This window comes from Bicyclus anynana, chromosome 2, assembly GCF_947172395.1.
Source record: "Bicyclus anynana chromosome 2, ilBicAnyn1.1, whole genome shotgun sequence".
NCBI lineage: Eukaryota > Metazoa > Arthropoda > Insecta > Lepidoptera > Nymphalidae > Bicyclus > Bicyclus anynana.
In genome coordinates this window covers 18,446,913-18,720,466 of record NC_069084.1, presented here as the reverse complement: position 1 = coordinate 18,720,466, position 273,554 = coordinate 18,446,913, and the positions used below count along the sequence as shown (strand labels likewise).

At 37.7% G+C, this 273,554-nt stretch overlaps 12 protein-coding genes across 25 annotated transcripts in view; 7 read left to right on the top strand and 5 right to left on the bottom strand.

Annotated features, from left to right (window-relative positions):
* Positions 1–23,727: 23,727 nt before the first annotated feature.
* LOC112053964 (tubulin beta-1 chain-like) lies at positions 23,728–33,318 on the top strand. Its single transcript, XM_052887513.1, has 2 exons — positions 23,728–23,888; positions 31,646–33,318. The coding sequence occupies exons 1-2, from the start codon at positions 23,832–23,834 to the stop codon at positions 32,930–32,932; spliced, it is 1,344 nt and encodes a 447-aa protein (XP_052743473.1). The 5' UTR covers positions 23,728–23,831; the 3' UTR covers positions 32,933–33,318.
* Positions 33,319–36,742: 3,424 nt separating this feature from the next.
* LOC112053960 (uncharacterized) lies at positions 36,743–40,456 on the top strand. Its single transcript, XM_024093596.2, has 3 exons — positions 36,743–36,898; positions 37,438–37,782; positions 38,769–40,456. The coding sequence occupies exons 2-3, from the start codon at positions 37,441–37,443 to the stop codon at positions 39,180–39,182; spliced, it is 756 nt and encodes a 251-aa protein (XP_023949364.2). The 5' UTR covers positions 36,743–36,898; positions 37,438–37,440; the 3' UTR covers positions 39,183–40,456.
* Positions 40,457–41,070: 614 nt separating this feature from the next.
* Positions 41,071–46,653, top strand: LOC112053961 (tubulin beta-1 chain). The gene is made up of 2 exons (XM_024093597.2): positions 41,071–41,235; positions 44,698–46,653. Exons 1-2 carry the CDS (start codon positions 41,179–41,181, stop codon positions 45,982–45,984), a joined length of 1,344 nt encoding a protein of 447 aa, XP_023949365.1. The 5' UTR covers positions 41,071–41,178; the 3' UTR covers positions 45,985–46,653.
* Positions 46,654–54,128: 7,475 nt separating this feature from the next.
* LOC112053962 (tubulin beta-1 chain) lies at positions 54,129–62,183 on the top strand. Its single transcript, XM_052887496.1, has 2 exons — positions 54,129–54,291; positions 60,395–62,183. Exons 1-2 carry the CDS (start codon positions 54,235–54,237, stop codon positions 61,679–61,681), a joined length of 1,344 nt encoding a protein of 447 aa, XP_052743456.1. The 5' UTR covers positions 54,129–54,234; the 3' UTR covers positions 61,682–62,183.
* Positions 62,176–70,908, bottom strand: LOC112053963 (uridine 5'-monophosphate synthase). Of its 2 annotated transcripts, none has more exons than XM_052887500.1 (3): positions 70,769–70,908; positions 63,646–63,780; positions 62,176–63,221 (listed from the first exon to the last, which is right to left on the bottom strand). In XM_052887500.1, the coding sequence occupies exons 2-3, from the start codon at positions 63,778–63,780 to the stop codon at positions 62,718–62,720; spliced, it is 639 nt and encodes a 212-aa protein (XP_052743460.1). In that variant the 5' UTR covers positions 70,769–70,908; the 3' UTR covers positions 62,176–62,717. The 2 variants fall into 2 exon arrangements, with proteins under 2 accessions (XP_052743460.1, XP_023949366.2); XM_024093598.2 differs by lacking the exon at positions 70,769–70,908 and adding an exon at positions 69,473–69,691.
* A 22,487-nt stretch (positions 70,909–93,395) lies between these two features.
* Positions 93,396–130,835, top strand: LOC112056595 (tubulin beta chain). Of its 3 annotated transcripts, none has more exons than XM_024097041.2 (4): positions 93,396–93,574; positions 126,193–126,301; positions 128,658–128,818; positions 129,250–130,835. In XM_024097041.2, the coding sequence occupies exons 1-4, from the start codon at positions 93,518–93,520 to the stop codon at positions 130,294–130,296; spliced, it is 1,374 nt and encodes a 457-aa protein (XP_023952809.1). In that variant the 5' UTR covers positions 93,396–93,517; the 3' UTR covers positions 130,297–130,835. The 3 variants fall into 3 exon arrangements, with proteins under 3 accessions (XP_023952809.1, XP_023952810.1, XP_052743441.1); XM_024097042.2 differs by lacking the exon at positions 93,396–93,574 and adding an exon at positions 124,235–124,395; XM_052887481.1 differs by lacking the exons at positions 93,396–93,574; positions 126,193–126,301 and adding an exon at positions 126,371–126,427.
* Positions 130,836–131,569: 734 nt separating this feature from the next.
* On the bottom strand, positions 131,570–144,628 carry LOC112056596 (activin receptor type-1). 2 transcript variants are annotated; one of them, XM_052889166.1, is made up of 10 exons: positions 144,499–144,628; positions 143,114–143,231; positions 141,428–141,811; positions 139,436–139,530; positions 138,516–138,685; positions 137,921–138,106; positions 137,384–137,530; positions 137,126–137,307; positions 136,445–136,655; positions 131,570–135,794 (listed from the first exon to the last, which is right to left on the bottom strand). In XM_052889166.1, the coding sequence occupies exons 1-10, from the start codon at positions 144,557–144,559 to the stop codon at positions 135,642–135,644; spliced, it is 1,707 nt and encodes a 568-aa protein (XP_052745126.1). In that variant the 5' UTR covers positions 144,560–144,628; the 3' UTR covers positions 131,570–135,641. The 2 variants fall into 2 exon arrangements, with proteins under 2 accessions (XP_052745126.1, XP_052745134.1); XM_052889174.1 differs by having other exon boundaries at positions 143,114–143,228; positions 144,499–144,571.
* Positions 144,629–145,970: 1,342 nt separating this feature from the next.
* Positions 145,971–154,518, top strand: LOC112056217 (borealin). 2 transcript variants are annotated; one of them, XM_024096602.2, is made up of 7 exons: positions 145,973–146,206; positions 146,294–146,418; positions 147,039–147,102; positions 148,256–148,312; positions 149,699–149,937; positions 150,868–150,968; positions 152,002–154,518. In XM_024096602.2, exons 1-7 carry the CDS (start codon positions 146,125–146,127, stop codon positions 152,198–152,200), a joined length of 867 nt encoding a protein of 288 aa, XP_023952370.2. In that variant the 5' UTR covers positions 145,973–146,124; the 3' UTR covers positions 152,201–154,518. The 2 variants fall into 2 exon arrangements, with proteins under 2 accessions (XP_052745095.1, XP_023952370.2); XM_052889135.1 differs by lacking the exon at positions 148,256–148,312 and having other exon boundaries at positions 145,971–146,206.
* Positions 154,291–162,271, bottom strand: LOC112056219 (cilia- and flagella-associated protein 45-like). Its single transcript, XM_024096606.2, has 12 exons — positions 161,846–162,271; positions 160,959–161,151; positions 160,066–160,267; positions 158,985–159,120; positions 158,473–158,608; positions 158,089–158,224; positions 157,730–157,908; positions 157,138–157,287; positions 156,883–156,987; positions 156,712–156,791; positions 156,225–156,321; positions 154,291–155,714 (listed from the first exon to the last, which is right to left on the bottom strand). The coding sequence occupies exons 1-12, from the start codon at positions 161,932–161,934 to the stop codon at positions 155,634–155,636; spliced, it is 1,584 nt and encodes a 527-aa protein (XP_023952374.2). The 5' UTR covers positions 161,935–162,271; the 3' UTR covers positions 154,291–155,633.
* A 57-nt stretch (positions 162,272–162,328) lies between these two features.
* Positions 162,329–170,697, top strand: LOC112056220 (S-adenosylmethionine mitochondrial carrier protein). 3 transcript variants are annotated; one of them, XM_024096607.2, is made up of 6 exons: positions 162,329–162,641; positions 162,964–163,084; positions 164,857–165,002; positions 166,487–166,585; positions 168,178–168,333; positions 169,051–170,697. In XM_024096607.2, exons 1-6 carry the CDS (start codon positions 162,588–162,590, stop codon positions 169,324–169,326), a joined length of 852 nt encoding a protein of 283 aa, XP_023952375.1. In that variant the 5' UTR covers positions 162,329–162,587; the 3' UTR covers positions 169,327–170,697. The 3 variants fall into 3 exon arrangements, with proteins under 3 accessions (XP_023952375.1, XP_052745111.1, XP_052745104.1); XM_052889151.1 differs by having other exon boundaries at positions 162,331–162,641; positions 162,968–163,084; positions 164,857–165,706; XM_052889144.1 differs by having other exon boundaries at positions 162,331–162,641; positions 164,857–165,706.
* Positions 170,698–171,230: 533 nt separating this feature from the next.
* LOC112056215 (rhophilin-2-B) lies at positions 171,231–264,024 on the bottom strand. Of its 7 annotated transcripts, none has more exons than XM_052889101.1 (17): positions 263,702–264,024; positions 238,686–239,422; positions 190,472–190,588; positions 188,113–188,240; positions 186,305–186,458; positions 182,516–182,657; positions 182,085–182,176; positions 181,354–181,503; positions 180,786–180,944; positions 180,187–180,265; positions 179,632–179,733; positions 178,805–178,922; positions 177,891–178,012; positions 176,576–176,772; positions 175,466–175,840; positions 174,885–175,037; positions 171,231–173,651 (listed from the first exon to the last, which is right to left on the bottom strand). In XM_052889101.1, exons 2-17 carry the CDS (start codon positions 238,791–238,793, stop codon positions 173,457–173,459), a joined length of 2,391 nt encoding a protein of 796 aa, XP_052745061.1. In that variant the 5' UTR covers positions 238,794–239,422; positions 263,702–264,024; the 3' UTR covers positions 171,231–173,456. The 7 variants fall into 7 exon arrangements, with proteins under 7 accessions (XP_052745061.1, XP_052745055.1, XP_052745063.1 ...); XM_052889095.1 differs by having other exon boundaries at positions 263,799–264,024; XM_052889103.1 differs by lacking the exons at positions 238,686–239,422; positions 263,702–264,024 and adding exons at positions 217,917–218,031; positions 223,736–223,887.
* Positions 264,025–265,787: 1,763 nt separating this feature from the next.
* Positions 265,788–273,554, bottom strand: part of LOC112053011 (uncharacterized) — a 95,654-nt gene continuing 87,887 nt past the window's right edge. Inside the window, exons 27-31 of the mRNA XM_024092269.2 lie at positions 272,756–272,929; positions 272,040–272,234; positions 270,933–271,103; positions 270,279–270,423; positions 265,788–269,793 (exon numbers count right to left, since the gene is read on the bottom strand). Of these exons, the coding sequence (XP_023948037.2) occupies positions 269,499–269,793; positions 270,279–270,423; positions 270,933–271,103; positions 272,040–272,234; positions 272,756–272,929 (980 nt within the window). The 3' untranslated portion in view covers positions 265,788–269,498. The remainder of the gene's footprint in view (positions 269,794–270,278; positions 270,424–270,932; positions 271,104–272,039; positions 272,235–272,755; positions 272,930–273,554) is intronic.

The following is a 273,554-nucleotide window of genomic DNA, read 5'->3' as shown; positions in this document are numbered from 1 at the left end:
AGTCGACGCATAACAACGACAAGCACAGCCAAAATCAAAATTCATTTAAATCAAGTTTGCTGTTTACAAGTATTTTTGAAAGGTGAAGTTTGTCTAAACTGCGCCATGATAGAAGTCCCGCGGTTAAAACCTGAACTAAAATTGATAGCGCCTTACACAAATTAATAAGGACCGCCATTACCTACCAAATGAAAGTAAGCACCGCATCTACGGGACTTGCTTTGTGGCGCGGAGTATAATTTGAAGTTCGGGTTGGGCGTATGATGCGTAGAATTTGATCCTTTAGAGTGGGTTCGCAAGATGATTAATGCTGCGTTACATTTTACATACCTCAGTACATTACACATTTATATAATACATTAAAACTTATTTTTAGTAGGTAGGTACTTAATAATAAGTAAGTACCTACCTAATTTTATTCTATACAGGTCCTGGATATTGAGTTTCCTATCTACCTTTAATATGTCGAAAAGTGAGTGTATTTGATTTTATGGGATTTATAGGATGTAGGTGGCAGCTATAACGTATAGGGTAGGTACAGAGTGTATTACCTATAGGTACAGGCATTTAATAGGTATCATTAAAAATGCTGCACTAACAGTCGTCAGCCTACTGTTACAATATTATTAATTTATGAGACTAAAAAAAATCCCTGACATTATGAAACCCACTTACCTTACCGCAGAACATGAATGATTGTAAATCAAACTTGCCAACTAATCTAATATAATATTTTCATGTAATAAATATAGGAAGAGAGAAAGTGTGTAGGCGTATCGAAATGAATAATGATCGTTGTTCCAACCACAATTTAGTTATGATACAGTAGGTATGCTTTAGAAAAAAATATTGAAAATTATTTATTAATAAATGATTATGCTTCCTACGTCCGCCATTTTGATTTTCTTCTCAAATTGGCCACGTTACCTGCTGGCATATAAAATTGCCAGCGGAAAATTAATTGTCATAATTACCAGCAGCCAGCTTAAATACCTTTTAAATACGAAGGTAATTAGGCACACTCATAGATTTACGATTCGGTACAAGTAGGTACATTATAATTCTATGGGCACACTACGGTGTTGCAATCCGCGCCTACATGAACAGGTCCTGGGTTCGAATCCCCGAATCGATCACGCTGAGAAATATTGAGCTTTTCTTCTGACAAATTCTCAGTAGCAGCCCGGCATTGGGAAATTGGTTTTGCTACTACACCCCAATGTCTCGGAGATCACGTTAAACCGTCGCCGTCGATAGGTTACTCTATCCCAATAACCACCATCATAAATCTTAGATCGTTTCAGAATCAAAATCTTTCACCCGTAAAGCCTGTTTACCCGAATCAGAGCTGCGTGGTGCGTCTAAACTTTAAATTCCTCTTAGCATTTTAAGGAAGCGGGCCTGGCCCTGTAATCTGTATACCTTTCTATATCCCATGGCATGCGGGCGACGGGGGGAAAGACTGCGCGGGTGTGAAATCGTGCGTGCGTGAGGTGCTTTAGTCGTGGGTTTTTCATTCATCGCTACACGCCCCCCGGCCCGCACGGACCATCAGAAGTGTTACGAACGAAGTTGCCAAGCTATAGCTGATGATTATGAAATTATTTCCCAACTGTTGATACGGGCACTGCGACCCGCGCGTAGGCCCCCCAGATAGTATGACAAATTGTCAGCAGACATGCGCGCGGAAATGAAAAAATGAGATATCGAGACAATGATACGATTTGATGACCAGTGAAGGTCGCGATAGCAGACTTATAATATAAAACTATACATTTTTTTAATTCGTAGGTATACGGAGGTACCTATTAGTGGCAAAGAAAAAGATTTGCCTACTAGGCTACTGGTGGACTCCCACAGCTTCGTCACAGAATTCGCCCGCATGGATTTAGGTTTTGACGAATTTGAAATACCTAATCAAAAAAAAACTTGTGAATGACTGAACGTCTGACGAGGTATCCTGGGTTTAGAAGCTTATCTCTTGGCAAGTTCGTACGCTCGAAATACATTACCCTCCTTCTGACGTAGTCGGCTCAATAGTTGGCATATCATGGTAGGTCTACTCAAAGGGACTCAAAATGTGGAGATTCAATGCGATGAAAATTCTATTTTCGATTTCGATTGGTGAATTCATTATTAGGTAGGTACCTAGGTACCTGTCTTCCCTACTTAGAACTACCGTCTCCAAGAGACGAGCAAGCGCTCAAACTTGTGGGCAGGAATAATAACAAATATATTTTTTGCGTCAAGTCGAGCCGTCATGCACGCAGTGACCACCACACGATCAATTATATTCGTGGGTGCTACAGAAACGTGAGAATAATAATTGACCGTTTGTGGCTAGCATTACCTGCTTAGCAGGTAGGTAAGTAAGTAGACTAAGTAGCGAAAGTACCTACTAGTAGGATTGCGGGAAGTTAAAAAGATAAGAAATAACAAGGATGAGGATTGAACCTGAGTACTTTAGGTCACTCCCTGAGCCGTTGAAATTCGGCTGGGTAGGTGGGCTACTTACCTATTTTGCTTTATTTCGTAATTGCTATGAGGCAATGTCACAGTTTTAGTTCCGTACAAAAAAAAGGCGTTTGTCTCTGCCAGGCATCACGCGTCATTGCGCATAGACAATCGGAAATATACACAATTCGATGTTTGAAAAATGTATATTGATATAAGCAAGCGATATAGATTGAGGACATCTTGAAATCATCAATTAACTTCAAATAAACATGGATTGAGATCCCGTGATGGTCAGACATGCTTACCTATCTCATTTTCGTCTTCATCATCATCATCATCATCATCATTATCATCAGCTATTATGTATCCACTGCTGTAGGTAGGTAAGTACATGGGCTTTTTTTAAGCAGCGCCAGCTCTCTTTTTGGCTTTTTCCATCCAATCAATACCAGTCACCTTCCGGAGGTCACCGCTCCACCTAGTGGCGGGGGACACTCCGCTTACCGAGACGCGTTCTCCACTCCAGAAGCTTACGACTCCATGACCAACCCACTACCACTGTAGGTACATTGAGTACTAGCCCTGAGAGCTATATTGTACGATTTTATCCCGCAAAGAGATTCCAAGCATAGCTCTCTCCGAAAAACGGCCGAAACCGAAAATGAGGCTGAAGCTGAAATTCAGAAAACTCAAACTCGTCACCCGGAGATTCTTAGCACCATCTGCTTCTCTATCCCTTTGACAGCTACCATAGTCAGAAAAAGTGGAGTCGCCGCTAAGTAGGGCCTTCTTTTTGGTGTGCTCATTAGGATTTGTGCCGTAATCGCCACGCTGGGCATGCGGGTTGGGTGATCGCAGAGCCAGATTTGATTTGAGCGTGTCGCTGCTGACCGACATAGTATCCCACACTTGTATAGAGAAATTGTTACCCCGCCTTTACTCGGATACCAGAGCCTCGTTCGTTAATTAGCGGTGGCGCACCCCTTATCCCCCCTCATACCTACCCCTATAACTTATTTTAAGAAGGCTGAAATACCATGCTCCTACAATTTCCGGCCTACCACTTATAGAATTTGGTCTGTGGTGGCTTTGGAAGGTAAGTAGCAGGTTTTAAGAGTTCAGATTCTCAAACAACTACATTTAAATTATATTAAGTACGTATTTTTTCATACAACACCGGCATTGTCTGAGAAATCATGTTCCCAATCCCCCCAAAAACACAATTTTTTTTCAGAGAACTAGAAACATGATTCGTCATGACTGACAATCTTTTCAACATCATAAAATACGGTAAGTCTGACTATCGTCGGCTTTTGTTCTGACAGGATTAATGTTTTAAATTCTAATGCCTTTATATTTTTAGCACATTATCTATAGTAGGTAGGTATCTAATTAAATTATAATCGAATATTTTCCTCGTTGGGGCAGCGATAATTTCTATACCATAATATTCGTTTACCGATAATTTTATCCCAGCTTTAGTAGAAAACCTTAACACCGTTACATCATTTTAAACAACCTACATAGACGTTAACTTATAATTATTCCCATCAACTTTAGATATAAAAGATTCGAAGCATCAATGCAGGAACACAACAATGCAATTTACCTAATCTTCAGGGCATTACATAATACTGGTTATGACAAAATTCAATAAACAACCTATTCCGTATTGCCTCAAATACAGATGCATTGTCTGCCCCCCAAAAAACCACTGCATCAAAATCAAAAATAAAAACACTAAGTATTCCGTTTTAATTTTCGAAAATCAAATGTTTACCTAACTACGAGAAAATCCATTTGGCAATTTCCCGAGCTTGTAAAGAGGCTCATGTTCGCAGTGCCGCAAGGCTGTAGAGCGCTTTTCAATTTGATGTGAATTCTCTATAATGCAGCCGCAGTGGAGAACTCTTTGGCAAGCAGGAAACTTTTTAATTTTATAACCAAGCGTAGGGTGACCATGCTTGGCTGTTCTCGAGATTCACATGTGATTTAATTATTGTTTCAAACAAGTACATAGTCAACACTATCAACCTATAATAAGCCAGCCAATCCGAATTGCAACAACCTTGTCGTTGTAAACGTACAGAGGGAATTTTGGGGCTTAAAGCTATTTAAGCTCCGAAATTCCCTCCTGGAAAGATAGATAGCGCATAGAACCAAGTGTACCTAGCAATAACTTAACATCTCGAAAAAGCTATCAAGTACCTACCTTCAGAAAATAGTCGAGTACATCGGTCACATTGACAGTAGAGAAGGAGATAACTTAGAGAAACTTTTTATTACTGGCAAAGTGGAAGGAAAGAGACCTCGAGGATGTAGCCCGATGCGTTGGTCAGATCAAATCCGCACCACTACCGATAGAAAAGTATCATCATCATCATCATCAACCCATATGTAGCTCACTATTTAGTACGAGTCTCCTCTCAAAATGAGAGGGGTTAGTCCAGTAGTCCACCACGCTAGCCCAATGCGGATTGGAAGACTTCACACACGCAGAGAATTGAGAAAATTCTCTGGTATGCAGATTTCCTCACGATGTTTTTCCTTCAACGTTTGAGACGCGTGATATTTAATTTCTTAAAAACGCACACAACTGAAAAGTTGGAGGTGCATGTCCCGGACAGGATTCGAACCCACACCTTCCGGAATCGGAGGCAGAGGTCATATCCACTAGGATATCACGGCTCTATACATATGGGATACGACTCTCAGTAATGAGGAATAAGAAAGAAAGATGGAACCCTCTTTAATATCCCATATAAATCTGATATATAAATCTGATGATGATGATGATTTAGGACTATCTCTGAAAGCCTGTAAATGTAGCGGTACTAGGCCCGCATAGCGTATAGCTTTATTCTAGATAGAGTCTAGGTCGTCGCTCCGTAGATCGATACAGTCTGGAGCGGGTCGGGCCGGTGCGCCGTTCATTTGATCGCTGTTTAACCGACGATTACGTATAACAACAACCGCGCTACATATTGTAATTTAAGGACTTTAACAGATAAAACCAATAAGTATAAGTAGGTACATGTTGTTATCAATTTGTAAATACAATGTGTTTCGTACACCTATTCGTATTCGTACCTATATTCGTATTAAGTGTACAGTACCTTGAAGCTGTGAAAAATCAAACTAACTTAATTTTAACTTTGAAGTTGACTTAAATAAGAATACGGCCGTTTATGCCAAAAAATGTATTATATATTTCGACATTCCCAAGGGAATCAAAAAATATAGCTTAGGTACTCTCCGTTGATCTAGATCCTTAAAACTATGAAATTTGGCAAGTATTTTTAAAAGATTTTAATTACAACACGATACCTTAAATTCAATCTCATTGGAGCAGCATTGTGATTCTAAGTTCAAATCAAAATCAAATCAAAATAATTGGCCATAATTGAGCCCTATAATTGGCTGATATTGATGATAATCGCAAAGTAATCAATCGCAAAGATCGCTTCAATGTTATATAACACATCTTCAAACTGTTAAACTAGTTAAATCAACTAATCGTTCACGGTGGCACTAGACTAGACATGTAGATATACACCTAGGTTTTTCAGTCGTAGGCGGGGCAGCTTTCAATTATTCCATAAGAAGGAAAGAGAAGAGCTCTACGACTGTCCCGCTCTCACATTGGCCGGGATCCGTGGGATGCTGCTCGTTACCATAGCAACGGGAGATGGAAGCTGGGTCTAGATTCAGGTTAGGTATTAAGTGTTATGTAAAGGTCGTACCCGTATTGATTTTTAGTGATATTCTGTCAGATTCATAGCTAGGCTTGGCTAGCTGTATTATCATGTATCTACCCAACCTAAAGACTTAAAATTAAAGCTGTGAGAGTTTCAATGAAGAACCCACAACTACTTCAACGAGGTGTTTTTGTTATGCCTATCACACATTATATTATTAGTGTTTGTCTCATTGGTCAAGTGCCTATGTATGTCGAGGTCCTGAAACCTGGGTTCCAGTCTTGGGTCAGGCTATGAAATACTAACCTCTTCTTTATTCAAAGAAATTATTAGTAAAAATTTTCAAAATTAGTGATTATACAATCACCAACTTTAACACTCCACGTTATGAAGCTGGTCATTTTCATTTTGATAGTAATTGTTATAGAGTCAAAACATTGCTCGTTAATCAACATTGGTTGCGGGTGTAAGCTCCATAAAGAGGGAGGCCTGAAGATCCGCAAAATAACCAAAGTCACCGACATAGCTCAACGAGTCGCAAAGAAGAAGTGGCAGTGGGTGGGGCATATAGTTCGAAGAGCCGATGGACGTTGGGGTCCTAAGGCTGCAGTGGCGACCCCGCACTAGAAAGCGCAGTGTGGGTCGACCACCCATCAGGTGGACTGATGACATCAAGCGAGTCGCAGGGATTCGCTGGATGCAGGCGGCTCAGTATCGTGATGTTTGGAAGTCCCTACAAAAGGCCTATGTCCTGCAGTGGACGTCCATCTGATATGATGAAAATAGCTTGATAATGATATTATACAGGTTATAAAAACGTCTCAGTTGTTAAGGATTAAGTCCTCTGGTGGCATAGTGACACACTGCACTCATCTGGCCATATATGGCGCGGCGGCTCCTACGTACCGTATATATACGTAAGGTATTACTGCTCGTCTGTACGTAATGCTAGTGGGCGGGTTAAGTAATTGTTTGTCACAATAACCGACACCATTTGCATTATTACTCACACTTTTAAAGCTAGTTGATTTATTTTATTTATTTATTTATTTATTTATTTATTTGCTGAGAACACATACATTCTAATGTATTCAGCCATTTCTGGCATACAACAGTTTATATTACAAATACTATTAACAATATATAAAAAAAAAATGAATTTAATAGCAGATGATTAATCAAGAAATAAAAATTAGAACAAGTAAAACATTACAATCTGTGCAGGTACGAGTATGTCAAATAATAATAATATAATAATAATCTTTACAATGTCATAGGATAAACATAATTAATAAATACAAACAAAAAAAAAAAAAAAAAATTGAAATATTAAAAATGTCACAATACATAGTTTTTTATTTGCTTTTATAATTAAAAAAATCTCTAGTTGAATAAAATCCATAATTAATGAGCCACTTTCTAAGTGCGGGTTTAAATTTTTTATAGGGCAATAATTTTATGTTTTCGGGCAACGAATTAAATATTTTAATACCCATACAATGGCAACTTTTTAGGTATGTTGCAGTTCTGGGAAATCTGCCCAAGACTAATTTTTGGGGATGTCTTAAGTTTCTATTGCTTTGGTCCTGTGCCTTCACAAACAGATTCATATTAGATTTAACAAAAAGCGCTAATTGAAATATATACAGGCAAGGCAGAGTTAAAACTTCAATTTTTTTAAATAGAGGCCTACATGAATCAGTAGGGAGACATCCAAATATCGCACGAATACACTTTTTTTGTGCAATGAAGGCTCTTTCTAATTCACATGAATTACCCCATAATATTACACCATATCTTAATATCGATTCCACATTTGCAAAATAAACCATTTTCATTATTTCAAAAGATGTAGTTTTACGTAGTCTATTTAAAACAAATTTATATTTATTAAGTTTATTACATATATTGTCTAAATGTACTTTCCAGTTTAGATGTTTGTCAATTTTCAGTCCTAGAAAAGTTACATAATCTACCTGGTGAATTTGTTGTTTGTCATGACTTAAATTTAAGTTAATAACCTTTTTATTATTATAATAGCTAAAATACATATAATTCGTTTTGGTTAAATTTACAAAAAGATTGTTGTCAGTAAGCCAATTCACAACTGTTTTGATTGTGTTATTGATGTCAATTTCGCTGTTTATTATGTCATTACTACAAGTTTTTATAATTGATATGTCATCAGCAAATAATATATATTTATCAGAAGTTACGTCAGGGAGGTCATTAATATATAATATAAAATAATGTTTTTTAAACTATGAGCTCTGACAGAGAGGTCCTTTGTTCGATTTCTTCATTATCAGCATATCAGCTGACTGTTGAGCACGAGTCCCTCTCAGAATAGAGGGGTTAGATGTCAATAGTCCACCACGCTGGCCCAATGCGGATCAGCAAACTTTACACACATAAATAATTATTTAATTATGTGAGTAAAATGATAATCTATACTTATAATAAATTTGTAAATAGGCACAATTATCCGCCCACTTTAATAAGACGCGAGTATATTAAAGTGGGCGAATAATTGTGCCTCTGAGTATATTTCTAAAATAACTATCAGGGGGTGATTAGTGATCGATAATAATGCCAAAAATGCAATTTGTAAAATTTTTGTATGTGTGTCTGTCTGCCTGTATATTCGTTATAGAAACAAAAAGTACTCGACGGATTTTAACGAAATTTATTATTCTTCATACTCCTGGGCAGGTTATAGTATACTTTTCATCACGCTACCGTCAATAGGAGCAGAGCAGTGAAGGGAAATGTTGGGAAAACGAGAGAAATTTCTCAATTTTTACAGCGATACTATTGTAAGGGCTGGATTAAAGAGATCTAAAGGCGGACGAAGTCGCGGGCGTCCGCCAGTTTAATACAAAAAATACAACCTAAACTTCTTCAAAATCTAAAAACGAATCCGCTAAACTAAAAAGCGAAAATAATAACATAATATTATGCTCTACCTGCTGATCAGTAAAAAGGCGGTCCTATCAGAAACGGTTTAAATTAAGACAACACTGGTTTAGCATCGCCTATAAACTGATGGACGTACGAGAACCTATTGTTAAAATGTAAAATGAATCTATTAAAGGGTTAAGACTATTTTTCTCGCCTACGAAGTCCGGGCATTACAGACGGACGTTCGTTCGCTAGTTAGCATAGCATAGGTATTAGGAAAATGTCCTTTTCACGGACAAACCACTTTTATCTGAAGATCGTCTCAATCCCCGGGCAAATAAGCCTGTAAATGAAGACAAACGCTCATAGAAATTGGCTTATAACAGCATAAGCTACATTTAAAACACGCAATATCGCCTGTAGCTCGTATTGCGTTGGAATAGGGACGGTTTTGGGGAATTTCGGCGGTAAATAGTTAATGGTGATTGTAATAGGAATAGGCTGGATCGCCTACGCGTGTCTGTACAGAGTAATGAACACACAGACACATATTTTTAATTATATAATTTATAAAAAATACTTGATAGTTTTCAAAACTTTTTCGATAATTTTGATTTTCTTAATTTGAAAATTACGCTCACATCTACACTCACATCTACCGAGCGAGTTTTACATTTTTTGCGGCATTGGAGACATATTGGAGAGGCCTTGTTCTTCATTTTGCATCTTTTTAATCGATCATGAATTTTCGCAGTTTGACAAGTTTCAATTCTACTAACTGAGACTGACCAAGGAATTTAAGGGAGCCAGCAGAAGGATCAGAGGAAGGATAGATCTTTCCAGAACAAAAAAGCTATGCCACATAATCTAAGCTAATATTAGAAAGACTTGTTTTTTTATTTGTTTGTTACGAAGAGGCTGCGAAACTTCTTCCAAACCTTCACCAGACACCTTAAATGCATATATCTGCAAATAAATAAATTGATTGATTGATTAAATGTTTAAATCATAACACATACGCTTGCCCCTATATGAATAAGCGATGGAAGCTGCGACACGGTGAAATTACATCCCGGTTTTATCTTAAATTACACAATACACAATATATACCCGTACTTATACGTACATACCCGTACGCATGTAAACTTAGCAATAAGTTTTAGTAATAAATTTATTGTTTTTCTATTTACAAATAAAGATTAGTGACGTGATAGACCGGTGGATGTGACCTCTACCTTCGATTCGGAGGGCCTAGTTTCGAATCCGCTCCGGGGCATGCACCTCCAACTTTTGGTGAAGGAAAAACATAGTAAGGAAACCTACCTGAGAATTTTCTTAATTCTCTACGTGTGTGAAGTCTGTCAATCCTCTCTCTCTCTCTGTAATTGTGTGTGTGTGTGTGTAAGTATGTTTGTTCCTTCTGTACGCTGCGGCTACTGAACCGATTTGGCTGAAACTTGGAATGGAAATAGATATTACTCTGGATTAACACATAGGCTTTTCATTCCAGAAAAATCCATGGCTGCCGCGGGATTTTTGAATTCCAACGCAGACGAAGTCGTGTCCATTCGCTAGTATAAAAATACAGTCAAAAGTAGGTTCTATCATCTGTACAGGGCGCGGGGAGGCGGCTCGCCCACACGTCGGCCGCGAGCGGGCGGCGGGCGACGATTATTTAATCGCGCGGATCGATACAAGGCCCCGCCAGTTACCCAAACTATTATTTAATTAATATTTATGCCGATCGTTACATTTACGATCGATTCTAACAATCTAACAACATTGTGGGAAGGTCAAATACTGAGCAACTACAGAGTCGTGTAAACTATTTACCATTTAAAGACAGTTTTATAGGTACTTGGACATGCTCATTAGGCCTAGATAACTGCGAGCATAGCTCGTACCATCAGGGACTCATTCGAATACAGGGATAAAATATAGCCTATGACACTCGAAAATAACGTGGCATTCTAGTGGAAAATCGATTCATTAGATTCAGACATTACCCCCTACAACACCATAAACTTCATCTCTTTATAATATTAGTATAGATAAATGAAAGTGAAGGAAAATATCGTGAAGAAACCTGCATAATAGAGTTTTTTCTTAATTCTCAGCGTGAAGTCTGCCAATCCGCTTTGGGCCAGCGTGGAGGCCTACTGCCCTAATCCGTCTCATTCTGAGAGGAGACTCGAGCTCAGAAGTGACCCGAATATGGATTGATAATAAAAATATCATGATGTTGTTGATATTTTAACGAGTATTGACAAAAAATTAAAATGAAACAAAAATATGCATCAACGAAGACATTGATCGTTCTTACAACAATTATATCGTACATTTAAGGATAATAACCTCGCTGACATTTCAAAACCTTCGGATTATTTCATTCAGAAAGACAAACTTATTAGACAGCCAGGCTTTTCTTGACTTAAATATCATTAAGTAATTATAATATTTTTAATCAAGGAGAAGTTATTTACTACGTTATGGTTTAGTTCTTCACACACGACTTAGAATCAACAGATCTTCCATTCGAATGACCAGCGTATTATAGTAGCCAGTGGCGGATTTACGAAATACTAACTGACCTCTAAAATTCGACATCTTAGTTAGCAATCATATTAATTACAATAATTTTTCTGCCTATATGCTATAGAATTGCAACTTTTTATATTATAGCGCCTACTGTAAAGCACATAGGTACTAAAATATTTGCCGCCCCCTAAAATCCTCCGCCCTAGGCACAGAAAACATATGTACTTAGGCTCCAACCTACTTAGCCTGTTAGTAAGTCCGTCACTGATAGTAGATACAGTATACACCTCCAGTTCCCCTTTCCTTCACCATCTACAAAGAGAGTCCAGAGCACCTTCTTGACTTAAGCGAGTTCTTCCATAATCTGCATCTTTTCTTCCTTCCAGGTGTAATCAAGCGCATATCCTATACAATGGCGTAGGTAGCGTGCCTTGGAGAGTGGCCCTGTATCATAATTTGTCAGGGGGCCTAAATGAAGGGTCAAGATTTCTTACAAAAGAAACAAAAATGCTTGCTTAAAAGAAATATCTTAGTTACTTAATGTACCTATGATGTTTCCAAGTTTTGAGCACACGCTTTACCAGGGAAAAAATGAGATTGTGGATTACCTAAATTTTAGTAATTTTTGCTTTCACACGTAAGGGGCCCCTGTAGTCCGGAGGCTACGCCCCTGATCCTATACTAAGTACAGTAAAAAATATATAGGCAATTGTTGGACAAACTGAAAGTCTAAAATTTAAATTAGTAGGTGCCAATTAACTTGAATTAAAATTGCAAATTGCGTAACAGCTACATAACGTGTATGTACTCGTACGTGCGCTAAATTAGGCCATGCCCATTCATTGCCGTTCAGACTGGTTGATGACTTCACCCGGCGTCGAACCCGCTCCTACTGCCTCGCCCCGCGCCGCCCGCGCCGCACCCCCGCACGCCTACACCGCATACAACTATGCATTTATACAATAACTTACTTATAATAAAATTATTATTATAAGTACTTATACAGGAAAATAGAAAAGCGTAATATAAAATACAGTGATGACCTACGGATCCGAGACTTGGTCGCTGACTATGGGCCTTTTAGAAGGCTCAAAGTCACTCAGCGGGCGATGGAGCGAGCTATGCTTGGAGTTTCTCTGCGTGATCGAATCAGGAATGAGAAGATCCGCAGACGAACCAAAGTCACTGACATAGCTCAGCGAGCCGCGAAGCTGACGTGGCAATTGGGAGGCCACATAGTTCGGAGAGCCGATGGACGTTGGAGTCCCAAGGTTTAGGAATGGCGACCCCGCAAAGGAAAGCGCATTGTTGGTCGACCCCCCCACTATGGTGGACCGAGGATATCAAGCGGGTTGTTGGACGTCTATCGGCTGATGAGGAAGGAAGGAAGGACATAAAATACAAGAATGAAACATCGCCGTTAGCGTCTCGACATTTGGCAATTTCTGTTTATCTAATACCTTTTTTACTGGACTGCTTGTACTGGAATCTAGCAGCTGACCCAATTTGGAAAATACTATAAAAACATAAATTGACCGCGTTTGGAATTAAACTTTATTGAAAACCGCAGCAAAAATAATAGTTGAGTTGAAGGAACAAACAGATGGCGGTTATACAGGACCCATTAGCGTATCTAGGATTATTTTAATAATATATTAATAATGGAATTCTATATCGGTAGCCCAGAATCCTAGGGTGGGCTGGGCACAGGTCCGTTCACGGGTGGGCAAGGCCCCACCACCTCCCTGCCCCCTTCCCCATATATATGCGACTTATGAGACTAAAGATCCATACTGGATGCCTGGAATTACAACCGCGAAACTTTGGTACGTCACATAATATCATTGCGCAGTATAAATAAATAGGTTAAGAGTCAAAATATTTAGCTCCATAATTTTTAGGAAATTCTTCTTCCTCAAATATATCAATCAACTTTTTATCAATTCATCTCTCTTAATTACGAAATGAAGTGTAAATAAGCACATAGCTTATTACTTCATCATCATAATTATCAACCCATAGTTGGCTCACTGCTGAGCTCGAGTCTCTTCTCAGAATGAGAGGGGTTAGGCCAATAGTCCACTACGCTCGCCTAATGCGGATTAGCAGACTTCACACACGCAGAGAATTAAGAAATCATCATCATGATCATATCAGCCGATGGACGTCCACTGCAGGACATAGGCCTTTTATAGGGACTTCCAAACATCACGATACTGAGCCATCTGCATCCAGCGAATCCCTGCGACTCGCTTGATGTCGTTAGTCCACCAAGATTAAGAAAATTCTACATTAATTGCTTACTTACACTCAATTAATCATTGTATATTGCCTGCGTTCTAATCAAAGGTAATCATGGTACCGGGACAGGTACGATGACTTCGCGTGATCCACAAAATGTTCGTGACCCAAATGTCGTGACTTGGGTAAATGAAATCACATAATTTTTTGTTAAGCAAAAAAGTCACATTTGATGACCCATTTTGTCCTTGGCATAATCTATTTGTTAGAATTTCTTCGACTAAGCAATCAATCTATATCTAGGTAGGTATAACAAATTGTTATACATTATCATTAACAACCCATATTCGTCTCACTGTTGAGCACAAGTCTCCTCTCAGAGAAATCGAAGGCAGAGGTCATATCCATTTGCCGGGTCAGCTGAAATATATAGACTAGTTTAACCAATAAATTAACAATAGTTCGTTCTCCATTCTTCAGAATTTTCAGAATAATCGTGAGTAGAAAATATGTAAATACCTACATATTTTTATTAAATCACGTTTATTGTTTTAATATGTTCGGAGAAATGGATCTACAAAAACAAACTACCTATGTATACGCTTTTATTTTAGACCCATTGTAGTGTTTTGTATGTATTTAGCATAACATTCGCGTCCATTATCAAATTCACCCACCCTTCCGTTCCATGGGGTGGAGGGTGTCACATGACGTCACCCTGCCAGGGTAACCATTTATTGTGTAGTTTTAAAAATACTGAACGTATTTTTATCGAAGAATTTCTTTTATAGGACGCCCTAGACAACAATCATGCTTGATGGAAAGCCTAAGTTAGACGATCTAATTTTTTATGCTTAGAATATCCCATTTAGTAGGGCATCAGAGACGACCGAGAAAAAAAATAAGCGCACTTAACTTGCAAAGCTATATGCCTAATATGTTTGAAAAAAATCAAGTGTTAGTTTGAAATTAACTTAATTGGGTATGAAAGACGAAATGATAATTAATTATAAGAGAAATATTTGAATCATCAATAACAACCCATATATCTGGCTCATGAACACGAGTTTCCTCGCAGAATGAGAGGGACCAGGATAATCCGCCACGCTGACCAAATGCGGATTGGCAGACTTCACGAAGAGAATTAAGGAAATTCTCTGATATGCAGGTTTCCTAACGACGTTTTTCCTTCACCGCTTGACATTGAGATACGTGATAATTAATCTCCCCGGACCGGATTCGAAGCTACGCACTCCAAATCGAAGGTAGATATCCATAGGACTATCACGTCCTCATATTTGAATAGTTTTAGTATATCCAGACACAACTAAACCCGTGGTGTCTCTATATGAGTCACCGCTTAGCGACTGAGGGGGAGGGGGAGGTGTTTCGGTAAATCAATAACAGCCCAAACGCTAGGGCTTCCCAGACCTGTCAAACACTATTATATTAACTTTCTGGGCATTTTATGATTGAAGACGTACCGCCAAGCGATTTAGCGTTCCGGTACGATGCCGTGTAGAAACCGAAAGGGGTGTGGATTTTCATCCTCCTCCTAACAAGTTAGCCCGCTTCCATCTTAGACTGCATCATCACTTAGACACTTACCATCAGGTGAGATTGTAGTCAAGGGCTAACTTGTAAATAATAATAATAAAAAAAAAAATATATTATATATCTTCTGATCGGAAAAAGGTGACCTTACCAGCAACGCATCACGAGGTCGAGGATGCAAGTCCTCGGTCGGGCTATGAGTTATTGTGCTTTTATTATTCTGAGAAATTCTGAATTAGGAAGTTGGTACACCCTCGAGTCTAGGAGTGTTAAGCCGTTGGTCCCGTATCTGGTAGTGAGCGCTACCAGAGTCAAATACTCGTATTATCAATTTATCACCAACTTTTGTCCCGCATTGGATCATAGTAGTGAGTTTAAACTCCAAATTTCCTATAATTAATATATTTGGACATTGGATCGAATCAGAAATGAGGAGATCCGCAGAAGAACCAAAGTCATCGACATAGCTCAACGAGTTGCGAAGCTGAAGTGGCAATGGGCGGGGCACATTGTTCGAAGGGCCGATGGACGATGGGGTCCCAAAGTACTGGAATGGCGACCCCGCACTAGTAAGCGCAGTGTTGACCGACCCCCAACCAGGTGAACTGACGACATCAAGCGAGTCGCAGGGATTCAATGGATGCAGGTGGCTCAGTATCGTGCTGTTTGGAAGTCCCTACAAAAGGCCTATGTCCTGCAGTGGACGTCAATCGGCTGATATGATGATGATGATGATGGACATTGGACATTGGATTCCTGTAAGAAGAAGTGACATAGTTCAAACATACTGATAATGAAGCTTGCATAAATGGAGATAGCTTTAGTACTTGAGCTGTATGGTGATGCCAATCAGTGGCGTGCACTTCATAGATGCAAAAATGCACTGCATACCCAAAGGACTCAATACAAACCTATGTTGCACAAACGAGTAGTTGGACAAGGAATTTTTCAATTTTTACTTATAGTGCATACCCTAAACCTTATGCACGCCACTGATGTCAATCAATCAGTCAGTTATCTGTTTTTATATTAACTGTTAACTGATGCCGGCGACTTCGTCCACGTGAATTTGTGATTTTTCTCTCTCGGGAACTCCCCATAGGAGGCCAATTTTGAAAAAGCTAATAACAACGCCAAAATAACAATGGGTTTTATATCATGTACTATCAGACGCCCCACGGTTTCACCCGCGTAGTTTCCGTTCCAATGGGAATACGCCGATAAAATATAGCGTATATTATTTGAAGTAAAAATAACTTTCTAAATGTGAAAGAACTTTTAAAAACGGTCGAGTAGTTTTCGTGTTAAATCGAAATAAACGAACGTTGAATTGCAAACCATCTCGTTTTGAAGTCGATTAAAAAACAGAATATTCGTATGCAAGACATGAATGAAAATTATCTAAGCTATTTTAGCAAATTAGAGTAGTTGATGCAGTAAGTTATTATAGGTAAGTAGAGCACATAGTAGTCCCAGTCGGCACAGTATTGCTTCATGCGTCACTCCTGCTGCAATGCGACGCGCCGGCGGGCGGAGGATCCATTTTTCACAATTTCCCGTCTCCTGAATTCAATTTGTCCTCTTCAATTTTGAACGTCGCATTCACTTACGTAAAAGGTAGAAATATATCAAAAAATACGAAAAACTTCCAAGTTGATTTTTTTTTTTTTATTCTTTACAAGTTAGCCCTTGACTACAATCACACCTGATGGTAAGTGATGATGGAAGCGGACTAACATGTTAGGAGGAGGATGATTATCCACACCCCTTTCAATTTCTACACGACATCGTACCGGAACGCTAAATCGCTTGGCGGTACGTGATTGTAATAGAGTTAGAGTTATAATGTGTAGTAGAATGAGCCCCCCTAACCAAGTGGCACGCCGATTCTCTTTCTACGTTCGCTAAAGTTTCGAAAACTAAGATGTATATATGTATGTAAAGAATTAAAAAAAAAAAGTATGGGAATGACATTTGCTAACGACAGGTCACGTGATCAAGATCTGTCATTTCCATACATTTTTCTAGCTTGTTAGTTTGTTTGATGGAACGCGCTAATCTCAGGAACCACTGGTCCGATTTGAAAAATTCTTTTAGTGTTAGATAGCAAATTTATTGAGGAAGGCTATAGGCTATATATTATCTCCATATTCCTACGGAATCGGAAACCACGCGAGTGCAACCTAGCGGCATCAGCTAGTTCCTAAACTATCCTATTGACTACGAAATCAACTAAAGTTAACAATGAAGTCAGTCGGATTTTAGGTACAAGGCTTTTCCATGACTCCCTACAAGTTATTTACACTCTTTAAACTACTCTACTTTATTTATTTAAATAAACAAAAGTACGAATTCTCAATTTGTATTACAAAAGTATGATTTTGTAATAATTCATGTTTCACATTTCATGCTCGGCCGTGCCGCCCAACCGCCGTTTTATTGTCGTGGTTATTGTCAACGCGAAGTTAATTTACGATATGGTTTAGTTATTGCGCTCGTGTTTTGTAAGGTAAGCGGTGACATGGAAGGAGGTTTATGTACTCATATGTGGTGTTATTACAATGTTCTACATACATAATGCAAGGAGTTGGTACTTTCAGAAATGGCGCCGTTTAACTGATTTTTTTCTGGAAAGAATGCGCATAAACTTCGAGTGCGCTGTGCTGGCCAATCCACTAACTGTGACATATGGTCGCTACCTAATTAAATTAACATCAAATTAATAACAATCGCGTTTTTCGTATTCCGTAAAGTCCATTGTTAACAAAAATCACAATGCCAACTGGGCAATGTCATCTACTTAAATAATGATATCCATGAAGGGTTGCCAGTAGCACCGGATGTCGTTTTTTACCTTACATCTCAATATTGATCATTAAAAATTAAATATTTTAAAGGCGGAAGTTTGTGTGTAAGTGTGTATGTTTATTCCTCCTTTGCGCTGCGGGTACTGAAGTAATTAGACTGAAATTTGGAATGAAAAAAGAATTTTTAAAATCGGTCCATAAATGACGGAATTATCGCTGGACATTCATAAAAAAAAAACATACATACAGCCGTACGTAGAACCTCCTCCTTTTTATAAGTCGGTTAAAAATAGATTTCACTTTCGATTAACACATAGGTTAGGTACTTTTCATCCCGGAAAAATCTATGGTCCCCGAGGGATTTGTGAAAAACTGAATTCCACGCGTGCGAAGTCGCGGGCGTCCGCTAGTGAAAGTACCTAAATAGTGAATACGAAATCACGTGACTTGAGAATTACTAACAATAGCTGCTATAATTGGATATCCACTAACATACGTCAGACAGTGAATAGGCCGACTGATATACTCGTAGTAAGTTCTTCGAGGATATTCGAATCCTGTGCCGGGCTATGAAATTTGAGCTTTTTTCCAAGAAATTCTCAGTCAACAAACCATCGATCGCGATCGTTTCAAAATCAAACATTGTTGCATCGGAGAATCGTTGTGGGTTATTACTTATTAAGCACCGTACCCCCTCTCCTTTAAGGAGGGATGCCTGGTCCTCTCATAAGGAGACGTTCCTGGCTGAAGCATTAGCATCAATTGTATTAAAAAGCCCTAAGTTTACAGGAAGTTGTGGCTTCCAATATGTCACCCTCATTATTAAAGTTTGTTATTTAGGTTTAGACATTTTTAAGCGTGCGGAACCCTAAAAATGTGTAATACAAAATAAAACGATTACATAAAGCACGGTCCAGTGAGCCGGTGGAGGTAAGTTTCCGTTTACGGCAGGAGGGAGAAATCTTGGTATTGGGGCCGCGCGGCTATGGACCATGTATTGCTCTGCCGAGCTACTCGCGATCCTAGGTATGCTATAAGGAAAATATATTATTATATTATGAAAATATATTCCCCAATTCACTAGTGTATTATACACTACTACTATTACTATACACTAGTACTATATATTATAGTACTAGTGTATTATAGTGAATTGGGGATAACCTGTAATGTTAGTGTAAGTTTGTAAATAAATAAATAATATTTTATCCAGTTACATGGATAACGAGTTTTAAATCCAGAATTTTTAATATGGCATCGCATACGATCATTCTTTATTATAATGGTGTTTGTTTTTTATTAGTTAGTTTTTTTAATATTTTACACATCACAAGTAAATTTCGAGAAAACAAATACATACATCGAGATTTGAAGAACTTTAAACAACATTTTTTGGCAATTTCTATTTACACATAAATAGTAAGTTACCAAATTTTATACTTTTTATGTGTATTTTCTATCAAGGCAGGGATGATAACGGAGTGCAAGTTCACCCCTTGCACCCTGCTTGCTTATTTGAGACCAAATTCTAATACGGATGATGATCCGTATTAGAATTTGGTCTCAAATAAAATCGCAACATTAGCACTTCGTTTTTTGACGGGTTAGTGCAAAAAAAGCTATCTACTAGGTCCACTAGCGCCATTGATTTTAAATTATTTATTATTTTCTTTAAATTAAATTTCTTGTATGAATCATTTACTCAATTACAGTTATTGTCATCTGTCCCTCGCGCCCATCCAAAAATAGCCTTAGTCAGAGACGCTTAACTAACTCACGGCGTCGGCTGGGCGGGGATGAATAATGCTATAATTATATTTTGTTTTAGGTAAACACAATGAAACTGCAACTCGGTGAATAAGAATAAGTGGTTGCGGAGTATTTATTTTGTAAATATATAAATTAGTCATGCATTCCCAGAAGCTCATTCAAAACAGTTGAGAAACATTTAAATAAACAAGATTGACTTACATCAGTAGGTAGTATATTTAACTGTTAAAAAAGCCTGCCAAGTGCGTGTCAGACCACGCGCAGTGTAGGGTTCCGCAGTTGCATGTCACCATTGCCGACGTAGAATAGTGATTTTTGGTTGGTCGACTACAACTCTTTTTTTCTTCCCTTTTTTCCTGTTAATCTAAATTTAAATATATAAAAGCGATGAGTAACATCACGAAACATCGAAAATGAAGTTTGGCAGGGAGGTAGTTTATTAGGCGTCCGCTGAGAATGGATTTTGCGACAGGGTTAAGGGTCTAAGGTCTAAGGGCGTACGAAGCCGCGGGAATCCGGTAGTTTTTTTTATACTACTTCTATATGACCTTTTTTCTGTTACCATAAACAGCGTTTAGCTAGCTAATTTATCTATCTATTTGTATACTTTTAATAAAACTGTAACAGGTCAAATGGTGTATATTCAAGATACCTTGTAAATTTTAGTTGGAGGGCAGTATATAATCGATACTGAAGCCAAAAATATTTTTGTCTGTCTGTTCGTATTTTTGTTGACCGGGCATCACGCTGAAACTACTGGATGAATTCAAATGAAACTTTCAAACAAACACAATTTCAGACCATAATTCGTAGAAGGTTACTTTTTAGGATACTTTTTGTAGCATAAATTAAATCAGAAGGGGGTGAAATAAGGGTTTAGAGTTTATATAGAAAGTCCTTACAAGCTTTTCAAGTTACATTTGTAAAAATTGTTTTCTATACTACTAGAGAAATACTAAAAATAATTTCATTCAAGATTGTTCAAAATTCTACCCCTAAACCCTTAAAAAGAGGTTGAAGTTTTTTTAGAAATTTTTCATGTTTAAGATTACATCGATTTCTACGCGGACGAAGTCGCGGGCATCTGCTATAGTTTAAAATATACATCATGAGCTGTATCGCAGGAGGAAGCAGCAGACTACGAGTATGTATACAGACCTTGGCGAGCATTGACAGAAGTTGAGATCACGATACTATGCCCACGCCCACGCCGCCCGCAATTACACTTTAGCATCGTTCCGTAGATTGCTCCTGATTGACTTTTACTGGCTGTTACAAATATTACATCATTTAGCTTGGTTAACTTCTAGCTTGAGATCAGCATTGAGCTTAAGTGGAAATACACCCAAAATAGGAACTATTTCTATATACATATAATATTTTGGACTTAATTAAATAACTCTAACTTTCACCAGCATTGGCACAACGTGGTCTAAGTTCCAGAGTAAGTACATCATATACATCGTAGATACAAGTCATCATCATCATCATATCAGCCGATTGACGTTCACTGCAGGATATCACGATCTTGAACCGCTTGCATCCAGCGAATCCCTGCGACTGACTTGATGTCGTCATCCACCTGGTTGACCAACACTGCGCTTTCTAGTGCGGGGTCGCCATTCCAGCACCTTGGGAACCTAACGGCAATCGGTCATTCGAACTATGTGCCCCATCCATCGCCACTTCAGCTTCGCGACTCGTTGAGCTATGTCGGTGGCATCGGTTCTTTTCAGATTCGATCACGCAGAGATACTTCGAGCAAAGCTCGTTCCATCGCCCGCTGAGTGACTCTGAGCTTTCTTATGAGGCCCATAGTTAACGACCAAGTCTCGGAACAATAGGTCATCACTGGCAACACGCACTGTTCGAAGATACGAAGGCACATATATCAAAAATTCTGGGTTTTGTATAAATTTATTTTTTTCCTATTTAATGTTGTTTACGATAATATTAACTTAGGCAATGATATGAGGACATCACATAAATAGCTGGTAGTGGTCATGTTTAAGGAAAAATATATTATGTAGATATTTAGTGTGTCGAGGACACAGTGGTTTTATAGTTAAACGTAAGCTTTATAACTTCTTATAAACATAATATGACTAAGTGGATACCCCATTGGTGTAGTGGTGAGTATGTTCAATGACGAATCATGGGTTCGATGCTGCGTTAGACAATAGCGTGGCAAATTTGTTCGTAACACTCCTAATGGTCTGCGGGTCGGGAGGGGGGTGGCGGTGCGCTCGACTTCATACCACGCAATCCTTTCATCAGCCTCGCTCGCACGACTTCACACCCGCGCAGTCCTTTCCCCCGTCGCCCACATATCGTGGGAATGTCATAAACGAACTTGCCAAGCTATAAATAATCATCATTAATACAGTCATATTAATTAAAATTTAAGTATCTGTCTTTGATTTTAAGATAACTATGTTTTCTTATGTGCTTATACCTAGTTATTTATACGTGCTTGTACACGATACACCAACAAGCTTTTTAATTTGTTTGTTTGACCGCGCTAATCTTTGGAACGGCTGAACAGATTTTAATGTAATTTTCAATTCCACATGAAGAATTTCTTTTCTGTGTATAGTACTTACAATACCTTGCTATGGTCAATCCCAAGCATAGTTTTAGATCCTCAAGGTCAAATTCCAGGAGCGATGGCGTGAGGTAGAATCTTTTTCATGAAAGAAGTCCCGCGGCTAAATCCTGAACTAAAATTGACAGCGACTTACACAAATGACGATAAGACCGCCATTACCAAATGACAATGAACGACATGCAAGACATTAGCGCCGCGTCTGGGGGACTTCTTTCATGAAAAGGACTTTACAATAAGATTTCGCAGTTTCCGAGATAAAGAAATAAACGTCACATAAGTAAGATTTATTATAGTCAAGTATCACCATCTGGCGAATGGCTCGGTGAGTATTGTCGAATGGAAAACATAATTAGCATACGCCTCCGTGGTTGCCGTGCGATCGAGGAAATACCTACTGCCGTAGCCTTCTGTTTGTATTACATTGTATAGGTACGATTTTCGATTTATTTATTTAAGTTGTCGTTGTTGTTGTTGACGGCCTCCGTGGCGCAGTGGCATGCGCGGTGGATTCACAAGACGGAGGTCCTGGGTTCGATCCTCGGCTGGGCAGATTGGCAAAACAAACCAACAATAAGAGAAAAAACATAGAACTGCCTAAATCACTAACATAATTCACAATTCTCCAAACGTGACCAACTTTCATCTCGTAACAGTACTTAGCTAATTTAACTAACACTTCAGCACTTTTACTAATTAAATTGTCCAATTAAATAACAAGCGACAATTTAGGCGTGCCATTCTACATTAGTAAACAAAACTAATTTCTCCAACGTCTAAAAATAATGCGTGAACTCAGCGAAGGGACGGTGAATGTAAAACGGAACCAAAAAAAATCCTTTCAATAAAACCCATTTAACACCGACCCTTCTGAATTAAACGAGCGCTTGTGATAAAAATAATAATGCAGTAATGTCGCGCCATATTTAGCCGACGTAGAATCTTGCCATATCTGTACAATATTCCAAGAAGCGCAGACAAATCTGTAGATTTTAATACCATTGGGATAAAGTCCGTAATCGTTTAAAAGCATTGTTTATTGAAAGTGCAGCGTTGTACGATAAGGTCTCGTTGTGCAGTGAAGTTGTTCGCAGACAAAATGGCCGACCAATCAAAGCGCGGGAACGGCCCGACGCGCGGAGGCGAAGCTGGCCTCAAAAATACCTCACAGAGCCGTATTCTGATCAAATAACCGAGCAGTGCTGTGTGCGAGTCACGTGTTTAGTGTTTAAGTAATTTATTGCAATTTTATAATACAAAATGAGGGAGATCGTGCACCTCCAGGCCGGGCAATGCGGGAACCAGATCGGAGCTAAAGTGAGTGACAACTTTTTTGACAATTCCCACAGATAATACAGCGATAGTCACTCGCCCATAGTTTCCTAGTTTGTATTCGATGTTAGAATGCCGGCTTAACGGTTTTCAGTTACGTAGAAATGGTAATATAATATGGTAATGAATCTAGAAATATCTCGCTTTACGTACCTATACCGTGTAACTAAGTAAATAGGTTCAATATTCAAATTCCATAGTTTATTGTTATTTAAATAATATAAGATATTTCTTTTTATCGATGAGGAAATTAGTTCCCTATTGCATACCATTGTTCTTACATTAGAAAATGGGTAAGCTTGGGTAGGTTTTGAAATGTAATACACGCAATAACGTTAGACAAGGGTGGCAAAATGCCACCCCCTACGCACCGGATGGGCGTGGAACCGGGTTAGGTTCTGTAGAGGTTCTATTGTAGGTGGTGACCCACTCACAAATAACTATGATGTAATTATGAAGCGATAGACCTAAGTAATCAAGGCTCTGAAATATTTGTCTTAATGATTCATATCTACACACAGAGTGTATCATCTGTCACCGTATAGAGACATAGAGCTGAGACCCGCCATGCACAATTAATTAGAACCTACAAATATTTAATACAAGAAGTTAGTAATAAAACTAGGACCAAAGCCAAGCCTGTAAAAACAGCCAACTAGCTACTTGGCTATATTGATGATTGATGATGATGATGATTGAAGATTGATATGATCATATCAGCCGGACGTCCACTGCAGGACATATGCCTTTTGTAGGGACTTCCAAACATCACGAACTTGAGTCGCCTGAATCAAGCGAAGCCAAGTAGTTTAATAACCAAAAATCCATTTTTATAGCGTATCTAACGGCACTGTCTCTCCTGAAGTTAAGTGAACACCATCCCACATACTTGCAACAGAGGAAATGTAACTACGTTAGGAACAAAATGGCTAAACAAGCCTATTACAATCATCTCTGATATAGACATTTTTATCATCAGGCTACAATTACAAAGCACAATTATCTAATGCGAATAAGTTTCTTTTTGGTTAAATCGTTGTAACTGGTCGAACTTTGAACTTCGACGAATGGGAAAATCAATAGATGTCTAAGATTGGGCAGTGACGTAAGTTAGTTGCCTCGACCTGAGACGATTTTATCGACTCGACGAATACTTAAATATTTAATGTACTTATTATGAAGTTATGAACTTTCATATTTGTTACAAATTATCGACTGAAAAACAACGAAACGGTTAAATGCAAATTGCAATTCCCTATTACGTTGGTATTCGGTTTTATAAATCTGAACAAAATGGAGTATTACAGAATGAATTGTATCTAAATGAATTCCAAATTGACCCCAACTGGGAGTCGAATTGGGAAATTCGTGACAAATTGTTATATGTGTAATATAAGGTAGGATTTGGCTGCAAAAACATCTGATGGTAAGTGATAAAGCAGCCTATGGTGGAACATGCTTGCCTATTTACTCTTGATTTGAATTTACCCATACTGAAGGTGCCAGGGAAAACGGAAGCTGGAAGGGACTTCCATATGCACTGCGTCTAGGGAAAGAAGAATTAACCCGCTACGCATCCAAGGGATATGATATGGACGACAATAAGTTCTTATTTACTTAGTACCTATGTAAGCCATTGAAGATATTATCATATAGGTATATTTAGAACTGTGTACCTACTTATCATTATACTTAAAAACCTGTATCCCAGTCAACAACGAAGTCAGTCGGATATTGTTTTTGTTATCACTATCGTGCTTATCACTATCAGCGTCAACACAATAGATAAGAGATAAGTGTTACTTAATGATAATGGCTGCATATAAAAATAACCTTAACATTGTTGTGTTGGAAAAATGCATTTGTTTCGTTATCTTTTAAATGCAACGTCGGAGTTTCCTACTGGCTTTTCTTTAACTTTTCTTTAAAAATTGTACCTTCCAAACCGGTACTAGAGTCTACAAACAGACGAACTTGATGTTTCTGAAGTAAAAAGTAGTAGTTAGTAAGCATATTTAAAATAATCAAATTTTAAAAAATAGGGCCGGCCGCGCACTGTAACTTGTGAGAAATTTTATTTACATGCATCCGACGTGTTGCTGTCTATTTATGGGCAATTGGTTTTACTTACCTTCAGATAGACCATTTACCGTAAGATTCACCCATTTGGATCCGTCATGCGAATATTGAATGCATATAAAAGAAAAACGACATACGCGTCGAATTGAGAAAATCAATTCAGTATTTTAGAAGGAGAAAAAGAAATACTTTATTGCACACAAAAATACAATAATAAATAAAAACATTAGAAATTAATAATTTAAACTTAGTATGCAAAATAAATTATTAGGTACCTACTAATCTCTACCAGGCAACCCCTGACGATTTAGATGCTAAATATCTCTGTAAGTACTACATACGTATATTCTGCTGAAAAGCACAATAAGATACACAGACGGCAAAATTCATAACCCTCATTTTTGGCTTCGCCGTCATTTAAATAGACCCTTAGTCTACAATTTCCGTGAACCCAATTCCAAAATTGCTTGTTGCTTTCCGCAACAGCAATTGCTTTCTTAGCACCAGCAGCAATTTGCATGTACATCCGCCGCGACGATCCGTATCTCGCACGATAACACTTTCTACCTGATATTCGTAATTATATCGATTTTAATTGTTGAACGTTCACAAGTTTTCACTCGGTTGCCAAGCGGATACTACACTAGCTTGATATGTGCCGAATTCCTCGTTTAGGACTTCATTTTTTTATTCAATATTAGCCCTTCACTGCGACCTCATCCAATATACGATGCAGTCGATGCAGAAATCTATATCTTTCAAAAGTAGCTCCTACCTAAAAAATAACGTTTTAAAGCTTGTTCGAAATTATGACGAAAGTATGAGTATTTTACAAAAGCTACTTTTCAAGAATCAACTTTTACAAAAAAACAGCATCTGTCATTCTGTCACGTCCAGAATCGATTGCTTCCTTGCATCTATGCTGAGAAATTCATCAATTACATGAACTTTCAGTTAGAATAGACAGCTATTCTCGTTACATTATTACATTTTCGCTTAGAAAGTTGAAGCAACAAGTCCGCCATGTTGATTATTATAATTCAAGTACGTAGTTATAATAAACCTTTCTCGGTATCTGAGTCATTTGAGAACCAAAGCGTGTTGGTTTGGAATTTCAATGTCGGGGAGACGTGAACGTCTCAAGTTATTGTTAGAAAGAGTACTTAAAACGGCTGAGTCAATTGTATGTTATTATACTTAAATATGTATATTTTGTTGGCAACTGCCGGTAGTTAAGCTCTTGGGAATCAACATTACCTCAAGACTGGACGTTGGCAAAGATAATCGGAACCTTGTTTTCAATGTTCACACTATCAGTCTATCAAATAATCAAAATAATGAGTACAAGAATTCTATATTCCTTATACGATCACAGGATAGTCAATCGAGCATGTTCGAAGTACGTTTTACATTTGAACATCATAAAGTGATGATGATAATATGTTGTGGTATTCAATGAAAAACCACTTTTGTAATGTCAAGTTTGTTTGTTTTCATAATTCTGTCTCCGGTACGTAAGGCAAGTCCTGCTGAGAAGAGCCGGCAAGAAATTCACAAATTGGAGGAATTTTTGAGGGCATTCATTTTCCGAAAGCGACCGAGGTAGTGAATAGCTCAGCTTGTACGATGTCGTAGACAACAATCAGGAGTATTGAATTACCCAATATCTTCTACAATCGTAAACTCACATCAGATGAGATCACAGCTATATTTAGTAATATTAGTTTCAATATAAATCTGCAACAACCTATACATAATTTGCAATCATCAGACTAGAAAAATTTAGTACCATTTTCGTCCATTGTTCGTCTCCATCATCGGATGAAATTGGTCGAAACAATGGCGGTCGGGAGGCCATTTCAAATGAATTATAATTTAGCGCGTAATGGCTGGCTCCGGACGAATGGTGTCACCGCCGACGCGTCATTATACACAAAATACAACTACTGTGCAGACAAAAACATGAGCTAGACAATATATGACACACTTACCTACATAACAAATTATTCACTGTGTCTAGAACTTCGTAATTGAAAGATTTTCATAATTACGCCTGATTGAAAGCAATTAAAACCGTCAAAGTTGAAGAGCACTTTCCTAGAAGATGCCTATTCGCTCTAGCCATAAAGATGTTCAAACTGTAGATGGAAACAGATGCCGGAAGCATTCCAAACTTTTGTTGTGCAAATTAGAAACATGAATGTAGAACGTTTAGTACGTTTGCCTGGATACCTATCTCCAAGTAAGCGTAACGTAGACCTACGGTTTAAATGAGTAAACGTTAAAATACGGATACGGACAATACCATGTGAACCGTTCTTAGCATGTTGCTGTTCTGTGGTAGAAAAACAGAAAGGAATGAAAGAAATGTTCTGTGGAAAGAGGAACAAGATGGTGTATATTTAATGAGTTAATCATCCATAAAGTACCGAACCCTGAAAATCTATAGCATGATACCATCTGTAATAATTGCAACACGTTCTAGGCCATAGCCAATAGTTGCCCTAGTAGTATATTAGTATTATACACAGAGTTCTTCCAAGAAAGTACTACAGCTATGCTAATTTATGTCGGCAAGCTGCATCGTTGTCTCTGAAGGGTGTGGTTGAAATTCTAGTCACACTTATCACCTAAGGCACAGTAGATATAATCTAAGGCTCGGATTGACAAGCGTAGGAACACATTGTAGGACGTAGCTGGGCTACTTGTTTATTAAGTCTGTGGCTTTCCAAATTTCAATCCTTTGACTTAGAACGGGTGTTTGACATTTCCTGATCATACATTGAAGCTTCACTATGAAATAAAAATTAGCAAGGTAGCAATAAAAATTCTACAATATATAGGTAGAGGTACTAGTACTGGGTACTACTAGGTATAGTTGGTATCAACATTTTACCGTTTTAGAAATTTTGGTGAAATAGAAGTAAATTAGCTACGAGTATGTTATCATTTCCCCACACTCGATGGGGTCGTTGACCGCTCGGTCGACGCCCGCCTCAAAATAACCATCGCATAGCGCACACTTAGCCATATTATCTATGGGTGCTTAGCTTACACGCACGCAGAGATCTGCCTTATTCCGACTTATTTATGACATTATATTTACGTGTAGGAAGTCTTCACGTAAATATAAAATCAATATTTTATTAAGGATGCCCTACAATTAATTTGGTTATCGCGAAACGAAACAGGCTGACATGTCTAAATAAAGGAGCGAAAAATATATCTATATTTATAAAGTTATAAAGAAAAAACTATCTTCAATGGTTTGCGTACGTAACTCCTTTAGGTTTCTTATTTACAACTTTGCGATGTAAGATTTTAAACGACATTAAAACGATTAGATATTCTAAATAATGAATACTTACGTCTGGTTATTACCTAATTACAATCTATGTGATCGTCCAAATATCCAGTATATCATGCGTGGTATGAGAGAATGAATTAGCATCTTCTAGGCAAGGCCGCCCCAGCTTCGAGCTCATCGTTTTCCATCATGTTAATCAACCCTGGGTCGGTCGTTCAGATGGGTCCAGGACTTTCAAGTAATTCTCAATAACATATACTCAGCCCGGAAGCCTCAACATTAACAGCACGTTTAACTGTCAGTCTCGCTCAGTCAACATCCGATTGTGATGGACAAAATGATCCATTATCACCCTAAGCCCGCTAACAAATATCGGAGCAGCAGCTTAGACAAACTAAGCTTCATACTTCCTCATCTAGAAGAATGCGAAGAAGAAGAAGGAGAATGGCTTCATGGATCATTAAATGACAATGATGATATCTAACAAGCGAAAGACCCTAAAACAAAAAATAAGCCAGAAATTGAATATGGATGCCGTTTGGCAGTCTGGGTTAGATTTTATGTTCCAATCCAGAATCGACGGAAACTATAAAAGCTATAATGACTAAGTGGATTTTACTATAATTCATGGATTATAGAAGTTTATGATCCAATCCAGAATCTACGGAAGCTATAAGCCTAAGAGAACCTCACAATAATGTATGGATTATAAAAGTCTCGGTTAGATTTTATGTTCCAATCAATTGGCTTGTTTAGAAATCGTGTAACGAAAATGGCCGCCGTAAAGTGCAATAGTCTTCGCAGTGCCAACACTGAGCCATTGTGTGTACACTATACATGGGCAGTTTCCCCACAAGTGGCACGCTCTGTTCGCACACTTTCATCTCGTCTTATCTGGTTACCAAGAAAGTCCACATCTCGCAAGTCGCACTATCGATCGCCTTTCACTTTTTATTAAAACTTATAGCGTCTGTACTCACTACTGACACTTTTCGAAAGTGCAGTATTCGTGGCATCTTTTGTGTAATTTGCACTCAGAAGTGTAGCATCGATTTTATTGATCGAATCACAGATTTAGGAAAAACGTTAGCTTTTAGCGTTGTCTGTTCTGTGGATCGAATTGATGGAACGTCGAAAAAGTCAGAATTGGTTTTTGTGCCAACATGAAACTAAAAGTTCTTCTGATTTATAGTCAAATTTGTTTAACAATATATCTAAATCAAAGACATTTAATACTTCGTTCGTTATAAGCTCACGACCTCTGGTCACTCCTCATTTCATCTTCCAAAGGATGCATTTTAATTCTTTCTTCCTTGTGCTTAGTGAATTTTAATAGGTGTTTTATGTTTTCTCGTATGTCTTTTCATGGTACCGATAAGAACTAAATGTTTTTTAACAACCCAAATCATTAGCTTAGTTTCGTAACCCGTCATTTAAGTTTATTCACATGCTTAATGGAGTTTAAATAGATTATGAGTAATACAAATATGCTACAAGAAAAGTGTTTACTTAAGTGTGAGGAGCGTACTCGACTCTCAAGGCACTCGTTATTAGCAATGCAGGCTGATTCTTCGAATCTCGGAACCCTGAGCCGGCGACCATATTAGTCATTTTCTCATATAAGGCGTCGTTCGGCGCTCACCCACACAGCGGCACCTACTCGCAGCCTACGAGCATGACATCATTCTTATCGTCACGAACGTAATGCTGAATTTTAATGTTTTCCGATCGACCGAAGCGACTCGCTCGGCCTCAGTAATATTGTCAAGGATTACTTCACCATTCATATGTCAGCCATTTAACCAATTAAGATCTGCCGGTTCCATTACATCCACATTAGACTACGCAGAGTTATGCAAATGCAATTACGCAGGCGAATTCCCGACCATATGGCGCTTCGGGCAATCGGGCCAGGGTTTTAAAAGATTCGAAAAGTCATTCGAATGCTAATGAGCTGGTTTGCGTTCGAACGCCGCACCGGTACAATACGTTCACTACTTATAAGGAGAGATCAGCCCAAACGAGACGTGGGCGTCGCCCGTCGCCAAGGCGACTTTATTGTGTACACCTCCATAACTCATCATGCAAACGGCTCGCGTAATTCACTGTACTCGAGCTGTAGTACTCATTAAAGATGTATATTATGCATCCTGTCGGCCGTTTACGAGATGGTTCATTGAGCTTTATTGTCGTCGTGCCCTGCCATTTGAAATAATAACCCCAGATCCACTTATAACATCAGATTTGTCCGTCGATTATTAGCATGCAAACGTTGATCCTTCGTGGAAGATTTCCTCAAGAGGAAGTTTCTCTTTACAGTAATTGTGTGGACTGACGTTATCATTCTTGTCCACAGTTCTGGGAAATAATCTCCGATGAGCACGGCATCGACCCCACCGGCGCCTACCACGGCGACTCGGACCTGCAGCTGGAGCGTATCAACGTGTACTACAACGAGGCGTCCGGCGGCAAGTATGTGCCCCGCGCCATCCTGGTCGACTTGGAGCCCGGCACCATGGACTCCGTGCGCTCGGGGCCTTTCGGACAGATCTTCCGCCCGGACAACTTCGTGTTCGGGCAGTCGGGCGCCGGCAACAACTGGGCCAAGGGCCACTACACGGAGGGCGCCGAGCTCGTGGACTCGGTCCTGGACGTGGTGCGCAAGGAGGCCGAGTCGTGCGACTGTCTGCAGGGCTTCCAGCTCACGCACTCGCTGGGCGGCGGCACGGGCTCCGGCATGGGCACGTTGCTCATCTCCAAGATCAGAGAAGAGTACCCCGACAGAATCATGAACACCTACTCCGTCGTCCCCTCGCCCAAAGTGTCAGACACAGTCGTGGAACCATACAACGCAACACTCTCAGTACACCAGCTCGTAGAAAACACAGACGAAACCTATTGTATCGACAACGAGGCTCTATACGACATCTGCTTCAGAACGCTCAAACTGTCCACCCCCACCTACGGAGATCTCAATCATTTAGTTTCCCTCACAATGTCCGGTGTCACAACTTGCCTCAGGTTCCCCGGTCAACTAAACGCAGATCTTCGTAAATTAGCCGTCAACATGGTACCCTTCCCACGTCTTCACTTCTTCATGCCCGGATTCGCTCCTCTCACATCCCGCGGCAGCAGACAGTACCGCGCGCTCACGGTGCCCGAGCTCACGCAGCAGATGTTCGACGCCAAGAACATGATGGCCGCCTGCGACCCGCGCCACGGCCGCTACCTCACCGTGGCCGCCATCTTCCGCGGCCGCATGTCCATGAAGGAAGTGGACGAGCAGATGCTCAACATCCAGAACAAGAACTCGTCCTACTTCGTGGAATGGATCCCCAACAACGTGAAGACCGCCGTGTGCGACATCCCGCCCCGCGGACTCAAGATGGCCGCCACCTTCATCGGCAACTCCACCGCGATCCAGGAGCTGTTCAAGCGTATCTCGGAGCAGTTCACGGCCATGTTCAGGCGCAAGGCGTTCTTGCATTGGTACACCGGCGAGGGCATGGACGAGATGGAGTTCACGGAGGCCGAGAGCAACATGAACGACCTGGTGTCCGAGTACCAGCAGTACCAGGAGGCCACCGCCGACGAGGACGCCGAGTTCGACGAGGAGCACGAGCAGGAGGTAGAAGACCACTAAGCGTGTGGTCCTGACGCCACGGAGTACCGACATGCCATTATTATTGACTCGCGTTACGATCAGTAACCTTAATGATTCCTATACCCACTGTCACGAAGATATGCTTGCTAACTGTTAACAGAGCGCACGACTAAACAATTCCCGGCAAACACAAATAAATGTAAAACATTTAAAATATAAATTACCGTACGAGTCCAGCAAGCCTCGGTGATAGTAAGATCTGAAAGTAAAAGTCTGATCATTAAATACATGATATTGATTGTGTATCGAATTATAAGTTTGGCCATTTATCAATCGTTGTGTGGGCTTCAGTAACAGAAGTATTACGATTAAAATTGTTCTGAACAATATAATTTAATGTATATAATAAAGATTTTTATTTATTACATCGTGTTATTTATCAACATCCTTTTCAATTTAAAATATCACTTTGATGATTGCAAGTTATTATACTTTGGTACCTATTGCATATAAATTAAAATTATAAAACCAAGTCTTCATTTAATTCCTTACATAATAATAATTGTGATAAGTTGCATGATACGAAGGTCAACTGAATGAGTCATATGACTGCACTCAAAGATATGATGGTAGCTCAAGGTGACATGGTATTGACATGTCACGTACTGTGACAAACGTCGTCTCACACAAGACATGGTCAGTAGAATAAAGTCTATGAAGTAAGAGCCTGTTATAGTCAGACATACCTCTATTTTACAAAGTCTGTTATGTTAGTCAGCTTATGCTAATAGCCAGTGCCGGGTTAAAGTAACTCGATGCCTTAAGCAATCTTCCCCTGTGGGCCCAAAGGATTAAGTATTGCAGTTACATAGAATAAATTAAAAAAATAATACCTAGAGACAAAGTAATATGTAACGTATGTAATTATGTTTTATTTCTCCGACCCTTATCCCATGCTAGATGGGGTTAGCTGATTTAACGTTTTTTGGTATTTTTTAAGGGTTACCAATTTTTTTTTTTCGATTGTCTTGGTGCTCTAGACATCTCGTGTATTGCTTAAATAGCTTAGGTGTAGGTTAATCCAGAACTGCTAATACCATTGGTAATTTGGTAAGCACGGTGACCAATGAAGGTATGAAGTTTGGACAGTAGTGAATTTAGAAAATAGCAGTTCTCCAAAGGTCCAAATGAGGAAGAAGGTCCCTTCACTGAAGAAGTTATAGGTGGGTATATCTAATTTACGACTTGGTATGTAATAAAAGACTTCATACAAATTTGCCACCTTTATTCCACCTCTTTCCATTTTTATTTTCACAACAAATTTACCCTCATGTTCTTCCAGATGCCACTATCACTATACCAAATATCATCTTAATCGGTTCAGTGGATAGGTGATATGATGGGTTAGCTGTAGGCAGACAGACTTACGTCGCATTTGTAATAGTAGTAATACATATTAGTATGTGTTATGACTTGAATTCCTTTCCTGTGGACAAACTTATTCTAAATCTAACCTCATTGAACTATAAGCCAAGATACATCAATGAGATTCAATAGATTAAATCTCGAGAGAAGCCTACGCAGGAGATTATACGCACTATTGGACGGTCTCCGTGGTGCAGTGGTATGCGCGGTGGATTTACATAACAGAGGTCCTGGGTTCGATCCCCGGCTAGGCCGATTAAGATTTACTTGATCAAGGTCTGGCTGATGGGAGGCTTCGGCCGTAGCTAGTTACCACCCAACCGGCAAAGACGTACCGCCAAGCATTCAGGTAAGATGTCGTGTAGAAACCGAAAAGGGATGTGGATTTTCATCTTCCTCCTAACAAGCTCGCTTCCATCTTAGACTGCATCATCACTTACCATCAGGTGAGATTGTAGTCAAAGGCTAACTAGACCCATAGCCTTGCTGTACGAGGCATGTTGTATTGACAACAAACTTTTTTTTTAATTCTTTACAAGTTAGCCCTTGACTACAATCTCACCTGTAATGATGCAATCTAAGGTGTAAACGGGCTATCTTGTTAGGAGGAAGATGAAAATCCACACTCCTTTCGGTTTCTACACGGCATCGTAGCTTATTATCACGTTATCGATAAGCTAAATCGCTTGGCGGTACGTCTTTGCCGGTAGGGTGGTAACTAGCCACGGCCAAAACCTCCCACCAGCCAGACCTGGACCAAATAAAAAAACCTTAATCGCCAAATTATCGTCCATGTCATTGTCAACATTTTCCACCCCTTCATGTAGTTTCGATAATTGGCTTTTCATATACCTAGGTATTTACATATACGAGTAGGTACAAATTATGATATTTACAAATTATAATATCATCTAATGTATGTTAAGTACGAGTGTATCTTAAGATATACCTAAATACAAAAATAATTAGGTATATTTTACGTACCATCAGGGATGTAAGTATGGAATCCTTTAAGTATAATTTCTAGTTAAGAAACTAGGTACTTACATACGTACCTACCTACTTTTTAACCGACTTCAAAAAAAAGAGGAGGTTTCTCAATTCAACCGTATATATTTTTTGTCATTAACTTTGTGGTTATTTTAATGCCTGCTCATTTTAGAAGAACCTGCATTTCGAGTCGGTGGTAGATCCGCTATAAGTAGTCAAACTTGAAGTTCAATAGTTCTTGTAAATTAAACCTACTTGAAATTAATGAATTTGATCAATAAGCAAAAGAACGCAGAGCAGTATCCCTACACCTTAATAGCTAGCGTATTATTAGTACCTACCCTCTATCACAGAAAACGTTTATGAAGGTACAAGTATGGTCCAAGAAAAATAATTTGTTCTGTTGCACCTTGGCCGCATACATCGCGATAAGGCGTTATCGCGATACGTGTGTGTATGTGTATGAGGAATGTTTGTCCACATACCAGTCTGTGGACAAATATTCGGCAGACTTCGGCACGTCGCGTCGGAGCTATGCCGCACGCAAACACTTCGGGTAAATTCGCAGGACCTTCGGCTGAAGTCGCAGGCACTTTGCGCATTTTGTCGGTGAATACTCACACAATATCGCAGCGTTCGTCGCTAGGAACCACTAGAAACTGTGTAATGTGGCCACGCTTCAGTCGATCCATAGACATCGTATTTGTTTGTTACATGTGCAACGGTAAATAGAAGCTTAGAATTTATTAATAGAAGACTCCTACGACTTTCTTCAAAGTCTCAGAGCAAAATGTAAACTCATATCCTCTTTGTAACCCTATTTGGTATACAATATTAGTCAATGTAACGTTTTCCGTTATTTCCGTGAGTGTGATATCTAAACATTAAAACATGAACTCACAAAGGCTGCCCAGTGGGCTATTTGTTATAGTACCTAGATAAGTTAAGTTTATGATTTTTTATTGTTTTAGTTTTTTGTTAATTGTAAAGTGTATATGGCTACACTAGCGAATTGGGGATAACCTGTAATGTTAGTGTAAGTCTGTAAATGAATAAATAAATAAAATGGTAGCTTACGTGAACATTTTTAACCCTTATTCCTTTTTTGTAATTTTAAAATAAATACTTACCTAGTTTCCAAGTTATTCAAGAAAATTAACAAAATTTACCACTACTTATTTCCGAAATCAGCCATATTTAACCAACTTCTCAAGTCGTCGAATTTTTTTTTTATTATAGACGTATGTTCGCGGATTATAATACTATTTTTTATGTTCTATTATTTCATTCATTTGTTCACTAACCTGGCCTGGGCTTCATATAAATTTGTCTCATCTTTGTGATAAATCTAGATACCTATCTGTCAAAAAGAGTCAAATGCACTGGCTAAAAACAACGTCCGCTTAAAAGCCGGACTATCTCGCCTAAAGCGGGCCGTTTGGTCACATTAGGCCAACAGGCACACACATATGCGCCACTTACGCAACTACGTGTTGGCCGCATTCACAAACGCGCGCAGTGCTGGCCAGTGTACACGTATACATATATTCGCCTGTAAAAAAAAAGGAGAAAGTGTTGCCAAATCGATCGGTATGTATGTAATAATGTCTAGCTAGCATAGATTTTGTATATTAATAATCTAAGCGTCTAAGCATTGTGTGGTAAACATTAAAAACTATTTGTGACAGTATTTGGCGGCATGTTTGCTTGTATCTCCATGTATTCGTCAGATATTTGAAAGTGTATAAGCAAGCGCCTTTGCCATATTTTTTTAGCGTTCAGTGCGGACTTCTCTCAGTTTGAAAAATATTACTGTATGTATAGGCAGACCTATGTCGCCATTTTTATTTAGACAGACATACACATATTTTTCAAAATAGCGGCCACTTTTATTAATTTTATGTACACACATTTATGTATGTCGATGCATGCATATCTCAAAAAGTAAAAGATGTAATGCAGAAAATATATTAGATGCAAGTTTCACCAAAATCAGTTCAGTAGTTAAAAAAATAATTGGCATACTAACTTTATAAGAAAAAAGTTTTATAAGTATCTCGCTTATTGGGCTAAGGTGGTAACTTTCTTGGAGGAGGCCTATGACTTCTTTATAGTGTTTTGTGTTGCAGACGATGAATTGGGATAATTCAACCATTTTGAAGTTCTTAGAACTTTACCGATCACACTCTTGCATATGGGACCCTAAACATAAAGGTCACAAAAATAGGCAATGCTTAGACGAAGCGTGGCTTAATATCAAAGAGGATTTGGGGATGGAGTACTCTGTCCAAGAGTTGAAGAGGAAGAAGGAGTCCCTGATGTCTGCTTACAGAGGGTATCGGAAGAAGATCAAACGGTCAGAAGACTCTGTATCTGATCCGAGTGACGTTTACCAACCCACGTGGTTCGCTTATTCTTTTATGGACAGTTTCTTGGGACCTGTATATACTTGCTTCAACACTACAAAAGTAGATGTATGTATGAATAACTATTAATTTAAACAATGACATTTATGTATGACGTAACGGTCGGCTACGAACATTGTCAAAATGTCATATTATTTATGAAATTAAATATCACGGTGAAGGAAAAATGTCATGTGAAAATCTGTATACCTAAGAATGCATGTGTGTCAATCCGCATTGGGCCAGCGTTGTGGACTATTAGCCTAACCCCGTTCATTCTGAGAGGAGACTCGTGCTCAACCGTGAGCCGAATATCGGTAGTTAATGTTTATACCTCTAGACATCTAAACAAATATTACAAAGACAATACAAGACTTGATTTTCGGTTCAGGTCTGGCTGGTGGGAGGCTTCGGCCGTGGCTAGTTACCACCCTACCGGCAAAGACGTACCGCCAAGCGATTTAGCGTTCCGGTACGATGCCGTGTAGAAACCGAAAAGGGGTGTGGATTTTCATCCTTCTCCTAACAAGTTAGCCCGCTTCCATCTTAGGCTGCATCATCACTTACCATCAGGTGAGATTGTAGTCAAGAGCTAACTTGTAAAGAATAAAAAAAAAAAAAAAAAAAATTTAAAATTAATTTATCCACTAAAGAAACTACGAGTACATTAGATCAATGAATAACATACCTCCTCCTCCTCTTATAGGTAACATAGTATGATATTTTACTCCGTATTCCCATGGGAACAGGAATTACTAGAGAAACTACGGAAGTTCTGTCGTGGTCCACGTGGTCAGTGCTTAGTTCCATATCCTCTCTCCTTTAACTATAATGGCAGGCGTCCACTGCTCCGCATTGTACGTATCGGACGCATCGCATCAAACGGATTTTAGTATTCTTTGTAGGTTTAGAAAATCATACTATATGTATTTTATCTGCTTACCGAAAAATTAAAAATACGTTTGTTGCGATGCGATGCGAATCTGTAGACGCCATTAAATACGGAATATTTTGTGACTGTGATTCCATTGGCAAGTAAAATATTTCTTTTTTAGGACGAATGCCATGTGGTTGTAGTAGAAAATTCCGAAAGCAATGATGTTTACGAAGAAGAAGAATATTATACAGAGCAGTCCACGTCGTCGCCCCAACACTACCAGCCATCCAACGAAGACAACACACCAGCAGCATCCAGGGCATCTAAAAGAAGACAACACGACCCACTCGAATTGAGCCAGCAAAGCCATATGGAGCAAACCTTCAAGTTTGTGAAAAATATGTACGAGCTTCAAGCCAAGCACAGGTTCAAACATGAAGATGATGAATGCTCAGTCTTTGGCCTACTTATAGCCAAAAAGTTACGCCGACTTTCCGAAGACCGTAGAGACGTGTTAATGGTCAAAATTAATCAACTGTTCATTGACGAACGCCGGGACTCTAGTGCGCCAAACTCCAACTCAACTTTATAATCCTAAGCCAAAATGTTCAGGAATATTTGAAAGACAACCAACCAGGGGCGTAGCTAACGCCGTGACAGCCGTATCAATGATACGGGGCTCCCGGTCTACAGGGGCCCCTTACGTGTGAAAGCAAAAAAAATGTAAAATATAGGTTATCCACAATCTCTTTTTGTCCCTGGTTAAGTTAAGCGTGCGCCCAAAAGTTGGAATAACGGAAACATCTTTTATAGGTTAAATATTCTGTCATATTTATTTATTTTCTTTTTGAGGTAATTTTAGGCCCCCCAACTAATTTTGTTACAGGGCCCCTCCGAGACACGCTACGTCACTAAAACCAACCACCATAATTATATCAAAAGACTTCTGATTCGTTGAAAGAGTTTCTATTGCAGAAACCAAAATAGCTGATGTCCATTTATCTCAAACATTTCGCCTAGACAATAAAATTTTATATAGCTAATATAAAATTGTTTATCTTCACCTCTCTTTTTAAGATACTCATACAAAGCTGTGCAAACTTCCATGTTCCAATATAAATTTGGAAATACATATTTAGTTTGATTTGATACTTATTTTAAAATTATTATAAGAATCTCGCACCTCATGGTTTATAGTTAAACAGGCTAACCATTGAACCTATTCAGCAGTTGAGATTTGAGCAGAAGCCATTGAAGACATTCATTAAATAGTAATTAGTGGGCACATTATTTTGTTGCCATCAAACTTTACGATAACAGGTCGTTGACCCGATGGCTCCGGTGATAATATTCTACTAATACTGTGAATAAATGAACTGCCTCATTGGTCCAGTCATTACGGTTAGTCCATATAGCTTTGGATAGTGAAGTTCTGGTATCAGCAGTATCAGCTGGGCCGATTGAGATGGCTGGTGGGAGGTGGGAGGTTTCGGCTGTGTGTGTGTGCTAGTTACCACGCTACCCGCAAAGACGTACCGCCAAGCGATAGCGTTCCGGTACGATGTCGCGTAGAAACCGAAAAGGGGTGTCTAGGATGAAGTTGGTTAGTTTATACATATAGATTAACACATAGGGTAAACTCCAAAACTATGAGTACCTAACTACTTATGTACTTTAGTTTGTTTTTGCAGATGCATTAAAAATTGATTAAGCAAAAAGAATTTTTATTTTGAACGGTATTTACATTTTACTTGGATTACAGTTAGCAAAAGAATTGGATTAAATTGAATCACTTATTTTAGGTAAGTCAAATTGAACAACAATTCGGATTTTGCTAAGATTGGATCATAGTTAGGGCTGCTACCTTAGACCATTAATAACTTCTTTTAATTCTTATTCTATAAATCTTATTAATGGTCTAAGGCTGCTACCCATAACTTATTATACATATAGTATATCTACCTACGTATGTCTAATGATATCTAACGATATTCCATGGGATATTTTAAATGGTTCATTATTTCATCCCATAGTTAGGTATTAATCGAATTTCAAGTCACCTATTAATATTTCAATTTCAAGCTCAAAAGTTGATTTTGAGATGAGAATTATAGACCAAAGTCAGACTTGAGTCATACATCATAATCTCAGCGAGGCAAGGGTTGCGCAAACTCAGTTCAATTATCGATCAAAATACGTGACTCATAATCCTAAATAATAAATCGTCGAATGATTAGAAAATAGCAGAACTGTAACTAATAAGTACAAATATTTGTACCCGTTCCTAACAACTTATTGTACGAGTATAAGTTATAATTCAAGGAAGTTGAATTGAATTCATATACGATATTTTATACCATTTTCAAATTGATGTCGCAATGCGACAAATGTTGTCGATAAACTTTTCACATCACTCGGTGTTCGATAACCCGCTTTCGAGAGCGCGCAGCGAACGGCGACTACATTCAGTTCGGAGCTCACTTCACTATTCTTCAAACAGCCACGGACCACGGAAGTACGTGGTGCGTGCGGAGCAGAAAATATTAAATAGTGTCAATTGTTAAGTAATTTAAGTTCACAATCACAAAATGAGGGAAATCGTACATATCCAGGCCGGTCAGTGCGGAAACCAGATCGGCGCTAAGGTATTGTAACGTTTTTATATAGATTTTTTGCCTTTTTTTGTCCTAACGTCTGAGAATGCGCGGCCGGCATTTTGTGACGCCTGCGTGCCTCGCAGAGGTGAGCCCGTGAAATAGTCTGTGCAGAATATAGATGAGGCTAGATACCTATTTACTTGATTAATGTACTGTTTAATCAACATTAGAAACGAAATAAAGTTTCAGTAGTACTTAACTCATTAGTTTAAATTTTTTTCCTACAATTTTCAAAAAGTTGATTAAGTACTTACCGTACCTTGACCTGACTGAATTTTACTAATATGCTTTTCAGAATAAGCGATATAGTTCCATTGAGAATCCTTACTTCACTTGAATTTTACTTTTTGTCTGCTCGTTTTACCGCGGCCGCGACGTTTTCTTTTCTAATTCGGTGTTACGGATAAGTCCACGTGTTTGTTCTTACTTGACGCCATTTGCCGGCCGCAATTTCACAAATTCTTTATTTGAATTATGCTTTGTGAAAATCAATGATTTTGTTTGAAATTCGAACTTTCAATTCTGAATCTACTCGTATGTCACGTCATGATCATGAACCTGTTAAATTGTTAATTTGCTAACGAATGCGTCATCTTGACTTGACTTGATCATCTTGGCTCTGCGATCACTTTCTATATTATCTATTGACTTTGGCTCATCTAGATATTCAAGGATTAAGAAAAGGTAGGGTAAAGTACCCATTACTCAGCCTTTTATTGAGTAGGTAATTCAATTTGATTCATTATAAATATTTTAAGTTAAGAACAATGACTTTATCTGATAGGTTTTTTATTTAATTTCCAAAGAAATCAACAAAATAGTGTAATTATGTTAAAATTATAGAAAAAATCAACAAAAAGACAAATTATGGCACTTTTACACAGCGCTCAGCCTCATTTTTCCTGTTCACTCGGTTCAGTGTTAATCAATAGGCATAAACTATTAGAGTAACAAATTTTATATAAATTGCTTAACAGTTGTTGCGGGAATGTTTTCCAGATATTCAAATCACTTTTTTAAGTATAGTATTTAGCTACTAGGTAGCTAGCAGGCCATAATTGCCGCCATAAAAGAAGAAAAACCGTTAGTGTGCGCATAGTTGTGTCCTATTTCAATTTCAAGGTTGCGCGTCCCTCTGATAAGGGCGAACCAATCGGAGCACAGAATTTGTAACGTCTGAACTGAGTTACAATACAATAAGATGTACCTACCTACGAACCCGGTACCCTATCTCCCTTTACTGTATTTTTACCAGCTGCGTCATTCTTTTGTGATAAAATTCCAGGGGGATTTATGCATGGGAATGTTTTTATGTAACTAGATACTCACTTAATAGTGTTAAATACAATAACGCAAAAGTTTGTATGACTAATATTTGTTACTCATTCACGCAAAAACTACTGAATGGAACATTTGGAATTCTAGATTATACCTACTCTGAATTAGTTCTCGCGAAATTTGTGAAAAATCCAAATTTCGTGAAGAATTCTTTTGAAGAACTCGTCAAGTCACTGTATTCTGTAAATCGGACAAAATGTCGTTTTGCCTCTAAATGCAGAAAAATGTCTCGTCAGGAATTTTGGTTAATGTCAGCGGATTCAAGCCGCTGTGATGGAAACGAGCCAACACTGGAGCACACTTTAAATTCATGTCTAATAAAATACCTAATTATGTATTTTCTTGTCTACACTTTGTAAATATAACTGGCAAGAGTGTTCAAACTTCTTAATAGTTAACTAATTGGATAAATGAAGTACCTATACAGTCCAGCTCAAATACCTACTAGAAACCATTGAGTGGAAAATTATTAACTTGGCAGAGCACTTTGATTTGCTGTTTTACATGCATAGGTTACATAGTTTAGGACTGAAGCTTTAATAGTTTAGACCCCACAGTCTAGGTCAGAAAGTATCAAGGTTCAATCTCCGTTCGTCGGACGACTGCTGTTCGATGCTAGACACACACGATTTCGAGAAAAGCGAATATTGGTCATGTTTAATTCAATGTCTGTGTCCAGGTCCAGCTCTTTTATAGCAAAGAATCATGATTGCTTGATTATTTTTCAGAATTTTTGGAACCCGCATTAATTAGATAAATATTTTTTTTGCTTTGCTCCCTTGTTTACAAATTTAACATAGACAATACAGTAAAAATGTTCAAAATAGTCAATAAAAATACCTGGAATTGTAAGCTGCCAATGTCATGTAATATTGTCAAATGTCAATAAGACACAAGTTAAAAAGAAACATTAAATCGTTGACAAAGAGGCATAAACAAAAAAATCCTTAAATTGCTTTAAAAACGCCATATACGAACGCTACTACACGAAGATCACTGACAATCTGTCAGGGTGTGAGTTACAAGCGTGTGGCCATGATAAAAATACTTAATGAATGTTGTCAACTAATGAAAAAATAATTTTATTTAATTAATTTAAAAAAAATGCGGGTTCCAAAAATTTTTTGTTTTGGGTTTCAAGCCCTATATTTTATGTTCTTTTAAGATAAAAATAATTTGTTCTGCTTAATTGACAATTGAAAAGAGGCCCAGCCTCCATAAAAAATTGGGACATGTCCTTTCCGGCTAAAAATTGTCTACTGTTACGCCCGCCTACTATTCGGATTTAAGTCATAATATTTAAATTATATTGGGGTTTTAGTGTATTTCTTCAACCAATTCGAATTCAATAGGTGTTTAAAACAAAAGATAATTTTTCAATTTTATCTACCTTCGGAACATACTTCTATAAAACTTTATAAACCCCGTTTTCATACCCCATGTTTACCCTTGTACCTAAATGTGTTCTTTACCTGCCTGTGAATGTCTTCTCAAAACCTGTTTTAAATTTCGAGATCTATTGTTTCTATTGTTTGAGAAGTGAACTATTAAAGCTGCCAACTTTCGACAATGAAATCATAAATAAGCTTCAGAATTTTTAGTAGCTATAATGTTATATTTTCTAGAATAAGTTACCTGTACTATAAATCATCCAAAAAGGAACATGATGATGATGAGTAACAACACGGAAAAGTCGCGAACGAAGCCTATTCATAAATACCTATTTGGCTTTAGATATACAGCTGTGATCATTTTAGTGTAGGTGGTTACTTGAGTAGGCAGGTAATCGGATTTGGCGAAATCAAGTTTTAATTGGACGTGTAGGAGAGCTTGTCCTAGCACTCGCTACCAAAACCAGACCGACTTATCGGCTTAACTACATACTTTATTTCCTTCCAATTTCCATTAACAATCCACATTTCTAAATGTAGTTCCGAAGGTTTGTGTTACTAATCCTGTTGTCTAGGCGACGCTGACTCATAAAGTCTATAGTGTACTTAAGTTATGTTGCTAATCCACTTATATCCAATAATGAAGAATTGTATTCACGTGTTTGTGTTGATTTGTTAGATATATTTTTTTTTAATAGAAGCTGTATTTTCTTGTCCACAGTTCTGGGAAATAATCTCCGATGAGCACGGCATCGACCCCACCGGCGCCTACCACGGCGACTCGGACCTGCAGCTTGAGCGCATCAACGTGTACTACAACGAGGCGTCCGGCGGCAAGTATGTGCCCCGCGCCATCCTGGTCGACTTGGAGCCCGGCACCATGGACTCCGTGCGCTCGGGGCCTTTCGGACAGATCTTCCGCCCGGACAACTTCGTGTTCGGGCAGTCGGGCGCCGGCAACAACTGGGCCAAGGGCCACTACACGGAGGGCGCCGAGCTCGTGGACTCGGTCCTGGACGTGGTGCGCAAGGAGGCCGAGTCGTGCGACTGTCTGCAGGGCTTCCAGCTCACGCACTCGCTGGGCGGCGGCACGGGCTCCGGCATGGGCACGCTGCTCATCTCCAAGATCAGAGAAGAGTACCCCGACAGAATCATGAACACCTACTCCGTCGTCCCCTCGCCCAAAGTGTCAGACACAGTCGTAGAACCCTACAATGCCACACTATCAGTCCATCAACTAGTCGAAAATACAGATGAAACTTTCTGCATCGATAACGAGGCTCTATACGACATCTGCTTCCGCACGCTGAAACTGTCCACCCCCACGTACGGCGACCTCAACCACCTAGTGTCACTTACCATGTCCGGCGTCACCACCTGCCTCAGGTTCCCCGGCCAGCTGAATGCGGATCTCCGCAAACTGGCCGTCAACATGGTCCCGTTCCCACGTCTTCACTTTTTCATAACTGGGTTCGCGCCACTCACGTCTCGCGGCAGCCAACAGTACCGCGCGCTCACAGTACCCGAGCTCACACAACAAATGTTCGACGCTAAAAACATGATGGCCGCTTGCGACCCTCGACACGGCCGCTACCTCACCGTCGCATCCATCTTCCGCGGCCGCATGTCCATGAAGGAAGTGGACGAGCAGATGCTCAACATCCAGAACAAGAACTCGTCCTACTTCGTGGAATGGATCCCCAACAACGTGAAGACCGCCGTGTGCGACATCCCGCCCCGCGGGCTCAAGATGGCCGCCACCTTCATCGGCAACTCCACCGCCATCCAGGAGCTGTTCAAGCGCATCTCGGAGCAGTTCACGGCCATGTTCAGGCGCAAGGCGTTCTTGCACTGGTACACCGGCGAGGGCATGGACGAGATGGAGTTCACGGAGGCCGAGAGCAACATGAACGATCTAATTTCGGAATACCAGCAGTACCAGGAGGCTACCGCTGACGAGGATGCCGAATTTGACGAAGAACAGGAGCAAGAAGTAGAAGACCACTAGTAGTTGGCCATAACGCGACAAAATACATGCCATTATTGACTCACGTTACACTCGTAACATTAAAGATTCCTATACTGTCATAAAGATATGCTTGCTAATTTTTAACAGAATGCACGACTAAACAAATTTAGATGAAGATAATTAAATGTGCAAACGTTTAAAATAATACATTCCGCGTGATTCCAGCACGTTACACGACATTACACTCAAGGACTAGACCCCAGTGGCTGCAAGCTATCAATGGAGCCCTTTACTCCTTACACGCAAGAAGACTAAGTATACAGTCCGTAAAACAGACATCATTCAAATGTAGAATTGTAAAATTATCTGATGGTCCTCTATGTTTGCCCGGATATTGGACAATTCACAAACATTTTATGCTGGAGTATACGAGTACCTGGAATATTCGCCTCACTTCTAGAAGTCTTCTAGAAGGATGGATGCAGTGATATCGTCACGCGCTGTCACTAAAAATGTTTCCAGCAAGCCTCATTGAGTGTAAGTTCTGAAATGCAAAAGGCTGATCGTATACATATTTTATGAATTATTATTGAATTATTAAGTTTAGACCAAACGTTATGTCGGCTTTAATAACAGGTTTATTATGATTAAAAATTATTTCGAACATAATTTTAAAGTAAGTTTATAAAAAAAAAGTTTTATTTATAACTTTGTGTTATTTACATCCCCATCATACCTATCTAGTAATAATGAGAATTGATAAAGAATAGCGTTATTAACTTTGTTATTAAAAATATACCAAAAACATTAATCTACGGATTATTTCTAACATAATAATTATGATAACTGATTTATGACTCAAAAACCAAACATTTGAAGATAATGATGACCTAATGTTATTCAAGAACGATCTGTTGGCACAAATAAAAATATATGTAGGTAGGGTACTACTTAAAAACAATAACTTTTTTTTCTGAAAGGTTAAGTATATATTTGATTTTCTACAAAAATCAACAAAATAGTATAATTATGTTGAAATTATAAATAAAAAAAAATTATGGCAATTTTCCATAAACTAAACTAATTTCAACACTATTTATAAGTAAATCATCTCTAAAGCATAAAGACTGACTACTGGTGCGGGGCTGATTATTGGGTCCTTTACCCTAGTCTTCTAAAGAAATGACAAATCTAATTATAACTGATCTGCTTTCATCTCCACACAAGAATTAGTATATATATATATATATATATATATATATAAAATATCAGAATAATGTACTTAATTTAAGAATAAAATAAAAAAGTTAAGTAGTTAGGTATCTATATTCTATCTCTTTATTCCTGTTAACGAACTCTAGAATTTGCATTGGCGTATCTAGGATTATTTCCTAGGGTGGGCCTGGCCCCCAACATCAAGTCTATTATCCTAGAAGAATTCCATATCGGTAGGCCAGAATCCTAGGGTGGGCACAGGTCCATTCTAGTGTGGGCACGGCCACCCGCTATAATACGTCTGTAAGAATCTGATTTCTACAGGTTTGTAAAATCACAGCAAAAAAAGACAACTTTCAATTAGATTTGGCTGAATTTATTATATTACAATGAAAATTATAGATTTTGTTTAGGGGCATAGCCACTTAACTCATCGTCACTTGACATCATAATTTATATTTAGAAATGCACACAAGCAGCCATTTTGTTAGAGCTCCACAGTTCCCGTTATTAGCGCGCAGTGGATGAATAAATTCGCTGTAAATCATCAGCTAGAAGGCTCAAGGCAAACTGGCGGCGATAGCAGCAGAATGATGTCAGTTCGTCAAAACAGGCTTATGTCATACATACGAGTAGATACGAAGTGTAAACAGACCATTACCAATACTGAAAACTAAAATTGTTTAGATCGTGTGAGTGTGGCATTAGATAGAATAATAGATAGTGAGACCGGAAATCGATTAATTGACGGCCAATGGTAGCACAGTACAATATAAGTATACTGTAATGGTAGGTAGCATTTGTATTGGAATAATCGATATAAAAAATAAAATAAGTAGGTAGTCTATTTATTTTTTAAAAGTTAGTGTGTGTAGTGTTAGTAGTGGATACCTGAGGCGAACAAAAGTGGCCAATTGTCATAATTTAAATTTCATTCACTTGCGCCTGTCGCGCTTTAAACTTCGATAGTTACTTATTTAAACAAATAGGTATAATAATAAATCTGTAGAGAGGTCAATTCTGTACATGAAAAATAAACAATGTAAATGCCTACATCTAATAATCTCTTCTCTCTAATTTATAAACTTAATGAAATTTTGACTTCTACCACCTCCTACTCACGATATCTCAGGACGACGACGATTATTTAGACGTAGCGTGGTGAAGTCTGTGAAACCGAACCGGTGGTAGAATCTTTACAAAATACAAATAGTCAACTGACGTGTCAAATGTGCTTGTAAACTGAGCCTACTTGAAATAAATGATTTTTGATCTTGATTTTTTGATTTTGAAAGTCATAAAAAAAACGTCACGCGTCTCCTTGACATCTACATACACAAACTGACTCGAGATTGTAGGTATTTGTTAATATTTGTTTTTATTAATTTTTTATTTAGAGCGGCTACGACACCTTCGTCACTTCGTATTCCGTGCGCTCTGCCTATTTTATTCAAATCAATATGAAAGACCAAAAAGTACTTTTTCACTACTCTTGCTCAAAAACACTGTCATATTACCACTTCACAGCGGGGCTAAACAAGCATTTTAGCCTCTAGGGGCTAAAGTAATTTGGTTTTTTTTTAATTCTTGTCTGTTACGAGTACTAGCCAAGCACTAGCCTACTATGAAACGGAGGAGGTTTTATTCGAAAATAGAATCATTATAGGTAAGACCTGATTGTTTTGAAAAATAAATAAAAAACTTTAAATTAGAATGAACCGCAGCGTTCTTGTCTGTGGAATGCGTTCATTTTTTTATTTAATTTTTGTTTGAGTTGCGAATAGAGCGAGATTGAAGACATGGGACATCCTGTACGGTGTAATACCTTTGCCTTTTTCTCGTGAAAGAAAAATAAAATTAACAAGCGAGAATTTTAAAAACAATATTGCCGTGAATCATCCATACTTGATTTTTTTAATGAAATTTATTGTAAATTTGTGACCGTAACATACATATTGTTCAAGGTTAATTGTTATTGTTGTCTTCATCTAGTGATAATGGTGATCCTAATTTGGAGATGGATGAAATTTTCAATCTGTTACCATCAAAGTCGAGAAGCATTTACTTAAATACCTACCTAGGTAAAGTGGAGAAAACAACAACGAATGGATTCACTTACGAAAGGAGTTTTTTAAACTATTATCTCCCACGTTTACCTCAAATAGTCATTATTTATCTTCACAAGAGTCGGAAATTATGTTGCCGGGTAAAAGCATCTCCCTTAATATCCAAAATTGTAGACTTTGTACATTTAATTTTCAATTAATATGAATCATTGAATATTGTACTAAACTATTTTATTTTCTCGCAATCGTACTGAAAAGCAGAGTGTAACACGTGGGGCTAAACCCATTATAAACTCGGTTTCAATTTAGGCTTTTTTCAATTTAGCTAAAAAAATATTGATAAAAGTACTAAGTATTTAGTAGACCCAGACTCCGTAATCAGATAGGTAGGTACATTGTAGGCTTCACTGTTCCCATTAGTCGACCACAGCTTGTAATAGCTTTTAAAAAAACCTGCGCTGCGCCATTTTAGTCTCATATGGTGTTGATCGATTCGTGAAAGTTCTCTGAGTCACTGTTTACGAAACAGTGGGTAGGTATTGCTATAGGTATATGGATAACAAGCCCATAATATTGAACTTAGTACATAGAGAGACGGATGCTTTACATTGCTGCTTTATTATTTTTTGACTGCAAATATCTCAGGTACCTAAAACCAATGACATTTTATTGTCACATTGGACAATTATTTGTTGTTGATTGCGTCCTGAATTGAGATACTAATAAATTGGTCTTTCCTTTTCTCCAATATTTGACGTAAATACGTCTTTACAATTAGGTACTTCCATAGTAGGGTATCGTTCCAAAAAAAACGAATGTTACGATAGAATCGGGAAATACAGTTTGCTACGTAACTATCATATCTATCCAAAATGTAATTATATCATTTGATAGCTGAAGAATCAAAGAATATCTTAAGTTAAAACTATGATAAGTCATACGCAGTGGACAGGGAAGCGCTGATAATTTGAGGTCATTTTCTCTAGTATAATTATTGAGTCAGAGAAGCTACAACTTACATTTAGGTTTCAATCGTTAACTTCGTTTTAGAACCTATCTATGGTATATATGTTACGCTCAGTAAGCGGAAATATAGCTCAAAACGCGTTGTGGTCACATAGCGAAATTTGTCTCGTTACTGACATGCTATTGTGCAACTAGAATATAAATTATATCATACGTTCAGGAATTAGCCAGCAATGTACAGCAAGCATCGCTCCACGGCCACCAGACGCGCGGCGCCTCGATGACGCGAATTTCTCTTGTCGAACAGATGGTTGTGATTTTGCAGTTATTGCAATATGTACAACTTGTTAACTTCACGTCAATTTAAAAAAAAAGTTCCTACCTCTTTACTCGACTGCAAGAACTATGTGTGTAATATTCTTTATTACCTCATACCTACCTATCTTTTAAACCGCTCAACGGATTTACATCTTATGGTAGTTATCGTTACATTTGTCTTAATAAGTTGACAATCGAACATTCTGACGTAGTTATTAATGCTGTGGTTCTTAACAGGGTCTCGGGTTCAATCACAGTGTCGGCTTAGGATTTTACCTATTGTAAATTCACTCAGGTCCGTTTTGGTAGTACGAGTAGCTATAAGCCATCGGCCGTGAATTAAAGATGAGGAAAGCAAAGAAAAAAAACTACTTAGTTCTAAGTCGGTAAGGTAAAAGTAATTCTTTTTTAGGTGCCTATAACTCATGATAGGTAGCCCTAAACTTTAGGGCTACATTACGGGCTTCACTTTGTAAGGCCTAACTTAGGGCCTAAAGAAGTACATCTACACTCTAAGTACCTGTCTACCTACGTACTATAACCCGTCAAAAAGCCAAACCTAGAAAATATAATTTCAGCCTCTAAGTAGGTACAAGGTACAGATTAAACAATAATAGGCAGATAGAGCGCACGGAGCGCTACGGTGTCGTAGCCGCTCCAAATACAAAATTCAAAAACGAATACATTCTCGAGTCAGTACGACACGAAGCGTCGCATCAGTAATTTATAAAATTATTTAAGATAATGGTTTTTTTTTTTAATATTTTTAAAACTGTTCAAAAAAACTAAAGAAATAAGATGGAGATTTTTATTGGTAATTATTGATTATTATATTAATTAACGTAATTGTTGATAATGTTAAATTTTGAAATTTAAATTATGAAAAAATATACTATAGAGCGAATATCAAGGAGACGCGTGACGTTTGGGTATTTATGGGTTGCACCGGCTTCACCACACTGTTTGTATAGACTCATTCTGGATCATCTTTATTCTGTGGTACTAGATAAAATACTTAAATTGGTTGACCTCTTTTCATAAATAATAAAATAATTGATTACTAATGATTATACCTTTTAATAGTAGGTATTTCGTATTTAAAATCATGTTACATAAAATTTTTCTAATACATATATTATTATTTTATTTATTTTATATTTAAATTTATTTTCATTTAGATTATTATTTTGGCCCCAGAATTCCAAACCCCACCCACACACAGACCCTGCACAGGCCGCAGCCGCGCAGCCGGCCGGCGATCAATACCAACTTGACGACGTGAACCATCTGCGCAAAGGTTTTCAATTTTAACAAAAACTACTAGGTATCGAGACATTTTAGCTTTATATGCTTAAATAAATTAATTTGTTGTTAATTTATAATTACGTTGTCATATTTATTTCTTTCAAATATAAATAAATAAGATATAAAACGGGATTGAGAACATTTGCTTAGCACGTTGGTAGCATTGATAGTGGAGTGGCCACTCTAGCCAATCATGGCGTATGTATTTTAAGTAGTGATGCGGCTGTATCGATATCGATAATTGATATTAATAATAAATGTAATGTGATAAATTACTATTTATGTATTAAGTATAATTTTTAATACTCTAATTATATAATGTTTATTATTTTACCCCCTAATTGCATGAATTATGTAGGAGATAGAAATATAAGTTTTTTTTTAATAAAAACAAATTTATTGTACTTTGCAAAAAGAGTCTAGATTCGAAAACAAGTTCTAGAATAATTATCCTGAAAATTAGAATACGAAGCCATAGATGGCTTCGTATATATATATATATATATATATACAGGGTGATTCGGACTTTAGTACCGATATTTTTTTTCGTGGTTCAGTATCATTAATAGAACATAAATCTACAAACAGTTCGATACATTTTATGTAATTTTTTTTTATCAATTTATGTCTCAGAAATAACAAAATAATGGACACATTACCAAACAAACTGCGCAAATGCTGGCGGCACTTTGTAAGACGCCGACAAAGAAATACCGGCCGTAGGCATATCGCTTCGGCTTCGACTGACGGGGGTGGCAGAGGTGAGGGGATCGAAAAATCCCTGAGGACGCCTACCGAATTGCCGATGGGCGACCAGTGACAGACAATCTGCCGTCGCTTGCGCATTTACTATGTCGGGATTTTCAAATCGCGACTATTACGAAATGGGGCGAGTGTATTTACTCAGCAATGAACGCCTTCGTGCAGCTTGCACAATGTACGAGTGAGTGTTCCTAGGCCACGAGCCCAAGGAATCCTGAACCCCGCAGTGCCTAATGTGAGGAACAAGTGTTTTAAATAAACTAAATGAAAATTTTATTAAAACGTGCTCGGTTGTGCCTTGATAGGAATGGACTTCATTTCGAAGAATTGTTAAAATACAGTGATTAAAATTTTCAAATTAACAAAAACAAACTTAGTAAGTAGATATCATTGATTAATGTAAATATGCTGATTACAATTTTTTAAATACGCCTTTAATGCAAAAGTTTGCGTAATAATAATCATCATTTGTATTTCATTATTTCAATCGAAAGTTCATAGTTTTTATTATTATTATTACGCATGCACTTCAGGCATTATTCATGGCCCTAAGCCCAATAAAGTATGAAAGGAATATCGGTACTCAGCTCAAAAGTGACGACCTTTAATTATTATAAAAATAATAGGTATCAAACAAAAATAAAATAAACGCACAAAGGTCAACGGCCCTCGGCGCGGGCGCTCGCTAACCTACCTACCAGCTGATTTTGTAGTTGCCTATTACCTAGTACAGCGATAGGGTGACCCTCAAATTCTGTTTAAACGTAAATAACTTTAGCTAACGATAACTTTGTTATTTATGAAAAAAAAAAAGAAAAAATACGTGTTCATTAAATTTTGTTTATGTACAAAATATAAAAATATCCGTACTAAAAAAAAATTCTTCCTGTATATATATATAAACCTACCTAAAGAGTTAAAAATTGGTTGAAGTTTTTTATATAAATCGTTGACGATTCAAGTTATCTTTTTGTAAAATGATTAGTGGACTATAATTTATTACATATAAAACATGCAAAACTATTTACAGGAAATAGGGTTTGAAAGTTTATATCGAGTTTCACGCGATTACGCGGACGAAGTAGCAGACGTTTATAAAAAAATGTACATATTCTTTGATAAAAATATAACATAATACCATGTCTTAAGTTTCCATAAAATTTTGTAAAAATAGAAATCGTTCCCGTTTCAAAATGTATTTTCAAGAATGGTATATCGTTCAAACATAATTGTAAGCAATTCTTGGCAGCGATTTGGAGCAGCTTTGCTATATAAAATACTGCAGAAGCACAAGAAAGTATTGTAGCACAGTACCTAATACTATTAATAATGTTGTAGTTACATATTTTATCCAAATACAAACCGAATTAAAAAAAAATTATTTTAACAATATCCATTGTAAATATAGTAACGATATAATAATATATATAAAAATAGACCAATTTTAAGCAATAAGACAACTTGAGATGTCGCAATGCGACAAAAGTTATCGACTATTATCGGAACAGCCCTATTCGATACACTGCTTTCGTGGATAGCTCGCCGAAACGAACGCCGACTATTCTTCAACCAGCCACGAAAGTACGTGGAGCGTGCGGACTGCAGAGCAGACAAATATATTAGTGTTAAGTAATTTATTAAGTTCACAAATCACAAAATGAGGGAAATCGTACACATCCAGGCCGGACAGTGCGGAAACCAGATCGGCGCCAAGGTAAATATCGTAGTTATTGGTTTTTTGTTGTGATTAAGTAGAGAATGCGACCGGCCGGCATTTTGTGACTCTTTCAAATTCAACCTGCGGTAGAAAAGAAATTACGATTACAAAGAAGTGGTTAATAGTTTTGATAGGGTACCTATTTATTTGTATTGTAAATTACGATTAATTTGCTATTCGAAGTTCGAAATGGGGTGGTGGCCGCGTTCGATTTTCAACTTTGCGCATGCTCGTTCTTTACCAAAGGAAATTTTGCACTAAGGTCGTACACGAAAGTAACTATGATAAACTGTGATTTGTATTGTAGTATAATGCCAATTCATATCTTAACTTTTATGTGTACAAAGTTATTATTTATTTGATTTTAAAAGTTCATTCTACTTTTTGCTGTTTATTTCGTTCCACGTGTTAATTCGCCAGTTTGCCGGTCGCTATTTGAATTTGGAAGTTACCTACTACTATCAAGTATCAAACCCTCATAGTTTAGCTATTTGGATAGTATTTTTTCATCAGGTACTTACTGAGCTAATCATAACATTTTTATCGGCACTATAATGTAAATAGATATGATTGAAATGACAGCATACCTGCGCTGTGTAGGTATATAGCTGCTTATTATTATTTTACCTGGAACAGTGGGCGCAAACAACCGTTAGGTCACGCTGGCCCCGCTGATAAAGGGCGACCAATCAGAACGCGTTCCTTGTAACGTTCGAAATTCAAACTAGACGCTATCAGCAGCTGCTGCCATATGTCGTGGTATTTTCATCAAACTTGCCATATGGGTATCCTTTGCGGCACATTTTTTTTTTCGCTACCATAGGGCAAATATCCTCTGATGTTATGTAATAACGGCCATGTACACTGACATCACCAGCATTTCCGTTTCATCATTATCAATCCATATTCGGCTCACTGCTGAGCTCGAGTCTCCTCTCAGAATGAGAGGGGTTAGTCCAATAGTCCACCACGCTGGCCCAATGCGGATTGGCAGACTTCACACACGCAAAGAGAATTAAGAAAATTCTCTGGTCTGCAGGTTTCCTCACGATGTTTTTCTTTCGCGTGATATTTAATTTTTTAAAATGCACACAACTGAAAAGTTGGAGGTGCATGCCCCGGACCGGATTCGAACCCACACCCACCGGTATCAGAGGCAGAGGTAATAACCACTGGGCTAGGTAGAGGCGTTTCCGTTTATGATTTGCGTATTAGCCCCTTCATATCCCCATATCTATTTGATTATCATTATCAAACTAAGTTACTGTTCGACGGAACACGTAGGTATTGGTTTCTGTTGAGCCGAGTATGACTACTGATAACCCACCATGCTGCTTCGAAGCGTGTTGGCGAGTTTTGGTAGCGATTTTTTAAATCTTACTGTCTACAGTTCGTACGCTGTAGCATGGTGCGGGTGACAGTTCGTTTCATTCTAGTGAGTTTGCCGCGATTCACGGTAATAGTACGTATTATGAACGTCATACAGGCAACGGTCACCCGCACCATGCTATAGCGCACGAACTGTAGGTAGTGATAATGATCTTGGTCCCGTGTATGTTTTTCCGAAGTTTTATTTTCTATAAAATGTTACACGTACTTATTTAGAGGTATTTGATCGGGCTATTAAAATAGGTAATAGGTAACTAACAAGTTTTTATTTTTACCAAGAAATTCTTAGTAGGTAGGTGCCTACATAGGGAATTTGGGAGGCTGGTAGTACACGTCGTGCCTAGAGAGCTAATAACGTTTATGGACCTTGGTGCAGCTGGTCTATACACTAATTTTAACTAAATATCCCTAATTAACATCAAATCTATCATAGCCGCATTTTTCACATTCCGTAAAGCCCATTTTCATACATATTGGTTAGTAATTTTACAACACTACGATAGCTAGATGGAAGCGGGCTAACTTGTTAAGAGGATGATGAAAATCCACACCCCTTTCGGTTTCTCCACGACATACCGAAACGCTAAATCGCTTGGCGGTACGTCTTTGCCGGTAGGGTTATAGCTAGCCACGGCCGAAGCCACCCCAACCACCAGCCAGCCCTGGACCAATAAGGAAAACCACAATCGGCCCAGCCGAGGATCGAACCCAGGATATATCCGTTTTGGAAGCAGTTACTCAAGTTAGAGATTAGAAAGCTTGGCATTATGATTAACATCTGCTAGTGATCGTTACTAATCCATACTTAACCCAATACCAGTCAACTCGCGTTGGAGCAGTGTCGAGGTACGGGGGTTTAAAACCATCGACATCGAAAAGACGAAGAGATATTATTGTAAACAAATAACGGTGGAATTAAAAGGAAATCTCTTTTTAGTTGCAATGGGAGCCAACGATTATAGTTTGATGGGGACGATAATTTCGATGCTGCCGCTATTGGTCGACAATGACATTTTCTCTTCACGAAATACCTATCTATCTCGGGGCTCGGATCTTAGGTCTACAGGACTCGTACCCAAGACCTCGTGAACCGAAGCAACACAGCCTGACCACTCCACCATAGGCACTAGAGATTTATTTCTCACACATCATCAGTGGACGTCCGGTCTTGCATGAACTTTCAAACAAAACGGTCTCGAGCCGCCAGCATCCTGCGGCTCCCTGCAACCCGCTTGATGTCTTCGGTCCACCTAGTGGGGGGTCGACCAACATTGCGCTTTCCGGTGCGCGTTCGCCATTCCAGCACCTTGGGATCCCAACGTCCATTGGCTATTCGAACTATGTGGCCTGCCCATTGCCACTTTAGCTTCGCGACTCGCTGAGCTATATCAGTGACTTTAGTTCGTCTGCGGATCTCCTCTTTTCTGATTCGATCACACAGAGAAACTCCAAGCATAGCTCGCTCCATCGCCCGCTGAGTGACTTTGATTTTTCACACAACTCTTTAAAAAAAAGTTGGGTAACCTTACCCCGTCATTCATGCTGCTCAATAATTACCTACCTACGTAATTACATTTAATCCACACATTAGTACTTTCTCCGCAATACAGCTATTATCTGTGCCAAATGTAACAAAAAACGGCAAATCGATTATCATAATAGCAGCATAGGAAGGAACGGCGCACATCCGCGGGTCAATGACCGCTGTTCCCGCAGCTAAAATAACCGCGATCTTAACTGAAACTGTAACGTTTTACGGTTCCGTTGACCGACAGCCGAGGAGAACCATCATGTTTAGAATGGGTTTTGTGACCCATTTTAGTGATGCAACTTGTGTGAAAAATTTCCTACTTCCTAGTTCCTGGAGTTATAAATATAACTTGTGAGTTGTGATTAAAAACATTCATAGACACCCATGTACTATTATTTTTGCCAATCAATGGTTCCCGAGGAAATTTGTGAAAAATTTCATTTTAGCGACAAAGTTGCGGGGTCGACTCAGGATTCGAATCTAAGACTTCGTAACTCGTATCCGAATTACATTAATAGACGAACGAGGATAGTCTTGAAAAAAAAACCGATAAGTTGAAACGAACAGTGATTGTCAAATCTTTCAGGTTTAAATTATTAACAACAAAAATAAATTATCTTCATTAATTTATTGGTAACCATGCCAGACTGAAATCAATTTGAATAAAACATTTTCTTATAGACCAACGGATGCATAAAACAGAGTGCCTATTCTTAGATCAAAATAGGTATGACGAGTTGTCCATTCCTTCTAAAGGAGCTCAATGTTGATTGATTCGATGACTAAGCCAGTCAGTATTGTGCTTTGATTGCCTATATATCGCTAGCTAGTGATGTTATGGCGATGTTTTTAGTTCTACGTGCCTACCGCCGCCTACACCAACATTTGGTAGTCGCCAAAGCAAGACTATCAAATTAATGTTTTTTAAAGAAACACGCCAATGATTTACCTCTAATGATGCTACTAGTATAGCTAGACCGTATCGCTTTTTCATCCTCCAACACCACCGCATATTTTTTAATCGCGATTTTAGCATTTTTGTATGAAAGTTTATATTCTAGTTATATAAAAACAGTTATTCTATAATAGAAAAAATAAAATTCAAAATTTTAAATTTGTACTGATGATACCTAGTTTGAAATCGGCTGAATTATCAAATAAACTTAATCATACTAAGTAATCTTAGTTGAAATATAGATTAAATCAATTTTATTTTAGTTTCGGAAGCAACTAAGTCTCGAAAGAATTCAACCATCTATCGAGTCACTGTTTCTGAAAATCGCATGTAAGTATTTATTGCCTCTAAATGGGGATTCGCGCGTCATGCATAGCGAGATATCGTGAGATAGTCTGCGAGAATTTGCTGATGTCATCAACTGATTCCTGTCTGCTGGCACCGACCCAACGCTGGAGCACCCTCGTGCATTAACTCGACAGGGTTGCGCCATATTTTTATTTCATAGCAAAAGATTATTTGAAGATTAAGATAGTGCTTTATTTGTATAAAAAACAATGCCGCTCTGTAAAGCTAGATTGAAATCATTATTATCAGCTGATGGATATCCATTGCTGGACATAGGACTTCCTAACACCAAGGTCTTAGCTGTATATCCATCGGCTCCCTGTAACCTTGACATCGTTGGCTCGCCTATTGGGGTGTAGACACTGCGCTTTTCGGTGTAGGATTGCTATTCAATCATCTTAGACCCCCAACGTCCATCCGCTTTTCGAATGATGAATGAAATGTGCCCCACTCATCGCCACTGCAATGTTTGCGACTCATCGGTAACTTTGATTCTTCTACGGATCTCCTCGTTTCTTATTCGATCATGCAGAAATACTCCATACTTATCTCTCCATCGCTCGTCGAGTGACTGAACCCATGAGCCCCATAGTTAGCCACATATTTACAAAGGTTATGCTCGATAATGACCACGCAGAGCAGGGTTAGTCATCGCAAAGCTAAACTGTTGTTAATTTTTGAAAGAAAAGATATCCAAAATTTAGTGTTAATTGATAGTGAAAAAAAGAAAGAAAAACATCGTTCGTTTTAAAATTCTGCCGAACCGTACCATATGTGATATCTGTTTATTGATATTTTTTCTTATCTACTAGTTTATCAAACTTGTATTATGTTTTTTCACCAAGCCTTTTTCCAAGAGAATTCGTGTGAATGTGATTCCAGAATATCTTTTCTAATAGTTAGTTGGACGTCTATCATATTTGTATCAACCGGGGTTTATTAGCTCCTTAATGCTGCTTAATTTCATTTAAATCCGATTAACCATTTTTGCGTGATTAAGTAACGAACATCAAAACTTTCACATTTCTGATAAAATTAATAGGATAAAAATTCTTCGAATGTAAAATTGCAGTAATTGGATCACTGGTTTTCGGAGAAAAAAGATTAACACTAATATCAGAACGAGATCGTGAGACAATTGCCAATTCCATTGTAATGACTGCTCGAAGATTGAGCGATGTCCGGTTTACAGTTAATACTGCGCCGGAAAATTAATAGATATGAAATTAACTTTTATAAGCTGCCACTTTGAGTGATGACTGTTCAATTTGATATCTACGAACACTCCTCGGTTATCGCATCTGTTGTTGTACGCGGCCTTTCTTTTTCAATTAGCTTTTACTGCACAAATAATCTTTTCATCGTTTTACGAACTGATTCTATTACTGATTACGATATAATAGGTACTAGCATATATTTTGTATTGAGACAAAATTCCACCATGACAATTTAGAACAAATCCATTTAAAAGAACTTCACGCCATAAATGGAACATATTTTTTTAGCATACATCAACGCCTACATTGATTCTCAAATATTTGTACTGCAAGATAAGAATCTATTGAAAAAACTCGTATACGGCTCGTGCTATGTAAGGCAATCCTGCCAGCAATAATGTCACTACCATATCGGTTCGCGTTACTCGAACGTCTCGATCCAGGTCAATACAGTTTGAGAAAGTAGACCGCCATTATGAATGTTGTAGTGCAGACATGCGACGGGGGTTTGTTTCGCTAATCCTGTCGTCTTGGAAACGGATGACTCATGTTATCCTAATCCTATTTATGTCGCTACCGTCTCGTCGTATTACCGATTCGATTGCAGCCAACAAACTTATGTTAAACACTTTATAATAGCGCTATTTCCTTTGTCCGCAGTTCTGGGAAATAATCTCCGATGAGCACGGCATCGACCCCACCGGCGCCTACCACGGCGACTCGGACCTGCAGCTGGAGCGCATCAACGTGTACTACAACGAGGCGTCCGGCGGCAAGTATGTGCCCCGCGCCATCCTGGTCGACTTGGAGCCCGGCACCATGGACTCCGTGCGCTCGGGGCCTTTCGGACAGATCTTCCGCCCGGACAACTTCGTGTTCGGGCAGTCGGGCGCCGGCAACAACTGGGCCAAGGGCCACTACACGGAGGGCGCCGAGCTCGTGGACTCGGTCCTGGACGTGGTGCGCAAGGAGGCCGAGTCGTGCGACTGTCTGCAGGGCTTCCAGCTCACGCACTCGCTGGGCGGCGGCACGGGATCCGGCATGGGCACGCTGCTCATCTCCAAGATCAGAGAAGAGTACCCCGACAGAATCATGAACACCTACTCCGTCGTCCCCTCGCCCAAAGTGTCAGACACAGTCGTGGAACCTTACAACGCAACACTCTCAGTCCATCAACTAGTCGAAAACACAGATGAAACTTACTGCATAGACAACGAGGCTCTCTACGACATCTGCTTCCGCACGCTGAAACTGTCCACCCCCACGTACGGCGACCTCAACCACCTGGTGTCGCTCACAATGTCCGGCGTCACCACCTGCCTCAGGTTCCCCGGCCAGCTGAATGCGGATCTCCGCAAACTGGCCGTCAACATGGTCCCGTTCCCGCGGTTGCACTTCTTCATGCCCGGGTTCGCGCCACTCACGTCTCGCGGCAGCCAACAGTACCGCGCGCTCACGGTGCCCGAGCTCACGCAGCAGATGTTCGACGCCAAGAACATGATGGCCGCCTGCGACCCGCGCCACGGCCGCTACCTCACCGTGGCCGCCATCTTCCGCGGCCGCATGTCCATGAAGGAAGTGGACGAGCAGATGCTCAACATCCAGAACAAGAACTCGTCCTACTTCGTGGAATGGATCCCCAACAACGTGAAGACCGCCGTGTGCGACATCCCGCCCCGCGGACTCAAGATGGCCGCCACCTTCATCGGCAACTCCACCGCCATCCAGGAGCTGTTCAAGCGCATCTCGGAGCAGTTCACGGCCATGTTCAGGCGCAAGGCGTTCTTGCATTGGTACACCGGCGAGGGCATGGACGAGATGGAGTTCACGGAGGCCGAGAGCAACATGAACGACCTGGTGTCCGAGTACCAGCAGTACCAGGAGGCCACCGCCGACGAGGACGCAGAGTTCGACGAGGAGCAGGAGCAGGAGATTGAGGAGAACTAAGCGCTTCGGCTCGTCGCGTCCTCGTCTCACTGACTTCTTTACTCTTCTCGGATCTTATATATTTTGCTTCTGTAGTTTTATATGATCTTTTAACTATTTATTTGAACAACTACCTGATCATAGTTCTACAATAGAGGACGTTCGTGTCGCATTACGATAGGTATTTACATTCCCAGTGTCGGACGGAAGGGCGCCCTCTGGAATGTTTATTGCGAAATAAACAGAGTCGCTCAGACGCGGCCCCTTCCCTGAACCGCGGCGGTGCTGTGAACTTCACTGATGACACAAAAGAAGATCTTTTGTTTGATAAGGCTGAAAATGATTTTTTAATACCTAAGTTAATTTTTAATCTTTTGTAACCAGTGTGAGAGTTTACGTAAGCTTTTTGAAACTAAAAGCTAATAATTATGTCGTACAATTTTTCGAAGTTGATCAAAGTTTTAAAATAATATTATTACTTATAATATTTCCAGCTGGTGAATAATAAACTTCAGTAATTTTATTTAGATGTTTTATTTTCTAAAACCCTTAAATAAAATTTTAAATTATATTAAAGTGTTAGGCTTATGCTAATCGCAAATCATTTGCATGCGCCAGAGAGCGCTGTCGCTGTGCCGTTTCCTTTCCATAACGGTCTCGCTAATTAATTAGTAGCTAACTAGTATGTGGATAACGTTTATTATACTGGGTAGGAAATACTAAAACAGCCATTTTATTCCACAATCATTCCGCTGTATGCATTATAAATTTAACTTAAAAATACAGAAGCTATCTATCCTACCATAATGATGATGATATTACAGATGGTGAGTCCACTTACATTGTACCTACCTACCTAACAGGAAATTATTGTAATAGATAAACAATGATTATCTCAAGTTAAAAGTTAAGGTAGGTAATAATCAATAATTACAATGTTAGGCATTGCTAATATTTGATCAATAACAGATAAGTATCTAGAGGCGAAACATAATCCTTAGGGATTGAATCAGGATTGAACTGTAACGTAGGTAGGTAGATACGTGAGCACCAGGTTTCATAACGGCGCAGTCAATTGTTCGAAGTTGTCCTTCATGCCGAACTGACATTGCTTGATGTGGTCGGACACAATTTCTACAGTTTCGTCGCTAATCCTGCCGGCGTCTCTGAGAATGTTCACTAATTCGGTCATCGTGAACAGCGCTTTCACTCGAACACCGTTGGCGGCGAGCACGCTAGCGCCACCTTGTTCTCGGTCGAGAACTACGACGGCGTGCGTGACGGCGAGCCCCTCGTCGCGCAGAGTCGTGACAGTTTCCAGCAAGCTGCCGCCAGATGTCACCACGTCCTCGACGACTAGGCAGTTTTGGTTCTTTTCGAAGACGCCTTCGAGAATTTTCTTGGTCGCGTACATTTTGGTTTCCTTCCTCTTCATAATCATGGGGGTGTTGGTGTTGACCGACATGACCGCCGCGAAGGGGAGCGCGGCGTAGGGCACGCCGCACAGGATGTCGTGCTCTATTTCTGAGCTCAACACTTGAAGCTGTTGAGCGATCGCCATCTAGAATAATGGGAATTTAACATATTATGCGTAATGATAAAGTTTAATGAACTTTTAGTCTTTGTTTTTGGGTACGCTTTGCATTACTTGGGTACTTATAACTTATTTAACTATTAGAATACGATGGACCTAGATAGGTTAGGTTTCAGGTGATTTTAAAAAACGCACGCTTTCTTACTGAATGTAGGTACTCGTAGGTATTCACGACTATTTATAACTTACAACAATAATTGACGAAATAAGCCGATATATGTGGGAAACAATCGCCTATAAACAGAGCAATAGAGAACATGCAACACATCCCACAAAGTGCTGGCCTGTGTGATGTGTCTATCAACTTCTGAGTCTGAGGCGTAGATGACAATGCAAGTAACGGCCGCTTGGTGGCAGCACCTGCGACCAGGTGTGAACCCCACACACTGACCATGATGTGAGGATGCGAGACCACGACGCGCAGGTCGAAGTAGAAGGGCGTGCGGCGGCCCAGCTTGGCCTCGATGTCGCCGAGCCGCACCGCCCCCGCGTCGAACAGCTGCACGCCCAGCTCCTGCAGCGACATCTGGAACACCACAACATCATCAGCCTTTCACCAGCAAGGCATCCCTTTAACAGAGAAGATATGAAGATCATAATTTAATTATTGCATTGAAGAAAATGTTTGACTCTGTAATGAGTCCTCATCATCATCTTCCACTTAAGTGGGGTCGGAAAAATATGTCAATCTTTTCCATTCGTCTCTATTACTCGTCAACTCATCATCCACTCCTTTTACACACATGTCCTCTTTCACACAATCCAACCATCTCTTCTTTGGCCTTCCTCTACTCTTATGTCCTTCCACTTGCACATTCAACATTTGTCTAGTAATATGACTTTCCTCCCTACGCATTACATGTCCATACCAGGCTAACTCCTCAATTTTTCTGTCACTGGCGCCACCTTCAGACTTCCTCTTATAATATACTCATTCCTTATCCATACAGCACGAAAGGTAATGAGTCCTATCTGATGTTAATTATAATGATTGCTAAATAACACTACTAACTTTTAACTTTTAACAATTAGGGCTGAAACTTAAAGAAACAAAAACTCAATATTAGTAATACCTAAGTTCTATCCAGGTCATCGCAAGAATTGAAGCACCATAGACAGTGGCGGATTATCTGTAAGGCAAACTAGGCATGTGCCTAGGGGCGTGTAGTTACAAGGGGCGCGCGAGCTCAGATTTTTAAATCAATAAAGAAAATAACATATCGACGATTAAGAACTAAATGCTGATGTATAACCTAAATCTCTAGTGATATAAGTATTCATAACACACCATCATCTGTCAACACATATAAAGGTCTATTTCCCAGAGCAGAGAGAAATCATGATTTTCGATGTTCGTTCTGTCGTCCCTCTTGATATAATCACAGTTATAATAACGTCATATTTTATTCGCGAATTAGTGTAGTACAAGGGTCCTGGTCTTTTAAAGTTTAGGGTTTGATGATAAAACGTCATCGTAATTGCAAAAAACAACTAGTTAAAATAGTATTATGATGGCCATTTGTGGCCGGTACAGGGGCGCCAATAAAGTGATTGCCTAGGGCGCTCTGGACCTTTGATCCGCCACTGACCATAGACGTATTCACACTCACACCTGATTCCAAGTCATAAACATAAATAAATAAGTAAATCATTTAAAAAACGTAAAAATGGCCAGGGCTTGATACTCTTAGATCCGAAGCTGCTTAAGCTACCTAGGAGGTAGGAACACCGTCATACTACTGATATAAATATCGTAATAAATAATAGTGAATCATGCACAAATGAAGAATGCCAAGGGCTGTATCTCTTATCTCACTGTGGTGAGATGTCCGGCCAAAGGTAAAGGACGCCGGGCGAACAGACTGTCGTAAATCTCCTCGTATCTCAATAATTATACGACGAAGTTCTTCAAGGATAACGAGACGTTGTTACCAACGTTTAGCTCGACTAATAGGTTACGAAAATTCCGATAATAAATGTTAGGATAAGAATATTGCGTGCAGTTAAATGCACATATGAATGCCACTGTCCATTCAGGGGACTGGTAACACACCACATTTACCCTCGAGTACAGATATTTAATGTAGTCTACCTTAGGTCACTATATTATTTGCGACAATGGCGTTGAATAGCTAACCAGTGGCTAGGCGGTTCAATGCCCCTAAGCTCAAGGGGCCTGCGAATTCTTAGGTACCAGAAAAGTCGCGATCGAACTAAACAAAAAAAATTTCGAAAACGAAAAAAGGCTGATGATAAAGTACTCGTAGCCTAGCATTTTTATATATTTTTACTTGATAAAACCTAACCAGTTTAGATAGTAGTGGGGCCTAATTTTTTTATTTGCACCAGGACCCTTGGTTAGCTAGCTACGCCACTGATTTGCGATCTATTTTATTGAAATGTCTGATCTATTCTGACAATGGTCCTGGTAACAGCACAGAAAAAATTCTAGGAAAAAGTAACAGTAGGTAAGAAGGTGCCTCATCATTATTGCTTCACTACAGAGCTAACTTCTAAGTCTCTTAACAGACGCGATAGCTTAGGCCTCCGTGGCGCAGTGGTATGCACGGTGGATTTACTTGACGGAGGTTCTGGGTTCGATCCCCGGCTGGGCCGATTGAGGTTTTCTTAATTGATCCAGGTCTGGCTGGTGGGAGGCTTCGGCCGTGGCTAGTTACCACCCTACCGACAAAGACGTACCGCTAAGCGATTTACATTTCTTCCTCCTCCTAACAAGTTAGCCCGCTTCCATCTTAGATTGCATCATCACTAATCATCAGGTGAGATTGTAGCCAAGGGCTAACTTGTAAAGAATAAAAAAAAGCCTACCACGCTTCTCTGATGCGAGTTGGCGATAACTTTTCAGAAGTTTATGATAATGATAGGGACTAGGGTTCATGATTTCTCGAGCTTTTCAATTTCTCGGGTCTCGAGAATTCTCGACGCTAATTTCTCGGGTCTTCTCGGGTTGTCGAGAAATTTACATTACCGTACATTTTCTCATAATTATTCGGTTTCAATAATGTGATTGATCATCAAATTCAGCGACTTTCTCTCAAATACAAGTATCAAAACAATTATAAAACTTTAAAGTTAGCTTCACTTTATTTTTCAATTTAATTCTAATATAAGTCAAGTTAACGATAACGTTGTCTTTCATATTGAGATTTTTGTTTATTTTTTGTTTTGTTTTATAGAAGCTACCTACCTTTGTTTAAAAGTTTTAAGTAGATTTTTTTGTTTATATATAGATAGACCCCAATATGATTTCTCGAATTCTCGACTTTTCTCGAGCTTAATTTCCCGGGATCAAAGCCCAAAGATTTCCCGGGAATTCTCGGCTCGAGAACTCCCGGGAATGAACCCTAATAGGGACAGACGTCTTAACGTGCCCAAATTGTGATCACCAGGATTTGCCCAACATTGGGCTGGCTTAGAACAAGGAAAGCTTAGTGCTTCACAGTCCGACCTAGGACTCGAACCCAGAATCTTGTGATGGGAAGACACATATACTAACCAGAACCACTGGACCAACCAGGCATTTACCAACTTACAAGTGATAGGTACAACCAATGATTGGACCAACCAACATGGAAAATTTCTTATTAATCAATGCCGCATAAACGGGTCCTGCCCTTTATGACACTATCAAAAAAGTAGGAATGTAAATCTCGTATTATCATAATTAATTCATTATATGATAATCCACACTAGTTTTAAAATACGTTATCTCAAAAAAATCATACTTATGTACGAATAGATTCTCACGGCAATATATTTTAAGACAATGAACCATTCAAAATGGCCAAATAAATAACTTTAATAATAAAATCAAGTTCCGTAAGAAACTTTTAACTGTAAGTTTTACGGCTTGCTTTTCGTCATCTCTGGTCTTTAATATCTTCTAAAACTATGTTGACCTATGTCCTATCTACTGATTAATTTGAAGGCGGTACCAAAAAAGAGCACATTTGGCACTGATTTCAAATCGTTTTTGACTTTGTTACTTTAGTGTAATACGTTTTTAAAGTGTCACAGGCACTATTGCGATCATACATTAGTCTTACTCTATAAATAGCGTAAATCTAAACAGAACTGGTTTGTCCAGTCGAGCAGATAAGGAGACATGCGTGACTGAGATTATCTGATAACCTTTGAAGCTGTGAAGATTTGCCGGATTTATAATACATGTTTATTTAATTAGGCTTGATTGGCATAGCATCAACCGTATGATTGCCAAGGACTCGATAAGAAATAATCTGTATCTATACTTATAATAAAACTGTAACAGATCAAATTCTGTACATTGAAGAATTAGTCGAATGACATTATATGATAGATACTGAAGCCAAAAATATATTTTTTGTCTGTCTGTCTTTCCGTATTGGATGTTGACCGGTCATCACGCTGAAACTACTGTAGGAATATAAATGAAACTGGCACGATTTAAGACCATAATACGGAAAAGGTTACAGGATCGTCATGGAATTCCATAACCTTACATCCTGTAGTCATAAGTCCAGGATTCTGCTAGTTTTTCTCTCTACCACGTGTTGGACCCGACACCTGCACGGTGAATCCAAGGAATGCTAAGTTATTCGTCTCTCTCTCTTTTAACCCAGAAATAAAATCAGAAGGTTTGTATGGAAAGTCCTCCATTATTAGAGTCACCGGTATAAAAATTACTGAACCCAGGTTTAAGGTTTATTAGAACACAGCATTTTAAGCAGCGCTTTAAAAATTGGCAAATAGAATTATCACCGGCACCTCACTACAATAGATTTAATAAATGTGTGATTCTTAGCATAAATAATTTGCATATACGAATAAAGATTTTTTTGTTTTTGTACGATAGTGTTGGCACTGTGGCGGAATTGGGTAGTTGACATTTAAATATATTGATTTTTACGATAATTTCGTGAAAACTTCAACCATCATCATAACCCTTAGACCATAAATATCATCATTAATATCCGATGGACGTCCACTTCTGGACATAGGCTTCTTGCATGGACTTATACACAAAAAATGAGGAAGAAACTTTAATATTAACCCATTAATACATAAAAAAACTAAAATTGTTTCTAAAATAAATAAACATCTAGAAATCTACGTAATTATTAGGATTAGAATTACATTACTTAATTACGTATTTACCTAATATATCCTTTACATTCAATGTTACATTTTTCATTATGAGAATTTTAAACACATATCTAAAAAAATACTACATATTTGTAATTTAATTCAAACCCTTTCAGTTTCAAACGATTTTACGTTGTTGTGGGGTTTTAAGCGACTAAGGCAGAATGCGAGTAAAACCACGGAGCGTCTCCTAGTAATACGTTTATAATAATTATCATGTGCATTTCATTGAAATAATTTGCATCTCTACTAATTGCGCATTATCTCCTTGATTTGTATTCCAGAGCAGCAAAATAAGCTCAGTATAGATTACTAAATGAAATATGCAAATTACGTGAAATATAAATAAATAAAGAACATATTGGTATTCAGATTGATAAGAAAACTTATAATATAGCAATAATCTCAGCTCAACATTATGCTAATATAGCTCGAGCCTGTTGTGGTCAGACTTTCGCGATTTTATAAAAGCAAAATATTTGACAGCCCAATATCTTAAATCGACTATAATAAACCGGAGTCTTGATTTATAAAGAGAGCACTATTATGATTGTATAGAATACATAACAGTCTTGAGTTCGATTTAATTTAGTTTATATTTTCTAAACTGCTTGAGCTCATGGTTTTCGGCCGCGGCTAGCTACCACCCGGCGTCAAAAACGTACCTACGCGTATTCGAACGGCCAAACGATTGCGTTCTGTGTAGCGTACATAGCTGATTATTTGAGAGAAATTGCGACAACCAACACAAAAAGGTTTGGAATAGAAACCCCAAAAGAATCGTATCGGTAACAGAATTAGGTCTTTTTACTTTTTATTACAATTATTTTCTTTGACGCCGCCGTTTAACTGTCGAATAGAGGCTCCAAAGCTCACGTCACGCTAATCTCCAAACTATTAGATGGATTTTTATTTATATTCACACGTTTAATGAGATTATTTTAGAGCAGAAGTATAAAAATAAAATTAAACATGGACGAAGTCGCAGGACTTCTGTTCGTGTTGTAAGGAAATAATAATAAAAAAATAAAGACAAAAGATAGAAAAAAAATATGAAAGTATGTAACTTTTACCTTTGATTGCGCAATAATCCAAAACTTGATCAGCAAGATAAAGGTCCAATAATCCTCGACAATTTCGTCACATTTGTAAAACGTTTCACTTGGATCTTGGCTCGGAAAGTGCACTTTTTATATTTTTTGCCAAAAACTACAGAATAGGTAGGTAAGTAAGCAGTCACGCGGTCTGCTCGCGTCTAGAACTGTCAGCCACTCGGTCCAGTATAATGTGTAAACAAGTATATTATTATAATATATTAATGCCACCTATATCATAGTGCGACCATAAAGTTTGAAATTTGCGGAATAAATCTCAATAGTTCAAAGTTAAGGGACCAAGTTAATGTGGTACTTATTTCCTTCGATCGCTGCTCGTTGGACAGTCTATCACAGAATTGTTGCTTATTTGGAAAGAAAACAGTTGGCCCTGTTTAAAGACATTGCTTTATTCTTGCCTAATGGCTATAACTATGGTGTTATCTTTGAAAAATACACAGTAGCAGCTTGGTGTTGGTAAATAAGTAGTGTTTCACACTCGTGCCTCGGAAAGCACATCAGGCCGTCCCAGTCACTGTTGCCAACTTCTCCAGATACGGAGTCAAACATTATAATTCTTAGCCCGCATTGGATTACGGCCTTCTTAAGACCGTAATCCAGAGAAGGCTCAGAGTCACACAGCGGGCGATGAAACGAGCTATGTTAGGAGTATCTCTGCGTGATCGAATCAGAAATGAGGAGTTCTGCAGAAGAACCAAAGTCACCGACATAGCTCAACGAGTGTTGTCCGATCCCCCACCAGGTGGACTGACGACATCAAGCGAGTCGCAGGGATTCGCTGGATGCAGGTGGCTCAGTATCGTGATGTTTGGAAGTCCCTACAAAAGGCCTATGTCCTGCAGTGGACGTCCATCGGCTGATATGATGATGATGATGATGATGATTGGATTACGGAGCGCATTACAAGAATTAAATGACAGGGAGATGAAGATGACGATATCGGATTTATTACATTTAGTTTAGTAGATTTATTTCATTTGTTTACTTGTTTCAAAATTCATTAAATGTAATAGTTAATCTACGAAACCGCATAAATTAAAAATCCGTTAAATAATATCGGAGGATAGTGTGACAGATAAAAACGAATTCCATAAAATTATTATTTTGTACTACGCAGCTCATAATTTTTCGCCCTAAATAAAATATTTGGTAAGTAAATTTAATCAACGTACAAACTGAGTTCTAGTTTTTAAAGTATAAATCATGGTCGCCCTACCAAATATATATTAATGATCCGTAGTTTCCATTTATTACCTTCAGAGACTTGCTCCCATCTGTCCACGGCACACTGAATCCATGTAACTAATACACCGTTACGATACGTTACATGACACCACATACGCAAGACTATACTGAATCGACTGACTGACTGACTCTAGAAAACTCTGCTCTTTTTAGGACTCCGTACTGAAAGGGTAAAACGGGATCCTATTACTAAGACTTCGCTGTCCGTCCGTCCGTTTGTCACTAGGCTGTATCTTGTGAACCGTGATAGTTTTGAAATCTTCACAGATGTATGACTGTTGCCGCTATAACAAACAATAGGCACTAAAACAGATTACAGACTTACAGACAACAGACCAGCAGACGCGGCGTGGTTTCATCCGCGTGATTCCCGTTCCCTTAGGAATACTAATATAAAATATAGCCTATAACACTCGGGGATAGTGTAGCTTCCCAACAGTGAAAGAATTTTGCAAATCGGTTCAGTAGGTTCAGAGCCTATTCAATGCAAACAATCAAATCTTTCCTCTTTATAATATTAGTAAAGATAATGCTACGGAACCTTTCCTGCGTGAGTCCAACTCACACTTAACCGGTTTTTTTCAATGACAAGTTCGTCAGTCCAAACGTGATTCTAAGCCGAAGTTTGAGGCTTAGTAACATGAGATGCAATTACATAATTTGTGTTGGAAGAGACACCCTTAATTCGGTTTTTGTCACAGCACCCTCAGTTCTGTGGCTTAGCTTGTAATTCGCTTATCGCTTAGCTGCATGACACTCGTTCAGTGGAAAGGCACCTGAGGGCTGTGACCTGACGCTGTATGGATGCTGTAATCTATTTTAACCTGTGTTATGAGATTACTTAATATAAATAAACATTACATGCTCGTATCTAACTAAATGTTATTTATTACATTTGTTTTATTTATTAATGAGTGTTCTATCTACTTTATTAAGTATAATTAACTACCTACCCTATAGCTCGTGCGCTGTAGCAAGGTGCGGGTAACAGTTCGTTTGTGGTTTCACTCTTGAAAGTTTGCCGCGAATCACAATAATAGTACGTATTAAAATATTGACCGTAACTGGAAGCTTTATATTGAGAGTAGCATTTCCGTTTCCGTCGATTTCATACCAGTTTTCGTACTTTTATTGACGTCACGTCTGGCTATGTGGCGCCACCTGGCGGTGTCGGGCTCGGGAAGTTTCGTAAATCGCTGAGCGCGACTTTAGCTCATTGGCGTTTTGTTTACCGTCGAAGCAACATCTTGCAATCAGTTGGTACCCGACATTGCAAGATAAAGTGTAATAAGTGAAGTGAATTCGCTGTGAGTACTTTATATTTTATTACGTTGTAATTATTACGTTGTAACATACAATGTTAATGTAATTAACGTTAAATTATGTAAAATTTCAAATTTTATTTGAAAATAGTACGTGATCATTATTTTAACGGTTTTTCCGTTCGGATCACTACTTCATGTGTTTGAAAGTCTTGCTTTTTTGCAAATGTTTTCGTACTTGCATGTATATAATAATATTTTCTTTGTAGTGATTTTTCAACAGTTAAAATAGTATTAAAAGTGGCGGGGCCCAGCGGGCTTCCTAAAAATGTGAACTCAGAAACCAAAGTGAACGTTCTAGCAATAGACTGTTGTCTTACATATATACTACAAAACGAATGCGTGGCCAGTGGCTTTCGTTTCAAAGGAGTACATAAATTACGAATGCTCGAAGACAAGTTAGACAAAGAGTTTTTGGAAGTTACTCAAACATATTGTTACTTCAATTCAAACCGGCATTGAAAAAAGGTTCACAAATCCCGCCAGAATTTAGCACAGGAATTTTGATTGGATGTAAATTACTGGCCTTATAAATCGCCACCCCACGCAGGGGCAAGGCGTAGACACTGTTAACGTCGCTGGACACATTTGCAGTCAAATATAGGTCTAATAGATTACCGCCCCTCGCGGGGGCAAGGTATACACAGTTTTTTAACGTTCCTGGACGTATTTGCAAAACCAACTTACTGAGTAAGGTATAGAAAGTTTAAATATTCCTAGACGTATTTGCACAGTCAAATACCGGACTAATAGATTACCGCCCCTCATGGGGACGAAGTTATAGAAAGTGTTAACATTCCTAGACGTATTTCCAGTCAAATACTGAGGATCGCCGCCCCTCGCAAGGGCAAAGCACGAAAAGTGTTGAAATTTCATCACGTAGAACACACAACACGGAATATACATACAATGCGCAAACGCTCATGCACAGCCATGCTTGCATGATAATTACAACCCACCCTCGCAGGGTGTTTATCTCTTTATATAAATTATTCAAATACCGGTGTCCTTGATCGCCACCGTCGCGGGCGTATGCATGAAGAGTAATGTTCCATCGCGTGGAACATACAACACGGAATATACATATCTGTAATGCGCACACGTTCATGCACAGCCTTGCTTGCATGATCAATACAATCCACCCTCGCGGGGTGTTTATCAACGATGTATGGATACGAATATCTTATCTATCTATATACATTATTCAAATACCCGAGTCGATGTCGTGTGTGTGATCGCCACCCCTCGCGAGGGTAATGCATGAAAAATGTTAAGATTCCATCGCTTGGAACGCTTGCGCAGCCTTGCTTGTATGATCATTATAATCCACTCTCGCGGGGTGTTTAATAGCAATGTACAAGAAACTAATGTCCTAAAGCCCTTGCAGGCTGACTCACTATCTTTTACGTTTGCTAGTTGACATATACAAAATTGAGTTTCTATGTAAAAATTAATGATAAAACGAACTTACCTGTACGTGAAGTTCTATCATAATTATGCGAGCTGCTCAATTCGAAGCGATTAATATTTACTTGTAGTACTGGTTCGTATTTCTCGGCCATTTCCACGAATTGTTTAAAGAAAATCTAAAAAAAAGATCCTAAAACACTATAACACAACAAAGTGAACAGTTTCTGCTCAGTAGCGCCCCCATGTCGGTAATGGCGCGCGCGCTCATACGTCAAAACCTTCATTAAGTTCAAAGCTAGGTATCCTGAAAAATATAATGTAGAGCACAGGTATTTTTGCACAGTGGGTGGGATCTAGGGCGGGCGATAGTATTAATCGCTTCGAATTGAGCAGCTCGCATAATTATGATAGAACTTCACGTACAGGTAAGTTCGTTTTATCATTAATTATGCTTCGCTGCTCAATTCTCGCGATTAATATTTACTTGTAGATGTTTAAAGCTAGAGTGCAAAAACTGTGCTATGTGCTATATCAGGGTTAATAAGTATAAGGATAAGTTAAGGATTATTTTACTAATGATTAATAACAGATACAATCTCGAATACAAATTAAGATATATCTAGCAATGTAGGTAGTACCTATTACAATTGATATACTAGAAGTATATCTATAAACGAGATATCTAATATAATAAAGATCTAACAAGATAAATCAGTAACTTATTAAGTATGAAAAACTGAACAACCAAAAGAATCATTAGAATTTGAGACAATTTCTCTACTACGAGTTTAATACAACTCGCAAAGACTGTTGAAGTCGTGCTCCGCCCAGCGGTTCATGGCGTGTGTGAGATTAACACGCTAGTGTCTACACCACTCTTGTAGACCACGTCTTTTATCCAGTGACTTAAGGTTTAACTAGTAACATTTATATAGGATTCCTGTAACTAAGAAAAAGATTATCACTTCCAGGTTTCTTAAGAGAAACAGTCTTATCTTTATAAGAACATAAAGTACACGCAGGACATATTTCAGGGCTTTCATTAAAAAGTGGTAATTTTAACAATGGATTTTAAAGGTATTAGGCCTTGATGTTTTAATTTAATCTGAAATTTTAATGGTTATGTAATCAGATTGAAATATAATATTTTTCAATTGATTTTTTTTGAAAACGTTTGAGCTGTCACTACAGCTAATAAACATATCATTTTAAAATATGACAAACTAAAAATTTCATTAGACTACATTGTTTGTATAAAATATCTACAATCCAAAGGAAATCGTATTTAGGTTTAGGAGGACGGGATTTAAATACACCATTCATAAACCTCGCTATTCTATCGTCGACTATAAATTGTTTCCCAAAACGAAATATAAAGCTGATTTACAACAGTAAAGGCTACCATATTGATAACCTATATTAAAACGCTTTGTAAAAAATACAAAACATTTGGACTAGATGCCTGTAATAAATATTTTTGACGTTGTAAAATTTATACTCCAATTTAAAATAACAATCATACTGTTTTACACTGCTGAGGGGGGCGGAACACTGTATGTGTATATGTGTAATTAAGAAGATTCTTAATAAAGTTTGCCTTATCAGGTCGGAGCCGCCAGGATAAGGCTTTTTTGAAGTTTGTGTTACGACCCATAGCTTTGTCTGTAATAATTTTATTCAAAGTTTTTAATAATATAACAAAAAGAGGGAAAGCATAAAAGAAAAAATGACCAATCAGTTTTGAAAGCATCAATGTGAAGGCATAAGAATCAGCTTTCCAAGAAATATATTTATCGCATTTAGAATTAGATCTACTAGCAAAAATATCTATTTTAGGCATCCCAAAATGTTAATAATTTTAGAAAAACATAGGGTTCCAGTTCACACTCTGAATGAGTTTTATTTTTATAGATTTAAAACCAGCCATAGTATTTTCTGATGACTTAATCAAAATAGGAAGCAATTATAAATAATTTTCATTCCTCGCAAAAGTATTTCATGCGGGACTTTGTTCAAAAGTGGGAATTGCACGCTTCCTATGCGATTGATACAGGAGATAGCAGTTGTGCTGTCTATTCATATAATAATTTGGACATTATGTAAAACTTGCAAAGATCTTCAACAAAAAAGAGCAGCAAGAAGCTAAAAGTATTAATATGAAGCTCTTTTTCTTCGCTAATCCAAAATCATTAGCTTGTTGACTACCGCAAAAGACGCCCCAACTAGTCGTCGAAGCATAAGCGAAGATTTCAAAAATATAAAAAGTATTGCGAATACCACTGGATGTTATTATCCCACCGAGTAAGCTCGTCAATGAGAATATTTTTGTGTAATTTCAAAATCTTTTTGTTCAAAAATTTCTTGGTTTTTTTTTTTTTTTTTTTTTTTTTTTTTAATCTGTCTGTCTTCTGTGTGACCACCAACCATATACAGCAGGACAAATTGAAATTAATAAACCAATTAATTTAGCAAAGTCTCTTATTTTACACCTGTGTATATATATTTAATAATTTAAATTTCATGTTTGACTCGTTTAATATTTTCACTTCACTTGCTAGCTTAATACAGAAGTTTTTTGTGTCTAAACTAAACCCTAGAACCATTTCATAGTACGTATTATGAAACCCAGATTAATCAACAAGCGAACTGTAGAATCAATGCTTTGATGCAGGCAATAGCGGACATTCTGTTAGACTGTTGACATTCAGAATAAGTTTTAGAAATAAGTAAAATATCCTCCAAGAATACAGTAGACAAAAACTATGTAAACGTAAATGTTCTACTACTGGTAGCTTCACTTTAGTAAAGACTAAAGGTGCTGTATTTACCCAGAAGGAAACAATTAAATTCATAACAATTATGTTGAAATTCAAATCGTAAATACTTTTCATAATCTGGTTGTATTAGTATTAAAAAATAGCCGTCTTTTAAATCGGCGGAGGCTAAAAAACATCCAGGAGAGACGAGCTTATTGGCGGTTCTGAGATCCTCCATTTTAAAATGCGGAGTTTTAATAAATTTATTCAAAAAATTTGTATTAATAATAAATTAACATAGTTTCATATAAACCTTTTTTCGCCATTAGGTTTTGGGACTAAAAAATCACCCTCCTCGCTATAGCATGGCGAGATAGCGCCTTTTTAAATAAGATTAGCTATTTTAATTTGAAAATCTTGAAGCTTAATCTTAATAGGTTATTATTATTATTATAATTTGATAACAGGTAAACTAGAAAACGGAACTTTATATCCCTCTATACAAGATAAAACATTACGATCAGACGTCAGCTGGCGCCATACATACAAGAAAAGTTGTAACCTGCCAGTCACCTGGGGAACTAGTATCCCCTCTGTTTGTAGTGGGCATTGTGCCTGGTCGCACACGATGGCGGCGCCTTTTGCGCTGTCACGCGCTTGCGCAGCGGCGCTGTACCCGCAGTGATGCATCGTCTCTGTTAGTCTGCTGGTCTTCGATTCACAGTCTGCGTGGTCGACTGCGGGTGTGGCATTCTATGTAACGACTGGCTTGGGTTTGGGCACTAGTAGATCTTGACTCCATTTGGTAACAGCTTTATTAGCTCTTAGTATCTCAAACAATACTTTATCCAATCAAATACGTGCCTCTTTTGGATTCCCTTAGAGCGAATAGCTTGACTTTATTAGTCAATGTAAAAATCAAAAAATTCATCTAATTTTCGTGTCTATGCAATGAGTAACACATACTTAATAAGCGTGCTGCGGTACTGACATGCTTCAGTAGGTTTTATTGATCTCTGATTTCTCTGATGCTAAAGAAATATCTATAGCAGTAGTTAAAGCAGTCTATAGTAGCATAGTAGTTAAAGCTGTCAATGTTACACCAATTTTTGAACTATCTTTCTTCTGAAGTAAAACGGAAACCGCAGCTTTGACCTTATCATTTAAAAGAGGTGGCTTTATTAGTATTCATCTTTAATTTTATCTTTAAATTCTGTTTTTTAAACCATTAAGTAAGTACCTCTCAGCCGTGACGCTATGTCTTTATTCACATCTTTTCCTGATAGAATCATCTTCAGGAGCGTCACCTAATATGTAGAGTACATCCTCGTTCAAGTGGATAATATGGTCTGCACTACTCTCATCCTCTGGTGGTGTAGCTGTAGCTGATGTGGATGGTTGTTGCGAAAGGTTTGAAACTGGCGATGGCTCAGTCATGTGATCACTAAAGTCGCCATAAGTCTGTGCCTCTGGTCAGGTTGGTTGTGACAATCTAGCTTATTTTCAGAGTTATTTATTTCACATTTCACAGGTAACTCATCTTGGAGATTTTGTAACAGTGAAGGTAATGGTCCCGAAAACCATTCGCATCACAAACAGAGATATCTCGTACTATTATTGGCCAGTGAAGGTAATGATCCCGAAAACCATTCGCATCACAAACAGAGATATCTAATAAGTACTATTATTGGCCAGTGAAGGTAATGATCCCGAAAACCATTCGCATCACAAACAGATATATCTAGTAAATACTATTATTGGCCAGTGAAGGTAATGATCCCGAAAACCATTCGCATCACAAACAGATATATCTAGTACTATTATTAGCCAGTGATCGAAAAACCAATCGCATCACAACAAAGATATCAAATACTATTAATAGCCAGTGAAGGTAATGATCCCGAAAACCATTCGCATCACAAACAGTGAAGGTAACAGTCCCAAAACATGTACTGTTCGCATCACAAACAGTGAAGGTAACAGTCCCAAAACATGTACTGTTCGCATCACTTAATTTGATACCTAACATATTACAATGAAAACCAATAGATTTGTTTGCATCTTAAAGCATTGCATGTTCCTTATTATGAAGGATTATTATGAAGTTCGACAAGAGTTTGAACGTGTATACTCATATCAAACTCTTTTTATTGTTTGTATCACTTTTATTTTAACATTATTTCTCATTGCTTAACTGCACATTCACGATAAAAGGTCAAAGGTACCCACAGAAGTTATAACATGAAGGTAACGATCCCATTGTATTGTCCGCATCATTTCTATTTTTTCATATGATGTGAATACTCATACCAATGCCATTGTATTATTTGTATCACTTTTATTTTACCATAATTTGTCTAATTAAGCACATTCAAGATAAAAATTCAAAAGTACCCACAAAAGTTGTAACATGAAGGTAACAATCCCATTGTATTGTCCGCATCACTTTTACTTTGCCAATCAAACGAATTCTAACAATACCCTTGATTACTGCGTCGTATTGTAGACATCCAATTTGCAAGTTTAGCTAAGATATGAAAAAACTAAATTCTAACTGCAGAGAGAAGGTATGTAGGTAGGTAAGTGGCTATTTATGTGATTAACTTGGGATTCGATGCTCGTAATTGCTGATTAAGGATAGGTTATATTATAATTTTACCGATTACGATTACTAATCAGAAAGGACTAACCAGATCGCAAATAACGGCATGTAGATGTAGATCGTGAGTATGTTTTACGTCATCGCTTTCGTAATTTTGCCTCCAATTTCTCAATCCGGCGTAATAAATACTCGCTATTATCACTGCCCCTGTGCTTACGCCTTTTTCCCATGTTTAGAGCTGAAAAACACTAAGAAACGCACTAAAAGAAACTTAATATTTAAGAAAGTTAAATACGAGGTGTGGCCGGTACTGCACGAAAACAGATAATGGAGGTTTTGACGTATGAGCGCGCGCGCCATTACCGACATGGGGGCGCTACTGAGCAGAAACTGTTCACTTTGTTGTGTTATAGTGTTTTAGGATCTTTTTTTTAGATTTTCTTTAAACAATTCGTGGAAATGGCCGAGAAATACGAACCAGTACTACAAGTAAATATTAATCGCGAGAATTGAGCAGCGAAGCATAATGTCATTTATTGGTTACTCGTGAATATCCCACAGTAGGTAAATGAAATTTTTCCAATTGATATAGGTTGATAATAAAGACCAAAATAGTGAATAGGCCAACTAGATTTGTAACCAATGGGTGAATTAATTACTTTGTAACAATGGCGTAAAAATCTGATGAACGAAAGCGTCAGATTAAAACATCATGTACATTTTGGTATAGAGGTTAAAGGCAGGAAACTTATTTTTCCGAATACATCAAAGTTTCTAAAGGTATTACTGGATGTATACAGTTTATTATTTGCAAAATTTATAACCATACTCCAGGTTTCATAAAACTTAGAAACAAACGAAAAGGTAAAACATATTATGATACCCTCCGTCACCTAGCAAATGTAGAAAAACGCATAAGCGGTAACATAAAAATTTCTATTAAAACAAAGGATTCTAAATGAATCCTTTTTCAGGGGCTCGAGGCCCATCAAGGGTATTATGTATGCTTTAAAGTTTAATGCACCCAGAAAACCTAAAGTATTTTGAGATAGACTTCATTTCAAGCGGTCTTTTTAGCCACCTTTTTCACCACCTTTTTCAATGGGAGAAAATAATGGCACCAGAAACGTACAGAGGTTAATCTGAGGTTATCTCCTACCGTTCTCTCGAATAACCTCGTGTTTTTCTTAATCTATATGGAACATCGTTCCACACTCCTGTTTTGGAAGAAATATCAACAATTGTCTACTTAATGAAATACAAAGGATCATAAAAGCACCATGCTCTGTTGTTAATCCCAAAGGTGCTTTCTACGTTTTGCATACAGGGAATTGTTGGACTTTACTTCCTTGTCATTTGAACTATGCATGTCTCTTTCTCAAATACTTTCTCAATGCTATCGAATTCGCAGCATGTTTTGTAAGAGATATGTAGAATTAAGAATAGACAATTTTATCATTTACTAAGAAAATAATACGAAGCGTAGATGTAGACTATATCGAAAACTTGCCCGTTACCATTGAATGAATGAATGACCTTGTTTAATATAATCAGACTGCTAGTTACCTACTTCACTGACACCCTCAGCCAGTGTTTTTGTTAGTAGCAGATGCCTTTGACCACGCTTGGGCAGCGTTACTAAACATTCACCTGAGGTATTCATGGTCACGAGAGGAATAGGTACTGCATTCCAATAAAAAGGAAATGTATGTCATACTACTCGTATATGCCCCTAGAATCAAACTCACCTCCTAAGCGTGATTGGACAAAATGATTGCCGTTACATATTACGGAGGAAAAGAGAAATGAGTTTAAATATAGAATATAACAGTTAAAATTGCAAGATCTTTATGTCTAGTAACCTTAATTAGACTATCACTAAGTTCACAACAGTGCACAATAGTATACGCGGCAGGAACAACAAGCATGCAAATCACTTGTTATACAAAATCGCCATCTTCCATACTTGGCGCTTTCATTACATCAATAGGGTATGTCGGTGACTGATCTATTCTGATCCGACTCATTAAATAAGGTACACGTAATCCATGATTACTTGTACGTATCCCGAGTTGTAACTTACGCTCAAGTTGTTTTATACGATGTGTACAGTGTGTATAGGGAATTTCCCACTTGCTTTATGGTATCGCCACCACTTACACTGATTCTCAGAGAATCATCAGAATCGGTTGAGAGGAATATATTTAATAGCCTTGATAAGAGTAAGTCTTATGTCATTAGGATCTCAGATTCCGAGTGCTAGCAGTACCGATAATTCTATAGAATGAAGACAAATTTATTATAATCACGACAACGGACTTAGCAGTTACAAAACTGTTAGAGGTAGTCTTCAAGAAATATGGGAAAACCTGAAATTATTTTTAATTTCCTGTCAAAACTTAAAAATCGGCTTGTGTAGTGTTTGTCTAAAAGTAAAAGTTTTAGTACATTATATGATCTAATGTCTAAGAACTGACTCAGTTTAAGTTTCTTGAATCTTCAAGTAACCTACTTAAGAGATCAATAACTTTGTAAAGCATATCCTTAAATTCATACCAAATTAAAAGCCTAAAAATTCCATGCCACCAGTTTGGAATGTCAGTAACTTCTTAATAAGTTATTTTTTCAATAGTTATATTTTTGTAGGTACACTCTGAAAGGCGTGACCTAACATTACTTATTATAGGGATAACATAGTATAAAATCTGATGATTTTATTTAATTTTGGCCGCAATTTGGCTCAAAAACCGATAGAAGTATTTACTCTGGCTGGAAATTATTTGTAAATAAAATAGTCACTATCATAATTTTTCTTTAGGAAATAATAAGTCTATTTCATTATTAAATAAAATAACTATCCACTACGACTAAATGCAGCAAAAATTAATATTAATTTCTTTGTAATAATTTTTTTTTAAAAAACCGCCTCGCATATGGTTATAGCAGAATGAGTAAAGACGTCACGTAAGAAATCTTCATAACGACTATATCGATCAGCAGTGTTTTTCCTAAATAATTTAGTGTGAATATCAATTATATGAGGAAATCCCTAAAATTAAAAGTATTGAACTCCAATCTAAAAAATGTATGGTATGTTTTTAGTTCATTGATTTATTTTTGAATGTGTTGAAAGTTGGAGTCGCGAGATGAACGAAAACACGTTAAGCACTGCTAACTGTTCTATTTATTAATATTTGTAAAATATAGTAAATGGCTGATGACATATTATGACACTTGAATGTCAAAGAGTTGACAGTTTGACTAAATAATATCCACAGACAATAGATACTTATTACTGGCTACCATTGTACCGTAGACATGTATTTTTGCTACATTCCAACAAAATGGAATATTGTATTATGCACAGACACAGTAAGTCAAACTTCGTTACTAGCTTGTTCTCTAAATAAAGCCTAATCGAATTAGAGATAATATTGTTATAAAAAGTTTTAATTTAATCACATTGGCGAAATAATACCATAATGTGGCGTCACCAGGCGAAAACAAACAGGCTCTCAATATAAAGTTTCCAGTTACGGTCAATATTTTAATAGCAGCGTTTTACCTGAAATAAAACGCATATTAAAATACTTACCTCACTGGAAGCTTTAAGTAATTCCTGCCTGGTGATATATTGAGCCAATGAGCTAAAGTCGCGCTCAGCGATTTACGAAACTTCCCGAGCCCGACACCGCCAGGTGGCGCCACATAGCCAGACGTGACGTCAATAAAAGTACGAAAACTGGTATGAAATCGACGGAAACGGAAATGCTACTCTCAATATAAAGCTTCCAGTGAGGTAAGTATTTTAATATGCGTTTTATTTCAGGTAAAACGCTGCTATTATGAACGTCATACTAGGGATGATGACAGTTTTTTAAATTGTATATAAATTAAAAGTATACTAATAGTAAAACAATTCTGTAAAGGAACAGGGTATCTGCGATCATTACTTTCAGAGCTACAGGGATTTAAAGAGTCAGATTTGCGGCGCTGCCGCGGATCGCAGAAAAACGCCCCATACAAAATGGCTCGAACTATTGACGTCATAGGCTAATGTAATGATCGTTAGATTTGTATGCGCGTTCAAACAAAATTACCAATATCTTTGTTATTTGTGCGTTTATGCTTATAATTTGAATATTAAAAAATGTCACATTTAATGTAAGGAAGCTAAAACTGTATGAATTTTCATCTAGTTACGATAAAATATTTTTAATAGATTTTGAAATTTTATAATCTTATTTATTTTGCAAATATCCAGACAATCTTTGCTTTTTATGTATTATATTTTAGTTAACATTGACCCTATTTAATGTATCATAAAAATCAATATATTCAAACCTAGTCATCATCCCCATTCTATATAATATATACAATACAATACAATACAATATATAATATTACTTAATTCTAGAATTGTTTTAAAGCACTTATATCAGCGTTAAATAAATTATAGTAGTTGTGTATAGACTATGAACAATTTTAGTTATAGTTTACAAGCTTAAGGGTGTAATATTCCGGAAAACTACCCAAAATATCCACGCTGGGTGGGATTGATAGTAGATCACCGAACCTAGAATCTGTAAGAATTCAATCTACCCTCAGAACTACGCAAAAGGAAAAGAGGTTTAGCTGTAAACTGTTTGCAAGTTGTCATGACTTAGCAAAATATATATTATTTCACAATATTTAAATACCCAACCCTAAAGTCGAGTTAGGGGTCGAAAATAACTTTCTATTTTTTCTTTTAAAAAGTGAAAAGTTTGATAAAATACGGTTAGGGACCGGAATCAAATCTCATAAATCTTTGGTGCTATCGTGTCTACTGAATCACTGGTCGTATCCATTCTACAAATAATAAGCACATTCTTTACTTAAGATGACAATTCTTATACTTAGAGGAAAAATTTAATAGGTATTGGTCCTGTACTGTATAAAAGACCAATTTTTGAAATCTATACTAATAATAAAGTAGAGAGGTCAATTCTGTACATAAAATATATTTCCAAAATAACTATCAGGGGGTGATTAGTGATGGATACTGATGCCAAAATGCAATCAGTAAAATTTTTGTCTGTCTGTCTGTATATTCGTTATACAAACAAAAACTACTCGACGGATTTTAACGAAACTTGCTATAATTATTCTTCATACACCTGGGCAGGTTAAAGTATACTTTCATCACGCTACGATCAATAGGAGCAGAGTAGTGAAGGTAAATGTTGGAAAAACGGGAGAAGTTACTCCATTTTTACAGCGCTACTACTGCAAGGGCTGGATTAAAGAGCTCTAAGGGTGGACAAAGTCGCGAGCGTCCGCTAGTTAACTACAAGTGCCTATAAACAAAAAAAAAAAAAAATAAAGAAAGTAAATCAGCTTTAATAGCTATATGGTTAGTTTATATGCCCCCTTCAATACGTATACCAATTCAGGGTTAAATAGACTAAAATTTTCCTTTTACATAGAAACAGCCGTATCTCTATTAGATAAAACAACATTCTTAAATTACCATATTGCATATATTTACATAGCACAGCTATAAATAACACTATTTTGCCAGCTTTACTTCTGAGAAAATATTTTTTTCGTACTTATACGACTTAGTACGATTAGATGTTATATCGGATGTCCTCGATTTCGACTTCGACTTCGACCTTGTTTTGTGTTACTTAGCGAGTAGATACATTCATCAATAACAGTAAATTTGAACGATCCACTACCTTTAAAACAGGGAATATGGGGCTTGGACCCACCACGCTGCTTCATTGTGGGGTTAAGGTGATAATGTTTTGACAGTTTTGACTATTTAACGATTTAAATGTTAATTATTATGACCTCTTCGAGGGTGGGTGTTACGACCACATTTTTCCCAAACTAAAAGTGTGTAATGAAAATTATTTTCAGGGCTTCATGATCCGAAGCCATGCAAACCACTGGACCAGGCAGTTACGTCCATAACTACACATTTTTTCAATTTTAAATTAATCATCATTATCAACCCATATTCGGCTCATTGCTGAGCTCGAGTCTCCTCTCAGAATAAGAGGGGTTAGGCCAATAGTCCACCACGCTGGCTCAATGCGGATTGGCAGACTCCACACACGCAGAAAATTAAGAAAATTCTCCTGTATGCAGGTTTCCTCACGATGTTTCCTTCACCTTTTGAGACACGTGATATTTAATTTATTAAAATGTACACAACTGAAAAGTTGGAGGTGCATGCCCCGGTCCGGATTCGAACCCACACCCTCCGGAATCGGAGGCAGAGGTCATCTCCACTAGGCTATCACGGCTATATACTAATACTGTAATAAGGTTATCGTTGGATTTTTTGAATTTTAAATCCAATATAAGCAAGGAAGGCGAGCAACTTCAACCCCTGATACCACTGTACCGTGGCGCGCACTTCATAAATACCTATGACGGCCTCTGTGGCGCAGTGGTATGCGCGGTGGATTTACAGTCCTGGGTTCGATCCCCGGCTGGGCCGATTGAGGTTTTCTTAATTGGTCCAAGTCTGGCTTGTGGGAGGCTTCGGCTATGGCTAATGGCAAAGACGTACCGCCAAGCGATTTAGCCGGTATGATGTCGTGTAGAAACCGAAAAGAGTTTTGAATTTTCATCAAACTCCAAACAGGTTTGTCCGCTTTCATCTTAGATTGCATCAAATCTTACCACCAGGTGCTATTGTAGTCAAGGCCGAACTTGTAAATAATAAAAAAAAAATGCAAAAATGCTTGCCCCGAGAACTCATTTAACTCAAATGATTTTTCGAATTTTCTTCCTTCCATTTTATTGCCTGTAAACCTAAATTAAGTTTATTTTACACAAAATTTAAATACCTAACTAGCGATATCTCCGTTTGCGTAAAACATAAACAGTAGTTACGAGTATATTATAAACAAGAGGTTAACGAATCGAAGGTAGTTAACCTATATGTTTGTTTATCCCGTGTAAACTGCTAAATCTAAATTCTAAATCAGATGCGGAATCCGGAACGGTTAATTACCCTTACTAGGCGATTTATTAATTAGTTGCTCGCAATCCTACATTGAAGCAGAATTATTGTGGGTTTGATTCCCGGTCTTCTGTGATCCTTGTGCCTTTGCAATGCAGTGCCTCACATAGATGTCCCATCTATTTGAGGCACCAGATTTTTATAGTCTTCATAATTAGGCTATCTTTAATGGAATAGACATTTCTCATAAATCAAATGCAAAAGTGTAGATACTGCCTAGGCTTTAGGGTGTCCATGAGGATTTTACCTCCCGAATGAAATAAAAAAAACATTTCTCATAATGAAAGTCTATTTGAAGATTTAAAACATAGACCTCCCTCCAATGTGAGTTGGCATCGGCGGGCAGATATTATCTGCTGAGCTCGAGTCTCCTCTCAGAATGAGAGGGATTAGGCCAATAGTCCACCACGCTGGCCCAATGCGGATTGGCAGACTTTACACACAGAGAATTAAAAAAATCTCAGGTATGCAGGTTTCCTCACGATGTTTTTCCTTCACCGTTTGAGACACGTGATATTTAATGTCTTAAAATGCCTCTGAAACAATAATTATTAATTGTTAATGATACGACCGACGGCTTTTAAGGTGCTAATTGAGACAAGGGGTGTAGCGCCCCCATTTCCACCAACACTTTTGAGGATTTCTTAGAACAAAGAAAGGACAGATCCTATCAACCCCAGGACTCGAAACCATCACACAATCTCTAACTTATAGATATAAACTTGTTACGTTAAATTTTCATTTTTTACCACCATTTTAAATTTAAGAAGGCTACTTTTTAATAACATTAACTGTGTGAATTAGCGAATTACAATAGAAAACGTATGATGTGGGAAATTCGTAAGTATATTTATAGAGTTTCGGTCGGCTTCGTATTTCACTTGATAAACGAAGGCTTATTTTTAGATATGACAATGTGCCGGAATAGAACCTTGGACCTTGTTTTCAGTGAACTCTGTGTGCTGCGAAGGCTTAGGATGAGTCACCGGACAGGACACGTCTCACATTCCCGGCGCCCCTCACGCGGGGTCGACGACATTTTTGGCGCCCCGCCAGCGCTAGGTATTCCTTGTTTTACACCATATTCTATTTGTTCATCTATTTATGGAGAAAATCTCCTATTTCACAAGGCTATTTAGAGGTTATGGAGCTCAAAATTGGTACCTATGATCGCCAGATTTTTGTCTATATATTATTAGGTGAAAACATTTGATTGCTTGTTTGTTTGAAACTACTGGAGCGATGTCAAGAATTCTTTCATCTTTAGAGTCAAATATCCCTGATGAACATGGGCTATATTTTATTCCCCGTATACCCACGCCAACGGAAACTACGCGGGTAAAACTGAGGGGCGTCTGCTAGTCACACTAATCACACTAATATTATAAAGTGTGTATGTTTGTTCCTACTTTGCGCTGCAGCTACTGAAGCGATTCGGTTGAATTTTGGAATGGAAATAGATTGTACTCTGGATTACATAGACTACTTTCCATCCTGGAAAAATCCATTTAATGGTTCCAACATAGAATTCCACATAGACGCTAACATGGAATTCCACACAGACGAAGTCCGTCCCCTAGTGAATAAATAATGAAAGTTTGCAGCACATACCAACTCCTACGTAAGTACTTACTCGTATGTATGGTGCAACTATGGAGTTTCGGTTATAGGAGCTTTAGGAGGTAGTAGGTTACTAGGATAAGCTGGGAATAGCTGGGATAAGCTGGTATGGGAAAATGACAAAGGTGTGACAATCACAGTCTCTCATTCTATTAGGAGTCACGCGCACTAGGCGGCTACGACCACGAGTCGTTGGTCGTGGTCGCAAAGGCTACGATTTAGTTGCGACTAGGTTTACGACCACGATCAGTCGTTATTCTATCCAAGCAATACTTTAGACCAGAGTTTCCCAAACTTTTTTGTGTCGTAAACTCCTTGACATGTTTTTCCTTGTTGGATAGACCCCGTACTTATTTGATATTGATTTTTTCTATCCTACAACTTACACAATTTTATAAACATATATAATATTTTTTTTACTTCATAGTTACTTTTAAAATAATGTATATGTTTTGATATTATAAGATAATATGATGTAAAAAATAGGTACTATCAGTGTATCTGTTATGATCCACTATCGTGGAAACCATTTTCATTTAATGGACCCCCAAATTTTTTCGCTGACATAGATCGCTTGCAGTTTGTCATAGACCCCTAGGAGTCGATATAGACCACTTTGGTAATCACTGCTTTAGACTGACCGGGCCGCATAACGCATTCTCCGACTAGTGCGTGAACATTCATAGCAAACTATACACAGCTTGATCGCATCGACCAGTCGTGTCGTCTGGTATGCGGAAAAGTGTGCAATGTTAACCAGTAGGCCTCACATGCGACCAATGCAGAGAAAAAGACAAAGTGTCAATCAATGGCGGCAGAGTAGTCCCAGTACCATCTCTTTCGTACCAACGCAACGAAAGAGACAGCGATATTTCCGGTTGCGCTGCTTGGTTGACATTTGTCTATTCACGAGATTTGTCGTTTCGCGTGCTAAGCTTACTAGTCATTGCTTACTAGTCATTGCTTACTAGTCATTACTTATTTGTCATTGGTCGTCGTTGTGGCCGCCTAGTGGGTAAAGTCCCTAATTTTCATAATGCAAAAGCTCACTCAGTCGATGTTGTAAAAAATGCTATAAATCAGTCACGAGCGGGAATGTAAACACAGCTGAATGCTCGCGACATTGATTGTCAACGCAATGTGTCGGCATTTGGTACGCGCGCCTTTTGTGGGGTCAGTGCAAGCCTTTTTGGGATGAATGTGACGTATGAAATTTTGCATTCAAAGTATTCTCCCGCGACTTTGTAACTACGAGTATGTCCTACATGTAAGATTCTGTTTTTACAAGTTTTTTTTTTAATTACCTAACCAGCTCCCCAGCCAAGTGGCATACCGATCTCTTTCTATGATCGCTAACGATCGCTAACGATGTTTCTATGTTAGCTAAATAATAAGCTATTGGATCAAGATATGTCATTCCCATACTTCTTTTTAGTTTTCGAAGCGTTAGCGATCGTAGAAACAGAATCGACGTGCCACTTGGCTAGAGGGGCTGGTTACTATAGAAACAGATTACATAATCGTACAAATAGGTAGATATAAGTAACTAGTTCAAATTCAAATCTTGAAAACTAGATTTAAATCACTTCCTATAACGTGGGACTGTCGTAAAATGATTTACCTATACTTCTTAAGTTCTAGAGAAAACACATTAAAATAATAAAAATAACTGCAGTAAGGATATTTTCATGAGAATACTGTACATTGGTTTGTAACTTGTCTATGTCTATTTTTAATTTCATTATTTTTAGAGAAATTTCTAATAAGCTTGCTTTAAAAATATAATTAAAAAGAATACTTACTTAGATACCTACTTATCTACTATTTTTTTAAGTCGGATATTTTTTCTTACTTCAGATTTCGGATACCTTTGTCCAAACTTTCCTCAATCTACAGATAGTATCTGTTCAACGTCCCTCTGACCTCTCGTCTCTGGCCAATCGCCATTTCGGTACGGAGAATTACTTTTTAATGCGTGCATTCGGGTTCTAGACTGACAGGGCTGCCACCATAAATATCTTTTTAAATTATTAAATTAATTTATTTCTTATTTATTTAAGCAATTTCTCTCCTACGCCTGAGGCAAACATCCAACAGACAGAATAGCCTTAGTGTAAGATATATTTGGTAATGTAATGCAGATTTTTACTTGACTGTAACAAAATGTTATTGAACGAATAACAAGTCTAAATAGAAATCTATGATACCTAATACCAAAGCACAGAATAAAGAATGATCCAGAATGAGTCAAGCAACTTGGCTTGCATCCGCTTAAACAAAGTTTTTAATAATTTTGTATTTCAAAATTTCAAACACTAACAACAAATATTAAAATAAATAAGTATTATACTAAATACGTAAATTAAAATAATAATCAATAATTACCAATTAAAAAATACTTCATCTTATTTCTTTAGTTTTCGTGAGCAATTTTTAAAATATTAATAAAAACACAAGACGCCATTTTTCTCCAATAATATTGAAAATCACAGATGCGACGCTTCGTGTGTCGAGAAAGTATTTGTTTTTGAATTTTGTATTTGGAACGGCTACGATACCGTCGTCTTCCGTGAGCTCTATCTGCCAATTATTCTTTGGTCTGTGTACCAAAGACAAAAAATATAGACAATTTTACCAAATACTCAAGTAAATGCAATAGCGATTGCTATTGTGTTGTATGGAGGGCTGAACTTTCATGATGACTTCATGAGTCTTTCTGTCTGTGTTCACGTAAATCTCAAAACTACTAAATAGATTTTAAATATAGATACTTGATTGTTAAACTACAGTTTCTGTAAATATTGAACACAGAAAATATATACTAATATTATAAAGCTGAAGAGTTTGTTTGTTTGTTTGTTTGATTAAACGCGCTAAACTCAGGAACTACTGGTCCGATTTGAAAAATTCTTTCAGTGTTAGATAGCCCATTTATCGAGGAAGGATATAGGATATTATGTATATTATCGCCGTATTCCTACGGAAACCTCCACGCGGGTGAAACCGCGCGGCGTCAGCTAGTAAGGATATATAAAAAAGAAGTGACGAACAAACGCGAAGTGGTCAAACAGCAAGATCTATCTACTATTTACGTGTTCTCATTAATAAATAATTTATATGCATATAGCTGTAATTTCATACAAAAGAAACCCCGACACGTGACGGTGGCATTGATTTTATTTCACTCTATTCCCGAGTCCAATTAAGCTGACATCGAAAACAAAGCATAAATGCATTATATTAATTAAACCATTCAACTATTCAATCACTCATTCAATTTTATTGTTATTTTTTTTTTAACTAGGCAACCCTAACTTGGTGCTGTCAAATAGTGAGTGAAAATGGCGAGATTTAGCATGCGGCCATTGTTTGGGTATCATTAGATGAATCCGGCGCAAGTACAGTTAGCTTTCATTGAGATATAATAGAATATGCACGTGAATAGGAAATGTCATGAGAAATTTCGTATATCATTATTTTTATTGTACGTCGAGTGTCTCTTTTTTTTATTTTATCTAAAAGCTACGGACGTCCGCAATATAGAGTAAAAGGTTTTATATTATAATGCCTATTAGTTAGTATACACAATATGTCTAATATAGTATAGCTAAACTAAAGTCTAAAGTAGTCTTAATTTGTGGTAAATGTTTACAAAATGAATTAAAAAATCCTTTCACATTATTGCCACACTTATAAAGTAAGATGTCATTAGCATGGAATATATTGCGACTTATTTTTCCTTTCAAGATTATCAAGATGATATTCATAAAGCGAAAGTCAGCCTATCGATACTTCCGCTCGGGAAAATAATATCTGTTTCCCCAGACTTTGTGGCGGGAAGCGGAGGGAAAGGGAGTTGCGTAACGCAATCTCGAACTTTTGCCGATATTTGTGTATTCATCAGTATGTGTATCTTGAAACATATAATAACTACTTTCAGTAGCGTGCATAAGGATTTTAACTAGGGTAGGCACAAAACGTAGAACTAATCGTAAGGTATCGTAAGGCTCACTGTTGAGCATGAGTCCCCTCTCATTCTGAGAGGAGTAGTCCTTAGTCCAGTAGTCTACCACGCTGGCCCAATATGGATTGGCAGACTTCACACACGAAAGGAATAGGCTAGTTGACACTTTTTTTATATGGTCTTAAATTGTTCATTCTACTAGATTTAAAAAAAAATCTTATTTTTTGACGTGATTACATGAAAATTATCAAAATAGCCTAAATTTTCCTGTTTCATGACGTCACTGTAATAAATCTCTTACAAACGGAGCGTTTGACAATTTAATGAACAATTACTTTGACGTTTAGTACATCAAGTATGTTAATGACATCGCAAAATGGACGACAGCGTTCTTGACGTTTGGAAATTTTGAAAAAATACGTGGTATTTAAAGTTTTTTAAGAAATCCTTAACTATTATTAATTGATATCGATATATTTCGGACCCTTATTCCATGAACTACACGAAATTAATATTGTTTATATTAAATTTGATATGAGTCAACTACGATGTTAAGAAAAATCTCAGTGAGTATGCAGGTTTCCGCACGATGTTTTTCTACAACGTTTGAGAAATGCAATATTTAATTGCTTAAAATGCACATAACTGAAAAGTTGGTGCATGCCACAGACCGGAATCGAACCAACGCCCATCGAAGGTAGAGGTCATATCCACTGGGCTATCACGGCTTACTATTTAAGGTGCATCAGGTGATGTTCTTCATCGACGATTCACCAAAAAGTCATATAGCGTATACATTCTATTGAAAACCATTAGGTAGTTCTGTCAATATCAAATGACTTCGGTGTTATCATTTTCTGAAAGGCACTAAATTAGCAAATACCCCAGCAAGAAAGCGCTTCAAAGTCAAGACTCAGACTTCTATTTTTTTTTTGTTTTTGAAGTGATAACTTCTTAAGGGGGGTAAACCGGTTGGTAACGTAACGCGTTACGGCGCCACTTGGTCTGGCTTCCCTTTCTCTCACACATACGTCAGCACTCAGCAGGTTTAAGTTATCACTTATGTCCATCGTCCCGAGACGCACACGTTTTTTTGGTGATAAACTAATAATGTATGTTACGAACATTATTAAAGATAAAATGTAATTATTCGATATAGCAACACTGGACAAAGCGTCGTCTTCCTTCTCAATGCAATTAGATGGGCCATGAATTAATTTACGGTTTAACGTCGCCGGCCGGCGCATGAACTCGCGGACTTGCGGTGATTCACGACTTTAGTGTGGTCACAACTCACTGTCTAGTTTTCCCTATTATAATAACGCTGTATAAGAGACTGGACTAAAAAAATAGCTGTTAAGAAATTTATAAATTTTAAATCATATTAATATTCATAACTAGTGGACGCCCGCGACCTCGACCCGTAGAATAGTTTTTTTTTACAAATCCCGCGGGAACCATGGATTTTTCCGGGATGAAAAGTAACATATGTGTTAATCCAGAGTAAAATCTATTTCAATTTCAAAGTAGTATGTGTTGTTGCACATGATTTTTTTATATTATGTTATGATCTGTCGTAATATAATCAGCATAATCTCTTTTATTTGTAGTTATCTCACTTTACGAGTTCAGTACAAAAATTTTAATAAATAAATAATCAAACACACTATTTTTAAAATACTGCACATAATTAAAATAATTGAATGAAAACTGTACCGTGTGTTTATTGCTAAAAAGAAAACCTAATTTTATATTCTCTTTTAATTTCTCATTGCCGGATCACAACGATGATATGCACACCAAATGATACTACTACTTCAAATGATTCATCATCCATCATTAAGGTATCAATAGCCTATAATGTGGGTAAAGTTTTTAACACGGCCACATTCTCACCCCGAGCGACATCATTCGTTCCCGTTCACTTGAACGTTCCTCCATCGCGCCGCCATTCGAGCTTCAGCCGGTCTCAAGGCGGGCTGCGCTAACTGTAGTGATTACAAAATAAAGTTCAAACTAAGTATTTTCCTAATTAAGTTATTAAAACACATTATTTTATAAACATGAGGGAAATAGTGCATCTACAGGCCGGACAGTGCGGGAACCAGATTGGCGCTAAGGTGAGTGATTTATATATTTTTCATTCCTTACGTGAATTTCAAAATTCGCAACGTCCTTTTATGACCGTCGCGTAGATTTAAGTTTGAAGTTTTTTGTGACCCTACTTTTTTGGTTCTATTTTTCAGTTGTTGTTATCTAACAATAATAATTAAAATTACGTACGTTTAATTGGATATTTCAAATTATTCATTTTATATTTTTTATTGCTTGTGTTCCAAACAGTGGTTCAAGTAAGGTCTCACTGGATTTCTTTGACGTTTATTTATCAATTTCTTTATTTACCTTGGTACTTTTTTACCCTTCTAAGATAAATACTTACTCTAACATCTGATATTTATAGGAATTTATAGAAATATGTAGAGGTATACAAAATAATAAAGAACCCTTATTATTTTGTATTTGTATTTTATTCTTAATTTTATTTAATTAAATACTTTTTTAATATCGTCATCTTCCTAACTACTTACTTATTTCTTAGTTTTATTATTGTATTGTGTTGATTTTTTTATATTGTTTTGATATTTTGAGGGTAGAAAAGTTTTTCTTTCTCAAAATGGAACCGACGATCTCTGGGATGTAATTTTTTTCAAATTATTGTCTTCTGAAATGTGTTTGTCCTGAAAATGGTATAAAAATCCGTCCATCAGTTTTGAAGATTATTACCGTAATTATTTGGTCACACAGATAAATACAAGTTTTACAAAAAACTTTTTTCATTCATTCCCTCGCTTTCCTCATAGTTTTGATAATAGGTAGTTCCAGGTACCTACCCATTTATCATATAATATAATATTCATACAGTTGCGATAATAATAATTGGTTTTTCAATTATTATATACCTACTAAAGTTCTTTGTAAGTAAATAATATTTTTATTATTATTATTCTGTTGAACCGTATAAGAAAAATAAGTGCCATTGTTTCAAAGTCTGGGAACGGAAGTTTAAACTTAAATATCATTCGTTCATTCTATTTTTAACATTCGAGAAAAAATATGAAACATAAATCTATCTACTCACTCCGCAGAAAACATATTATGTACAATGGTAATTTTTGTTCAGCAGTATCAATTTCATTGCTTACAGGAATGAATTATTGACATGCGTTTTCTTCTTCATTTCTGATTATTGTTTATTGTTAAATATATAGTTAGGCTTTAGTACCTAAGTACCTATAGAATTTCACAGAGTAACCAGAGTGAGTCTTTACAAACTGCGTGCTGAACGCAGTTTGTGAAACCAATAAAAAAAAAACAAAAATCACGAAAATATAAATAATAATATAAAATAATAATGTTACATTAACTTTTCCCTTTCCTTAAATATTTTAGCCATTTTAGTTATGGGCCTGACAACCAACAATATAAATAAATAAGTACCACTGGGATTAATTTTTATTTTCATTCATTTACTATTTTTGGCTTTAAGATCTGGATAAAAAGCAACTTATGTGTCACATACCGTGTTAGCAAAATCTTTACGCAAAGTTTTAATCCCATAAGTAGGTATTTGTATGAAAAATGTTATAAAACTCAATTAAAGAATTTTGATATTTTTTTTTTAATTTTGAAAGTAATCAATGCCAATCGGACTTTAAAGTCGACCCATTTTTTAAAGGTAGTAAATAGGTTACCTAATGGGACATTCAAAATAGATTAGTTAGTTTTATTTTAATTGATGAAAAAAAAAACGATTTCTTTTCAAAATAAAAACTTGGAAAACGTATTTTTAAACTAGGTATACCTACAGCTACTACTAAAGCAAAGACATTTGAAGTGTAGATGATTTTTTTATACTTTTGGTAATTTCGCTTACTAACAATATTACCTACAGCTCTCTCAAATATGTTTACGTGTAAAATATTTATTTGTCGGCAATTTTTATATAGAACGAGTGCCTGCGATAGTTAGACATACCTCAATTATGAAGTGAAAGCTTATCAGCCTTTATATGTACGAGTAAGCCTATAGCCAATAGGCTAGTTGACACTTTTATAAAAGGTCTTTAGTTCATTATTAAAAAAAACATATTTTTTTGAGATTACATGAAAATTTTACTTTTTAAATATGCGCCTGTCATGACAGTCTATATTTCAACCGTTCTAAGACGTCACTATAAAAAAACCATAGAAATGGAGCGTTTCACAAAAATATTAGTTAATAATTAGTTCTAGTATTTTTTTAATATACAAGGAATGTTTCCAGACGCTAGACCCTTATCAAACCTGACCCTTGAAGTGATTAAGATTTCTTCCTTGAAGCCCTTGAAGCTAAGTGACTGGCAAATATGATCAAGATTTCTCATAAAATGCCGAGGAAAATATTTAAAAAATAAGCTTTAATTACTTGGACGTTTGAGAGTCTGACCTCTTGAAACTAAAAACCTTTGCCACCACAGTCCTTCAACTTCATAATTGGCTACCGTACTTACTTCGCCTGATGCTCGTAAACTTCGTAAAATAAGGTAAGTCTGACTACAGCAGGCTCTTAGTCAAAGCTGACTCGACTGAAAGCCTTTTGCGTGTAACCGCCATTTGTAAAAATGGCCGCCACTGACAGGACATTAATTTACATATAAATAACTATTAAGTTGCTAGTATTATACGGTTTATTAACCTTGCAAGAAGGAAAGAAGGTCGTACTTATTCTTTTCAATACATGAAAAAAGCCAAATCGAAATCTAATATTTTGATTTTTAGGTTTTCTAATTTTTTTAAATGGCTCTAAATTTTCCGTCCTTTTAAGTTTTACATTATAGTTAACATAAGCAATCTTGAGGATTCTGCAATACAATGCTACCTTGTGGCCTCCATTTGTGCAAATGGGGTACAGGTTTGAGATTTTTTTTATGGTTGCACGCGAATCTGCAAACTTAAAGATGTAAAAGTTTCAATACTTATTTATTTTGAATTGCCACTACTGACGAAATGAGTGAGAGTCCAATGTGAATGTTCGAAAGGTTTTTCAGTTAAATTTTTTATGAAATTATGTTTTATTTCGTAGATATTATTTTCGTGTATCTAACTGTAGCGCCATGGTACGGTTTTTACGATTTTATTGGAGCAAAGCAAATGATATGCTTTCTAACAGCGTCGGGCGTCTCGCTGCGATCTTATACTACGTGTTGTAAAAAAATTGTTTTTAGAAGTAACGACCAAGGAGGTGAAAGTACGGTTAACTTTAGAAATGAGTTATCAAAAATTACAGCTTACCTTCCTACGAATGAGAATTTAACGTCTAAGAATTGGAAATACTTAGACGTTATTGGAAAACTGAATAACATAGATTTAAGAAAATCTATAGAGAGCAACATACCAGTATGCCATTGTTTTACCAAGATCGGATTTAAGAGAAAAAGGTTATTGAATAAAGACGTGAAGGTAGTCGCAGGCATTCACTTCTTCTTAAATTTACTTAAAATAACTTAATTTTACAAAAAAAAAAATACAAAAAATATTTGCTATAAATTTAAAATATTACGACCGATAATCCCGAATGCTTCCAATTAGTCTGAAATACTGTATGAATGAATACGACTTCCGTCCAGCAGGGTGGAAATTCAAATCCATTATCGTGCGGTGTCGAGTCTGGTCATTGTCGTGAAGCTATTTAGGCTTTAAAACGGATGAACCGAAAGTACGGTTTCTCATACAAATACTAAAACTCTCGTGACGAATTCGTCGATAGCGGATTTCTGAAGTGTATATCCGAAGAAGTACACGCGGCCTTCGAAATGTCTTTGAATATCAATATTTCGTGACATATTTCGTGTGTTAGTCCGTGCCATGCAGGACCACCCAGCAAACGCTAAAAATGCAGCTGTATTCAAAACTCTGTGACTTTGGAATGCTCTTCGAATAACTTTGAATAGAAGGCAAACTAATATCATGATTTATTATGCATACTTTGCAATGCAACAAATACTACAACCCACAATGCCTATTCTAGATACCCAGAAGTATAAATTGTTGAGCCTCATGTGCCTGTATTCCCAACCAGTCCGGAACATACTTGTATTATTTGGCGGTAGAAGTAAGGAAGTCTTGCCCAGATGAACTCTGTAGGCCTAACAAAGATTTCTACTACTATCATCATTAGCAACCCATATTTGGCTAACTAATAATGGGAAAAGACAAAACAGTGCAATACCTTTTTATTTATCAAGCTATTTCTATTGTTTTGTTTTAATTTCAGGATTATCCAAAAATGCCTTCAAATTCGCTTACTTACATGAATTTAAGAACCTTAATTTCATAATTCTTACAATTAACTTAATTACTGAAAAATGTAAACTATAAACTCTGTTAGAATAACATTTTTCACCCATAACCATATTTTCGACAAGTCGAAACATGCACATCAAGTCGATAACCCCGGTTCTAAAATCAGTTAAAAGCAAGTTGGAGTATAATAATCGCCCTCCCGAGTTCAAACTGCGATAACTGGCGGAACTATTATTACAAAGAGCCAAGGCGCCAAGGCGAGTGACGAGTCCGTTACTGACCGTTATTATTTTATCATCAGAACACTTTCGAATATGGAACTCTACGCGGTCACATTCACTAATGAAGGTGTGAATGAATGAGGCATTTTCTACGAGTGACGTTTAATTAGAAAAGTATTAGAGAACGATATTAGAAATCTGCCAAAAAGTTCGTCTTTCTGGTATAATATGGCAAAAAGTTAGAATATTAAGGTAAATCTCATCTTTGATTCCTGTTTACCTGACTGATATGAATATAAATGATATTTATTTTTACTTTTCTTTTTCTTTTAATATCCAATAAGACATTTCTGATCAAGATTAATAATTCAATGTACGTATTAAAGAAATCTTTGTCCGGACATTAGGTATCACGTTTCCTTACATTTAATCTAGGCATAGTTTCGCTTAGTCTAAGTTTACCACTTCCTGTCTAGTGATAGTGATCAAGCGTAGTAGGTACATGTAATAATTAACTATAGATGATATTATAAATAAAATTTTATCTATACCGACTATGTATTGATTGATATTTTTTATCGAAGTTAATACGTTTTATCTTCAGGGTTCCTGAAATATTATAATGAATTTATGTTAAATTTCATTCAAAATTAAAAATGTCAAATGCATTTTGTATCAAGTTTATTTTGAGGTACTAACTGGACTGAAAATGTAGAATTTTTTCTATCCTGCGAAAACTATTTAAGCCTATCTATGGGCCCAGTCTTAAGCCTATCTATACCCCAGTGGATACGACCTTTGCCTCCGATTCCGGAGGGTGTGGGTTCGAATCCCGTCCGGGGCATGCACCTCAAACTTTTCAGTTATGTGCTAAAATGCTCAATGAAATTAAATATCACGTGTCTCAAACGGTGAAGGAAAAACATTTTTGAGAATTTTCTTGATTCTCTGCGTGTGTGAAGTCTGAAAATTCGCATTGCGTCAGCGTGGTGGACTATTGGCCTAACCCTCAGCTCAGCAATGATATTCGCTGATAATGATAATGATGATTAAAGCTTTGGTTTTTTTTATCAAAATAAATCTTCATTTATTATTATTATTATTTAAAGTAAGCCTATTCATATTTAAACTAGGTCGTAGTTTTGTACAATCAACAGTCGAATCATCGGAGTCAGCAAAAACAGCGCTTGCCCAGTATTTCTTATCGAGTATCAAGAATGTGTGTCACGCTATAATCAGCAATATAAATCATTGGAGCCCGAGCCTGTCATGATTGTTCTTGTAAAAAGTTACTCATTGCTTGTCAGTATGTAGTGATAGATGTAATTAGTTTTTTGAACTCTTCTAGGTTCTAAGAACAACTATAAAATAAATATAACTGTGTTAAAAAACATTTACCTAGTCGAGGTTACTACACTATTGATGAGTTCCTTAACGACAAAGGTGCTTGGAGGCCATTGGATCAGCTTCCACCTTCACACAGGAAATAAAACTATAAGAAATTGTAATTTAATTGTTATCAAATGTAAATTGTAATACTGTATGACTTTTTCAAAAGAGCAACTGTTGAGTTTCTTGACGGTATCTTCTCAGCAGAACCTGCCTTCCGAACCGGTGGTAGAATCTTTACAAATAGTCAACTGACGTGTCAAAAGTGCTTGTAAACTGAGCCTACTTGAAATAAATGAATTTTGAATTTTGAATTAACTTCTATGAATTGCAAAAAAATAAAACAAATATATCTGTCCAAATCTGACTTGTCTCCAATTTAAAAATTAAATTGAAAAAATTTTATTTAGTTGTCTATACTTATACCTATAACAATGACTGTCTTAATATTTGTTTAATTAATTTTGTCCTGGCTTTAATTTTAATAAACAAATCAAAACATTTTCCGGAAGATAATTTCTTATCAAGCACCAAGAATGTTATGTCTCTGTATAATATAAAATCAATTATAATATTATTATGTGAATCACGTCCATGATTAGCGATGTTTTGTTTACAAAAGAGATTGTATGCACACACTTACTTAGAAATATCTATTTAAAATTCAAATATTGATTGGTACCGTCTTTCTCTGAGAAATATTCTGATAGTACACAATCTACGTGCTTAGACGTTTATAAACAATCCATTCCACTAACACATTACAGGTTTCAACTTTTAATTTAAAAATGGAATGTCAATTATAAATATTCGAAATGCGGTTTAAAATGGTTGTTTTTTTTAAATTAACAATCGTTACTTAGTCGCTTCGCTAAATCGCTTCATTACTTTAGCAGACAAACTGATAAAAATTTTAAAAGCAAATCATTCTGAAGTCTGTATTGAGCATAAATAAAATCATTATTTACTGTGCTTATTCTATTCTTTATTTTAGATCGATAGATATTTCTTTTAAATTAAAAATTTAATAAACATACATATTTCATTTTATTAAATTTCAGCAATTGGACGAAAAAAAACATATTTCTCGTTTTCACGGATCTTTATTCATTAAAGACTGACGTAATAGCCTTTGTCACGTACACCCATAAAAATTAAAAACAAAACATTCGATTTTCAAATTGAATGGCGCGTGATTCACGCGTGGAAGTCGCTAGCCGTGCACCGAATATGTCATTAGGCTATAATGGCCGTCGCCGTATTACCATATTATGATGCCTTATACGATGCTATTGTGACTGTCCTGACGAATATCCTGCCTTTGAGGCTGCCTATTAAAGTCCTATTACGAGTTTCGTCGGCTTAATTTGTCCAATTAATTTACTTATGGCGCGTGGAATGCGCTCCGGATTACCTTTTAAGACAATCGGGATTTGGGCAGTAACACATTTTGTATATATACCCTCATATTTGGTTGGGCAAAAAGGCACTGATTATATCTTGGCAACCTTTGGACTTATTTTGGTAAGACATAAAGTTAACAAACGAACATTAAGAATTAACTGTATTTTTCAAGATCTTTATAAGGTTTTGAATAAAGACTTACTACCTTTATTTACTTCAAAACTTTTAGCTATAGGTTTTATTATCCATTTATTTTTTGTCTGCTAATTTAAATCAAACTTAAATATACTTTGTAGAATGACTATTTCAAAATTGGTCGGTAAGAAGAATATTATATAGTCGGTAGATAAATTTAAAATTGTTTCGTTCAACCCTGGTCTCCCCGATTTTACTTATACGTATTCTGAACATTTATGTAGCATTTGTGTCTGACAGATTTTTCCTGAAATAAATCTCTAGTAATAACTAAAATAAACGCTTTGCGGGAATGAGATATATTCTAATTATGGAAAAATATTTGTCTACCCTCCCCTCGGGTTCCGTCTAAGCCGACGCCGTCGCGACGTCCCACGTTCTTAATTTAAACTTGGATTTCAGAGATGGAGACTTTTTATTTTAGTGTTATTTCCTGCTAGTCGTTGCCTCTATTTACGCAAAGATGGCGGATGTTAGTGTTGCCAGATATAAAGCTAGTTTACGCTACATGAATCCGTTAAATATTTAATCACATCGGCATCTAATAATTGATAAATTTGCTTAAAATAATTGATGGAGATAGATTTTTAATTGGGAAGTATAAAATTAATTGGTCTCAGAACGGAAAAACATTAATTTTATGATACTTCCGCCGGCGTCGTATCCATTTTTTTTGCGCTTAGTTCTTTTTCTTTTAATTTAAAATTAGATCTTCGAATTATATACTTATAGTAAGTTTTAGCAATTACACGAAAGCCAGGATATTTTGATCAGTTTTTCGTAGAAATTTCTAGGTAGGTATACTTTGTCCGTAATTCCATGACCATGGACAAAACAAGTCACCAAACCAAAAAAGCATTGGAAAATTAAAGTAGGTAACAATAAAAGTTCTATAAGTAACTTCGTCTAGACATGAAATCAATACTTCCTTTATTAATTCAATTTTTAGTGTAATCAGTCAGTGAGTCACTCGTGCTCGGTTCTCCTTGTGAATTGTAAAATGCATGTTTCACCTAATCTTTTTCGACTAGCGTAATCTATGTTAGTCATGATACTGTACTTTCAGGAAATGTTTGTGAATGCAAAAGTGACTGTATCTCTAATTCCATTTTATATCTATCTTATCTAACTGTAAACATGTTATGAAAGACGAAAGGAGGAATAAACGCTTTTTAATAAGTCTTATGCATAGTGTTAGAGCATTTTCAGCAAATTCTTTCCTGTGGTTATTTTAGAAACTGCTTTAGAAAACCAACTGCCTTCAATCCGACCAGTAGGTACATTTTGTGTTAAGATTTTTTTACACAAGGTAATTTAATTATTACTTTGGTAAAGAAAGAAATATTTGATTTTCCCAACTATTGGCATTTATGTCATCGATGTTCACAGTACTATATGAAATTGTACTTGAATTCTTAAGCAGACAATTTACAATAACTAACATAGGACGCCATTTTAATCCACAAACAATCTGTGGGTCGTTGGCACGTAATTGCAGCGGTTTTTTGTTTGTCTGCTGCATTTTTCCTGTTGTGGTTTTGTTCTATTGCGTGGCGGATCCGAGAATTGCGGAAAATAGGCTTTATCCGACTAGCCAAAGAGGATACAAACATAGAGGATATGTTTATTGTTCGATTTTTGTATGGAATAAAATTTTATTTCTGGAAGTCTTCCAGTCAGCTTGTTTTATAGTGTTACCTGGTGGGTTTGTATGTATGAATAATTAGGTGCTAAAAATGTTGCGCAAACGTACCGCCAAATGATTTAGCGTTCCGTTATGATGCAGAGTAGAAACCTTCGGAGGTATGGATAGTATAAACTTCTTCCAGCATCCATCATAAGACTGATCGTCACTTAACATCTCAGATTTTCCAGATCGCAGTCAGGTGTCATCTAGGTGTTATAATTTTTTTTTATTAAACTAGCTTTTAGCTACGAGTTATAGCCCTTTTGATCTTCGATATTTAAAAACGCCGAAAGCAAGACACATAACAAAACAAAACGGTCGGTCGGTCTCTCGGTCAAACTATTCTGGGTTTTCAAAAATCTAGATAACTGTCTCTTTCTCTTGGTAATTATTCGATACCAATCGATCTAATTATTAGTAATGGCAATCATTTTTTAACCGGTATTTCGAATTGAAAGGTTGCAAATTAAATAGTTTCGATTATATTTATCACAAGATCGACTATTTATATTGATTTAATGATAATTATCACGTGGAATCCGCTTTCATCTTGAGGCGTGTACTTTTTAAACATGAATATCTTAATTCTAATCGCTCCCCTAGTTTTATCATCAAGGGTTGCCTGTAACAAATTATTAAGAAATGTAGGGTAGGGGTAGGTAGCTAGGGCTTAGAAGAAGAAAGTGCACATAATTCAAAGGTATAAATAATCTATTTTGTGTGCAATAAGGTGTTTTTTCTTCCTTCCGTTTGCCCAACGATTAAGCGAAAAGTCTGTGCTATATGAGGTACCTAAGAGGAAAGCAGGGATTAGGCTGATTAATTAAAAAAGCAAGCTTAAGTATAAGCTAACATTTTCTTAATTTATGATCCCAAGCGATCAGTTCCGGTGCAGTTGTTATTCCTACCATAAGTGGAGGAATGTTTACACGGAGCGAGACGGCCCGCATCAACAGAAGCGTGTTTTTGTTACGTGTTTTTAAATATGGCCGGTGAGTGTGCAGCTTTACAATAACATACGGTAATAGTTTCTTGATGATTAAGTTATATAACTTTTTTCAAGAACTTATAGCTACATATTCCGGTCTCTATCAAAAAATACGGAAAGGAACGGTTGGAAAATTTAGTCATATGTTTTTCCATTTAAAATTAAATGATAAAAACGCAAAAAATTGCTTTATTTTATGACATTTTTTTCATTTTATATTATCTTAAAATAATTAATAGCGCTTTAACTAACTTCTGAATGTTGAATGTTGAATGTTAACCTTAAGATTTTTACTTTCTCTATATACATCAAAAGACAGACACAATTTGTGAATAAGCTATCAGGCACTTCTCAGTGCATTTATACAAACCCAAATGATCACTTTCCATATAAAATAACTAGTTTTTTTTCTCAGTTTGGTGACGAAAATATTTAAACTACGAATAGCACATAATTGCCGACGCCGAGTTCTCGTTGAACGTTAATTGAGAAAAAATTATATCTGATTAGAGAATTTAGAGAGTCCCGTTGTTACTTCCAAAGTGTGTTAATTGCATTACTTCGAATTGTTTCCATCTGTAGTTGTACTAAATTGGTGAGTTCTTAGTTTATTATTCTGGCAACACAGCAATATGGTTTTTATGAGTAGTTCCAAACTGCATGACTCTAGTGCCGTGAAGAAAGTTGTCTCAAAATTTGATTTCCTTTCGAACAGAACGCTGATACAATTAAAAAACAAAATCATTAAATGATACGTTTAAAACAGAACATGTTATATTAGGATTCACAACCATAGATTTCTTTGTAGTTGATCAATTTCACATTTCATAGGACATGCTAGGAACACAATACGTTCCAGATTGAGTTAACCAGATGTTAAGCCTCCTAAGCTAGTAATATAAAATAAAATAATGATCACGCTAATATTTTAAAAGCGAAAGTTTGTAAGTGTGTGTGTAAGTTTGTTCCTCCTATATGTAGCGGCTACTGAAGCGAGTTGGCTGAAAGGAATGGAAATGGACTTTACTTTGGATTAACACATACTTAAGCAACTTTTCATTCCAAACAAGTCCATGGTTGCCTTTGGATTTGTGTAAAACTGAATTCCATCCGAACGAAGTAGCGGGCGTCACTTGAACAATTCCAAAAAAAGGAAAGTTTTGGAATTTTATTACTACACTAATAAAACGTGCACTAACGTGTGTGTATAATAGATATTATGTTCCGGTAAGCTCGCAAAGCTAAGTCCGTTAATTGTTAATGTGTTAAAATACCGCCGGCTCTGTTACTCATGTGTCGACACCATCTGTTCACTTTTATGGCCATTTGTTTCATCATCTCGCACTTTTAGACACATCTTTTATGGGATTTAAAATACCTATCGTAGAAAATGTGCTTAATAATGTTAAAAAGTATAGGACTAAAATAATTCTGAAGACAATAGTCGATATCATTCTAATTTCATCTAATTTCTTTCAGGCAAGTATGTAGGTATACAAGCTTAAAACAGAATTTAAATGTGTTATTTTAGAGTTAATTTTGGTAAATACTTATTGAAATCATTAATGGGTTTTCCTCATGTATTCCTCCTAATTTCCTGTCCAATCGTAAAAATCATTATTACATATTTCATTTTCATTATAAATAGTTCTTCAGAATAAATACTGTGATTCCATGTGTTAAATATGAGAGTTAATGTTTATGTAATATTGATTTTAAAGAAAAATTTACAAAAATATTATTTGTTGTTGAACTATCAAAAAATGTACGATGGTAACATAGTTGTTTAATTTTCACCTCACTTTAGTTTCAATCACGTGGAATCCTGAAAATAAACTTTACAAATACAATGCTTTGTGCATGTCATGTTATTACCTCTAGTCTTAAATCGAACAATATTTTTATTAAGAACTAGCTGACGCCACGCGGTTTTACCCGCGTTGTTCCCGTTCCCGTAGGAATATAGGGATAATATATAGCCTATAGCCTTCCTCGATAAATGGGCTATCTAACACAGAAAGAATTTTTCAAATCGAACCAGTAGTTCCTGAGATTAGCGCGTTCAATCAAACAAACAAACAAACAAACAAACTCTTCAGCTTTATAATATTAGTATAGATTCAAAATTTACTGACATTCCTGCCAGGACCTCCGTCTTTAAGTCCACTGCGCCTTCCACTGCGCCACGGAGGCCGTCAAAATATATAATGTAGTTTAAATGATTGATTTTAATTTTGAACTATAAGAAGTTTCGCTCTGTTAAAGCTGACTGATATAATTCGAAGCCAACCTAAACAGACACGAGGAAAAAACACTTTAGAGTCGTGTCGAATTACGGCTGCGACAGCAAAAAACATGCAATTGAATTTCGAGAATTGAATGTCTATGCGTAAACTATAGCCGATTCTTTGACTGACCACTTCGTTATTTATTTAAATTATGAAAAATGTACACCTTTTTCACGTCTTTTGCTTTGTTATGCGCAATTTCTGGTCCTTATCGATTCCATTTAGGAAAATTGCGCAGAAAATAGAAAATTTCAGATAAACGACCATTTTGACAATAATGTATACCGCGCCGGTATACCACGAGGTTGATAAATGAAATTTAAAAAGATTAAAAAAACTAAGTGAGTGAAATCTTATTTGAATTTATTTACTTACGACAAGAAGGAAGCTCATTTTGGTAGATATTTTTTTTGTACCTTCATTTGAATAGCCGTAACAATAAACAATGGGAATGTGAACAATAGATGAGAAAAGCTGAAGTCAGCTTTTTCATCATCGCGAAATGGCACCAACAGCTTGCTTTTAAAAAACTTATTTATGTTGATTAACTTTGATCTTATAATCATAAAATGAATGCTGATAGAGAGGTAGGTACAATTTTACTTGCTATTTTTAACAGACTTAAAAAAAGGAGGAGGTCATTCCTTAAACAATTTTTAAAATTAATTTTTTGTTTGAAAGAGTATACTTTCAGATTGGTCCTATTTAATTTTCATGAAAATCGGTTCAGTAATTTTGTGTTAAAATGAAAATAACGAAATTTTCCGTACTGTGGCACTATTTTTTGTTTTGTTAAAAAGCTTTTATGGTTTAAATTTAATGCTTGATATTTTTAGCTTTTAGTGAAAAGATATAAATCCATGACATATTTGAATATACCTACCTACTGAAAACTCAAAAGATTAATTTTTGGATTTCAATCATTTATTTCATTCCTCTTGAATCATTCTGTCTATTGCTCATAGTTTATAAGATACTATGTAATGAGATTCCCACCTATAAAAAATTCCATTGTACCATTTCAACTTATATAAAATTCTATTTGTAACACAAAAGAATCTTCGGGGAAAGCGATGCTCCCAAGTGGTACTCAATGCTACCTTATAATGGCAACACTGTGGGAGAGATGGCCGAAAATAATGCACTCCGATGTCAACGGCCATCGCGCGATGCAACAAGAGAAAAAGAAAAAGTAGTTCTATTTTCAAATTGCAGCCAAGACGGCGACGTCTCGCGGCCGGTGGATGGAAATGGACAAAAAAGGAAATTGGTTTTGTCCACACGCACGATTTGATACAAATGTCGGGGTTTTGAAATTGGAATGCGTGATTCTTTCAATTGTCATTACATGCACTGAGTTAAAAATGTATGGCACAGCAATATAGGTACATAATTATAACAAGAAAGCTCAAAGTCAAAGCTCTAGAACGTCATAGATAATTTATGTACGTCGTACTATTATATAATAAAAATTTTAATAAAAAAAATACAACCGACTTCAAAACCTAAAAACGTACCCACTAAACTAAAAAGCGAAAAATAACATCATAATATGTTCTACCTGCTGATCAGTATGAAGTCGGTGCTAAGCCGGTGATGTATTAATTCAAGCCATGTGAGCATATCTTATAGATTTAGATTTTGCAGACAGTGTTGTTTCATGTGGTCCTGTCAGAAATGGCTTAAATTAAGACAACACCGGCTAAGCACCGACTTCATACTGATCAGCAGGTAGAACATATTATGATGTTATTTTTCGCTTTTTAGTTTAGTGGGTACGTTTTTAGGTTTTGAAGTCGGTTGTATTTTTTTTATTAAAATTTTTATTATTTTTCAATTTTTAGTGTAAAATTTCATCTCAAACGAATACATCAGACCCCTAATGACAGTCACAACCCATCTTGGTACAAAATTCTCAGAATACAAATTAATCAAGCCCAAGCACAAGGTAGCTACCGTAATCCGTCAAGGGGTTCCCTTCATTGACCTTGGTCTTTATCATCAGACCCCTAATAACAGACACAACTCATCTAGGTAGAAAGTTCTCAGCAATACGAATTAATCAAGGCCAAACACAAGGTAGTTACTGTAAACTGTTAAGGAGTTCCCTTAATTGTCCTTGGTCTTCATCACCAAACCCCTAAATGACAGTCACAACCTATCTATGTGGAAAGTTCTCATTAATACAAATTAATCAAGCCCAAACACAAGGTAACTGCTGTAAATCGCCAAGGAGTTCCCTCGTCTGTTTTATGACTCCATCATCAGATCGATTTTAAACCTTCATAATTTTGTATTTCTTAAAAGTACTAAATGGAAAAGTTTACGAACACACTAGACACCCATATAATTTTCGAAAGTTCCCCTCAATTTCTCCAGGATTCCATCATCAGATCTTGTCATGATGGCAATGGGACCAAATGGGGACTATACCGTTTCAAACAAAAAAAGAATTTTTGAAATCGGTCCAGGCGTCTTTGAGTAATCGGTGTAGGGGAGACCGGGGCTAGATGTTACAGGGGTAGGTTGTTACAGTGGCAATTGCCGCGAAACAGAAAGCGCAATAGTGACGTTAGAAAGAGACAAATACTCTCGCCGCCGTCGGCTAGCGTGCCGCGAGAGCCAAAAACGCCAGCATTTTTGAGAGAAGAGCACGCGCATGCCTTCATTAAAATTGCAGGTTAGTAAAATTTTACACTTTTAATAATATCGGTTTACAAGCTATGTTCGATAGTGTCAGAGATACCCTTGTTGTGAATTTTACTCCCTAATGCTTACGTTTTGCAATGAACCTGCGTATTTACAGCTATATTTATTGATGTTTTCACTGCGTAATCTTAAATGATCAGTTTTGGCGTTGGGGCTAAAAGTTACATTTGCTCGGGGCAGGTTGTGACATGCCCCATAGTTCTTGTTGCCAACTAACATAAGTTGTGTGATGCTTTTTTTATAGGATGAGGACGTATGTACGAAATACTAAGCGGGGAAAAATATCTACAGACATTTCCGAACAAGCGGCAGCTAAAAGTCTTTGGATTATTATTATTCGTATGTGTTAAAACTGCTGATTTGTAAGGTTTGCATATGAGTTAAAAACTCGCAAATCAGCAGTTTAACAGATACGCCGAAGAAAATAGCTTTGGCACTGGAATAGAGTAAAAAAAGGAAAAAAAATCCAAGAAAGGAAAGTCAGTCAAAGGGTGGATATCTACAGGAAAGAAGATGGGACAGGAAAATCATCGTTTCATTTTAGATTATTATGTTTCTTTGTAATATATACTGCTTTCTAGATGTATGTTATGTTATTTCAATTAAGAAAAGTAACTAACAATGATGATTGTTCCTAATAAAAACTCATATAATACGTTTGTTTTTTATTGTAACAACTTGCCCCATGTAGTGTAACAACCAGCCCCAAGCACGGGGTTGAATGTTACACGGTTTTTTTTTCCACAAATCACACATTTATGTCATTACTATTAGTCTACAATATAACTTTTATTTTAAATAATGATCTTGGATAGTTATTTTATCAAACAAGCCTATACTCGGGTAAAACAATCAAACCAATTAAAAAATATGACAGTTTGTAAAAAAAATGTCACAACCAGCCCCGGTCTCCCCTACATACATAAAAAAAAAAAAAAATACCGCCCGAATTGAGAACCTCCTCCTTTTTGAAGTCGGTTAAAAAATGAGACATCAATTTACATTTAGATATAATAAGGCCTAAGGATAAAATTTTAAAATATGATAGAACATAAAACTAATTAAATTAGTAGGTTTATATAAATTTACTTTTATTTTATATCTTGAAATAAATAATGCGGAATGCCTCCCATAAAACTAATAATTATGTTGCCAGTTTATTGCGCTTCCTCATTTTACACGCAATTATTTTCTGAAATAATCTGATAAAGCCATACCTCAATTATTCGGCGAATTCGAATTTCGAAACGTTCGCTTTCACAAAACAAAGCGATGCCATTCTGTGAATTGGTCTAGCTTGTTACCATAAAAATAAAAAAGGGATTGTTTTACATTTCGAACTGTGTTTTTACACGACAAAGGTTAAATTTGTGGTACACGGTTAGTGGTAATTATGGGAAGCCCAACTAACGATCGAAAAATGATACCACCACCACGTGTTAAGGGAAAATTAACCTAATTGCATGGTGTTAAAGGCCATATTGTATGTGGGACTGACGGTACACTGGTGGTCAGCCGCGGAAGGGCATCGATTACTTGGATAATGTATTAGCTTTCTAGGAAATTGATTAATGACGGCTTTCCTGGGGACAGCAGGCGGTTAAAGGCTTGTTACATAAATACGAATATGCTTTTATAACAAAAAACCTCATCCGTGACCCAACTGACTAATAGAAAAATATGAGCTAGAAGTATGTGAGGTCTACGGAAAAGGTCTCAACTACCTTCCGAGGGGTTCTACGGTTAGTCTTTTTTAAATGATATTAAAAGATAAAATCAAAATGTTCTTATAGAATAGTATTTTTTGCTATACTCGTAATAACTTTAAATTGACTAGCAGACGCGGTTCCGCCTGGTTTGTTCTCGTTGGAATACGGGGATGAAATATAGCCTATATTACTCGATACACAATGACTTTCTAATGGTGAAAGAACTTTTAAAATCTAAATTTAAGTTTTTGCGTTACATCGTAACAAACAAACAAAAGTCAAATCTTTATATTAGTTTAGATAAAGGGACTCCTGTTCAATGTATATTGCACATTGGGCATGAAAATTTTAACCGATTTAAAAAAAAGGAAGAGGTTCTCAATTCGAATGTATGTTTTTTTACATAATCTACGTTTGGGAATAATGTAAAACTTGTTTTTATTTTGTTTTCTCTGATATGGTCTAATCTAAATTATGTTCTCAGTCTCACACGCCCAATGGCTTAAAGCACTTGTCATAAGTTCAATAAAATCGACCAATCAGTAAGATTTACGAAGCTTCGAAAGATTAAATCTTCATTGATGATCCAATCACGTTCAATTTAGAATGATTATGCTTGACGGGACTCAGATTTAGTCCAGACAACTTCCAATCAAGACTTTAATCTTATATATTTTGCCCAAATTATGCGTAATTTATTAGTTTAAAATATAGGTTTCACACAAAACAAATTCTAAATAGAATTTTGGAATCAAAACATGCATCCTAATAATTTAGAAAACGTAAAAACGATTTCGGAAGTTAGTATATAGGTATGAACAAAGTCACACTTGATTTTCATATAAGATGTTCTCGTGTAGTACAATTTAAATTTACTTCACTTATCGTTTTCTTCTTCATATCGAAAAATCTGATCAGATAGACCGGCTACTACATCGTTAAAGTTTCATTAAAATATATTAAGCCTTGCTTCATCAAAAAGACATTAGGAACCATCTCATTGTGTTCGTTGTATTATGTCAAGTGGTAGGAATAGAATAATATAAAAACTTAAAAAATAATATTGACTTGATAGCATTAATAGACTGGTGGTGGTGATCATGGACATCGGTCGAAGTTACCACCCTACCGGCAGACGTACCGTCAAGCGATTTAGCGTTCTGGTATGATGCAGCGTAGAAACCGTTAGAGATATGGGTAGTATAAACTTGTATAGGTACCTCTTCTAAATATAAGCTTGGTTTTTTTCTAAGAATGCATCGTCACTTAACATCAGGGTGAGATGGCAATCAAGGGTTAACTTGTCACTTGTTGATTAAAAATAAATCGTATTTTAGGAAAGGTATTTTTGCATAGGCGGTACTACGGTGTACTCGTATATCCTTGTCCCGATCACTGGCATTAATTACACAATTCTGGTACACATCATTATTAATTACACAATCAGATGTTATTACTTAACCTGCCAACCCGCATTAGAGCAGCTAGGTGGGTGTAAGCTGCTTATCCCTTAATCTTTAAGGAGGGGTATGAGGACTGACCCTGTAGTGGGGTTAAATACACTGATAATAAAGACACTGGTCTTTAAAAAAGAAAAAATGCTTTTCGTTTAATTTTTAATATATTATGGAAACTCAGATCACATAAAACGTAAATTTTATGACATTAGGCGTTAAGTACAGTTGCATGCGTTCGACAAATTATCCGTTATTCGTATAAACAGGAAACACCTAGTCGCCAAGTTACAAAAATGGCGGCAAAACGGGGCCATAGATAACAATCGGGGTTTATATCATGAAACAAAGTAAAAGTTCCGTTAAATTAACCTCCACAAAACAATTTATTGTAATTTGTGTAAAATACGTCCTTTTTATTTTATTAATTTTTTTAAATAAAAAAATAATATAAAGAAAGCTACTGCTTTTAAATTTGATTATTATTAGATTTTCTGTTATTTCTCCGATATAAGATTTATAATATGAATATTTGAGATTTATTATGTATCTGGTTTATTTTATACTAGCGGACGCCCGCGACTTCGTCCGCGTAAATTTCGATGTCAACTACTACTACTACTACCCCTACCATACCCTACCCCTACCCTACCACTACCCCAACTCTACCCTACCCAACCCCTACATCTACCCTACCCCTACCCAACCCTACCCCTTCCCCCACCCTACCCCTACCCTACCCCAAACCTACCAATACCCTACCCCTACCTTACCTACACCCTACCCCCATCCTACCCCTACCCTCCCCGTACCCTATCCCTTTCCTACCCCTATTCCACCCGTACCCCTATCTCACGCCTATCCTACCCCTACCCTACCACTTCCCTATCCTACCCGTACCTCTACCCTACCACTACCCTACCTCTACCCCTACCCTACCACTACCCTAAACCCGGCCCTAAACCTACCCTACCCCTACGCTTCCCTACCCGTACCCTACCCTACCCTGTAACTTCTCTATCTTACTCCTACCCTTAGCAAAATCGGTCCAGTCCTTCGAGAGTGGTGGTATGACCAAGAGAAATAGAGACTTCTATGCTAATAATATAAAGAGGTTAAGTTCGTGTGGTTGTAGGAGGTAATTTCTGGATCTACTGGACCGATTTGGAAAATTGTTTTACCAATAGAAAGCTACGTTATTTGCGAGTGTCATAGGCTATGTTTGATCTCCATATTCACACGGGAACGGAAACTACGTAAATGAAAGCGCCGGGCGTCAAATTTTGTATTATCTCCGAAACTATTTAAGTAATTAACATACTGTAAAGGGCAAATCTTATCTCCATAATATTCTTGTGATTATTAAATAATTTATTTTAATAAGGATTAAAGTTTAGTTGTATAAATAATGACGTAAACCTAAGTATATAAAATTAATATTTTTTAAAACACAAAAGGTACTATATCTGCTAATATATAGAAGATACATATATGGTGTCGCGGACTTTTTTGTAGAACTTTTAAAGATACATAAAGTCTCCATACATTAATTTCAATTTTACACAATAGTTAAGGCAGCGCATGCGAATGAGTATGTTTAAGAGGATTTTCAGTCCGACCTGTATGACAAAAACTGTGATAACTCGGTTAATTTATATGATACTAATATAAAATATAGCCTATAGCACTCCCCGATAATGTACCATTCTACTGGTGAAAGAATTTTTAAAATCGGACCAGTAGTTCCGAAGATTACCCCATTTAAAAAATGTGACAAACTTACAAACTTACAAACTTTACCTCTTTATAATATTAGTATAGAAGATTTTAACTAACTTACATTAAAATCCGTTGAGTTATATTTTATAGAAAAGGTTGGACACTGTAACTTACATTTTATAAAACATTTATGAGCATATTACAAATAAATAAAAAATGGGGTTTTACATTGTATTACAGTAACTTTACAAGCAAATGTTTTATCGTAACACTTTCCTTTTAATAATTATTTATTTAATGGGGTAAATAAGACCGCATAGGCTGGTAACCCCATTACGTATGTGACACGCGATGGGTAAGATCAATTTAATGGACTAAGAGCGTGCGATACCCAGACATACCTTATTTTATGAAGACTGAAAGTTTGTAAGTTTAATCCACAGCTTATATGATGATAGGCAGATAGAGCACACGGCAGATACAAATTCAAAAACGAATCGAGTCAGTACGACACAAAGCGTCGCATCAGTAATTTCCGATTATAATCAGAGAATGGCGTCTTATGTATCTTTAAATATTAAATTTTTTAAAACTGTTTACAATAACCAAAGAATAAGATGGAGTATTTTTTTATTTTTATTTAATAAAAAATTTACGTTATTGTTGTTAGCGTTAAATTTTTAAATACAAATTATGAAAAAAGTTTGTATATGCGGATGTCAAGGACACGCGTGAGGTTTGTTTTTTTTATGGGTTTCACCGTCTTCACCGCGCTGCTTGTATAGACTCATTCTGTATCTTTCTTTATTCCGTGACTGTAGGTACCCTTGAAATTTGCTGCCATCCAAGACACTAGTTTAGTTTAGTTGAATATTGTAAAGAACAATAATTCTTGCAAATAAATGATTATTATTATTATTATTAAACTCCATTATTGGCTACCTTACTTACTTGACAATATAAAAAAGAAAGAAACTAAATTTATTCAAATGTAAGAGTTACAGACAGTACCCTCTAAGATGGAAGCGGGCTAACTTGTTAGGAGGAGGATGAAAATCCACACTTCTTTCGGTTTCTACACGGCATCGTACCGGAACGCTAAATTGCTTGGCGATACGTCTTTGCCGGTAGGGTGGTAACTACTCACGGCTTAAGCCTTCCACCAGCTGGACCTGGACCAATTAAGAAAACCTCAATCGGCCCAGCCGGGGATCGAACCCAGGACCTCCGTCTTGTAAATCCACCGCGCATACCACTGCGCCACGGACGCCGTCTAAATAAAAGAAGTCCAAATGAATTAATAATGCATGTATGAATATGGGCTGAAAAACTTCTGACTTCATGTGGTATGCCTTCAGAGTACCTTCAGAGGTATGTGTGGCTATCGCAGGCATATTCACGTGTCCACGGATGGGTATTATTTAGCAATGGCGGTGATAGCATCGGCGTTCGAAATTTGAAAATACATTTTTTTATCGATCGTTTAAATATTAGGTCAAATGACCTCAATTGACTGATATGAACCTTAAGTGGAACGAGTTCACCCGCCCCTATGAATATGTATGGATGGTATCAACACGGAAAAGCTAGGACACATTAAAGTCTGCCACCGTTGGTCTAGTTGTTAGTCTGTGGTTTCACCTCACGAGGCGGCTCAAATCCTGGCTATGAAATATTTAGCTTTTCTTTTTCGAACGACATTCGTTCTTTCCTTATATCTTGTCTTTGGACAACGTTAGGATTTTTAGGCACCGCGTCTTTCACTTAGTCACTTGTATAATTTGTATGAATTTTTCAGGATATAATCTGTCACAATTTAAAATTTCAGCTATAGGAGTACAGATTAATCAATAATATACAGATGGAGCGTACGGAACACGACGACGGTGTCGTAGCCAGTCCAAATACGAAATTCAATAAAAGTACAATACATTCTTGATGACACGAACCGTCGATGACGTCTTATGTTTGTAAATATTTTAAAAACTGTTAACAAAAACTAAATAAATAAAATGGAGTCTTTTTTATTGGTAAATATTGATTATTAAATTAATTTTCGAAATTTTTGTTAGTGTTAAATTTTGAAATAAAAATTATGAACAAAGTTTGTATAGGTATGCGGTTGTCAAGGAGACGCGTGACGTTGGTTTTTTGTTACTGTAAAAGCTTCATAAAAACTCACTCTGGTTACTCTGAGCAAAGGAGTAACAAACATAAGTACTGTTAGATTTTTAATTATTTAAATAATTATAAATACACAAGACAACATATAAAAACTCCTTCTTCCAGATAAATGTTTTAATCTGTACTGTTTATTAATGATAATGGTTTTATTCTGAGGTTGGTAGGGTATTGTGATATATACTCTATGTAAAAGAGGCGAACATGCGATTATGTGGCGTGAAGTTTATTTAATTAATGTATTATCCATCTACCAAAGTAACGATTTGTTTAAGAATGAGTAATAAGTTATTTGAAATACAGTTTATACATTCCAGCTTGTGTTATTTTATTCCATTGCTTTTATCAGAAGTGAGAGTACCTACGAACACGATGTCATTACCTACATTAAAGTCGATCTACAGAAAGAAATGTAACGGCATTTAAATGAAGTGTGAATTTGGGAAACAGTGGTTTACATTACGAGAAATGCGATAAAAATCATACGTGTGTACAACCATTAAGTATGTATACCACTGACGGCTATGGGACGCACGCCGCACTGGTCCCGGTAAAAGTATTTATGCGATGTCGGTTGTCGATGCTTACAATATCTAACAAGAATGAAGAAACGTAAACGTAACACACTTAAACCATGTTGACGATATTTATGAGCAAAACAGTCAAACAGTCCAACAGCACTCATAAGAGGATATTATTTGAAAAACTGCGAGAGAACAGAGAAGAACGTGTAAATTAATAACAAAATACAAAGATGCATGTGTGGTGTTAGCTGCAGAGTTATATGAGATGGAATCCTGTTGGTTTGACGGATGAGAAATACCAATGATGTCTAAATATATTAAACTAGGTGTCTGGTGAGTTTTATTAGTTTGATTAAACAGCCTCATAAATTATTCAGTTGTGACTAATATGAAATAAAATTACAAAGAATAAATAATCACTAGGTGAAACTAAGTATGGTTGATAGGTTGTCAGTTTGTCTGGCTTATTGTCAAAACATTTTTGTTAGATGACTATATCTAGGAAACCAAAATCATTTAAGTGAAAAGTACACACACACACACACACACACATACACACTGCTCAAGAAATTAACGTATGAAGACAGACCACTCTAGGGTTGTTAGGATGTAGGACACTGGCATAATGTAATATTGAGAAATCTTAATTATAGAACTACATTACATCTGTTGCTGACATGGGACTAAAATGAATTAACTAAAATATTGTTTTTTTTTGTGCCTGTAACTTCAAACTATACATTGTTATATGTGAGTTTTTATGACTGAATAACATAAAAATTAAAAATATATGAAGTTTTATGTAATGGTTCAAGTATTATTTTAGGCCTTGATGTAGGTACCTGATAACAAGTTTTGAGACAGCTATTACAATATTTTCAGATAGGATTTGCTTAGATATATCATTATGTAGATTACTGTATGTAATTAATATAAATTTTTTTAAATCTTTTAAGAAATTGGATTGATAGATTTCTTGAAAAATAAATTTGTAGTTATGTTTGAAAACCTATTTAACTATTCAAGCGTTGACAACATGCCTTCAGCCTATTTAGTATAGAACAGTTATTAACAATCTGCAGCAACACAGTAAATGATTCTTATCCATGAATATTATTATATTTGGCTTATCTACAAGAGTATTAAGAGATATTATGATATTCATCTTAATGAAATCTTATAATTAATTAAATTGGAGATTTTTTTTAGGGTGATATTAAAAAGTTACTTGTGTGACAATTGAGTAATAAATAATTAATTATAATAATATCATTGATCACAAATTGTCTTAGAGCCCAGTCTGTATGGACTTCAAGTAAAGAGACACAGATTGCCATAAATAGGTTGTAAAATATTTGTCTAAGACATATTTTGACAGTTTTGTGGGTGGGTGACGTTGGGCTCTCTTTTCATTAATGGTCATGTGCAGATGTATAGATTCTACATACAAGTAAATTAACCATACTATTGCTGTTGTTTTAGATTCAATCAATCAGTTTATTATTTGCAGATACACTAGTGTATTTAATCCATGTCTCATTTGTTTATTTCTAGCATTTTATTAGATTGCAACATTTTGTATAATTATGAAAATTAGTAATTATTATGGGGTTGTGGTTAGAATTATATATTCGGATGGTTACAATGATATGTGCATAAGGTTTTAACTAGGGTATACTAGTACACTAAAGGTAAAAAAAAAAATTAGAAAATTCCTTGGCCAACATATTAAGTGGTATAGGTTTTGAATATAGATTTGTATTGGGTCCTTAGGTAGTCAGTACATTTGTGCATCTACAAAGTGCACGCCACCGAGTTGTTGGTACCTGCATGCAACTGATGGGTGGTCTGCATCAAGTATGAATCAATATAGAGACTTAAATCATTACATCAGTAAAATAATTAATGGATATAGCCAAAAAAAAAAAAAAAGAAATTTAACAGAATTAAAAAAAAAAAGAATATACTAAAATTAATGAATAGGTAAAACCTCTGATAGCAAACTAGAGGTATATAACAAAGGGGGTGGTCTGGTCTAAGACAGGTTTATGCTACTATTATTACAAAAAAGGGGGTAGTCTGAAGATAATTATACAATACATAGTCAAATATCATCTTTTCTTATCTAGTGATAACTACTAGGATTGGATTACATACTAAAATTATTACAATCATAAATCGCAATATTTTCAAGAAGTCTTTATTATCATTAAAAAAAAAAAGCATTTCTTTAAGAGAAAGAGTCTTTTGTCTGAATTAAAGTAAATTGATAGATTAACACATGTTTAACATTTTATTTCATTTTATGTACCGGGTCTAAGGTTCATTCAATTATAGACTGATTTTCTCTTGGATGCTAGGTATGCTAGTTATGTTAAATTAAATTATTTGTCAAACAAGTATGATATTTATCTGAACGATTAAGTGACTGAGCTATGTGATACTGTGTGAAAATATTTGATTACAGATCCGAGATGCATGGATATTGATTGATGAATATGGGATATATGAGATCCTCATGATAATCATTGGGTTGAACACAGCCCTATTCGACAGTTGACCCAAATCACAAAGATGAGAGAAGTTACACTATGTATTGATAACACACGATTTAAATTTAGTATTTTTATTTATGATATGATGATATTATAATTATGTATTATATTGAGAGTTATTAGTTTTGATATCATATATACATATATTTTAAATATTTGCTCACATCCATGATGTTATTCATTAATTATGACTTACTGATGACGATTTGTGTTTTGGTAAAATTTTAATATAAGGATAGATGTATTACACAGGCCGACACGATTTTCGTTGTCCAAGATATAATTATTTTTTTTCTACTGATTTTGTAGTGCTGATTACGAAATCAGACCTAATTTTATCATATCACATCAGATTTTTAGTAAAATTAATATATTCGCTAGTTTTGATTTTTCAGTGAAATTTTCGAGTTTTGGCACTCTTTCTTTGAATTAAGCGACCTCTCATGAGAAATTACTTCAGTTATAACAACGACACACCTATTTGTAACGCGTTTCGTGGAAATAAGCTGTTATAGTGCCTTTGTTAAAAAAAATATATATATATTTTAGTTAATGGTTTTTTTTGTTGTTGGAAAACGTCTGATAAACATAACGTCTTCTATAAAGTGTCACAATAGTCCAGATATATTTTGTTACATTTGTTGAAACTTTATGATTCTAAGCAAAAACTGAAAAATTTGTGGAAAATATGTATAATAAATATGTAGCTTATTTTGACTTCAAAATACAAATAAAATCGTGGACTCTGCAGTTTGTACTAATCGTGTTGAACAATTAAGGCAGTGGACACTGGACATACAGCAAAAGACAATCTCTACCTTTTGGTACTACCTATGATATAGTGAAAGCAAGACAATCATACAGATATTGTTATTTTTGCTGTATGTTAGAAGCTTTTAAAGTAAAATTTGTTTTTCTTTTTGTAAAAAAAATTGATGTGATAGAGTAATTGTGCAGGTATTTTTGTGTTCAAAATACTATAAATTACTGATAATTTTTACTGAAATCAAAACAACGTTCAAAAAGTATTCATTTGTCGGCCGGTGTTATCGATAATATTTTAGATAGTATTATAGTATAGTAGTGTTATGACGACTAATATACCGTTATTTGTTTTGTGAATGATTATGGATATATTTGTTGTATAATAATTTCTCTATTGATTATTACACAGCAAAATAAAATAAATAAATAAATATAAAAAGATTCCAACGAATTGATAAACTCCTTTTTTTTTTTTTAAGTCGTTTAAAAATGTATGTATATGTATTTATATCTGATTTTATATTTTGATTATCTTCTATCACATGTCATCTGGAAGTCTAACACGATCATGAAGTCCTGTAACTATATTAGTTCTGAACTTGATGGTGAGGGGTTCGGTGCAGATGCAACACATCATCTGGAAGTCTAACACGATCACAAAGTCCTGTAACTTTACTAGTTCTTGACTTGGTGGTGAGGGGTTCGGTGCAGATGTCACACATCATCTGGAAGTCTAACACGATCACAAAGTCCTGTAACTTTACTAGTTCTTGACTTGGTGGTGAGGGGTTCGGTGCAGATGTCACACATCATCTGGAAGTCTAACACGATCACAAAGTCCTGTAATTTTACTAGTTCTGGACTTGGTGGTGAGGGGTTCGGTGCAGATGTCACACATCATCTGGAAGTCTAACACGATCACAAAGTCCTGTAACTTTACTAGTTCTGGACTGGGTGGTGAGGGGTTCGGTGCAGATGCCATTAATCGATGATGACGAATTTGACAAATATAAATAATGTTTTGAAATGATGAAAATAGATAAGTTGATTGACAAAAGCTTCACATGAACATTATGTTTATTTATAATATGTATCACTCTTATTCTTATTTAACATTTTTATGATAAAAGTATATAGAAGAAATCAAGAATTTCATTATAGTTTCATTGGATTCTTTTAAATAACTTATGGGATGCTGTGTGATAATTAATTATAAAATTTTATTGTTAACATTGTTCTATTTATAGTTGATATTATAGTAATGTCATAATTTCATGATATTCTTGTGTTGTTTGGGGACAAACTTTTAGTAAGGATGGCCGAATATTAGAAGATAAAGACATTACATTTGTAAATATTACATATCGTCTATGTACTTAATGCTTTAAATTAATCTACTACTCTGTCTAAGTTAATTACAATATTTAATAAGTCTCTGTCTAGAGTAAAGCTCCCTCTTGTCATCTGGAAGCTCAGACAAATATTAGAAGATAAAGACATTACATTTGTAAATATTACATATCGTCTATGTACTTAATGCTTTAAATTAATCTACTACTCTGTCTAAGTTAATTACAATATTTAATAAGTCTCTGTCTAGAGTAAAGCTCCCTCTTGTCATCTGGAAGCTCAGACAAATATTAGAAGATAAAGACATTACATTTGTAAATATTACATATCGTCTATGTATTTAATGCTTTAAATTAATCTACTACTCTGTCTAAGTTAATTACAATATTTAATAAGTCTCTGTCTAGAGTAAAGCTCCCTCTTGTCATCTGGAAGCTCAGACAAATATTAGAAGATAAAGACATTACATTTGTAAATATTACATATCGTCTATGTACTTAATGCTTTAAATTAATCTACTACTCTGTCTAAGTTAATTACAATATTTAATAAGTCTCTGTCTAGAGTAAAGCTCCCTCTTGTCATCTGGAAGCTCAGACATACATAAGACCTACCTCGCTAGATGTTGTTTTTCGTCAAAGTACATGATTTACTTGTATGATCTAATGCGATTATAAGAACTGTCTCTGTAGAATCGAGGTTTCATAGTTATAACTTTATATTAACATAACTTTTAGTTTAGTTTAGGAATGACAAAATGACAGACAATTTTGTCATGAATTTGGGTAATTGGACTGAATCTGGAAGTGATTAAAGATTGAATTTATTTCAAATTTGTAAAAACAAGAATTAACATACCAGTTTAACTGAATTTAAGTGTTTGGATTTTTATCAATAGAATCACTATCAAAATCTGTATAGGTCTGTATTCACAATTTGTAAATATTGAATGAGAAATCTGTTAAACTATAATTATATAATTCTTAAAGAATAATTAAATGTATTGTAGGGTGTTTCAACATATTGTTAAATCAAGGTTTAAAATTAGAAAATATCTGTAATGACAAAATTGAATTTTACTACTTGTAAATCAGTGAATTTAGCAAGTAGTAATAATAATAGATTAATTGGGACTCACTTTTGTTATAATTAGAAATTATTGGAGAATTAATGAGTTGTGGTAATAAACATAAATTAAAATTTTAAATACTATGAGACATAGTTCAGTGAATCTTTATAATAATGTAATGTTAGAATTTATTTGTGTTTACAAAGTTTGAGGACAAACTTGTAGTCAGTATGGCCGAATGTTAGATTTTTAATTATTTAAATAATTATAAATACACAAGACAACATATAAAAACTCCTTCTTCCAGATAAATGTTTTAATCTGTACTGTTTATTAATGATAATGGTTTTATTCTGAGGTTGGTAGGGTATTGTGATATATACTCTATGTAAAAGAGGCGAACATGCGATTATGTGGCGTGAAGTTTATTTAATTAATGTATTATCCATCTACCAAAGTAACGATTTGTTTAAGAATGAGTAATAAGTTATTTGAAATACAGTTTATACATTCCAGCTTGTGTTATTTTATTCCATTGCTTTTAGTACCAACCTATAACTTTCACACAAAAGCTTTCGCCTTTATTAATATGATAATACTTTTACAAGATTTATTATTAGTATGACTAGATAAAAAATAATTAAAATTGTTGAGATTTTGCTTCCAGCTAATCTAACCTCATTCTATTGTTTCGCTGTTCAGATTTTGTTAAATCTAAATTTAACGATCTCAAGTTGTTATTCCACCCGGCGGGCGCAAAGCTGCTCATTGTTAGGCATCCCCTTCTTATTTTTTGCGCTCCATTCAGAGTTCACAAAGACGTTCCACCCGGCTGGGGTCATTAGACATGTTCCAACATGTCTGCCGTTTTGGATTTCGGTATTTTTATACGGTTGAAAGAAGATCAAATAACTTGTCGTAACTTCCTAATTTATTGAACACCAGCAGACGTCACGCGGTTTCACCCGCGAAGGTCCCGTTTCCGGGGGGGGGGGGGGGGGGGTTTAAATATAGCCTTTAGCACTCGGGGATAGTGTAGCTTCTCAACAGTGAAATAATTTTTCAAGTCGGTTCAGTAGTTTTGAGTTAAATCGTAAACAAAGTAGCAATTTTAATTGATTATGAAACACGGCTAAAACTCACGTGATATTAGGTCGGAGTATGCCCGACTAGTTTCGAACCCATACGTGGCCCTTAGTCATGAGCTGTTTCTCACGATACACTCACGATAGTTTAAATTCTTAAAAAAACTAGCAATAAATTAAATCTTACCTAGTTTGTAAACCTTATAATTTATAATTTAGACTAAAAATCATCAGCCTGGAATGACATTAATTATTAATATATACATATTTACAAACTGTCTCTTGGTTCCTATGCGTAGGCTTTGGTTCAAGAGGCAGGTACCTAGGAGTCCCGAGATAAGCTGTGAAATATTAGATTCAAGAAAGACCCAATATTTTGTAAATGGAACTTGTAAATCAACAACATTTGTGTTGTTTGGATTATCTTCCGAAACTGTGTCTGTGTCCAAGGGCATATGAACAGCAAAAACAGTAAACACTTTGTTTACGATCATGTAGGGTTACCAGCTCGCCAAACCTAATAGCCGGACAGACCGGTCAGTTTGGGTAAAAAGCCCGGTCACCATACATTGTTATTGAGTTTTTTGTGTCTCAATTGTATGAAAAATCAAGATTATTTGATTATTACTAATACTCTGGTTAAGTTCTAATAAAAAATAAATAAAATTACATATTATAATATAAATTAAATAAAAAAAACATAAGTTAAAATTAAATTCTTAATATAAAGTCAACTCACCTGCGCTCGGCTACGCTCGTTTGCGAAATATAAAAAGCCTAACAATTTTGGCCGGGCCTGCTATCATTTTATTTATGACAAGTTACATTGCGACGATGTTGCAAGGTCTGCAATTTCGCCTTTGTCATCGGTTCATTACCAATTATCCTTCTGGCGCGGCGATCTATCGAGTCTAATGCATCAAGCGGATATTTTGCAGATCCACTCCAAAGGTGACTGCAGTACTCCATACATGTTCTGACTTGAGCCTGGTAGAGCCTGGTAGAGCCTGGGTGAGCAATGTCCGGCTTTATCCAAACGCCTGGCAACGCTAATCATGCATCACCAGGCAGCAGGCTTGCTCGTCATATCGTTAATCGTTTAGTACTTTAGTAGCTCAAACGACGCTCGGTACGTTTCACGTGTTCATTTTACGTTAATTATTACAATATCCAATTAAAAGTGAAATCAAAACTCAAATATAGGCTACACGAGATTTATTGAATACCCTTATTTTGGAAGTCAGCCAAAAATTTTACATAAAAACATTGGAACTAGCTAGGCAATCCACAAAAGGCAGTTTGGAATAGGTAATATTGAATTTTTTTTATGTTGTATTTGGACTTTTTAATTGGTCTCTTTGAATGTGTTAAAGTATAATATGTTGTGAGTGTGACTTTAAAAAAAACATACATACAGCCGAACGTAGAACCTCCTCCTTTTTGGAAGTCGGTTAAAAATATGCCTATCAGTAACGGACAGCCTACGAAATGTGATTGTGACGCATGTAATACATGATACGATTATTAGACAAAATACTTTAGCAGAAGGTCATCAATCAGGGTATGAATCAATCTTAAGAAAAATTACCCATACTGGGAAGAACTGCATTAATTTCATGTATATTAAAAATACATTTCGGAGGGTATGCAATGCGTAAATGCATTATGAAGTGCCATTCACTGAATACAATGACTACTTTGGAGGTTTGTTTTAATTTTGAATTTGTATCGGCATTTGACAGTAGATACCTAGTTGAAGAGATAGCACGATTGTGTAGAACTGAGGAACGTTCTATAACCGAAACGATTCCTCAGTTTATACACAAGCGTGATATATCATTTTACGCAAAATACCCAAGGCAAACGGACTACCAGAAACAGATTGACTATAATATGTATCTGCATATACGAAGAATTTGTGGACATCCCGACCTCGTCCGTGTGAATTGTTGACAAATTCAGTGGAAACCATAAATTTTACGGGATGAAAAGTAGCTTAAGATTATTTAGGGCAGAATCTATCTCTATTACAAACAACCAAATCTATTCAGTAGTTGAGGTTGACAAACATCCACACATTAACAAACATTTGCGCTTTGTAGGATAAGTATAAGGATTAGCAAACTTTGCTTGGAATTAGTTTTTTTTACATACACATCATTACTTATGCTATACCTAATCGCATTTTGCATTCGATAGGTACTATACCTGTTTAATATGTAAGATGAGTAGTAGTATATACTTTATATGACAAACAGTCATGTCTAACTTATAATTTTATACATATACCTTATTCATAGGTACTAGTGCCTATAGGTTTTAGAGGTTAGAGGAAATAATTCTCGTTTTATCGTCGTGCTAAAATTAGAGACAACTGCCGTTTACAGGAATTTCTGACACATACATAGCAATGTGCAACATTTTAAAGGAAGAAAAACATTTATACACATAATTATAACGATACTTTAAACACATAAGCAAGTTAAACAGTATAAGCATCAGAACACCGTGTAGCACACCCTCAAAAAAAAAATAGTTCGGTATTGCTAGCACCTTGAAGGTGAGACCACGGAAATGCGAAGCCACATAGCAACTAAACTAAGGGCAAAACAAACTAAAAATTAAAACATTTAAGCCAGAGATGCATACACTTCTCACATTCTTTTAGCCAAGTTATTTAAGTCTTACGCCGCATGTTCCGCACGTGGATTAACGCCTTCATTTTCGGATTATTTTGAAGGGCCTATTACAGTCTACTAGGGCAGTCGCCATTAGCCTATTTTGAGCTTACAGGGCCTGGCCTCTCTGTTAATAAAATATGTGGAGCTGCAAGATTTCTGTCTTAAGAGTACCTAGGTACTGTCTGAGTCGTTAGATGATAATGATGGGGACTCTGGGGTGGAACACGACTAAGGTCTTCCTCTAGACAGCTACTGAGAATTTCTCAATATTTCAAAGCTCAACCCACGACTCTGATGTTGAGCTCGTGGTTAGCAAAAGGCTTTGTTTCAAAGTATACCGATACCGATGGACATTCCGCACTGTCTGGGTAGACTATGGGGTTATTGAAACTGAATAAGCAATAACAGTGTTCATTGTTGACAGTTCTGGGAGATCATATCCGAGGAGCACGGCATCGACCCCACGGGCGTGTACTGCGGCACCAGCGACCTGCAGTTGGAGCGCATCTCCGTCTACTACAATGAAGCCTCTGGTACGTACAAGCGCATCTCCGTCTACTACAATGAGGCCTCTGGTACGTACAAGCGCATCTCCGTCTACTACAATGAGGCCTCTGGTACGTACAAGCGCATCTCCGTCTACTACAATGAGGCCTCTGGTACGTACAAGCGCATCTCCGTCTACTACAATGAAGCCTCTGGTACGTCTACCTATACATACATATCACCCAGTGCCGTAAATATGGGCTGGTATGGCTTTCAAAATGCCACGGGCAACCTGCACAGTCCACAGGCCTTATGAGGTCGGGATTTAGGGCAATGTAGATTATTAATTACCTACTAAGTAACTATCTTTTTTATACAAATAAAGAAGGTAGGTATGATAAGTCACTTTTCTGAGATATCTTTTTCTAATTTATCATTATTTTTAATTAAGCGCAACTTGTTTAATTTTTTAAATCTGAATGTGGATAGTTGGCTGCAACTAGTAAAAAATAGCAGATTCATGTTTATGAGATGCGAGCTAACTGTATTCGCTACCGGCGCGGCCGAGCGTGAGACGCCTGCGCATTGGCCGGCGGCGCCATCTATTGTTGAGTTTTGTAACTGATTTTTGTTGGAGATCTTTATCCCAACCGAGGTACATAGGTGTATAAAGATAGACCGATATGGAATTCTATTATGATACTAATAATAGACTTGATGTCGGGGGCAGGCCTATTCTAGGTATGCCGAGGAATCGCAAACCGCGCAGGGGCACTGACAACTCGACTCATACTCATCAGGAGCAGGAAGAAATCACTGGGGGAGCAAGTTCTCCTGCGTCTTACTCGGGCAAAGAGGCCAAGCCTCGAGGCCCGTACCCCCACCCGAAACTCTCGGGAGGAGATGACTCCACTGCGTTATCAGCCTATGTTAGCAGCCCAATAATGGATAAAGGACCGTTAGTGAATTAACCGGCGGGCCTCCCTCTTTATAGGATAGGGGATAAAGAATTTCAGTATATGTACTAGGCTTTTACAATGATGATTGGAAGGCTTAATAGGTATTCTATGACTCGAAGTACCATTGTCAGGTGTTAAATGACCGGGATCAATGGTGCTTATCGAGGCTGTAACTCTACCTCGGTGAACGTTCAAGGTTGGCATGCATTTCTTCTTGCCATCCTCTCACTATTCCTCTTCTAATGTTTTCCTTCTTCTGTCTTCTTCTCATTGTGAGCTATAATTTTTTGTTGCATTTAGAAGATTTGTTAAAGTTGTCAAGTTGACAAGGTAGGAAAAACAGACGCTCTGGGCTATCGAAATCTGTAGATGACAGTAAGTATGTGGATTCTAAATCTAAACTAATAGTAGTACCTACGTAAGTTTATTATTTAGCGTAAAACCAGTCGGCTATGTACAACATAAATTGAACCAATATATCAAAATCTCCTTAACTAACGCGACGGTTACTCCTCAACTTCCCTTAAAGTTGTACCTACCTATACTATACTTCCTTATTTCTTAACTTATCCATTCACACACCTCTATAGGTACAGTACATCTCTACATTCTTTATCCTTCATTTTGAATTCCAATCCATACACGACAAAATTGAAACTATTTTATCTAAGCCGACATTTGGAATCCACTCTACCGTTAATCATTCGACAGTAAAGAGCTACATCATAAACGCCGTAAGTGGTCATTATGGCACAGCGGCGGGGTCAACGACCGCGCTCCTAAATCAGATGATTCATACCATCATACCACAATGCCTACTAGACATAATTCGATGCACTTTACGGGATTAAGCGATAAAATGGATAACTTTAGCTTTCGTTTAAGAAATAAGTGCCTAAAATTGTCTAAGATTCTGTCCCAAGACTCCAGATTTTTTATTTATTTATTTTATTTATTATTATTCTACAAAAAACATATTTAAATTAAGCCTAACCATAGTGCAACACAAACCACAGTTGGTTTTACTGTACATTGGTTATTATTACATAATACAATATTTAAGAAAAAAAATAATTAACAAAAAAAAGAGAAGAAAAACAAAGTACAATCATTAGCGGGTAGTTAAATAAATATCATAATTATAGTGTGAGTGAACCGCTGCTGCGACGCTACACAGGTTGTCCCAAAAAGTATTCCTTTAGTTTCCGCTTATGTACGTTCCGCTGACCAACCCGCATGCCCAGCGTGGTCAGTATCGGGCAAAACTTTATATGGACAGAACAAACACAACACAGCCCCTAGTCTCCGGCAGCCCAGCTATATTCGTATCTTTTAAAATATTTAAATGGATGTTTTTCGAAAGGGAGGGTGTTGGAGGGAAGGGTAGGGAAGGGTACACTAATGCTCAGAAGCGTTTCTAAGAATTGTATAAATTTGTGTGCAGTTGCGACGAAGGAGAACGGCGGCAAGTACGTGCCCCGCGCCATCCTGCTCGACCTCGAGCCCGGCACCATGGACGCGGTGCGCTCCGGCGGCTACGGCCAGCTATTCCGGCCCGACAACTTCGTGTTCGGCCAGTCCGGCGCCGGCAACAACTGGGCCAAGGTACGTGGGACTTGCAGCCATTGGAAGAGCTAATGGTTGGATAGATATTATCCAGCCAATACTGCGATTGTTGACGTCAATGATGCTTCCAAAAGATAACTAGTCAGCTACGAGTAGAAGCCTCTTTGACATTCTACACAGACTCTTCATCGCTAATGTGGCAATAACAACTGGGCTAAGGTACGCTGGACTTGCTGCCATCGTTAATGGTATTTTAGGACGTCAAAGTGGCTTCTAAATAGATTGCAGTTGATGTCAATTAGGTTGATAAAGTCGCTGTCCAGAGGCTAGGATGAGGGTACCAGATTTTATTGCATTAGTCTCTCATAGAAGAAACGATGTGGATCAAATCCACATTCTCTTTTTCTCTTATGACTTAACTTAAATAAACAGGATAATACAAATTCTCAAAGAGATTTCTACATTTACAGGGACACTACACAGAAGGCGCCGAGCTGGTCGACGCGGTACTAGACGTAGTCAGAAAAGAGTGCGAGAACTGCGACTGCCTCCAAGGATTCCAACTCACGCACTCGCTCGGAGGAGGCACCGGCTCCGGCATGGGCACGCTGCTCATCTCCAAGATCAGAGAAGAGTACCCCGACAGAATCATGAACACCTACTCCGTCGTCCCCTCGCCCAAAGTGTCAGATACTGTCGTGGAACCCTACAACGCCGTCCTCTCAATCCATCAACTAGTTGAAAACACAGACGAAACCTACTGCATAGACAACGAGGCTCTCTACGATATCTGCTACAGAACCCTCAAAGTGCCCAACCCTACGTACGGAGATCTGAACCATCTCGTGTCCCTCACGATGTCGGGCGTCACAACCTGCCTCAGATTCCCTGGACAGTTGAACGCGGATCTTCGAAAGTTAGCCGTCAACATGGTGCCCTTCCCGCGTCTCCACTTCTTCATGCCCGGATTCGCTCCTTTAACTTCCCGCGGAAGTCAGCAGTACCGAGCCTTGACAGTGCCAGAACTGACGCAGCAGATGTTCGACGCCAAGAACATGATGGCCGCCTGCGACCCGCGCCACGGCCGCTACCTCACCGTGGCCGCCATCTTCCGCGGCCGCATGTCCATGAAGGAGGTGGACGAGCAGATGTTGTCCATCCAAAACAAGAACAGCAGCTTCTTCGTCGAATGGATTCCGAACAACGTCAAGACAGCCGTCTGCGACATTCCTCCCAAAGGCCTCAAAATGTCGTCCACATTCATCGGCAACACGACGGCCATCCAGGAGCTGTTCAAGCGCATCTCGGAGCAGTTCACGGCCATGTTCAGGCGCAAGGCGTTCTTGCACTGGTACACCGGCGAGGGCATGGACGAGATGGAGTTCAACGAGGCGGAGAGCAACGTCAACGACCTGGTGTCGGAGTACCAGCAGTACCAGGAGGCGACCGCGGAGGACGACACGGAATTCGATCAGGAGGAAATGGAGGAACTCGCACAAGATGAGCAACACGACTGAACTCGAATCTTTTTAATCTCAAATCAGCAGACTGAGGGAAAACATAGTCTTGCACAAATATACATCTAAATGTCAAGCGTTAGGGGACCAAAGACAAAGTTACTGAAATGCTTACAGTGAGCGAACAAAACTGTCTCCAAAATTAATTTTAATGAACATAATATACCGTCTACTAAGAACGTCTATATTTGTGAAAGCTCTCTTTTCCCTTTAGTCTGTATCTCAAATATATCTACTCTATTACAATAATATATTTTCATCAAAATTAGAGGCTAAGTCAGAAGTTGTCAATCTATAAAATACCAAAGTGCGTTTGGATCAAATAAGCACGGAGCCTAGTCAGTGCCCACTGACCGGTACTTGTGTGCAGAACTATCATATTTTATATTGAATGAAATGAAACTAAGTATTATTTTCGAAATATAATTATGTCTATTCGATAAATTATAGAAAAGTACCAATTTGTGCATTTCGTATTATTAAGTTATTTGTCATGTATGCTTTTATATATTAATTTATAAATAAATGTTTTAAAGAAATTGGTGTTTTTATCAATGGCCATCCACATTTTAAAAAAAATCATGGGGTTCTCATTAATTGCGTACCAAATGCATGAGAATTGAGAGCACGTGGAGCCGTCGGTCCTGTACATCGTCGAGCACCTAAGCTGGTAGTGATTGTTGCAAACTGAACTATAATCGACCTATGCCACATTGGAAAGGTGGGATAAAGACTAAAGTTCCAAGTCCTCTATATGGAAAACTGCATAGGTTCCTGCTAGCCTATTCACTATTTTGGTCTTTATTTATCAACCTACTAGCGGACGCCCGCGACTTCGTCCGCGTGTAATTTAGTTTTTCACAAATCCCTCGAGAACTATGGATTTTTCAGGGATGAAAAGTAGCCTATGTGTTAATCAAGAGTGAAATCTATTTTCATTCCAAATTTCAGCCAAATCGGTTCAGTAGCTGCGGGGTTAAAGAGCAACAAACATCCAAACAAACTTTTGCGTTTATAATATTAGTAGGGTAAAAATAAACATCAAATTGACAAAATGTCATCTACATACTGTATGATATCCACCAGTAAACACCGGATGACATTTGTTACATAGAATCTCAATTGCGTATGTCAAAGATAGTGAATTGAAAAAAATAGTGCTGGGTCGATGATTTAGAATTGAATATTAGATTGGAGATACATTATTAATTTCGGGCGTTAGATGATAGTGCAACTAAAATATTCATAGAAGCTTAAAATTAATTCAAACTAGTTTATAATAGACAAATACTTTATTTTCGTAACTTTAAACTCCTTATACATAATGTAATTATAACCTAATATTTATTTACAGTAACATGAACACAATAGAAAACCTCTGGGCGTACCACGCTACTCTTACGTTGTATCATACAATGTGCTGAATTTGTAGTCCAAAAACTTCAAAATTAATACATCTGTAATGAGAATTTGTAGTTATCAAGTACTTACATAAAAAAAAACATATCTTGAAATTGAAAATAAAAAATTGACAAACTGCATGTATAGGTGAAAATTCAGTTATTTTTTTATAAATTATCAAAATTGCTTTTTTGATTTTATGTGTGTAGTAAGAAGTTCAGATTCAATGAAGAAAAAGAAAAAAAAAATTTTCAACTAGAAAAAGTTGAAAATGTATTTATCAAATAATAATAGAAGTGACGTCACGTTTAATTTAGATTTAAATGCAAATCGGCATAAATTCAAATATTTATATACCATAATGTAAATAAAAAATATTCCCCAATGGACTAATGCCTGAAATATTCACAATTTCAAAAATAAAAATCGAACATAAATGCACAATATATTTTCATTTAAATGTACCAATACAAAATATGTACTATGTACTCGTAGGTATACAGGGTGCTCGGGAGTGTTTACCATAACTCTAGGATTATATTCTTTAAGGAAAAATAATTAAAAAAATACCACCCTGTATAATACTATAATATAACAGAACTAACATACCGAGTGTATTTAGCTGTGTTCATTAGGGCTATCTCAAATCAGGATGCATTAGAATACTGAATAATTTAATATTCATCATGCATTAGTATACTGAAATTTGATATTCATCATATCGCCACCATACACCAAAATCGGAAATAAAGTAAAGTCACTTTAAGGATTCAGACTTGATTTGTAAAACACAGCAAGTTCAATTAAAATCAATAAAAAAAACTTAAAATTATAAAAATAAATTTATATTTGATTAAAAGAACGATTAGGCGACTTTAATTCTAAAGCTGTGGTTCACTTAACTATAAAAATAAAAACTTAACTAATTATACAAAAAAAATGTAATAAAGTGTTATTTTAACAAGTGTTCATTGCAAAAGAGATTCAATAAACAAAATTACAAAATACTCATCATGGCCGCCGACATAAAACAACTCTTACCCAAATACATGTAATAAACAAAAAAGCATATATGTATTTGTCACTTTTTGGCATTCACTTCTCATAATAAAAGGACGCACAATCATGAAACTTTCACTTAAAATCTGGCCAATTTTGCTTTGACAGTTTTAGAAATATTGGTAAAGAAAATTATACCTAAAGGCCTTTAAATATTGTCCAATATTCAATAAAATCTCAAAATTCAGAGCAGATTCAACCTTTTGGATTGAGTTTAAGGTTGAATTTGCAAATGCAACTGCTTGAAATGAGTGCCAAGAAGTTGTGTTTGGCACTCATTGAGTGTGGACGTTTTTTTGTCGCTGATTGTGCATCCACTTTTTAATAGGAGATCGATGCTTTATTTATTTGTTCGTGCTTCAATATGAATATGTGAATAAAATTTTGTGGTGTGATTACTAATTTATATCAATACTAGCAAACGTCCTGTGGTTTCATGTACATAGTCCTCGTTTCCATGGGAATACGGGGATAAAATTCATTCCTATTCCTATTCCTACGGGGATAAAATACGGGGGAAAAATTTACAGCCTCAATAGCTCAACGGTAAGAGCGGTCGGACTCATCACCGAAGGGTGGTGGTTCGATCCCCGCCCCGTTGATCTATTGTCGTACCCACTCCTAGCACAGTCTTTCCCGACTAGTTGGAGGGGAATGGGAATATTGGTCATATTATAAAAAATATGGCAAATATTCTTTAAATAAAAAAAAAAAAAAAAAAAAAAAAAAAAAAAAAAAAAAAAAAAAAAAAAAAATAGCCTGTGTTACTCGGTGAAGACATAGCTTTCTAATGGTAAAGTTTTTTTTACAATCAGGTGAGTAGTTTTTGAGTTAAATCGTAACAGACAAAATCAAATCTCCTGTTCATAATATTAGTTTAGAAGAATATAACATTCTGTTAAGATATGGAAAGAATAAACATTTGTTTCTTACATAATATCCAGTCAATAAACCATATCTGTCATAAAACAGAAAGTAATTTGTTTGTTTGTCTGTTTGTTTGTAATAACTAATAAATAGGCTGAAAAACTACTGGATCTATTTTATTTCTTTCAGCAACTGTAAGCTATATTATCAGCGAGTATATTTAATCCCCGTTACCTGCATAGGTTCAGTTCCTAAGGATATGCAGGTGAAACTTCGAGGGATCCGCTAATCTCCTATAATAATAAGAGAGGCTGAATAATGATGATGATATTAAATAAAGATTAATTCCAATAAAATAAAACAATACTCAATCATAGCTGCACTGGACTTAAAAATATTTGTTATTTACATTTTACATTGCTAATATACACGTTATATAGCTAATATACACGTTATATAGCTAATCGGCACTTTACATAATGTGTATCATAATATATTCTAAGTTAAAATTGTGAAGGTGCACAATTATAATTTGGAATATCCTTAAATAACAATTTAATTCTATCAGCTTAATAGTTAGTTTCTACTAAAAATGTACACAATAGAATTCTTACGAGCTAAATTAAACATATTTTAACCTAATATGGCGTAAAAGTAAAAAAAAATGTTTACAAAATTATAGTGAAATATAAAAAGTTTTCTACTAGATTAAATTTACCACTAGATAGCGTTACTTGACGAGAGTATATTTGATTTTTATTTTTTGCTACATTAATATAATATAGTGGTTTTACTCACGTAGTTCCCGTTGGAAAAGGGGATTAAATATAGCCTATTACATTCACAAACAAATGTTATAGGCTATATTTTATCCCCATATTCCAATTTCTTTCCATTGAGGTGTCTAATGTATGACAACAACTGACACTATCTAGTGATTAAACTTCACCTAATATTTTGAGACTATTAAAAACATTATCTAGTCATATTTATACCTATTTCATGATATTTTACATGATTACTTGATCTTTCCTAATACACATATGTATAGGTTATTAAAACTAAATTAATCAATTAAAGTTCTTAAATCTAAAATGCTATACATGGCACAATTATCATAATATTTACTGTTTAGCCATTCATTATACTTTTCACAGTTGCATCTAATGACAAGGATCTCGAATTAAAATTAAAAGCTGAGTTCAGTTTATAGTACAAATTCCACTAAAAATTACAAATATGGCTTTTATAAATTTTACTGGAACAACAATTGTACCTATTAAAATTTTACTTGATTTAATTTTATATTATGTAGACCTTATTTGACTCAATACATAGTCATATTGAGTCAAATAAGGTCTATAAAAATGAATAATTTTAGATGTAATTTTCAATTTTCGAGTATAGTATAATATATATCAGCTGTCTGTGTTGTAAATTCCTTTTTAGAATTAATTAATTTTTAACTGGCTCCCAAAGATTATTTTTAGTTATGAGTATGAGATAAACAAAACTTATTCAAGTGGCAATTAAAATGATTACACTCATGTTTTATTGTTAAATCTTGAAACTCCATGATGAAGTTTAGTTTCGTCAAAATACCATTAAAATCACTAACTTGGAAGATATATGTATAGCTATACATAGAAATCACTTCATATAACTTGATTGTATGTGATCCATACAACGCGACCAAGGCCTTCATAAACACAATAATATTGTCAATACAGTTCATACTGTCAATTGTATTCGTAGATATATGCTCAGAGGCACGATTATCCGCCCACTTCAATACACTCGCATCATATTTAAGTGGGTGGATAATTGTGCCTCTGAGTATATTATTGACAATACTGTCCGTATGCGGGTAGTTCAACAAACAATGTAATATCGACAATAACTATGTCGTTCTCTGTTGCCCTCCCTGGGTTCGTCCTCAAGGGAACCAGCGGACAGTAAATCACCAGTCGTCGCCAGTGGTCACCAGTGGTCACCAGTGGCCAGCAGCGGGCGCCAGTTCACACGTACACCTCGTCGTCGTGCTGCAGGCGCACGGCGCAGTCGGCGGCGGCCAGCTTCAGCAGCGTCTTCTTGATGCGCAGCGCCGGCAGCCGCACCGACGCGTTCTGGTGCCAGCACTCGCGCATCAGGCTCGCCATGCCCACCATCGTCTGGGGGAAATACTTCATTATACACCACACTTTGGGACTCCAAGGCGTCCGGGTCATTGGTATCCCTAAATGCTATAATGGCGACCCATACCAAAAAGTTTGGCGAATTGGCTACATTAAACATATGACAGGGAACCCTTGCACTCGGGTGGCTCACTACAGTTTGTATTTGGAAGCCCCTGCGAAAGACATATGTTCAGCAATGGACTTCTACAGACCAATGTAACATTTTATGTCGTCGAAGCTGGGGTCGGGGGCGCCCCCTCCCCCGGCACAGTGTGCGCAGTACGTACCGGGTGCGGGTCGTCGGGCGGCGCGGGGCGCGCGTTGTCGGTGCACACGATTTTGCGCATGTCGTCGAAGCTGGGGTCGGGGGCGCCCCCTCCCCCGGCGCAGTGTGCGCAGTACGTACCGGGTGCGGGTCGTCGGGCGGCGCGGGGCGCGCGTTGTCGGTGCACACGATCTTGCGCATGTCGTCGAAGCTGGGGTCGGGGGCGCCCCCTCCCTCGGCGCAGTGTGCGCAGTACGTACCGGGTGCGGGTCGTCGGGCGGCGCGGGGCGCGCGTTGTCGGTGCACACGATCTTGCGCATGTCGTCGAAGCTGGGGTCGGGGGCGCCCCCTCCCCCGGCGCAGTGTGCGCAGTACGTACCGGGTGCGGGTCGTCGGGCGGCGCGGGGCGCGCGTTGTCGGTGCACACGATCTTGCGCATGTCGTCGAAGCTGGGGTCGGCGGGCGCCAGCTCGCTGAAGGGCGCGCGGTGCTCCCGCGCCGGCGCCACCCGCCGCGTCACCTCCCACAGCACCAGCGCCAGCGCGTACACGTCGCACTTGCGGTACGCCTCGAAGCAGCGCACGTTCATACTGGGAACGAAAGCAGTACGTGCTCAGACCAATTATTGTAGAGGACCTGCCTCGCTAGACGTTACTTTTCTGTCAAAGTATATGATCAACGATCTAATGCGATTATAAAGACTGTCTCTATAGAATCGATGTTAAATAGTTGTAATCATGTTCGTCGGTTAAAGAGCTCCGTAAAAATACCTTTTTGTGTAATTGAATTGTGTAAAAAACCGGCATAAACTTCTAGTTTAGTATAAGACATATACAAATTCTAAGCTCGTTTTCCTCAGAAAATGACAGACAATTTTGTTCGTGACTATGAGTGCGATACAGGTCCTTCTATAATTGGTCTGAGAGTACATTAACAATATATAAACTAGGTTTTTAATTGGTTTTGAATGAAACAGTAATTTAATTTATCCGCAACGTGTCTCAAGTTTGATATAGCGGGTAGCAGCCCCAGGTCCGCTGGTCACTGGCAGGCGCAGTACCTCTGGTCCAGCGCCTCCGGGCTCATGTACCGCTTGGTGCCCTGGCGCGGGTTGTGCGTGAGCTCGGCCGCCACGTGCTGGCGCGTCACCGCCAGCCCCAGGTCCGCGATGCAGCACTCGCCGTTCACCTTCACCAGGATGTTCTTGGACTTTATGTCCCGGTGCGCGATTGCCGGTTTACCCTGCAACATATCGACGTTTAGTTTGCAAACGGTGAAACGTTCTCGTGTATTGTGCAAGTCCCGCAGTATTCGTCACCTGCGTGCCGTGTATGTCGGTGTGCAGGTGCAGCAGCCCGTTGACGATGGAGAGGCAGATGAGCATCATCTGGTGGCGCGTCAGCGTGCTGCGGCTCAGGTGCTCGTACAGCGAGCCCAGCGGGTGGAAGTGCGTTATCAGCCACAACTGTAACGAAACAAGTCTTCATTACTGCACTTTGGTTATATTTACATCTATACATATAACGTTATCAGCCATAACTGTAAGCATACATAAAATACTAAATAAAATTAAAAAAACAAGTATACTATAGGCCACACAACTGAAGTAAAACTTCTTTAAAAAAAGCGCCATTTATGAGCATAACTGCAACGCTACAAGTTCTTACAAAAAAACAAAAAGGGATAGTTTCAAAGTTCTGTAACAACGCCATCTACCGGTAGTTAAATAAACAAACACTGTTTGACTATGCTTGTAGATGGCAGCACGCATATTAAAAGCCTCGCTCGATTACATCAACGTCTTCCACCAGCTATCCTCCCCAAGTCAAGCTGTCAAATCAACAGTAAGTAGTACCTGCGTGCAGCTGTTCCTGCTGGTCATGTCGCTGCCGACGTAGGCGAGGATGTTGTCGTGGCGCAGCATCACTGTGCTGTAGATCTCCGTCTCGCGGCGCCAGCTGGCCTCGTCGCGCGAGAAGAAGATCTTCACAGCCACGCTGTCGGCGTACCACGAGCCGCGCCACACCTCGCCGTACCGCCCCTGCGGACCACGAGTTCATTGAGTCCTCTTCTTCTACTAGTACACTCATTTCATATCAGTTAATTGTTGCATGCCAACAGCGCCGGCCCAAAGTAAATTTTAAAATGGAGCGAGATCCAATTATGGCGCCTCTCCTGTTTCTCCTCCTCTCCTTTACACTCATACCAAATTATGAGTGTAAAGTAAGAATGGTACGCGAAGATCTCGACCATACTCTGGGGTGACCAATTGAAAATCAGGCGCAGTACCGTCTACGGTTGACTAGGACTATCATTTAGGCGCTCTCTAGGATTTGGCGCCTGAAGCGACTACTCCATTCGCCGTATGGACGGGCCGGCCCTGCATGCCAACATAGTTCTCAAGATAAGACAATCTCTCTGGCGCAGGTCCAAGGTCCAGGTGATCTCACCTTGCCGATCCTCTCGATGAGCGTGACCTGCTTGGCGAGCGTGCGCTGCACCATGAGCGGCAGGCCGGAGCCCGAGCCGCTGGTGACGGAGCACTCCAGGTACTCCCGCAGCGTGGAGTCGCCGGCCGCCACCGCGTGCAGCCCTCCGCCGTTCTGTGACCCTTCCACACCTTCAAGTAAATTAATATGTATATTAGTACAATACACACATCGCTGACTAGCCTAAAAGTATACATATTGTATAAAAAATGTATTCAAGATCTAAATTAAGATAGATCAATTGAAATGGCAACTTAATAAAGCAGACAATATTCTAGTAGGAAACGCCTTCATTGGAGCCTATAATAATATATAGCATATGCAGCTTCTAGTCTGAGCTTTGAAATTTTCAGTCCCAGCATAGAGCAAGGAATTTGTTGGTGTTACACCCTCAAACATCAGAAAGCACAATCTGCAATGGTTCAGATAACAACTGGTGGGTAATTGTGGAACTATATTGGATTTGTATGAGAGCTTCATATAATGAAATATACATGAAATAAATGCCAGTTAACGACACCACAGGTGATTCGACGTTTGAAAAGACGGCAAATTCTTGATTGAAAGTCACATATGACATACATATATATGAAGCTTCTCCTGCTGGGGAAAGTTGCTTCTAACCGCCAAACCTCCCTACAACTCCTCTGCTCATAGTCCATCGACTGATCGCACGAGATCAATAGAACAAAAAAAAAAAGTCAAATCCCCAGGAAAAGTATCATTTTGCCAACTATAATGAAATTTTATATTAAAATAGTAATTGTTGCATATTCAAATAATATCACCCATGTCTAAGTCCCAAATGTTTTCTAGGGAAGCTTGACCTGTAGCAGACCATTAAATACAGGCTGATGTGATAGTATAACGTCATATATCACCTTCGTAGTATGCGCTGGTGACGTGCTGGCTGTACATAGAGGGGAAGTAATTGGAGTCTGCGCCCAGCTTCTGTGCGGCGCGCGACACGCGTAACCTGCAAACATTGTTATTTTTAAACACAAATAAAGCACAAGAAATTATGTAGCTTAACAGGATCTCAGTGATTCAGACATTATAATTTTGTATACATGTCTTAAGCCTAGTTCGGACTACTTTACTTTACTTTTAAATCTAAGTAGGCTGATTGTTTAATTTGTTTGTTACGGTATTCTGTGGACTTAACATTCCATGAACACTCATGGTCTAAATATTTTGTAACAAATTTCATAGTTGTTTCTTCGCTTTAGCGAAACATAATTTTATGATTTTAGTAGCAACTGGACAAAATGGACTCGACTAATTCGCCAGGATCAGACTTGTTTAGCAGATGAACCAGAGAGCGTGGACGTGTGGTAGGAGGCGCAACTCGCTCGTTTAATAGTAGAGTAGAGTACAATGACGTATTGAAGGTTTTCCTCTTAATGGACATATTTATTTCTTTGCTTTTCATTATTTCCTTTAGTGACCAGTATTTTCTCCACCCACTAGCAATTCTCTTGTTTACTTCTTTTGACATTTGGTCTATAGGAGCAATTATCTGACCCAAATACACATACTCTTGTACATACTCGAGCTTATTTCCATCCAGAACTATATCAACCTCTTTTGAGTTAGTCATTAGTTTTGTTTTTGCAGTATTCATTAAAAGGCCTACTTCTTTACTGTATTTTATATGGGTCCTCTTCCAGCAAGATGAGATCGTCTGCAAATCTCAAATGATTTAGGCGGCGGCCATTTATATTCAGACCATATTCAGCCCAGTCAAGGCGTTTGAAGATATTCTCCAGCACTGCAGTAAAACAGATTTGGTGACAGTGGGTCTCCTTGTCTAACACCTCTGTCTATAGGAAATGGGCTACCTATCGTTTCCAGTTTTATACTCCCTTTGCTTTGTCTGTAAATGTTTTGCATGACATTTATGTAGCAGATGTCCACTCCTTGCTGTTTTAGTGTTGACCAAATGTAGTTGTGATTCAAGCTATCAAATGCTTTAGAGTAGTCTACGAAAATTATATAAACAGGCTTTTGGTACTCTTTGCTCTTTTCTAAAATTTGTTTGATTGTGTGAATATGGTCGATTGTGCTGTAGTTTTTTCTAAATCCAGCCTGCTCTATAGGCTGATTCTCGTTCAGTTGTTGTGCAATTCTTTCTAGGATAACTTTTGCGAAGACTTTGTATAACATACGGAAGCGAAACTTGGTCCCTGACACAAAAACATAGAGAAAAGTTAGCTAAGTGTCAGAGGGCAATGGAACGAAGTATTTTGAGTATAAGACTAAAGGACAGGATCACCTCAAGTGAGATAAAACATAGGACAAAACTCGCTGATGTTCTCATTAGAATCGACCTCTTGAAATGGCGTTGGACGGGACACATGTTGCGCTGCACAACCGATAAATGAAGCAAGCAGGTGACACTCTGGTACCCAAGGGTCAGTACCAGACAACGTGGACGTCCAATAAGAAGGTGGGAGGACGACATCCGCCTGACCCTGGGGCCACGCTGGACCAGAGTTGCGGCTGACAGGGTGCAGTGGAAGCAGCTGGAGGAGGCCTATGTCAGAAGACACTTTGAACAGCGGGACATAATATAATCAATTAAATCAAACAACACTCATGTAACCAAAAGCTGTTCAAAATAAAAGGCTATTTTATTTATTATTTTATTAGAGTACAATGGATTGATTCGACTAAACTATATATTTACTAACCTACTTGACTAAATTTTTGGTGTTCAGACACGTTTAGCAGCTAAATTTTACGCTACTCGACTAAACTGCTAAAGTAATCCGAACAAGCCTTAAGAGTATATGATAGCCAGGCTACCAGCTCGGTTTTGGACAATGGTTTGCTGCATAGTATGCACCGTGTGTTCTGTGTCAGCGACTCACCGGTGGCTCCTGCGCAGCGCGAACACCGCCAGCACGCCGACCAGGCTGACGGCCAGCACGGACAGCGGCACGCTGAGCCACAGCTTCCAGGCGCCGGACGCCAGCGGCTCCACGTCCATGTCGGGCGGCGCCAGCGCGGGGAAGCCGCCGTCGTTGCACAGGTCGCCCTGGCAGCACGAGATGTTGAGCTGCTGGTTGCGGTTGTTGTAGCACGTCAGCTGGTGCTGGTCGCTGTGCGTGACGCAGCCGCGCGAGTGCTGCAGCGCGCCGTCCGCCGCGCGCACCGTCGACTTGTAGCAGTACAGCGCCGAGCTGCACGCCGGCGGCGCGACTGTCGCGGCGCTGTCGCCGCACTCGACAGATTCGCACACGTGACACTTGAACCTGGAAAGACAATATTTTTTTAATAAGAATACTTAGATGTTGATGAAAACAAAAAACCTGACTGCTTAAGCATATTAACACGTTCGCTGCGGTACTGATTTTTATGTACTTTACTCTGGTGCGTTTCCAGTTTTTTTGATCTTATACTAAAACTTTATGTGATGTGGTACGAGGTCCGTTGACATATTGAATTCTCTTGAATCAATTGACTGTACCGCAGCAAATGTGTTAAACTGAAAAGAGAAAAACAAGTATGATCACAATACCTATATAAAATTGTACTAAATACTTTATGTTGCCGCATGCAGTGATGCTGTGTAGTTAAAACTGTGTAGTGTGTATATATTTTTGTAATAGTCTTTTCACCTTTCATTTGATAGCCACATTGTTAAAGTAAGAAAAAAACAAATCTACACATATGTGTGTTGTACAATTAAGTATGAAAAGAGTCAAAATTATTACCTTTTTTGAAACTTTCTTCTTCTTTGCAGCAGGGAAAATAAAATAGAAATTACAATAAATTTAAAAGTGAACTGTTATAAAAAAAAGAACGAGTGTGCTTTAATGTGCTGTTAGACTTGAGTATTCACTTGTAACAGAACTTTGAGCATTTGCAATATTTATATTTGACGAATTGAACAACTTGCCCAGCCAAGCCCAGAGCTAATAATGCTACTTGTTATTCGTAACAATTAGCATTATTTAGCTCTGTGCTTGGCTGGGCAAGTTATTCAGTTCAATCAAATGGAGCATTCACTAAAATTTTCAACAATCTTGAGAATTTTAGCGAATGCTCCATTTGATGTTTCCATTCCAAGTAAATCTGCTCGCTGAAACATTCGCACAAATGCTCATTGTCATTACAAGTGAATGCTCAAGTCTATCTGCACCTTTAGACCACACATAAGTTGGGTGGTCTAAAGGTGCAACTTCCTTAGCTGTCCATATCAACGTCTTTTCGCCTTCATTTCATTATTCGTAACACATTCACCAGCTGACTCCTCAAGTTAAGAGTTAATTACTTAGTTACAGCCTCAATAGCTCAGTGCTAAAGGAGTCAGACATCCCTGAAAGGTGGTGATAGTTGCTCTGTCTGCTATACTCATTTCTAACAAAATCTTTACCGACTAGTTGGAGGGGAACAGGAATATTGGTCATATATAAAAGATATAACAAATCTTTTTTATTTAAAAAAGAAGAGTGTGCAAGGAAGTTTAAATTAAAAAATTGTTACTTCAAAGACAAAATTTTACAGAGAGAATGCCTTTCACTTTTTAAAATGAAGTTTATAAGAGTTCTCACCTGGGCTGCTGTACCATATTCTTTTTCTCAACTGGCATTTGGTCATCTTTGACATGATTGTCTGCCGGTATGCCTGCAGTTCCAACTTGTTCCAAGTTATCAAAACCTGACAGACCTGCTGTAAGATAAACATTAGTATTTTATAACAACATAATATTAAATTATGATCTGGTTTGTGCTCTTAGCTTTTTAGAGTTTTGAAGTGCTAAATCTTCTTATGGGAGAGTAAACCGCTTGGTAACATGTGTTACAGTCATTGACCTCTTATAATAAAAGGACGCACAATCATGTAGAAAATTCCACTTAAAAACTGGACAATTTTGCTTTGACAGTTTTAAAATTATTGGTAAAGAAAATTATACCTAAATGCCTTTAAATATAGTCCATTATTCAATAAAATCCCAGATTCACAACAAATTCAACCATAAACATTGAGTTTAAAGTTGAATTTGTAAATGAGACTACTTGAATTGAGTGCCAACAAGTTATGTTTAGCACTCATTGAGTGGGGACATTTTTTGGTCTCTGATCCACTTTTAGGAGATTGATGGTTACAGTTGAACTTCACACAATTGGGTTACAGCTGAAGTTCGCACAATTGACACTTGTCAAAATGTTATTTAAATCTACCTTACAATAGAGGGGATTATTAATTAAAATTAATAATTAACTAGATTCAATTAATTAAAACAATTAGTTTAAGTTATCACTTCTGTCAAGCATCCCGAGATGCTCACATTTTTTTTGTATAAACATGATATTTTTAAAATGTATAGAGATTCAAATAAACCAATTTTGCTTGTCCTTACACCTTAAACACATAGCACTAGGAATGTGTAAGAAAGTCATCAAAAAAGCTTAACAAGTAAAGAATAAAGTTAAAGAATTTATTTTAAAACTGGATTGAGGAATGTTAACTATGACTTATTTACATTTTCTTTATATCATATGGAAAGGAGTAAACAATTAAACTTATATTACCATTACAGTAGTTTTGGCCCAAAATTACTTGTGCAAAGGCAAGTTTCCAGGAAAGAGAATATACAAAGCTTACTGTCCTCCCACAATCATAATTCAAGAGAATTCCTTGACATACTACAAAAGCTTTAATTCCCATACATTATTATTCATACTCTCGTTTCACATTAATAACGTGGTGTTTGTTATAATAAGCACTATATAATAAAGTAATAAATGATAAATAAACAACGCGCATACGTTTGCGTCCTACCAAAAAACAATAATAAAAAACTCTGTCTAAAGCTAGTGTATGAATGCGAGCCTTTTTCTACCACTTTCCGCAGTCGTTGCACAACAAAACTTGCACTACAAATATCATTTCTTTTTCCACTGTGAAGTACACACTTTTTATCACAATTACTTACCCTGGCAAGCATTTAAAAGTAAAAATGTGAACAAGTATTTCAATATGACAACGTCCGCCATTCTTTATTCATCATAACAATCACAGATTATAATTTTACACATACGAAACTTGGACAATTAAATTCCTTTTTTTATAAATTGGCTTTATGGCTTTGAACTCTAGCTCTTTTAAACCTCACTAATATATGTGTAGCTTTTAATTACAATGTTTAATTAAATATTTAAATACATACTATAAAAAATTCTATATTAATTTTATACTATACAAATTCTTCTATAGTATAGAATTTATATACTATATACATACATATTATACTATAAAAATTCTTGTCATCATAAGTCAAAAATTGAAAATTAACAACGACTACAATCGTTGATACTCACCATAGAGGAATTAGAAAATGGAGATACATCACACTCAAATTCACGAACAAAATTGTCTGTCGTTTATTGAGGGGGACCTCAGACTAAATACATAAGGACTAGTATCGCACCCAAATTCACGAACAAAATTTTCTGCCATTTTCTAAGGAAAACGAGCTTAGATTTCATACATTTCTTATACTAAACTAGCAGTTTTTGTTTGTTTTTTACACATTTAAATACACAAAAAGGTATTTTTACGGAGGTTTTTAACCAACGGACACGGTTGTAAACTATGAAACATCGATTCTATAGACAGTGTTTATAATCGCATAAGATCGTTGATCATATACTTTGACAGAAAAATAATGTCTTGTGAGGCAGGTCTTTATCTAATTAGTCTGAGAGGGGGATATATCAAACACATTGCTTAGCATTGCTTAGAATGTCCACAGATTAAAAACATAGAATATTCGATTACTGATCGATGTTTGGCTGTTTCGTCAAAAGAATCGATTCTTTTTATAAATTGTTTTTATTACAAATTTGATGAAATTTAGGTTTAAATACTTGTGGTGTATGGACACAGAATCCATATAATGGTGTTAAATATTTTCGATGTGTGAGTTTACTTCGTCCCCATTTATAACGACAGACATTTTTGCTGGTGAATTTGGGTGCGAAACACTCAGACCAATTATTGTATAGGACCTGCCTCGCTAGGCGTCACTTTTCTGTCAAAGTATATGATCAACGATCATATACTTTGTAATATTACAACGTAATCGTGTTCGTAAGCTCCGTAAAAATACCTTTTTGTGTAATTGCATTGTGTAAAAAACGGGCAAAAACTTCTAGTTTAGTATAAGATTTATACCAAATCTAAGCTCGTTTTCTTCAGAAAATGACAGACAATTTTGTTCGTGACTATGAGTGCGATACAGGTCCTTCCATAATTGGTCTGAGTGCGAAACAAGTTCATAGTCTAAATAGTCAAAGCTCTGATTTCGATCGCATAGAGAATATAGATTCCATAATTTACTCTTTGATAGGTTGACTTGATAGATTCGTTTATGTTCCTTGGATTCGTATCTTTTGTTATTCGTATCTGTGGTAGATTCTTAAATTCAAATTCAAAATGTCGGACGTCGGTTAAAAAGTTCCATTTGGTTTGGTTTTGTTTTACCTTGCATTTAGTTTTGATTTTAAGTTATAATTTTGTGTTTATTTTAACCTTTTAATAAATTAATGAATTAATAAAAATGCCACGCACAAAACGGCCTGTGCGTAAACAAGAACAAGCTCCGGAACACGTCGAAGCTCTAACAAAAATTGATAAAGCTGGTAAATTGCAACTTTTAAACAACTAAAAGAAAAATAAGTAGTGATTTTTAACCAATTCAACATTTTCATAAATTTTTACTGTTGCAGTAACAGAATGGAAAAAAAAGTTTGATGCCAAAGCGCTTGTAGAAATAAAGAACATCGAGATTTCCTTCAGGATTTACTTGGGAGCCATCAGCGTCAGTGATTTAAATAAAACTGTAGGACAGTTGGTATGTTTTTTACTCTAATTTGGATAGATATCAGTCTGTACACGATTTGTTTAATTTCTTGAACTTCTTTTAGAGTTATCCTTATTAAATGTTTTTGTTACACTTTAACTTCTCAGTCGATCAGCCTGAAATTTTGTGATCTCGTTGATCAAGAGTACTGACAATAAATGTAAAAAAAAACACCAAAAATGCGGCAATTAGTACTTAATACAGCAGGTCTACTAATATTCCTATTGATCCTAAAATGCACATAACTGAAAAGTTGGAGTTACATGCCCAGACTGGATTAGAACCTACATCCTCCGAATCTGAGGCAGAGGTCATATCCACTGGACTATGTGCCAGAGTATGTGCCTACATGGACTATGGTAGGAGGCAGAACCTCTTGCCATAGTTACTATACATTCAACGCCTCAATAGCTCAACAGTGAAGTGGTTGGACTCATCACCGAGGAGAGATGGTTTGATCCCTGCCTGCTGTCTTTCCCAACTAGATGGAGAGGAATGTGAATATTGGTCATTTAGGCAAATATTATTGCAAACTAATGCACCTGGATGCCTCCGGAGATGTATGGAAAGTTCATCAATTAGTGCTTATAATCTGTGTACATAATTTCCAGAAAGCAACCCCAACAAAGCAATCCACAGCGAGGCACTCCAGCCGTGCTGTCTCCCACGATGATGGTATGTCATATAACATGTATAGAAAAAAGGATTTTCATTTCATCCCATGTTTTTAGATTTATGAGCTTCTTTGTCACATACAACAAAAATGGGTAATTTTTTACATGTACTTGTGTTGTATTTGATCAACAAATTGTAGTTAATTTATTTATTTGGTTCACTAGTGACTGTTATAGTTTCTACATAATATGTAGTTGTATTCTTGAAAATTAGTTGTATAATAAAATAAATAAAAAATCAACTGTAGTTCAGTTGTAGTTACTGTTAAATGCTTTTACTATAATCAATCTATTTGGCTTTGGTTGTGTGGCAAGTTGACAGACCAACTGCATTTGTATGTATAAACTAGCTGACACAGCGCGGTTTCATCCATGTGGTTCTCGTTCCCATAGGAATATGGGGATAAATGGGCTATCTGACACTGAAAGAATTTTTCAAATCGGACCTGTAGTTCCTGAGATTAGCGCGTTCAAGCAAACATTCAAGCTCTTCAGCTTTATAATATTAGTATAGATGGAAGCTGTGTTTTGTCGAAAAATTCCTTCAGTTGTACACAACATTTCTACTTTATGTGTATTGTTTACCAACAAACTATATTAAAAATGAGGGTATAAATTGCTAGTCATTTCACACCTAATAATAGTTAATTTCAGAACAAGTTATGGCCTCGGTATAGACTAGTTGTTGGTTACAATACATATATTAAAAGCAAAAGTTAGTCTTGTTTCAAAGACTCAGACTTGTAAAAATATTGAAAGTAGTTCAGTTACTCTTATGTTATGTATACATAAGTTGTTTATGTCAGAACTAAAACAAACCATGTTCCGAAAAAAGAATAACTATAAGAAAAAATACATGAGAAAATTAAAAGTTACACAATTTTTTTTTAAATTTTCGTAAGCCTATTTAAGAAAAAGTAACTAACATAAATCATCATTAAAATGAAATCATCATTGCACTTATTATAATAGATAGACCCTTTCTGATTAATTTCTATATTTCATGATTACTTTCAAGTCACATTCACTGTTACATTCATTTCAAGTCACATTTCATTGCACAACACAAAAATGAGCACAGATCAATTAATATCATTGAGTATGGCTATCTAACCAGCCTTGTTTTCCACTAACCGGGTGCTTTTTGGGCTCAGGGTACTTATCAGCGCATTCTACGGATGGCTCTGCCGGGAAGAACACTAAAACCATAGGTGAGTACGCTTCTCTTGAAACTATATTCTCATTGTCTTTTATTTCTAATCATATTTTGAAACAGAAAATGTTGTATACAATACTATAGATATGTTACGTGCCTACAAAATTACCACAAAAAGTAATACAAATTTAGCTACTCCAATGCATTCAATTCAATTTTTGATTTTATGGCTTGCTGCTGTACCAACTGGGTACAATTTACTTCGCCAATGTCGCGTGGTAAGGAAGACACTTTCAGAGGTTGATCAGTGTAAGCTGGGAATCAAGAATTAATTATTATCCAGCTTAATTTCGACATTATAAATAGCGGATTCTTTTTTTTGTTAGTGTGGTTGTTAGTCAGATTTCTGAAAGAACACAAAATTAATATTGTTAGCACACATAATATTTACAGCTTAATGTTATTACATTCAATATATTTACATATAAGTTTACAATAGGGACTAAACACAGTACTCCAATGCATAATTTTGTGTTTACCTAGGTTATATATTTATATATAGTTTTTAGGTAAGATTTGTTTAATAACTACACGACAGAATTAAGACAATTAGCCACTTTGCGCCTCAGTTTTGACGCGTTAGTGGCATATCTGATTGTATAAAATCTTTGGGTATATAAAATTTTATTATTTACTTTTCCTATAGGTAATGGTTATCTATATATTATATATAAAAATGAATTGCCGTTCGTTAGTCTCGCTAAAACTCGCTAAAACTCGAGAATTTATCGTATCTTGGCCTTCAAATGTTCGTGGAGATATAGGGAAGGTTTAAAAGGTGAGAAAAATTAGAATAATTGCCGGGAAAACCATAAAAACAACCCTTTTCTATTTCCCATACAAACGTTTAAGAGTCAAGGGGTAGGGTATGGTAGGGGTAGGGTATGGTAGGGGTAGGGTATGGTAGGGGTAGGGTAGAGTAGGGATAGGGAAGAAGTGCACATAAGTCAAAGTGAAGCTTGACCGGGTCCACTAGTAATGTAAAAAAATGTACTGCAAGTCTGTTGACTTAGATCCTATTCTGCCAGCTCATTTTGACTTAGATGTCCCTCTCTTATGAGAGATTTTGATGAGGTGCTTGAAGCAGTGGAGTGCTGTGGTTATCAATAAAATATTTTCGAAACTGACTCAGGTCTGCTCTGCTGGTACCCGGTAGGTTGTGGCTACTTGAGCTAGCGTTCTGGAATAATGCTGTGTCGAAACCGTTATTGGTATAGGTCGAATATTTATACCTCTTCCAAGTAAGCCCACTCTCATTTTAGACTGCTAAGTCCCCTAACATCAGTAAAGATTGTAGTCAAGGCCTAACATGCCATTGAATAAAGGGAGGGAGATCAATAATACCATTAAAATACGCTGATGATGATGGTGTGTTCTGCAGCTCCGCCCACCACGTCGCGCACGGGCGGGCGGCGCTCGCGCTCGGCTGACGCGTCGGCGCGCTCCATCAAGACTACGAGCTCGTCGCGCGCCACCACGCACCGGCGCCGCTCGCGCTCCGTGTACAAGACGCCGGCCGCCCCCGCGCACCCCGCCCACCCCGCGTACCCCGCCTCCGTGTACAAGACCCCCGCGTACAACAAGAACGCGCCGCTGCAGTACCCCGCCATCACGCCCAAGGTGAGACTACCCCACACTGACTCACTCAGTCACTCACTCACTCACTCACTCACTCACTCACTCACTTACTCACTCACTCACTTACTCACTCACTCACTCACTCGCTCCATCAAGATTACGTCACGCGCCACCACGCACCGGCGCCGCTCGCGCTCATAATTCGTATTTCAAAATTTAACCTTACCTTACCTTATCAGCCGATAGACGTCCACTGCTGGACATATGCATCTTGCATGGACCTCCAAGCACAACGCTACCAGCATCCCGCTTGATATCCTCGCCATCCCAAAATTTAACACTAACTAGAATTACGCAAACTAATATAATACTCAATAATAACCAATAAAATAATATCTTATTTCTTTAGTTTTTGAGAACAGGTTTTGAAACATTTACAGGCATAGGACGCCATTTTTCTTGAATAATATTGAAAATTACTGAAGCGACGCTTCGTGTCGTACTGACTCGAAAATGTATTCGTTTTTGAATTTTGTATTTGTGACGGGTACGACACCGTCGTGTTCCACGCGCTCCATCTGCTTATTATTGACTAGCTGACGCCGCGCGGTTTTACCCGCGTGGTTCCCGTTCCCGTAGGAATACAGGGATAATATATAGCCTATAGCCTTCCTCGATTAATGGCCTATGTAACACAGAAAAAATTTTTCAAATAGGACCAGTAGTTCCTGAGATTAACGCGTTCAATCAAACAAACAAACAAACTCTTCAGCTTTATAATATTAGTATAGATTAATTTTTGTAACAACCACAGCTGATGTTACTGATAAAACAACTTGGTCTGATGGCTTAATATGCTCTCTGCTCTCTCTGGGCTTTTGATTGTCTGCTATTGGTCGTAACTGGCGCGCAGTTTTAGGTGTACTGGCTGGTTGATAATGACCATGACGACTAATAGCAAGTACTGTGCAGGTGGCGCCCAACACGGCGCTGGCGCTCCTGCGGCAGCCGCGCCAGGGCGAGATGGTGTTCTCCATGTCGGGCTCGCCGCTCATGGCTTCTACCTACAACACGTGAGTCATCATATCTATAGACTGATAAGGCCAAATTGATTTCAATAGCTTACTCCAATAGCTATTGCCGGATTAAGCTAACTTGATGCCCTAAGTAATCTTCCTCTGTGGCATCCCCTATCTTTATGTTTACTATAATAATGATAATACCTACCTACCATTCTTCTTTGACGGCCGCGTGGCGCAGTAGGTAGTGACCCTGCTTTCTGCATCCACAGCCGTGGGTTCGATTCCCACAACTGGAAAATATTTGTGTGATGAGCATGGGTGTTTTCCAGTGTCTGTGTGTATTTATACATTATATAAGTATTTATATGTAGTATATAAATGTATATGAATATTTTAATATCAACTATCTTAGTACCCATAACACAAGCTGCTCTGTATGCTTACTTTGGGGCTAGATAGTGATGTGTATTGTTTAAGTATATTTATTTATTTATTTATTATTTATTATTCTTTCTTCTGGGCCGTTTCCGTACTTGGCCATGTGATTGGCCGTTGTACGTCCCTACCTACCATATGTAACTATCTAAATAAGCCGTGATAGCCCAGTGGATATGACCTCTGCCTCTGATTCCGGAGGGTGTGGGTTCGATTCTGGAGCATGCACCTCCAAATTTTCAGTTGTGTGTATTTTAAGAAGTTAAATATCACGTGTCTTGTAAATGGTGAAAGAATAATATCATGAAGAAACCTGCATAGCAGAGAATTAATATTTCTCTGTGTGTATAAAGTCTGCCAATCCTCATTGGGCCAGCGTGGTGGACTATTGGTTTAACCCCTCTCATTCTGAGAGGAGGCTCGAGCTCAGTAGTAAGCCGAATATGTTGTTTATGATGAAATGAACATAAATTTAAAATGTGTGAATTTTGAAATTACTTTAATTAAAATGTGCATTTTTTTTCTAAGTAATAGGCTAGTTATAGCTTATTGACAAATTTATTTGTCATCCATACTAATATTGTATTCCTTTTTTTTATAATCTGAAGTAAAAAAATTAAAATTATACTTGTTAAATCTATTTTTATAGTATGAAACCCAACGAGAAGGCTCACTGCAACATAGTGCTGCAAGATGGCACAATGCTGTCCCTCCAGCCTCAGCAGCTGCGGCCTTCGGAGCACTCCATCCCCTTCTCCCTCATGGACAACACGGTGCTGAATCAGCTCAAGACGCTCAAAGACAACCTGGACAAGGTCGTCAAACTGGGGGAGAAGGTCATTGATTGATTGTAACTGTACCTTGACTTATTATTATTAGTATAATTGAAACTAGGTAACCCTGTGGATTTTATACCACTTAAAGCGATGACTTATTACTGCGTTGCGTAGCGATCAACGTATTGTATGCCACACCTGGGTTGCGACCTCGTTGAAGACCTCGCAGATAATTACAACACAAAGCATTATTAATAATTACAACTAAACATTATTGCACAAACGCGACTGGCAGCGTGACGGTGTTCACTCTGCTCACAAACAACATTGGTGTTGATGGTGGATTGTGTGTTGGTCGCGATCGGCATGATGTCATGTTCATTGCGATCAACACACTATCATGCGCTGCATGCATGTGAGATTACTTGATTGTCAGTGGCTGTCATAAGCGTGTTGGTCGAAGCGTTTCACTATAAGGCCATTGACTAAAACAATATTCAAGCGTTTGTATGTATTATTAATAGTATTAACAAATATCTCAATTCTTGATAAACATAAAAAGTCGTGTATTTAGATAGCACAGACTTTATACAATCTTCAATTTTGTTTCCTAATAAATAAAATTCAACATCAATGTATAATAGTTACAGGTTATATTATAGTTCTTTAATATTTTAGTGTATGTAGAATAAGTGCTCACCAAACACGACGTGCCCGTTTGAGCAAGTAGTTGCGGCAACAGTCTGTTGAAGAATGTCTCTGTATATAATCTGTTGTGGATGAGTTTATTTTGAGTGGATTTCATTTTGCATGCTATATATTTGTTTTTCCTAATTATTGATGTTATGGCTGATTTATATTATATAGCAAGAGTGTGAGTAATTATAATTTTAAAGTGGTTTTCAGATAGCATGGGTACGGTGACAGTCGCCTGTATGACGTTCATAATACGTACTATTATCGTGAATCGCGGAAAACTTTCAAGAGTGAAACGAACTGTCACCCGCACCATACTACATGAAACGTACTGTAGTAATAATGTTTGACTTTAATTTACTATGTAAAACGTAAAACAAGATGTATTAATTATTATAGATTATAGTTGTCAACGTATTTTCCACACCTAATCGTTTAGTCTTCATATAAAGTGCCCATTTTGTTATTAGTCTAAGATCCGGTATATAAAATATTTACTCTCATCTGTTATTCATTAGTGCTGTGAAATAAGTGATAGTGACACATTGCAAATAGGTTGCCTAATTAAATTGCGGCCAAACACATTTTTCATACAAAATCTAGGAAACCATGAACTACATCAAATGCAAGCTGATACAATAAATTAAGCAAAAGAAGATTTAATTTGACATATCAGACGGCTAAATAGCTGATGAGGGTAGATAAATAACATAACTTAACTAATGATTTTAAACTTATTTCGTGGTTGTTCATTACGTATATTATTTAAACGGGTACATACCACGATAAAATTACGAGATTTTTAATGTCGATATTTGGACCCAGTTGCATGGGTCGTGGTCACGACGGGACTGAAGTTGCGAGGAGATGCGAAGTTGACATCAGCTGTTAGGGGCAGAAATCGAAATAGGGGTCGAAATATCGACATTAAAAATCTCGTCGTTTTATTGTGGTAAGTACCCGTTTAAATAATATTTATACATGACTTAACTGTTTATATCTGGCAACCCCACAGTTGCAGTGTGAAAACAGGCAACCATTATTTCAATTCTTTTCAGTATATTCTATTAACTAGTGTACGACTTTTCAATCTATGAGGAAATGAGATATAATATTATATAAAAATTATGCATTAAATACTATCCGTCCGCAATTTAACTAGGCAACCTATGTGCAATGTGTCAGTGTAAAGAGGGTATATATTTGATATGCCGGATGTACTATATCATTAACAGCATTTTTGACATCCCATTACAGGGCCATTCTTTAAATGGCACCTAGAGATTAGACCCACCATGCTGCTCCAATGTGAGTTGGTGGGCATAGGGTGATAATGTTTGACTATTAACTATCACTATCAGATGTTAATGATGGGCTATTTTGTCAACAGGAAAAAAATTAAGAGATGGTAGTCTTTACAAATAGTCAACCTTGATGTTTGAAAAGTGCTTGTAAACAAAGCCTACTTGAAATAAATTAATTTTTAATTTAAAAAAAAACATCTTAAAATTGATTTTAAAAGCAAAATGGCTTGAAGTAAAGCTAAAGTATTTGCAACTTGGTTAGTTAAAATATATAATTATTATATTGTCATCAATATAATGTTGGCTATTGTAATTATTAATTATTTTCATCTAATGTATAGTTATATAATAATGATTTTTTTAATTAAAGACATTTTATTCAGTGTCAAAGTGCAGTTTATTTTTGAATCACAAATAAAATCTAATCTAAACAATTCAAAATGCCCTACATCCTCTCTCAAATTAATTTATCCTGTGATCCCTTCATCGGATACTTATACCATAGGTAAGTATGGTATTGCAGGCAACTATAAACTTTTGGAGGTAGGCAGGTAGCAAATTTCATTCGCACGAGAGTTTTTAACGCATTCAAACATAGTATGAAGGTAAATGAAGGTCTATTTCCAACGCCCAAAATTATAAATGCAACACTGCTCTAAAAAAGCGTAGTGTTTAAAAACTTTGTTGTGTGCTTACACTTAGAAATACATTTGTGTTTTGTTGTATTTGAACGCTTTTTTAAAGTTTGTTAAAAAAACTCCCGTGCGAATAACTCTCTATTGTGTTCAAACTATGGGATAACATGTCTAACTAGTCCGTTATCGCCAATTTTTAAAATTACGCTAGAGACCACCAAAGTCTGCTCTTCAACAGTGTTTTAGGGTTCCGTACGTCAAAAGGAAAAACTGAACCCTTGTAGGATCACTTCGTTTGTTTTCCGTCCGTCTGTCTGTCTGTTCCTTTATTTATGAGCCGCGTGGAGGTATCAAGTTGAAATTTAAACCGTTTGAGGTCAAAAATATCAAACTTCTAAGTTAACGTAAAAAAAAGATACGGCCGTTTATTCAGCAAAAAACACGCATATTTCGACACTCAGAGGAATCAAAACTCTTCGGCTTTGTACCTACGGTACTTTAAACTAGTAATTAGGGTCTACTTTACTTGACGATATTTGAGGTTTATATCATATTCCAAGTTAGTGGATATGGGGGATAGAGTATTTCCTGTTGACCACGAACTATGTAAGGCACAAGAAAAAATCTCAAAACTACATTTGTAATTTAAATGTTTAATAATTATAAATACGTACGGAACCCTCGTTGGGCGACTCCGACTTGTACTTGTCCGGTTTTTTACATATAACATACAGTTAATCTCTACAGATTCTCATATTAAGCCGGGCCAAGGCCGCACTACACAGGCTAAGTTTATTGCTTTCCAAGTTTATTAAAACAACGATCAAAAATATCCGAAATTCTGGATCAAGTAGGTACCTATGGTTAATATTAATAACCATATTTCCCAAGTGTCTGTTCAACTTCTTTTACATACTTTTCAGAAACTTTTTGATGTCTCATGTCAGCCACCTGGAAAGAAAAAATATTACGTCCATCATGAATGAACAGAGAAACCAATAACCAAACTTTATATATAAGTACATCTAGTTCATTTATAATTTGTTTAAATTCGTTTGTTCATTAAGGTGTAAAGAATACCAACACCAGAGAATTTTCTTAACTCTCTGCGTGTGTGTAGTCTGCCAATCCGCATTAGGCCAGCGTGGTGGACTATTGGCCAAACCCCTCTCATTCGGAGAGGAGACTCGAGCTCAGCAGTGAGCCGAATATGGGTTGATGATGATGAAGGTGTAAAGACAAGCGCGTTGGCGTATAAAACAATAATTTTAATTATAGCTTCACAAGTTCGTTAATAACACTCCTATGATATGCGGGCGACGGGGGGAAAGACTGGGTGTGTGTGAAATCGTGCGTGCGGGGAAGTGAGGTGAATCAGTCGTGGGTTTTTCATTCATCGCTACACGCCGCGTGAACCATCGGGAGTGTTACGAACGAACTTGCCAAGCTATCTACACTTGCCTTCTGTTTAATTACTCTTCTCTCGTACTTGTCTTGTTGTTCTTGCTCCATGCGCAGAGCAACACCTTCGTTGTGAATCTTCTCGCGGAGTTCCGCACTGAAACATATTCATTGGTGATAACATGTCGAGGTTTTTATTGTTCTGATACTGGGATTCTACTTAAGTAACATTATTTTCAAAGTTTTTATTTGTTTGCCGGGATACGAAAATTCAAATACGAAACGAAATCCTGTACTTTTTTAAATTTATCTTTCGGCTCTGGATACTAGTCTTTTGAGGCTCGCGTCCTTTGGCCTAGAATCCGAAACTTAGACAAAACTAGTCAATAAAAAAATGGTGTAGTCTTTGGCGGTAGTGATGTGCTTTATTTTATTTACCGGTTTATGATAAGATAAGATAATCAAAGCGATCGAACAGGCTCAAGTATTTCTAAATATATTGGCTCATTAAGAAAATATTCGAATATGAAAAATACCCTCATCTTACCGAGCACGTTCCTTATCGTTGATTTGCTTCATGATTTCTTGGCGATGTTTCTCTACACGCGCCTTGTGTTTCTCGTCCAGCTGAAATAGTAAAATCATGAAATTTGAAAATTGTTGCAACTATTGGTTTAACTAAACTATTTTATTAACAAGTTTATAGTCCTATTTGCACCTCTTTCTCCTTGCGAATGAACTCTTCATTCTGACGCGCCGCGTTGTTGAAACTCTGCTCGTCTTTTGCTATTTCTCTAGCAATGAGACGATGTATATCGTTTATCTGAAAAGATAATAATTTAATAATTTGTTTGTTAGTAAAAAAAATATAAAACATGTTGTACTCGTACAACAAAATTGTGCGTGAGCTCATTACGTTGCTCTCTATGTAAGTGAAGACTAAAGATTTTTCACTTTATTATTTATCTCTTACCTGATGGACTCTGGCCTCATGCAGTGCCCTCATCTCTCGGTTACGTCTAACAGCTGCCTCGCGCTCCTTGCGACGATATTCGCGCTCTACGTCCTCTTGGATTTTCAGATTGCGGATACGTTCCAACTCCTCCTTGAGCTCTTGTTCTGCCTGTAGGTGCAGTAAGATATTGGTGTGTGCGAAAATTGTGTGGTACGTAATTGGAGTAAACCTATTATTGGTGAAAAACCAATTATTGTTAACAAACAAAATACAGTCGTTTAACGTCAGTGTTGGGCTTATTAAACATCAGTTTTAATTTGGTTCCATTTCTAGTGCAGGTAATACGGGGATAAATTATAGTACGCGGGAATAGTTTAGCCGCCAGACAGTGAAATCATTTTTAAATCGGTTTAGTAGTAGGTTCAGAGCCAATCAACAGTAACTTATTCATAAGAGTTTTTATTAAAATATATGTCGCCGTGGAAGCTTGGCTCACTGAAAAATCTATAACCTCAAACCATGTTAATAATTATCTTATTTACTCTTTAGTTATTTCGAATCGTATTTTTACGACATATACATATTAATATCATATTTAGGTAAACCTTACTTTTTGTGCTTTAGCGATGTGGTCGATTCCTTTCTGTTTAGCAGCTTTGACGGCTTCCGCTTCAGCTCTATTCTTGGCCTCACGTTCTTGCTTTTTCTTGATAAAATTTGACGTTCTTAAATCCATTATACGTTCCTCTTCATTCTGTAATTGCTTGTAGTACAGCAGTTCAGCGTTACCTGCAACGTTCAGAAATTCGTTGATTGGGAGTCGCTTTGCAAAACATTTCGTTAGAGCAGTTTTGTTAGTTAGTAGATACATTGCATTGTTTTGCATTTAATAAATAGTAGGTAGAAGGTTATTAAAATTAATCAAGCACACACAATAAGTCTATATTTTTATGACATCAATAGCCGTACCTTGATCTAACATTTCCTTGAGCTTTGCCTGTCTGTTTTGCTTCTCTTTCAGCTTCTGGGCCTCGTCAACTTGCATCGCGATGTTGGCTTGGTTCACGCGGATACTTTCCTCTTCTATACGTTCTGCTTCCATGATCTGATTGTAAACAGCAGGATTTTAATTGAACCATAGTAGTGCATGGGTTGACTATAAGGAGGGTTGTTGAGCATTCAAGAGCGTCAACATAATATAAAGAATATTTATAATTGTACAGCAATACATACCTTTGTACAATATCTTAAATATAAATTTAAATTAAAAATAGTACCTACCTACCCGGGTTGTTTGATTGCAAATCCACTGAATCAAGATGACCGAATAAAAGCAAATTGCATATTATAAACCTTAGCCGTTTCATGGGCTTGAATTTGTTCCTTAAGCGCGGAGAGGTTCTGCAGACGAAGCTGATGCCGTCTTTCTTCTTCTGCCTCGGCTCTTTCAACAGCTGCTCGGCGATTTTCTTCCATTACTGCGTCCAGTCTTAGAAGTTTAAAACGAATAAACTATATTAATTTATGACTATAAACCACTGAGAACTGATGTAAAATTAAAATTTTTGAAAGTGGTTGGCTGTAGGTGTATTACGTTGTAGGTTCTTCAGGTAGGACTTTGTAGGTGATATTACTTGTGGTGTTTGTAAGTAGAATATTAACTATATCCTAATTAATTTATTTTATTATAACCTCGACAAACAGAAATATTTTGATGCAGTCATAATTTTAAAAATTCCAATATACTTAGTTATTTTTTGTTTTTCATGTTTTACTTTTTACATTTATTGAAGACAAATAACTTCAGAAATTAGGTACTACTTAGGTACTGGTACTTTTTTCAAAATACTATTTGAGGGTGTCACCTTTTTTCTTCTTCATCGAATTCCTTCTTGAGGAGCTCTTTTTCCGAGATCTGCGCATCGCGGATGGCGTGACACTTGGACGCGAGGATGACGCGGTTGCAGAGCCTGGGACCTTGCATGTTGTTGGCGCGAAGTACTGAGTTCAATAAATCCTTTTGTTATTATTTAAAATCTTTTAATTATCCATACTTAATAGGTTTATTTGATAAGTTCTCTTTTTATAATTTTACATTTCTAAAATTGCCAAAAATACTGGTCGGCTGAGTTTGAAAGACTTTAACTAAGTTACAGGAAACACCTTACGCCTATCTAAATCAGAAAATACCATAACTAATCAAAAAATATACGAGTTTAAAATAGATATTTTTCACTACTCTTGCTCAAAAACACTGTCATATTACCACTTCACTGCGGGGCTAAACAAGCATTTCAGCCTCTAGGGTCTAGTAATTTTGTTTTTTTATTAAGTTATTTATAAAACGCCTAATATAAAACGAAAAAGGTTTAATTTAATTAGTAAATGGTTGAAACATACTAATTTAACGACCACTATAAAACGGATGAGGTTTTATTCGTAAATAAAATCATCATACTCTTAGGTGGGTACGAGTACATTATGTAAGGCCCTGATTGTTCGATAAAAAATTGAAATTGGATAGAAATGCAGCGTTCTTGTCTGTGGAATGCGTATTTTTTTTCATTTGATTTTTATTGAGTTGCGAGCTGCGTCTGCAAAAATAATTATAACATTGAATACTATTTATTCTATTTACTGAATTTTTTAATTTTCTCGCAATCGCAGTAAAAAGTATAGTAGAAAACTCGGTTTATATTTAGCGGTCTAAAACAATTTGTATATAATGGGTCTTTTTAGCTCCTTGTATAACAATCTACTAATTTTACGTTGTAAACTTTTAATTTAAATGTTATTATTGCAATTACTGATATAGCGGTGAAAACACGCTGCCTACTTTATGTGCGCACAGAAAGGGTGTAAAGTGGCGCTGAACGCACAACTCAGAATGCCAGCCTGATCTCATTGCTGACACTTAGGTAAGACCATAGAACTCATAGAACTTACTCTCAGCTCTGGACAAAGTATGCGCAGCCTGATCCGGTCCATCGAGCTCTGGGTCCGCTTGGCCGGAAGCCGCTTCAGCACCGGGCTGGGGCATCAACTGCTGTTTAAGTTTCGTTTTTCTAATTTCGGATTCTTCGGCAGCTTTTTTTATCATTGCTTCCTGAGCGTGCATCGCTTTTAGCTGTTCCTCTTGCGTTACTATCTGGATGTAAAAGTCAAGGCAACTTAGTGATTTACTTAGTGTAGTTTGTAATATGACTATTACAAATCCTGAATACATTCTCAACAATATTTGTAATGTATGAAATACAACCTACCACTGCTTTAAGTTTATTATTATTTTTTTGTTTATTCTTTACAAGTTAGCCCTTGACTACAATCTCACCTGATGGTAAGTGATGATGCAATCTAAGATGAAAGCGGGCTAACTTGTTAATCCACACTCCTTTCGGTTTCCACACGGCAACGTACCGGAACGCTAAATCACTTGGCGGTATTTCTTTGCCGGTAGGGTGGTAAGTAGCCACGGCCAAAGCCTCCCACCAGCCAGACCTGGACAAATTAAGAAAATCTTAATCGGCCCAGCCGGGGATCGAACCCAGGACCTCCGCCTGTCGTAAATCTAGTTCTAAGCCTAGACGAAAGGAACCTTTCGTTACAACTTTGTAGACTACAAAAAATACAAAACATCATCTTCATTATCGTTCATTTGCTTTTTTGTAATTGGGACTTAGGCTCACGCTGCTGCAATGCGGGTGTAATGCTTAATTATCCAAGTTGGACACTATTTACAATGAAGGTCAGGTGAGATCACAGTCAAGAGTTATTGTCTTTGAATTAAAAAAAAGTAGTAAAGTAGAAAGTAGTAAGTATCTAAATACTAGAAATTATACCTTGGCCTGCTTTTTCAATCGGTCATACTCATTCTTTGGGATGACAGCCGGGTAAAGTATTGGTTTTTCCTTCGGAACCAGGAGGTTTCGAAACCCGTTGTTCTGTGGGACCATGATGACCTCGTGTTCAGATTGTTCACATTTGTGTATAGGTTTATTAGTTACAGGAAACCTAAGCCGACATTGCGATGGTCTGGAATGGTGATATATAAGAATAGTTGAAATTTCCTTCTATGTAAGTGCAATGTCACATACCTACTCCTTTTCTTGCTTAGGATGGAAGAATTTAAAGTGTATTAAGAAGAAATTTAAATTTTCAGTTTTCAGAAATCATATAATTAATACATTGTTAATTATTATAAAGGTAAATACGTTACGTACGTTACATTATCAACCCATATACGGCTCACTGCTGAGCTCGAGTCTCCTCTCAGAATGAGAGGGGTAAGGCCAATAGTCCACCACGCTGGCCCAATGCGGATTGGCAGTCTTCACACACGCAGAGAATTAAGAAATTCTCTGGTATGCAGGTTTCCTCACGATGTTTTCCTTCACCGTTTGAGATAGGTGATATTTAATTTCTTAAAATGCACACAACTGAAAAGTTGGAGGTGCATGCCCCGTACCGGACTCGAACCCACACCCTCCGGAATCGGAGGCAGAGGTCATATCCACTGAGCTATCACAAAGGTAAATACAATTCTGATCAAGCCAATTTGTAATCCAAGTACACAGTCCAGTTGTAGTTATGATAAATAACTACTAGTGGAAACTTATTGTGTACCATACATGTGCGTTCATGGCTTTTGCTTCACGTCACTTTGCAAGAAAATTTTATGAGTACATAGTCGAGTAGCAGTTATGAGATTATTTATATTATTACATACCTGTGTAACTGGTAACATCCCGGTTCTTTCCCTTTTCGTATGTTGTGATACTTTATACCTTCGTGTAGATTTTTTACAGCTTTCGGCATTCTATAAATTTAAACAGTAAAAAACTAATCTAAATGAATAATATCTTCTCGTATTACCGTACCAATTTTTATATTAACTGGTTGCTTGGTAACGGTTGTTAATGTTTCTGAGGACCAATTGCTAACTATAATTCGTCTGAGGCTAATTGTATACTTATAACCTTCGTAGTTCTTGTAATTTTATAGTAATAATACTTATATAAAAATATTTCAATATTATTTAATTTGATTGAAAACAGTCAAAAGACCGAGAAAATCGAAAACAAATTCAGAAACCATCAGAAAACAAATTACATCACTATGTAATCTAATGTCACTGTCAAGTGTCAGTTTTCTCTTCCATGTAATTGTAATGTAATCTGTAGTCGAGAGTCGTCGTCTGCGAATTGCGAACCGCGGGTGTTCAATATTTTTGAATTTCTCTCCTATAAATTAATAAATTAAATTAAATTTGCTTCTCAGTTTATGAAATCGAATACAATATTATTATCGCAAATAAAAAAAATATTTTGCTGTTAATTTCATGTGCATAATATTTTATATTGCGTAATAATGTAAGGTTACATTTTAAAACACTTGTTGATTGTTCAAACAATTAATTAAATGGTATAACAATTAAGTCTTTTGTTTAATTATAACTTAAAACTTCTAACATGGCGAACTCAGGGAATGTAAATTCTCCAAAGTCCTATTTATCACCTTTATTTGTAAGTAGATTTTTTATTATTTATATTTACATACATTAAATAGTTATGTACATAAAATACATGATATTTTAATTTTCACAAAATTTAGCCTTGTCTTTAATTAAAAAGTATTAACTCTTAGTTCTTCTAATAATGAAAATGGAAAATATTGGTTTAAAGTGTAAAACATACCAATAATAATATTAGCTTTATTAATAATACTATTGGTATCACTTTTACGTTGATAATATAATATTAATCGTGTATTATAAGATTTTGTAGAAGGGAAGTCTAGTATCTAGTTTATTAATTGTTAAATATAAAGCATGAGTGTGCTTCCCAGGCAGGAGCCACAGCTGGACTGTCAGTGGATGTGACCCTGTATCCCCTGGACACGCTGAAGACTCGACTGCAGAGCCAACAGGGCTTCTACAAGGCTGGCGGCTTCAGTGGGGTGTACAGAGGTATGTATGAGTGAACAGATAAAGCTTCAAACCATAGTTTTTCCCATGGACAGTAGGGGCTTGGTTAAGTAATTGATGGTTGCAGATATTTATGTAGTTATTGATAAATATTGATAAATTACAATTATTTTATCTAATAATATTCATTATTATCTTGAAAATGGGACAGAACAATTGTTACTGACAGGTATATTATTTCCAATAGTCCTGATAAAGTGCTAGTTGATGGGTTATGTGCCATGCAATAATTGTTGATATTACTGTTAATAATGACAAAAATCTGATTAAAGCTGAAAAGGGAATGGTAGTATTAAAATACTTGATCCTTGCTCACGAGATTACTGCCATGTACCTATAATGTTGAGTCAACTATTGTTGAGTCAACTATTGTTGTACTGATAATGATAGCCATTTAGTCAATGCTCTTATAGTATAAAGTTTTAACCAATACCTTACGAAGCTTTCGCTTAACTGCTTGATCAAGGGTTGGATACAAAAGGCAGTGATCCTTGAGACGGCACATACTCTCACTGTTGCTCTTTGGGCTTCCACTGGGGGGTGGGTTGATTTTTTATTTTTAGGGATTTATTTTAAATACTACTACTTTTTTTAATATGTAAATACATTTTTGTATAATTATACCAAAATTTATTTACATCAGTGCTTGTAAATATAAATAACAATAATAAATTGAAAACTGGAGGAAACTGTGGACTACCTTTTAGTCTGGATAAATCCATGATTCTCATGCAATTTTAAAGAGTGAGAATTTCATACAAACAAAGTTGCTGGCATCCACTAAATAAAAAAATAAAAATAAAAATAGTTTATTTCGTTAACACCAATCAGTAACAAATAATTAAAGACTAGAGTCTTCTTTTAAGAGTTGTATACTCCTGTGACAGAAGACTCCGCTCTTCCATAACAAGCCGTAATTAAACAAATTTATAATTAATCATAGTGGGTATAACTAAAACTAAAGACATAAAAAAAACATGTGCGTGTGTGTGTGTGTGTGTGTTTGCGTGTGTGAGAGAGAGAGAGTATGTGTGTGTCTTGGGTAATGTACTCGTATTATGTAATACTTGTGCTGTAATAAATGTTACTGAACATGTAATAATTAAGACCATAAGCTGTTTATGCATTGTAATGTTTAATCTTATAAATAATGTATTTGACCTCAGAATGTTATGTACATAATTTTTTGCTGTAATCATATTTCACGGCTGGTATTTAAATATGTATGTACATACATATAAGAGTTACATTGAACTTATTTGTTGGTTGGACATGCTAATCCCAGTAAATAGGTAACTACAGCAACAAAAACTTCTTCAATGTTGGGTAGCCCATTAATTGAGCTAAGTTTTATAGTTTTATTATATTGTATGATATATTATTTATTTACTGAAAACTCAGATTTACACATGTTCGGCCATTTCTGGTGTTCCAGAACCGAACATGTGTTAAGAGTGTGAACAATAATTCGAGTACACTTTAACAGAACAATTACAATAGGTATACCAAATAAGGGAGTCCTCGCCTGCACGCTACAGAGGTGTGGCATATCCTATAATTCTTATTTCTTCATGCATATTCATACACTAAAGAGAACACCTACTACTTGTATTTCCAACTGCACCTTATCGTCATACCTCGCATCTCTATATTGTCACCCAGACAAGGATTTAGTTCATGTTGTCTCCGTTGATTATTTTGGTTCAAGGGTTGTAATTTTGCAAAAATGGCTGTATGTGACTGTGGTGCCGCAGGTCTGCTGACAGTGGCGACGAGCTCGATGCCCACGACGGCGCTGTTCTTCATGTCGTACGAGGCCACGAAGAGCGTGTTCCAGCCGCTGGTGCTGCCGCAGTACGCGCCGCTCGTGCACATGTTCGCGGCCAGCGTGGGAGAGACGGTATGTGCAGTTGTGACTGTGGTGCCGCAGGTCTGCTGACAGTGGCGACGAGCTCGATGCCCACGACGGCGCTGTTCTTCATGTCGTACGAGGCCACGAAGAGCGTGTTCCAGCCGCTGGTGCTGCCGCAGTACGCGCCGCTCGTGCACATGTTCGCGGCCAGCGTGGGAGAGACGGTATGTGCAGTTGTGACTGTGGTGCCGCAGGTCTGCTGACAGTGGCGACGAGCTCGATGCCCACGACGGCGCTGTTCTTCATGTCGTACGAGGCCACGAAGAGCGTGTTCCAGCCGCTGGTGCTGCCGCAGTACGCGCCGCTCGTGCACATGTTCGCGGCCAGCGTGGGAGAGACGGTATGTGCAGTTGTGACTGTGGTGCCGCAGGTCTGCTGACAGTGGCGACGAGCTCGATGCCCACGACGGCGCTGTTCTTCATGTCGTACGAGGCCACGAAGAGCGTGTTCCAGCCGCTGGTGCTGCCGCAGTACGCGCCGCTCGTGCACATGTTCGCGGCCAGCGTGGGAGAGACGGTATGTGCAGTTGTGACTGTGGTGCCGCAGGTCTGCTGACAGTGGCGACGAGCTCGATGCCCACGACGGCGCTGTTCTTCATGTCGTACGAGGCCACGAAGAGCGTGTTCCAGCCGCTGGTGCTGCCGCAGTACGCGCCGCTCGTGCACATGTTCGCGGCCAGCGTGGGAGAGACGGTATGTGCAGTTGTGACTGTGGTGCCGCAGGTCTGCTGACAGTGGCGACGAGCTCGATGCCCACGACTGTACTGCCTATATTTATATTTAAACCTCAATTTTCCTCAAAGTAAAATGGACCTAATCACTGCTCTCTAAAGTTCACTTAACTTTGAAGAAAAATTTTCGTTTTAAATTATCACAGAAATACGAGCAAAGAACTCCTGTCGTTTCAATCACATAACATTCTTATACATTACTTAAGCTAGGCGCTAAAGGTTAAACTTAATAACTTAATAGTAGGTAGGTGTGCTTCCAATAAAATGTACCTGACTCTGTTCAATGTTGAATAATTATTATGGATACCAAAGTATATACGAAATATGTTATTCTGTCATATTTTTATTTCATGTACATAGTAAATGTTGTGACCCCGTTTGGGTATTGCTATCTAAATTATTCCTATTAACCTATTTGTTGTCTTGACCTTTACTCTATTTCTTGGTTTATGTATGTCTACTTTTGGGAAGCAGGTGCGAATTTAAAATCAAACATGATGTTAATTATTGATCAAAATCTAGATTAGAGATCGAGATACGTTGCAGCGTATCAGCCAAATTCCAGAGACGCCTGCCAGTACACCGTTACACAAAACATAACTTAATGAACACATTTAACATAAAGACGTGAAAGTTGGATAAATATTACAGTAGATGTCATTCAGTTAATTCTAAATATGACTAGGTATATTGGAAAATGCTGATCATAAAATATAATTAGGTAAATGTGACATTGTTTCAGTTGGCGTGCCTGATCCGAGTCCCAACAGAGATCGCTAAACAAAGGAAGCAGACTTACACCGGCACAGAGAAACGTAGCAGCATTCGAATATTACTACACGTAAGTATTCACCCTTATCATCTGGTGACATACAAATTCCAAATACAAATCATCATCATCATCATCATTTTCAGCCGATAGACGTCCACTGCTGGACATAGGCCTCTTGAATGGACTTCCAAACATAATACAAATCTTTATTGTTTAAACATACAAGTTTTCAAAAATGGCGTTATTAGGCGTAATATTCCAGACTTGGTTGCTATTTATGGGTTTTATAAGAAGGCTCAGAGTTAAGAGTATCTCTGCGTGATCGAATCAGAAAAGAGCAGATCCGCAGAAGAACAAAAGTCACCGACATAGATCAAGAAGTTGCAAAGCTGAAGTGGCAATGGGCGGGTCACATAGTTTGAACAACCGATGGACGTTGGGGTCCCAAAGTAGTGAAACACACTGCAATCAAGGTCTGGGGCTCTTTAATTAAGTATAATTCTTTTGTGTCCATTACGGAAGGGTTTGAAATTTCTGGGCTTCTCATGCCTGAATGGAATAATTCCCCGACTATTACTCTGCGTCCATTCTCATATATTTTCAAGCCACAACTTCTCATTTTTATAAAAGATGGACGAACTATTACATAGGTGATACTTTAGTGTGAGCCGGCTAAACCAATATCAGGAGTTTTACTTATCTCCTGTGTACTTTTTTTTTTAATTAATCGTGTCTTTCTAAATTGCTGTATGCCAGAAATGGTGGAATGCATAATTATACTATTTATCTGTGTATATACAAATAAATTAACATGAATACTATTCCTGTATGTCTTGAAGCTATAAAGAACACATTTTCATTAAAGATGCACGAACAATTACGTCGGTGATACTTTAGTTTGAACTGGCTTAACTGGTATTGCTTTAATTATCACGATTAGGTAGGTATCTCATAATGTAACCTGACGTTTCAAAAGTGTTTGTAAACTAAGCCCAATTAAAATAAATGAATCATCAGTCAATTGTTATCGACTTTATGTACGAGTAACTCTGCCTTCTATACCGGAGGGTGTAGGGGCATTCGTCATCAACCCATATTCGGCTCACTGCTGAGCTCGAGTCTCCTCTCAGAATGAGAGGGGTTAGGCCAATAGTCCACCACGCTGGCCCAATGCGGATTGGTAGACTACACACACGCAGAGAATTAAGAAAATTCTCTGGTATGCAGGTTTCCTCACGATGTTTTCCATCACCGATTGAGACACGTGATATTTAATTTCTTAAAATGCACACAACTGAAAAGTTGGAGGTGCATGCCCCGGACCGGATTCGAACCCACACCCTCCGGAATCGGAGGCAGAGGTCATATCCACTGGGCTATCACAGATCTGTGATCACAGTGTAGGGGCATGCACCTCCAATTTTATAGTTGTGTGCATTTTAAGAAATTAAATGTCACGTGTCTCGGTGAAGGAAACACATCGTGAGGAAACCTGCACACCAGAAAGTTTTCTTAATTCTCTGCGTGTGTGAAGTCTACCAATCCGCATTGGGCCAGCGTGGTGGACTATTGGCCTAACTCTTCTCATTCTGAGAGGAGATTTGAGCTCGGCAGTGAGCTGAATATGGGTTGATAATGATGATGTGTAATTATGTTTGTAGGCATTCCGTACGGAGGGTCTGCGCAAGGGCGTGTACCGCGGGTACCTGTCCACCGTGCTGCGCGACCTGCCCTTCAGCTTTATCGAGCTGCCGCTGTGGGAGATGATGAAGAGCGTTGTCCGCGCCAGGAACGACGGCGACATCACCAGCTTTCAGGTCTGTGTCACCTTCAGCCTTACCCACCTTTGTTACAGGCCAAGCTCTCAGTAGGAGAGGCGATATGAAGCCCCAGTTGGAGGGGCGGGGCTCCAGTGAATGCGTTGCCAATACAGTAATGCATTAACTCGAGCCGATTAAATCTATAAGTTTTAGGATTGTAACACAGTTCTTTCCCATGGTTCTTTCAGAAACGGATTTAATTAATACGTCACTGGCTTGACACCGCCTTCAAAGATCAGAAGGTAGCAAGCACATACGATACTGTTTTTCGCTTTTTAGTTTATTTTTGTGATTTTGAAGTTGGTTGAATTTTTTGTTAAAAAGATTTCATTTTTATGGCAAGACAGCCAATCCCATGGTGATATTAACCATATACGCAGGAGATATTACAGTGGTCAAGTGTGTGTGCGAGCTCTATACCTATCACTCATAATCCAATGGGCAGCAGACTGAAACGACATGTTAGCATGATGATAATCATCATCATCATATCAGCCGATGGACGTCCACTGCAGGACATAGGCCTTTTGTAGGGACTTCCAAACATCACGATACTGAGCCGCCTGCATCCAGCAAATCCATGCGACTCGCTTGATGTCGTCAGTCCACCTGACGAGGGGTCGAGCAACACTGCGCTTTCTGGTGTGGGGCCGCCATTCCATTGCCACTTCTGCCTCGCACAATGATGATAAAATTGGTATTTATTTAATACAGAGCGCCCTGTGCGGGTCCATAGCGGGGGGGATCGCCGCGGCCTCCACCACTCCCCTCGACCTCGCCAAGACGAGGATAATGCTCGCCGACGGCTACTCGTCCACCCGCAAACTGCGCATCCGACCGGTGCTGGCGGACATATACCTACAGTCGGGCGTGAGGGGTCTGTTCGCGGGCGTGACCCCGCGGATGACGGCCTTCATGATCGGGGGGTTCGTGTTCTTCGGCGTCTACGAGCATTCCAAAGCTATATATGACAGACACCTCGCTAGATAGCATTTTGGTGAATATATTCAGGGAAATATAAGTGGTATTACAAAAATATGTAATGGGTGACGGTGTAACTGGTGGATGGCCATGCCAAATGACGTAAATGCCAATGACGTCATGAAATTGGAATAAATATGGCGCGTTGTCTTTTGGCATTTTGTTGGAAAAAGAAAAGGTTGCAAAGCGTTGTTTAACTTTCTAGTAAACCAGGGTCTCTCAAACTATTTTGTTCAGGAGATCCCTTTTCAAAATGAACTGTTACAACTGACCCTCTTCTTTATTGATAGAAATAGCTAATATAACAAATTCAGCAATAACTTTTATGTTAAATTGATACAGGTATATCACAATAGCAATATAATAAAACAAATAACTAATATGTACTTATATATTTTATGCATCATTTAAAAAGGATTTCTTAGTACCATCTAATGATCCCTAGGTAAGTATCAACACTTTGGGAACCCAAGTATTAAACGGTTTGAAAAGTTACTTTGGCAAGAAAGATACATTTGGGGTGCTTATAGGCTTACTTTACAATGTATCCGTTTTTTTATACATAGCATAATTTGTATCATTACGCAAGAATGTAATTACAGTGACCATGTAGAGGCAATTTACAGACAATTAGTATTATGACTAAAGACATAGAAAGCTGAATGTATTGAAAATGCATTATGTTATTTCGAGTGTATCGGTGAATGTGTTAATATAAATGAACAGACAGTTAAATGTATTGTTATAACAGAAACTACTTTTTAAATATTAAAATTGATTTTAAATAAAAATTAAATGGCAATTTACTTTAGTTTAGTTTTTAAAAGACTGAGTATTTGACCAAATGATGTGTATTTATTAATATGACAAATTAAATTAGAAAAAACATCAATGTATGTAAAGTCAATCTATTCCAGGAAGTCAGTTTGGCTTTAAATGTGTGTGTAAGATGTCAGACAGCGTGTTCGCGACAGCGAATATATGTATAACTCGTGCGCGTTAACTTGACACCTGGCTACCAAACACAACCAAACAAACGTACAAACATCATTCTAGCTAGTACTACTAGTAGCATTATAACTAGTACCTGCATTTAAAGTCAAACTGGCTTCCAATATATGATTATGTATATTAGTATTTGCACGATTAATTTGCATAAAAATACACCTATATTCGAATTCCATGCAATATTGACTTGTTATGAATATAAATACATAGTTGTTAAATTATTTTGTTGTAACTTATAATTTTGCTTTGTTTATTGTTACGTGCAGGGTATAGGGTAAGTATGAAATAAGGTGTTTGTTGGTCATTGAAAATATCTTAAATATTATTTGTAGTTTAATTATTATTGTTGTAATAAATGAATGTTGAATTTTATCTATTGTTTCATTCAGTCGATTGTATTTTTATTCTATCCTACTAATATTATAAACGCGAAAGTTTATATGGATGTTTGTTTGGATGTTTTTTTGAACTTTAACGCCGCAACTACTGAACCGATTTAGCTGAAATTTGGAATGGAACTAGGTTTTACTAACATAGGCTACTTTTCATCGCGGAAAAATCTATGGTTCCTGAGGGATTTGAGAAAATTTAAATTTCACGCGAAGTCGCGGGCGTCTGCTATTAAATAATAATTCTGTCATGGAAAATGATAATTTGATGGTCATTTTTATTTTTTATTGACTTTATTTTTTATTCCATTGGTATTTTTCTTGGATTTATCAAATGATTAACATTTGAAATAGTTTCATAAAAATTCATATAAGTCCATTATCCTTTATTCCAGTAACATTATCAAAGCGATATCATAATTTTAATAAAATTAGGTACTTTCTACTTAAGGTATAGTATATATGAAAAAATAGCATAGATAGCATAGCTAGGATATGGAAAAATAAAATATTAAATTTTTCACAAAAAATATATTTCATAAATCAATATTTTTTTTACAAACTCTAACGATTATATTATTATATTATATTAACTTATACCGATCTATACATTGATATACATTTTAATTTCTAAACGTTATTAAATTAATAACAAATTCTTTAATATTAGGGTGCGATCAATAACATTTCTATTAAGAGAAACTGAGCCAGGCTTGGTTGCTTCGGCTTATGAAATAACAAATATTCAACGTAAAATTGTTTTAAATATTTAAAAAAATGTTTTTTTTTAATTAACCAAAGTTATTTAAAACCGAAATTATCAAACCTGTCGGTAGGTACAAGGGTACTTACATATTTTTACATCGATCACAACCAAAATATTAAATCAAATATTGCAAAAACCATTTAATAATAAAATAATGAAAATGATAAAATTCTTTTATACATTAAAAACATACAGAAATAAGTATATGATATGTTTAGTTTATCATCTCTGTAAACTAAGGCGATTTTAAGGATTTTTTTTTAAGTAAATGAGGTTTTTTTTCGACATCTTATGTAGGTAAAGGTATTAAATAACAATTTTAATCCACACTAAAACAATGAAATAATAAATAACATTTATTTTTTATATACCCAAGTATTTTTTATTCTGGTTATATTAGGTAAGCTAATTTAACTTTCGATGTTTGGTGTGGAAATATGTTGTAATGTAGGTCGATAAGTTAGCACACCTAAGAATGATAAAGATGTCGAATTTTTTTCGTTAACTGTCCACTTCTTGAGTGAAATAAAGATGTGACAGTTCACAAAAATAAGAATTAATCATTAAATATATTATATTAGATAATAAATAGATTTTAAGTAATTGGTTCTAAAATAGAATAGTGTTACCAGGCTACTAATTAATGACAGAACGACGACTTTATTGGCAATCATACTTTTAAAAAAGTGGCATTGAAAGAAAAAAATCATCAAAGAGGATATCTATAGGCTTAAAATCAATAGAGCTTGGGTAAAGACAAGAAATTGTTCATTTAACCAGTTTTAAACTTTTAACTGCCTTTAACAATGCCACTTACATACAATTTTTGTATTATTATAGTTAAAAGTTTTGCTAGAAATATAAATTTTAGGATTTGTAAATAATTAAAGAATGACCTGATAGAGATACACAATACGAGTACTGTAGAGTAGCTAAGTGTAATATGCAACAAACAGGAATATAATATATTCAAAATGCATACACATATATAAAGAACTTTTGTTTATATTCAAGCAACTTATACATCATTATGAAAGTGAAGCTAAACAATATATTCTATATTGAAATTGAAGGGAAAACTTTGGAATGTCATAGCCATATATTATATTTTCTTAGCCTAAATATATATTTAGAAACTAAATATATAATAGATGCAGTCAAAGGGACGGATTCATAGATTTATATACAAGATATAAAATAAAGGTAACAAAAAAGGCATTAGTGAAGTTAGAAAATAAATGAGTTCTGTAAACTCCTTAATGTGGGTAGTACAATATTACTGTTCAGTGGAATGTAAATATGTACATGAATTTGTCATGAATTTGTCAGAGTAACAAATAGTATATATATAGGCACTCAATTTTACTGTCGTTAATATTAGTTTAATAAATACCTAGTAGAATAACTAATACTTTAGATTATTCTTCTATAGAAATTGAGATGTCTCTATGGTTTTCAACCCTGCCTATCCCTTTTTTCAGAATCAATCAATCAATCAAGTGGTTTCATTTTTGATTATCACAGTGGAATGATAAATAATTTGTAAGATGGCAAAAAGCTAAGCCCAGCCATCAGATCAGAACAACTGTTCAGTTCAGTTCACTGATCAGTTTTTACGGAAAATAGCAATATAAACTAATTATTCATGGTTCATAAGAAATTCTACAAAGTAACACCTGCTTCTATTTAACAATCCAGTACACTGAGACTTTCGTCTACCGTCTCAGTATCCGTCCGGTAGTGGTCTAATCTGTCAACTGCCGGGTCGCCATGTTCAAATTCCGCCAGCTGCGTCAAGCAAACGAGACTTACACATTGCACAGATTAAAAAGGTCGAGTGCTACGCAACTACTACTGGGTTGACACTACCGGAACAGACTAATAAGGTCGAGTGAAGGGTTGACACTACCGGAACAGACTAATGCGGTCGAGTGAAGGGTTGACACTACCGGACCCTGTCGGGGCGCGCCGGGTCGCTATCGGAAGATGACGTCGGCGTGCGAGCCGCGGTGCGAGCCGGCGTCGCGCGCGCCGCGCTTGAAGGGGTTCCACGAGGGCACGCGGCGCGCCGCCGAGCGCGCGGTGGCGGCTGTGGAGCCGCTGGACGCCGTGGACGCGGCCGACACGGAGCCCTGGTTGGAGCTCGACTGCCGCGGGGTCTCCGGCGACGACTGGCGACAACACAGGGTTCATTAATTCGGACAGTTTCAAGAAGTCTAAATATATCCCGTCGCCCGCATATCATGGGAGTGTCATTAATGAACTTGCCAAGCTATATGACTATTTGCCGGTTATAATATATGCTCTGCTGCAGGTTGTGGTTGCTGGTAAACGTGAAGTACGTGGCAGCCTGGTGACGTGGGTCGATCATCGCGCTATATTATTTAATTTATAATATTTTTCACGTCGGGTGTTACCACTTTGTCGGTTATAATATGTTGTTCGGGGTCACCACTATGCCGGTTATAATAATGTTGTTACGGTTAGATCATAGATGGCATTTAAATAAAAGGCGTGTTCACGTTAGAAGGTTTACTGAACGACTATTTTACATGGATCTACACTCGACAGCGAAATGTGTGTTTGTACCATATTGTTTACTACTACGTATTTTATTACATTCACTAACAGCTAACTTACACATGACTGATATGATCTGACTCGGCAAAAGTTGTTTTGCCTTTTAAGTTATTTGGCTTGGATCACCTTTATCAAAGGGGTATGGAAAATATATAAGAACCTATTCTCATTAAAGGTAATACAAATGTCCGTTCCGTTTGGTACAGTTTGAAGAAATCTGTATCAATGTTTGTACTTGAATATCATATCTAAGTGCATCGGCTTAGATATGATAACAAAGAAAGAGCTCTTCACGTCTGTTAGTAATATGGATTAAAGAGATTTTACTCTTTGTAGCAAAATTCATCTTTGGAAATATTATCCTCATGTTTACTGTTGCCGTAAAGCAGCATTGCTGCATCGAAGCCTCGGTCCGAAAAGCGGCTGGAAGAATTTGACCGGGGGAGGACTCCCGCGCTTTTCTCGGTTCATCCATGAGTTGCCTATGAAATTAAAGGAATATAAGACTAAACAATTCCGTCTCAAACAAAGGCAGCGCATTTTAGACCTAGCGTATAAGCCCTACATTCTTCTTCTTACCTAAGTCTTTTCCGCACTAAGGATTGGCCGTTCAATTGTCCTTCGTTGTGGCTATTTGTGATGGTTTTCCACTTCTAAATAAAGTGGAAGATGTGCATATTCCGCTATTAGTCTATATGGACAACCCACCACCTCCCATGGCCCTTTCAACCTCTCGGTAATTTGGGCTGAATCGAGGGAGGGCGAACCCGGTAGTTGCGTTATTAGTCTAGTAGTCTAGTAGTAACTAGTCTACCAAAGTTCACCTTGTTGTGGGCGCGGTCCATGGGCGTGGCGAGGCGCAGCGTGAGCGAGTCGGCGGCGCGCTGGATGAGCGCCACCACCTCCTCGTGGGAGCTCCACTTCACGTCCGTGTCGCCGATCGAGATGATGAAGTCGCCCTCGCGCATGCCGCCGATCTGTGACATGAAGCCAAGAAAATTTTACTAATTTAATAAACGACGAAGAAGTCCTAACTAGAGCTGAGAGCTGGTAGATATTTAAAGAAAATTTTTGGGACACTCATTCTTGGTGCAATTTAAAAAAAAAATGTTAGTATCTACTTGTAGTTCCAGTTCTGTATTGTTCGATCCATCTTACTGTTCACTGCTGGACTAGGCCTATTATGAGGACTTCCACACTTAGGCAGCGGCTGATGGATGAATAGATTGGATGCCGTTTGAAAAGCCAATGGACGTTATCTCTAAGATGCTTGAATGGCTATTTCGCAATGGAAAGTGTTGGTCGACCCCCGAAAAGGTAGACCGATGCATTTAATTAGGACAAAATTTGTAAAAACTGTTGCGGAACGGTCTTACAAGAAGGAAATTTGAAAATGTATACTTACATCAGCCAAAGAGTTAGGCTCCACAGCAGAGATGACGACCGGCGCGTCCCCTCTCACGGAAAACCCATAGCCTTCCTCTTCCTTGTTGACACTGTACTCGCTCGCCACCCTCCTCAACTCCGCCTTCCTCCTCTCCCGCCCGTTCGCCTTCCCGTAGTCCTTGTATCCGTTCTCCTTGTACCCATACTTGTCGTCTAGAACCTTCGGGTGGTATTCGAAGTTGTTGTCGAAGCTGTTGATGTAGACGCCGTTCTGTTTAGTCACTCTGTGTTTGTCGTAATCGTCTGTGTATTTCTCGTCGCTCCGTATGACCTGGTTGTAGTACGTCGTGTTGTCTTCGGACCGGTCTCGCTTGTCGCTCGCGCGTCGCTTGACCTTTATTTTAAAATTTATTTATTTATTGGATAATTAAAAAGGAATTGTCAAAAAAGAAATGTGTTCTACATGGTTGAACTGAATTTTTTTTAGCTATCCCTTTCAACATCCGCTTGCCTCGTCTGATTACATACTCGTATAAATTATTGTTACGAAGTCCTCGAGTATGGGTGATATTAATATTAATTATTTATATTATGATAAAAAAGACGTATTTGTACGAAGTTGTTGCATCAGTGATGGTATAAATAATAGGGTATTTGATGACTTGAGTTCAGTTCTTTATTAGGCAGCGTGAACACCGTCACGCTGCTAGTTGCGTTAGTGATTTTGTGCAATAATGTTTTGTGTTGTAATTATAAATGATGTTTTAATTGATCATAAATTGTTTAGTGTGGGCATAGGGAACATGTCGGGCAGGGGAGGTGAGTGTTAATGCATTCTAAAGAGATCTCTTACTCCCAAGGACACAAGTCCTGAGATCTACTGTAGATGTTTCCACAAAATGGTGGTACAGTCACTGTCGCTGCTACCCGTCACGTCATCATAATTACATCTCCATAAATCCTTCAGTTATCCTACTCCCGGCCATTATCATTGACGTTAGTTTAACATTATCACACTAATCCCGCCAACCTGTATTAGACCAGCGTAAGGGGCTCAGCTCAATATCTTCTTTCCTATAATGAGGGAGGTTTGCCTCTTTAAAATAGATTGTTAATGAGGAGTGGTGACCTTGTTGTCGTCGTGTCCGTTGCGCCTGTCGCGGCGCGCGGCGCGCCGGTCGGCCTTGTGCAGCTGCAGTAGGCGCGGCGCGCTCCAGTGCCGCTTGGCCGAGAACACGGCGATGGGCCCCAGCGACTTGAACAGGTCGTCCACGCGGTACTGCGCGAAGTCGGGCGGCGTCAGCGCTAGCTGGAACTTCGATGACGCTGTAACGGGAAATATTCAAAGTTCAATTTTTTTTTTTTATTCTTTACAAGTTTAGCCCTTGACTACAATCTCACCTGATGGTAAGTGATGATGCAGTCTAATATGGAAGCGGGCTAACTTGTTAGGAGGAGGATGAAAATCCACACCCCTTTCGGTTTCTACACGGCATCGTACCGGAACGCTAAATCGCTTGGCGGTACGTATTTGTCGGTACGGTGGTAACTAGCCACGGCCGAAGCCTCCCACCAGCCAGACCTGGACAAATTAAGAAAATCTCAATCTGCCCAGCCGGGGATCAAACCCAGGACATCCGTTTTGTAAATCCACCGCGCATACCACTGCGCCACGGAGACCATTTCGAGTTGCATATTTCTAAAATAAATGGGTGTTTCTTTGTTTCTCTAATAGAATAGAGATTCTCCGATAGACCATTTTGTCATCTCACAAACCGTTTTCATGATATCCATCATCGTTTCTGGTATGTACTCCTAACTGCAAATATCTGTAATAGATACCACAGTAGAGTATCAGAATAAAGTCTAGCCTACATGCGATCCCCCAGGAACTCTGTGTAAAGCGATCGTTGATCTAGGTGACCTGCTAAGCCGGGTTTGTTCCACCGCTTGGTTGGCTAGAGTTATTTTTTTTTATGTGGGTATTTACAATGCAATACATGGGTCCAGTTTGGGCGTACCCTTTATTAACTTTTTGCATGCCGCGTGCACCATATCATATCCAGGATTGATATTGAAATTAAGGGCGGAATAGGCCCAAGAAAAAGACAAAATCAAGACCGGGAGCCGCAGCAGAAAAAGCTGAAACCGGAACCTTTTGCCGTGGAGACCCTTGGGCCATGGAGTCGCAGTGCCAAAAAAATTTTCTGTATCATTTCACCGCGGCTTGTTGCCTCGACAGGTGTCAGAAGGGCTGGCTTCTTTTATTGCGCAAAGGATCAGCCTGACTGTCCAGCGCGGAAATGCAGCAAGTATTCTTGCCACCATTCCACGTGGGCATGATTTGTATAGTTATTAGGATAAGTTAGCTTAAGTTCCTTATTGTATTCTTTCTCAATAAAAAAAAAAAGAAAGAAAAAGAAGATATAGAAAAATCGCATTACGCAGTATGTTGGGCGCGTCCAGCAGGTCGGCGAACTCGTCTGCCGGCGGCGCGTGCTCGCGCGACGCCCGCTCGCGCGCCGCGCGCACCGCCCGCGACAGCGCCTCCTTGTTGCGCAGCTCGCTGCAACACAATCGACTGCTTAGTACGCCGCTCATTGAGTCGCCTACGGGCTACTATTTCAGGTGCAGGAATGGCGACTCCACACTAGCAAGCGTACTGGTCGACCCTCCGTCAGGTGAACTGACGACGACAAGCGAGTCGCAGAGAGTCATTGGTCATTAATTCATCGACAAGTGCGCGTGACATACATACATAGGGGTGTGGATTTACATCCTTTTCTTAACAAGTTAGCCTTCCATTTCAGGTGCAGGAATGGCGACTCCACACTAGCAAGCGTACTGGTCGACCCTCCGTCAGGTGAACTGACGACGACAAGCGAGTCGCAGAGAGTCATTGGTCATTAATTCATCGACAAGTGCGCGTGACATACATACATAGGGGTGTGGATTTACATCCTTCTCTTAACAAGTTAGCCTTCCATTTTAGATTGCATCATCACTTACCACTTACTCGCTTGCTTTCCTCTATCGTCACACTCCACATCTATAAAGAATTCATGAAATTCGACGTTTTTTTTTATTGTGACCACTTTTTGAATCCCAGGTTTATGTTTGCATAATTATTGTTTGTAATCATTACGACGACGACGAGAGAAAATGAGTGATGTTTTAAAAGATGGCTAATATAAAGTTTTAGCAAAACAGCTCTAACATTAAGGCTGAATTGGTTACAGTTGGATACATACGATAGGTAGATATAGATACGGGGAAACGTACACCGTAAAGGGTTATTTATTTATTTATCGTACGTCCACGTCGTCGTCCCCACGTGGAGGCATTGTAGGGAACTCACCGGCACATCCTCTGCAGCCTCAGCGCCTCCTCGTACAGCGCCAGCGCCTCCACCAGGTGCGCGCGGCCCAGCGCCGTGTGGTCGAACTCCTCGTCGTACTTGAAACCCGTTAGAGAACCTGCGGATTCATGATGATAATATTGCATTATTAAACAATTTAGGAGTTCTTCAATACCTCAACAGTTACCTAAACATCTTTCAGAAAGACGAGGTTTTTGTCATTGGTACATTTTCATATATTGAACTATATCAACTCAAACATTCACCGCGAAATAAACTATTCACCTTCGCTCCAACATTCCAGGGTGTATCGGTTCCAATTGAGCTCTTGGGTATTACCATCTCATCGTCAATTTCGAGATTTGTATGTCTAGTCTCAATAATCGAACTAAAATATTAACCTAAATAGTCGGAACCCAAGGGGAGTGGGGGGCTTCAGCGTTCGACCAATCAGTGTCAATCACTTCCGCGTTTACAAGCTTTTGCTTAGCTCTCTATTTCTACGGCCAATGGCAGCTGGGTTGTCAAATTCTCTTTCGTCCCAACGCAATGAAAGATATTGCAAATCACGCACAACAGTCGCAATGTTGCTGTCTGTCGGTAGTTAAATTACAGTGGAATTCATACGTTATGGGGAGAATCCTGAGGAACCTGAGGATCTTTCACCCTCTGAGTGTCGAATTTAAACTCTGTGTGTTTGAGAATTCGATACTGTGAATGGTCCCCTGTGGAATTCAAAGATGTTGCAGAGGCAGCCCTAGAGGACCCCTGGAGGTGCCCCTGCAACGTCAATGGATTCCACTGTTAGTGACATAATATGAGCTCACCGTCGCCGTCAGCGGGCGCGTAGAGCGCGGCGAGGCGGTCGCGCGCGCGACGCTCGCCCGTGGCGTGCAACAGACCCGTCGCGCAGTACTGGTGCGCCAGCGCTGGGGAGGTAAACGTGTACTATTACACCTTTTGAAATGCGTTACAAACTGTATACAACATTACTCTTTAACTTATGATTGTCATGGAATGAGTTAGTGTGGTCATGCTACCGATACAATCATTACACAAACACTTATTCATCTAGGCTAATAAAAAATAAGTTATGGAAACGGATTTCATTGTTAAAATTCAATCTAGCTTTTAGATCATCTCTGGTTATAAGGCTGGCTTCAAGACCTTTGACACAGAATGTAGTAAAAGTAGCTTTTGATCAAAATTTATCAAACCAGTGATCTCTCAGTAACTATATTGGTATATTTAGCGTCTAGATTACAACAGCCCATATTTGTCTACTCTACTTAGAAGATTTCGCCCAAAAAGTAGTTACTGGCGGTTGCTGCACTTTCCTGAGTCGCAGTGTTGGGATCTGAACGTGATCCATTATCCTTTACCTTTGTAAAACTCAGTCTTGACGTGGACCAGCGAGACCCACGAGTATGGCACGTAGTTGAACACTCCCTCCGTCTGCATCTGAAATTATATTACATACGTTCAGTACCGTTGACTGGGCCTGTAGCCATGTGACACGTGGATTCTCTTTATCAAAGACGTATAAAATCGAATACCGTTTACCAAAAAAACAGGATGATAACTTAATAATATGTTTTCGCAATGCTGATGCTGATGCGCTTATCTGACAGTAGTTCACCCTTCATCATCATCATTACCCATGTTCGGCTTACTGTTGAGCACGAGTCGAACATGCTGGCCCAATGCGGCCTGGCAGACTTCACACACGCAGAGAATTAAGAAAATTCTCTGGTATGCAGGTTTCCTCACGATGTTTTCCTTCACCGTTTGAGACACGTGATATTTAATTTCTTAAAATGCACACAACTGAAAAGGTGGTGCATGCCTGGACCGGATTCGAACGTACATACGCTTTCCAAATCGGAAGCAGAGGTCTTATCCACTGGGCTATCATGGCTCACCCTTAGTGATTATGTATATCGTCAGAGGAATGGATCAGGGTGGCGGTAGTGAGGTGTACCTTCTCATAGAGCTGGTGGTAGGTGGTGGCGAGCTGCGCGCTCTCCTGCGCCAGGTCGAGGCACATGTCCAGGTCGTCGCGCAGCTCGCGCTCGCGCCCGCCGCACGCTTCGCGCGCCTGCAGCTGCAGCTTCTCGAACAGGCACTCGCGCGCCTGCGCCTGCGGGACAATGCGACTTTACATCTGTCACAATCTGAGGATATCGATACTTGGTTGTTAACTATGAGTCTCATAAGATCAGCGGGTATAGCGAGCTATGCTTTGAGTATCTGTGCGTGATCGAATCATAAATGAGGAGATCTGCAACCGACATAGCTCGACGATTCGTGAAACTGGCAATGAGCACTGGAAAGAGCTGAGGTTAGAGTCTCAAGGTGCTAGAATGGTTACCTCACACCGGAAAGTGCAGTATTTGTCGATCCTTAGTTGGAGTGATGGCAACAAACGAGATGGCAAAAAGGGAGTTCCTGGGTGCATGATGCTCAAGACAGTGGTGTTTGGAAGATTTCCAGTGGATGTTAAACTGCTGAAAATAATAATGATGATGATACTGATATCAGGTACTCACCGTCATGAGGGCGCCCAGCACCAGCAGCGTGTCGGCGGCAAGGTCGACGGAGGGCGCGTTGGTGAAGTTCTCGTGGATGTACCGCAGCGCGCCAGCCGCTCGCAGCAGGGCGTCCACCGCGCCGTCCAGCCCCGCGCACGTCGCTCGCTCCTATAACGACACTTTCATTTACTGTTTGATCAAGGCTTCAGAAACTCTTCGAACTCGGCTTCTCCTTCTTCTTAGAGTGCTTCTTCGACTAGCGAAGGTTGGCATTCAGTTGCGTTAACTCTTCGTTATTTTTCACGGGGCTAAATAGTTGTACGACACTCGCGATCCCGATCCATTCTCTGATGTTTCTCTTTCAAGACTTCCTTCTACGACCAACGCCGCTTCAGCCGGCAACTTTTCCCATCAAGATGAGCTGTAGGAGTTCGTATCTATTGTGCCTTAGCACGTGCCTCAGGTATGCAACATTTATTTTCTTGTCAGTCTGTAAACGTTCGCGCTTCTGATTTCAACGCGACTTAGAGATTAGTTAATGTCTATAGTTAGCTTATGAAGTAGATAAAGAAGCCCTATATTTTTTAGATCAGACGGCTTACATTTTGGGCTAATATCCTACATTATAGAAGCAACAGCAAACACTCTTATTGTAAAATGTTGTTGGCATTAGTCATGAAAATTCTGTAAAGTCTGTTAATTTTAAATTAAAGGATCTCCCGAGAACAGAAAACAATTCTCATACTGACCTGCCTGGCCCCGATTTGTGTGTAAATGCCAGCAATGTTGAACAACACGCACGCTTTCTCGAAAGCAACTGTTCGCTGACACGATGGGACTCCTGAAAAGATAAATGCATCGGTCCTTAGGCAAGCACATGAACCAAACTTTAAATTTTGAGCGTTTCAAAAAAAATTAAGCGGTTCTGAATCAAATCGAAAGGTTTTCGTTGTCGGTCCCTATGCTCTAAATTGTCAGCGCACATTCAACTCCAAAATAATGTTATCCTTTCCCGCATGAAACATTGACGTAAGTTAAATCATCTATCTCCCAATTTCTTGAGGGCTCACGCTCACGACTACATGAACTTTGAATACATGCTATCACGCATTGTAACATTCTCATATAGTGAAAGCAGTGTAAAGGTAAATAATAATTGGTGTTGTTTCTAGACTCTAACCTGTTAAAGAATCGAACCACTCGAAGTAGACGCCGAGGGACCTGTCGGGCGGGAAGAACCGCCTCTCGATGTAATACAGCTGGTTGTAGTATTTGAACAAGAGGGCTACTCCCGCCGTCGAGCGCACTGGAGTTCTCATCGCCTGGAAGAAGACGTAAATACGTAAAACATTTTTTTCACATGATTCTGATTGATTATTAATTTTCCTTTTATTATTAAGAAAGCATACAGCAGGAAACAAGTTAACTTATCCCATAACATGATAACACGATATACAAATCATAGTCACGAATGGTGGCTAGAATATACCGCGCCAAGCGGTAATGCAGCCAGTATTCTAGCCAGTATTCAATGATCCTTTGCGCAAAAAATAAGCCAGCCCTTCTGTCACCAGTCGAGGCAACTAACACGCCGCGGTGAAATAATTCGGAGATTTTTTTGGGTACTGTGACTCCATGACCGCAGGTCAAGGGTTTCCATATTATAGTTTAAATTCTATTCTTGTTTCATAATATCAACTTCACTACTGATTCAGGCAACTCACGCACTATGGCGGTCCAATCAAGTCCAAAACTTTTGTATTTACTCTCGTATTGAATTGAAAAGTGCCTACTACGATGAATGCATTTGGTCACATTCGAGTGATATCAAATTTGCCAGATATTCGCGGTTAAAACAAAATTAAATTGCTATGTTGTGTTTATGTTAATGATTTCCGACTCTTAGGTAACGATTTTCGGATATTAGTCATAATGATTACATCCGACATAGACAATACGACCGGATAGCACAAACAAATTAAGGATTCGGGCAACTCAAGGGTATGTCCTGTTCAGGGCCGGACCGTCCATACGGCGAACGGAGCGGTCGCTCCAGGCGCCAAATCCTAGGGGGCGCCGAAATGGTAAAGACAAGATCGAAAAGAAATTTATTTCTTTTCGATTTCTATATTTAAAGCGAAGAGATGAACGCGACGTGCGCGAATTTACTTCTAATAGAGGCGTCTTTCTTTACCTATAGTGCAGGGAGTGCGTTGATTTTAACCCGGGTATATACAGGTAATAGTGGGCGCTAGGGTGATGATTGCACCCGGGCGCTACGTGAGCTAGAGAGTCTTTACCTATAGTGCAGGGGGTGCGTTACACCCTGGTGTCGCATTCTCAGGGGCGCCCAACCGCCACTCGCCGCGCGGGTTCTATAGGTACTAGGGGGCGCTAGGGTGATGATTGCACCCGGGCACTACGTGAGCTAGAGTCTTTACCTGTAGTGCATGGGGTGCGTTACACCCGGGTGCCGCGATTTTAGGGGCGCCCAAGCGCCACTCGCCGCGCGGGTTCTATAGGTACTAGGGGGCGCTAGGGTGATGATTGCACCCGGGCACTACGTGAGCTAGAGTCTTTACCTGTAGTGCATGGGGTGCGTTACACCCGGGTGCCGCGATTTTAGGGGCGCCCAAGCGCCACTCGCCGCGCGGGTTCTATAGGTACTAGGAGGCGCTAGGGTGATGATTGCACCCGGGCACTACGTGAGCTAGAGTCTTTACCTATAGTGCAGGGGGTGCGTTACACCCTGGTGTCGCATTCTCAGGGGCGCCCAAGCGCCACTCGCCGCGCGGGTTCTATAGGTACTAGGGGGCGCTAGGGTGATGATTGCACCCGGGCACTACATGATCAAGAAACGGTATTGTGCCTGATTTTCAATTGGCATGAGTATGGTCAAAATCTTCGCGTTCCATAAGTTCGTAAGCCTAAGTAAACCAGGAAACTACAAAGCTAAGTCAGTTTCTGCTATGCTTTTAACAAACGTTTCACACGTTTGTTAAAAGCATAGCAGAAACTCGCAAATTATCCTAATGAAACAAAACTTTTCTTCTCAATGATCATGGCCATTTTTCTTTAATTTGTCCTCTGAAACATCGCAGCAGATTTCACTATTAAACAGAGTTTATATTTACGCCTTTTTTAAGTAATCTACCGTAATTACATCCCGCGAAATCCACCGTAATTACATTACTTTTCCAACACGCAAAACCGCTTCTGCCTTTTTGGAACATTGGATCCTTAGACTGTACTTTTGTTTCTGGAGTAAAGTAATATACTCAGGTTTTAACCATGGCGACAAAACATACAAAAAAGTATCTGCCTCAAACAACTCCAAGCAGTTGCGAAAATTCGTCAGTCGATCGCGTATTTGTTCAACTCAAAGAAGCCAAGGCGATAAAGTCAATCTATCTATCTATCTATCTATCTTCTATCTATGCTATAATAAAAGAGTAGAAATTGAGTGTCTGTACTTTGCCCAAATTTAACTAAAATCAAGTTAGGGCAATTAGAAATGAGCAATTGAATACGAAAACATTTTTTTTAATTTTCTTGTCTGTCTGTCTGTTTGTCCTTCTGTCTGTATGTTCGCGCTATTCTCTGGTTCTACTGAACGGATTTTGATGCGGGTTTCACAAATAGATTAAGCATAGTCCAGGACAACATATAGGCTTTGTTTCATTAAGATCGGATATATAGCAAAAAACGCGCGAACTTTGTTCTAGACCAGCCTTCGGCCGGGGGTTTGTAATAGAGCTTTCGACTGTGGCTATGTCTGGGCATTTTACCTAAGCGCAAAAAACGCGCGGCCTTCGGCCGGGGGTTTGTAATAGGGCTTTCGACTGTGGCTATGGCTGGGCATTTTACCCAAGCGCAAAAAACGCGCAGTATTCGGCTGCGAACTTTATTCTGCACCGGCCTTCGGCCGGGGGTTTGTAATAGGGCTTCTGACTGTGACTATGGCTGGGCATTTTACCCAAGCGCAAAAAACGCGCAACCTTCGGCCGCGAACTTTATTCTCACCGGCCTTCGGCCGGGGGTTCGTAATAGGGCTTCCGACTGTGACTATGGCTGGGCATGTTACCTAGGCGCAAAAAACGCGCATTTTTTTTTTAAACGGCTTGAATCGAATCGAAATCGAACGGTCGAATTGAGAAACCTCCTCCTTTTTTTGAAGTCGGTTAAAAATGTATGACATTCCGATATACGTTAGGCTACGAACTTTTCAAACGTCCCTAGTTTATAATGTTAGGAGCAAACAGGAAAGGCGCCATAATTGGATCTCGCTCCATTCTAAAATTTACCTCGGTCCGGCGCTGGTCCTGTTTGTCCGAACTAATTGTATAATTGGCTATTTGTAGTTGTATATTTGGAAATGAAATTTTCCTTGCGCGGCTTTAGTTGGACTAAGCCAATTGTCCAAATCCAATTGTGCGAAAAAACATCGTATTGAGTTTCTTGTTACGTGTAGAGTGTAGACAAACTTGTTCATGTATCTACATGTGATATCCTATCGGGTTAAATAAAAAATGAAACCATTAGACTACTTTACAAATCTTAGATACCTACCTTTAGTGACAGATCTCCCAACCATAACCAAATTATCGTCATTGCAAGGTACGTTGAGGCTAATTCATTTATTACTAACAACATATATTACTACACTAGCTGACGCCGCGCGGTTTCACTCGCGTGGTTCCCGTTCCCGTAGAAATACGGGGATAATATATGCCTTCCTCGATAAATGGGCTATCTAACACTGAAATAATTTTTCAAATCGGACAAATAGTTACTGAGATTAGCGCGTTCAATCAAACAAACAAACTCTTCAGCTTTATAATATTAGTAAAGATTACAGAGCATTACACTGCAACATTTAGGATTGCAGTCCTAGAAATGTGTCGCTTGCATTAGACATCCAATTGTTGGAAATATATGCGATACGATATTTGTGTGAATGTTACCAAACCTGTCTCATGTCCATAAAGTCAGAGATGGCGTCTTCATACGTAGCCGCGTCTTCGCTGTAGTGTTCGAGGATGAAGTCTTTGAACGGCTCTCTGAAGTCTACCTCCTTGGTCTCCTTCAGGCCGAGCGGGATCATTGGCATGACGCACTCCTTGCTGGAAACAGTTTCATTACTAAGTATGTTATCATGGTTCTTCTTCTACTGCTTTTGTTTTCGTTTTTCGTAGTTGTAATAGGCTTGCTTATTGATTTCTGCTGTTTTGTTTAGGCTAATTTAAGCGAAATTTAATTATTGTGCCCCATTTTTGCACTTGCTTTAAGTTTAGACTGGTTCAATCTTAAATAATTAATGTCAATGGTACGTACCTACATATTATTTTTTTTCCACTGGTAGTTTCAGAGCAATGAGGGTTACAGCTAAAAATTATTCTAGGTTGGAATTAGAAATATACTCGTATAAAGTGGTTTTGATAGAGGTAAAAATCTGATCTAAAATGGCAGAAAACGGCAAAACTTGGCGGAAACCTGTTACTCGTACTTACATACTTTTATAATTGCCTCCGAACGGTTTAAATTAATTACCAGCGTATTTTTTGCGTTTGTTATTTAATTAGGTAATAAATCAATTAATTTTCTCATCATGTTGTGAAAACAAATGCGTAAAGACGTAATACAGGTTTTTGCTATAAAGGCGCCAACTGTGTACAACGTACCTATCTACCATTCTATAAATTATAAGATTATGTAGGTATTTTCGTTCGTTCGATATCAACCCATATTCGGCTCACTGCTGAGCTTGAGTCTCCTCTCAGAGTGAGAGGAGTCAATAATCTACCACGTTGGCCCAGTGCGGTTTGGCATTCAATGACTCACGACGTTTTCCTTTACCGTTTGAGACACGTGCTATTTAATTTCTTAAAATGCACACCAGGGGCGATGGTTCCTTACAACCCGATTCTTACCGGGTTACCTTTTAAAATCCACGAGTTTTAGGGACGTAAATAATTTAACGTACGTGCTCAGACAAAAAAGACATTGAGATTAAAAAACCACATGACGGGTTACCTACGAAAAAAATTCTGTCTTCGCTACTGATGCACACAACTGAAAAGTTAGAGGTGCAAGCTCCGGACCGGATTCTAACCCACACTCTCCAGAATCGGAGGCAGAGATCATCAGGCTCAGATTTGAATTTGTGATGGTTTAAGAATCGTTGAGTTCTAGCACAGATTTTAGTAATATTTATAGGTTTAAGTATTTAGTTTCGGAAAAACCCTGTTTAAATGGACGTAGGTACAAATTATAAGTCCACAGGCGTTTGAGGTGAGCAAAATAAATGTTACTCGCACTCGATAATTAACAATCCAGAAAATAGTAATTTACGTAAACGCGCGCAATAAACTCAAAGCAGAGCAAAAAGTTAACGGCGTGTAATTGGACGTAATCGCCGCTGTTAGCTCGCAGTTAAGCCCAGCGGTTAGCCGACATGCTGCTGAGAAGGAATCTCTAAATGTGTATCTAAGACGTCACGCCGTAATCATCAGCCTCGACAATATCCTACTGGGTAACGTAATTATTGTACGTATGGATAAAGTGCGGCTTGTTCTCCTTGGCATGAGGTTGCAACACGTTGCAAGAACTTTCCTAACTCCGGGCTGAGAATTTTAGCTGAAACTTCTTAGAAAAAAGAAAAACTCAGTATCTCATTGTCCGACCCAGCAATAAATCCTAGAACTTCGTGATCCGAAACATAACATTGGCTAACCACTGGACAGGACTAGTTTGAATACAGTTCAGGTATCCGATTACCTGTCATTCTGATAGAGCTCCACCGACGAGTTGAGCTCGGAGAGCTGCTCCTTGAGCAGCTGCAGGTTCGAGTTGACGAAGCTCAGCTCCAGCGCCACCGTCTCGCGCAGCTTCCTGTTCGTTGTGGCCTGGAACCGATGCGTCATTTTGGGAAGGATACTCAAAGGAAAACTTATAGCGAAAGTAATCTTATTCATCATTATCATTATCAGCCTATTGTTGGCCCATTGAAGAGCTAGACCACCCTGCTTAAAGGTGAGGCGATATGGAGCGAGATCTACCACAATTTTTACGTGAACCCGAAGCCATATCAGCTAACTACTGGAGGCAGTAATCTAATTACATTTCTACACATTAGAAGTTCCAAATCCACCATTATCAACCCACATTCGGCTCACTGCTGAGCTCGAGTCTCCTCTCAGAATGAGAGGGATTAGGCCAATAGTCCATCATGCTAGCCCAATGTGAATTGGCAGACTTCACACACGCAGAGAATCAAGAAAAATCTCTGGTATGCAGGTTTCCTCACGATGTTTTTCTTTTCCGTTTGAGATTCAAATTGTATTGAAAATTTTCTTTATAGCTAAGGTGGATTTAGCTTTAATCAATTTTGCTAGATATAGAAAATAAATTTTAGAATAAATCAGTGCACTTGTGCAAATACATCTCGAATAATTGCTTAATCTCAAGCATGAGACGATGCAGGCTATAGTGGAAGTTGAAAGCCAAAATTAAGTCGGGAAAACATTGTACAATCTAGACCTAGAGCACAGCTCTGTAATTAATATAAATAAATACGTAAATAGTTGTCTACACAAGGATGTAACGAGGTAGGTCCGCTCGACCTTTTTGGGTCAAAACGAACCTGCGTTTGCGTTACTCAAATTAGTTATCTGCGTGGGAGTGAGCTTTGCTGAGCTACTCGTAACGGACTCCATACACTCCGTTACAAGGACTAAAGTTTTAATTTAAAACACATTGAGAGAAAACTAGTGAAGAAATTCACGAACTACAGGATTTTGGTCAAGAAAGAAAACTATAGCGGCTGATTCAGTGGCACTGAGTTATCCTCACCTGAAGGCCAAAGGTCAGGAACCCGCCTGAGAGGGGGCCACGGTTCGACGCGCAAACTTCTTTTGTTTTGCAACAAAAGATACCTACAGCTAGTCTTTGGGAAACGGAAATGATTCATTTGAGCGTTTAGAACTTCACAGTAACACCAGTGCACGCAACTGCTTATTGATTTACTTTACGGCATGTTTGTGGTTTGGGATGTAGAAAGCACGGTAGTTTGTCTGCTTTCCGTGTTGAAAGTTCTAGACTATTCGAAGTTTCGTAAAGCCTCATAATGTTTTTAAGATTTCAAGATAGAGTACATCTTGAAATCTTAAAAACATTATGAGTGCAATGACTGACGTAAACACCATATGATTATGTTAGGGTCCGTTACCTGTCAGTTGTTTTAAAAGTACCCCCGCCCTCTTTTTATTCAAGCTTCAGCTTTTGATTTAGAGGTTCTATTAAAAGCTTAGGTTAGTTTAGGATTTTTTGTCTTTAAATTTGTCCTGGTTGGCTTAAGGTGAACCACCAAGCAATTTATTTTACGATGCCACGTCTAACCAGTATTTATTTATTTATTTTAAACAGGAGACCAACAGGTTATAATAAAATCTTATAATAAAATATAAAGAAATATATAAGTTACTGCAATTATTGCAGACCCACTTATTGGTTGTCACAGCATGCACTAAGGATAAGGATAAGGCCTAGTTCGCACTACTCCAGTAGGTAATCCAGCCGAGTACAAACGATTTTTGGGCGGTAAAACCAAAAATCGTATTGTTTTAGTCGGGTGCTAACGATTTTTGGTTTTACCGCCCAAAAATCGTTGGCACCCGACTAAAACAATAAAGTAGTTCGAACTATGTATAATAATATAAAATAATTTATAATTTTGTTAATACAAGTTATTTAGTTCGTTTGGTTTTAGACAGTCTATATATAATATATATGCTTAATTATCTCAGTTAGAGCACTCACTCGGGCGTGTAGCCCGACGAAACGTCGATTCTCTTTCTACAACAATTTACAATAGCTTCGAAAACTAAAAATGCATGGGTATGACATTTGCTAGCGACAGATCACGTGATCAAGTTTTCAAATCCCTATAATTCCCATAATTTTATTTTAGTTTTCAAATCGTTAGCGTTTGTAGAGAGAGAATCTACGTGCTGCATGGCTACAGGTCCTGCTCTGTTTATAGGCGATCGCTTTCCACTTATCATCAGGTGGGTCGTCTGTTTAACTGTTTAACCCGCCAATTAGTACCTACTAAGAAAGGAGAGAGAGAAGCAGTTACCTTGAACAGGTTCTCCGCGCCGGCCCGCAGCCGCAACTCCTTGTTGATCTCCTGGTTGAGCTGGCAGCGCCGCGTCTGCAGCCGCCCGCGACACGTCGCCACGCGAGGGTCTGAGCCCTGAGGACAAACAAACAACTTGATTAATATACGTGCATACTGCATAGTCAAAACTTTGCGACAATTTTCCAAGTAGGTATAGGTAAATAGGCAAAAGACTCTAGTTACTTCCGAACGCTAATGCAGAAAGCTTGAACGCAACGCGCTCAATACTGGTTCAAAGGAGAAACCCAGTCTCTATACAAAATCGGGCCCAAATTATACAAATGATAAACAGCTGAAAATTGGCCATAAATTAGGAGAGTAATTCATGAGGCCAATTTTCAAAGAAATCTATATTTTTTCCTAATCAGTTACTTGTTACAGGTGCATTTTTCATTTCTGTATCGTTCTGAAAAATATCCGTATAAGATATCTCCTTTTTAAATTATTTCAATGTTTGATAGCATTTAGGCAATTATACTAAAGTGTACATTATACTATACGCGACCTGCATGCCTGGACGTAATGCGTGATGGCATCCCAAAAGTATGCTCTGTTGTTTGTTCAATGCTCAGTGTTGTTGTTCAATATAAGGCAATTGATTTATTAGCTAACTTATCCTAATACCTATACAAATCATACCCACGTGGAATGGTGGCAGGAATACTGGCTGCATTTCCGCGCTGAACAGCCAGGCTGATCCTTAGCGCAAAAAATGAACCAGCCCTTCTGTCACCAGTTGAGGCAACTAGCCGCGGTAAACTGCTTTTGTTGGGTCTAGGATTTTTGGATTCGCAGGTTTTTTGCAAAAATAAATCAACTATATACCAAACTCATAGAGCGGGTGCTATAATGAGTGGATCGGTATAGCGCGCGGAGTGAAAGCCGCGTGTATGTAACGCATCAACGCTGTGCGCATACTTCACTGTCACTTGATGATATATGCCGATACATTGGACAAGGGTGGCCAGCCGTGCCTGGCATGTTCAATTAATAAACTACTTTGGGGTTTTTAGTATAGTATACTATCACTAGATTACTTCAGTGGTTTTTTTCATAAGAAGTAAGCTCGCGCTTGACCACGATCTCACCTAGTAAGTAAGTCTAGATGTGGCCTAAGGTGGAACGCGCTTGCCTAAAAGATGCCTATTCACTCTCATCTTAAAGATGCCCAGGTTTTAAGAATTAGGAAATACTGACTTCAGGAGAGAGTTCCATAAGAAACGAAGAAGTAAATCGCTTCGTGCGAGTTCTAGGAATGGCAATGACGTAGGAATGGAAACCTACCCGGTGTCTTGCAGTGCGATGGTAAAAAGTTGACGGTGGTACAAGCTCAAATAGCTCCTGTGATTATATTTTGTGAAAAACCGAGAGACTAGCAACCTACAGAACTACCTACTTAACAGGAACAGCTTGGCTACTGATCAGGTTCGAGTATACCCTTCAGTGAAGTCGTAGAGGTAATATGTAGAGAATCCGCATTTTGAACATTCGAGTTCATTATATTCAGAGAGGGTTATCGGGGCACGTAACAAGTGCATTTAAATAAGCTGGTTCAAGAGCGCATTCGTCATCAATATTGATATTTTTGGATAATCTTATCTATATAATGCTATAGTAATAAAGACTTTCAAGAGGCTTCTCAAAAAGAGATCGACCATTGATGATTAATTTATCGGTGAGATGTTATCAGTTATTTTAAATAGATAATCTATTGGGGGGTTATCTACGAGTACCTATAGTCTGGTAAATTCGTTGATGACACTCCCATCAGTGAATGAGTGAGGTGCACCAATCGTCGGGTTTTCATTCATCGCTACACGCCGCGCGGCCCATCGGGAGTGTTACGAACGATGTTGCCAAGCTATAGAACCTGGTATCTAGTACCTGGTGGTAGGTCAGAGCTCCAAATCATCTCTTTTACGAGAATAAAGGCTTGACCCTGTAGTGGGTCTTTGAAAAATAAACTGACGATAAGGCACTTTTAAAAAGGGAATTTTATCAATTTCACTCTACTTACTACCAGTTCCGAAGGGAGAATTTGTTAATTACACAAATTACAGTGTATTTTAATACATACATCGTGACTAACCTATTATTTTCTGTGTCATATAGGTAATATATTGTGTATTCTGAAGCCCAAGTGAATAAATCAAACCAGTGTTGCACGAAACGTATTATAATGTAGCACACACATTATAGCACTTGGGCAATGAGGCATATTTAATTTGAGTCGTTACGACATATTATATTATATGTAATTGTCCTGACGACAGTCTGAACACGTATCGTTGTGATATGTGACCGTGGCGCGTGCAGTTTGGGAGATATGTTGACTAATATTGACATACAGATAAACATAAACAATTCAATTGACATTGAATACAGTAATACAAGTTTTTAAACCCCCACGCAATAAGAGGGATATTCTGTCTCTCTGTGGCACCATAGCTCCCGACCGGATGAAGCGATTTCAGTTTACTTTTTTTTCTATTAAAGGTGATTATGTGCAAGCGTTCTTAGACATGTTTGATCAAAATAGGTTGAGTCGTTTAAAAGTTGTAGGCTGTGAAAGTGGGGAAGAATAGCCGAATGTCTGCAAATATACTCGAGTGTGGTCTCGAATGAAAGCGCACTGAAAGAGAATATTGATGTTTTGATCAAGAGTGTAATTAATAATTATATGACATTTTCAAAATTTTCAATTTTATATTATAGCTAGATAAAATGACTGAAATCAAATGTTATGTTAAAAATTAGGAAATTTTTAATCTTTGAATATTGTGTCGTATATTAGACATCAACGATCTACGTATTTGTTATTTTTAACCGACTTCAGGAAAAGGAGGAGGTACTTGCTTTTTTTTAATAAAAACAAAGTTCAAGTTGTTGTTGTTGATTTTTTGTTTTTGTAATTGTAAATAGTTAATTAATCTGTTTTTGTTTTAAAAATAACAATGATGATAAATTGAATTACCGTCAGTAAGTACCTATTTAAGACATGAAAACAACAGGTGGATGAATGTTAATACAATACATTTTATTGTGCAATTGTAGAAATGAAATTTCTTAGTATGTGGTCATTAATAAAATTCCCAAGAACGACAAAAAGATGATCAAATAGCTGGTTATTCAAAAGATAAACATAAAATAAATAAATGAAAAAATATATATTCTTTTTTCAAAAATGGTTACAGAACTAAGTAGTCGATTGCCTGTGGTCTCCACACTGCGTGACTTGTATCGTGGGTGTTTTTTTTGAGAAACAGCTCAATATCGCAGATGACTGGTAGATTTTCTTAATTTGTCCAGCTCTGGCTGGTGGGAGGCGTCAGCCGTAGCTAGTTACTACCCTACCAGCAAAGACGTACCGCCAAGTGATTTAGCCTTCCGTTACGATGTGGTATAGAGACCGAAAGGGGTGTGGATTTTCATCCCCCTAACAAGCCCGCTTCCATTTTAGATTACATCATCAGTTACCATCAGGTGTGATTGTAGTCAAGGGTTAATTAAAAAAAAAAAAAAGAAAACTTGTGACTGCGCATAACCCTACGTTTAATTCAAATACGATACACTTTGCATACATATGCTTGATGTCTGAATGCAATAAATGCGATGATACTCGTCGAATTTTTGGAGCGTGTCGGCGACTTTTTACCGACGTTTTGTCGGTGTATATTTAAATGCGTCGATACGTCTGATTGATGTTTGCAGTTTCAGTCGATAATTTATTATAATTTGTGATTTCTTTTCGATAGCTGTGATATTTATTGACTTATCATCATCATTGGTAGCCTATTTTTTGTGAGCTCATCTCTCCTAGAAGAGACGGGCATTCGGAGCTCAAACAAACCACTTGTGACGTGTCAGCGACAGCGATTGTACCATTATTTTGTGGTAGAGGAAACAGCTCGAGCAGGATGCAGGACTTGTGACCATTGGCGTATCTAGGATTATTTCCTGGGGTGGGCCTGGGGTGGGCGTACATATGACTAAACAGAACCGACACTCAATATTAAAATTTCGTTAGCAATATTTGTGGACGCAGACCTCTGTAACGGCTCGACTTATTTATTAATTTTTCTTTGTATCTATGGTAGGTATCAGAAAAGATCTTCATATTTTTTCAAAATCTTTACTTATATGCTTTACTTTATTATAAGTTGTAATTGTTGTTATTTTATATTTTAAATGATATTTTGTGTAAAATTATTAGTATTTCGGCGTCCATCATGGAATTTCAAATTGGTAGCCCAGTATCCTAGGGTGGGCACTGGACTATTCTAGGGTGGGCCCGGCCCACCCGGCCAACCCGGCCCTAGGTATGTCAGATTTTCGAGGGAACAGCAAAAAATCCGTTTTACTTTGTATTATTCAAAGTTGATATTAAAGTCAATGTTGTAATTTTTGGGGTCAAACCACTTTCGCGACAGCTAACGACCTTAAATATACATAAAGCAACACTTTATTAATAATTATTTATGAGAGCCTATTCCATTGATGCAAGCAAATGACCTGCATTGCACAATATCACATAATATATAACACATTTAGAACCAGAGACATGATTTTAACGTGAAAATTGCCTCTACCAACCAGTTTGCAACGAAAATGGCCGTTAAGGCTGTTTAAAAGTATTAATTGAGGTCTGAGGCCTAATTATTGCGTAATAACGACCTTATTTATATGTTTATTAACTTTTAGAATATTTTACAAGTTTTTATTTACTTCTTCTATTAGTATGTGTGCGTCAAATGCATGATTATCGGCCTACTACAGGGATAGTCGTCTTTGATTTTATTATTATAGAAGACCTATAGAAAGTCCCTAAACCGCATTAAATGCTCATAAAGTAATATTATAAAGTGGTAAAGATTGTGGTGTTGAAGGAGGGTAATTTATGAAAATTCTTTTGCTTGCCACACACGCAAGCTTTTGGGAAAGGCTTATTATAGTGTTAATGATTATATTAATGATAAAAAAGCTTGTCGTTAAACTGTAATATACGACTGTGTGCTTAGTTTTAAAAAGTTTGTAAAATGGTGGTAAACAAAAAAATAAACGTTGGCTGAGTTTGTTCTGGGTTCTTCTCGGACCAATGCGCGTTTGGAACCCTCCTAACTTTAGTTTTAAGTTTTTGACTATTATTACCACCATTAAATTAAATTAAATTATGACATAATCTTGACCTTTCAAAAGTGCTTGTAAACTAAGCCTAATTGAAATAAATGAATTTTGACTTTTTGACTAAAAAGTCACGTTATTTGTGAATGTCATAGGCTTTATTTTATCCCCGTATTCTCACGGGAACAAGCAAAGCAAAAATTTGTGAAATGTAATCCACAATGTCACATGATTCCCGGAAAATAGCAATAAACTGCCTATACCCTACTGCCTAGAGTTTCAGTTTCAGAATAAAATGACTACAGTCAAAAAAGCAATCCCTTTGCCCTGGTCACTGTCATATTTATTTAAGCAAGTATTTTCGTTTAATCTGTGATAAATCTTGACCCTTCATTTGTGTTGCCCCCCCAACTAGTTTTGATACAGGACCCTCCAAGGTACGCTACGTCGCTGCAAGGGAACGAGAACTACCCGGGTGAAACGTCGGCTAGTAAAGCAATAAGAAGACCATTTCGATGAAGCAGTAACAAAGTGTTATGCAAGCCTCCAATAAGCTCCTACGGTTAGTATTCAGTCAGTTATAGCGTTTTCTAAGTGAAAAGCCATGGCATGCAGTCATTAACATGGCATCGACGGACCGCACTCGTGGAATGTGTAATTTGTGAGTTTCGCGGACACTTGCGGATTACCTATTTGCTAGTTTGTTGCTTCATTGGTTCTGTGGTTAACCTGTCTGGAATCATGAAGTGTTGGGTTTGAGTTCTAGGTCGGCTTACGAAAGATTGGTTCTTCTGTTTTGCAAGAAATTCTCTGTAGCAGTTCGCAGAAGGTTTAAAGTCGAATGCATTATCCGTACCCTGGAGATAAGCTTTAAGTTTAACAGTGGAATTCATAAACGATGTAGGGGCACCCCTAGAGGATCATTCAGCCGCTGAGTGTCGAATGTAACCTCTATTTATTTGAGATTTTGACAGTCACCGGGTGAATAATCTGGGTGCCCCTACAACGTCTATGAATTACACTGTAAGTCATTGGTCGCGGTCAACATCTTATACCTAGAGTACGTTAAGTAGAGAAATCATTTTCACTAAGCCAGTCAACTTCCATTGTAGCTGAATGGTAGGACTTGACTGTCCTCTCAAATTTATAAATCAAATTAACCCGATTTTAGAATCGAAAGTAGGTCGCGAAACAAAGTTATTTACGTTTTTTCATTCATCTTTTAAGTATAATATTGTGACCTAACATATAAACTAAGTAAAAATGGCTATACGGTTAGTTTGTACGCCGTAAAAGTAGTTGCAAGAGGATTACTAGCTAAATCTCTCTATAACTTGTATAAAAATCGTGGCCTTTCTAGAACTGTAGCAAGTTACTATACAAGAACGGGTATCCTAGGCTTCTCTATTAAGATCCTACCAAATCTAGCAGGAAGTACAACACGAACGGAGAAAGGGTGAGAAAGGGTGACACACGTCCAGGGCTCTTCTTGAAGTTTCTCTAGTGAATACATAGAACGCTAATAATTCGTCTCTCTTAAGTTAGGATAGTTTTTGGAAAGATAAATATAATTAAAATATGCAATAGTTACAGAAATATCCATTAGATATTTATAATATTCATAATCTCAAACAAATTGACTTGATACTATTTGATTGCATCAGATTATACGAGCGAGGCGAGCGGTTTCCTCGTGTTATTGTATAATGACAATTATATTCGATCAGAATGTGACATAACTTCCAGGTTTTCGTTGTGAAAGAGTGAAGTGGGGCAGGCTGGGCCGACGAGGTAATTTTCCACCTGTTACCCTCGGTGCAGTGCCGGGTTAGGCAAGCGGGGACAGACACCAGATGAGTTTGCCTATAGGACTTAAGTAATGTCTTTTAAGACATTTATTAAGAGCGCGCAGCACGTCGGTGCGATATGGATAAAATTCGAAGCGCAAGCGAGACGCCGAATTATGACTTTCACGTGAGTGAAAAGCACGGGGCGTTTGACGCGCGACGCAAATTTTATGACGTGAGCGCCAAAACCATTTTTACCTAATTGCAAATAAATTAAACAACATAACGAAAAACAAAATGGCCATGTTCAAAATATATACCTAATTTTCTATACAAAACATAAATTTAAGAAAATAAGTTTGCTTTTCCTAATATTGAAAGCAAAATGTGAGCAAAACATGTATTTTTCAAAAAAATAAGCTATCGAGAAAAGTTTTACAAATTGTGTATTTTGTATAGTCATAACGAAGCTAACACTTTGAAATATCATTTAACCAAATATCAGGCTCCTAAATTTTCCAGAATCTGAGATCCAGAACCATTTGTAACCACCAAATTACATATTGCACACTCTTAAGTCGAGATTACTAAACAATTTATGAATTTCTTAATTATAAAGATGTTTGAAGATCTTTGGATCAGCTTCATACAGGAAGTAAAAGTAAGAGAAATTGTAATCGATTAAAAAAAATGTTTTTTTTAAATACCAATTGTTTAGTTTTTCGACTACTTTTCTCAGCGGATTCTGCCTTCCGAACCGGTCACTAGTCTCTACAAATGCACAGACCTGACGTTTCAAAAGTGCTTATAAACTAAGGCTACTTAAAATGAATTAATTTAGAATTTGAATTTGGACCTATTGCGCAAGGCCTGTTGCAAGGCCTGACGATTGATTTGTTGGTCCAGTAGTCTATTTTGGTAATGGGGGTGCTTTTTCAGAGACCAGTCTTCCTAAGGGATATTTTGGTGGGTTTTAGGACCCAATGTGTGCCACGGATGCATCTGTGCTTGTCAAGCCTATGTGACTTCTGATAATGAGGTTCGAGCTTTATCGGGTTGAGTAATATTTAGTTTTTCTTCCTTTCGAAACTCTCAGTAGCACCCCAGTGACTCCTCTACCTCGCAGACCACGTTAAGCCGTCGGCATCGGCTCAGACAGAGTTAACCATTCAGTCAACAGTACTTCTCAATAAAAAGGTTCCCATCAAGATCCCTTTCAATGCATACTGAATGACGTAGTACGTACCTACCTACGAGTAGGTATATCATTGTGACATACGTTCAAATTCATAGCACGCACAAAATGCGTGTTTGTTTTTTTTATTTCAAAAAGGTTCCTTTCTTCCTGTCGCGGCATTGATCTAACGATTTAGATGTGATTCACATTGATGTATAAGCTTTTTTGCGCACGCTTTTTTGGGGATTTTATATTTTCTAAATTGAAGCAGCCGTGATAGCCCAGTGGGTATGATCTCTGCCATCGATTCAGAGGGTGTAGGCTAAAAACCGGTCCAACGTCCAATTTAATTCAGTTAAAAAAATATTGTACACCTAACATCACGTGTGTCAATCCTAAGGAAAAAAATCGTGAGGAAACCCGCATACCTAAGAATTTTCTCAATTCTCTACGTGTGTGAAGTCTGCCAATCCGCATCCGCCAGCGTTGTGAGGAGACTCATTCTCAACAGATAACGATGAAACTGACGAAGTGACACTCTGGTCTGGTGGTATTGGCCATAGCTGGTGGTATTGGCCATAACTGGTGGTTTTCATTTCGTGGATAGCTAGTAGCCACCCTACCGGAAAACCCACCCAACGATTTAGCGCTGGTATTAAGCCGTGTAGAACCGGAACCGTCATATAAACTAACCATTGGACCAACAGTTTTTAATTATAACACTCCTCAACTATAATTTGATTTGTACCCGAGACCTCACAATTCGAACCAGTGGCGTATTGTGCCTAGGAATATAAATTAGTTGTGGGGCCCAATAGGTTCAAATGAAGAGTAAAGATTTCACACAGAAACAAAAATGCTGGCTTAAAATAAATATGACAGTAACTTAACGTTTGTAAGATGTGTAAAACTCGGAAAAAATTATTGCTTTTTTGTCATTTTGTTCTGAAGTGTAACTTTTTAAGCAGTTATTGTTTTTTTTTCTTAGAATCATCAGATTAAGGGAGATCGTAGATTATATTTTACAAATTTTTGCTTTCACATGTAAGGGGCCTCTGTAGTCCGGGGGCCACGTATCTATATATTATATTATAATCTATACTAATATTATAAAGCTGAAGAAATTGTTTGTTTGATTGAACGCGCTAATCTCAGGAACTACTTGTCCGATTTGAAAAATTCTTTCAGTGTTCGATAGCCCATTTATCGAGGAAGGCTATAGGCTATATATTATCTCGGTATTCCTACGATAACGGGAACCACGCGGGTGAAACCGCGCAGCGTCAGCTAGTCATTGATACGGCTGATACGGCGGTAGCTACGCTCCTGATTCGAACCCTTCCAAGCCACAAGACTAGATAACGTACAAAGTATGTAATAATGGGTAATAATGCCCGCAATACAATAATCGTCGCACCGCGCAGCATCCAATGAAATAGTCTCGGTCATGCCGCCGGCCATTTGTCATGCCGTCAGATGACGGGTTGGGAAACGTGCGACAAGCGTAATCCGTGGATTTACTCGTTTCACAACTAAATCGTAGCAACAATGTTGTGGATGAGTTGGTGACACGCGAAGACATACCACACTGAGAAAAAAATCCTGGTGCACCATACTTACAATACGTAGCAAACCAGACACTATTACGCTTATAGCTGGCACTATGGTGTACACATTCTCCATATGTAACATGGTGTTGCTTCTAAACGGTACAGTAAGCTGCGTCATTACTAAGTATACGGCATCTATTGTACGTATCCTGCACCTGTAGTAAAAAGTGATGCGCTAGCTCCTTACGTAAGTAGCTCATTTAAGTAGCTTATTTTTTTCATTACATCTGCGCAATTATCATTTTTAAAAAGCTTCCAAAAGGAACTCTGAATTGTGTTAAGTTTTCATTTTGAAAACTTTTTCGGAGCGCTTCGTTTCAATAAGTATAGGGCTACAAGGATCGATTCAGGGCTTAATTTAGAGTTTTATATTTTCTGATTTGGCTCAAGTCTGGTGTGGTGGTTGGTATCACCGTTCCGGCAAAGTCGTATCTCCCTACCTACCTAGGCTAGCGGTTTACAAGACGGTGGTCCTGGATTCGATACCTAGCTGGGCCGATTAAGGTTATCTTAATTGGTCCAGGTCTGGCTGGTGGGAATCTTTGGCCGTGGCTAGTTACCAACCCACCGACAAAGACGCACCGCCAAGCGATTTAGCGTACGATGTCGTGTAGAAACCAAAAGGGGTATGGATTTTTATCCTAACAAGTTAGCCCGCTTCCATCTTAGATTGCATCATCACTTCACAGGTGAGATTGTAATCAAGGGCTAACTTGTAAATAATAAAAAAAAAGTCATTTATAAATTAAGTGCGGAATTTTATGCCGACAAAAGAAAAGCTCTTTTGTCCACTTTTATTACCTTAAACACAATGAGCGTAAAGTTGTGTTGCCGAAAGCATACGTCCATAAATGACGAGCACAATAAAACTATAAATTACATAACGGTGTCGGCAATAAACAATCATTGTGCCATTACCGCGCGGCTAATTGCCGGGATCGAACCCGCTACCGGTCAACGTAACGGGACATCGACTGAGAGCGTATACAAGTTACATTATGTTATGTATGCCTGCTGGAGTACTCACTACAACTTGAGTTTCCGTCTCACTATGGTATACAAGAAATGTTTTTTTAGCGTGAAATATCATCAGGGATCAGGGATCCTTAAAACAATTTTTACTGCTTAGTAATTACTAACAAGTTAATTTTTCGTTAGTAGCTTAATTTCAATGAGATGATTAACTTTTTTATTTACGAAAATTATTGATTCTGGTAGCTAACTGAGTTACCAGGAAATTAAAATTTCTTATCATCGGTAGGGTAGGGGTAGGGTAGTGGTAGGGAGGGGTAGGGTAGTGGTAGGGTAGAGGTATAATGAAGAAGCACATAAGTCAAAGCGAAACTTGACCGGGTCCGCTAGTTACTAAATAATGACACACACAGCCGAACATAATATATCCTGCTTTTTGGAAGTCGGTTAAAAAGGCGTAACCACTTACCATCAATTGGCTTAGCCGCCAATCGTCAGTATAATAAACAGTTGTCCAACAAAGCGTTACATCACTTGTTTGCAATAGCTAGTCTGTTTATACACGTAAACAATTTGCCAAAAACAATAGACCTGAATTTGCAACACTGGACGGAGACCGGAGTGCGCAATACAAAACAATGAGGGTTCCGTATTACTTTGGTTTTGTTCGCTTTCGACATAGAACTAACAAGGGTCCGATTAACTACCAATCTAGGTATTGAACCATGCTCCGTTAAAACCATTCACACTCTGGATTTTACATTGAAACTAAAGATCGGATCGTGCCGCGTTGCAAGAACCAGTTAATGACTAAGGACCCCGTATGAGTTTGATACTAATCGGGCATAATAAAATGATTATGATTAACAATCAAGATAGTTTAAATTCTAAGTTCCGACTACCTGTAAAATGGCTCCACTTTCAACTTAGCGAGCATCCATTCCTTTCTACGTTTATGATAAACTACCGATCCTAAAAGTTTATTTTTTCCTAAAATCATGTTAAAGCCGTTTTCAATGACCTACCCAGTTACGGATAGATAGCTATTCTCGATTATCAGTAACAGTCAAACTATCTTTACATAGCGGACGTCGCGCGGTTTCACCTGCGTGGTTCTCGTTTCCGTAGGAATACGGGGATAATATATAGTCTATAGCCTTCCTCGATAAATTGGCTATCTAACAAAAACAAAGAATTTTCAAATCAAACCAGTAGTTCCTGAGATTAGCGCGTTCAATCAATCAAACAAACAAACTCTTCAGCTTTATAATATTAGTATAGATAGTCAAACTATTGAAAAGCAGATAAGAACAGAAAGATAGATATTCTTAACTTTAGTAAACGATATGGCGGATAGATAGGTTATTGAAAACGGCCGTAAGTCTAGCGCGACTGAGATCTTGGTCCGGATGACGTTTGTCACATAAAATCTCAATTTCGTATATATCTCAACTAACATACTTATGTCAAAATTAGTGAATTAGTCTGCAGATGATTTTAGAGATAATAGAAACTTTGATTTGCTATAATCATTGTTTATTACGTATGGACTTTTCTTCGCGAAAACCATGTCCATGTGGCAACGACGCAAAATTCGATTAATTAAATACCCTCATCGTAAGTTTCAAAACATGAACCTTGGAAGACTCCAAGTCTGCTACGTCTTTGTTGGTAAGGCTGTAACTAGTCATGACCGAAAGCTACCACCAAAACAGACTACACCAGTTTAGAAAATATAAAACCTTAAATAGACACGCTGTGAACCAAGCCTAATTGCACTAACTAACTACACCAAACTATGCCTTCTGTTCACAGTTGACTGTTTTTTGTCAATCATGAAATTGTCTTTGCAGCCGGCCTTGTGTGGCAAACTCAAACAAAACAGAAACTGTTGAATAACTCAGACGATATTTAGTATTGCAGCATGTCGAGAATTGGAACAATGTTGTAGAAAAAGCAGCGCTAAGATACTGGTCGGGCTTAGAAATAGATGGAAACAGTTTGGGTCAGGGATCGGAAACCTTTTTGTACCTTAATATGACTATGACGAAACGAAGAAGGTAATACGAATATGCGAGTATTTAAAAGAGAGACTTGCTCAGGAGGGGTCTCCTAAGCCTACAATCTGAGATTGCATCGTTACTTACCATCAAGTTAGATACACGTTATAGGACAACTTGTACCCTCATTGTTTAGCAGGCACCGTATAAGTTTGCTCCGTGACAGACAGGTAATACGCACTGCAAAGTTTTAGAAGATAAATTGAAATTCTTTATTTTATTTATATGTATATTTAAAACTTTATTGCTTTAGAAATACAAGTAAGAGCACTTCATAAGGGGCATAAGAGTGTAGTCAGAGTTAGAGCCAAGCATCAGATTAAAAACATACATGCACAACATGCGTATGAAGTAACATCTCCTTTTAGGAACAGATTTACACTTATTTATTTAGGTAAAAAGAAAATAGGTTATAGGTTTGCGACCCCTGCTCTATAGACAATAATTAAAGCCAAAGCGACATATAAGGAAAGATCACATTGTTGCCAGTAATAATTGAATTTATCTACTTAGGCATGGCATTCGGAGAATTAAACTCCCTATACATTATGGTCTATGCAAAGAAGGTATTTAGAGTAAAAAATATTCAAGAACTTCAACCGTATAAGGATATTGGTGTAACAAAAAACAAATATTACCAGTGTGTAGTTTAATTGTACTGTGTAATAGGATTTTATTTTAACAACTAATTTCTGACTGCGGTCTCTCTTGATGTGATATTGCTAGCTTATTCGGTTCTAATTTTGGTCTTCGGCTAACAAAGAAAACCAATTTGTTTTTCCGGCAGTCGGTCACCATTTACAAGACGCCGCAAGCGACTGCTATTGAGTGTGGGCCACGAAACTATCGCCCAGTTAAGTTTGGCTTCAAACGTTCAATTTCTGGTGACATCACATCATAAACTTCAAGATATTTGTTTGTATAGTCACAAAATCTAATACCTTGCCTCTTGAAAGTTGCCGCGATAATAGTACGTATTATGAACGTCATACAGGCGACTGTCACCGTACCCATGCTACCTAAAAACACTTTAGGTTTAATTATTAGGAAAACTACCAAGCAAAACAAAATTACCAAAGCTCATCCAGGTTAGTACACGCAGCGTTTACTTTCATCGAATTTTGCGTAATCAATGAATAAAAAACACATTTTGATGGTTTGAAACCAATCGATGTTCGGCTGGTCGGAGGCTTTGGCTATGGCTAGTTACCTACCGACAAAGACGTACCGCCAAGCGATTTAGCGGTACGATGTCGTGTAGAAACCGAAAGGGGTGTATATTTTCATCCTCCTCTTAACAAGTCAGCCTGCTTCCATCTTAGATTGCATCGTCACTTACCATCAGGTGAGATTGTAATCAAGGGCTAACTTGTAAAGAATAGGAAAAAAAACAATCGATGTTGTAACTTTAAGTTCATGACGCTGACGCTTGCAGTAAGCTTAGTTTGAGCGTCAGGGCTCGTGGCAAACGGGTTGAATAAAAAAACCCCTTAAAACAAATTCAAATATGGCGTACATACGTTAGAAAGTGCGGATGGCCCATGGGCATTTCTCCGCAACTTTCGCTGTAAATAATTACTTGTTCAATTACTGCACCGACTTATCGTACGAGTACTTACATACAGACGGACAGCTAGTTCATTAACTATGTGTAACAAAACAACACGACTGGACTTTATAGATGTGTTCCGTATAAATTAAAAAATATATAATAGAATATCGGAAGGTAGGTTCTGCTAAGAAGAGTCGCCAAGAAACTCGACAGTTGTTTTTTTTTTTTAAATCATACAATCTATACCTACTTATAATAAATCTGTGGAGAGGTCAATTCTGTACATGAAATAGATTTCCAAAATAACTATCAGGGGGTGATTAGTGATTGATACTGATGCCAAAAATGCAATCAGTAAAATTTTTGTCTGTCTGTCTGACCGTATGAATGTTCGTTATAGAAACAAAAGCTACTCGACGAACAAAAAGAGAATACTCGACGGATTTAACGAAACAAAATGTTGCGAAACGAAACGAAATGTTGCGAAAACAAAAGAAGTTACCCCATTTTTTCAGCGATACTACTGTAAGCGCTGGATTAAAGAGGTCTAAAGGCGGACGAAGTCGCGGGCGTCCGCTAGTATTATAATGATTTACAATTGTTAACATCATTAAAATTTAGTTTAGATTTACTTCCTGTGTGTAGGTAGAAAAGAAGCTGGTCCAATGGCCTCCAAACATCTTTATTATTAGGGAACTCATCGATTGTTTTTCGTGATATTTAATTTCTTAAAATGCACATAATTGAAAATTCCCATTACCGGATTCGAACCTAGGCCCTATACGAACTGAAAGTATCAAAAGTACAGTACGAGTACTTTAGTATAATAACGTTATTTAGCATTCTGCGAAGGATCTCTGCTAACTGGTCACTAAGGTTTTGCCTATTTTGTACTCATTTAGCTTTCGCTGCGGACGCGACTTGATTTTTATCGACGTAATAGGAAAACGTGTTTCATTTGCTCTCCAGTGATGTATTGATACAAATTAATTAGCTCTTCTACCATTAAGGTCGCTGCCTACATAACGTGTTTTAGAAAGAAATAAAGAGAAGATTATTAAATATAGAGGTAATATACATAATATAAGAGCCATGATAGCTCAATGGATATGACTTCTGCCTCCGATTCCGGAGGGCATGCACCTCCAACTTTTCAGTTGTGTGCATTTTAAGAAATTAAATATTACGTGTTTCAAACGGTGAAGGAAAACATCGTGAGAAAACCTGCATACCAGAGAATTTTCTTAATTAGAGTGTGTGAAGTCTGCCAAACCTCATTTGGCTAGCGTGGTGGACTATTGGCCTAACCCCTCTGATTCTGAGAGGAGACTGGAGCTCAGCAGTGATACGTCACGGGTGAATGGACGCCAGCCACTTCGTACGCGTGAAGTTATCAAATATACCGCGTGATCCATGGATTTTCCTAGAAAAAAGGAGCCTTTATGTTGCTAAAAATGTCCTCTATCGTCAAGTGGGCCCAGCCGAAAGATTAGCTCGGACAAACAGACAGACAGACAGATAGGCAAAAGTTAAAAAAAGCGTGTTTGTGTTTTGGTATTGCATAAATAACTACCTCAGCACTTGTGAAAACAGTTACTTCAATTTTATTTAAATGTATTGATCAACACTTTACTATTCCCCATTAAATTACATTTGCACTCAAATACAATATAAAGATGGTTTCAAACGATACCTTGCAATTATTGATTCTAGTTAAGCGGTGCGCCGCTCAGCCACGCAATAGAAATCAATTGCATAACCAAAGTAGGCAATAACAATTATATCTTTAACTGTGAGCGCCGACATTGAGGTTTGAAACTTGCTTGTAGCGGTAATCAATCGGTAGGTACAAATATTACTTTGGTTAACAACATAATAGGTAATATTTAACTTTTAACTGGCTGATGTATACTCAGCCTTCCAACTGGTAGTAAAGTCACTATCAACGGGCCAATTAGAAGTGTCAAAAATGCTTCTAAACAAATCTTGAAGTAAACAAATTGAATTTATAAGATTTGTAGCTTCTTAAATATTTTTTTACCAAAGAAATAATTAAGGTCTAAGTTTACCGTCTTTGTGTCTGTTTATGGCAACTTAGTTCCCAGTTAGTTAGTAGTTTTGATGTGTTCCTTGCTGTTCTTATCTATCTATTATAGAGCTGAAGAGTTTGTTTAATTGAACGCGCTAATCTCAGGAACTACTGGTCCGATTTGAAAAAATCTTTCAGTTTATATTATCCCCATAATCCTACAGGAACGGGAACCACACGGGTGAAACCGCGCGGCGTCAGCTAGTTTACGATAAAGATCGGATAAGTTGACTCAACGATATCAATATTTTTCCAAAATGATGAAAGAAATACTTGACACAATGCAGTAGGTACACTACTCAATATGTACATACAATTATCTCTTATATTATTACTTTAAAAAGCTGTTTTTAAAGCTTCAAAACCAAATTGGTTCATAAATTTTGGAGTTATCGTAAAAATACGATCAACAATTGAAACTGTCAAGCCCAGTGTAAATATTTACATTCCAACCGATTCCAATTCCACCATAACTGTTTCCTTCTTAAAGTTATGGATATGCGACGCGCAAGTATTAACAATAAAACTCTTTAACACAAACCATAAAAGGTTACGATATTATGATAAAAGCGAAAATATTGTCAAATCACGCGAGCGTCTCAGTTTCATCACTTTCACATCTCAAATGATCGGAGAGATCTTTTGTAATCGGATTTCTTACTTACTCAGTAATGTTAGTTATGAAATAGCTTTTATGATGTTTTACACTCATCAATATATCGTTAAACTTAAACTGCAGTTTAGTGTTGAAGCTAACTTAGTAAAGAACGGAGTAACTACTGATATTTTATATTGAAAACCATAAGGTTTATGGTATGTCTAAATATGGTCAAAATTAATGAAAAACGATCTGTCACTATCGTATTTGATATTTTGCTAAAATTAACATTTAAATAAATCAGTTTAAAAAGCAACCGACTTCTTAAAAGTTAAAACACAAAGATTTTAGAGATTCAGAAAAAATTAAAAATAATATCGTATCTATGTGCTATCTAATTGATGTAGTTGGTGGCGGATCAAACAACATTAAGAATTTCAAAACCGGTTATCTATACTAATATTATATTATTATTATATATATATATATTATATTATTATATAATATTATTATTATATTATAGGGCTAATAATATAAAGAGGTAAAGTTTGTAAGTTTGTCACATTTTTTAAATGGGGTAATCTACGGAACTACTGGTCCGATTTTAAAAATTATTTCACCAATAAAATGCTACATTATCGGGGATTGCTATAGGCTATATTTTATATTGGTATCATATATATTAGCCGAGTTATCACAGTTTTTGTCATACAGGTCGGACTGAAAATCCTCTTAAACAGACTTATTCGCATGCGCTGCCTTAACTATTGTGTATAATTGAAATTAATGTATAGAGACTTTATGTATCTTTAAAAGTTCTAAAAAAAAGTCGGCGACACCATATATCTATCTTCTATATATTAGCAGATATAGTACCTTTTGTGTTTTAAAAATTATTAATTTTATATACTTAGGTTTACGTCATTATTTATACAACTAAACTTTAATCCTTATTAAAATAAATTATTTAATAATCACAAGGATATTATGAAGATAAGATTTGCCCTTTGCAGTATGTTAATTACTTAAATAGTTTCGGAGATAATACAAAATTTCTAAAAGACGCAGAAATTCCGCTATATGCCGGCGCTTTCATTTACGTAGTTCCCGTTCCCGTGTGAATATGGGGATCAAACATAGCCTATGACACTCGCAAATAACGTAGCTTTCTATTGGTAAATTAATTTTCCAAATCGGTCCAGTAGATCCAGAGATTACCTCCTACAACCACACAAACTTTACCTCTTTATATTATTAGCATAGAAGTCTCTATTTCTCTTGGTCATACCACCAGTCTCGAAGGACTGGACCGATTTTGCTAAGGGTAGGAGTAAGATAGAGAAGTTACAGGATAGGGTAGGGTACGGGTAGGGAAGCGTAGGGGTAGTGTAGGGGTAGGGTAGGTTTAGGGCCGGGTTTAGGGTAGGATAGGTAAGTAATAGGGTAGGGGTAGGGTAGGACTAGGTTTGGGGTAGGGTAGGGGTAGGGTGGGGGTAGGGGTAGGGTAGGAGTAGGTTTGGGGTAGGGTGGGGGTAGGGGTAGGGTAGTGTAGGGTAGGGGTAGGGTAGATGTAGGGGTTGGGTAGGGTTGGGGTAGTTGTAGGGTAGGGGTAGTAGTAAAGTTGACATCGAAATTTACGCGGACGAAGTCGCGGGCGTCCGCTAGTTAATTAATAAAGAAGTTGAGATAACCAAAAAAAATATACGCGGCGGATTGAGAACCTCTTCCGTTTTGTGAAGTTGGTTTATTAACTATACCAGATAATATCTTAATGAGATATACAGAATAACCAGATACCGCGAAGGTTGACGGTAAGAGCAGACGATATAGCTTAAGATTCGTCTCTAGGAAACCTACCGTTTCTTAGAGACGAACTCGATAACCTTACCAGGTTACCGAAAAATCATTGCGCAAGAGATGGCGTCTAACCAATCCTATACGCTTGACTTTTACTGATTAGATGAAAAAAATTGACAATAGTTTTCATTTACGTATTAAGTAGACCTCAACTCAGACCCGTCATGTCTCGCAGTTTGCTTAAGCATGAACAATCTCATGATGAAACCCAGTATGGGATAGAAAATAGTCGGGCACCTTCTGCCTATCATCCCCTCAGTTTTAGCAGTGTCTATTTCAGTTTAAAATAATACACATTGTTAAATTCAAAAATAGATCAGAGTTATTGATTGCACACGTCTTCAGAAACCTGGCTATTGTTATAGAAAGTTCCAAATAGGTAGGGTTTATCGGGCTTAAGTTAACAACGTCTAAAAGGCATATTAAGCCGGCCACGCTCTGGTAACCGCGCCGGAATTCGGTCGAGGCTGGAGAAATGTCGACTCCTCTCTCTTTGGGCCCACTAACTGTTGACACTGGCGTGCTTAGAGACTTGTTATCTAATAGCATTCAACCGCATGCTTATGAAAACTATGAATTAGGTATAATACTATTAATTATATTATGCATGGGTGCGTTGATTCATAGGTATAATACTTATGTATTCTGTGCTACTTGAGAAATTCAGAGTTTATTTAATTTTGTTGCTCGAAAATCATAATGTTAAGTGTTATGGTCTGTGAGCTTTATAATTTAAAATATCTATAGTGCTGCATTATACCAAGATATTTTCATCTATTACTTCATTCATCTATTTCTGTGTGCACATACTTAAATTTTAAAGGGGTTTTATTGGGACTTTCAATGGCGCCGCTACTGTTTCTTATATCAATCATTGACGGCTTTGTTGTAAACACTTTCCCATTACCTGATAACAGTTTCCCAAGCTCCAAATTATCATCGAATTCAACCGTAGACGTATAAAAAGATGACCACAACTTTTTCGAAGATTTCTTTGATGACGAAAAAGTTAAATCTTATTAACTCGTCCGCCATGCTCTGGTAAGCGCATTCAGAGAAATGTGAATGAAATCTCTCTTGATTTTTTCAATAAAGATACGCAATAGAATTTGTTGTAAAACGTTGAAACGTTCTACCAGTAAAAAATACTATAAATACCACAGTTACCACTGGCTAACACAATGATACCATTCCATTATAATACTATCATTGAATTTAACCATTACTTCTGAAGGGTACACATTTTTTCTTGTTTCACTGCTAATTCGTACTTTTGCCACAACCGTTCATTGACTGGAATCATAAACACGGGACAAAGCTTTATCAGAAAAGACTGCTAGTGACTTAGCGTTGTATTACCTATGCATTTTGTGGTTCCGTTAAGATGACACGAAGATATGAACGCAACTACCAGTGAATATCTATAAATTATTCAACGCATTACATTAGACCATGGTTCGCTACGTTTTTAATTTTGTCCAACTCGCCATGATCTCCAAGCAGCATATATTGTACATGAGCCCAAGGACTATTACGGCGATATTACTGTTGGTTATTCAACAAGTTAAATGTAATAAAGTAAACAGGTGCGATGACAAAATAATTCCTTACGAAAACGCAATTTTCGATGGTCGAATAAAAGCAACAGTGTAACTGAACCTGATTAAATTGAACTAGTTTATTAACTCGTTACCATTTATAGTTTCCGGCCGTTGGAGCGGCGTTACGAAAAAACACTGTTACTCGAAACGGTTATTTAAGCACTGTGTCGTTCGATTTCACGTAAATATGTGACTTTAGTGTTACAAGAAACTATTTTGCAAGGATTTCAAAAACAGGAAACTCTAATAATATTTCGTGTTCGTTTTGATTAGGTATGTTCTATCGTTGCGACGTATTTCAACGTACGACGTTTATTTCAAGTAGACTGTTTAGAAGCAGTTTTGAAACGTCGAGTTTGTTTAAAGCTGGACATAATTTCTCATATTATGCCAAATAAGAAATAAAATAATAACCCTTTATACTCGAAGGTCTGGGCCCTTGGAATCTGCTATCTTCTAATACCCCATAGTTGCCTACCTACTTATGTAAAGTATGGTAGAAGCCTTGACGAGGAGGAGTTTTGACGGCCTCCGAGGCGCAGTGGTAGGCGCGGTGGATTTACAATACGGAGGTACTGAGTTCGATGCTTGTTTTCTTATTTGGACCACGTGTGGCTGGTGGAACACATCGGCCGTGGTTACCAGCCTACCGACAAAGACGTACCGCCAAGCGATTTAGCGCCATAACTTAGATTGCATCACCACTTGCTATCAGATAAGGTTGGGTCAAGGGCTAACTTGTAAAAAATTAATTAATATAATTAATTTATATAATTATGGTTGATTACAGTGAACTTGGAACATAGAACTGTAGGACATAGGTGCCTACACTCTTAAACAGAATGCCAATATACGAAATTTTCTATTAGGCACTTAATACTTATTTAAAAAGCTAGTACCATCAAGTTTACAGCAAGTTTTAAAAACATAATTTTGTGGTAAAGAATACAATATTTTTTCCGTAAGATCAGATTCATATAAACAAGCATCGACAGACAGACATAAACAGAGACATGCTCATTCGCGTCACGTTACACGAACAATGCAGTAAGTCGATCCGTATCATTTCTACTAACTCGCACTTGGTTATTGGTTATACTCGTAACTTGAAAATATATCTTCAATGTTATTGTTTTCAAGGGATAGATGGTAGAAGATTCTTACAATGCGTATGTTGAAATGGATGAGAGAGGGACAAGAATGGATAAAATAAAGAATGAGTATAATATAGGGGTAGTTTGAAAGCCATACTGACTAAAAGTTGAATATTGAAAGGCTTGGAGTGGACATGCAGTAAGGAGGGAGTCATTTTACTAGAAGAATGTTGCAATTGCATAGGAGAGGAAGGCCAAAGAAGAGATGGTTGGAGTGTGTGAAAGATGATATAAATGTGTAAAAGAAGTAGATGATAGATTTGACGAATAACATAGAAGCGAATAGACTGGATATAGATTGACATATTTTGCCGAATACACTATTTACGAATATGGTGATGATTTACAATCCTTTTTAACCGACTTCAAAAAGGAGGAGGTTCTCAAGTTGGTATATTTATGTTTATATGACACACAGAAATAGCTCAGAAGGTATTAAAGATGATGGAACCTGGCCAATGGCCATCTTCTATAATGCTTTTAGGATTTGAAAGCCTAGCATTTTTTTTAAAGATTCTATATTATGCCAATTCAATTACTTGCCTCCTAAGCTTCAGTTTAATCAAAAGAGTAGTTATATTATGCGGCATGTTTCTAATGTGATTGTCTTGTAAGGCATTAGTTTTGTAACATCGTCACGTCAAAAAAACTTTTTAATTCCAGTTGCATAAAACAGAAACTCAAAGCTGAAGACGTTTATACGCTGTCGCAAGTTTTAGAATTTGTAACTCGCGTTTGATCATTCGCCGATATGATCAAAAAAAGACCTTAAATGGATGTAAATGATTTCAAAACCATTTCGTAAAAACCTTTCAATTCTAACGGAAGCCGCGAAGGCTGTTGCATTTTGACCTTTTTGAGCTTATCGAAGTAAAACGAAATGGGCTCAATTTTATGCAATACTATTTCAAGCAATGTACTTGTAGGTGAGTGAGCGTTATTTATTGAAGCACAAGTTGCCGCTTCACTGCGATTCATCTAATGTTAAGTGACACCATCTGCTATTTGATTATAGTATACAAAGCATCTACTATATTATGTTTACATAGGGAAGGCTCTTCAGCGGCCTATTGTACAACTGTTCATTGCATAGTTGCAAACGTCTGATTGCTATACGCAGTACGTAGCGTAGAGTTAGCGCAGTATTAACATCAAGTAGTAACCCCGACAGTCACACACACATACAGACAGATAGTTTAAGTAGAATAACTACTACTACGAATATATGCCAGAAATTATTTTCATTAAAACAGAAAAGTTTAAAAAGTGTTCCAATATGAATGAAGATTGATATCTTTATCAATCTATTTTAACGGCCCACTTCATTTGCATCTGCTGAAGCCAAGTGTCACGTCGATTCTATTTCTACGATCGCAAACGCTACGAAAACTAGAAAAAAATTATGGGGATGACATTTGCTATCGATTGGTCACGTGATCAAGATCTGTCATTCCCTTACATGTTTCTACTTTTCGAAGCGTTTGCGATCGTAAAAAGAGAATCGACGTGCCAATTGGCCACAGGGGCAGGTCTACTATATGGAGCACCACCAGTCACTATGCACCAGGCTGCCCAAATGCAGATACTCGATGACCGGGACAGGGTCTTAGGCATAGAATTTGCACCGGATTTTTCTTGTAAAACAGAATGTCAGTATTTCATATCCCGGGGACTCGAACACAGGATCTCCTGATCCGAATCCACTCACACACACCCACATTCTACCAACGAGGCAAGTAATCACAATAAAGTCTGGTAATGATTGGGTGCTGCACTCGCTGTTAACCAATACCTAACTGATTACTGGCCGGGCGTGTTATTAACCCAATTCCAGTACCGTTCGCCTTTCCGACGGAATTGTACGTACTGTTAGTTTTAACGCGTTTATTGTCGACTAGCGCAGCCAATTAGTATGAAAATAAAGAGGAAAATACTTTCAAAAGATCTCAATTAACACATTGATTTAATAAATAACAAAAACACAGACAATACAGCAGAACATATTAGTTTCTCCTTTTTGGAAGTCTGTATTACATTACATCATGGGTATTTTTTGGAACAGATTTCGATCGTTTCTATATGATTTTAGAAAAATCATATAGAAACGATCGAAAAACGACTTATTCGATTCCATAGGTCGATGTAGTGACCAATAATTACCAATACTTAAGTTGTTTTTTTTTTCTCACTGCTAGACGGAATTGAAACCTTAATTTTGAAAAAAAATTGATACAGGGCCCCTCAAGGCACGCTACGCCACTGTAGCAGGTCTTTTTATCTAATGGAAGGAAGATCTACTCTCTAGTACAGAGAGTACCTACCTATACTAGATATCAATCAGCTTACGAAACACATTTAATACGAACGTCCTTGCCCTGAACAACTACTACGACTATTAATAAGGCATGTCAATTCTTCATCATCTGCCTACTTACCACGGAGCTCTATGGGGTTCTAAAGTTTTATGGTGGAGAAGGGTTCTTTCTTTATAGCTGTGGTAATTTTGTGTAATATAATATTTTAGTAATATCGAGGCTTGACATGATTTCCGAGGCACGGCTTTAAACACACCAACTTCGTTCTGTTACTGTGAATTTCTTAGAAGACTGACTTAATATGGTTTTTATAACCCAACTCAAGGATCGAACCAGGGATTTTGTGAACCGAAACATTGGCAAACCACGTGACCAACGACATAGGTAATGTTAAGTCAGCAACTAGTATGTACCATTTAGAACAAAAGTGTCGTTGCTTTGTTACTCCGAACGAGTTATATCTTTCTACTGTCTACTAAAATCGAATTTATAAAGTTGATCTACTGGACTGTACTTTTTTGTATAATATTTTTTGCTTGTGAAATTGAACGAAAAACATCATTACTAAACATTAGGTCAGACATTTGTTGCACTCCAAGGTAACAACGAGCGTTGCCTTGTCTTTAAATAAATAAACTTTGTTTATTTTGTTCTGCAAATCTTTTTATAGCCACTTTAGAGGTAAACGAAATCGCGTGCAGCGTCTAGTTTACGCTAATTGTTAAGTACTTTGTGAAACACGTTACACCTCATACAGCGTTAGATTTAGATAGCATTAAGGCAAAATAAATAGCCCTCAGCCCGTGATTAAGATACGGAATTCCGTAGAGAACTGGTCTGGTCTGGTCTGGGCTGGTCTGGGCAGGCTATAAATCGATGCGTCTGCGCTGAGATTATTATGCAATCGGGAGCAACGATCGACGCTAAGTGCCGTGGAGACGGTGCTTTTTACAATATTTATTTGAATAAGCGGATATCGTAATAAAAGCTGTCTTGAATGTAGAGCCTCTTTGGAGACTTTGTTGATCATACTTAGAGACCACGCCGACAGATAGAGTTTTGGAGTTTCGCATTCCGTGTTCTGTGGTCTTATCTTATTATAATAATAATTTACGGAGCAATAGGTACCACCTGATGGTAAAAACCATGGCCTATAAACAGGTCATGAGCAACAATTCAGCAATTCGCAGGTTATGAACGTCTTACAAAGAGCAAAGAACACGTCCTCGAAAGTGCTGCCCTGTATCCATCAACCTTAGGCGTAGTTATGTTAAGTCTCATTTGCAACTGCCCTGCCCTGGAAACTGTAACAGAGCTATGCTGCTTGGCGGCAGAAATAACATGGTAAGTACATACTTGCCCTGACAAAAAGCTCTAGTACTACTAAAACAGGCTCTATTTGAAGGAATATAACTGATATGCGGCGGCAACACGAATGACTATGCACGAGAGTGTTGCACTACCAGCTTCCCAACTCCTTGCTGTGACTGAGGCTGCTACTGGGAATGTGTTGAAAGAAAAAAAAGTTCAATATACGAACATAGAACCACATAATCTGAACTTGCTTAAGCTAACCAACCAATCAACGAAACTGTTAATGAATTACTATAGATTGTACAAAATTAAGATACAAACCTGTCACTGATATCAATCCATTTACAGAAAGGAAAGTTCCAGTTTCATCTGATATCTTAAATGATAATTCGAGATTACATCAATAAGTCATGCGCAAATAAGACTTCAATTAAAATATGTGTTTAATAAAATTTCGTCTGTCATTTGATGATTTCAAAGAGCTTGTAATAACTGGTTTAAGTCAGACATTTGTGCATATTTTGAGTTTGAAGTGAAAGTGTAATAATCAACAAGTGAGAATGAAATGACAATGATTTATCACGGTTACAAAGCTGCAAATTGGTGGAGAGAAATACTATTTGGATATTTATTATAGCAAAACATATTTGCCGGAATGGACGCTATCTTGTGGTAAAAAAAAGTGCAAATTTTTGTCAAAGGTAACGTAGTTAATGTAGAGTTTTTAACATCTTCTTTTCCGTATTTTTGCGACATATTGACAAGATGGACAGATGATGGCGAAAAGCCAAACATTTGTATAATTACCTGGGGTTTATTATTATCCGTGTCCTTTCAATATATTATCAGGACAGTCCCTTCCCTTTCCTTTAAGATGGGTGACCTTTGCCTTTTCCCCATTGGAAACAATAAAGAAAAATAAAATCAAGATGGCTGACATAGTGGGCCGTTAACATAGACTAATCTATACAGATATTATGAAAACGTAAAGTTTGTGCCGTGTTAGGCCAGCGAATATGACCCCTGCCTCCGATTTTGTGTGTGGGTTCGAATCCGGTCCGGGCATGCACCTCCAACTTTTCCGTTGTATGTATTTCAAGTAATTAAATATCACGTGTCTCAAACGGTGAAGGAAAAACATCGTGAGGAAACTTGCATACCAGAGAATTTTCTTGATTCTCTGCGTGTGTGAAGCGATTGGCCTAAACCCTCTCATTCTGAGAGGAGATTCAAGTTCAGCAGTGAGCTGAATATAGGTTGATAATGATGATAAAGTTTGTGAGGTTGTAAGGGTAATCTCTGGATCTACTGAACCAATTAAAAAAATCTTTTACCAATAGAAAGCCCCGATATTTGTGAGTGTCTTAAACTAAGTTTTGTCCCCGTATTGCCACGGGAATTACACGCGTGAAACCGCGGCATTGTCTAGTAAATGATAAAAAGTAGCAAGGTGCGACTCCACAGAAGGCTGTGCGCGAGTTCAACGGCAGTATTTATTTACAAACAGGAAACAAGGACGTTGGCAGCTAATGTATGCTATGGGAAGTCGTATACTGCGGCGATGTATGCGGGCGCTGCGCGTTATATACTGCGAATCAAGCGCTTTCTTTATTACTTTTGACAGGTGATTGAGTGATTTAGTTTTTGTGAAAAACCAAACAATCCGTGTGGCGTGCACATGGTATTCAACTAGGGTATGCACTAGACATACTATTTGTATAAAATGAAAAATCTAGGTAGGAAGTGCATTTTTGCATCTATGAAGTGCACAATCCAATCAGCAATGTCACTCAGATTTCACAAAAGTCCTGCAACGTCGTTTCACTCCGATCTGGAGCTTCCTCAATGGGAGTCGACGGTTTTTCGCAAGATGAGGGAATTATTTATTTACTAGCAGTCACCTATATTCATCACGGATAATGTAAGATTCTAATGGTGAAAGAATTTTACAAATCGGTCCAGTAGTTTCAGATCATATTCAATGCAAACAAATAAATAAATCTTCCCTAATTCTTCATAATTATCAAAGCCCTTTTGCTTCATTCCGCAAAAGAAAATTAACACTATTTAATATAATTATCTTCTACTTCCGATAGTACCTAATTAGTAAAAATATATCTAAACGTTAAAATAAAAGTCTTACGGGAATTTGCATGTGATGGTTATAACATAAATAAAACATGCAAGAGAACTTACCATTATAACCGACGCCATTTTCATCATTTTAACGCCGAAGTTATCTTCCATAGAAAGTTCACATGACACAACACTTTATTTTTCAAAAACAGTTGAACTCACTTGTGATTTAAAACTAATTATAATAAATATATAGAAAATAATATTTTGGTTAGATAAATGTGGTTTTTCGAAATCTTCCAAAGGGTACATGGAAATTATTTGTAAACTTTTTAAATTAAACAAATTCGATTTGCAAATAAATCTTTACTTATTCTGTATAGTAATACAAATAATTGCTGAACCAAGCAGATGATAAGAGGAAAATCATTACAATGTAAATAAAGCAGCAGTTAGCAGGCCAAGCAAGAAACACGTCCTATGTGCCGCCATGTGTCCATCAACCTGAGGCGTAGTTAAGCCTCATGTGCCTGTAATTACACCTGCGATCAGTGGCGGATTTACCCTAAGGCCCAGTAGGCCCCTGCCGAGGGCGGCCAGATGTTAGGGAAGGCAATAAGTGATGAAATATGTAGGAATAAGTAATGAAAATAACTAAAAGGGAATGCCCATCCCCGGCCCAGGCCTACCCTAAACCTAAATGTATTTTACTTCAAGAAATATACTTTTATTAAGCCAATTATTTATTTATACATAATATTATAAGGGGTACACCTGGGTTCCCTGGGCCGGTGGGAATTGCCCTTTTACCAACTACAATAATTTATAATTTTATCACATTTTTTTTTATAAAATGAAAATCGTTTTGAATGTTTTGTTTATACGTGCAATTATCCTCAAAACCTCGGAGATTATTACAAAATCTATTGATATTGATAGAAGGCAAATATTTTTTTAAATGGTCATTGCATGTAATGCAAATGCACTGCATCTTGATATATTAAGATAGATGCTGAGGAGGGCGTTGGGTACTTTAGGGCCTACGGCAGCCAAGACTACAAATCCGGCACTGTCTGCGACCAAAGACCGTGCCTTTCAAACCGAAACAGAAATGTTGGGTGGTAGTACTACTCCGAGCGAGCTCCATCACAAAAATATCTACTACTACGTAAACGGTCATGTTTGTTTTAATTTCTATAAAAATAACTTCAATATGCCAAACTAAGCAAGTTTTTTACCGTCATTTCAAAATCAACGGACGTACAAAAGATCCTACTTTCATTTTAAGCGGATCTTAAATAGTCTTTGTTTTATTAATACATATTTATTTACGGCGCACTTTCTTTCTGTGGCCATCAGCGGGCAATGAAGATAAACTTAAATCAAAACGAGAGGCTTTGGACAATGATATACTATGCCAAGATACTTACAATAAGGCTTGAGTTGAATGTCAATTAAAAATATTTAAAGGGGTTTTTAAAATTAGTAAAATTTTTATAACAGTGTTATTATGAGATTCTGTGTAAGTCGATAGAGCATTATTATAGTTATAAAATCTCGTATTTGTTTAAAATATCATTTTTTATTGATGCGACATCGCTAGTTATAATATATTTTACTTCAATATTTATAGATTATTGTAATAAAAATCCTGCCGCCAAGCATCAAACATATAAAATCTCGTTTGATATGTCTGGTGATAAACAAAATATGTGTTTCTTATAATATTGGTTTGTAAATTAATAAAATCAAACCATATTCGATTCACTGCTTTGCTCGAGTCTCCTCTCAGAATGAGAAGGGTTAGGCCACCACGCTGGCCCAATGCGGATTGGCAGACTTCACACACGCACACAAAAATAAAGAAAATTCTCTGCTATGCAGGTTTCCTCACGACGTTTTTCCTTCACCGTTTGAGACACGTGATATTTCAATTCTTAATAATCTATAAAATCTATAAGAAATCTTAATTTATCTAGGTGTATATCTGCTTTTTATTTATATCTATGGGTTTGACTTGTCTTTAACATAGTTGCAATAGTAAGTATTGAGAGTAGGTATATATTGTAATCTCTAAACGGATCAGATCACGTTCAACATCGACTGATAAAAGTAATAAAAAATACTCCGAACGTCACGACATTACTTGACGATGTGTTGGACTATTACTACTTGGAAAGTTTTATTACTTGCATACTTTTATAATGGCCATTTTATAAAACGAGTATTTAATATAAATATTTTCAATATAATATGTATCATTTTATATAACGAAATAGAGAATACAAGGTTAATACGGTTCTAGAAAATTTTAGATCATAGATAATGCTGAATTACAGGATACTTTTTAGTCGCGCAAAGTTTATCACGAGTTGATATAGGGCTTCAAAGTTTGTATGGAAAGTCCTTAATTTTTCAAGTTATATTTCTATTATATTTGTACACTAGCGGACGCCCGCGACTTCGTCCGCCCTTAGACTTCTTAAATCCAGCCCTTACAGTAGTATCGCTGTAAAAATGGAGTAACTTCTCCCGTTTTCCCAACATTTCCCTTCACTGCTCAGCTCCTATTAATCGTAGCATGATGAAAAGTATACTATAACCTGTCCAGGAGCATGAAGAATAATTGTACCAAGTTTTGCTGAAATCCGTCGAGTAGTTTTTGTTTGTATAACGAACATACAGACAAACAAAAATTTTACTGTTTGTATTTTTGGCATCAGTATCGATTACTAATCACCCGCTGATAGTTATTTTGGAAATATATTACGTACATGTACAGAATTGACCTCTCTACAAATTTATTATAATTATAGATAATAAAAAAAATTATGTCAATCAAGATTTTTCAAAACTATACCTTTAAATGGTTAAAATGGGTTTGAAGTTTTTGTACGAGTAAATATAAATCGTTCATGTTTTAAGTTAGGTATAGTTTTGTAAATTTGCGTAAAAATTGCGAATATTCATATAGAAGGGGGTGAACTAGGGGTTGAGAGTTTTTACTTTGATTTCCACGCGGACGAAGTCGCGGGCGTCCGCTAGTATATTATATGTTCGTTGTATCTACTCGTAGTATGATACAACCATGTTCCACGTAGTTATAACATATTAGCAAGTCCACTCAAGCGGTCGAGTGGCGGGTCGTTGGAAATGTTTGATTGGTAAACGCCTTTCTATTTGCGGATGTAACTGTCTATGCTTTTATTAGCGCTAGCGTTAGTCACACTACGTACCGCGTAATATTTACTTGGAGCCACGGGTTTAATCAAATTATTCAACCAATTTAACCAAGGTTGTCTGTGAGATGTTGCTAACAAACCGTGTTTTTATTCAAATAGTTGACATATATACGTATAATAGCGAAAGGTCTCATCACTCACGAAATATCTAAAACCGCATTGATGAATTTGGCAGGGAAGTAGTTGATAGTTGTAGACATTCGCTAAGGGATCTTGCTAATGAAGAAGATCTAAAGGCAGGGGAAGTCGCAGGCGGGCTAGTAATCGTCGTTCCCGGGGAATAAAATTGTAATAGCAAGAAGCTAATTTTTCAGAAAAAATAAAAAACCTAATTTTGGCGATTGTTGACAAAGTAATAGACTAAGATAAAAATAAGAAAGCTTGAATGAAAGTCAATTTTTATAGCTTTTTTTAAGCTTAATTGACAAAAGCCCTGATATAATAATAAAGCCATAAATTAAAAAATTAAATATTTTTTTTTTATTTTTTACAAGTTAGCCCTTGATTACAATCTCACCTGATGGTAATTGATGATAGAATCTAAGATGGAAGCGGGCTAACTTGTTAGGAGGAGGATGAAAATCCACACCCCTATCGGTTTCTACACGACATCGTACCGGAACGCTAAATCGCTTGGCGGTACGTCTTTGTCGGTGGGGTGGTAACCAGCCAGACCTCGACCAATTACGAAAATCTTAATCGGCCCAGCCGGGGATCGAACCCAGGTGTAAATCCACCGCGCATACCACTGCACCACGGAGGCCGTCAAAAAAAAAGTAATGATGAATTACGCGCACCGACCGGAAGATTTTGAACGAGAATAAAATGGTAACTGATTTTACCATCATCAAGTCTTAAATTTTGAGTACCGGAAGACAATTGTATGGCTGTTTACCGTACTAAGAAGTAGGAATTCATTATGGTAATATTATATTACCATTTTATTCTCATATCTATATGTATCAGTGACTATATCTTGGATTACTATATGTAGTAATATTTTGTAACTTCGTTAATAACCGCATAAAAATTATGAGAAAAATTGAGCAGATGTATTAATATAATTTTTGGGAGTCACACAGCGGGCGATGGAACGAGCTATGTTAGGAGTATCTTTGCGTGATCGAATCAGAAATGGGGAGATTCGCAGAAGAACCAAAATCACCGACATAGCTCAACGAGTTGCGAAGCTGAAGTGGCAATGGGCGGGGCACATAGTTCGAAGAGCCGATGGACGTTGGGGTCCCAAAATGCTGGAATGGTGACCCCGCACTAGTAAGCGCAGTGTTGGTTGACCCCCCACCAGGTGGACTGACGACATCAAGCGAGTCGCAGCGATTCGCTGGATGCAGGTGGCTCAGTATCGTAATGTTTGGAAGTCCTTACAAAAGGCCTATGTCCTGCAGTGGACGTCCATCGGCTGATATGATGATGATGATAGGATCCCGAAAATGAAATAATACTAAAACACGTGTAAGTACAGTTACCATTTTATTCTTCGGGAACGGCGGCTATCTCGTTGTTATATTTTCGTTTTATCCAGTAAGCAAGAAAGACATAGACAATATAGTTACAAATGTCATTATGACTTTACATAGACAACATATAGGCAATAGATTTAAAGAATCCATACACATATAACACTTTAGATGTTTCACCGGGTTTTGAGTAAAAAACCATCCCCTATAACAGGGTTAAATGCAGGGTTCGGTAGGCGAGTACTATTTTAAAGATAGTTAATGTTAAAGTTCATGTTCCTATAACTACACCGGCATTCGGCACCCTTACCGTACCTACCATTTTTCACTGAAACCCTACTATTTTCTAAGGCCTCTAGCAATCCACTCTCCTACAAGGAGATGCCTGAATTTTTAGTAGACCGTTAAAATAGACCATTAATGATGATTCTAGAATAGGAATCGTGTACCTACTAGCGGTTCTTACTTTCCCGAATAGTTTCTATCTGAAAAAAGTAAAATAGCCTACAACTCTATAAAAAAGTCAAGTCTTTAAAAACTCAGTCAACCAAACAAAAAAAGTAAAATTTGTTTTAAAACTGTCAACGATTTTGTAAATAATGATGATTGTGTAATCAATAATTTTCATCAATATGTACTCAATTGGAAAACTACCGATACCCTAGTAGTAATCCTAGATACCTTCCCATACATACTTACAATTAATTACTTGAATAATGCTTAAAATTAATCTTACCTACTTTGAATATGCAATAAAACCTGTAAGCCCTTTGGGATTTGATATGAAAAGCAGGCCAGGCACCTCCGCTTTTCCAACGAACTGTTTATGCCTATTAAATATTTATGACTCGAGCATTTCTATGAAGGAAAGGGTTTTCGACTTTATAGAATAGAAGGCTAGCTAGCCGTGGGAAGTGTTTGTACATAAAACCGTAAATAAATATGTACATCAAAAAATGATTATGAAAAACTCAAAATAGGTTCTGTATCCTATATTTTTACACTCTTGACAATCTAAGATAAGGAAAAAAGGAAGGTACTTTCGAAAAACCACACTCGTCGCTTTATAAACACAACTTCCAAATTCAAAATCAAATATCGTGGGAAACATGTCACTGGCGCAAACTAAATAGAACACAATAGATAAAACGAAGATGAAGATAATGAAAAAAATTGTCTATGAAACACAGTCGCACTGAAATTCAAAATTGGAATATACCATTCAATTTATGATCTGTAGAATATATTCCTGCACGATAGTTCGTTCGGTTGTTTTTTTTTAAATTCTAAAGCGCGGAACTAGCGTTCTTTTTTCAAAACGCGTGAGCACGTGTGCGTATCGCCGCGGTCGCGAGAGAATGCGCTTCGCTGCGCTGTCTTGAGGAGGGACTGTGCTGTTGTTTTGTTAAGGCCAAGCCTTCTTATGAAATATTGGGCTTTTCTTTCTTCTAAGAAATTCTTAATAAAAATCAACAAATATTTAGCACCATTTAGTTGTAAACACTCGATGTTCAATGAAGAAGGGCGGGCAGTTGCTCTTTGTGAAGCCTGTTTTAGTTAAAATCTTGTAATGTTTCGTCGAAGTAGCAACTGGTCCATGAGCTCATCTTCTCTTGGATGTACATTCAAGCGCCACGTGTTAGCCACGGCCATACCAATCATGTAGCTGAACAGAAGCCACTACCATTTTTTTGCCATGAATGATAATCCTGTACTATTGATATCGACTGGTCCATTTCATCCACTCTCCTGGTCGTTGATAAGTTTGGAACAAGTGAATTTTTATTTTTCTAAACCTATCAACGTCAAGGGCATGGAGGAAATAGAGTTTTCTATCTGAACACCACCTCTTCAAACTGGTTACTCGGATTCTGCGTAACTTTTAAAATTGTTCGGAGAAGACTTACGTCAAGCCGGATCATTTGTTTCCGATCGATGTGTACACCACTTGGTTAAAGGATCTCTGTAATTCACCGTTCATTGCCGTACATCAGCACCGCCTCAACGAAGGATAGAGACCACAACGCAATCCGCCCAGGGCAACCAACTGCAATAGACAACAATCCTGCGCGGCATGGCGAGCAATCGAATCTCGCGCGGGACTAGATTGACATCCAAGACTCCCCATAGGCTACAAGGTTTCAGCCCCGAAAGATGGAAGAACGTGACCGGGGGAGCAAGATACCCCAACAACCCGGGCAAGGAGGGCTAAGCCTCTAAGCCTGTACCATTTATCTGGGAGGAGATGACCCACTGTGTGGTTAATCGAATCCTTGTTTGTTCAAGTTCAAGTCCAAGTCCTTTTTGCAGCCTATGGTTTACTATCGCTATCATCCTCAGAATTCGAAAGAACGCCAATATTTTGAACGAACATTTCGATGTCTCCTATAATGTCATTTGACAAGCTAGATGCAATAAGCGTCGTCATCAAAACCGTCCTCTTTGTGGATAACAACAGTTGGTTCTGGTGGGATTGTGGTCAAATCAGACTCCAAACCATCGTCACTATCTTCGTGTATGGCATTTCAGGCCTTCTCTAAGCCACGGCGTTAGTTACTGGCGCTATAACATCGTTTGGGGTTCATCTTGATAATCTGCAAAAACTAATACTTTTAGCCGTTGTACCCAAATTGGTACACCAATATTTTATATGTAATAACGCCTTATGTATATCGTTTTAGGAACTGAAAATCTGTTTATACACTTGGTTATTTATTATTTAAATGGAAGTATAACTATTTATATGGAAATCTACAATGCATATAATAATAAAAATAACAAACAGTTACTTACCTCCACGAGTCGTTAGATAACAATTTTTTATCGAGGTTTATTCAAAAACACTGCACTTACATGAAATAGATCAATTTTGTATTTATTCAAAATGCTTTTGACTACTCATTAAGATAAAAATATATTGACCAACTTCAATATGTTGTCAACATACCCTCATTAACTAAGTGTACCCAAATTGGCACAGTGATCAAGAATGGGTTAAGTTAAGTTATTTATCATTAACATCTGATATTATCATAGTGAAGACTGCCAACCCGCATTGGTGCAAGCTAACAACCTAATTATGAGCCTGGCCTTCCCCTAATAGGAGAGGGGATGCTAGTCCTAAAGGAGCTGGAGCCAAGTTCACGCTGCTACAATGCAAAATGGCGGGGTTAGGGTGATAGTATTTTATTTTGTAACGATCACTATAACATTCACTTCATGACGGACGGACGGATTAATGCCCTTCGAGATACGGGGCTACCTATTCTCATTCTAATATCGGAGTTGGGAAGTTAACAACGCTAACTTCCCAACTCCGATATGAAAGTTTTCGAAATAACTAAAAGCTCAGTAATTCATAACCTGACCCAGGACTCGAACCCTCAGACTAATTACTATCTATTGGACTTGTATCGTACTCAAATTCACCAACAAAATTGACTGTCGTTTGTTGAGTGGGACGAGGTAATCCACACATCAAAAATATTTAACACCAATAAATAAATATATTCTATGCCATTACACTATACACAACTATAAATTTTAAATCGTTATACACACACGTGTAATTTTACAACAATGAAACATCGATTCTTTAGACGCAGTTTATATGAACACGTTTGATCGTGATCAAATAGTTTTTATAGAGTGGTATCCTCTAAAAAGGCATGTCGTATAGAAAGCGATTGGTCTGAGCACGAACCAGATGCTCGTCCGAAGATGAGTTCTTTAATGATAAAGATGCTTGGAGGCCGTTGGATCAGCTTCCACCTTCACACAGGAAGTAAAACTATAAGAAATTGTAATGTTGTCATCAATTTGTATATTATATATTGTATGTATATATATTGTATGATTTTTTTTTAAAAGAGCAACTGTTGAGTTTCTTGCCGGTATCTTACGTGTTAGAATCTTTACAAATAGTCAACTGACGTATCGAAAGTGCTTGTAAACTGAGCCTACTTGAAATAAAGGAATTTTAAATTTTTTGAATTTTGAAGAACATAGGAACCTAACTAACCAGTGGACTTGTGGACGAGTTGAAGAGGGAACACGAAGACAGACATACACCTGCAGACTTCCCCTTAAGTGCACGGTCAACGCGGAAGCGTGACCGCACGCCGTGCACCGGCGCGCACTGTCCGCCTGCGCCTGCGCTCGCTGTTACATAAGGTACTAGCGGACCCCCGCGACTTCGGTTATTATCGCTTTTATAGCTTTTTATTACTATTCTTTTACCTATGTTTTTTAACCGACTTCGAAAAAAGGATGATATCTCTCTGATTCTCAATTCGACGCGTATGTTTTTTTTACTGATGTTTGTTACCTCATAACTTCGTCATTTATTAACCAATTTTGAAAATTCTTTTTTTGTTTGAAAGAGTATACTTCCAGATTAGTCTCATTTAATTTTTATGAAAATCCGTTCAGTACTTTTGGGTTAAAATTGAAATAACTGAAATAGGTGAACAAATTTAACCATAATGTGGCGTTTAACGTACACTATGTTAGGACACACAAAAAAAAAGGTGCATTACTACTTTAAAAAGCGAAAAATAGCATCGTACCTATGTCCTTTGTATCGATCGCTTTCAAGGCAGTGCCAAAAAAAAAATTGGCAAAGCACCACCTTCAAACTGATCAATAGAAAGGACATACTTTCGCTTTTTAGATGTTATTTTTCGCTTTTTAGAGTAATGCACCTTTGAAGTCGGTTAAAGTTTTTGTGAAAAATATTTCATTTACAATTTATATTGTAAGCTATGTATAGGCTCCTTAATAAAGACGCAGCAGCGTCAAGAAAAGCCCAACGTAGAAGCTCTCCCAGAATGGAGGGCTAGAACTTCGAAAGACAGGGCTTGTCTATCAGATTAGATCAGGTCTTATCATTGCATTTTCACACGATATAGATAATTATGCATGCACTGCACAATTTTAGCTCCATCGAAACCGGGAAGTGTGTCTAACTTACAAGATTTGATTACACACAAACACACACAGATAGGACACTACTAAAAGGTTTTATTAATATGCAGTTTTTACTTTGTACCTCTTTCATACGATTTAGTATGCGCCTGATAGTTTTAAATCAGCAATATTTACTGTATGCAGAAGTAGATCTCGTATTATTAAACCAATTTTGGTTATGTGCGTGATTGCTATCAATTTATGTGCAGGCGTTTTAAAAGTACGACTGCCTACGTGGCGCAGAGGTATGCGCTGTGGATTTACAAAACGGAGGTCCTGGTTCGATCCCCGGTTGGGCTGATTAAGATTTTCTTCCAGGTCCAAATCCAGGTTTGGCTGGTGGGAGGCTTCGGCCGTGGCTAGTTACCACACTACCAGCAAAGACGTACCGCCAAGCGATTTAGCGTTCCGGTACGATGTGGATTTTCAGGTGAGATTGTAGTCAATTGCTTACTTGTAAATATTAAAAAAGTTAACGGATAGTTTCTTTATAGGTAAATTATTATGGAATTTAAACAGCGCCATCTAGTGGCACTACTGCACAACTATTTCAATTCCTTAAAAATTCGAGTTTACGTTTACGCGTTCGTCACAGTATGAAAATATTGAAAACTTCCACTAGGCACACAGAAATTGAAACAGCGCCTTCTAGTGGCACTACTGCACAACTATTTCAATTCTTTAAAAATTCTAGTTAACGTTTACGCGTTCGCCACAATATGAAAACATGGAAAATTTCCATTAGGCATACAATTTCCGAAAAAAGCAAATCTTTAGATGCAAGCAAATCCGGGAACAAACACTGGTTAATCATAAAGTAGTCCGTAGGCAGTTAACATTGCGACCTCAGCGTGGCCTCTGATGGGAAAGGCATGGCATTTGCAGCACATGCCGACGATTGGAGATGCACCGACAGACCGCAAGGCTATTCGTTAACCGATTTATATAAGTGACTGCAACCGAAAACATTTTATGCTCCAATAGCTTAATTGTTAATGGTCTGCGCTTGGGAGGTCCTGGGCTCGATCCCTGCCCGCTGGCCTACAGTACTCTTACTCAGTAGGTCATCAAAATCCAGTGATTAGACTATGTGGTTTCGGATCGTGAGGTCCTGGGATGTGAGAATTCTCAGCCTGGAGTTGGGTGTGGTGTTACATCCCCGTGTATCAAAGAGCACGGTACGCCGTCGCTCCCGGTCATTATCATTAAAATCTGATCATCATCTCACTCAGGCTCACTGCTGAGCTCGAGTCTCCTCTCAGAGTAAGAGGTGTTAGGCCAATAGTCCACCACGCTGGCCCAATACGGATTGGCAGACTTCACACATGCAGAGAATTAAGAAAATTCTCTGGTATGCAGGTTACCTCACGATGTTTTCCTTCACCGTTTGAGACACGTGATATTTAATTTCTTAAAATGCACACAACTAAAAAGTTGGAGGTGGTGAGAAGATACATTTTTGTAGAGAATCGGATGGTCTACAATTGTGGAGGATTTTGGAGAGTCCAAACCACAGGGAGACGCGTATAAATAAAACACGTATATCTTGATTAAATGTAGAGATGTGATCGCTTCAAGCTTCGAGAGTGAAGTGTGTGATTGATATAAGGGGTGCTGAATTATATAGCATTTGAAGCGTCCGCATTCCCTCATCTTTATTGCAGTAATAGGGTACAATACAAAAGAGAAGGAGTTACATGTGCAAATGAGATAGTAATACAATAAGAGCGAGATAACAATATTGTGAGAATAGGATAATAAATATACATCAGAACGAGACAGTATTAATATTAAAGTAGTACAGCAATATAGAATGTGATGGTGAAACAAATACATAGTAAAGACAGTTAACAATTAACTCTTAACACTATCAGATAATCGGCATCTGCATGCATATTTATATACAATAATTGGTCTTATAACTAATGAGCTACATAGAAATCATTCTTAATCACAAAGATATTATACTTAATGAACTATGAACATATTAGGAAGTACGTTTAACAAACTTAATAATCTAATACCTACTATCTATATCCTAAGCGCATAGTTAAACATTTACTAATGTATCGACAACTAGAATTGGTTGCCTAACAATTCTTAACAACAATTTTTGTCTGAACTATTTGTATATCCGTTTAGCTGAAAAACGTAAAAACCCATCAATAAAATTTTTTGCACATGGGGGATTGATGGGGACTTTTCACAGTTCATTTATAATAGTATTCTGAACATTCATACTAATTTTTAGGTCTATGTGAATTATTGTAACCTTACTTCTATTATAAGAACTAATTTGACTGCACTAGTAGTTGAATGGTGTAAAACCAGGCAAAAACTTCTAGTTTAGTATAAGATACATTGTACCAAAACTAAGCTCGTTTTCTTCAAAAAATTACATACAATTTTGTTCGTGAATTTGGGTGCAATACTGGTCCTTCTATAGTTGGTCTGAGATGATGATAGAGCACCTTAGCCAGATATATCGTAAAATTATGGTATTACTAGTAATGTCCTTGATAATCTCAGTCCTTTACAATACTATAGAAAGAAATGTTATCCATATTGATTTCCGATTCAATAATACCAAGAATAATATTTGAAAGACTTGTTTTCGGATGGATGATGATGATGATGATGATGATGATGACTGAGTAATTTCAAAACATTATTACAAAACGGACACACCCTGTCAACGACAAATTCGCAATTCATTACCGAATTAATTCCAAACCGCCAACAAATTTGTCATACAATGAACGCAATAATCATCAACGAGATCGCAAATGTGATTCCATAATAACTACTGAATAAAAGTGACAGATTCGATTAATCAAAATGGCTTAACCTCATTTCGTAATCACCCAGAAATGCACTTTAATCCAATTGCACAGAGATTGAAATCCCTTATATAGTTTTTATAAGCAGCTGAAATGAAATACATTGAAATGTAAACTATATTTCTTAAGTGATAAAGTGGAAAATTATTTGTGTAGCTCCTGGTTGTATGTTGTTACGGTTGGGTTATGGGCTGAGATAGGCTTGGCACTTGCAAAACGTATTGGGGTCACAGTATAAATGAATAAGTTTGCGAACGTGAATGAATCGCGTTGGCATACCATAGAGCAGCTACGCATAGGTGCTGTGTGAAAACACAGAATCTAAAGCACATAGGCTACCTATATCCATGATGAAAACTACTTATTACCCATGCAGCGGTTTTTAAGCGATGTTTCATTATAATCGGTTCAGCCGTTTACAAGATATCTCATATCTTGAAAGTGAAGAAGAACAATCGAATATGTTCAAATATAGGTAGGTACCGGAATGGAATAGCATATGAAAGAGCTTGACGCGTACACTGTAACTCATGAAAATCGTTACATGATAACATAAAAGTGAAAATTTTGAAGGTCATGAAATTATTAATTACATTCTCGATCAAGTCATCAATATTCTTTTCTTTTTTGCACTTTTATTTGGGACCCAATATTTGCAGACATTCGGTATCAACCCCCACAACTTTTAAAAGGCTTTACCGATTTTCATCAAACGTGTCTTAGAACATTCATTAAGTCACGTGTAAGTCAAAAAAAAAATTGAAATCACTTCATCCGTCCGGGAGCTATGGTGCCACAGACAGACTGACAGACACGTCAAACTTATAACACCCCTCTTTTTGCATTGGGGGTTTAAAATCGGTCATTTATGATTGCTGGGGGTAGGTACTTCAAAATTTTAAAATATTAAAAAGAGTCTTTCCAAATCCAATGTGTTAAATAAAAAAGGCACAAGTGCTGTAGCAGTATAAAAATTAATTTTATTAGTAATTTTTTTATAAAATCGACTTAATATTCTAGTAGATATGTGTGCAACCTGTGAATAATAATCGTTACAATGGAAGGGAAATGGATATAAATCAAAGAAAGAAACAAAAACGATAGCTCATTCGACCTTGACTGTAATTTAACATGGAATAAAATTCTCAGAAAGACGTGTATTTTCTTCTGCAAGCAAAAATTTCAAGTATTTCTTAACCAAAAAAACAAAAGTAAAAAAATTGTTTCAGCTTTTTGATGATATTTTAATACAGTTAGTGATAATGTAAACCTGAAAGAAAAAGACAATTTCCCAAAATAAACAACAGTTTAACAATATTAGCGATATCTGCGCAAAGGTAGTCTACGCAACCCAATGCAACCTCAGCGACAATTAACTCGGTCGGGCATCGAACCTGGTAAAAAACCGATTGCATTATAGGAAGCCGGTTGCGCGATGTGGGCGATTCGGGATTAGCGGTAAATGTGCGAAATATGCGAAGTGTGATGAATCCTTCGCTTATTTTGATTTAACTCTATATTTTGAACTAGGTTCTTCTTCTTTAGAAGTAGTCTTTTAGTTCTTTCTTAGTAGTCTAGAAGAGTATGCGGTATTAGCAAAGATTTTGTTCTGTTAGATATGTGACCTACGCTTCGAAACTACTTTTGACTTGCGTTAGGTATTTCATAAAAAATATTACTTGATGGGACATGCGAAGCCATAGTAAAAATAAAAAAATTATGTTCCATTTAGTGCAATTTGTGTGATTGGATTACCCTTCTATAGCCGTGATAGCCCAGTGGACCTCTGCCTCCGATTCCGGAAGACGTGGGTTCGAATCCGGTACGGGGTATGCACCTCCAACTTTTCAGTTCTATGCATTTTAAGAAATCAATTTTCACATGTCTGAAACGGTGAAAGAAAACATCGTGAGGAAACCTGCATATCAGAGAATATTCTTAATTCTCTGCGAGTGTGGAGTCTGCCAATTCGCATTGGGCCAGTGTGGTGGACTATTGGCCTAACGCGAGACACGATCTCAGTCGTGAGCCGAATATGGGTTGATAACGAACGAACGAGATTACCCTTTTTAAAATTCTAGTGCACGCCACAGCCAACCTAAAATTCTTGTGGTCACAGGATTCCGTGTATGGTCTCCAACTATCTAAAAAGGAAGTAAAACTAAAAGAAAAACTCGTTTCACAGCCAGTTTCAGATGGAGGAAAGTTGTGTCGTTTTAGTAATGCTGCAACTTGCAAGTGTAATAACTGCAGTGATAACAGCAATTAAGAGTGCTCTGGTCGACCGTAGAACGGCCTTGGTTCAATGATTAGCTTGTGTCGCTACGGATACCAAGGTTCTAGATTCATTCTGGTCAGTGTATGAAATAGTGAGCTTAGTAGATGGTGATTTACTCACGTGCGAGAGTACGTTAATGTGTTCATTTACACGAGCGGCAGCTGTTACCGACGTCTCGGCGGCAGCCAACGACAGTCGACTGCAGTCAGCGACGTCTCGGCGGCAGCCAACGACAGTCGACTGCAGTCGACTGCAGTCGTCGGTAGAGTTGCCGCTCGTGTAAATGAACCCTAAGCCGTCGATCCCGGTCATTCATCATCATATCATCATCATATCAGCCGATGGACGTCCACTGCAGGACATAGGCCTTTTGTAGGGACTTCCAAACATCACGATACTGAGCCGGTCATTATCATGACCTAATAGTGATCGTTACCAAGGTAAACATTGTCTGTCCTAATTGTCGGTGGGTGTAAGCTCAATATTGTCTCTGCACTAAAGTCACTCAGCGGACGATGAAGCGAGCTACGTGGCTATGCTTGGAGTTTCTCTGCATGATCAGAAATGAGGAGATCCGCAGACGAACCAAAGTCACTGACACAGCTCAGCGAGTCGCGAAGCTGAAGTGGCAATGGGCGGGACACAACGTTCGAATAGCCGATGGACGTTGGGGTACCAATGTGCTGGAATGGCAACCCCGCACTGTAAAACGCATATTGGTCGACCCCTCACTAGGTGGATCGAGGACATCAAGCGGATTGCAGGAAGCCGCTGGATGCTGGCGGCTCGAGACCGTTGTGCTTGGAGGTACATGCAAGAGGGCATCCAGCAGTGGACGTCCATCGGGTGATAATGATGATGATTATGAAGGAGGGAGGCTTGGCCCTGTAACGGGTTGTTAAAATAGTTCATCTGCAGTAGGTGGTCTTTATGTGCAGTACAAGTTGACAGCCTAGCAGAAAGTTAGCTTAATTTTTTTTTCTAATCACTTAATAATGGAAACGTCTCTAATGAGCATCAAGACTTTAAAATGCATTAAAAAGCAGAAAAAGTAAATAGTTTCCATTTTTTATTTTATCAGAGAGTCCGGAAGATTAGTTTGAACAAGTTTTATGGAATTGCAAGTTGCGAAAAAAGTTGTTCCATCTATGACTTCCTCATTTTATTTCCAGGAAAGGAGCAAGATTTGAAAGTAGTCGCTTTTAGGGTTGTCAAAATATTCAAAGAAAAAGTTTCAGACTATTCACAATAGCATATCATTTCTTAAAGTGGTGGTTTAATTTAATCTATAAATATAAAAGTCAATGCCACTTTTCGTTGTAATTTTATAACTTAAGAACGGACCTATCCAAACTAAATGTTTAGGCTTTGTTCGGACTATTTAGTAGATTTTTTATGTGAAGTTTGCAGAAAATTGGTCAAGCGGTTGCGGTACATTTATGTAACAAAAGAATTCAGGGGTAGAGTAGGGGCAAGGTAGGTGGGGGTAGGGTAGGTGTAGGAGTAGGGTAGCGTAGGGTAGCCATTATTAAAATAAGTCAAAGAGATGCTTGACCGGGTCCGCTACTAAGGATATAAAACTAAAAACATTCATTTCGTTTTATTCGGAGGCAAATGTGAATCGGGGGCAACAATAAATCGAATATTCGCGAATGGATAAAAAGTACTCGCCAATGCAAATACGAACATTCATACATCACTAGTATAGACAACCCTGGATGTTTATCTTAAATATCTTAGCGACAAATGGAGACAACTCTCGCTGTGACCCGTTTACGATGCCGCCCATCAACTCGCTAGATGTTTACTGTTACTTGCTCCCAACCGGTAAACCACCTGCTTTTTATCTTTCACACCATTTCATCAAATGACGTATCGTTTTTTAGGGTTCCGAACGTACGCAGTACAAAAACGGAACCCTTATAATCTCACTTGCGCACGTTTTAATGTCTGTCTGTTTGCACACCAAGCAGACGGACTGAGCAGGGAGCAGAGGGTTCCCCTGACGAGCTATTCCACAAAAAGTATTTATATTATAAAGTATAGAGCATACTATATAACTAAAACTAGTTTATTATTGTACATCATTAACAACCCATATTGATCTCACTGTTGAGCATTAGTCTGCTCTCAGCATGAGAGGGAAATAGCCTTAGTCTACCACATTTGCCAATTGATTGACAGACTTCAAACACTTAGAGAATAAAGAAAATTCTCAGGTATGCAGGTTACTTTACGGTGCTTTTTCTTCAACGTTTAAGACATGTGATATTTAACTTCTTAAATTTGTAATTCTACTTACTACACGAAAGTTTGCATGGATGTTCATTTAGATTTTTATTACTCTTTGATGCCGCAGCTAACTTAACCGATTATGCTGAAAACGAAGATAGATATTATCCTAGATTAGGCTACTACATAGGCTACTTTTCCCGGAAAAAATCCATGGTTCCCGCGGGATTTGTGAAAGTGAATTCCACGCGGAAAAAGTCGCGGGCGTCCGCTAGTTAAATCATAAAAATATAGTCTTTATTTTAAGTAGGTACGTAATTAAGAACGTGGGAGAGTCCCAGTCACGCTTGTTCTGTTTTTTATAATCATCATCATTTAATGGCTCAATGCAGCCCAGAAATTTAGCCGAGGGTCACACCTTGAAGAAGAAAACTGGAGCTTTAACTCACCATGTTGCTCCAATGAGGCTTGATCTTAGACCTTAGTGGTACAGAATATATATTATAAAAGCTTTGATCACTGAGACTATCAGGGGTGTAATTCCGCTACCTTATACTCGTGTATGTAATATTCACCTATATCGATTTTTTTTAGAATTTGAACTTTATTTTTAGGGGAAAAACTTTACAGAATGCAAGGGCAGATGTTAATAATAACGATTGTAGCCGACAACTAAACGCGTTCTACGAGGCATGTGGTATAACGCGACTAACTTACTAAATCAGCACTGATAATTTTTACTTGTACATAAATGTTTTCTGTGGTTTTACTGAAAATTTCTCAGAAATAAGAAAGCTCTATTTTTCATAGACTTTAAGACTCAAACCCAGGATCTCGTAATACGAAGTCATATGTATAATTTATAACTATTTTACCATCATATAAAAATATTATGTTATCAGTTACAGAGAAACGATTAAATTGCATGTGTTTCCCAGAAAATGGCGCACTAGGGAGAAACGTGCGCTATTGTACGTTGAACGAAATTTTAGATAACAAACAGTAAATAAAACATGTGCAATGCATGACACATTTGATAAAAATGTAATTATAGTGCATTAAGTGTAACATTAAGCCGTGATAGCCCAGTGGATGTGAACTCTTCGGTTCGGAGGACGTAGGTTCGAATCCGGTTCTGGGTGCACCTCCAATTTTTCAGTTATGTGCATTTTAAGCAATACCACGAGCAGAGGAGACTCGAGCTCAACAGTAAGCCGATAATTGATTGTTAATGAAGTATAGATATAGGTAGGTATATGACGGCCTCCGTGGCGCAGGTTTATTTAATTGTTAGGTTATGATTGAGGTTTTCCATTAGTCCAGGTTTGGCTGGTGGGAGGCTTCGGCCGTGGCTAGTTATCACCCTAATGACAAAGACGTACCGCCAAGCGATTTAGCGTTCCGGCACGATGTCGAACAACGTCTAACAAGTTAGCCCGCTTCCATCTTAGGTTGCATCATCACTTACCATGTGAGATTGTAGTCAAGGGCTAACTTGTGGAAAAAAAAATGTTCTGTACTAAAAGCAGTGAAGCCAAAGCCAATTTTGGGATTTACTCAAGCGTGATGGTAGATGAACTTAACGTGAAAGGTATTTCATCTTGCGTGGCTGTGAGTACCTCCACCAATTATGAGCCCTCAATATAGGGCATGTTTAGGGTTTAGGTTTAACATCGTTTGCACATTTAGGGCATCAATCCGTCTGAAAAAATATCGTTAATGAGAAATACTTTGGGTTAGTATTACCTAAAAATAGTGCATTTCGTTAAACATAGTTTTTTTTTCATATTAATGAAAATAATGCTAGAACAAAAAAAAAATTATATCCCGATATCCGCAAGCCGTAGTACTAAAAATCGTCTTAATAGTCTGTATACGCTTTTCTGCTCTGAAAGCGGAATTATATAATAACCAAATACACTTCCTACCAAATCTGATAGGTCCACGTCCACGTAAAACTGCACTAAGCATCATGCACCACAAAGCTTGCAGAAATACATTAAAAAAGTCAAAATATTTTAAAATCGGTCAAGAGAACGAGTAAAAAATTAAAATCGTTTGCAATGGAGCGCATAAACTTAGATATTCTTCTCGGAACTACAATTTTTTCATACATTATACTGAAATACTTTACACTTCATAATTATAGTTAGAAGCGATTCTATTACGTAGCACTGATGCTATCATTGCGACTGTTGCAATCTCAATGAAACTATTATAGTCCTTGGCTGGGCCCAATTACTATAACAGTTTACCATACTGGTCTAACTTTGATGTGATGTTTATGGAGAATTGGACAAAACTGAACCAGGTGAACTATGGTGTTCACCGATGGGCGTTTTTCTTCCAATCCATTTTCCAGAAATTATGGCGTCCTGAAAATTGTTCGACAAGGTTACCACTTTATTTTAAATATTTCTTGTACCTTTCTTTATTTATTCTGCAAAAAGCAGCTCTGGGTTGTTATATCATTTTCATTTTATAAGGGTGGTAGATGTATTGTTTACATACCTATTTCCATAGCTGGGCATTAACTCGTTAATCCGTTAATCGTTAATTAACGAAGTTAACATTTTTATTAACGGATTAACTTTTAAGTTAACTTTTAAAAATGTTAACGGACCCGTTAACTTCCGTTAATATGCAGAAGTCCGTTAATCGTTAATCCAATGCCTACTATTTACCGCGCGACGTGATTAACAGGTTTAGACGAGTAAGAAATTATGAAAGATTTTTTATTCAAAGAAATCAACAAATTACTATATTTATGTTAAAATTATAGATAAAATCAACTAAAAACAAATTATGGCACTTTTCCCCAGTGCTCACCTTTATTTTACAGTGGGGATCTCTCACAATGATAAAACATGCAATATTAACCAGTCATATTAACGGATTAACGATTAACGTTAACTTGCGTTAATTCTTCCGGAATGTAACGCTTTAACGTTTAACGAAGCTAACTTTTTTTGTAGCGGATTAACGATTAACGAAGTTAACTATTTGTTTAACGGTGCCCAGCTATGCCTATTTCATAATTTCATAAAGTTATTCCGGACACGCCATTAATATGACATCACCAGACTTAAAGAGTTCCATAGCATAGCATACCATAAGAAATAATACAGCCTATCGAATAGAGACTAAAGATTTCTCGCAGTGTGTTCAGCCTCCATAGATGATGATGATGATGCTTGAAGAAGTCAATGTGACAGTTATTGTTTACAATCGCAATGTTCGTAATACAGACATAGTTCAGTTCACAAAAACTTGGCATACACGGTCGAGCAATGACGCGTGGCGGTGCTAGTGTAAATTTTCCAAGAGGGGACTGACTTCTTATAATTGTTCTTACATTAAATCTTTTCTATAGATATGTGTAGATATTATAACTACATTTTACCGATTTTAAAAACACAAAAAGTGAAAGTAACAGTAAAAGAACCTCCTCCTTTTTTTGAAATCGGTTAAAAGCGAACAATAAAATCTAGACGTGCATTCTATACGTACTGATAGTTTTAGAGGCGGGGACCTCTCCCTAATTTATATGGGAGTGACAACTCACCCTCTTCGACTGTCTCGTTGGTTCCTCGATTAGCCTGCGTGGTTTCGGGTCATGAGGTCCTGGGTTCGAGTCCTGGGTGGGGCTTTGAAGTAATGAACTTTTATTCTTCTAAAAAATTTTCAGTAGTAACTCTTAGGCCGGAGTTAGTTTGTTAGGTTTATGGCCCGCCAACTCGCATTAAAGTAGCGTGATGGGTGTAAGCTCCATATACCAATAAAGAGGAAGGCTTGGCTCTGTAGGGGGGAGGGGGGATATAGGCGGATAAGGATGTTGTTGATGAACTCACCCGCACGAAGGGGTTCTTCTTCGGCAGTTCATGGTCCACCTCGTCGCGCGCCTCCTCATCGTCAGCGGAGTTCACCCGCACGCAGGTCTTGTGCAGCTGCTCGCCCATGCTCCGTACACATCATACACTGTTTCACGTGCGATTCCCAGTTTCACGCCCAATTTCCCCAGTTTCACATCAAATTTCCACTGTTCCACTCCCAATTTCCCCACTTTCACAGCAAATTTCCACTGTTTCACATCAAATTTCCACTGTATTAAGTTTCACTTTCCACTGTCTTACGCACAATTTCCACTTGTTTACCGCGTTTTTCCACCGTCACTATAATTTTTATTAATTCAGTTTCCCACATTTCATGTCGGATTTTCACTCTATATTTTCACTATATTCGATATTAAAAATACTCGTATTTTAGGTAAAATTTATTGGAAATTTAAATTCACATTACTTTTGAATCGTAGTATTCACACTTTGTTATTTGGATCTTTTACAACTTTACTACTTTTTTATTCACTTTTGTACGTTAAGTTGTTTATTTAGTTCAAATTACAAGTAGAATTTACAGTTTATTTTTTAGGTCACCGCGATTCAACGCAGAATTTTCTACACTTTGAATTGTAAATGAAACACTATGTTTTTATCGATTGGATGAAAAATGTGTTGATTTCACTTGTCTATTTGGAAATAGAACGTGAACAGTCCACAGCTCGCTGAGATGTTTTTATGTAACTTTTGACCTGTAACAATAGAAATAAAAACATGAATTTCAGTTTTTTTCAGCTGGGCTTGTTAGTTATCCGCTTGCTTGTAATTGCTGATTGCCTGGTAGCTGGTAGGTCCAGTTAGCCTATGTGGACTTGAAACATGAGATCCTGGGTTCGACACCTGGGTCAGTCTATGAAATATTGAGCTATTCTTTCTAGTAAGAAGTTTTCAGTTAACATTCTCAGGTCGGTGTTTGGAAGCTGGTGGTGTACCTCGAAGAGCCTATTAAGCCGTTGGTAATTATCACGAGACACCAATGTCATTAACATGTGGCACCTGTGACAACATCAAACATTATCACACTAAGCTTGCGAACCCGCATTTGGGCAGCGTGGTGGGTCGAAGCTCCATATTCTCTCTCCCATCATTATTAAACAGTGTTTCATTAATCACTAGGAGTCACCCCGCGGTTGTTCCCGCGTAGATTCCGTGGGAATACTGGGAGAAAATATAACCTATGTTCATTAAATATAGACAATATGATAATGCAATCCTAACAGTGAAAGAATTTTTTTAAATCGTTTCGTTCGTTCTATTCAATACAATAAAATATTTTCTCTATATCGATTTTTTTAATACTCTGAGTAAATAATAAATAAAATTAACTATAGTATATTAATGACGTTTGCGCTAAAATCTACAAATATAATTTTTTATCGTAATAAAATTCCATAAATTAAAACAGCAAAGTTGTAATTTTTTTCCCTTTTAATTTAATTGACCTTTTAGAGTGCCAATATATTCAACTTGCATGCGCGATGATAGCTATAGTCCTTCAAGTTTGTTGATAACACTCCAATGATATGCGGGTGCCGGGCGGAAAATCTACGTGGGTGTGAAATCGTGCGTGCGGGGAAGTGACGTGCATCAGTCGTAGGATTTCATTCATGGCTACACGCCACGCGAGCAACATCGCGAGTGCTACGAAGTTGCCAAGCTATTATATAGTAGCTACTCGTATCTCGCCTCCGATTCCGGAAGGTGTGGGTTCGAATCCGGTCCGGGGCATGCACCTCCAACTTTTCAATTGTGTGCATTTTAAGAAATTAAATATCACGTGTTTCAAACGATGAAGGAAAACATCGTGTGGAAACCTGCATACCAGAGAATTTTCTTGATTCTCTGCGTGTGTGAAGTCTGCCAATCCGCATTGGGCCAGCGTGGTGGACTATTTGCCTAACCCCTCTCATTCTGAGAAGAGACTGGAGCTCAGCAGTGAGCCGAATATGGGTTGAAAACAAACAACAACAACAAACAAACTAGTACCTAGGTACGAGTAGCTTTATATAGTTAAGAGTAAGAATAAATAATGTGACAGTGAGACATCATAATTGCGACATTCTACATAGTGTCTAGGACTCATTGTTTGATTAATTATGACCTCATTAAGGACTGACGCGTTCTTAATCTCACTGAGGATTGTAGATAAGCGGCATAAAAACACATTCCAAACAATTAACTCATAAGTGAATTTTTTTCGTCGAAGTACGTTTTCATGTTTTTTTATCTACCGATTGAGTGTATATTTTTAACCAGCTGACTTCGTCCGCGTGGAGACCTGAACTAAGACATTTTTTATTAAACTTTATGTATAAACCTTCCTCTTGAAACACTTTATCTATTGGTGGAAACCGCATTAAAAACTGTTGAGTAGTTCAAAAGATCAAATTCTTAACGTACACATGGTGGGAAGTGACTTTCTTTTATACTATGTCAGCCAATGATAATTTTATTCTATTTTATACAGTATTTAACATCAATGTCAGCCATCTTGGATTATTACAGTGGCAATTGAAAATGCTCATATTTATTAATTTATTATCTTTCTGTCCTGGTGCGAAGATCAAACAATAAAAGGACAAGATATTTTTTTTATTATTTACAAATTAGCTACAATCTCAGCTGATGGTAAGTGATGGTGCGATCTAAGATGGAAACTTGTTAGGAGGAGGATGAAAATCCACACCCTTTCGGTTTCTACAGGACGTTGTAGTGCTAAATCGCTTGGCGGTACGTCTAGGGTAACTAGCCACGGCCGAAAGCCTCCCACCAGCTAGACCTGGACCAAATTAAAAAAACCCTAATTGGCCCAGTCGGGGATCGAACCCAGGACCTTCTTGTAAATTCACACTGCGAAGCTCGTGCCGACAGAAAGAAAGTCGCGAGCATCCGCTAGTACGTAGTTCCATGTTGCTGCCTAACAGTTGTTTGTATTTGATAAACAATTCACTATCAGATTAGAGAAACTCTTGAGAAACTGTACTAATTTGACTTACTCAAAGATAACACCGTTTTACGAGGGTAATGCGTTGTGGATGTTTTAATTAAGTAGATACTTACACTTATTTTGTTACTTAATTGTTTCTTGGCTAAGTTTTCAAAAACTTTATAATTATTATTTATTTATTATTAATTAGTACAGACAAATCCATTTACACAAAATACCATATAGTCCAGTAATTTTAGGCATTTTATACCCCAATCTGGGGAAAAATTCCTAGTGAGCTGAATTTTTGTATACACCTTTATTACGGCGTTATTATGAAGTTGTGAAAAATCGACATCGATATCGTGCCGGCTAAAAAAATTACAGAGGTCAAAAGGTCACGAAAATCAGTTTTTTGCAAATATTTCGCGACCTATTGCTCGGACGTCAATAGAGGTCATTATAAAAATTGTTCCTCATAAAATTGTCTACAAAAAATGTCTCTTATAGTTTTTCTGTAAAATTAACGGTTTTCCGATCATAGCGCTGAGAAAGCGGCAAGAATGCACTCACATACGGTATTGTATACCGTACACCAAGGCGTAAACTCTATTGCTTTTTAGTAATGTTTGTAAATGTCTCTAAATCTTTTATTATACATTTAGATGTTTCCAGAAAGATATATTTATCGTATAGGGGTTTAGGTTTTTAGTAAGACGTACTATAGCTCATTCTAATGACCTTCAATGGCAGATGTTTCGTATTTCATTGTTCCGAGACCCGTCCCTTTATACCTGCTACTGCCAGTTAGACTGAGTATACTCATAGCACGCACTCAAATACTTGATCAATCTACATCAATTTTTTTCAAAAAACCAGGAAAAAACAATGCTGAAACAAAAATATACTCGACTGATAGCCTCAACAAGTATCCACATTGCAAAAAAAATATTCTGTTTCTGCATGCCATGACCGGATGCGATACAACTTCAGCACTTTTTGGGAAAGGAAAATTGAAAGTCATGAAGATGTTTGAAAAAAGACCCGATTTAAACAATTGTACAGAAATATTCCAACAAGAAAATTGCTCTCGAGATGTCATTGTCAATACTGGAATACATTTTCTACTAGCTGTATACGGTGCTCCAAAATCAGAAAATTCAATTGATAATTACAGATAAAAGCTACAGCTTTGCTAAATTAACAAGACAAAATACAGCTGTAAAATTTCCTTCATTACCACCTACTTCTTCAGCTCAACAGCATATTTTTCGAGCATATTACCAAATACAAACCTGGCTAGGAAGAGACATCGATCCAGAACAGTGGGGTTGGGAGTTTAAAAATGATATGCTGCATCCAATAATGACTTTATTACCACCAGCACCCGATGAACTACTGAATACAATCTTTTGTAATTGTACAAAAGGTTGTGGCGGCAAATGTGGATGCAAAAAAATTGGATTGAGATGCTCAAAAGTTTGTGGGCATTGCCGCGGCCAGTCATGCTTAAACGCCGAGTCAACGAATGATGAAAATGATGAAGATGTAGATTTAAATCAAGAAATAACTCCACTTGACATTTTGTCAGTAGCCAATAACGATAGTGAAGCTGAAAATATTGACAATGAATAAAAAAAAAAATTATTCGCAAAAATTTATTTTTTTCGGTATTTTTCAAAATTTTGATAAAAAAATATTAATTGTTAATTAAAATAAACTTTCATTATATATCATGGATTATGCCTACGGGGGAAACCATGTAAAAAACGCGCCTTGCATTCTACCTCGAAGGTGGTGAGGAAACGAGTGCATCGTTACAATATAGTCGCTTTCTCAGCGCTATGATCGGAAAACCGTTAATTTTACAGAAAAACTATAAGAGACATTTTTTTGTAGACAATTTTATGAGGAACAATTTTTATAATGACCTCTATTGACGTCCGAGCAATAGGTCGCGAAATATTTGCAAAAAACTGATTTTCGTGACCTTTTGACCTCTGTAATTTTTTTAGCCGGCACGATATCGATGTCGATTTTTCACAACTTCATAATAACGCCGTAATAAAGGTGTATACAAAAATTCAGCTCACTAGGAATTTTTCCCCAGATGAAACCTAAAATAACTGGACTAATAGTAAACCACGTGATATTTAAGAAATTAAATATCACGTGATATTTAAGAAATTAAATATCACGTGTCTCAATCGGTGAAGGAAAACATCGTGAGGAAACCTGCTTAGGTACCAGAGAATTATCTTCATTCTCTGCGTGTGTGAAGTCTGCCAATCCGCATTGGGCCAGCGTGGTGGACTATTGGCCTAACCCCTCTCATTCTGAGAGGAGACTCGAGCTCAGCAGTGAGCCGAATATGGGTTGATGACGACTACAGTAAAAATAAACAAAAATAAGAAGAATTAAACAAAAAACGAATCACATAGGTACAGAAATAGTATTAATGACTATAACAATTACAATAATTAAAATTAATTACAGAAATAAATTATTTAAATTACATCCTCTCGCAAAATTATGAGTAGGTCCAGAAATAAATTTAATTCGTACCTAAATGTGATAAAAACGTTCTACGAGTATTATAGCCTAACTTAATGATATCATTGTCAACCTATTGTTATAATGGGCCCCAGCAGGCTAATTCACTAACTTTGACGTATCTTAGTTGACATATACGATATTGAGATATAAGTAACAAATGTCAACCGGCCTACTGACGGTTCTTCTTCATCTGAATATATTTTGGTTTTTATTTATTAATCTCAATTCCGTATACATCAACTAACATGACGATAAAGTTAGTGAATTAGCCTGTTGATCGAAGGCTGTTGAAAACCAAAAAAAAAATATTAAAATGCTGACAAATCAATGCATGCTGCCCAAGAGCTGGCACTTATTTGGCCTCAAGAAAGGATAATAAGCCTTGTCATCAAGAGTGGTAAAAGCTCCAGCGTATTGGGTACCTTACCCAGGGGTGAACAAATTAGATGACATTTATAGGAACAGTGAAACTGGGGAGATTTTAACTCTTGTATTTTTCAATTTTAAAAATAATTGACGCATCTTTAAGACACTGAGAAACAAATTTGTCGGTTTTTTCGTCGGAAAATAGCAAAAAAAACAAGTATTTATTATAAACAGTAGTTTATTACAGACAACAAATAAATACCGACTACAGCGCAGCATGCTCTAATTCCTCTGAAAAGCATCCGAGGTCGCTTCACATTGGTTCAAGGTTCTACCCTCGCAACTGTATCAATTCAAGCCTGTCCAATCAAGCTATTATAGGTTTTCCATCATTTGAACCATTTATAAATAACTGGACGCCCGCGACTTCGTCCGCGTGGAAATCAGTGTAAACTTTCAACCCCTATTTCACCCCCTTCTTTTATTAATTTAGGCTCAAAAAGTACCCTATGTTTTGCTTCAAGGTCCCATTTACCATTATACCAAAATTCATCTTGATCGGTTCAGCCGTTTAGCCGAAAAAAGATAACATAGAGACAGACGACGTTAATGACGTGAGATATTCATGCGGGAAGTTTGAGGAGCTAAATTTTACTAAAAGTTACATTGGAGGAAATCATTGGTGGTAAGCCCCCTCGAGCCAGAAATTTCACAGTATTGCTGTTTAGTGCTTGATGTAATTTCGCAGTATTGCTGCTTGGTGCTAGAGGTATAGAAGTAGCATTTAATAATCTGAGTTCGTACTAAAGTACTCGCACTTTATCCATCATTCTGTGCTGTAAGTTAGTATCATCAAGACTGTTAAAAAGTATCTAATTTATGAGTGCTGTCAATACTAATGTTCGCCTACAGGCTACAGAAGTACAGAGCCTTGGGAGCGGCATTGTGCTCAATACAAATCGCCCATTCATTAGCCGAGCAGACAATGAATGAAAGCGGAATTCATTATATTAACTTATCGAAGCCTTGGCGACTGCACGAACTATTAACTAGTCTAAATATTGTAACAACATCGCGTCAACATCGGAGGATATCATTTACGAGTATAATTGAGTCCAAAACAACTCACAAACAGGCTGTGAATCTGTTACATCTGTACTATAATCTGGCAAGTTTGTTAATGATATGCGGGCGACGAGGGGAAAGACTGCGCGGGTGTGAAATCGTGCGTGCGGGGAAGTTAGGTGCGTCAGTCGTGGGGTTTTCATTCATCGCTACACGCCCCCCGGTCCGCTTCCGCATCGGGAGTGTTACGAACGAAGTTGTAAGCTATATATACCAATTTTATAGAGGTAAAATTTGTGAGGTTGTAGGGGGTAATCTCTGGATCTACTCAACCAATTTTGAAATTATAAGCTATGTTTTATCCCCGTACTACCCCGGGAATGGTAGATATGCGAGCGAAACCGTGGTGCGTTTGCTAGTTGTGAAATATGGTAAATTAAATTGAAGTTACCATAGCCTGTGTCATAGCCGTCCGCTAGTCAAAAATAAATAAAATACAAGTGGCCATTAGCAGTACTTCATAGCAACATTGTAGCTATCAACTCTTGAAAAAAAATATGGCATACATAATAAAGCCATCAATAAAATACCATAGTAGTAAAACAATGAATAAACAAAAGAGCCCATAACGAGCCGTTATGGGGCGATGGCAAAAAGTAGTCCCATAAACCTTAAGGAGCTGTCGACCCGAAGTACTAGGACACCATAAAAGTGCAGGAAGTATCTCTGTATCGTATTAAAACGTGCGTGCTATGCGTCATGCGCGACCAGCTTTTGTCTCAGGGCTGCCACTCGAGTCCAACTCAAAAATAATTTATTCAAATAGAAACCCTAAATTATTAATCCACATAACTGTAACCTCAATGGCTCCACGATAAAGTGGACTCAACTCTGAGAGGTAGAACCGACTGTAATACCTTTCCTTTTCCTTTCATAAATGGAAGGAAAGGAGGGAAGGAAGGGTCATAGCATATTAAAAAAAGATATTGTAAAATATTGGCTGATTTAATCTATTAACTACTTCTTCATCAAATATCATCACAGTTAATGATCAATGATCAAATACTTTGCTTTTGTATTTAATTTTACAGGGAAATATTTATTTTCGAAATTCAGGGGGATAAGTTTAAATAGTAATTGATAATTGATATGATATTTTTTAAAAAGAACAACCTTTAACCTATTCGCTGTTCTGATGCTGCCTTCGTATAAAGTGCTTCTAATCTAAGTACTTATAAAATAAACGAATTTTGAATTTCAAGGTGGACTCGTCACTGCCAGCCCTAATTTGTTCACACTCCACTTGCGCGTGCACAAATTGATCGCCACCGTCCCTCTCGCACACACTGCCCCATGCACCCGTCTCGCTCGCACTAACTGTACGGCACGTCCGTTACCCGCACCCGGCCGGGGTTTGGGCGATTCAATACAAGTATCGGAAATCCGTGACTTACAACTTATATCCAAATACTTCCACATATGCCAATAGATACGAGTATTACCATCGTCATGTGTGTCACCCTCAGAACGAATTTTGGGCCCTGGTCCCCGACATCAAGTCATAAGTGTCATAATATAATTCTATATCGGTAGCCCATAAACCTAGGACAGACACAGGTCCATTCTAGGATGGGCAGTATATATACGCCTATGGATGTGAAACACTTTTTACCTTCCACAACTCCACTAGATACCTTAGGGCGAGTGCAGAAGCATCGCCTGATGGGGCCTGAAGGCAGAAGCAGAATAGATGGGCGAAACGACTCTTTAAGGGCATCTCCTCTGAGAGTCGGACCTCGAAGGATGTTTTAGACTGACTGTATCACTCCGGGCACCCCCAAGATCGTGAGTTACAAAGCCCAAGTCCGGTTGAAGTCAGATATTAGGGACCTCGTCTTCGCCGGCGAAGACGCTGTGTACCTTGTGTTTGTAATTTGTATTGCCTGGGAAACATCTTGACATAATGACTGACATGTTATGTGATCGTCAGGATCGTAAAGGCCTTTATCGGCATATTATACTGGGCCGCTACAGGTTCAGGCCTTTCTCTTTATAGGATAGGGGATATGAAGTTAGACGCCACGCTGCTCCAATACGGGTTGGTGGGTTTAGTGATAATGTGACACCATCACTATGGTAATGACAATGGCCGGGACCGATGGTTCAACATGTTCTTTGAGGTTATGACACTACTAACGTACAAATTCCAGGTTGAGAATATTACATACTTAGGGTTTGAACCAACTCGTGATCCGAAACCACATAGGTTAACAATAGTATGATGGGACTGCCTTAGGCCTAGCCATGTAAAGGTTCGTTAAAATAAGCTTGTTTTTTTTAATAAAATCTTGGAGATTAACTGTTATACAATCATAAATACATACATTAAACAATATCCTCAAAGTAACACCAGTTCTATAGTTACAAAATTGGCCCGATCAAGGCCTATTTTGTTGAAATGCAGCGCCTGTTTGCGGAAGCAGCAGCGAACATTCCGACCTGCACGCGGGCGGCGCCGGGCGGCACAAGCTGTTTTATAATTATAAATATTTTGTAGATTGACTCACGACTTTACGTATTATGTAATTAAATTCCAACTCATTTTCTAGCTTGAACTATTTACTTTAATAGTCCAATTAAGCCTTATGGCCTTATCTTCTAGCATAGACCATCTTATCTTCTACATCTGAAATTTCCCGTAGAGTTTTTTAGTGTCAGTATTACGGCTTACTGCTGAGCTTGAGTCTCCTCTGAGAATGAGAGGGGTTAGGCCAATAGTCCACCACGCTGGCCCATTGCGGATTGGCAGACTTCACGCACGCAGAGAATTAAGAAAATTGTATGCAGGTTTCCTTACGATGTTTTCCCTTCACCGTTTGAGACTCGTAATATTCTTAAAATGTACACATCTGGAAAGTTGGAGGTGCATGCCTCGGACCAGATTCGAACCCACATTCTCCGGAATCGAAGGCAGAGGTCATATCCACTGGGCTATCATGACTATACTAATATTTTATACAAGTAAAATTTATGGTATTGTAGGGGGTAATCTCTGGATCTACTGAACCGATTTTGAAAATTCTTTTACGATTAGAAACCCACTTTTTGTGAGTGTCATAGGCTATATTTTATCCCCGTATTCTCTTAAGAACGGGAACTACGTGTGAAACCACGGGACGACGGCTAGTAGCAAATAAATAGACAATACAAACTTAGGATAAGTACAAGTATGTAATAGTAACAATTTTTATACAGAGTGGGCTACCACTATCACCGCTAAACCGATTTTCACCAATGGAAAGCTACATTATTAACGAGTAATATATACCACAAACAAACTCAGATATGTATTTTAACATTACTCAAGATATCATTACTAAAACATTTTGTGAAACACATTTAGAAAACTTGTTTTCTTGCCCGAGCCAGGATCGAACCCTAAACTTCAAGATCCCTAACCAACAAGTTGACCAACGAGTCGGCACACCTCATATCAAAGGCACTGAACTTTGATACGTAAAAAGGCGTGAATCTACGGAAGACGTTTTATTACTCAACGCTTTGTTGTTAGTTTTTACTGTGTGAAGACAATGCTCGAAAACTTCCCAGAGATCTACAACATTAGAATGCTGACAGACGTCTAGCGTTTGGATCTTCATTAGAGAGTTGAAACTATCGAATTAACTATTTGATGTCGCAGAGAAACCGTTAGAGTTATTGGAATATGATATGGAATAAACTTGAAGCTTCAAATAAGCGTTTCTATCTAAGACTGTAGCATTGATGGCCTCAGTAGCGCAGTGGTGGATTTATAAGACTGAGAAGTCAGTCCGTATTCAGGATCAGACTACGAGGCCAATCCAGTTGCAGCGAGGAGTGCGTCAGGGAGATGTGATCTCTCCGAAGCTATTTACCGCCGCATTGGAAGACGTCTTTAAGCTTCTGGACTGGGGCGGACTTGGCATCAACATCAATGGCGAGTACATCACTCAACTGCGGTTCGCGGATGATGTAGTCATCATGGCACAGACTCTGGATGACGTTAGTACCATGCTCAATGACCTCAGCAGCGTTTCTCAACAGGTGGGCCTGAAAATGAACATGGGCAAAACAAAAATAATGTGTAATGCTCATGTATCGCTCCACCCAGTTATAGTTGAGAACGCTGCACTCGAAATTGTAGACGAATACATATACCTAGGACATATGATCCAGTTAGGTAGGTCCAATTTCGAGAAAGAGGTGAACCGTCGAATCCAACTCGGCTGGGCTGCATTCGGGAAACTTCGCGACATCTTTTCGTCCGAAATTCCTCAGTGCCTGAAGACAAAAGTCTTCGAACAGTGCGTGTTGCCAGTGATGACCTATGGTTCCGAGACTTGGTCGCTAACTATGGGCCTCATAAGAAGGCTCAGAGTCACACAGCGGGCGATGGAACGAGCTATGTTAGGAGTATCTCTGCGTGATCGAATCAGAAATGAGGAGATCCGCAGAAGAACCAAAGTCACCGACATAGCTCAACGAGTTGCGAAGCTGAAGTGGCAATGGGCGGGGCACATAGTGCGAAGAGCCGATGGACGTTGGGGTCCCAAAGTGCTGGAATGGCGACCCCGCACTAGTAAGCGCAGTGTTGGCCGACCCCCCACCAGGTGGACTGACGACATCAAGCGAGTCGCAGGGATTCGCTGGATGCAGTTGGCTCAGTATCGTGATGTTTGGAAGTCCCTACAAAAGGCCTATGTCCTGCAGTGGACGTCCATCGGCTGATATGATGAGAAGTCCTGGGTTTAAACCCCGGCTGGGCCGTTTATGGTTTTCTTAATTGGTCCTGCTCTTGCTGGTGCTGGCTTCCACCGCTACCACCCTACCGGCAAAGACGTACCCCATGCGATGTAGCGTTCCAGTATGATGTCGTGGAGAAACCGAAAGGGGTGTGGATTTCCATCCTACTCTTAACAAGTTAGGATCCTTCTATCATCTCTCCTACTCCTACCATGTGAGATAGTAGTGAAGAACTAACTTAAACTAACGTAAAGAATAAAAACAAAATAATCAGTTGAGATCACAGTTGCTAACTTTCGATGAATAACAAAAGATACCTATGTACTAGATTTTAGCGCCTAATCAGTGATTTGGAAAATTCTTTTACCACTATAAAACCACGTACTTTTCAGTGTCATACGTTATATTTTATCCCCGTATTATACCCGGGAACAGGAACCACGCGGAACAAAACTTTTAAAATATTTTACCACTATAATTCGCAGTCGATAGAGGTGGCGTGATATAGATAGATTTATCTAGTAATCTAGTCTGGCAGTATAGTAATTTGACTGGCAGTGAATGGTCTATCTTCACAACCTTTGTTATGACAAGCAGTTAACAAACACGGATGTAGTATATGATATATTATATAACATAAAACCAGCAAACTGTAAACACGCCATTGAAGCCTAACCTAACCTTGACTTTGGCGCAAAATGACTTACTTCCGCTGTGTAATCATGGAGGCCGTAATTGTAGCCTGATAACATGTTAGGCACTTCAAACGTGAAAAATATACTGCGTAGTTTGACTTATTGGTTTGAAGATATATATAAATACTATATTAATATGTATTTGTTCCTTTTGGCTTGCGGATAATTGGGCCATGGGAGTCGTAGTACCAAAAAAGATTCTCTGAATAATTTCACCGAGGCCAGTTGCCTCGACTGGTGACAGAAGGGCTGGCTCATTTATTACCCAAAGAATAACCAGAGCGGAAGTGCGGTCAGTCTTCTTGCCACCATTCTACGTGGAATTTTCCATCACCATTCCAATTTGTATATTAGGATAAGTTAGCGTTTTTTTTTTTATTTTTGAGAAAGAATACAATATGGAACTTAAGCTAACTTATCCTAATAACTAGTTAGCTTAAGTTCCTTATTGTATTATTTCTAAGGTGGGTAAAAAAAAAGTTTACTTCCTCGTTGGTCTAGTGATTATTATTTGTTGCTTCGGATCCTGAGGTACCAGATATATCCTCGATTGCGAGGAAAAATTAAGTTTTTCTTTTAAGGAATTATTCTAAATAGCAGTCGAGAATGTTACTCGTGTAGTCGAGAGCACATTAAGCCGTCAGTTTCTGATTCTTTCTTTCTGACGGGTCTGAGCTCCAAATTGAAGAGGATGGAGTCCTGTTGGCAAATCCACTACCTTTGACGTACCTATGCTAGTTAACATCTATACTAATATTATAAAGCTGAAGAGTTTGTTTGTTTGTTTGTTTGATTGAACGCGCTAATCTCAGGAACTACTGGTCCGATTTGAAAAATTCTTTCAGTGTTAGATAGCCCATTAATCGATGAAGGCTACGCTGACGCCGCGCGGTTTCACCTGCGTGGATTTCGTTCACGTAGGAATACGGGGATAATATATAGCCTATAGCTTTCATCGATTAATGGGCTATCTAAAACAGAAAGAATTTTTCAAATCAGACCAGTAGTTCCTGAGATTAGCGCGTTCAATCAAACAAATAAACTCTTTGAGATTGAGATTCTATGTAACAAATGTTACCCCGGACGGACGGACGGGTTAACGGAGAGAGTTAATGGCAATAAATACAAGCATGATTTTAATGTTAATTAGGTTAAGATTGGCCTAGTGCAAGTTAAGTGCGGACTGCTTCGTACGTTCGAGAACAAAACGCGCAATCAAAAAAGTGAAAAGCCATTAAAGTAATGCTAAACTCTAATTGCCTTTCCACTGCATAATTATGAGATGTCACGTTCTAGTTTGGTAGGTGCGTCCAGTGAGGTGATATTGTAGAGGGTCTAGAGTAGTCAGTAGTAAATTATACCACATGTGTATGAGTTTAAAGGGGAACTTCGAAACTGAGTTTAAACTAATCCAGTTAGATATAACTTTATGTATGTATCTGTCTTCATATATGCTATATTATTAACCCCTGATGCAGATATTGGTATTAGTATGACTCTCTATGGTAACGTAGTTTTTATTCATGCTAAACGATTATTCTTAACAAAAATGCGATTTTAGTGGAAAAATTCATGAAGAATATCGGATAACCCTTTCCGAAGATAATTTTCACCATTTTTACTATTATGGATTTATGTAATTTGTAATGAATAATATTAATAATCAATTAGTAATAATATTTTGTACGCCATTGGGCGTAATACAGTCACACTTTCCTTAACTTTGACATGAAAAATAATAAAAATAACATGAATTAATGTATCATCAAATAATCGATTTGATTTGATTAATAATAATAATAATAATAAAAGCCGTGTGGCACCGGCAGAGCAGAATGTTGCCACCCCTACCTATCCCGAGGGTGTCGTAAGAGGCGACTAAGGGTCATCGGAGAACCAACTAACATCTTCTGGTTCTCCGCAGAGCTAGCTGGCTCGTAAAATACTAGCCTCCTCGGGGACATGAGTGGACCCCGAGTGATGTGATCACCACTCACCCCTCCCCCTAAATACTTATGATGATGGATAATAATGATGCGCGTATAGGGCCGCTACCTGGGGGTCGCCAGGGCGCGTCTGGGGCTGGCGCTGGACGTGGCAGCATGCGAGCCGCCAGCCAAACTCGTCGACCGGCACTACCACCTGTCCGGTCGGCACATCCATCATCTCCACCAGAGGGCTTGGCTCTGACAGGATCCATTAGGGCCCAATCTTCAGAGCCCGCCGCTGGTGGCGTACGGCGCATGAAATGGACATGCGACATGAACAAAAATGTCATGCGCGCGTACTACAGGGCTACAGGGGGAGAAACCGGACGGACTGGCTACCGAGCAGCAATGTACCGCGAGTTCTTGCTGCTTGAGCCGCACTTAACTGTCACGGAACAGAACCTAGCAGATCGAGCTCGGTTTATTCAGCGTTCTAACATCTTCAACGCGACCGAGCTCGAACGATTACGACGTGAGGCTGTTCCCGAAGTGCCAACCTCTTCTGCAGAGCAAATCGTCTCACCGGCGGCGCCTGTCCGCGAAGAGACTGAACCTATGTCCCAAGATTTGCATGCAGAGGAGGAGGACACTGAGGGAACCGTCTCCCTTGATTTAGAGCGGATGAGAAGGATCCTAAAAGAGACGATTGCTGAAATCCGTAATGCTCCTCTAGAGAATCGTCCGCGGCTCTCCCGTATTGCGCTAAATATAGCGACGCGGGATGTCATTGAGGCTGTCAACAAAATGCTGCCCCAACATCTGGCGGGCAGCTCTGGTCTGGATGATACGGCTTCTATCCTTTTCGGGGCAGCCCTAACCGTCCACCGTTTCATTGATATCAAAACCAAGGAACCTGGACGCCCGGGGCGTTCTGTTAATAACATCAGAGCAGAACCAGCCTGGAAGAGAAGGATAGAACGCCGTATCACCCTTGCCAGAGGCCTCATTGGCAGACTGCTATGCTTCAGGTTGGGCAATAGAAGGCCAAGGATTGTGCGCTCCGTCAGAATAGCCTTTAACGGGCTCGGGGTTAGGCTGGATCAGCCGGACATAACCCTAAAACTGACGGAGCGCATCGACGACCTGAAGCAGAAAATCGCTGCATGGGGGAACCGCATACGACGATACTCGGAAAGAGTTGAGCGATTTCAGCAAAATCGTCTTTTCTCGAGTGATCAGAAAAGGTTCTACAACAGATTGGAGTGTCCTGCAGTCTGTTCTACCTCTCCACAGCCGAATCCGGCTGACCTTATCGCTTTTTGGCGAAACATATGGTCAAGAGAGGTAGAGCACGATGAGGGTCCTTGGATTTCGGCGATAGAGGAGACATGTGCCGCAATCAGGCCGATGAACCCAGTCGCCATCTCTACGGAGGATGTAGTTGGTGCAGTAAGGCGGGCCGCGAACTGGAAAAGTCCGGGGCCCGACGGACTGCATCACTACTGGCTGAAGGCGTTCTCGACTTGCCATGTCACCTTGGCTCGCCAATTCCAAGAGGCTCTCGAGCAAGGGACACTCCCGAACCTTTTCACCACCGGGATCACTCATTTAGCTCCAAAGACCACCGACATCGTAGATCCCTCAAAATACCGCCCCATCACGTGTCTTACTACCATCTATAAGACACTGACATCCGTTCTGAGCTCTAAGATAACTCGTCATGTAGACGATAATAACATCATGTCTGGGGCTCAGAACGGATGTCGGGGTGGTAGTCGTGGTACCAAGGAGCTCCTTCTCATCGACTCCGTCGCGGGCCAGTTGGTCAAGCGCAACCGCCGGAATTTTGCCGCAGCCTGGATTGACTATAAAAAGGCATTCGACTCGGTGCCTCATTCGTGGCTCTTGAGGGTCCTTGAGCTGTACAAAATCGATTGTACAGTTCAAGACTTCCTCCGGTCATGTATGGGGCAATGGAGCACGATCCTTTGTCTCCATGGCGAGCGGTTGGCGGCTGCCGATGACCGGATTAGGATACGCCGGGGTATCTTCCAGGGTGACTGTCTGAGTCCACTATGGTTTTGCTTGGCCTTGAATCCTCTCAGTACATTACTAGAGGGTTCGGGGACAGGCTTTCAGTTTCGGAGAGGAGGGACAAAAGTGCCTCACCTTCTCTACATGGACGACCTCAAACTGCTAGCGCCCAATGCTACCCGACTGCAGGAATTACTGAATCTCACCACGGGATTCAGTAATTCCATCAGAATGGAGCTGGGACTAGACAAGTGTGCGGTCTTGCATGTGGAGAGGGGTCAGGTCACTCACACGGTCGGGATCAATCCTGACCTGCTTAACATCAAGACCCTTTCTGAAACTGAATCTTACCGGTATCTGGGCATGTCACAATCTATAGGGGTGCAAGAGGCGGACATGAAACAGTCAGTTTGCGAGGGTTTTTATCGACGTCTGACAAAGATCTGTAAAAGTTATTTGTCGGGCGCCAATAAGATTCGAGCTTATAACGGCTGGGTCATGCCTGTTCTCATGTACACCTTTGGCGTGCTCAGATGGACTCAGACCGAATTAGACGTCCTGGATAGAAGGGTCCGCACGACTATGACTCTCTATCGTATGCATCACCCAAAATCGTCTGTCATGAGATTGTATGTCCCCCGAAAGTGTGGTGGTCGAGGCCTACTTAGCGCCAAGACCATGCACAATCGGGAGATATGCAGCCTCAGGACCTACTTCGAGACGAAAAGGGAGTCCCCGATGCATACAGAAGTCATAGCATGTGATAAAGGACTCACCCCGCTATCCTTGGCCAACAGCGAATGGCAAAAACCAGTGGTATAGAGCATCTCTGACCGGGAGACCGTATGGAAGGGGAAGGAGCTGCACGGACGCTTTTTTAAGGCTCTTCATGAGCCCCATGTCAGTAAAAAAGCGTCTGTGCAGTGGCTGCGCTTCGGTGACCTCTTTGGGGAAACCGAAGGGTTTGTCTTTGCGATACAAGATCAGGTGGTAAAGACGCGGAACTACCGAAAGTACATTCTGAAGGATGGCACTCACGACATCTGTCGAGCCTGTCGCCATCCCGGCGAGTCACTCAGACATGTCCTTTCGGGTTGTTCAGCTCTTGCCAACACTGAGTATCTGCACAGACACAACCAAGCAGCCAAAATCCTTCACCAAGAGCTTGCTCTGACGTACGGTCTCCTGGACCAGAGGTTGCCTTATTACAAGTACACACCGGTGCCAGTGCTTGAACGCGACGGAGTCCGGCTCTATTGGGACCGGTCCATTATCACGGACAGGACTATTCTTGCGAATAAGCCTGACATCGTGGTGTTGGACCGGGCACAGTCGAGGGTGTTTTTAGTGGACATCACAATTCCATATGACGAGAACCTTGTGAGAGCTGAGACAGAGAAAAAACGTAAATATCTAGATCTGGCTCATGAGGTTACCGCCATGTGGCATGTGGAGTCCACTGAAATCATCCCCATCGTTATATCTGCCAACGGTTTGATCCCAGTCAGCCTCGCTCACCATCTGAGGCGGCTGGGGTTCCGTGGCAGTTCGCTCGCAGGCAAGATGCAAAAAGCGGTCTTGCTGGACTCGGCTAGGATAGTCCGCCGGTTTCTCCACCTGTCGCCCTGACCCCCGGCCGTTTGGTCTCCCTGCCGGGGTGAATCCTCCGCCCGGTGCATATATGTATTTATGTAATATATATTTAAGTTTATTTATTTTGTGTATTTAAGTAAGTTTATTTATTTTCCCTTTGGCTTTTATATATATTTATTTTGTACTGGGCGTGAGAGTTTAATTCATTTGGATAATAATAATAATAATAATAATAATTTATTTATTCATCAGAAAGCAGGTTTACAAAGATTACTTAAATATAATAAGACCCTGATACTCTCTACCATAATAATTTGGTGTATGAAAAATTTAAATAGACTATGTATAATCCTAATTTAAAAGCAAACAAATAAAAAAAAAGAAAACATATGTAATAGCTTATACAATTTAACATTTTAAGATTCAATGATTATGACAAATTTAACTTAAAACAAAAAGGCTTTTCTAAAACTAGTCGCAGTTCTAGATAAATTGTAGGAAGCTTTTCACATTTCTTTTTTAGATATGTTCTGTCAAAAGATGCCATATTTATAGAATTTGGTGTCGTTTATCGTTACTGAATTCATTAAAACTGACGCATACATAAGGACTCCCACACACGGGCCACCGGCCACAACCACGAAACCCCGCTACCGGCATATTTCCTGTAGTTTTCATACATTGTAAATGCACACGGTTGACGCCGGTGGCCGCCACACGCTACAATCGTCGCTGCTCGCTTCTTGTGGTCCGCACCGGCCACTAAACGCCGCCACACGCTACTCGCGCGATTCCGCACCCCTCTCTCCCTTTTTTTTTATTCTATTACAAGTTAGCCCTTAACTACAATCTCAATGGTAAGTGATGCTGCAGTCCAAAATGGAAGCGGGCTGACTTGTTAGGAGGAGGATGAAAATCTCCTTTCGGTTTCTACTCGGCATCGTACCGGAACGCCAAATCGCTTGGCGGTACGTCTTTGCCGCTAGGGTGGTAACTAGCCACGGCCGAAGCCTCCCACCAGCCCGACTTGGACCAATTAAGAAAAGCTCAATCGGCCCAGCCGGGAATCGAACCCAGGACCTCTGGCTTGTAAATCCACCGCGCATACCACTGGACCACAGAGGCCGTCCCTTATCTCAGTAAACCTGTTGGAGTCGAAAAGTAGCAACCACCGACCGCAAAGTTGTCGACTTTTGTGTCGACCACCGGCCACAAATGGCCGTCGCGCTTCAGTTACTTTTGTGGCCGTCTTCTTGCTTCTTGTGGCGGTGTTTGTGGCTGCCACGTGTGGCCCGTGTCGTGTGCGGCGACACTTATATCTATTGAATACAGTTGGCTGAAGCCTTCAATATGGCTTGCGGGCTACCGAGAGTCCGACTGTAACTCACTGTAGGGCTTCACATTCCAGCAATTGAAACGTGATACAGACAGATTTACTTTGCTATTTACCTATTTAATAAAATGTATTAGGTACGTTAAGAATCAGGTTATAAATCCTACGTGTTACCTCTACCTTATCTATCTAGTGAGTGAAAGAGATAAATCTTGGAGAATATAATTATTTAGTCTAAGTATTTTATATTCAAGTGACAAACTATCTAATTGCATCAGATTTGGCTGTGATAGCCCAGTGGATACGATCTACCTTTGGATCGGAGGACATATGGTCGAATCCGGTTCAGGGCATGCACCTCCAACTTTTCACTTATACGTGCATTTCGCGAAATTTAATATCACGTCTCTGAAATTGTGAAGGAAAAACATCATGAGGAAACCTACATATCTATATGGCGACGTATAAGTCTGCCAATCCGCATTGGTGGACTATTAGCCTAGCCCCTCTCATTCTGATAAGTGACTCGTGCTCAACAGTGAGCTATAGATACCTACTATAATTAAAATTTATATTCTAGATTCAGAGCTCTAATAATAATATGAGATTAGTATGAAGTAGTTACCACTAGAAGCCTTCCAAGGCTGCTCGCACAATACACAGTGCTCAGTAGGCGAGACTAAACGGGTTTAAACTATACATTAATATGCAGTAGAACACTTGCATACTGCGCACATCTTGGTCGTTGGATCGAGGAAATTCATTAGAAAAATAATAATTTATAAATCACTAGCGGACGCCCGCGATTTTGTCCGCGTGAAATTCAATGTAAACTTTCAACTACCCCTACCCTCCCTACTCCTATCCCGTTTTCTTATTATTATTATAAATATGAACTTTATACAATAACAATAAAGCTCAAATTGACTACGTTTTAGTTGGAAAACATTTGTATGGGAAAAAGAAAAGGGCTATTTTTATGGTTTTTCCGGCATTTATTCCAATTTTTCTCGCCGTAAAAACCATCCCAGTACTTCAACGAACATTTTAAAAAAAGAATTGGCCAAATTGGTCCAGTTGTTGTTGAGTTAAGCGCATTTTGCGATTCATTTTTATATTATAGATTAGCGGTCTTGACTTTGCACGAGTGGAAAACTATGAAACACGACTACGATTAGGTATTTGTTTAAGACTTGCACGTCCCGCGGTGTATCCGCGTTGTTCCTGTTCCTGTGGAAATATTATTAAATAACAATATATTTTATATGGAGCGTTGGTGCACCATTGTGAGTCCCAGCTTCATTTCCCATCTCTCAAAAGGAGTGAAGCTAAGCAATGAAGCTCTTTCTGCCAGACCTTGATCGGGAAAGTACTACCGGCGAGTATACTTTTGCCGCCTAGCAACATTGGTAACTGGACCTGTAGCCATGTGGCACGTCGATTCTCTTTCTACAAACACTAACGCTTCAAAAATTTATCGCCATAGAGGTTTGATATTGGTATATTAATATGAAGACGACGATTTTATAGATATGTATATTTATTTACTTTACTTATTATAACAATTGTATATGGATATAAAATAAAAGTACTATAAAATAGATGAAGCGGTGTGGAATGGAGAACTTGTAAAGATGTAATGTACCTATGGGCAAAACAATATCTCCACGCATGGTCAAGGGAATTCTAAATATGAAATGAATCTGGAATGTGAATGTAGATGGCCTAACCTAAAGTGGGCGAACGAAAGAGTTTGTTCGCCACAAATTTAAAAAATGTATGGGAATGACAGATGTGATCGACAACTTGATCACGTGACCTGTCGATAGTAAATGTCATTCCCAATATTTTTTTTAATTTTCAAAGCGTGAGTGTTTGTAGAAAGACGTGCCACATTACCGGAGTAATTTTGGCACACGAAAAAGCAAGACAGAACAGCGTATTGTACTACAATTTCTAGTATGTCCTGCCTGGTATTGCTCTGTTATAGGCTACGGTTTTTCAACATTAGGTGGACCATCTGTTCATCCGTCAACTATTGCTAAAAAACAATTAAAAATACGAAGTTAAACCCAACAATCACCTGTCCATCTGCCCGGCAAGGTCGTGCAGCTCCGGAAAGTCGAGATAAAAACTTAGATATAACATTAAACAAATTGCAAACTCATTAGCAGTGCGCGTCTCGCGGCTTGCCCCGCAAGGTCAATACCAACATTGTAAACACAAAAAATACACGTGTAGCGTGTTCATGTAATCTTTAATTTGTAAATTGGTAAGTAATTCATATGGTAGTGTGTGCGATATTACTTTTATTACAAAACTAGCGGATGCCCATAACTTCGTCCGCGTAGAATCCAAAACACAAAACCCGCGGGAACCATGGATTTTTTCCGGATAAAAGTTGACTCTGTGTAAATGCCTCAGAGTAAAATCTATTTCCATTCCAAATTTCAGCCATATCCCTTCAGTAGACGCAGCGTAAAGGAGGAATAAACACACACACAGCTACACACACAAACTTTCGGCTATCTAATATTAGTGTGACTAGTAGAACCTCACGGTTTCATTTACGTAGTTTTCATTTGCGTGGGAATACGGGGATTAAATATAGCCTATCTTACTCCCTGTTAATGTAGCTTTCTATCCGTGGAAAAGTTTTTAAAATCAGCACATTCGTTTTAAAATTACATACAAAAATACAAAATTTTCCTCTCTAAAATATAAGTGTAGAAATACGAGTACAGTCGTGGTTAGTCTGTGGTACAATCAAGTCCTATATCCTTAGAGAATATCTATCAGATGGCTCTGAGACGGAGTCGGAAAGATACCAATAGAGAAATGGCTAGCTATAGTCGGAGTATTAATTCCAGTCAGTAAAATGACATTTCAGTGACAGTTGCACTTGCCATTTTACTAACGCACGCCATTGACGATCAATTATTCTCACGTTTCTGCAGCACCCACAACTACTTATAAATGATCGTGTATTGGTCGCTGCGTGCATGACGGCTCGACTTATAAAACGTCTTCGCTGCCGTTTGCGCTGCAGAAACGTGAGAATAATTAACCGTCAATGGCTGACTTTACTACAATTTATCCTCCGACTATAAGTTCTTGTCTTAACGCTTGGCTGTGGCAGAATTTTATTGTTCATTTTACTTTTACCCCTGTGAACACACTTTTACACTGTGACACACAGTGATTAGGAAGCCAGAATCAGAAAAAAACAATATAAACATAACTATGATTAACATGTACTGCGCCAAATATTTATTAGGATATTTATTTAGGTTTTAACTTTTTGGAGTAGCGTCTCATAAAACGCAAATAAGTTACCTATTTAGATGCAGACTCGTTATTATGAGAGTACCTAGATAAAATATTGTCGAGTAAACGAAAACAATGAACAATTTTCATGCAGATATCATCAGATTGATTAAGCGAGAGCAAAGGGTTTGACAACATTAAATGTTGAGAATATTAGGTACAGTATAGGAGTTGAAAGACTTTATCCGGGCCGGGTCCCTGCTTATTTTCTTCTGTTTATTTTTTTAACCGACTTCCAAAAAGGAGGAGGTTCTACGTTCGGCTTTTTTTTTTATGTATGTCCAGCGATAATTCCGTCAATTATGGACCGATTTTGAAATGACTTTGAATTGACTCGTGTTTTAATTAAAGCTGTTGAAAGAACCACATTAATTTTGTAGTTTAAACGTGTTTAATTAAAACATCACTGGCTTGGCACCGCCTTCAAACTGATCAGAAGGTAGCACATAGGTAGGATGTTATTTTTTGCTTTTTAGTTAAAGTTATTTTGTGAGTTGGAAGTCGGTTGAATTTTTTTTATTAAATTTTTTTTTATATAGTTTAGGTTGGCGTTTGACCACAGTCGCAGCTGATGGTAAGTGTAGATGAAGCCTAAGTTGGAACGCGCTTGACTAGAAGTTGCCTATTCACTCTCTTCTTAAAGATGGTCAAGTTGTAAGAATTAGGAAACACTGACTTCGGGAGACAGTTCCATACCCTAGCCATGCGTCTATAAAACGAAGAAACAAATCGCTTCGTGTGAGTCTTAGAGGCCGTACAGACTACTTAAGTATTTTACTTGAGTACGAACGATTTTTGGGCGGTAAATCCAAAAATTGTTCGTGCTTGACTAAAATACTCCGAACTAGGCCTTAGGGATGTGCCTGTTTGTTCCGCTAACTAATCGATTCGAGGTTCCTATACCTAATAAAAAAATAAAAGTTGCACATGAAAATAATAGACGATAAAAATAACCATTGAAGGCTTAATGACTAGGTTACATTTAATGACCTTTTAGTGATACGGGCGATGTTACAGACAGATGCTTGTAACGTTACAAATTAGTATTCATCAATACTTTACAATGGCAAGTCACGTCTCAAGGTCAGGCTATCGTCCCGTGAAAACAGAACTTCGGAAAAACATCTTTGTTTATTATACCTACTGTAGTCAGACGGACTTTTTTGTAAACATTACTTAATTTTAATGCGCAATACCAAGTTGTTTTTATTTATAAGCAATTAGGTACCTACTTTAATATCTCCAGCATTATATATTAAGCTGCTCTGCAACCTAATTCACTAACTTTGACGTATGTTAGTCGACCTATAGGTACGAAATTGAGATTCTATGTAACAAATGTCCCCTTTGTGGACATCATACAGTAGGTAGATGACATTTCTCAGTTGATTTGATGTTTATGTTAATAGAAAGTCAATAAAGACCAAATTGGTGAATAGGCCACGACGAAAACAAGGTAGCGACGTAGATAGGAGGATGATGGCAGAAAAATAGCAGATGTCATTTGGAGGAGACAGCCTTATAGGTACCTACCTAGACCGTTCAGTGTGGCAAGCTCTAGGGAAGGCCTATGATGGAAAGCAAGTCAATCTTAACGTACTGTTGTCAAATAACTAAAGTTAAAAAAAATAAAAGGCTATTATTATTAATTAAGCTGCTCTAGTAAGATTAGAACCAAAAGGGAATGGGAATTATCTAAAAAAACTTGATAATTCTTCTTTAATAATGCAATCATTATTCCAAAAAAGTTTTGCCACATTTTTAATAAATTCATCTTTAGTTTGTCTCCAACGAGCACAAGCAAAGATCGTTGTATACGGCCTGAGTTTTACGATATTTTTTGACTGATGGGTTTGTTTGTTCGTTTTCTTGTTTGTTAAGCTTCTATGTAACAAAAAAAAAATAATACTTAAAAAACAATACAGCTTCAAAAGTTACTTCCGGCGAACTTTTTGAGCAAGGGGAGTGAGTGACAAAATGTTTTTTGTTCAAGAAACATATTTTTATTAAACCAATTATTTAACCAGATGATTATACTATATATATTTTCTTAACATCATATACTTTGGGGTAGGTATACATGGGTTCTCTGGGCCGACATTGTATTAGCCGGTGTGATAGCCTTTCAATGGGCAGGGAAGTTTTGCAAAATCGACGTTCAGTTGATAAAAAAAACTCAGGTAGGTAGGTAGGTACCTTTCCCACTATTGAGTCAGCTATGGTCAGGGATTAAAATTAGTTTGCGTCAGCTATGGTCAGGGATTAAAATTAATCAGGGGTTTATTACCGTCGTAAATAATCCAAGTGAACCTAATTTCTTTGGTAATTAACACCTACTAAAACCATATACGTAAATATGCACCTACCTGCATAACATAATATTGAGAACACATTAAAGGCAAAAGAATGTTATCATTGAAGCAATATAACCAGTCAACGAGTTAAACTATTAACTGAACCCACCTCTATTAGTTACTTATCGTATTATCGGCTCAGATTCTGCCGTGACACCAAAACACCATAAAATATTTCACATCACTACAACAAGATAGATATTAATCTCATCACTACACTTTAAAAAAAAAGAACGATGTTAATATTAGTAATATTTAATCTGTATTTTTTACGCGGCAAATAATGACGTTTTGTTTTTTTAATTCGTTCCGCGCAAAGACCCGTCCCTATATCGTCGCAGCGCGCGCCAAACTAAATTCTTGGCTTGCATTTTACGTAATCGTAAACCGGCTGTCTATGTAACAGTAATCTAATAACGTGCACGCTTTACATTGGCTTTTTATTACGCGTTTACTATTTAAAGTTCCTTTATAAACAGTCAATGTATTTTAAATGTGTAACTTGACTCATATTACGGCTATCGATAAATACTTAACCAGATTGTTTTCAACTGTATCGGTTATTAGCCTGGTTTTACGTGCTTAGTGAGCTATAATTTAAATATTGGGTTATGTTCTTGCAAGATGCACATATTTAGAAATTCTGAGAAAAAATGTCTTTTACGTTGTAGTCTGTTTAGTAGGATTGAAAGGTGAAAGTTAGACAGACAGACTAATTACTTTCGCATTAATAGTAAATATGGATTAGTTATTTTTTCATTATAAGTTTTTTAGTCCCTTAATTTTTCCATTGGCACTTACCTAATTCTGTTAGCACAATACATAACTAACTAACAAATACAGACACTTATTTGCTAAGCCATAGCCAAATAGCGCAAAATACATAAACCTACATAATTATATTATCATGTGCGTACATAAATAGTTTCGTTCTAGTTAATATATGCGAACAAATCTCATTAGCACTAACTCGCTAATTAAGTCTTCTTACATAGTGAAGTTAGTTAACTATGGGCCTCATACGAAGGCTCAGTCACACAGCGAGCGATGGAGCGAGCTAGCAGAGTATTTCTACGTGATCGAATCAATGTTGGATCGAATCAGAGACGAAGACATCCGCAGAAGCACTAGTAGGTAATTGACACAGCTCAATGAGTCGCGAAGCTCAAATCTCAATACGTGTACATTTTCAAATATTGAACCGTACTATATGGTAGTGGAAAATGCCTCGTTGGTCAGTGGTTAGCCTATGTGGTTTCGGCCTATGATTAGGTCCATGGTTATAGAACTGGGTTGCGCTTTGATATCAGCCACTGACGATCAAGTAAGCTCACATGCCAGCAGCGTTAACGGCTTGATGACGAGGTTACTACACCATTGATGCTATAGATATTGTATTGTTATATAAGAAATTGTATTGTTGTCATCAACTGTAAATTATAATTTTGTATGTTTTTTTTAAGAGAGCAACTGTTGAGTTTCTTGCCGGTTTTTTCTCAGCAGAACCTGCCTTCCTTGACTTATCAAAAGTGCTTGTAAACTGAGTCTATTTGAAATAAATGAATTTTGATTTAGATTTTGACAATTTTATCGGGCTTCAAGCCGTTAGCACTGCAGGCATATAGGCTTATGGAATGGTGAGTGGCTAGCATTAAATAACTTATCTATCATAAAAGAAATTCTCAGCCGTTAGTGAGGAAGTTAATGGGCTTACACCTCCGTGCCTTGGATAGCATGATAAGCCGTCCGTTATGGTCATTATTAGTAACATTTGACAGTGATCGTTAAGGAGTTTATATAGCCTCGCATTGGAGCAGCGTGGTGGCTCAAAGCTCCATAATTTGGTAAACAAAAAAAAAGTAAACTTTGGCTGACTTTGTTGTGTGCTCTCTCGGACCAAGGCGCGTTTGGAACCCTCGTAACTTTAATTTTAAGTTATCGACTTTAATTATCACCATTAAATGGCATAACTTGACGTTTCAAAAGTGCTTGTAAACCTAATTGAAATAGATACATGAATTTTGGGTTTTTTTATGCCCTCATCTATAAATCCAGTAGAACACGGTCATAGGTAATTAAGCAATAATTAAAACAGACATTTATATGTTTTATATAATTTATTCACAATCGTTATGTTATGTAGGGAACAGAATTATAATACTATAGTATTATGTTAGGAAAACTTATGTTACGTCCGGACAAATTTATCTAACTTTGACAGTCAGCGAAAAACGTTCATTTCTTTGTTGGCCAGTCACTTAGACAACGGAGTTTCGCCATATTTTATAAAATTATTATAAATAAATAAATAAAATAAATTATGTTTGAATATTTTGATATGAGACATTCGCGTAAATAAGGTCAATTTGAACTAATTTATACGTAAAAAGCAAAGATTGACTGGAAGTTTGTAAAACAAATAAGATTATAAAATTTCAAAATATAAATTTTCAAAACAGTTTTAGCTTCCTTACATTAAACGTAACATTTTTCAATATGTAAACTATAAATATAAACGCACAAATAACAAAGATATTTGTAATTTTGTTTGATCATCTACGACGTCATTAATTCGTGCCATTTTGTATGGGGCGTTTTTCAGGGATCCTTGGCAGTGCGCAAATATGACCCTTTAAATCCATGTAGCTCCGAAAGTAATGATAGCAGATATCCTGTTACTTTTACAAAATTGCTTTACTATTAGCATACTCTTAATTTATATACAATTTAAAAAACTGTCATCGTCCCTATTGACACAACCCAGAAAAAAAGAGTAAGAGAGGACAAAAGTACAATATATTATTTGAGATTATAGAAAAATTTGTATGGAATTTAATTTTTTGTTGACCATCAAAGTTACTCAACTTGTTTGCATGTCATAATCGGTAGGACATCAATACTGCTTTACTCGGATCTATTTATTTAATTTATAGCTATAGTATCGCTATAGTAAAATATAAATATTAAGATATGCGATTTCTTTTGATATGCATATAATTTCTTCAGCTCAAGTTATATTTGAAATATATTCCAAGATAAGAATTCCAAGAAAACAAATAAAGATTTTATATAGTAATTAAAAATTGGTACAACAAAAATTAAACGGACCCATTTTTTGTAACACCTTCATTCATATAATATTATAATGAAATAGTCGGGGCTTATTTTTCTTCTTGTAATTTTAAATGTAAAAAAATATTAGTAAAATCATATCTAAGATGTAACATATTACGTATAATACGTACAAATGCCTTTATTTTATATTAATATAAATAAAAGTGTCTTGTAATGGGTTTATTTAGCTACCATTCAAGTATTTTTGTCAGGCTTCCCAAAACATTCCTACGAGAATGAATGGAAGATGTCATTTTAGTAAGATATTTCGCTATTCTATAATGTTATTATAGCTTGCACAGTATGAGTTTCAAATTCGTTTGTATTTTTCTATTTTAGTTTTTTATTTGCTTTATTAATCCACAAAATAAAACATACATACAACCGAACGTAGAACCTCCTCCTTTTTGGAAGTCGGTTAATTTCAAACTGAGACCCGATTTATGCAGAATGATGAAGAAAGTTATTTTAAATTAAGTAGTAACCTATTCAGGAGGCATATCCGCATATTTGTTATCGGACGCACCCAAGAGGCACCGAAGTCTCCACGATGGCGATATAGAAAAACTTTCCCCTCCATGATTACCCAAAAACTGAGCATGGTCATGAATAAATATTTTGTTCCTGGGCCTAAGCAGTAACCATATTGCGTGATGCTAGGTTCTAGGGAAAAGTAATTATTTGGATACCATTACTGCTATGCTTGTTAAATTAAAATTTCAAATAATCTTTGGTACGAGTAGCCTAAATTGACAAGCGGATTAAAGTCAGTGGGTTCGAGTCCATCTCCTTGAACTATATTATCGGTTGTCCTAGATTTCTAATTGGGTAACTCATCACAGATTAGAAATAGTTTTGTTATCTAAAACATTGTTAAACTTGAGCTGAATTACGTTAATTATTTAAAGATAATGATTAAAAATTGTTCCAAATTTGTGCGCTGTGTGGAATTAGCGTTAAAATTTAAAAGTTTTTTGTGAACTACCCGCACAGATAAGTTAAACGTTGACGGAGACGATCGTTTTGTACTAAATAAAAAAATTAATTGAAAAAAATTTACGTTATATGTCCGACCACTTTAAAAACAATATATTATTCGTTTATTCGTAAAATTCGTATTAGATATTCCCTACTCCATAATATACAAATATTATAAATGCGAAAGTCAGTATGTCTGTCTGTTACTTTTCACTGCTAAACTACTGAAATAAATAGGACCTTGGGGCAGAATATAGACTACATATACCGGAAAATACTTGGTTCCCACAGAATTCGTAAAAAACAGACTTTTACATAAAAAAATAAACTGTACTTCGGGTATACTCCGAGTAAATCAAATTATTTATGGTGTATATTTAATTTTAATAAAAGTTTCTTGTCTCTAAAGAAAATTGTTTATCTGTGCGCGGTACGATCTATTACATTTACAAATATTTTATAACATAAATTATGTAGGTACTTATCGGAATGTCTAAAGTAGTAATAATTACATATTACAGATATTAGATATACATATATATAAAGACTATTCAACAGATTCTCTAATAATATAATATCTTTGGCGAAGCAATATTTACATTTTAAAAGAAAAAAAATATTTTGGAGGTAACATTTCAAACGTTCCTAATAATATACAAATTATTTTCCTACTTATGTAAATATATTTAATTATTAATATATAACTAGTTATTTATTTAGTCTCTTTAGTCAAATCCTTAATAATATGTTCTTTATATTATTATCAAGTTTAAAAATAAAATAACTGCTTGAAAAATATGAAATTTAAAAGTTAATTTTTTACACTAAGTATTGTAGGTATTATTACTTCTAAGCGGGGGTAATGGGCTACTTTGATCGCTTAATATCAGTGACCAAAAGTCACTTTTTATGCAATTGTAATGTAAATATTTTTTTTTTACACTGGACAAAAATGGAATTTTTACAGCAATATTTGTTTCAAGCCATTTATTTTAATATTAATAAAGTCATAATCTTTGTATATAATAAATATCGTCATTTGGAATGACAGGAGGTATTTAAATAATTTATATGAAAACTGTAATTTTTAATTTTGGCACAGTAATAGGTAGTCTAAAAGAAATCATTCAGCTATTATTATTATAACTAAAATTTTTTTACCTACTATGTATAAGTTTAATACTGAGCCATATTCGTCTTGTCTTTTTAAATACATCTATTTTTCTAAAGTTCTTAGCCTAAAATAACTTACACATTTCTTAGTTGCCCTTCAAAGTTAGTTCAAATTTAAAATTTAAAGCAACAAAATGTGAAAATATTTTATAACATCAATAGAAAAGAGTTATAAACTAAAAAACTGAAAAGTTGCACTTTTTGGTTAAAAGTGACAAACTGTGTCATTTCCCAGGACTGTACCTACAAGCCGTTAGAATGTGAATAACTCTTATTGCTAACTCTCGTGGACTGGAAAGTAGAATAAGAGGAAGCGAATGTTTGTGCTTGTATAATTTACTACGCAGAGCAGCCTGCACAACGCAGGTTGCTGAGGCTAAGTTATTCAGCCACCACTTTCAAACGAAAATTATATACTCGTAAGTACAAAGGAACACAATATGGAAGTCATTTATTCTATAATAACTTAAAACATTTCGTAAGTTTTTTGCACAACGTTAATTTAATTTCGGATTTCCTTCCACACTAAACGCCTCACATAAAATTATCTCTCTGTATCACGTCTCAATAGTCTGTTAACTCTGTAAATTCTATTTTTGTAGGTCTCTATCGGAGATCTCCAGAGCATTTTTGATGCGGCGACTCTAGTAACCGCAGCTTTGTAGCTCTCTGGAGACAAAATGGCGGGCGTTTCGCGCCTTTTCAAGATGTCGGTCGGGAAAATGGCGGCGTCTGACAACATGGCGTCGATGTCGCCGTTGAACATTGCGAGAGAGTCGCTCGACGTGTAGTTGCTCACTGGAGTGCAGAGGGGAATGGCGTTAGACCATTTCCTGTTCCTGTAATATGTAGAAACAAAAACTGAAGAAACAAATATAGGTATAGTTTTTCCTGATTTTGTAAGTGCCGTAGGCTCCTTATGGGACCTCAGCGGCGTCACCGGGGGATACAACTTATAAGGCATAGATAGAGGATAGATTGTATCCTAAAAACTAAAAGCGTCTAGTAGTCATAATACTCTTTGGTTTTTAGACTAAGCTTCTACGATTATGGAGTTCAATATGTCTTAATTTATGACATTGATTTTAGCTTCCATTACTAAAGTCAAGTTAACTGTTTTATATTCATCATCTTCGTATCTAGATGTGGGAGTGTGTAATTTACGCATTTCAGACTTAAAATCTTCAGTGTTTCCAGATTTTGGGTTTATTTTTATTTGAAATCAAGTTTAACGAATAAAAGAACAGGATTGCAATTATTCATTTATCCTCCACGCATTCACATCTGGAATGAAGTTTTAGTAATATTTTGCAACGGGACTTACTTAAGACATCTAAGCATAGGAGCGCCTTTCAATCTGTAGCCAGGTTCGCAGGTGAAGGTGACAGTTTCTCCTATTTTGTAGTAAAACTTCACGGACGACATCCGGCCGGATATCGTCGTGCCGGGGTAAGTGCAGGCTTGCGCACCTGAAATATTAATTAATTTGCTAAATTTAGTTTAATTTCACCACCTAGAAAAAGAGAATGGGGATAGGCTTTCATTGGACACGAAAAATCCTCAACAATTCTCAAATCCGTTGAAAAGTTCAATTTCTCTGAATGGATAAAAAAAATTGTGTTTAATGTTTAAATAATATCATCTTCATTATCATCACGACGATACACTGCGTTCACTGCAGGGCAGGCATTTTGTTGGTATCTACTTTCAAACACCAAGGTCCAGAGCCATAAGACTTACTTGTCCACCTAGTGGGAGGTCGACCAATATGCTTTCAATGCGAGGTCGTCACTACAACGCCTTAGGACCTCAACTTTTACCGGATCAACGAACTACTAAGTAAATGTTGGTTATAATATTGTCATTTATGCATGTGCTTCTGCTTCGCCGAAAAGAAAAAATGCTTTAAGATTACAACATACTCGTATGCACAGAACAGAAAACGCTAAATATTATTTATATCACAAAAAGTACTTACAAGTTGGAGGTTTGTCACTCCACCGTCCGCTGTCCTGGCAGACCAGAATCGGTCGACCGTGCAGCGTGTGTTCAGGGTTGCAATGGAACTGTAGCACATCACCAGCTCTGTACGGCGGACGGCCCAGCACGTAGCCGGAAGCTGGTGGGGGGAGAGCTGGACAGGATACTTCTGCAATCACAAGAAATTCCTCTTGACAAAGCTCCCCTTAATCACTTATAAATGGTGGTAATGGTAGTCGATGTTAGGCGAAATACAAATACGTTTTAAATGGAATATGAAAAGAAATAATTGATGAGACTGCAACGCTTGAAGTTCGTAATTTATGTATGGTATTGTATTATTTACTGGTTTAAGCAGTTCTTAGTGCTTGGTCACAGTGAATCAGTGTCTTGCAAATTGTGTATTTGAATATAAGCTTGTTACTTCGATTTGTATTGAAGCATACTGAGTCACTGTGAACAAACACTAGTGCTATCTAGCAGGCGGTACGTTGCATTTACCAAACCTGTTCCTAAAAATTGATCGTTGAAGAAAACTAGATTACCTATGAGCCAGAATCGATGCAACTTCTCGAACTGCATGCAAGCGATTTGTTAAAAACAAAAATTACAAGCCCAATAGATTTAGGACTCTACCTGATTGCTAGTTCCCAATCTTCAGAGACTTGTCTAATGTGCAAAAGAGAAATTTCTTACAGTTTAGTCTATTAAATTGCTTTATCAAAAAGTTAGTTGCACAATTATTGTTCATAATATCATTTAGTAGTCACATAACATCATTGGAGTGTAGTAATACGAAAACTTAATCATGTTTGTACTTATGCTTAATATAGGTTAGAATTTCACCGAGATTATATTACAACGTATGCCTGAGATAGTCCTTGGAAATAACTCAAAGTCTGTCAGCCCAGTCTCCTACCACATGGTGCATTTATAGAAGCAGGGAACAAAGGTCCTCACTAAATTATCCAAGCGAATATTTTTTGTTTTTGGGATAATACAAAAAAATAATTGCAGTTGCCAGACTTTTCGTGCCAACCCTTAAGCTTAAAGTATGTCTTTAACTAATATCTTTCAGCGAAAGTTGAGGTAGAACTTGTCTTACCTCTGCAAATAGGGAACGGTCGTGCCCAGTCGGCAGCGGGCAAGCACACAGTCTCCGTGGGCCCATCCAGTGCCCAGCCCGGGGGACAGGAGAAGGCTGCTCGCCCCCCCACCCCGCGGGACACCACTGCCACCCGCGGCCGCCGCTCGCCCTCTCCGAGTTCTGTGTCGTGGATCACTTCACCGCATTCTACACCTGGAAACAACGTTGTCGTATTATCGTCATACATTCACCATTGGAGATACGCCTCTATTATACAGCGTTAAGTCCTTTTCTAACCCTTTTCACTCACAAGCTATTTGCATTCAATGTTTTGCTGCGCCTTAAACTTCTTAGTTCTGCCGAACCGTGGTGTCGGTGTCTACTCAAGGTCGCGATCGATCATCGATTAGTCGTCACAGACGTGCTAAGCTCGAGAGAGTCATTATGTTATTTGAAATTCTAAGCCATATAACGCTGAGCTACTTACAGTACAGACTAGTATCACTGATAGTGTTCCTGTTTCATCGTGGCTTTTGTTTTTATATTAGTAAACAACTATCCTGCCAATATCGTGACATTAAGGATTACAATCAAGTTTAGAAATATTCTATGAACCATAAGTACTCCTTTCAGCTTAGCACGTTACTTCTGAAATCTGATCGTCTTTTATCAATTAGATAAAATTACAGACAGTCAGTGCTTGACTTGTCGTCGAGATTAATTTCTCAACTTACTTTCACACACAGGTAAAGGGGCACTCCAGTTGCCAGATGCTCTGCACACGAGGGTGGGGGGACCGAGTAGTGCGTTACCGTTGGCACACGAGAACTTGATCTCCGTGCCAAGCTGCGTGCCCAGTGTACTCGCTACCAGGCCTCGGCGTATCGGCAGCGGAGGGCAGTGGACATCTGTGGGTATTAACAGACACTGACTGTATATTGGTTCCTACCCTTTGTTTTATATTCTTTGGCATTTTTCTTTGATCACTTGTTATTGATTATGGTATTGGTCATCATTTAGCTTTCTCACGTTTAGAGATATGTCGTAGTGCGTATCTTAGACTTACAGGACATGTTTTTCAAATCATTAAAAAGGTCTTGTGGTACCACAAGACTGGCACCACGGAAGAACAATGCAAATTCACCCTTCAGGTGAAGGACACAGGCCTCGTGTTTAGAGCAGAGTCGATATTTGACACATACAGTATGCCATGTGCATAATATAGACTCAGCATGCAGTTATTGAATTGAATAATTGGAGTTTACTCCTTAAGAATCGATTTTTTATATATAAGGCGCCCGGTATGAGAAAAATCCGAGGGGTAAAACCAACTGAACTAACGAAAAAGTGTCACGTTTTTGGTGCGCACCTTTAGTGCGCAACTTTCTAATTTAGCTGTGAGTGTATTGAGACGTACATAGGGTATGCTGTATAGGCGACTATACCTATATACTATATGTTATTGGGCTTGTTTGTTTAATGATTATATCATTGTAAGAGTAAAATATATAATGTGAAGTATATTATAAAGTC

Excerpts from the sequence above, each read along its gene's own strand:
- LOC112053964 (XM_052887513.1), top strand. The coding sequence starts at position 23,832 with ATGAGGGAGATCGTGCACCTCCAGGCCGGGCAATGCGGGAACCAGATC. Across the intron at positions 23,889-31,645 it reads GGAACCAGATCGGAGCTAAA|TTCTGGGAAATAATCTCCGA; the intron begins GTGAGTGACAAC and ends TCTTGTCCACAG.
- LOC112053960 (XM_024093596.2), top strand. The coding sequence starts at position 37,441 with ATGAATTGGGATAATTCAACCATTTTGAAGTTCTTAGAACTTTACCGA. Across the intron at positions 37,783-38,768 it reads TCAACACTACAAAAGTAGAT|GACGAATGCCATGTGGTTGT; the intron begins GTATGTATGAAT and ends TTTCTTTTTTAG.
- LOC112053961 (XM_024093597.2), top strand. The coding sequence starts at position 41,179 with ATGAGGGAAATCGTACATATCCAGGCCGGTCAGTGCGGAAACCAGATC. Across the intron at positions 41,236-44,697 it reads GAAACCAGATCGGCGCTAAG|TTCTGGGAAATAATCTCCGA; the intron begins GTATTGTAACGT and ends TCTTGTCCACAG.
- LOC112053962 (XM_052887496.1), top strand. The coding sequence starts at position 54,235 with ATGAGGGAAATCGTACACATCCAGGCCGGACAGTGCGGAAACCAGATC. Across the intron at positions 54,292-60,394 it reads GAAACCAGATCGGCGCCAAG|TTCTGGGAAATAATCTCCGA; the intron begins GTAAATATCGTA and ends CTTTGTCCGCAG.
- LOC112053963 (XM_052887500.1), bottom strand. The coding sequence starts at position 63,780 with ATGTCGCTGCAGGAGCTGGGCGTGCAGCTGTTCGACGCGGGGGCGGTG. Across the intron at positions 63,222-63,645 it reads TCTCGCATCCTCACATCATG|ATGGCGATCGCTCAACAGCT; the intron begins GTCAGTGTGTGG and ends CCATTATTCTAG.
- LOC112056595 (XM_024097041.2), top strand. The coding sequence starts at position 93,518 with ATGAGGGAAATAGTGCATCTACAGGCCGGACAGTGCGGGAACCAGATT. Across the intron at positions 126,302-128,657 it reads CTACTACAATGAAGCCTCTG|TTGCGACGAAGGAGAACGGC; the intron begins GTACGTACAAGC and ends ATTTGTGTGCAG. Across the intron at positions 128,819-129,249 it reads CCGGCAACAACTGGGCCAAG|GGACACTACACAGAAGGCGC; the intron begins GTACGTGGGACT and ends CTACATTTACAG.
- LOC112056596 (XM_052889166.1), bottom strand. The coding sequence starts at position 144,559 with ATGGCGGACGTTGTCATATTGAAATACTTGTTCACATTTTTACTTTTA. Across the intron at positions 138,686-139,435 it reads CACCAGCGCATACTACGAAG|GTGTGGAAGGGTCACAGAAC; the intron begins GTGATATATGAC and ends ATTTACTTGAAG. Across the intron at positions 138,107-138,515 it reads TCATCGAGAGGATCGGCAAG|GGGCGGTACGGCGAGGTGTG; the intron begins GTGAGATCACCT and ends CGTGGTCCGCAG.
- LOC112056217 (XM_024096602.2), top strand. The coding sequence starts at position 146,125 with ATGCCACGCACAAAACGGCCTGTGCGTAAACAAGAACAAGCTCCGGAA. Across the intron at positions 146,419-147,038 it reads ATAAAACTGTAGGACAGTTG|AAAGCAACCCCAACAAAGCA; the intron begins GTATGTTTTTTA and ends CATAATTTCCAG. Across the intron at positions 147,103-148,255 it reads TGCTGTCTCCCACGATGATG|GGTACTTATCAGCGCATTCT; the intron begins GTATGTCATATA and ends TTTTGGGCTCAG.
- LOC112056219 (XM_024096606.2), bottom strand. The coding sequence starts at position 161,934 with ATGCCGAAAGCTGTAAAAAATCTACACGAAGGTATAAAGTATCACAAC. Across the intron at positions 161,152-161,845 it reads GGATGTTACCAGTTACACAG|ACCATCGCAATGTCGGCTTA; the intron begins GTATGTAATAAT and ends TCACCATTCCAG. Across the intron at positions 158,225-158,472 it reads AAGCCCATGAAACGGCTAAG|ATCATGGAAGCAGAACGTAT; the intron begins GTTTATAATATG and ends GTTTACAATCAG.
- LOC112056220 (XM_024096607.2), top strand. The coding sequence starts at position 162,588 with ATGGCGAACTCAGGGAATGTAAATTCTCCAAAGTCCTATTTATCACCT. Across the intron at positions 163,085-164,856 it reads CTTCAGTGGGGTGTACAGAG|GTCTGCTGACAGTGGCGACG; the intron begins GTATGTATGAGT and ends GTGGTGCCGCAG. Across the intron at positions 168,334-169,050 it reads GCGACATCACCAGCTTTCAG|AGCGCCCTGTGCGGGTCCAT; the intron begins GTCTGTGTCACC and ends TATTTAATACAG.
- LOC112056215 (XM_052889101.1), bottom strand. The coding sequence starts at position 238,793 with ATGGGCGAGCAGCTGCACAAGACCTGCGTGCGGGTGAACTCCGCTGAC. Across the intron at positions 175,038-175,465 it reads AGCCTAACTCTTTGGCTGAT|ATCGGCGGCATGCGCGAGGG; the intron begins GTAAGTATACAT and ends TTCATGTCACAG. Across the intron at positions 173,652-174,884 it reads TGGACCGCGCCCACAACAAG|TCGTCGCCGGAGACCCCGCG; the intron begins GTGAACTTTGGT and ends TGTTGTCGCCAG.